The 288,358-nt window shown below is 40.6% G+C and overlaps 12 protein-coding genes and 3 non-coding genes across 19 annotated transcripts in view; 10 read left to right on the top strand and 5 right to left on the bottom strand.

The window, feature by feature from the left end:
- Window positions 1-9,794, bottom strand: part of LOC115799608 (cysteine-rich secretory protein LCCL domain-containing 1-like) — a 15,288-nt gene extending 5,494 nt beyond the window's left edge. The window contains exons 1-7 of the mRNA XM_030756836.1: window positions 9,549-9,794; window positions 8,613-8,972; window positions 2,521-2,639; window positions 1,020-1,152; window positions 805-920; window positions 569-669; window positions 306-494 (exon numbers count right to left, since the gene is read on the bottom strand). Of these exons, the coding sequence (XP_030612696.1) occupies window positions 306-494; window positions 569-669; window positions 805-920; window positions 1,020-1,152; window positions 2,521-2,639; window positions 8,613-8,873 (919 nt within the window). The 5' untranslated portion in view covers window positions 8,874-8,972; window positions 9,549-9,794. The remainder of the gene's footprint in view (window positions 1-305; window positions 495-568; window positions 670-804; window positions 921-1,019; window positions 1,153-2,520; window positions 2,640-8,612; window positions 8,973-9,548) is intronic.
- Window positions 1-25,558, bottom strand: part of pi15a (peptidase inhibitor 15a) — a 63,568-nt gene extending 38,010 nt beyond the window's left edge. Inside the window, exons 1-6 of one of the 3 annotated variants that reach the window (XM_030756837.1) lie at window positions 25,414-25,558; window positions 24,940-25,264; window positions 23,925-24,043; window positions 22,790-22,922; window positions 22,584-22,699; window positions 21,794-21,925 (exon numbers count right to left, since the gene is read on the bottom strand). In XM_030756837.1, the coding sequence (XP_030612697.1) occupies window positions 21,794-21,925; window positions 22,584-22,699; window positions 22,790-22,922; window positions 23,925-24,043; window positions 24,940-25,215 (776 nt within the window). In that variant the 5' untranslated portion in view covers window positions 25,216-25,264; window positions 25,414-25,558. Of the gene's footprint in view, window positions 1-20,630; window positions 21,926-22,583; window positions 22,700-22,789; window positions 22,923-23,924; window positions 24,044-24,939; window positions 25,265-25,413 lie in introns of those variants that run through there. The other 2 variants (XM_030756838.1, XM_030756839.1) reach the window with 2 other exon arrangements.
- Window positions 25,559-59,069: 33,511 nt separating this feature from the next.
- gdap1 (ganglioside induced differentiation associated protein 1) lies at window positions 59,070-65,023 on the bottom strand. Its single transcript, XM_030756761.1, has 6 exons — window positions 64,843-65,023; window positions 64,024-64,216; window positions 63,269-63,442; window positions 62,804-62,898; window positions 60,557-60,671; window positions 59,070-60,355 (listed from the first exon to the last, which is right to left on the bottom strand). Exons 1-6 carry the CDS (start codon window positions 64,999-65,001, stop codon window positions 60,003-60,005), a joined length of 1,089 nt encoding a protein of 362 aa, XP_030612621.1. The 5' UTR covers window positions 65,002-65,023; the 3' UTR covers window positions 59,070-60,002.
- A 1,178-nt stretch (window positions 65,024-66,201) lies between these two features.
- On the top strand, window positions 66,202-101,271 carry jph1a (junctophilin 1a). Its single transcript, XM_030755982.1, has 7 exons — window positions 66,202-66,293; window positions 66,414-66,913; window positions 69,322-70,090; window positions 91,597-91,715; window positions 97,593-98,326; window positions 99,271-99,367; window positions 99,538-101,271. The coding sequence occupies exons 2-6, from the start codon at window positions 66,535-66,537 to the stop codon at window positions 99,349-99,351; spliced, it is 2,082 nt and encodes a 693-aa protein (XP_030611842.1). The 5' UTR covers window positions 66,202-66,293; window positions 66,414-66,534; the 3' UTR covers window positions 99,352-99,367; window positions 99,538-101,271.
- A 7,075-nt stretch (window positions 101,272-108,346) lies between these two features.
- Window positions 108,347-111,477, top strand: eloca (elongin C paralog a). Its single transcript, XM_030756312.1, has 4 exons — window positions 108,347-108,481; window positions 108,951-108,977; window positions 109,121-109,264; window positions 111,048-111,477. The coding sequence occupies exons 2-4, from the start codon at window positions 108,974-108,976 to the stop codon at window positions 111,236-111,238; spliced, it is 339 nt and encodes a 112-aa protein (XP_030612172.1). The 5' UTR covers window positions 108,347-108,481; window positions 108,951-108,973; the 3' UTR covers window positions 111,239-111,477.
- Window positions 111,478-112,924: 1,447 nt separating this feature from the next.
- Window positions 112,925-121,275, top strand: ube2wb (ubiquitin conjugating enzyme E2 Wb). The gene is made up of 6 exons (XM_030756311.1): window positions 112,925-112,957; window positions 113,727-113,818; window positions 116,946-117,048; window positions 118,598-118,753; window positions 118,865-118,940; window positions 119,046-121,275. The coding sequence occupies exons 1-6, from the start codon at window positions 112,943-112,945 to the stop codon at window positions 119,057-119,059; spliced, it is 456 nt and encodes a 151-aa protein (XP_030612171.1). The 5' UTR covers window positions 112,925-112,942; the 3' UTR covers window positions 119,060-121,275.
- Window positions 121,276-122,554: 1,279 nt separating this feature from the next.
- On the top strand, window positions 122,555-240,322 carry stau2 (staufen double-stranded RNA binding protein 2). Its single transcript, XM_030756793.1, has 15 exons — window positions 122,555-122,630; window positions 124,307-124,514; window positions 125,633-125,763; window positions 126,057-126,216; window positions 128,761-128,896; window positions 147,150-147,309; window positions 156,644-156,751; window positions 165,091-165,303; window positions 165,587-165,724; window positions 170,229-170,357; window positions 174,424-174,481; window positions 184,399-184,754; window positions 199,620-199,733; window positions 238,302-238,367; window positions 239,517-240,322. The coding sequence occupies exons 2-15, from the start codon at window positions 124,316-124,318 to the stop codon at window positions 239,550-239,552; spliced, it is 2,004 nt and encodes a 667-aa protein (XP_030612653.1). The 5' UTR covers window positions 122,555-122,630; window positions 124,307-124,315; the 3' UTR covers window positions 239,553-240,322.
- A 4,564-nt stretch (window positions 240,323-244,886) lies between these two features.
- On the bottom strand, window positions 244,887-256,005 carry rdh10a (retinol dehydrogenase 10a). The gene is made up of 6 exons (XM_030756081.1): window positions 255,292-256,005; window positions 254,685-254,920; window positions 248,447-248,545; window positions 247,255-247,400; window positions 246,552-246,683; window positions 244,887-246,415 (listed from the first exon to the last, which is right to left on the bottom strand). Exons 1-6 carry the CDS (start codon window positions 255,575-255,577, stop codon window positions 246,292-246,294), a joined length of 1,023 nt encoding a protein of 340 aa, XP_030611941.1. The 5' UTR covers window positions 255,578-256,005; the 3' UTR covers window positions 244,887-246,291.
- A 1,632-nt stretch (window positions 256,006-257,637) lies between these two features.
- rpl7 (ribosomal protein L7) lies at window positions 257,638-262,012 on the top strand. Its single transcript, XM_030756083.1, has 7 exons — window positions 257,638-257,697; window positions 258,204-258,303; window positions 258,390-258,556; window positions 258,968-259,105; window positions 260,595-260,704; window positions 261,277-261,492; window positions 261,974-262,012. Exons 1-6 carry the CDS (start codon window positions 257,684-257,686, stop codon window positions 261,483-261,485), a joined length of 738 nt encoding a protein of 245 aa, XP_030611943.1. The 5' UTR covers window positions 257,638-257,683; the 3' UTR covers window positions 261,486-261,492; window positions 261,974-262,012.
- LOC115799997 (small nucleolar SNORD12/SNORD106) lies at window positions 259,226-259,317 on the top strand. Its single transcript, XR_004021630.1, has one exon. It is a non-coding gene; the product is annotated as a small nucleolar SNORD12/SNORD106 (small nucleolar RNA).
- LOC115799999 (small nucleolar SNORD12/SNORD106) lies at window positions 260,806-260,897 on the top strand. Its single transcript, XR_004021632.1, has one exon. It is a non-coding gene; the product is annotated as a small nucleolar SNORD12/SNORD106 (small nucleolar RNA).
- On the top strand, window positions 261,538-261,630 carry LOC115799998 (small nucleolar SNORD12/SNORD106). Its single transcript, XR_004021631.1, has one exon. It is a non-coding gene; the product is annotated as a small nucleolar SNORD12/SNORD106 (small nucleolar RNA).
- A 397-nt stretch (window positions 262,013-262,409) lies between the features above and the next one.
- c20h8orf89 (chromosome 20 C8orf89 homolog) lies at window positions 262,410-267,400 on the top strand. Its single transcript, XM_030756082.1, has 7 exons — window positions 262,410-262,781; window positions 262,875-262,920; window positions 265,119-265,213; window positions 265,484-265,622; window positions 266,000-266,107; window positions 266,208-266,263; window positions 266,737-267,400. Exons 1-7 carry the CDS (start codon window positions 262,583-262,585, stop codon window positions 266,874-266,876), a joined length of 783 nt encoding a protein of 260 aa, XP_030611942.1. The 5' UTR covers window positions 262,410-262,582; the 3' UTR covers window positions 266,877-267,400.
- Window positions 267,401-275,311: 7,911 nt separating this feature from the next.
- sbspon (somatomedin B and thrombospondin type 1 domain containing) lies at window positions 275,312-280,940 on the top strand. The gene is made up of 5 exons (XM_030756003.1): window positions 275,312-275,901; window positions 276,921-277,115; window positions 277,248-277,326; window positions 277,836-278,012; window positions 279,492-280,940. Exons 1-5 carry the CDS (start codon window positions 275,676-275,678, stop codon window positions 279,607-279,609), a joined length of 795 nt encoding a protein of 264 aa, XP_030611863.1. The 5' UTR covers window positions 275,312-275,675; the 3' UTR covers window positions 279,610-280,940.
- terf1 (telomeric repeat binding factor (NIMA-interacting) 1) lies at window positions 280,316-287,516 on the bottom strand. 3 transcript variants are annotated; one of them, XM_030756000.1, is made up of 10 exons: window positions 287,285-287,516; window positions 286,875-286,961; window positions 286,310-286,437; window positions 285,914-286,000; window positions 285,659-285,808; window positions 282,589-282,698; window positions 282,480-282,506; window positions 280,802-280,896; window positions 280,606-280,676; window positions 280,316-280,507 (listed from the first exon to the last, which is right to left on the bottom strand). In XM_030756000.1, the coding sequence occupies exons 1-10, from the start codon at window positions 287,466-287,468 to the stop codon at window positions 280,346-280,348; spliced, it is 1,101 nt and encodes a 366-aa protein (XP_030611860.1). In that variant the 5' UTR covers window positions 287,469-287,516; the 3' UTR covers window positions 280,316-280,345. The 3 variants fall into 3 exon arrangements, with proteins under 3 accessions (XP_030611860.1, XP_030611861.1, XP_030611862.1); XM_030756001.1 differs by lacking the exon at window positions 286,875-286,961; XM_030756002.1 differs by lacking the exon at window positions 287,285-287,516 and having other exon boundaries at window positions 286,310-286,450; window positions 286,875-286,948.
- Window positions 287,517-288,358: the final 842 nt, after the last annotated feature.

The following is a 288,358-nucleotide window of genomic DNA, read 5'->3' as shown; positions in this document are numbered from 1 at the left end:
GAGATGACAAATAAAGACTATGCAACATCAAAGCAATTTAAGATAAATTGCAAGAAAAATATTAAAGGTCAAGGTCTATTTTTTGCACTTATTATCCAGGATCACTAGCTCAATACTAAGCAAGCAGCTATTCTCAAGTTCTTTGCTTCTGATCCAATTTTGAAAAGCTGTGGTTTCTTTTTCTTTACAGCACATATTGTCCTCTGCTTCCACTCTCTGCCCCTCCCGGACCTAAAACCATATTGTACACCTCCCCATTTTGAGATGAAACTAGATCCAAAATAAACAGTCAAATGGCAGCTTACACATCTGCTGTGTGTTGACCATTTCATTCTTCTGCAGGTCCTCTGTGGGGGGCTGTGTGGGGGCTGGGGCAGGGAAACTGGGAGGCTCAGGCCTGGAGGCCCGGGACCGGGGATTTGTGGTACGGGAGACATCCGGTTCAATAAAGTTGTTCTCTTCTCTTTCCTCTTGCCTTGCATTGTCACCTTCAGCTTAAAACAGAAAACAAGGCATGATAATCCACTTTTTCCATCAGCTTCTGTGTCTCGCTGTCGCTTATTCTTACCTCTGTAGCAGAGGTTGTCCTTGCATCCTCCTCCATAGCTGGGAGGACAAGCAGAGCATGGGGTCCCATGTTTGTAAGGTGCATGGCCCCACCAGTTTCCCCTGTGCAGGTGACACATCAAGCAAAAATTACTGGACACAGGCGACCAGTAACTTCAAATGTAGGTGGAAACATTTTTTGTGATGTCACATCAAAATGGCTCGAGACTATAGTTACTACACAACATTTGTGCTTACTTTGGTGAATAGTTGCAGACAAGATAGATGGCCTTGGCCCAAATCTGCCCCCACACGTTCATGTTGTAACACAAGTTGACTGCACAGCCAATTCGACTGCTGGTAGCCCAGACCAGCTACAAGAAAAGGACGGCACAGAGGAGAAAAAGATGACTTAAAAAAAATGTTCTCATTGCACATCTGTAACGTTTCTAAAAGTCATGAGCCATAGCTACCTGTGTGTAATGTGTGCAAACTGGGCCAGAGCACTTGAAGGGACAGTAAGGATTACACTCTTGAGGGTAAGGGAAGGAGTAGTCTTTCACTTCATCGTACCAAGCCTGAACGTGGGATGTGGGTGGACGATACCTGGAGAGATCAGTAAGCATATCTATGATTATAATGTTCTGAGCAACATTTCTTTTGTCTAATGGTTGTGTTGGTGTGGGCGTTGGCATTAAGCTCACTGCAAGATCTCATGACAGTCTTTCAAGTCTTGTAATATACTGTATAACAATAGAGTTTTTATATATTTTTAAATGATAATGCATATGTACATGTTTTTCTGGTTTGTTTTGCAAAACATCACAAATGGTAAACGTGGCTGAGAGATAAGAAGTGCTTGATTTGTTTTCACTCAAAAACTCTCAGGTAAGCACACTTAACAAACCCATGTAGTATCACATATAGTTAGCATCCACTGACAAACAAAGTGCTCTAACTGAAAATCGACATTTGTGCTCAGTAACCAAGGACACTGATCTGGCACCAGGTGTTGCCAGTTAATCTGATTAGAATCAAGCAGACATCTCGACTGTGGGGTGATATGATTAGATGTAGAACAAGCGTCTCTTGTGTGAACCAGTGGTGTCTTCAGGAGCACTGCAGGGGACTGAGTGAATAAAGGAGCAAAGAAATTTGTGTTAAGTGCGAGTCCACTTGCATATGTGCCCCACTGTATTTTTGATGGCTCACTCGCAGTGAGTAAATGCCAGTTATGGATAATATAATGTACATTCACTGGCCGTTTTATTAGGTCCAAATACTCAAGTGCTCGTTAACACAAATATCTTATAAGCATGGCAGGAGCTTAATGCATTTATGCATGTATACATGGTTAAGACGACCTACTGAAGTTCAAACTGAGCATCTGAATGGGGATGAAAGATGATTTATGTGACTTTGAAGGTGGTGTGGTTGTTGGTACTGGACAGAAACTGCTGATCTACTGGGATTTTCCCACACAACCATCTCTAGGGTTTACAGAGAATGGTCTGAAAAAAGAGAAAATATCCAGTTCTCTGGTTGAAAATACCTTGTTGATGTCAGAGGTTGATGCTTTGAGCTGATAGAAAGAAAAAGTAACTCAAATAGCCACTGCTTACAACCAAGATGTGCAGACGAGCATCGATGTAGGTACAACACATCAAAACTCGAAGCAGATGTGCTATAGCAGCAAACCGCACAAAGTGCCTCTCCTGCAAGCTAAGAAGAGGAAACTGAAGCTACAATTCTCATGGGTTCACCAATACCGGACAATAGAAGGTTGGAAAAATGTTGCCTGGTCTGATGAGTCTTGATGTCTGCTGCAGCATTTGGACAATAGGGTCAGAATTTGGTGTAAACAACATGAAAACATGGATCCATCCTGCCTTGTATTAACAGTTCAGTAATTTCAGTGTTTGACAGCATAAAAGCCTCCATGCATAAACTGTCTATACTAACAGATTTTTTTACCTTCCCCAGTGTGCCCCCAGATTCTGTCCAATCTGTGGCAGCAAGCCAGCAGGACCATGCTCCCAGACACACGTCTCTGCCCACTCCTCTGCAGTACGTTCCAACTCTGTGTCCCATACCTGCACAAGATGACATAGAGAAATAAGTAGAGGGTTTCTTGGATTACAATTGTGACAAAGTGGTAATAAAATGCATATAATACAAGGGTATAGAAGGTTAGAGAATCCATGCTCAGGTTTTGCTCCGTGGTCAGTAATATGAGGTGAGACGGCATGCTATTTCAACAAGTAATGAATAAGCATTACTCATTATGTGTTACGGAAGAGAGTAAGAGCTGCTGTAAAGCGTTCCTACTTCTACTCGGCTGACTTTTCCTGGAGGTTGGGTGTTATTCAAAAAAATTCTAAGGCTGTTTTTTTTTTTTTCTTAAGTAATACCTTCCATATGCCTCTGGTGAGATGGCTGGATGCAAGCTTTTGTTTCACTTTCCCTCTCTGTGAGTTGCCCTCTCAGTCAAGTTTAGCTCTGGTTGGATACTAAGGGATCGTATTCCCATTCTGGGGTTTTCTGGAAATGCAAAGAGTGTCCTTCCTCCCTGCTGACCTACATTCTACCATAAAAATGTTAGAATAACACCAGCTGTACTTCCTTTGAAGGACGCTGTATGTCGGTTTACTTTCAGCTTCAGTGTGGGATGACTTATATAACAGGTTTCTGCCGGAAAGTCAATTAGTTGATGTGCGTTAGTGGGTGTGAGTGCATGTATTAGTATACGAGCGAAGGTGTCAGAAATATTCGCATTTCACACATTGGGGCCTGGAATTCATCTTACCCTCAGTGAAATCTCATCCTCTAACCATACTAAAATAACTCCTCCCCGCTTCCACCACCACCTCCACCTCCAATGTCCGTCACCCACTTTCAGTCCCACGAGAAACAACTGCTGCGCACACCTACTCAACAACAGGATGTCTGGCAGTGCTGCAAATGAACTCTGAGCAGTTTCTTCAGCTGTTTCTTCCCATTCGAGTGCTAAATGGACACATTTGTTAAAATCGACGACCCCCAACGTGAGACTGTAGAGTGGAATGTCAGATTTTAAAACCAAGCCTTGCAGGAAGGACACATAACTGAACAAACACATAAAAATTCTCCCCCTGAATGGAGGGATACAGAGTAACAGCAACCTCTTCTGCGGTTGCCTGTGGTCGTTCTTGTACAATAAGGTCAGATGTTGACTGACAGAGCCAGGGCTAAAAGAGGAATGCGAATTTGTTTACCTGAAACCCTATCTCTGCTCAGACATGACCTCTGTCTGCAGTGGGCTGCAAATAAACGTTGGTATTGCCTTATCTGTTTTGTGTCCCTTTTTGGCAGGATAATAGCTAACAACGCTGGAACACACTGAAGCTTTTTAAGCCTGATCATCGTCAGCATTAGAAGATTCCTAATGGAGGCCAGTCAACTCCAATCTGATTTCTGTCTGCAAATATTTCCCTTTGATTATTCCCAAAGAATGACCTCCTTGTGCAAAAATTGCTCTGATAGGCAGACTGAAATATAACATGCAGTGCTAACTGCAAAATGATCTGCAAACCGCAGCACACAAGAAATTCTGTACTTGAGTGTGGTCAGTTCAATGCTTTTTGACCCTAAATTGGTGGTTGTGTCTTAAAACATTTTACTGTGACCGCAACTACAACAGGCTTCCAGCCTGAAAAGACCAAATTCTGCCTGCGGCTTCTTGGAGCTCTTGGAGGGGAACATTGCGGATTACAGTTTGTATCACAAAGGCATCATGTGTGATGCTCTCGAAACACATCCTAAATAATAATAAAATTAGCGGCTCCACCCAGCTGAGAAACTCATTCCGCTGTCCTGAAAAGCTGCAGTGAAAGCAGGTTCAGAAAGTGTTGACCAAGACACATATTTTTCAGCTGTTGGGTCTGTACAGAGTACAGCTGGCTTGTCAAGCCGCTGCTGTTTGCACAGTTCGCCCAGCAGGGGAGGCCTTGTAACCACGAGCCACCCCGCCCACCACCCACTTCGACCGCAGCTCCGCGGGGCCGTAAAGAAAAACAACCTTCTCTGCTTAAGTCTTTCAGCACTGTGCACACTGCATTGTTTATTTCGCTTAACACTTCATTTGTGGCAGTTTTTTTTTTTTCATCTGGTTCCATTCCAAAGGCCCAGAGGGCTACTTCCTTTGCAAGTATGGGTTTTCCTTCTCATAATCAATGGTGCATGCTGAATAATACTGAAAAGCAGGGAAAAGATATGGGAACTGGGAAAGCAAAGCTGGGGGGGGCGGGGGGCAGAAGAGGTGATAGGATTTGGTGAGAACAAAGGGATGCATCTTTAACTTAAGCTACAAAAAGTATAGCAACAATAATCAACACGGGGGAAAATAATAACAGAAATTATAGGAACAATGTGCATCTCCACTTTTTGTAAATGTCTTTGCTCATTTTTATACCCATGATGTTACCTATTCTATCACACATTACTGAGTAGTCATTGGAGTCAATGATCCGAAAAGTTTTATGATGACATTCCCCAAACTATTTATGAAATGTGCAACTGCAACCCATTCACAGTAAGCATTTGGAGGAAGAGCAATATTTATAATCTTGGCATTATATTAAGCAAGTATTCTGAGAGCTTTGGACTCCCACAGCAATATATGCAGCTCGAGATGGTGTGCAATTATTCATGCAGTGAACTCTAGCTCGCACCAGCTCATATAAAAGTTTCTGGGGCTGATCACTGTTTGAATGTTGTCACTAAGCAAACGCCATTATCTCCCTATTATTGTGTTATAACAAGTTCATGGTTTGACCAACACAGCGAAGAAAATCATTGCAGGATCAGAAAATCGCATTTGCAAAATTGCAGAATAAATTGTGCAGCCAGTGTTTTGCATATGAACCAAGTGACAGGAAGCAGTTTCAACAAAGGTCATTTTCAGCTGGCCAAACTGTAGCTCAAAATGCATGACAGGTGCTCGGAGAGACGGTGAAGGATGGCTTTCAGGGGTTCTACAGACTTTTAAAAAAAGGCTGATGAGTCAGGAATGGATGGAAGGCCAAGCTGTTTTGAGTAAGTGTAGGGGAATGTTGGCCTTAGCTCATGGCATTGTCTAGAGGATAAAAGAGCACTTAGATGACCCCCTAAATCCAAAAGAAATGTCCTCTGAACAGGTGGTTTAAAGGAGCGCTACCCTGATGCGCCAGCGAGCGTATCGGCTCCGTTTCAAAAAAGGGAATCGGAAAGTATTTTCAAGGCAAGGCATCCCAAAGACAATCTGTACAGCTAATGACCACTGGGTCAAGGGGATACTGTTTCTGTCTCCATGGGTGTAAACCTGTCCATCTCGATCACAAACTGGTGTCACTGGAGACCATGATCATAGTGTTTTTTCTTCTCTTTACAACTAAGTGCTTTTATAGAAGGTGCTATTTTAACCCATTTATAGTTGTTTTTGGAAGAGCAATGTTCACAATGTTTCAATCTTATAGATTGAAGTTAAGCAAATCCTGTGTGTGCACTGGACTTCCACAGGGATACCACTTGTTTTCTGCTGTTTATGCTATACATGCATGAGATACAGCCAGTGCAGATGAGGGCCCAAGAGTGTATGGTTTTTTTGGGTTTTTTTGTTGCTATTTTGTGCTTTTTTTTTTTGTACTTTAGGCTTTGCAGGAAAGTAACCTCCAGTGTGGAGTGGATCTGCTATAAGTAATTAAGAGGGGTTAAAATCACTGTATCCAGCTGCTGCTACATGGATGCCACTAGATGCCCCCGATCCCCCGACCCGCTGCACCTTCCTTCCATCTCTGAACTGGTGTATGACTTCTGAACCCTCCTGCACAAGAAAAGTTGTCTTGTCTATGTTGCCATAGATAAATAACTTGGATGAATTTAGCTCAGTGCAAATTTATTATCCTGCTGTTTTATTGTTTTCTTATTGTGCTTCACAGGTTTTGACACAAATTGGCCACGTTAAGCAACAATAATTTAAAATGCTTGACACTTGGCAGCAGAGCTCTGATTCATCCGGGCCAGGAAAAATATCAATAGAACTTTATCATACATTGCTAACATCAATGTCACCTCAGACCTGAGCGCAGACCGACAGAGCCAAGTTAAACATCAAGGCAGGTGGGGCTCTTTCTCCCAGGATGCCATTTGTTTGTCTTACAGGACTTCAAACACTGACACGTCTCTGTTTATACCTGTGGGTCAACGTTTGAGTGAGAGGCAGAAACGCGGTCCTCCTACTGAAGCTTTGTGGGCCGCTACAGAGTGTGAATGCTTATCCGGGGAATTTTTGGGGCCTCTGTGTTGGATAATGACAGAATGGGAACGGAGCCACAGGGATAAGGGAAAGGGAAGCAGAGAGAGAGGGCAAGAAAAAGAAGCCAATGAAGGGGGAGGAAAGAGGGGGATTTGAATTGATGTTATCTCTGAGTCTCTGTCATGATTGCCACAGAGGGTCACTCGGGTTGTGGTTTAATACAATGGCAGACAATAACAGAGCTGATGGGCAAATGGTTATGTGTGCGGATGTCTGTGTGTGTATATATGTGTGTAAGTGTGTGTCTGAATGCCTGAGTGTATCAGGAGAGCAGGAGAGCATGTCTATGAAGTCTTCCAGTACAGTGAAGCTGTGAGGTTTCTGAAAGGTGACAGCAGTTCAACACAGACCAAAGGAAAATCTGAGAAATATAGAGCCCTTTTTAAAATAAAGTGCTAAAAATGACCAAAAATCTACTCTACATGTGACCTGAACAGCTTTTGCCTGAAATATAATGACATCTACAAAACTGCACGAGATTTCGGTACCTATTCTTGCAAGCCACTGTTTCTCCTTACTGTGTGCCCCTTCTGAGTCCTTTTTTTTGCTCATTTCCTCTTTTCTCATCTCTTCATCTTCACTTCAGTTACTGTGACACCTGTTTTGCGATGCTCTCCCTCCCTCCATCTGTCTCACACTGCCTCCTCTTCCTATTTACAAAGCTCTTTTTATCATTTTTACACCTCTATTTCAATTCATCTTGCATTTCTTGCTAACTTTCATTCTCCTTCACCTCACATCCTCTTGTTGCTCCCCTCTCCATATTTCACCCCTGGGTGCCCCTGGAGCTAAGAAAAAAACAGCCAAGTGTAACGGGAGACAGTAGAAAAGAGCTGTGTGCTGCTGGCTCAGCATTTCTCCACTAGCGTGGGCCTTAACCAGGAGCCTGCCAGACTGAGTGTCTCTCACTCACACACACACACACACACCAACTTGCAACACATACACATACACACATACACTAGAGGTCCTCAAGTCTAACCTCTCAATTATACAATTACACAGTCCAGCAATTGCCCCCAGCAGGAACTGTTTATTTGCCTTTACCACAGAATAATACAGCCTTTTGTTCTGCAGCTCTTTAAGCGTGGATGAAAGGATGATAAAATCTCATTACTTTCTGCACATTGCATTGATTTTTAGCCTTTTAAGTATTGTTGGTGGCAACACACTGTAGTGGTCAAGCTTTGCCTACACATGTAGTGCGTCTGAAAAATTTCCAGGTCTGTAGATCACTAACTTTTGGAAGGTGTGGTATCCCCGTGTGTGTTCAGTCAAAAAAGGGGGGGACAGCTGGTAAAACAAGCCCTGGTGCCGTGCTCTGATGCTAATTGCACGGTGAAAAGTGATCTGGCACTCTACATACACGTGATGGCCAACGGATAAAGTCAAACAATTCTCTTAGCATGAGTAAAACAAAAAAAAACATTGGAGAAATGTGATCATTGGCATGGCGGTGGAATTCTTCTCTTCTGGCAAAATAACCACAGTCACATGGGTACAAAGTTAAGTGTGTGTTTGTCTTTGTGTTTGGGTTCATGCGTGAAGGTACTTAGATGCTGGCATGCTTGTAAGTGTGCGCCAAGTGGGACAAATGCCAGGCAGTCTGGTGACTAGATCATTTCACTAAGCTATATGGGCCACAAATGTGCAAGAGTTCAGAATAGGGTGAAAATACACATAAACTGCATGAACTGTAAATCACCAAAGATGCACAGACAACATCTCCACCTACCATGTACTCCATGTTGGAAGCGGGAGGGTAAACTTGGCCTCTGAGCTTGTTGTGAAGGTCCAGGATGAGCTGAGCATCGTTGTCAGTAATGGCCCTCTTCCCCCTCTGTTTGGCCTCCCGCCAGTCGCCGTCCTCGTCCAGATACTTGTCCAAAATCTGCTCCCAACCTGTGGAGTTTGGAAGCATCACCATGGAAGTCGTCGTCTGGAGCAGCAGGACCAAGGGCACGCCTCTCAGCCAGTGCAGGGATACGAGCCTCATCCTTGCAAATGCTGGTGATAGCAACAAACTCAAATAGGGTGGAAAATATTTTGTGCCAACACAGGCACACTTTGTCTGCAAAGTCAGATGACAAGGACCCTGAAGGAGAGAGGGGGGGGGGGGAGTTGGTGTTCTGTATCAAATTTGCTGAATACTGTAACTTGGGTCAATATTGAACTTGGTGAGGACAGTGCATTGGCTTGCAGACACTTAGTCTGGTGCACTGCCACAGGTAAGCTAATGGGGTTCAGTGAGGGTAAGCTGGCAGGCTGGGGATGACTAGTTTGGATTAAGCATGGATTAAAGAAATCAATTTTACAACTTTTCCCCCCAAATCCAAATAATAAAAGGAAAGCTTTAGAAGGAAAGAAAGCAGCATTACAAATCACAGCAAACAGTGCAGCAGCAATAAATGCAGTTCAAGGCACAGGATGGTAAATAACAGCTTTTACTTTTACCAACCTGTATAAACATAGGCTTTCACTAAACTTTGTGTGTGTGTGTGTGTGTGTGTGTGTGTGTGTGCGTGCGTGCGTGCGTGCGTGCGCGCGCAAGCAAGGATGCTGACAGAAGCTGATATAACGAGCCAATATCTAATGGAAAAAGTGAAGAGTAATGCATATTAAAACAGAAATGGAGTGCTGTGATTTAGTGCAGACTTTGGAAATAATTTACCTTTAATGAATTGGAATGAAGCCCACTTCTTGAGGTTCTGACAGAGCTCTGGCTGTGAGGAAACTTCTGCAGCAAGATGAAGATGAAGAAGAAAAACCTGCCTTCAATGTAAGTTGCAGAGCTCAGGTGGAGCGGTGTGATGATTGTCGTTGGCTGCCATAACACATAAATCAAAGATGTGACGCGGTCGCTTCATTCGCTTTTCATCAGTCTTCTTTCGGGATTTTTGCACCAAAGCCGCCAAAGAATCACTTATCCACATTTTATCCTCAACTTGGCGGCGCTTGCAGAGTGCCGCCCCTAACCACGCCTCTCCAAAGTTTGGAACCTGCCCACATTATGGCAAGACCTCTGCGCGCGTCCGGGGCAGTGCGTGTATACAGCGTAATATAGGCAGATGCATTTTTTTCCTCCAGTGATGCGCACAGAAAGTAAGCTTCAGACTTTGAGACTCTAAAATGCACAGAAAGATTTCAGATGTAAGCTTTCATTATAGCCCTTTTATTGGTCATACCACATTAACTCTATAATTTCCTTTTATAGTTCTTCTGGACAAAAACGTGCACCAGGGGGTTGTGGGATTTCTACCCCCTTACCTGGAAAGTGATTTTGTAAAACGCATTAACTTAAAGCAGGTCTACCTCCTCATTTTCCCAAGTCTAGCTGTTCACAGGTGGCTCTTTTGGGATGGTTGGCGGCGGCTGGTGAGGGGTGGCGGGTACAGGTGGGGGATTAAAACACAAACCAACTTTGTTAAATCCAAACCCGGGATCTGTCGTCACTGTTTCCCCCCTCTCTTCTCCAACACAGACTGAATTCCGTAATGGAAACAGGCACGTTTTGTCTTTTGTCATCTGGTCATTTTTACTGGTAGTTATGGCACATGTGGAAACAGTAGCGAATTACCAGACTCGGGTGTGTTTGCCCCCCTGGACAGACTTACTTTTCCACTAGGGGAGGCACAATGTTCTTGTGTTTTACAATAAACCACAGGCTGGCCAAGACAAGCATGTGGAGGAATTTTTGCCCTGTTTTTCTTTCTTTCTTATGTAAATCCCCTTGTTTCTATGACTCCTCGATGTTTTTAGCCCTTACACATCAGGTGTATCAAGCACTACACAGAAAACTCATCTGTGTGGATGCCTTTGGATTTGAACTTGTAAGGTTTATAATCTGTGCCAAATTTCTGAATTGGTAGATTATAAACAAGGGCAGGATAAGCATTCGTATATTCCGCACTTAAAGCTATAAAATACGCTCTAGTTTTTAAGAAGCACCTTGTCAGTGGAATAAAGTATAATTTCAGTAATACTATGAAGTCGTAAATCCAGCTTGTAAGCATTATTAGTGTACCTCTGCATATAAATGGCCACAGCCCCCAACTGATGAACTATCAGTGGGAACTGAAAACTAGACGTATATAAAGGTCTTTCTTCCAGGCTGCCTCTGCTGCCTAACCCACTTCTTTAAATGTGATGCTGAGCTCACTTTGGTGACTCATACTGAACTTCCATAAACCCAGGGTTTACTGTCTGCTCCCCGGGTCAGTTGCGAGGGGCCTCGACCGCGGCTCCAGCAGTAGCCACCTCTCTGCTGTCGGACCCGGCAGGACTCTCCCCCGTCCTCTTCTCAGCAGCTGAAATAGCAGTACCCTTCCTTTGCTCACAACTCCCAGGAGGGAACGCAACGCTGAAAACACTCATTCATCTGCTACAGAATAAAATGCAGCACTACATTTAGATAAAACGTGCGCCATGAAGGAAGGGAGCGCAGTGGATGTGTATTTGTCTCGGTTTAACGGGAGGAGAGTGAAGTGAGGCAACAAAGTAGTGGTGTCATGCGTGCGTGCCTGCATGTGTGTTTGTGTGCTGGCACAGATGCCTTCACAACTTAAGCTGATACATAAAACATACAATTATTTTAAAGACTCAAAATAAGTTTTATGGGCTGAGGATATGAAAGGACCTAAATCACATTTAAGTTATGGCTGAAATACACAAAGCCTGACTGTGAAAGGATGCCTCTGACCTCGACTGTGAATATTAAACTGTGTGGATAAAGGAAATATTTACCAACTGTTCAGGGATTTCTATGATTTATAGGGTGGTAATTTAGGTCAGGCCATCTGTAACACGCAAGTCACTCTCTGATTAATGTTATTACAATGCCTGCCAGTAAATATACACTATTTGTGCCAGCAGTAGAGCAATATAAATGATTTCATGCCTGGGCTTCTTGTGTTAGCAGCCTTTCTTTCTGATTTTCGTTCCTGCATCTGTTATCTTGTACCTGTTACTGTGTTTGCTTCTCTTAAGAGTTCATATTTTTCCTATTTTGTTACCTCTGTGTCACTTGCATGTTTCTGTCTGCCATGTGCATGCAGACGCTTTCCCTTTTTTCCCTTTGTTTTGATGCCAAAACATTCACTTTCTCCACTCCTCTGCTTGTTCCTCTCTCTCTCACTTCTTGCTACTCCCCCCACACCCCCACCCCACCCTTTCTATCTTACCCACACAGTCACTGTTAAGCCATGGGCCCAGATGCTCCATTCTGTACCTCCTCCATTCAGCATGTGGTCTTGCGAGAAACCCCATGAACCCAGCAGAATGCATCGGCTGTGCCAGGCCCCGCATCCACACAACAGTAGCCTCTGGACACAACAGCAAACCACACAAACAGTCTCGAAGAACACTTTTTGTTGGCCCATGTTATCTGGCACATTGCTCTCTAATGGTTCTGGTTGGGCTCAATTGAGGTCAGAGTGTTGGAACGGCATTGGGGTGAAAATGGGAGTAAAGAGCATCAAGGTCATTTGGCTGCTGTTCGACATCATTGCTTTTGTGACATTATCAGCAGTGCTCAGCAGAAGGGTGCCTAAGATATCGCCTGAAGGCCGGCTTGGGATTAGTTTGTCTGTGTCCACCCTCTTGTGGTGACGAGATGCCAGTGCATCTGTGATCAGTGCACAATTACAGTAAAACTGTTCTCTGTGTGGCTGCGAGGTCCTTGTTGCAGGGTTGTAATCGGGGATTTTGGTTGAATGTGTCCAACTGAAATACAAGGCAGTTAATACACAAATCTTGAGTGATCTGTTTTAAATCCATTTAGTCTTCTGTTGGTATTGGATTCAAACTTGTTGTCTCCCATATGGAATTTTTTTTCATCCTGTAACTTTCACAAAGACAACCTTTTTTATGTCAGCTGTATTTTTTTCCCCTTTTCACTGTTTAATTTTCCATTTTAATTTACAGGAAACTGTTAACATTGAAACCGCACTGCCAAGCTTCACAGTGCAAGACATATCCAATTTACTACACAAAAGTATAATACAAAACAGTGTTTAAAATCCACAGTTACAGTCCTGCCGTAAAATCAGCACTGAAGTCAAAGAGCAGAACTATTGCCCACAAAACATTTCTGCAATATCAAAAGTACTCATTATGTGTAGTTTCAGTTATGTATCTCGTTTTTGCTGCACTCTTTTTATAGATCAAAGAGAACCGCTTATTAAGAGCCCCAAAAGTCTGAAACATTGCATAATTATTGCTTGTGTCTGTAATGTTTTATTGATTTACATCCATCTCTGTCTCCTGTAATACAATACTGAGCAAAAGTCTTGAGCCACCCCTCATTTCTTTTTGCAGTATTTTGCTAGAAAAATGGGAAATAGGAGCAGTGATTTATTGAAACTTGTGCAAACATACATAGAAATGCAGTATATAAGGTAAAAACAGAGCTTGTACAGTTTTTGAAAGTCAGTTTATTCTTCAACACATCCTGAACTCTCTTTAGGCAGCTTTCATGTAATCCATGAGTGATAGTATTCCACTGTGTGTTTTTCTATCCAGGCATACTTTTACTGCACTGGTGGTGTGTTTGGAATCATTGTCGTGCTGAGCCACCATGCAATAGCATTTCTCCAGATGGTATTGCATAGTGGATCAAAATCTGAAGCTACTTTTCTGCATTTATAATTTCATCAATTTTGACAAGATCTCCAGCACAACTGGCTGAAATGCAGCCCCAATCCATGACAGAACCTCCACTGTGTTTCACAGATGGCTGTGGATGCTCACCGTTGCACCTCTCTCCTGACCTGCTCCACGCGCACTGACAACACATTTAACCAAAAACTTCAAATTTGGATTCATCACTTCATAAGACCCTCATGAGACCTGTTGCTGTTGATTTGACATACCTCAGCCTTTTCTCCCTGTTTTTCTTCCTTAAGAATGTCTTCTTGACAGCCACACTTCCACAGAGACCATATCTGATGAGTCTTCAATGAACAGTTGATGGATCAGCTGAAGGGCCAGATGGATCTCACAGGTCTTGTATCAGGTCTTTGCTCAATTTGTTCTCTCGATTTCTTTAGGACTTTTTAGGCCTTGCTTTGTGTGTGTTTTCAGGGTGTGTATTCCTGTCTGTTTTCTCAAAACACTTGTCTGTCACAACTTGTAGAAAAAAACATCACGACTTGTTCCACATGTTGCTCCATATGCTTTCTGCATACAGAAAAATGAATACTGATTAGAAATGCAAGACTATTTAAAATATACTTTTAAATTGCAAAAATCTTGTAACTGCCATCTAAAAAGATAAAGATACACATAAAGAATCACAGTTGTGTGCTGCCTCCTGAACAATAGTGGCTGTTTCTTTAATATATTATATGTGATACTAACAATTTAGGGAATTTTATCTGGAAACATTTGGATTTCTTAGTAGGAAAATGCATGACAAACATCAAATATTCCCATAACCACCAGGTGTCAGTGTCTTTTAACACACAATGCACATCTCTTAGTGAATTTCAGTTCCTGATGACAAGCTAAAATGCTTCAGCTCCCCAACTGTAATACCACAAAAGGGGCTCTGGGTAAACTGAGACACTTATCCGTCTCTCAGGCTATTAGGGCAAAATCCTGAGCAAACAAAAAAGCCTAAAGTGATAATGTAGAAACAATGGAAGCTGGGGAATTGTGGGTATCTAAATACACCCTTGTTTTGTGTCAGATTTCATGAAGGGACCCACTGAGTAATCCTAGCAGAAATTTTGCTCCCCTGAGCTGAATGTTTGCAGATTACTGCTTTTGCCCGCAAACCAACTGAAACTAAAAAAACTCCACAATGATGCCAAATACACTGTGGTCTAATGTCACCTTATATCCTCTTCTGCAGAGAATCCCATAATCATGCAGTTTCTTGAATTTGAAGCGAATGCTGGTTGGCCACATTGGATGTGGAAAACCCTTTCTCTGTGACCAACTCAGTAATAGAAAAAAAAAACTTGAGAGGGTTATTTTTATAAATTTAGTGGCCCCCGCATAGAAAATGCAACACATCATGGGAGAAAAAGGGTCAGTGTACCATATCAGCATCAAAGCCTCACTGAGCTTGTTGACTGTGGGTATAAAAGAGAGTTGAGGGTGAAGGAGGAAGCCCATCTGATTAGGCAGCACTTTCCCAGCACTGTGCTTCTGGGAGGACATTGATTTTGGCCCGTGTCTTGCAGCTGCAGGATGTCGCTTGTCTGAAGTCCCCGCTAGGCCCTGCAAGGAGGCTAACTTGGCCCCATCCAAAACAAAGACTACAATAGGATATGGAAGGCAAACACCAAACGCCGGTCACCTTTGCCTCAGTTTATGTTCCTAGACTAAACGAGAAGGGTCAAGTGAAGTTTGTCTCAGCATTAGACATATTGTAGGTTCGATCTCACAGCCACTGCGGCACTGAGATGTCAATTCGAAAGCATATAATTACTTTTAATGTCACATATGGTGAATATAGACAGTTTTATGACATAACCCAGTTTATGTGCTTTGTTGTAAAATGGAATATCTATACTGAAGTATGCCAGATGCTTTATTTATGTTTTACTAGACCATGCTAGAAACCTGCTTTGCCAAGGAAAAGTCACTAGACAAGAAAAGAGACCATTACACAAGTCATTCATCTCAAACTGAAACGGTGTCTTATTGCAGTGCGGCTGATTGCAAGAAACATCAGCATTTGCTTTGGTGCTTCTAGAGCAGGGAGTACGTTTAAATCCAACCATGAAAACCATGAGAAATGAAACGTTTCCCCACATATTATGGCAACACCGTCCTGAATAAACAGTGTCATAGACAAAAATAGACACCTGAGACACCGCAAATGATTTGTGTACCCGAAACGCTTTTATTTTTTACTCCTTGTTTGAAGTAAGGGCATCCAGCTTAAAAGAATAACTGCAAAAAAATGTCACCCTGCAGTTAACTCCCCAGAAGATTTATGGTGGCAGCAGGGTTTCAACATGGACATGACACCATCTGAGGAGATCCAAAGCCAGGCTTCAATTAGCTGACATCAGTCTCTGGGAAACACGTATGTCAACAGGCTCCTCCTACCTGACATGTCGGAGATGTGACCATGTGCTTGTGCGTGATTATTTGGTTGATACGGATGTTCATAATTGACCTTTGAAACAGCAGTTGAATAAACAACGTTAATTAAGAAAGGAGAGATCATTTGGAAGAAAAGAGCAAAATTTGCTGCAGCAACATGAGAATGCAAAACTGAAGTATCTGATGGGACATATTTCTCAGAACTGCAGGACCCTAAAGCCAACCCTTGTTTAGATGCTGGGCGTATTGGAGCAGATAACTCATGGACACTTTGATTGCAGTAGCTTGAGCAAGGGAGATGGCAGGTGGCTTACTGGAAAAAGTACTCACACTGAAACTGAAAGTGAGGTGGTCAAAAAGTTGGAACTTTTTGGGCAGGATAAGCATTCGTATATTGCGCAAGCACAAATCTTTAAGAACCATACGTATATTGCAAGCACAAATCTTATAAACTAAACTACTGTAATTTACTTTTAGCCACTCTCCCCTTCAAGGTCATCCCCTTGTGAAGCAATACAGCACACCCAGTGCCCTACCTGGATTGCTAACTGGAAGACTTGCTTGATGATCCAATGTTTGAACATTCTCAGCGTTTTGACGGCAACCAGTTGAACCGTGACGAGCGAATGTCATGCCAGGCCTCCAAAATGAGAACATTTATTAAGCTGAAATTCAAAGTCAAGTGTCAGGGTCATTTGTTAATTTGCATTTCCGATCATTTATGTGCAAGATTTTCTTTATCGTCCAAAACACTTGTCTGCAAGACTTTCTGGATTAGCTGGATTAGCTTTGTAGAGCGTATGGTTCTTAAAGATAATCATGGGTCTATCTCAGCCTACAGCAGCCTCACATCTAAGCTCCTGAGGGTGACAGATCTCTATTTAGCAATAAAACACTGCTGGCTTATTTATTTTTTCCTCCCCACATGAGCACAAGGAAGTAAAAAATCTATGCAGACACTCTTTCTCTCTCTCTAAGCTCACTAAAAGCCATTTTCATCCATCCGTATATGCTTGTATTACAGGGTGATTTATGATCTTGCACGTAACAAAATTTACACTGCTCTTTTTTCTTTTTTTTTTTACATTCACTGAGCCCTTATTCTAGCCTTTTCTGTCCTAATAGCAGCTCCATTTTAATGTCCTCAAGCTGCAGTGCTGCTATGCCAGTGAAGGATTTTTTGGAGGTTTGAAGACAGAGTGAGGCTTGGACAGGGCACAGGGTGCATTTCCGATGGTTGAGCTGCAAGGGGAACAAAATAAACATAGTTGTTGTGCTTCAGGGGGGACTGAAGAACAAGAAAAAATACACTGAATTAGAACAAAGTCTCTCCCAATATCCCCTCTGAGGCAAAGAGAAGCCAAGTTTTCAACCATTCTGTGGAGTCAGGGAGGGCAGAGAGGTTGTAGAGTACAGACATGATGAAGTTGAGGAGACTTTTTCTACAGCTGTGCAACAACAAAAAAAAAGCCCCTCTACAATATCACCAAGTTCCATCCACACAAAAGATTTATCCCTCTTCTTCGTTATTATACTCAAACTGTGACAAAGTCTTTCTCATACTTCTCGCCATTATTGGATTTGGATGGCTCTTTGCACATTTGGAAACGGACTCTTCACACTCACCCACTCCTGGTTAATAATCTATCAACCTGCCACAGTCCTTATGAAGTCTCCATCTCTGTAAATAAACGTTTCACCACCTTCACACTTGAGGGGGACTTAAATGTTTCAGCAGTTACAGTTTATCTGACAGGTCAGTAATTCACATGTGTTATTAGGAAAAGTGGTGCACCTTCAGGCGAGCTTGCAGATGCATCATCATTGCCTCAGTAGATGCTAGCGCTGGCTGACAGCATAAGCCAGTTGAAGTGGATTTATCACTGTTTCAACTGGGGACTGAACATCTGTTTTATCTCTCCATCTTTCTGATTGTGTTTAACTCGCTCCTTTTGGTCTTTAAGTGGGGCCTTTATCCTTTTTGGATTTTATTCTTCTTGCTTAACTACCACATGCTTGGTAAGAGAATAGCATCAGCAGACCAAGAAAAATCAGGACACTGTACTTACTGATAAAAATATATGCATTTGAAATATCTGAATTTGAATATGAAAACAGCTGAAGTTTCCCCAGTTGATTCTGATTGTCCTGCATGGGTTTCCTCTGGGTGCTCCAGCTTCCTTCAAAGGTTAACTGGTGATTCTAAATTGGTGGCAGAATGAACTGTTGCAGGCTCAAGCAATGTATATACAGGCTTAATTTTCACTTACAGTTTATGGAGATTCAGGCACCAAAAGTACTTGGTTAGATTTAGGAAAGTACAATGGTTTGGTCTGAAATACACCCTTGACTTTTTTGTCTGCAAGGGTGCACAAGCTCATATTTTGCATGTACACATTGACATGGCAGCTAAAGCTAACATTAAAATGTATATAGTTGCAATAACAGTTTCTACAAACAACCAATGGGGTTGTATTCCTGAATGAAGTTAACTAAAAGACCATGTGCAGGTTCATAAGGATTTATTACAAATAATGGGAGACACACAGTTTTAACCAAAAATGATCAATTTATTAACCAAAAAGAAGCAAAAACTTTAATCTGACTTTAGTCAGTATGTCAGCAGTTTGTTGACTGTTTGAATTTTAGATGAAAAAGCCAGATCTTAAATGTTCCAAGGAAATTGAACAAGTGCTCCAAACACTGATTAATTCCACCTACCAGGAACTCGCAAGGCAATGCAGAGGGACAAACAGCGGGAAGAGGGTTGTCACACGGTGTACTAAAACTATGAAAAACTGTTCCACTAAATTTTGTACCTTGGAGTGGTATGGGTTAGAAGAGGTTAAGAGGTATCAAGAATTCCGGAGAGGGTTTGATATGTAAGGATTGAAGGTGTTTTGGCTGTTAGCTGAAGACACTGAATCTCAAACAGTCAGTAGTGTATATATGATAGATGCTGTTAAACTGTCTTTTGAAGAGTAACAAACTGAACTGGTACTTACCACCTTTCTTTTTTACTTGAGCACTCAAAGTGCTTTCTACTACAGGCCTCGTTCACTTTTTTCTATACCTAAGTGCTTTTATCAAACATTAACACACTCACATTCCAACAAATGCATCAGGGCAACTCAGGGTTCAGCATCTTTCCAAGGGATCCTTCAACATGCAGACTAGAGAAGCCGGGATCGAACCATTGACCATCCCATTAGTTGATGGCCTGCTCAACCTCCTGAACCGCAGTCACCCACAGTCCTTTAGAGTCCTGGGTCTAAGTTCTCCAAACACTGCACACCAATGTCAAAATGAAGATCTGAACAGAGCTTAAAAAGTGTAATTGCAGAACAAAAAAGACAAATGGCAACAGGTTTAAAGTCTAAATCAACTTTCTAAGTGAAAAGAAGTTTTCAAAGTGTTTCCATTCCTTCATTAGAAAGAAGGAAAAAAAATGCTGAATTAATTCCAAATTCATGAATGTCATGGACATATTTGTTCCCCTTCCAATTTACACTTCATTTGCAGGTGTTTTCTTGTTCATGCCCTTGAGCCATCACAAGCTGCTTTCATCCCAACCCAAACCCATGTCCTTAACCTCTGCTCTGCTGCGGTCGTTGATGGATAAGCCAGGTAAACGTCGACAGCAGATTGTCTAACTCATCATCGCATCGCGCTCTGCATCCTGATGATGTGACTTTTTAAACACCCACCTATCATCTGTTTGGCTCTGGATCTGGCATTTGCACAGACAGGAAGATTTTTTCCCATGCATACTAATGTGTTCCTCGAAAACTCTCTGCTGGTTAGTTCCAGGGAATGTGCTGCTCTATTAGGGCTGGCTGTAAAAATGCAACTTCTTAATAATGTGCAGGAAGTAGTTTGAAACTGTCACGCTATGCACAGGTTATCATGCAAATGTTTGATAGTGCAATCCAACCTGCCAAAATATGTTGTATTGCAGCAACAATTTCAGTTGAACTTATCTGATAGAAAAAAAATAGTTACATCTTCCTTGTTATGTGTTTCTTAAGCTGATTGGTCAGGGCCCGACATTATGCTACCCCTGCTGGATAAAAGAGCAAAAATTGCATCACTTGCTATGCACATCAGTGTCTTTAAGGCATTAAATCCCAACTTCTATCCCTCTATCTAGAAAAAAAGAGATTTTAGAGCAGGACCCTGTCACTCTATAGATGGCCTCATTCTTATAATTTGGCTGCATCTGGGGTGACACTCCTCTTTCTACAGCTTGCATTCTTCCTGCTCCTTGCTTTTCCCTCTCAGTAAGGTCAATGGTTTCAGTGGAGAAACCCAAACAAGACAGTCCCCTGAAACCCTATCAGTTATCTGTTCATTTATGTAGACGTAGACCGTCAGGGCCAAAGTCAACCTTCTCTTATTAGGATTCAGTTGTAGCCCGGAGATGTTTTCTTTTCTTCCCCTTTTTCGCTTTTGATACGCAGGATGTGGGACTCTTCAAGGGCACTCTTTAACTCAGAATCAAAGAGTCAGAATGATACTTGAGCAGATAATCAATATTAGACAACACAGACCAGACCCTGGATAATGATGCTGCTTTTAGCCAGAGGCATGACCTGATCTCTACAAAATGAACAAACAAGCAATCAAAATAGAACATTTTATTAAACGTACAAAACACAACTGTAGAAACGGTTCACAATCAGTGCTGAAAATGTTAATTTCTTTGTTGTCGTTATTTTCTTTTTAATCTTTTTCCTCTTCTTGAATATGCTGAATGTTTTCATTACACTCCAATCCTCTTACAAAAAAAAAATTAATATCACTTAAATATATTTTAATGTAAAAATGAATAACTTACAGTATACTTTAAGATAGTCAAGGTATAATGATTATCTACATAGTCAAAAAATAATTTCCTGGTATTTTGGACATTTACAAACAATTAAGGTGCACTCAAGTGCCTAAAGCTCGGCTACATCAGTGATTATAACACAATATTTAAACAATATCAATATACTGTATAGAGTGGTATATACAGTTGCATACCAATATTCTCTATAACAAATATGACTACATAACAGATATATGGGTCAAATTATTTCATGTGGTCTGTTTGGCATCCAAAATGATATGAACACGAATGAAACCCAACGGATGAAGTGCCTGTGATGGTACACAAGCCGATTAGTGCAGGTTAACACTGAAAATGCACTGCATTACACTTTAAGTAAACATTTGACCACTGAGGTGTTATCTAAGCTGACAATACGCCTTCAAATGAGCACTTCCCACTCTAACTGATGTATATTCTGCACGACATAACCTGGAATTGCAGCACACTTAAGCTTATAAACTGCTGATGCTGTCAGTGTGGGAAGGAGGGGGGGGGGGGCTCCCCTCTGAGGTCAAAAGCTTTGATCCTGATATCAGAGCATTCCTGTGAAGACAGAGCACACAGCATGGAGGTGTGATGCCCATAGCACCAAAGTGAGCAGCTATGAGGAGTTGTGATGGTGGTAATGTCCTTTATTACCACGACGTCATCTGTAAACTGATATAGTAAAACCAAGTGTGTTTCTAGCACCACATACTGTACAGTTTGCACTGTTTAAGGACCCATTTTACATTTAAATTATATTGCATCAATTAAAATAGTCTTTGTAATTCTGGTATAAAAAAAAAAATAAATTTACAGATTATTTACAAGTCATCAATGCTAAATTGTCTGCTGCCTTCAAATGCATGTTTCTGTCTTTAAATAAGCCCATATATACAAATTAGTGTGGTCCACGAGTGTTGTGCAAATCCTTACTGGATTAAGATAATGTCTCTGTGGTACTGTAGGTTGTAAGCTTATGTTGAGAGGAAACCTTTGTTTATTTGAACCAGTGCAGGTAGTTTGTCTTAAGAGCGGGGAAGCACATGTTGTTGCTGCACGAGCCCCCGTAGCTGGGAGGGCAGGCAGAGCAGGGTACGCCTACTTTGTAGGGAGCCTCTCCAATCCAGTTACCCCTGGAAGACAGCAAGATTAAGGGTGAACCTGGTGGTAACCACAGAGCTAGGGAAATAGCAGCTGCCTATCAGTCATAACCTACAGTCTTCATTAGCAATATGCATACTCACTGAACTGAATTCTATGTTGAGACTACCGTGTGTTGAGAATCAACATACTACAGCCAGCTGGTATCATGCACAGAATTTCTCTTTGTAGATTGTGACAACAGTGACCTCTGCAGACTGGAAAGCAGGACTGTCTAAAACACACAATCCTGCATCTCAGAGAACAGAGACCACATTCCCAGTTCACAAGTTAAATAGGGCAGGAGCCTGTTCTTCTCACCTACGTATCAAACTAGTGAGATTAAAGAACCTCGGGTCACAAGTCAGTCACAAGTCTGGGCGTTCTTTGATTCTCTAAACTATTCAGAGACTTTTTCTTTTGGTTCGTGGCCCTCCAGTGCTTTGGTGCTCCTAGCAACATGGGTGGCATTTCACAGCTAAGCACAGAACAGAGTGAACTGTGTCGGGATTAAGCCTGCCGTCAGCGCATTGTCATCAGGTTAACAAGTTCATTAGAAATAAAAGGACTCCTTACAGCATGAAATTAACACTATATGAGATTGTGCTACAAAGCTACACAGTCAACCGTCAGTTTGCCAAGTTTACTTACTTAGGCGAGTAGTTGCAAACTAAATAGGTCGCTCTTTTCCACACTGAACCCCACACATTCATATTGTGGCACGTGTGCACGGCACAGCCGACTTTGTTGGATGTTGCCCAGACCATCTGCAAATCAAAAACATCAGCTGTCACTTGATTACACTGCAGCAGCAATTCAGCTGCACTCCAAGTAACCCTGAATAAGTGTTCATCTACCTGTGTGTAATGTGTACACATGGGACCGTAGCATCTGAGTGGGCACCGAGGGTTGCAGTCGCGGGGGTAGGGGAAGGCGTAATCTTTCACCTCATCATACCATGGCTTCACCAGCTGAAGGATGGATCGATAGCTGTGGACAGAACACTGACAAATTCAGCAAATGGCATGTTATCATTTAGAGTTTTTGCTATTGTAATTCTTTCTAACTCTAGCAGCACTTACATTTGTGGGGGAAGCGACTAGGAAAAATGATGAAACAGACCTGAATCAGTTATTTTATTTGGCAAAAATGCCGTTTTTAGGGCAAAATGGAAGAACAGTAAGAGACAGAACTTTGGAGTTTTGTCCAGGTTTGTATGGAGGTATTTTAGTTTCCTCCACCGGCCGATGCGCCGCACATATCCTGGTTAGTTTTCCAGATTACTTAGGGACCTTAGTATGACTTAAATTCAATGGTTGCAACATTTTGCATTTTAAAGCTTGCCTGAGCACAAAAACAGTTAAATAACGTGCATCTCTGGAAATTAAGGTGAACATTCTGTGTGATCACAGCCACATACACAGCTCTAGGAACCATGAGTAAAGCACCTGCATGTATTTTAAGGTGTCAGTATGGTCATTTTGAAAATCCTCTTCTTCCCATTGAGGTTTATGTACTCTATACACCGAGGTACTGGCTTTGCTCAAAAAGGAGATTTATCCATTTTTATGGCTCTACAAGAGTCATCAGGTTTCTTGTTTTTTTTTTTTAGAAAACAGTCACATTGGAAATATACTGGTGAGTGCACGAGAATAAGTCAGAATAACCTGTATTCCCTTGAGTCTCATGTGGCTCCTAAATAAAATCTAAAAGTAGGAACACATGAAGGTGCCCTGTGTTTCCAAATGGAAAATCAAGACCCACTAAAAGGATGGGCGTTTGTCCTCACGGGTCATGGCTGAAAGCACGTTTTTTGTTTACTTGAAGGGTCACAGGAGCATTCCTCAAGCAGTCACCAGGTCACAGAGGAAAACTTTTAGGAGAGAAAAGGAAGGGGGCAACAAGGCAACGACCATGCCTGCTGAGAGAGGGTCATCCCTGAGAGGAGCAGCAGATGTCAGGGAGGGGGCAGGGGAGTCAAAGGTCACTCACCGTCCTGTCCTGACTGAGAGGTTTTGACCCAGGAACCTGAGGAGGTGAGGTGGCCCATGCTCCCACAGGCAGACATGAGCCCAGTCCTCGGCCGTTTTTGCTAGTGTGTCGTCCCACACCTAAAAAACACACACAGATGAGGGGAAAGCAAGGAAACCCATTACATAACTGAGGGGAAAATATCAGCACTAGATCTTCATGTAGCAGTGAGATATGAGATAAGAGTTGGCGCTCTGAGCTCTTAGCGCTGTTGCAGGCGTTACCACAGCTAAACACAGAAGTCATCCATCAAATAAGTTACATAAGAGAAGACACTTTGTTTCCTAGTGTCCCTTACGGAGTTACCCTTTCAAGGAACACATTATGATGAGTGAAGGCTGAATAGCTTGTATAATTGTGCACAAGGTTTCATCATGACTGGAGCCCTTTAATAGAAAGTAGTCCTACAGTGATTTCATCAAGGAAAGGGACAACACTAATGCAATGTGAGAGCTACAAAATTACACCAGTTTTAAATGGAAATATATCAATTTCAGTGGTTATGTTTGCCAGGTAAAAAGAAAAACAAACAAACAAAAAAACATGCTGTCCAAATGAGCAAAATGTATCCATTAAGTCTGTTTTTGGACTTGAAACTCTAACAGGTCAACAACTGGATGTTTCCTGAGAACAAGGTTCTGGTATCATACATGACCCCTCTTCTTTTGGACGTGACTACCTTGGTGGTCTGGTGCAGTAGCATGATCTGCTGAACAGCTGATGATGTCAAGTAGACCCTAAAAACGTCTCCTAAATAAAGCAGTGCGACTATTATAATGAGCTAGTATTCTTATTTCTGTGACAAATTATTTCCGTAGCTCCTGCATTTGATTGAAGCATGTTGGACTTATTTTTATGAGATATCCTGTTCGAGGAACACGTGGCTGCAATAAAATCGCGCAATAAATGGGAATATACCACCTTTAAAAATAATAATAATAATAATAATAATTTGGAATCAAAATAGGTCACTTACCATGTATTCCATATTGGAAGCTGGGGGGAACACTTTGCCTCTCACTTTGTTGTGGTAATCAAGAATGACGAGCATGTCGTTCTGACTAATATAACGCTTCCTCCTGGTTTTAGAAATAGTCACTGTGTCTGTTCCAGAGTCGTAGGCTGCGCCAAGATTGGTGATATTAGCGGCTGGCAGGGACGTGGACACAACAGGAATAGTCACTGCTAGTGCACTTGCTCCGCAAGATATGCACAAGAGTACTAAGTCTAAGGTAAATAATTGAGGTTTCATGTTTGGTTTTAGCAAACTGTAGGCACAATATCCCGCGTCCTGGATGATTCTGAAAATTAAAAAGAGAGAGAGAGGGAAGACTTAAAGGATTGCCGTTTACAAACACGATACAGTATAATCCAGGCATGCTTAAATCAAGTTTGAAACCTCCTTCTTTGCAATAACACAGTACAGAAACACCGGCGACTTTGCTCTTACTTTTCCTTGCGCGGCGGTACCTTGTCCCCGCGTTGCTAAGGCGGTATCACCTCTAAAGCCTCCGTGAGGGATCGGAGAGAGGGAGGGCTGCAAGTGAGCAGTTTTTGCGCTTTGCAAACTTTGTGAGTGTTTCAGGAGAAGTCCGTCTTTTCGGGTTTATATATTGTAGTGGGGAATGCAGGAAGTGAGCCTTCCTCGGAGGTAGACGCACAGCCCCTCCTCTACACCTGAAACAGAACATCACTTGGAGGCGTTGTTTGTTTCCTCCTAATCCTTTCCCTACAGAATTTGCCTAATTTCTTCAAGACGTCAGCTGCGTGTTTACGCAGCTGCTGCGTTTTTGATTAATAAAGTAAAATGACAAAGGAAATGGCACAGGTCTTTGTCATGGACCTGCTTTAATGTGATTAATCTACAGATTGGACTTGGGGTGAAATGTTATCTTAGTGAATGCTTAGTAAATGGGCTTGACTGAAGGCTTTAATCGTTCTCAACAACCAAGCTGGCACCCCAGCTCTGTATTCAGGGGGGGAAACCTGCAGTTGCCACAGGCTCAACTGATCAGAAATTCAACACAAAACTCACGATGGAAAGAAAGCCAGCACTTTAATCAGTAAAGTCAGCGTGAGAGCTGGGTCTTGTCCTATCAGCCTTCTCTGTAGTATTCATTATACTATAAAGATTACACTTGTTCAGAATTTGTAATCCGGCTCCGTGCTTTGCCAAGGCAGATGGAGTGCCAAGAGAGAAGAAGAAGAAGAAGAAACCTTCTGCAGGTCATCATTTTCATTGGCAGCTGGTGAACAAATTAAAGCAACGTGACGCAGGAACACTTTTTCTCCCCCTTCTCACTCTTTCTCTCCTCCTTGTCTGCAGCTGACAACTGGTGCTTTCCCCCCAAAAAAATCTTCTTGGAAGTGATGGCCTTTTCAGGTGGTGTAATTGGTGGAATGGATATATCACTCAAGAGGGGTGCACAGCAAAGATTTTCCCCCTTCACTTCATCCATACATTTCCAGTCCTACTCTCCACTGCTCTTACTGCATCCATACTTAAGGTTTCACTGGGGTGGAAAAGCATCAGAGTAAGAGGGTGAATCATGGCAGATTAGTTTAGATCCAGTGTTTTGTTTAATACTTAGATGTTACCCAGATTTTTTTTCCCAGAAATAAATTCATTTTTTCGAAAGGCAGGGTCTATGGCAGGGTTGAAGATGTGACGTTGTCTCTTACAGTTCACCTCAGAGAGATCTGTGGTTATCTCAGAGTGAACTATGGAAACAAGTGAAAGACAAACGAGTGCATTTAAAAAAAAAAAATATTTTTATGCACATATTTTAAAACCATTATGTTGGAATTATACCCAACTACCTATAATTCTATTTAACCAATTCAGTATCTTTTGAGGTATAATGTGATTAGGTTTCCTTTTTTTCTGTTGTGACTCTGCACCATCACATCTGCTCAGTATTTTGACTCATCCTCTCATATGGTATCAATAGTCAGGCCACTTTCCAGCCAGCTCGGCCCAATGGCCAAAGATTCTAATCGACACAGTGCCGAGATCTTATCCTCGGGTTTATTGCCATATTATAATCCATATCATCAGATTATCTTAAGATACACCTGTTTCGCTGAATTTCACACTGTTTAATCAGCTGCATGCCTCTGATCCAAGACTAAATAATAGAGTCAAAAGTTCAGTTTGAATGTGCCAAAGCTGGAGACAGGATTGAATAGAATACTGTACTTCTACAGTAAGTCTATCTCCCTTGCTCTGTTTCCCATACAAACACACACAACGCAAACACACACACACACAAATGCACACACTCAGACACACAATCACACAAAACTCCTTCATGTGCAGTCTTCCCAAGGCCCCAGATGATATTCCCTCAGTCTCAGAGTGCTGGTCCTTGTTTGCGCAGTGAACCCAGTGACTTCGAAAGAGATTGAAGTATATTATCATATTATCAGTGGAGTAATTGGGGCATTATTTGGGGCACATGCTTCTCCGAGGGGGCCTGGGTATGTTTTGAAAAGGCATTCTTTTTTAGACAGCGCATTTATTTACCTACAACATATTGTTCCAAGTTTCCCTCATGCTTTCCCCCCTCTCCAGAGGCCTCCTGAATCCTAGAGTTGATGCCAGTACAGCAGAGGGGATGAGGTGCACTAGTGAAAAAAAGGGAAAACAAGAAAGAATAGCCTGCAGCCCATAGAAAGACTCAACAAATGTTTCATTACGTTTCTAGATGGCAGAAGATTTCAAAATTCAAGTGCAGGGAGGAAAATGAGTAAATAGAATTTGTTTGCAAATGGAATTTGCATGAATGGTACAGAGCATCAAGTACAACTATGCACTTTCTATTCATGAAGGTTTAAGCAAATTAGTCTTATTGGACACTTTTTGACCAATGGTCTGGAGTGCATTGCACTGACTTGAACAATTCAATAAGTAACAAAATCTCCTGAGGATGCCTCCTTGCTCTGTCCATGATTCCAGCAATCAAAGCACATGCTGCAGACTCCAGCTCAGCTGTGCACTCCACCCAAGGTTATTGTTACTTCGCTGGCAGAATCCACCATGCATGGGAAAGAGATCGGCAGCATGTGAATGGACATATGAAAAAAGAGGCAGAACGACTTGAAAAACCAACAGTTTTCAGAACAGTTTGAAAAGTTACAGTGTATAGCAGTGGATTGCCTACATTTATAATTTTTAACAGGGCTATCCTGATGGTTTACATTTGGCTGAGCATTCACTGTGTGGCCTTTTAAGTGTGATGTAAATAAATAGCTTGTTGTTTTTGCTTACTTGCTGAGAATCCAAAAAACTATCCTCTCTGGATAGTTTCTGACTTCATGACCACTCTAGGTGGGTGATTGCTTTTTTTTATAACTCATGCATCTGGATGCTGCAATTATGGATGTGTGTCTGCTAGACCTGTCCTCTGCTAATTCGAGTCACAGAACTGGACCTCTTGGCTGTGTTTGTCGCATTGGTGCCTGTGAAGCTTTTTAATGGAATTATCTGACTAATATTACAGCTTTATGTGTGGTACAGAACATCCAAGAAGTTGGTGCTTCAGCTTGCTGATTCTATTACATAGCGTTATTTTGCAGACGTGTGTCTGTGCTTTGCATCCACTCAGTTTATGGATGCAGATCACTAACCAAGCTAGCTCAAAGTGGCTGATGACTTAGGTCGTCACCTTTTTATCCAAAGGTGGTAACTGCTGGCTCGAGAAAACAAGCAAAGGATGAGGGTTCAAACTGTGGATTCCAGAACCAATAGGAAGTGTCACATGGTTATAGCCATCTTTTATATAGTCTATGGTTTTGCCCAGCTGATGCTAATCTAAGTTAACAATCTGCAAGATCTCACTTGACATCGATTTGAATAAAAATTTATTAGCTTAGTCAAACAAATCTAGAGAGTATTTGGAAACCCCCATGCAAACTCCAGTTGCAAGGGAAAAATGTGTATTCCCCAGTCAATTGGTGACTGGTTCATAGTGGCTGCTGGTTGTCGCCAGGTGAAAACACAAAGAGGGCGCTGCACCAAAAACCTTGCTGTGATTGCTTTGGTTACTAGCAAATTGCTGCAGTCGCCCATAGTTTGCATGGAAAATGCCGACTCGTCTGCAAACACTTAACATTTACTCTCTGAGCAGTAGTAGTGCAACTTGAAAAAAAAAAAATGCAACACAAACTGGAAAGGGAGAGCATCCGCCTTCAAAGTAACAGCTGCAAGCAATACATTTCAAAAGGCACAATTTTAACTTTGAAGGCGAGTGGTCTCAGTTTCCGGTTTGCATCGCATTTTTCACATTTCATTTTCACTGCTTTTTGGCGCATGTTTCTCATGCTATCAAAAACATGCTAAGTCAACGCTCATGGAAAGTTTGCTTTTAGCTGCTTACTGCAGCAGTCCTTAGGATGGGTAAAATAAAGATGAACTAAATAGCATTAAAGATTTTAAATTTTCTATGCAAATTTTGTTGATTTGGGCAGACGTAGGCTAGATCTTTTTCCATTTTGTGTGATATAAATTTTCTCAGAAAGTTAGTTGTATTCCAGTCTGTCAAATTATTCCTTTAATCAACTATGTAGACTAGTACATGTGACTGAATCACAAAAACAATTTTTCAGCCTTTATAAATTGAGTTTGATCGAAGAAACTTCAAACAAACCAAAGGCTTTATACTAAATGTTACCTTTTTGCCATTGGGGAAGCTTAAGGGTGGAGATGTGATGTCATGAGTTGGTTTTTGTTGGCTGTGGGGCAGAAAGAAATACCGTATTTTCCGGAGTATAAGTCGCACTTTTTTTCATAGTTTGGCTGGGGGTGCGACCTATACTCCGGAGCGACTTATATGTGACATTTATAACACATGAACCAAAATACTCCAGCCACTTGACATCTCCGTGAGCTGCAGCTTTAAGGCAGTCTTGCGTAACCTGTGGGCGCAGTGGATGATGGATGGAGAGCACAGCTTAACGGCAACTGGGAGAATGCGCCACCCAACTTTCCTGGAAGTCATTGGATGGATCAAGAAAACATGGGCTTCAGTGACAACCAAACCATCCTGTTGGGATTCAGAAAGGCTGGAATAATTGGAACTGCAGCTGACGACGAGTCTGACTAACGCGACACAGAAGAGGAAGCGGCGCTTCGTCTACGGAGTGTACGGAGTTGTTTAGAAGTGACACCGAGGATGAAGAATTCAATGGATTGATGGTTTGGTTAACTTGTTAGTATGTTCTTTATGCTATGGTTATCTGAATAACTTAATGTTACGTTAACATACTGTAGCGATTCTCTTAGTTAGAGAGCGTGTTGATGTTGTGGGATTTCGGACTGTTCGGGAGGTTCGTGAAGGCAGCATGGAGAGAGAGAAAAAGACCGAGAGCTTGCCTGTGTGTGTGTTGCTGTTCCGCTGTTGTAGTTGTGGTTGGCGTGGCTGTGGCCTACAGCAGCCGTTTTTCTGTTAATAAAGACGACCTTTGTTGTGAATATCGCCGACTTTGGAAGTGTGTTTACAACGTTACAATACCGAACACGTGTTCGTTGTGCGTCATGTAGCTGAATGTGCTACGTTAGCATAACGTAGGTGTAACCGTGTTCGTCCTGTTCTTTAATCCATTATTATTTTAGATTGCCGTTCAAGATGGAATTTCTGCTCTGGGTCTCGGATTCTATCACCCCCCCCCCCCCCCCCAAAAAAGTGCGACTTATAGTCCAGTGCGACCTATATATGTTTTTTTCTTCTTTATTATGCATTTTTTGGCTGGTGCGACCTATACTCCGGAGCGACGTATAGTCCGAAAAATACGGTAGTGACATTTCAAGACTAGTTTACATTGGTAAAAAGCCCAGCCTCTAACTCCAAGCTGTCTCGGCTGCTTTCTTCCACACACAGCTGTTAAGCATTGTATCAGTGGAATATACAGTTACATAGCAAATAGTGTATGTTTTACACAGTCTGCTACCTTTAACAGCGGTTGTTACAGTGAAAAAAAAATGCATGGGTGAGAAAACCTCAACCCAGTGTCCTCATCAGAAGTTCAGGAGTGGATTATTACTCCCTTCTTCTCCAAAGGAAAAGAAGCGCAGTAATTAAGTCAATAAATAATTCAGTCTTCTCTTCAAAGTGCCCTTACTGAGCTTTACTTTGATTTTAAATTGAATTCCTGCTTTGTTTAGACTGTGTATACACCATGGTGTTATAACCTCATTGCTTGCAGTGACAGTTGGTACAGAAACTACTTATTGCTGTGACTTTGGAACTTTGTCCACAACTTCAGTCACAAGAGGGAAACAGAGGGTAAAAACCATCAAGGGTAAGTTAAAGAATACATATCAAGTGACCCTGAGAGCAATTGAGGTTTAGATCCAGCAGCATTTAAAGACCAGTTTTCTCCCACTTGAAATGGGTAATAAACCTGAGTGACATAAGAGACAATAGACAAACTAAGAAGTTGCTGCACCAACAGCTTTGGTCAGGGGCCTGTAAAGTGGTACAGAAAAACTTAGCAAACATTTTGTCAGCAGAACATACACAATTAAACACCCTTTTTCCCGTAACACTCTTTAGAGTGTGGAAAAAAAAAAAACCCTGAAGGATTACTAGCAAGGGGGGGATTCTTCAGGAATAAGCCATTCAGCTTGTGTATCTATTTTTGACATGTTACATTCCTTTGCCCCCAGATATTCGCACCCGTCTATTAGACATCTACGGCCATCTTTGATGCGCGGGCCTTGTTAGACTGGACAGAGACGTTTCTGTGGTCACACACAGACATTTCTCAAGAGGTTCAGATGTCAGCTGAGAGCAAGACAGGCAAACATGAAAAACTCCAGCAAGACCTAAACTTAGAGCCAAGACTTTTTATGATGTATCTTTATGACAGCAGGTAAGAAAAACTATCACCTTGGACTCAGGAGCGACCTGCCAAAATCAAAACAACCAACATATTTCTTCTTTGAGATGTCATTTGATGGCAGATATTGTTAAGGTTTTTTTTTAAAGCAGACATGATTGTTTTGGGGGGGTTTCAGCAGTTTGCCTTTTATGTTTGAATAGTTAAAGAAAGATGTGACTGTTGCTAGCAGTGACGTCTGTATTTTATGATATTCAACCAAAGCAATAACTGATTGATTTTTGGTGTGGCACCTTCATTGCAACCAGTTTCACCCAGCGACAGCTAGCAACTGCCAATCAGTTGGGGAATACACGTTTCTCTAGCAACCAGTGGTCGTATCACATCTAATCTGGCAGACAAGCCTCGAGCAATGTGCACATGAGGTCAGGTGAGAAACTTCAACAGGTAATTAGGAGCTACCTAGAAGACACTACTGGCACCTTTTTGTATCTGTACTAAATCCAACATAAACATCAAGTTGTAGTATTATCTGTCATGGTCCTGGGCCGTCTGCCCAGTGTTTTGTGTTTAGTTTTATTTTCCCTGAGTTTTTATTTCCCAGTTTGTTTTGATGTTCTTGTTCCCTTTGTCCCTGTGTCCCCTGCATCTATGGTCTTGTGTCTGTTTTGTCATTTTGTCTTAACCCTGACCTCCTGTGTTTTCATATTGAGTTTTATTCCTAGTGTTGTGACTAGTCTGCGTCTCCGTCCCGTGTCTGTGTGCCAGTCCCCCGTGTTTAGTCTGCGTGTACCTTGGTTAGTCACTTCCTGTTTTATTTTGCCAGTCTTGTTTTCCCTGTGCTTTGTGTTTTAGTTTTGCTTCCCCTGTGTTATTAGTTTCATTTGCTTCACCTGCTGTGCCCTGCTGTTTCCTCTTGCCCTGATTACCTATTGTGTATTTAAGCCCTTAGTTTTCATCTGTGCTTTGTCACGTCGTCTTCAATGTTTATGACTCCCGCTACTGTGTGTGTGTGTGTGTGTGTGTGTGTGTGTGTGTGTGTGTGTGTGTGTGTGTGTGTGTGTGTGTGTGTGTGTGTGTGTGTGTGTGTGTGTGTGTGTGTTTTTTCTCTCGTTCTCATATTTAGTTTTGGCACCTTTCCACCCCAGTGTAGCTCCCTTATTCTAGTCACTATTCAATAAACACCCTTTCAGTTCGGTTTTGTCCTGCATTTTTGGGGTCTACCCGCTCCACCACACAGCCAACCATGACATTATCAGGAGTAGCCCCTTGAGCCAAACTGTCTTCTGCTTCTTTAGCTTTTTAGCTTTTTAAAATTGCCCCTTAGTCTGATTTAACAAAGTGCAGCCACTACCCTGTTAAATCTAGTAAAAATCTGTTGTCTGAAAGCAATAGGGATGCACTGTATTCTGATAAAAGTACTTGCAAAGCACTTGGAAAAAAAAACACTTGAAATCAGAAGAGATGGTTTAATGCTTGCTGGTTGGCTGGTTCAAACTGTGACTGGGTAGGCCCTCAAATAGTCTAGACAGCAGATGAGCAATGACTTGGGCCCTGGCAAACAGGCACTGCTGGTTCTCTCACGAGCAGGGCAGGGCAGGGCCAGGCAGGGCCTCTGAGACTCCTGTTGGTGACAGAAAAAAAATACATCCTCTTGATAATAATAAACGGAAGACACATCATAGCCTGCGTGATTTTAAATAAGCTGCTGTGGAAGGTTTTGTAGAGATAAAAGCAAGAACAGATCATTACCTACCACCTGCATGCCTATAATTACTGATCCTTTTCCTGAAATCATGAGCTGCGGTTCTTATGATGTTGCTTAGGATTTGTAATCATCTAACAGTCCTAGAAAGAAATGCTTTTTCTAAAAAAAAAAAAAAAACAGTTGAAAAGGCTTGAGTATCAGAACCTACATGGGTGGTTAAAGATTTGATCCTTGCTTATTTGTCACCTGGAAAGAGCTTTTGTGTGGCTGGGAAGCTCGAGCCTGCAGCTTGGAGAATTCCCGTCCAGAGTGCAGTGGTGACATCTGGTGAACTGAACCATTCATCATTAAAGAATATGCAAATTGTTATAAGGGATTATTTTTATGTCAGATTTTCTTCCTTGAGCCTATTAGAGCCTGTTCAACTAGCTACCTGCCAACAAACTCGTGCAACAAAGTACAATAACACCAGTGATACCATTGTTACACTCTTGGTTGCTCCTTTGATCTAAGTTCTTATGTAAGCTTTCCCTTTACAGTGGTTAGGTTTACATTGATTTCTGTGCTAGATATTTAACTCAACAGAATCATCAAGATGCTAATAAAGTGTTGAACACTGAAGTGTTAAATTTTTCTCTTAAAGCCACAGAGTTCAGGAGGCTGTGTACTAAAAGAACTCTAAGCCTGGAATGCAAACAGTCTCTCAGCTTCTCACATTTGTGCGTAATAAGATATCATAAAAGAGACGTAAGAATTCAGTATCAGACAGGCTTCTTGCATTTTTATCTCACTTAAGCTTGGGTCAGTGACGTTGAATGAATAATCATCAATCAATCATTAGCAGGCTCTTGCCAAGGCCGTATTTATGATGACATCAGTGTTTGTACTGGCTCCAGCTTATCTGTAAAGCTTGAGCTTTCCTGTGCTCTGTGTTCCATGAAAGTGATGGATTTTCAGTAAAGATCAAGCAAAGTCTCTGTGGATTCCTGGGAGTCCCCTCTTTTGGCCCCATGTCTTCGTCATCCTTGCAGTGGACTTAATGTTGTTTCTAAGTTTTTCAAAGTTATCCAAAGCCCACTTTGGACTGGTTACACTGTCTCATACTTTACTGAGTATTTCCCAAAAACCTAGCCAGAACCCAGTTGTTTTTAGGGGTCAGTGATGGGAATATGTTGGAAAATATCCATTTAGAGGACAAGTGAAGATTTAATACTGGATGCCCACTTTTAATCTTAATTTCTCCAAGACTGTTTGGTTGCAATTATGGCAACCTCTGATGTGTTGCACCACGCTCCCTTTTGTGAGGTTTAAACTGTCTGTGGCAGGTGGCATCTCTTGTAAGAATTTACAGCTTGGCTTTTCTGCTCAGTGCAAATGAGGCAAGTTTTATGGAGCAAATATTGAGTGGTTATGGTCACAGCCATGATAGAGAAACGTGGTTTCACTGATATGTCTTTCTAAAAATATGAGCGTTTTAAGGCACCCATGAAAACTAATGGAAAACAGTCCTACCATTTCACACCTATTGGTCAACCAAACAATGCTTATTGCCTCAGTTGATCTCTTTTAAATTCTCCATAATGCATTCAAAAACCTTTGAGTGGATCTATAGAATGTAAAAAGAGAGGTATAGTGTGAGGATCTTTTTTTTTTTTTTTTTTTGCCACATCCTACTTGGCAAATTCACCTTATGTTGAATTGTTGTAAAATTAGAGAAATTAGTGATGAATTCCCGAGTCATTTACAGCTCCAGTCACACAGGCCTACAGACAGATCAGTGACATACAGTACCCCCCACCCCCATCCCCCCAAAAAAGCCCCCAATTGGTCAAGGGTGCTGGCATTTGCTGTGAAATCAATTGCTAAAGCCCTAGTCACACAGGTAGACCAACTGACAGCCACAGGTTGATAGTGAAAAGAGTTGCTAGGTGTAATTAGTCACACAGAGATATATGCTGCTGCATTGAAAACCTCCTTGCAATTGCTTTGGCCACTAGAAGATTGCCATGGCCACCCATAGTTTGCATGGAAGACACCAACTTGTCTTCAAATACTCACCAACTACTCGTTGAGCAGTAATAAAATGGGGGGGAAAAAAGTAACACATCAGAAACAGAGATCATTCACCTTCAAAGGAATACATTGCGCCTTTTGAAATGTGTTGGTTGCAGCAACACAGTAAAAGTTTTACTTTGAAGGCAAACATTCTCTGTTGCCAGTTTGAGTCGCACTTTTCAAGTTAGTCTGCTTTTTCCATGCAAAGTAATGCAGTCTGCATCGCTAGCAATCTGCTAGCAACTAAAGCAATCACAAGGAGGTTTTTGGTGCAGCACCCTCTTTGCGACCAATTTTGACAGCCAGCAGCCTCCAGCAACCAGTTGCCAATCAGTCAGGGAATACACATAGAGAATGGAGATTTCCAGGGGGTTGCAGACCAGTCTCTAGACTTGTGTGACTGATGTCTGAGGAAGCCACACGCAGCTGACAAATGTTAACCAACATGTTAAAGTTAAGTATAAAACATCCTTGAAAAATTCAGTGCCCTTTTAGCTGTTCTTTCAACTGAAAATGTAATTTAAACAGATCGCAAATGTATTATTACATTTCTTATACTTTTTCATTTAATTTTTAATTTTCAGTAGGACTAGGATTTTCTACAAATTATGGACTATTTTCAGCTGTAGATAAACACACATTATATGGTTTGCCGTGGCAAGCATTTACTGCACAATTATATATGTGCTGTTGTGTCAGAATAAACTACATCCATGCTCAAGGTAGCGAAGTAACGTTTCTTCCAGTACAACAATGAGGTTGTTTGTTACTAATAGTTTTGAAAAACACAGGTCACAGCACAGAAGAATGAACTACCCGTTCTAACAATAAAAAAAAAATTGAACATGTTGAAAACATGTTGGTCTACAGGAGAGAGATGAGAGTTCATAGGGTGATATTTTTTTCCCTTTGACATAATAAAAAATCCTCATGTTTTTGTAGATATGTTCCTTGCCTCTTTCCATTTATGCTGTTTACATGAATATGAACTAGAGTAGAATATGACGAAAATCTTCTTGCCCCCAGGTTAAAAGAATTCCAATATCAATGAGTTCTGTCAAACCTTAATTCAAAACTTGACATCATGCAAAGAATGTTTTGTAATTCTACCCTTTTGAATCTCTCAGCATAGTAAACTTTGTCTTTGTTTCCATAAACCTCCAGCCCATGTGGTGGAAAATCAAGAGGGTATGTCTGGCTGTTGTGGATATGTGGTGGTGGTTTTAACCTGTATTGCATCAGCAAGTGTTTTGACTTTCATGCACAGCTTGGTAGCATTCCCGTTTGCTTCCTTCTACGGTAATCCCATGTGCCAAATAGTTTCAAACATTAGAGCTCAACTGGTTGAAACAACTGGGCCAATTTTGAATCTTCCCATGCATACACATGTACAGTACCCATGGGTGAGTGTGTCAAAACTTTTGACTGGTGCTGTATGCATAATCAGATGATTGACAATACTACTGACATACAGTCTGGAGTGTACGAATGGAAGTGATCAGTCAGATTCTAAAAAACAACACATTACTGCTTCACTTCCTGTCATGACTTCCTATTTTAACCCTATTTATTAGACTGGCCTCAGATGTTCTCATGTTTCTCTGCAGTAGTGCTGCACAGCCAAAGTTCGTCATATCAGAAGAGATGAAAACTAAGCCAGGTTACTTCAGGGACCATCCAAAGGCCATCATTATTTTTCATGACATGATTGTATAAATGAAGACAACTCCTGTGATTCAGCCCTGTGCCTGACCTGAGCAACATGTTCATTTATGCGTAATGTTTTGATGTAATTGGCAGCAGTTTTAGCCTTTTATGTTATCACTGTTTTGATTGTCATTGTATCTGTGTGAAACCATGAGAATAAAGCTTTCACATGACTGTATGCAGTCCTGTGAAAAACTAAGTACACCCCATCATTCAGGAGCTTGTAATAATTTGAAGTAATTGATTCTTTATGACATTATCAGTCTCTCGCAGCATTGTGGAGGAATTTGGGCCCACTCTTCTTTACAATAATTCGTCAGAGGTTTGCATTCATTTCTGCACAGCATTTGACTCAGGTTGAAGTCTGGACTTTGGTCCATTGCAATACCTTGATTCTTTTCTTTTCCAGCTGTTCTGTTTTAGATTTACAGCTGTGATTGGGATAATTGTCCTTTTGCGTTGACCCAATATTGGCCAAGATTTAGCTGTCAGACAGATGGCCTAATGTTTGACTCTAGAATACTTTGGTATACAGAGGATTTCATGATTGGCTCAATGACTGCAAGGTACCCAGGTCCTGTGGCTGTAAAACAAACTCAAATTATCACCCCTCCACCACCGTGCTTAACAGCTGGTGAGGTGTTTGTGCTGTATTTGGCTCTTACCTAGGATGGTGCCGTGTATTATCACCAGACATCTCCACTTTGGTCTCATCCGTTCACAGATAATTATTCCAGAAGGCTTGTGGTTTGTTCAGATGCAACTTTGCAAACCTAAGCCATGCTGATATGTTCTGTGTAAAGAGAAACAAAGAGACTTTCTCCTGGCAACCCTTAGAAACAAGCCATACTTGTTCAAATTCTTTACAATTGTACTGAAAGCATGAGCTCTAACATGAACTCAGTGAAAGCATGAACTCTAACTTTTGCAGTTTTTCTGAGCATTGCATGGTCTGACAATGGGGTGAATTTGCTGGGACATCCACTCCTGGAAAGATTGTGGCATTACGTTAACACACACCTGAATACTCCAGGCCAGCAAACTGCTAAAACCTCTGCAAGTGGTCACAATTGCTAATGATCAGTTAATTAAGTGTATTTGATTAGCAGCAGCTGGCTGCTATTTACCCTAATAATTCCTATCGAAGCAGTAACAGTGAACTTACATTTTCACAGAACTGCATACAGTAGAGTCCTGTGAAAACCTTTTTCACATATCTGTATATTGATTTGAACTGCTTTTAGGATTTTACAAATGGAATACCATAACAAAATTTTCACAGAAACACATTGTGAGTGTTTAAAAGGTTTCTTTTTAACACCATTCTAAATGGTTCTAATAGCACTCATTCTGCATCTTCCAAAAGCTGTACTCCTTGCTGTGGCAGAAATTGTTTGTTATCAGTGAGGACATTTGTCTAGGTCTTGGTAGGCCCTGAATTGGTCAGCCCTGGGCCAAAACAAATCCAACCAGCTGCTAGATATCTGTTCTGGTTTGTTTAGCAGTGAGTCCAATGTATCCCAGCATCCCAAAGCCAGTGCACATTTCCTGTCCCTGTTTCCTGTTGAATATCAAACTGCTATAGAGACTCATCAAGACGCACTGCTGCTGCACATGCAGCTAGGGTTCCCACCAGCTACACATGGTTACAATTAATGCAAGAGCTTGTCTTATTATCTGTTTTTATTGCTTTCAAGCAGATGAGCAGCACCTCAGGATATAAGACTGAAATGTAGGTCACAAGAGGAATGAAAATAAAGCAAACTTAAACTGCAGATACTTTGCTTTCTGGAATTGCTGGCAAAAGAAACCAAATAATTTACAGCTCTTGGAACGGCGGTGTGAATGTATTGAAAAACCTACAGCTGTCTGTTCAATGGAAGCAAATTCACAGTGGCAGGATCCAGTGAAATATGAAAAGGCATGGAATTCAAAGCCATACTCATTTTTCACTGCACTAAATCAAACCATGTCTGTCATTTTTCAGTTGATATTTGTCCAAAAATGACAAAAAAAAATGGGGGGAAAAAAGTAATGCTGATTTCACTGACAGATGTGAAATGGTGATTTCCCTTCCTCCAGACCAGACTATCCACAACTGTCCTTGCAGCTCATCAGGGAGTCTGAAATGTCCATCCTTGCCCCACCCTAACACACACACACACACACACACACACACACACACACACACACACACATAGACAAATGCACATAAAATAACAACTGATTTATATAGTTTATGTCTTTTTCAAGCATTATTTATAGTGTAAGTTTGGAAAATTTGATTTCTTTTAGAACTCAGACAACACACTAGTGCTCCTTTTCTTTGGAGAAAAGAAAACAGCTGCCATTTTAAAGCCGGCTTTTTAAGGCATTGGCAATTTTTTGTCCTTCTGGAATATCCTTCACAAACAGTATGAAAATCAGGACAGTGAAGGATATACTATATATGTCTGCCATGTACCCTGCTGGCATATCCTTCTTGGTTTGTAGAATTATGAGCTGCTTCCCTTTTTCTTTCGCCCCTGGAGTCATCTGACACTCCACATCCTACAAGCTTCCCAGCGCACCGAACCTTCCATCTAATCCCTTCCTCACATTTGTTAAGAACTGAGCATTTTCAGAATCTTCATGTTAGCAGTTTAAGTTCTTGTTGCACGATGGGATTATCACACATCCAATGTGTGTTTTTCTTAGGGAGATCTGTTAAGCTGGTGTCATTGTTGTAGGCTTCTAAAGCCCATCGGAACTTTGCATGTTTTATTTATTTATATGTGATACTGGGTTACAAATTAGCTTTGCTTTACTTGACATGAAATTGAATTAAAATCTAGACTTGCTGGAACATCTTCTTCCATAAAAGCAGTATGAAAACACACAAACTGTCCACCTCATGACGTCCAAAGTGCTTAACATATTGCTTTTCCAGTGACTCAACAGATGAAGCAGGAAACAGATGAGGCCATCACACTGTTGCACTAACACATGGAGCAATCGAGGTTCACAGCAGTTTCAGGTTTTTGGTGGCAGGCACTTGTTATCCCAGTAAAGGTAAGTGTATCTGTATCTGTAATGTAAATTTCTGTAGCATTTGTTCAGCGCTCTGGAGGGATGAGCCAGAGACATTTAGTGTTGGCACTCTTGATTGATCCTTTAATGAACATAATGAGGTGTGACGTTTGTAAGTGATACATATTAGAGCAATAACTTGTGGAGGAAAAGCTTTCTCAAGCTTATCTGGGGGCCAAGTCACCACACTTTTAAGTGATCATATATCAGATTTGATGGTTATTCTACACATGCAATTTTTACATTCTTGTAATCAATGACAGCTGTGGCTCTCTTCCCATCCATTTGGGATGTAGTTACCGACCTTGTAACTACTGGATGGCCTTCAAGAACCATTGGGATCATTCCCATTATATGTGCACTGCATGAATCAAGAGCCCACATCGCACTGTTGAAACATGTTTACAGGTTTCGAATCAGATTTTAGGTGAGCACAGAGAAACTTTCCAGCTCAAGCTGAAGAACTTGGCAAAAATCTTTCAGCGTCAAACTTTAAACATCATTCTGCACAGCAAAGGTCAAACATCCAAGAGGAGCAACAACAACCAGCGGGAAACCATCTGTAAAACTTTTACTACCATTCCCATTATCTAACATTACATCTCCCCTTCTGTGGTTATTGTTATTATTGGCTGGGCCACATTTCCGAAGAGTAGCAGTGTCCTTCCGAGGTATTTCTCAACACTCCTTTAATGACAAACCTTTCCCTGCCCTCTGACCCGCACAGCTCAGTCCCCAGATACACAGTAGCGGAGTGATTCCAGATGGATGGAGTCTATGGTTGGAAAGGCGTCACTGTCACCACAATTTCCTGTTTTAATTCCTTTCCAAACATAGCAACTCCCAGTCAAACCAGTGGCTAAAGAGTATGGATGCCATTTGCCCCAATTTGCGTTGAACTGTTTCTATTCATGACCAAATTTTACTGTGACCTGCTTGACTGATGTAGACTAGCAGACAATCAAGTCCATTACCCAAAACAGAACCAGGTGTTATACGTAAAAGAGCCAACTTCACTTTTCTTCTCGCAAAGCTTTTATAGCATCTGTAAAAGTCATTCGTATCAATATGCAATGCAGAATGCATTTAAGGAAGGCTAGTGTGTCTGCTATCAAATAACTTCTCACCCAGTTACATTTCCCCTGTGCCAATAGCACAGTCTGTGAACTCTCTTCAAAATCTGTCCAGCAAGTGTGGATATGCTGCTGGTATAAACACGGCCATCAATAAGAAAAACAGGTGTTCTTTTAAGCTCTCTCCATTCGCATATCAGCATCCACTCAGCTGCATGATTGCAGTTGGTGGGAGAAAGAGGTGGTCTGAACTCTTTGTTGGATGCAGAACCTGGTAGTGTCAACTGCTGTGAGGATGCATATGCTCAACAAATTATGTAATATTACCTACTCATAAAATACGACAATGAGATCAGTTGGCAAAATATTCTTTTCTTTTTTCACTGGCTTTTCTTGATGCATGGTAATACACTGAGGCACGAATTTTTCCATGAATCAGACAGCAGCTGGTTTACTTTTTGCTTCTACGCTGGGTGAGATGACTAGATATTTCAGGTCTTCAACAAAAAAGCACATTATTAGATTAGATTCAACTCACTGTGCGCACAAAGCACACAACAAAAGGATTGTTCCAGATCACTCATTGAGAGATGAGCATCTGCGGTCATGCAGCCAGAGACCAGCACTTCCGTTAGACAATGTGGTTTAAGTGTCTTGCCCAAGGATACAACACAGTGGAGGGACAGGGGCTCAAACCAGCAACCCTCCGGTTGCAGGGCGAGCACCTACCCACTGCGCCACTGCCACATATTGTTGCCAAGATATTGCAAATTAACTACCATGAAAATGTTGGCATGAGCCTATGCAGTGTGATAATAGAGGAATGGGGATGATGGGGATTTGGTATGAAGCAGAGCATGCGCTAAATGCTAAAATGACCCAACTAATATACACTCACCAGCTACTTTGTTACATACACCTTGCTAATATCAGGTTGGATGCCCGTTTGCCCTCAGAACTGCCTTAATTCTTCATAGCATCAATTCAGCAAGGTGCTGGAAACATTTCTCAGAGATTCTGGTCTATATTGACATGATAGCATCACTCAAATGGTGGAAGCAACCATCAGAAGATGGGTACATTAAGGGATGGACATGGTCAGCAACAATACTCATATGGGCTGGAGTTTAAACAATGCTCAGTTGTTACTAAGGGGTCCAAAGTGTGGCAAAAAAAAAAACAAACCAAACACCATTATACCACCACCACCAGCCTGAACCTTCATTTCTTCAATCCTTGTCCAATTTTGGGGAGCCCATGAGAATTGTAGCCTCACTTTCCTGTTCTTAGCTGACAGGAGTAGCACTCAGTGTGGTCTTCCGCTGTGTCACTGTTCAAAGCATTGTGCATTCAGAGATGCTCTTCTGCATCCCTTTATTGGAAAGGCTGTTTATTTGAATTACTGTTGCCTTCCTATCAGCTTGGCACAGTCTGGCCATTCTCCTCTAGCCTCTGGCATCAACGAGGCATTTTTGCCCAGAGAACTGCCACTCACTGGATATTTTCTCTCTTTTCAGACTGTTATCTGTAAACCCTAGAGATGGTTGTGTGGGAAAATCCCAGTAGATCAGCAGTTTCTGAAATACTCAGACCAGCCTGTCCGATACCAACAGCCATGCTATGTTCAAAGTCACTTAAATCACCTTTCTGCTCTATTCTGATGCTCAGTTTGAATTTTAGCAGGTCATCTTCAACATGTCTGTATGCCTAAATGTATTGAGTTACTGCCATGTGATTGGCTTTATTAGAAATTTGCATTAACAAGCAGGTGAAGAGGAGTATCTAATAAAGTTTCCACTGAGTGTATTCACAATAACAGATGATTATCTGGTATAAATTTTGCAATGAGCAGAATCTTGGTTAAATGTATTATCATACTAACACTTGCTAATTGGCGATAAAAACTAAGTACTGCTTCTGATGTTGATGAAAATATCCCATATGGTCCTAAGTTAAGCAAGCTGAAAATTTTCTATTATGAAAGCAGCCCTACATTCAGACATCAGTGGATCACCAAAGTTGTGCAGATAAATGTCTCAACCAGATGTCATAGTTGATAGATATTTTCTGATACTGATAACTGATAGCAGTTATTTTATTACTCCCTGACTTAACTTCCTCAGTTTCAATAGTTAGTTTTTGAAGTTTTATACTGTATCGTTGTTAAAGCATTTTCCAAATGAGAAAATCTGCAGTTGCTATCTGCAGAAACACCTCCTTATGGGATTAGCTGATCCTTCAAATGTGGTGAAAAATCTGGAAAGTGCAAATACCACAGTATGTAAATAGAGGCCAACTGTACATAAATATTTCAATTTAGCATTCAGCTGCATCCAAGTGGCATCTACGTGGGAATCCACAGGCTGCTTCATTCTGTTTTAACTGGAAGACTTTGAGCTTCAGATCTGCCTCAAAGCCTCTGCAGCTGGATGCAGAGACAGACTTTAAACCAAGAACTACCGGGTGTTAAATGGATTATTTAATGAAGATATCTTTACTTTGCATGTGCCACCTATCTAGAATTTTTTTTTTTCAGGCTCGCAGATATTGCTGTAATATGGGAATGAGACAGATTCTGACTAACAAAGTGTTAGCGTGGATTTGATTTAAAGCCCACTAAATTGGGGATTTCCATGATTCAGAAATAGTCGACTTTTATTTTGAGAGCGTCCCTCTTTCTGGGATTTGCGGTATTTTTACAGAAAATATAGTGAAGAAAAAAAGAGGCATCTAGCCAACAAAAGTTAAGTCATTTATTCAGCTTGTCCCTCTTCCATGTCTTGTGTTTGTCTGTCATGGAAAAAGGTAAAACGATCTTTTTTGTTTAACAGACAGCTGCTCTCACATTATTACCTTAAAAATTCATGCTTACTGTTTCATTTCAAGGCCACCTTGACATATGGAGAAATAGCTTTATTTGCTTTCTAACCAGGAGCTGAGAGAGAGGACACCTCTCTTGTCCCTAGGGGCTACCATTGCTTAGCATGTCCGAAGGTAGCAGACTCCACCTATTTAACGCCTCTAGGATTAATTACTAAAATAATTATTACTCATTTATTTAGTCTGTTGAAAATTTGTTAAAACAGTGAGTTGGGTTTTGCAGGAACTTACATGCTAGCTATTTCTGGCCCCATAGCTGTGATTTTCATAAGCCTCTGCCACTTGCTTGGCAACCTCATGATGACGAGACTTCCGACCAAGCCAACTACCTTGAATTAGAAATGTAATGTGCCAATTTCACTGAAGGCCGAGTATTATCACAAGGCTTTGTGGCATTTGCATACTCCTTTAACAAATCCTAATTGTTTCATGTGTCATGAATTCCATGAATCCATGAAATGACACACAAAAAGTGAACAAACATAGCTGTGATGGAAGCGACGTTACTTATTCCTTTATTTCATATTCATTTAGTTTAGATTGCAAATTATTGCTTTACACTTTCATATTTTATAGTTTATGCAAATGAGACATATTGTCTAATTTGTGGAGTTGTACTGGCAAGCAGATTTTGTTACCTTTGTTTCCTCTTCCTTGTGTAAAGTCCTTAGTGCTGTTTGCTTCCTTTAAGATACTGGCCATGAGACTGATCTTCAAAAAAGTGAAAAAGCCTGTTCACTTTTGATGGTTCTGCCACCTTCCAGAAAACATCTGGTTTATTACAGTCATTAAAAATAATGCGCTCAAACCACCACTAGAACGAAAGTAAAAGCTTCTAGCTTTGAACGTGCATATGCATCGATCAGTAAACCTTTTTATTTCTTTCTGGAAATTGAAGGTTAGGATATAATCCAACACTAAAACCTGCAGCCATCCTTCAAGTGTTCTAAGCCTTGAGTTGTTAGCCCATCTCTCCTCAGCATGTGCAGTGTCAGTGACGTGACCCATGTCATCAAGAACAGGCTGAGGAAACAGATTCCTGGAACCTCACCATATGTGGAGGAAAAGCCGTGGGTGGTAGTGACGTAAAACACGCTCAAAGAACATGCTATTACGACCCCCAAAACAACACTCCGTTCTTCTCTCCTTTCCCTTTCATCCAGGCTTGCAAGGTAGACCTATCACTCAGCATTTTAAGCATCAAACATTACCACCAAGTTCCAGGAAATAGCAAAGAAAGGTTAGCTGCCAAATTAAGAATGTCAAATGCCAAAGATTTGTTTGCTTTTAGTTCAGTTTCTTAAATTCACTTATTATTGTTCTGCACTGGTTTCAGTTCAGTGACTTCAGAAAACTAAACAGAAATGATGTCATGGGGGGGCGAAAACTGATTCTGTTTCTTTGTATTAATGCTACAACAGCCACACAATTACTAGTTAATGTGCTTTTACTGAACCCAAGTGTGTTCATGACTGGTTCTTTGCCCGTATCTCTGTAAATAATGATTCATGTAATGTAACCCTGCCAATGTGAAAGCACTGAGCCATTAGAGAGATGATGTAAGCTGGCAGAGAGATCGTAAAATGCACCCAATTCGGAGTTCATACAGTGACACACATACACACACGTAGGGGCATATGATATTCAGTTTGTGAGAGGGAGATTGTTAAATAGGCCTGTGGGGATTGTTGGCAGAACTCTCTCCAGCAGAGCTAGGGTAAGAAAGTGTGCACAGGCCCATATTTGGGTGTGCATGCACCTGTTATACATTTTATACTATTTTTTGGTGAGTCCCACACTGAGACTGTAGCTTTTCCAACGTAATGCAGTTTCTTATTACATACAAAAGAAAAAATCCTGAACTTGCTATTTTCCAAGACAAATCAGCATCCACTACAGCAGCTGTTATAGGAAATTAAAATGTTCCTGAGTTTAACTGAACGTCCATCATTCTGTTATTTAAAAACCATCTTTATGCCATTTGCACTTGCTGAGCACTTTATTAGGTACACCCTGCTAGTACATGGTGCCCCCACCACCACCACCACTTTTGTTTCCAGAACTTCCTTAATTCTTCATGGCATAGATTCATAGATTTTTCACTGGAGTCTAACATTCTGGCAGTGGTGACCAAAGACAGAAGTGGAACAAACAAAAAAAAAAAAAGAAAAAGAAAATATTCCCAGAACAACTGGGAATATTTTTGAAATCACAATCTTGCTCAGGCTTTGCATGCACTTTGCCAAATTAGTCAACATTTGGAGCAGCTCAGCAGCATTTACAGAAGTCTTTTTAGTGTACAAACCAAAATAATTTAGATGGAAACCATGATTTTGTTTGCAGTCCAAACCAGTTTATTGCATATTTATGGAGTTTGGAGGCATCCAAAAGTGAAGCTGCTCAGAGAATTAATTGAATTTTGTTAAATATAGAGGCTTTCTTGCAACATGAAGCCTTGAGGCAAAGACTTTTTATTAAAACCCGTTATACTTAATGCTTATGAAATGTGGCAGGCTCTTTACACAGTGTGATCCCTATGACCTTTTCAATCGTAATCTCTGCAAAAGTACTGTTACATTTGTACAGTAGTAATCCCTTCACTCTAAGTCAGTATAACTGAAATGAAAAAGCATATATATTCAGCACAACACATCTTCAAATCCCAAATCAAAATAATGGTTATCCATTTTAGGCCAAATAACACCAAGCACACATGTAATTGCCTGATACATGATCCCTTCTTTACTTCATTTTAACCTTTGGAAGTTCAGCTTATTTTTCTCAATAGATGCGGATTTCCCTGTTAGGGAAAAAATACTCTACAGCTGTGCAGGAGGGGTTTTTTTTTTTGTTTTTGTTTTTTTATGTGGAGCATTTGAGTTTCACTTCATTCATGGAATTTATTTTGATTTGCCTCAAGCCTCTGTTCATTTCTGTGGGCACAGCCTCAACCTCTGGTCAGCCTGTCATGGTTGCCTGTCGGGTAAGCTGCAGAACATGGGACCTGTGGTCTTGTGGTGCTCTGTTGGGGCTGAGTCTAGTCTGGATTGGCTTTTGGATTGACAGACGAGGGCAGGGCAGGGACAAGCAGCGGTCAAACTCTGAATCTGTCTGCATAAGTAAACTTAAAATTCAGAGGTGAGGGTGAGGGTGAGGGTTTTATGGTGGATAATTCCTGCTTCTTTGTTCCTCTCTTGCCTCTGGTCTCTGTTATATAGTTTTTATTCAGAAATATCCTCTCATATTCCAGTGTTATTTCTTAGTCAGTGTTCACATTTATCTTGTAGCCCATCTGTAGAAGTTTTGATATGTTGTACACGTTTCAAGTGATTTAAATCACCTTTCTTCCACATTCTGATGCTCAGTTTGAACTTCAGCAGGTTGTCTTGACCATGTCTGCATGACTAAATGCACTGAGTTGCTGCCATGTGATTGGCTGATCAGATATTTGCATTAAGAAGCAGTTGAACAGGTATAAATAGTGAAACAGCTGGTAAGTGAATACCTCCTTAAGTGATTATAATCAGTATGTCATGCCTACTTGCAATTAAGTTTCTTGTAGAGCCGTTAGATTATCACCACCCAACTTTACTGTTCTCCTTAGCTCTACAGAATTTTTATTTATTTATTTATTTATTGTATCTAGTTTTAATATCACAGCTTTAATTTGAAGTCAGCGCAGAGTCCCTTTAAGTGTAATACTTCCGAGAGTCACTAGGTGCTGGTTTCATGAAATATTTGACTGCAGAAGACTTGCAAACCATGGAAAGGTCAGCAAATGTTTTTCCCAAGTCATTATGATAGCTTAATTTACCTCTTCTGATCAATATCCTGGCGGGGTTTTGAAAATAATTTCATATTTAAGACCATATTAAACCTTGAGGAGAGACATATTTGTAGGGCATGAATGACTTTGTTGGCATGGTTGGTATGGAGTGATTATCAATCTCTGGGACATATAACAAACAGCTGTGTGGAGGAATCACTTAGATGCCATCATTTTCAGAGAGGTTGCACTCAAAGGGCTGAAACACAGCATTTACAGTTTGTTGGTTTGAGTACAGTTCCATATCAGTGCAAATGTTGGTTAGTACAGTACTGCCATCCAGAAATGGAGCCTTCACACCAAACCTCCAAAAGCATAAAGCCCACGATGTGGCCTTCCACTTCTCACTTTGAATGCCATGGTAATAAAACAGAAGAAAATGTGACTAATTGTTTTACTTGTGTTGGTCTGAACAGTGGTTTCTATAAAAGTGTCATTTCAGCTTTTTAAGATAAATTGTTGACTAACCTAAAGAGCTGAATTCAAAAATTACTATATTGTATTGGTTTGTGGCATATGTTTCTAGCTGTGCCTCTTCTACAGCGTGTGCTATACAATGTCAAATACAACCCCAGTTCCAAAACAGCTGGGACACTGTATAAAGTGTACATAAAATAGAATGCAGTTCTTTGTAGTCTCTTTTAAAAACCCATGTTTTATTCACAAGTGAACCTAGAAAATATATCAAATATTGGTAACACTTTATAAGATGGTGTAATTCCACCGTAATTAGTATTTTACCACTATAAATGTTTTAAGGACTGTTCTCACTTTCCAACTTACAATAAAAAACATGCCATCAAAATTTTCAGGCTTATGTGACCTTATAATGATGGAGCCAAGTCTAACTTAATTTTAATTTTTTTTTAATTTTTTTTCCTTTCACAATCACTGTTCAAATCTGACTTTCAAAAGAAGTGTACTTCAAAAAATTTGGCTTGTTGCGAATGAACAAAGGCTCACTATACTCCACTCCATAATACAGCCAATGCCATATTATGGAGTATGTGTAAGACTGTGTAGGTAAATATTATTATTTTGTAATTAAAAATAAAAGACATTGAAATTGCATTTAATTACAGGGTAATTACACATTACTCACGGGCCTTATTAAAGGGTGTTACCCAAATGTTTAAACTGAGAAATGTACCATTTTAAGAAAAAAATAAGGTCGTTTTGAATCTGATGGCAGCAACACATCTCAAAAAGAGGCCTGTTTACCACTGTGTACCATCCCAATTTCTTTTAACTTAAATATCTGGGAATTCAGGAAACCAGTTGCTGGAGTTTTGGGAAAGGAATGTTGTCCCATTTTTGTCTGATATAGGATTCCTGCTGCCCAACAGTCCTTGGTTGTCTTTGTTGTATTTTCCATTTTATGATGGACCAAATTTTGAAAGATCTGGACTACAGGCAGGCCAGTTGAGCACCTGAACTCTTGTACTATGAAGCCATACTGTTGTGGATAACAAGCTGGGTGGTTGCTCTCCTCTTTAGTCTGTTTAGTCAAGCCATCTGTGAGCACCAACCTAAAACCAATAACAAATGGATTTAGAATGGGTTCATGCCAAACCAGGAGTCAGTAAAAGGCCATAGAAAAATCAAGTAGGCCTTCCACAGCTGATCAAATAAGACAAGTTTTATCTGGACCCTGGAATTCAAAAGCACCCATCTTACACTGATTGACTGTGACTGATGGAAAGCATTGCACTTTGAGGCTTTACCATCACCAACTGAAGTGTGGCCGATATGTTTACAATAACAGTGTGATATCAGCACTCTACCGCATGTCTGCATCTTCATATATAGCACTTCTGGTTTTTCCTGCAGCAGTAGCACTACTCTCTGGAGTGCCAACAGTATATCACCTAGTTTGTTTTCTCACTTGTTTCTGCTTTTTGGAGCCAGGAAAGTGCAAAATGAGAAGCAAGTGAGGAGTCTTTCAGCACACCACCTTTTTATTAGAAACATGATCATGTTAACTTGACAGTTCAGAGACGTATGCTTTTGTGAGGCAACTGCAGTGGTTATGATCTCAAGTAATCTATTAGCAATCATAAATAACTACCTGTCAATTTCTGTGATTAAAACTGAAGACATCGTGATGCAGGCCAGACCAAACCAACATGTACTTCGGCTCCTCCTGTTCCTCTTCCAGAGTCTATAACTTACAGTTGTGAGTTATGCTAACACTGCTAACACTGGTGTTTTCTGACAAACTGATAAAGAAGCATATCTGATTTATTTCTTGGCCATAAACCAAGAAAGGCTCAGTAGCTTCAAATTATAATCGAACATGCCTAAAAGCAACTTATAATGAGAATGCTACTTCTTTTTGCACCATGCTGCTGAGCTACACGGCCAAACAAGAAATTTTTAAACCTCACTTTATTTTCAGCTTAGCTGGCATTTTTTTTTTTATAACAACAGAATTTAAAATGGGCTTCAAATAAACAGACACGGGAGGGCTGTGTATGGATCTCTTTGTTTCTGGTCAAAGGATTATTGCCATGCAGTTTTCCTCATCTCTAGCCAACAGATGCGTTCACTTTGAAATCCCAGTGGTGTAGTTACAGTACTGTTTCATCAGAGATGGAAAGAAGAGCATTAACCTTTGGCATCACAGAAACCCCCTGACAGACTGACTGTCCTTTAGCCATTCCTCCCATTTTTCATATTCAACATGCAGAGGGTATTGTGATTAGAAAGACAAAGTTGTTCTTATTATGCTTTTTTATTTAGGTTTTAGTTGTTTCACTTGGACAAGATTTGGTCACACAGAAACACACTGTTTATTCATTTGTTCTTTCAGTAAGAGTATCTTGTGTTAGATGGGCTCCAGAAGAGAAAAAGTATTCATCATAAGACAGCAATAAAAAAGAAAAGCCAGTTTCCTGTGAAGAAGTTATGAATATTGCAGCCTTCTCTCTTCATTTCCTTTGAAATGTTTTGTTTCCTCGTCAAAATACTCTACCATATAGGCTACCTCCTGTGCTCCACTCGTGATCTACACCTCTCAGGCATTTAGAAAGCTGACAAGCCAAAAGTTTTTATGGGAGATGTCACATTGGGATAATTCTATGGCTGTGAGCCAAGGCCACCGAAAATAATCAGTGTTAATGACATACAGTAAAACATGAGCTTGCTCGGTTCCTTTCGAATGCTGTGTGGCTTGGTGGATTGTTCATGCCGAAACAAGTGTTTCTCATTATGTCGAGTATTGTGCTTGGCAAGGAGGACGCAAAAATCCTGCCAATGCATAATCTGCTTTTCCAGTGCCTGCTTAGAATACCATATATAGTTTCACCTGTTATCCTGCTCACTTCTCAGAGATAATCCACAGAGTCAGCATGTTTTCATGTCTTTGTTAAGTTTTTAGGAGTATTTTATGGCTGGCATCCCGTGAAACAAAGTGCTTCATGCGTGCATTTAATTTTGATGCTGGTTACAATGTGTTCTTTTTGTTGTTTCAAATTCACAGCATAATCCTCTGAGCTTCTTGGTTTGTCCCCAGTGACCTCAACAGTCTGATTGTAGCACAGTATGCGCCTCCTTAATTGGCTCCTTGGAAAAAGAAGAGCCATGCATAGCAAATTTAGTGGAAAAGAGAAGGAGCTTATTAACAATAATCATAACAACAATTTTTCTGTAGCACCACAACTGTCTGAGTTATTATTTTAAAGAACAAAAGTAGATCTTTTTTGTGGCACTAACTGCAGCAGCAGAATTTGCATTCACTGTCAGCAATTGATCACCTTGAGCTTGAAGTTTGCTCAGCCTCAGTGTGCTCCTGGTAAGGCGCCTTTTCTGGCAGCCATCTTGAAACTAGCATGTTGGTTTGCAACAGGGATGTGGAATTTGTGACACAAATGGAATGTCTCTCTGAAGATAAGTGGACATTTAAAGAACTATACCAGCAGTTCAAAGGTTGCAGGATCAAATATAACCCCAAATCCCAAAGGTTTCTGTCCATACAGGCCAGAGACACACACACAACAGTCCCAGTGAGAATCAGATATCATCATACATGTACAATGCACAGCCCCCCCCCCCCCCCCCCCCCCCCCCCCCCCCCCCACACACACACACACACACAAAGGATTTGTTTTCAAATCTTCACATTGTCAGAGGAAATTCCCCTCAGGAAAGCATTTTTTGCAACAATAGTCAGACTGTATTATTGTGCATAGTCGCTGCCTTTACAAGTTCAGAGAGGACAAGCTGTCACTGTAGCGTTCCAACTCAGCTGATTTTGATCGATTTGGTTCCTGGCTTGACTTTTTGCCTTGTGCGTAGTGTTCATAGCTATTAATATGAGTAAAGGATAATTTAGATTGCATTGATAGGGCAATATATAACTTCATTACAATCACACTGATGTAACAGGAGGAGACAATTACAATCACATTCTAAACGAACACCTAGTAATCCCAATCTAAACAAAAAGGAGAAATCAGGCAAAGACCAACGGGCAACAGATTAGTGTCAGTGTGTGCTTGCATCATAGACTCCAGTATTAAAAGATGGTTGTAGCTTTGGTGTGTGAAAGGTAAAGCCATTTTCCCCAAAGGTAAAGCCAATGCAGAGGTGCATTAAATGTGCTTTTTCTTTTTGTTTTTCTCCTAATGGTCTGCAGGTAGGAAGTCATCTGGTCCCCCTGCAGAAGTCAGATTGTATAGAAGTCTGTAAACATATACTGTACCATGACATTAAAAACTTTCCTGCTGGTCAAAATTATTTTGTTGTATTGAATTATCTTATTGAATATAACTTGTTCTTTTTTTTTTTTTTTTTTTTAAGTTATGGTACCATAATCATCAGAGAAGGGGCCCTCTACACCAAAGAAGTTAAAATGCAAAGGAAAGAGACACCACCACCACCACCATCTTAATAAAATTCCCCTTTCTCCTCACCTCAAGCCTCATTTCATGAACTAAAGTCAGGGCTCTAACACATGATAATGTGCTTATTTATTCCCGATACTGTCGCCATTACTCATTGTCAGCAGATTAGTCATGCAACTCTTCTGTCTCCGGACGGCTGACAAGAGCCAGCTAAACAGCAACATAAGCTAACATTATGCCAGCTAATGTTGGAGTGTCCTAAAAATCACAGTTTCCCTCTGACAAACAGTTTGATTACTCTCACATCATATGACAGTTTATTCACTAAGCCTCAGAGTCCAACAATGTTAAATCTGCTTCAAAGCCAGTTTCAGTAACGCCAGCTAACAGAGGCTAACAGCGCCAAAAGCAGCAGTGCTTACTGACGAAAAAGGTCAGGATATCTTCAGCAGCTCACCGCAGAATTGCTGTCAACAGTCAGAAGTGAGCAACCACACTTTTTCAGTAAATGCTAATATCAAAACACCACTTGGTTGTTCCTCATCAGGACCACTGCGTATCTGATATTTTTCAAGTTTAGTACTATTTCAGTATTGAAGCTCCAAGCATGATGTGACATGACATGGTCATGTTATGTAGTTACATTAAGGGACTTATGTTAAGGACTCATGGTACATTGGAAAGTTTTAAATATGCCTCAGAAATGCTGTCTTTTACATACAGTTTATATGATATCATTGCCTAGTGGCTTCATAATCTAGTGGTTTACACATTTGTGTAACAAGTGAGAGATCCCCATTTCAGTCCTGTGAGGAGATGCAAATCCCTCTGGGTTTGTGTCAGGAAGGGGATCCAGTGTAAAACGTCTGCCAAACTGGACATGCAGAGCTGCTGTGGTGACCCCCCCTTGTGAATAAGGGAGCCAACAGTAGCTTTATTAAATGGCATCGTTGCATGCATCCGGCATCCCTGTAGTGTTCGGGGCACTGACAGTTCAATGATATTTCACAGGAACCATTTTGCTAATATTTCTTCTGTCTGCTGACAGTCAATGAAAATATCTGGAATAATCATTTCTGCTTTAATTTATGTTTCTGCTTTACCATCATGCCTGTTAGACAAGTTAAAAGCTATTGAGTCTCTCCCTCTACCCGCTCCATATTTTGGTACATTTGGACATTCTGTTCATTATCTACACTACCTCAGTCGGCTGGTAGGCTAGGTCTCTTTCACTTGTCTCAGATCAGATTACCTTAATCTCTCTAAAAAAGAAAAAAAATGTCAGCATTTGAATATCTATAGGCAAGGGACAAGCTTTATGGTACTTTAAGGTATCTTGCTTCTAACAAGTAGCACATACAATTAACATTCTGTAATTATATTATAATTATATTGTAATTATATAACAGTTTTTAATCCAAATTATAATAATCTGCTATTCTTCTAGTTTTCTATTTTCTAAATATTAACACAGGTTTCATATCAGTTTCTGGTTCTGTTCACTCAGCAGTGACTGGCTGCCTGTATGCTGATTTGCCACAAGAACCGAAGAGGGTGGGCGGAAGATAGCAGATGCAGAAGAAGTGACACGTGAGTGTGGGAGCTTTGGGTTATTTCAGGGCGCCTTTGATGGAACTGAGGGAATAAATAATACAATATGTGGCACCTATTGCAGAACCCATAAGCACAATTCGTATTCACCAATTCATGCTCGTTATGGTGTCTGTTGATGATTCTAGATATATAAGGATATTTCCATGTCTTTCCTTTGTGTTGGCATATGACAGGTGTTGTATAGCATTTTAAATCCCTGCATGGAAGGTCAGACCCTATTGCCAGGGAGGGTCATGGGAGTGGAAGTGTTCTCAATGTGAAAGGTGGACCCAATATTTACTCAAAGCTGTCTGTCTGTGTTGCTCCTCACAGGGTGTGTTCACTGACACAGACAGCAGGTGTAGCAACCTTTACTAACCTCCTGAGCAACAAAGACAATACTCGGGCACAGCAGTGATAGTACACTGTGTGCAAATGACTCATGGATCTTAGAATGGACACTTTAAACATAAGCAACTCAAAACAGTCACAGATGCGCAGAAAATGTTATTGAGAAATAATTTCTTCATCACCTTAGATCTTCACTGAAAGCAGTAGTTTTGCATGGAAACGGCGACCTCATCATACACAAAGTTCGTTTGCATAATAAAAACCTGATGGTGTGTTTGACCTGGCCACATCTGGCCAATTGAATAGAGATTTATAATGCAGCAGGTCGGCTCCAAATGGCGTTGGGTACCATCTCTCCTGCGCAGCAGTGTTTATGTAGGCCAAGTTTAAATATTTGAAGAGCACATGTCGGAATGAATGCTGGCACAGGGTTTCATCATAAAGCTGTGAAGGGGCATGTCAGTAGGGGGTCATTTTAACAGTAATGTCAACATCACGAGGTCCCACTTCTGTCGACTCAGCAAACAGTATATCGCAGATACTCCAAAAGGCGGTGACGGCTGCTTTCTGGAAAAGGTCGGTGGTGTTTTAGAACATCTTTGATAGTGCCAGCAAACTCTGGTCATCTGTCCTCATTGGTTTTAAACAGCGTGTCCAAAGTAACCATCAAAGAAAAGAATACAAGACAGGAGGATTGAAGTCTGATGCAACAATAGCGATAGAATTACTGTTGCACAAAGAGCGAAACAGCTGCTGTTCTATTGACTGAGGTAGTCTTTCTTGGCTACATCTACATTATTATTATGTAATCCCACTGTATACACAAGGAACAAATGGAGGTCATCATCTTCTCCAACATCTTCGACATTTGTCTGGACAAATCAGACACATTGTGTAGCTTTGGTTCTTGCAGATGTGATGCAAGGCTTGATGATTAGATGATCCCACTTTTCTGATTACTTCACTAGTTTCCGGAAAACAGTTACAAAGAAGTTTATATCACCACATTCCTTCTGGCCATGACATTTCCTTCTGCATCCCACATTTCTAATGTTACCCCAGCTCACAGCCTCTGTAAAAAAAAAAAAAAGTCTATCGAAGTTTTCACGAGCCCACTCACTCAGCTGGCAGGGCGAGAGTCGCAGCGAAGTCTGCTCAGCTGTGAGCTACTACTGTGTGGGTTGCTGTTTACCCAGTCTGCCTGTCTGTGGACATCCAACACAACTCTCGCTTCAACACCCCACTGTCCACCTGCCTCACAGGCACTTTCAATCCTGCAGCACATCCCTGCTCTAGCAAAATAATTACGACTGTAATGAGGTCAAAATTGTACTCAGTATCAATGAACATTAGCTATGTTGAGAAATTTAGAGAGCTAACAACTTTTTTTACAGGGGACTGCCAAATACATGTTTCCTCTTCTCAAAGGCAAAGACTTTTTTACGGCCTTGGATTTTGACAGCCCTAATTCGAGTTGCTCCACTTACAGATCATTCTGCACCATTCTCATTGCACCATGGTCCGGTTTGTAAGGCATTTTAGCTCTGAGGTCAGTTATGCCCTTGACCCCCTCCCTTCGCACTTGCATCACCAAGCATCTCACTTCCATTCATCACTTTCAGCCGCACAAACACACTGTGCCACAAGCCTCCATCGCTCTCATTTCTGGTCGTCTCTACATCTGCTGGGGGTTTCCATGCAACTTTCCGTTTCCAAAACAGACACCTGCTCTACCCCACCCGGCGCGCAGACATTCCCTACTGAGAAAAGCAACAGAAAAAGAGAAAAGAACTGTGTTCAGAGAAAAGTGACTTCATGGAAAAAAGGGACATGAAAAAAATAGAGGGAGTTGGTGATTCCTTGAGACACAGTTAATTTTGTTTATTTGAATGGCAGCAAAGAGACTGCATACAGCACTGCTTTAGTGGTCTGACTTGATGCCACTGGGGTTTAAAGAAGCCCTAAACGGAGATACAAATAATCTACCAGCTGGCCTATGTACTACAGGAAAGGAACCACTGGTACGAAGGAGCCTCCACTCCAGTGCCACATCATCAAGGATGTCAGCCACAGCGTGGTGTCTCATTTTTCTATCTGTAATATTCATCCAAGAACCTTTGATGATCTTAGCAGGGTAAGCCAGGAAGAGACTCGTAACATCACATGGATTCAACTCACCTCACATCCCCAGCCAATCCCTGACCTTAAGCAGCCCCCATTCATTAGGTGGTACCATTAAAAGCGTCAGTGCACTTGAAAAAGGGGTGTTTATTTGAAATGAAAGGGTTGTGTCTGTGTGTCAGCCTTCTGTTTGGTTAGTCAGGTGTACAGAGGTAGGGAAGTATGCAAAATTTGACCTTCTCTTTAAATAATGTTTCATTCTTCACACAGTTTGCATTTTGGCGGGCACCCGGTGCAAAGTAATGGAAGCCGTTACCTTCAAGGCCGGACTGAAAGTGCGTGTTTAGACGTGGAAAGATTCTTATCCTTGAGTACGATTCAGTCCGCCTTCAGTTAGGGCCTCTGAAAACACTTAGAAACACCTCTGTGCTCAGACAAGACTTCTCAAATCCTTTTTTGATCAAATATTCTTGACAGAGGTGATTTCCAAATCCAAAGAATTTAAGTTTTGCACATTAAAATTCGGAGCATCTCATTTACAGCATTCATTTAGCAGATAAATGCAACAGTCTGGATTCAGTAAGGAAACAATTTTTTTCACAGTTTTGACAGAAAACATCCACATATTTATAAAAGCGAAGGAGGTGAGCATTTACAATAAATACTGGAAACAATTCCTTTAAATGTATCTGCTAATTTGTCATATCCAGTACCTATAAACACATGACCCAGTGTTTAGAGCAATCCAAATGTTTTGTTGTACTGTACATGTCTGGATGAGGTGCTCAGGGCTGAATGATAGTTTTATACTCACTGCTCATAATATGTCATAATGAATCTGCAACAAAGAAAACAGTTGCCGTTGCTGAGAAGTGTGGAGTTAGTTCTTGAGAACCACCTGCTGGATTTTAAACACTGGAATACCGAGATGTCAGGACCAATCATTTGAACAACCTGTGATCATATCCAGCACCAGAAAGGGGTTTATTTGGTCAGTGGGCTGAATCACATTCGGCTTCAAATATTGCCCTTGTACATAGAAGTCCTCACAAAATTAATGTATCCGAAGCACATTCCACTACCTATGTAAAAAGTAGCAGTATTATGTGTAATAAGGTACCAACAGAAGTTTACTGAGCATGCCTCACTTCTTTTTACTGTTCTGTGTAGTATCATAAAGTTGGCTTCTTGGGTCTGCAGGGCTGCATTTGGACCCTTCCCATGATCCTCACAGGCATGTGTGGTTTTTATGAGAATACGCTGCCCTCTAGTGGCAAATATGTCTAATAATCAATGCAGTTTTGTTGCAGAATCAGGGTTAATGATACACTCCTATATAATCCAAAACACAGCTTTAATATACATAATCTGTGCATGCTTTTGCTCATAGTAACATTTTAGCATTGCAGTCTTTTTACACTTCATTGATGTTTCCTGTAATCATGAATAAACAGATTAGTCCAGTTTTAACATGCACAAAAAGAAATGTTTGTAATGTAGATTATGCTAAACTATAGCAGAATTTAGATCTCAGACCTCGACGGCAACCATCTGCACTCTGCAGCAAAAATGATGTCATTATGGTTGCCGTTCAAAAGAGCAGCATTTTCCAGACTTGCACACTAGTACTAGCTTAGGTCTTTTGACATCTCTGCTCACATGTGGCTTTAACACGTGTGAGGCATTTCTTTGACAGCTACACTACTCAGCCCCGTGCACCAAGGGCCAGACTTTGTTGAAAGGTCTGGCGTGTGTCTGTTTTGTGTGGGCTGAGCTCACGTGAGGAGGAGTTTAAACCAAAGCGGAGCATATGTTAAATGTCAGGGTTGGCCTGGAGGTTGTGACTGGGCAAACAGATTACTGTGGATGTTGACTTACATCCAGGTTCTGGGAAATGCGAGTGGTTTCTAGATATTTTCCTACTGAATAAACCTGCAGGATATGCGATACCTTATTAAGCGATGGTGTGCTGTGAATTTTTAATGGCATTCCTAATTATGTTTGAATGACAGGAAACACAGAAGGTTGTTTGGGACCAGTTTAATTTTAGACAGATGTTGGACACCATGGTCTGCATACTGACTGTAATGGTACTCATTCGGCGGCTGTTACATAGTGAATCTATCAAACACTGACCCATCATTTATACAGAACAACATATGCAGATGTGAAGGCTGGGGATGCCTAGAGAACAAATGAGCTTTCCTCAGATGTAGACACAGAGATTTTACTGTATTTTCCTAACATGCAAATATTGGTATTGATTAAACAACAAACGAAAAGCACACATTAAGCAAAACATACTAGAGTCTTAATCAAAAAATACACACAAATATGTCTTTGTTCAACATAGTGTTTGTGCACATCTTAGGTCAATAAGTATATATCAAGGATGCCTTTTATGTTGGATTTATAAATATTATATTTCATTATTTTAGCTACAGTATGAAAATCTACTTGTATTTGTTAATATGTGTGTTACTGTTGTGTTATGACTGGATGGTCCAGATTCTTCCAAAGAGGGATGGTGCATTCATGTGCAGCCACATGTGCTGTAAAAACAATCTGCCCATTGAAACAGCCTTTTTGATGCAAGACCCAATCATATTTCCATTATCTGTTTCAGGCCACCCACTTCAGCATTCGTATATGTTGGCATGCTTTTCATACCGCCTACCAAATTTTTTGCTTGTGAATATGCAAAGCGCTGTCCAGATGTGGACTCACCAGATGTGGCACAGTGAACTGATGACAAAACATGCAAAAGCACCAGTTGGCCTTTTTAATCAATCCTTCGGTGCGTGATGCAGCAGAGTGTTTTGTGCAACCGGCACCGAAAAACAAAAAACAATTTGGGTTTATTTCAATTACATGTAACGTGTGTTTATTAATTACTCATATGCCGAGTGTTACAACGTTAGACACTCTGAGTTTGTTTCGCCCCAGTTCAGTCCCAAAGCGCTTCAGTTTCCCTCAGCTGAAGGCAGTCAGCCTCTTCTTCATGTAAAGAAAAGCGAGGTACGTAGCGCCTCCTAGAATGCTTATCAACAGAGTGGTACCAACAATAACCGGTGCATTCTTCCTAGCCACACGAAAGGCCACGGGAAGGACAGCAGAGATCAGGATGTTGTTGACGTGGCCCAGCACTCTCCTGAAAGCCGGGCGCTCCACCACACGCGAATAGTATGTTTCCACGTTGGCGCGGTTACCGTTGCCCCAGTAGCGGCGAGAGAGGCCGAGGAACTTCAGCCGGTGTAAGGTGACTGCCAGGGAGACGTCGGCCATGCTGAAGAAGTCACCACACAGCCAGGACTGGCTGCCTTCTTCTGCAAGTGGAAGAGGAATGAGAAGGAAATACAAGAATGTAAGAAAATCTTACATGATATTTAAAAATGCTATGGCCATCAAAATTTGAATGATTAGGATCTCCCCGCTTGCATACTGTAGGTTGACTGAAAAATAATATGTTTCTTTTATTGTATGATTGTCAGTACAGTATCTGCTAAGTCACAAACAGTTGCGGCTACCTGGTGTTTCTTCCACCCGTCTCTGTAGCTCTGTCTCAACCTGGTCCATCACACTTTCCAGTTCATCCAGAAGCTTCTTCAGGTACTTCATGTTGTCGTGGTCAAATAACTTGGACTACAGAAAATATAAACACATAGTGTGCGTTTACTTCTAGCAGACATTTCAGGTGAAGAGTCATACAAAGCAGTGACACAGCGAGCTGCTGTAACACAGAGAACGACTGTAATGCCTTCGTTTTGGTACAACAGCAGTTCCAAAGAAGATGCAATGCTGTGTAAAATATAAATAAAAACAGAACGCAATGATTTACAAATCTCATAAGGCCATATTTTAATTCACAATAGAGTATAGAAAGCATATCAAATGTTAAAACTGATACATTTTATTATTTCATGAAAAATATTAGCTCATTTTGAATTTGATGGCAGCAACACATCTAAAAAAAATGGGATGGGGGAAACAAAAGGCTGAAAAATAACTGGTACTAAAAACTAAACAGTTTGATGAACATTTTGCAGTTCACTGTGAGGTCCACAAATGCAAAGAAGAAGCTGTATGTGAACATGATCCAGAAACACCACCATCTTCTCTGATGGCTGAGGCAAAGTGCAGGATTGTTCTATGGACAGACGAATTGAATTTTGAACCTGAACTAAAGAGAATAATCCGGCTTATTATCAGACACTTCGTTCAAAAGCCTGCATCTCTGATGGTATGGGGGTGCATCAGTGTCTATGGACTTGGTAGCTTGCACATGTAGAAAGGCACCATCAATATCAATAAGAAACAAAAAAGCTGAATACTTGATAAATAATGTTATATTGTTTGCCAAGTATTTCATCCATAAATGTTGTTGCACAAAATCGATTCCAAATGAAAAAGCATTAAAAAATGACTTTTCATTATTTTTGCAATCTTTTAAAAAAATTAATACAGCACCTGAAACTAAACTTTTCTCACTTATAGAAGAATCTGATTTGTTATAAACCCCGGGTTCTTTTTTGTTCAGTTCTGTTTCTGTTCATAATTATACTGTGATCTCTTTCTGCTTATAGATACTAATAGCTCCATGTGAATATTGGTATATTATAGTTATCCTGTTACCAAAATCTGAATTTTGTAAGGAGGTAATATTTAAGATTTATTTTCTAAAAGATGTTTTAATGTGAAATGGTCATTGTTTTTTGTTTTTTTTTTTCTCTTTATTCTCTTTTTTTCTTATATAAGTTTGAGTTTGTATAAAACTGCATTTTTGTATTGATGAATAAATATAAATAAATTAATTTTAAAAAAGAAAGGCACCATCAATGCTGAAAGGGTTACAGGTTTTAGAGCAACATACGCTCCCATCCAGATGATGTCTTCTTTAGTAAAGCCCTTGCATATTTCACCAAGCTGATGCTAAATTACATACTGCATTTATTACAACAGCATGGCTCCACAGTAGAAGAATCCAGGTGCTGAACTGGCCTGCCTGCAGTCCAGACCTTTCGCTAATTGAATACATTTAACACATCATGAAATAAAAATTACGACAAAGGAGACCCAGGAGTCCTGAGCCACTAGAATCTTATATCAGACAAGAATGGGGCAATATTCCTCTCCCAAAAGTGCAGCAGCTGCAAGTCCCAGACATTTACAGACTGTTGTTAAAAGAAGACCAGATGCTACACAGTGGTAAACATGGCCCTGTCCCAACTTTCTTGAAATGTGCTGCTGCCATCAAATTAAAAATGAGACAATATTTTTCTTAAAATTGTGAATTTTCTCAGTTTAAACATTTGAAGTGTTTTCTATGTTCTATTGTGAATAAAATATGGGTTTATGAGATTTGCAAATCAGTGCATTCTGTTTATATTTACAGTTTACACAGCGTCCCAACTTTTTTTGGATTTGAAGTTGTAAATTATTTGGTCAATCATCACTGCCATACAACCAGCAAAAAATGATACTACAGATTTACAAATAATCTGTACTTTCAGCTGTGGTTTAAAAGAGTCAGCTATTTTTGTCTTATTTTTCTTTTACCTACTATCTTGTGCCCGTCTTACTAGCATTAACAGTACTGAAATCTATCTAATACTATAATTTAGAGTTTAATGTATTTAAATCCACAATTCAGCACAAAAATCTAAGTAGAATTCTGGGAAATATTGCTTCACAAGTTACCAGTGTAGTCAATAACTGAACAAAAAGGTGATGGAATAAGAGAGACATCTGGTTCTCTGATAATTTGAATAACTTACTTTCAAGCGCTTTTGTTTTGCTATATAAGCATCTTTAAGCTCTGGGTTCTGCTCTGCAAGTTTCATCAGCTCAGACTGTGTGTTTCCAATCTGTGCTGTCACCACAAAAAAAAAGAAGCATGTTAGACATGATGAGGCCCAAGATAAACTGCATTATTATACAGTATTATAGTGACGTAAGTAATTCAATAAAGGAATACTCTATGACAATGACAGCATCAGCTTGTGTGTGCCAATGAGAGGTTTTCAGCTACGTTATAAAAAAGGTCAGCTAACATAAAGTTTCCTCTGATTTAAAATACAAAGAAGACAGAAAAAAAAGGATTTTTAGATAAATATGAGTATCAGTATACAGTCTGTGATATTCAGTTCCGAGTAGCAACTGAGTGCTGAGTTGAAATTGTTGTTTACTATGCTGCTTTAAGAACTCAAACTTGTACAGCTATGGATCTCAGATTGTCTTACTTCGAACACATGTGGCAGCATATGCTGGTATATGGGAATCCACAGTGATTTCAGGGTGGAGGAGGCAGCCATGGGTGTAGGCATCCATTGGTAGTGAGTCCAACAACTCTCTGTAGTGCTGTACTCTTAAATAGTAGGTACTGCCCTCTTCTGGGACCAGCCTGGGAGTGCCCTCTGGAGATAAACAAGCCATGGAAAAGGGTAAAAAATTTTAATTTGATGTTTTGCTTTCTTGTGTGTGTGTTTTTTTTCTTTATTTGTTCCACCCCCCCCCCCCCCCCCCCCCCCCCCCAAAAAAAAAGGTGATGATTAAAGTTATTTCTACAGAAAAGAGAATCCAGCTAATGTAGCAAGGCATTATACACTACTCACACAGGTTATGGAGAACACATTTATGTACAATTTCAAAACATTTCAAAACATTTGGGTATCACCTTAAACAACTCCATGCTTACCAAGTGTCCCTTCCTTTTAAGCAGTTTTGATGCAGACCCTTAGCTATCATGGATCAGTGCACAAAATTAAAAATAAAAAACAAAACAATGAAATTATTGAAAAACCAACAAATGTGTGATACAAAGAAATGCATCAAGCAAAAAAACTGACAGAAAATGCAATGAAATAAACCTTAAAAAGAGGTAAAGCACTTCTAAGAAGTTGATGCTTGATATGGTATATTATTTCTGGTGTCACAAATGCGAGCTTGGGGCTGCAGGTCTGTTCGAGACTAGCAGCTACTTCCACTTCACTCTCACCATCATTGAAGTTCTGCTCCAGGTAGTCCATGATCTGCGTTGGGTCACAGATGACGTTGTCATTGTGCACTAGGACTGGCACCTCGCCAGCAGGATTCAGATGCATAAACCACGGCTCATTGTGCTCACTGAGAGGAAGGCTCACATCATACTCCTCACAGTGCAAACTTTTCTCTGCTATGGCCAGACGCACCTGGAAAGCAATAACTTTGTGACTGTCAGTGGAGGAAGATATCAGTGCTTAGACCTTATTCTACTGACAAAATAATATCCGTATTTAAATCTATTTATATCTCTCTATCAAAGAGAGCTTGCTCCCTTTTCTCCCACCAGAATTTTCAAATGAACGACAACGAAGCCTCCACAAATAAAGAAAAACTTATTGGCTTTCCTGTTATCCAATCAGCAACTGCTTTTAATTAAACATTACAGCTGCATATTTTTTTTAACAGCAAAAGTACATGAATAGTTCAAAGAATTGATTTAAAAGAAACACGTTTGACATACAGAAGTAATGGCAATGAACAGCGAAATCAAGTATGTCTGAAAACCTGCTGTATTCCTGAGAAGCACAGTCGCTCCAGAACTCCTGTCTATCCACTGAAATATGGTGCTGACCTTCTAAAAACTGCTGGCGTTGAAATGGATTCAAGCTACCAACATGAAATGTATTAATTATCGAAAACAAAAGATGAACGGGTTTATATAAAGCTTAAACCACGCACAGCAGCAGAGCTGTTTTGCAGTACAATGTTCTAATTAACCCTCTAATGGGGAGCTGTCCACTGAGCTGTGGTGCTGAAACCTAATGACGCTCACCTTCTGAGAATTGAACGACTGCGTCCAGTGATACAGCGTCAATTTGGATTCGCGCTGTTTTGCCACTGTGCCGCACTGCTGATGCACATCTTGTTCTGAGTCAGCCTTTATAAGAGCTGTTTTCTCATCTTGAGATTCAGAGCTGTTTTCGGACGCCATTTTATCTGTTACTGTTGTACGAGGGGGGGATCACGGTCGACAAATTACTCCCCCTGCTGGCTCGGAGTGTAACAAAATTATTTAATTTTTATTTGATTTTTTTTATTCAGGAAAAAAGATATTATACAAATATATAAAAGACTGAATTGACCCTTGCTAATATATATATTAAATGTATTCTCACATTTACATGTAGGCATTCGTGTTTTGTGTATGTGGCACACCTGCGCTGTCTTGCACCTTATTCCCTCCCTTCCTCCTAGTCCATGTTCTTGCTCATTGCTGTTGATACTAGTACAGTGTAAACATTTTACCAAGGGTCAGTTCAATTAGTGGGGAATTTAAAATGCAAGCATAATAATTAACAGTTAAACGAAAAATAATACCCTTTAAAGTGCTCAGTTCAACTTATTACTACATCACCGGCAATCATCCCTCATCTATGCAATGAATTAATTTGTACAACAGAGGTCGCTATTATCTAACACTGTGGCTACTGTTGGTGCTGGGTTCGGTTATCATTATGATACAAAAAGTAATAATAAAGTAATAATAAATACTGTAATGTAAACTGATGCTGATTCTTACTCATTGAACCCAATTAAATTAAACTATTCTCTTTTTCATGTTCTACATAATGCATTGACTCAAATTTTATTATAACACATTTTTGTAGACTTGTGTACATTCAGGGGCTGTTACCTAAAATATACGCCCAATGGAAGCAAAAATCGCATGATTAATCTTTATTAAATAGCTATAATATTAACGTATAATTTAAAAAGCAAAGCATATGGTCTACAGTAGGCTACTAAATCATATATGCCTGCTGAATGCAAGATAAAAGTGATAGGTGCGTTGAAGAATGAATGTTTGCCATCTCTAAAACAGCATCAAATCATCACCTCACAAAATAGGCCATATAATAATATTATGTAATATGGGTGAGTAGAGTCATACGTGGCCGCGTTTCTCAACAGCCAGCTTATATTTTTGGTATGGAGGCATTATGGGAAGTGCTGCTTAAGGTATTTAGTCTGTGTAAAACGAGGCGGGTCTTTCAAATGTGAAGTTTGGCAGTGGTGCGTTATTTTGGCTAAGTTGAGGCGTCCGGCCTCTTTGCGGAGGGGTGAGAGGAAGAGAGTGGGAGGTCCCTGTGGCGTGACGTTGCGATTGGCCCAGCGCCTTTCTTCAACAGGGTCTCGGTACATCTCTCTCTCTCCCTCCTTTGATCAGTGGGTGAGAGGGGGGAGACGAGCAACACACAACGGAGAGTCCGGCGTGCGCCTCCGGTAAATGACGCCCACCATTCATACCTTTACACTTATCATTACGCATGCCTTTTGTATTACATGTCGGTGTCTGGAAGCGCCAGTCCACCATCCTCACCTTCCTATTTTTTGCTCTTCTAGTCATCATCTTGTTGGCTCATCCTTTCATCACACCACCGGTCCTGGATCCTCCAGCCCAGGTCCTGGAGAATCCCGAGTCTGCAGCAGCGCACCATCTGCTTTATTTCCAGCCTTTATCTGAATGACGGGCGGAAGGTTTGACTTCGACGATGGTGGCACATACTGCGGGGGGTGGGAGGATGGCAAAGCCCACGGACATGGGATCTGCACCGGACCCAAGGGCCAAGGCGAGTACGCCGGGTCCTGGTCGCACGGCTTTGAGATAGTTGGGGTGTACACCTGGCCCAGTGGGAATACCTACAAGGGCTACTGGTCCCAGGGGAAGCGGCATGGGCTGGGTGTGGAGAATAAAGGAAAGTGGATCTATCGAGGAGAGTGGAGTCATGGTTTCAAGGGTCGGTACGGCGTCCGGCAAAGCCACAACACACCTGCTAGATACGACGGGACCTGGAGCAACGGTCTACAGGATGGATATGGGATCGAAACCTATGGAGATGGCGGTAAGACAGCAGGGTTTATAGATACGGCACAGCGCTTGTTTAATGTGCGTGTCGCTTTAACGGCAGTGACTGGTAATGTGTTATGTAGCTCGTGTGTAGGATGCTCAAACTGAGGAAGGCTAACTGTAATACACCAGTGCGTGAATCTCCATCTGATATGAGCTGAGCTGAAGCTGAGATTGCGCACTGCGCATCGTGGTCAATCACATCTTTATTTACCCAGCATAATCGACTTTTCTTTTTTACCCTGGGGGTAGCGGTAACTTTTTTGGATACCTTTTAAGATCATAGTTCCTATTTTATTACAAGGGACATCTCTTTTGACAACTACCGGTTGCTCCTCATATGACAGTAGGAGGAGGGTGACTACTCCTCACTGGAAACATGCCTCCCTCCTGGAGAAGGAGTTTGGAAAGCAAATCAGTCCGTTTAAAGTCAGTTAAAGACGCACTATCACCTGTTTCACTGTCATTTTTCACCTTTGAACAGTCACTGCAGAAACACACCTGCGGTGCGGTGCACGTGCTACCGTCTTAAATGAAATGTAATGCGTATAACGCACAGAGGAGGTGCTAGTTTTGGTAGCAGTTAAAGCGATTCTGCCTGTGTCTAGACTAGAGAACTCGCACATCTGTAGTGGAAACAGCTGTCCCACACAGGAAACACTCTTGTGCTTGCTGAAAGTGAGAGGTCAGTCGGAGCTTTGATCTCACTAATCACTGGAGTGTTCACAGATTGCGTTTATGTAAGGACCTGTGGCTGATGAGGGAGACAAGATTGCAAGCAGCCTAAAACAAGCGCTTCCCTGTTGCTCACTACGTACAGTCCTCTCCTCTTATAAAACAGCCAAGTCACTGGGTGATTTGTGAGCATCATCCTCCACTAATGGAGGCCTTATGGTGGAGAATAAATGCCTCACATATGATGTTACAGAGGGCTGGGCTTTGGGAATCAGCTGATCCTAGAGGCTCTACAGAACATCTGGCTGTCTGACTCTGCAGCATCCTGATAACTTGATCTGCAGGGTCACCAAATTGAACTGCAGCACAGAGCCAGCCTGTTAATCTCACCCTGTTTATCCATCTAAATTCCTCCCCTGACTAGTATATCATTTTCTGTTAGAATCTGACCATTATGGCTTATTTCACTGCATTGGTAAATGGGATTCAGGCAGTGGATTAACAAGCCTTTCTTATTATTAGGATCGGGATTGTAATATGACACTTTGAAGAAGCAACAGTAGTGCCGGCAGCCTGTTCATTGGGCTCAGCAGCACCAAATGGGATTAATGAAGTATTCTTCTCATTATGTGACTCATAGCAATTCCCTGTCGTCACAGACAAACGGATGGTGGTGAATGTGCCTACTGTCAGTGGGGGAGTTAGTGGCTGCCTGAAAATAGGCCCCTGGCTAAGTGATTCACATTCATCCCAAGTGATCCTTAGTATCAGTACCTTAATCAAATCTCTGTGATTGAGTTAGCTATGCTCACAGTCCCACATCTGAGTGGAAGGAGAGAAAACATTTCATTAGCTGACATACTCCTGCACTGACAAAGCAAGGCCTCAAGGTCTTATTGCTGATATAGAGCGTATCTATAGCTCATGTTCACATGCAGGGTGTCCATGAGAAGCACAGAGCAAAGCAAAGGAACCTTCTTATGACCATAAGTAGAATCCCTAAATAAATACAAAGTCACTCAAAAGGTACCCTTTTTTTATTTTCAAAGCTTTTGTAAAACAAAATAAGCTTTTCAGGCATAATCAGAGATTATCATCACTGTTATAGCAAGCCATAGAAAATGGACATACCCAACATGTTGTCACCCACTGGTTTGTACACTGCCATTCTGAAGCCGTCAATTTGACATTTTGGCCATTACAGTCTTACCATCTTGGATGAATTGATTATCAATAAATTTTCCCATGGGTCTACATGAGAAACTGGGACTGTTGTGGAGGGTCACACCCATAAACTTGTAAAGAGATCATATTAATGTTGAGCAGAACTGAGTTTAGCTTAGTGGTTGTAGCCCTCCAAGAAGAGGGTGGGGCTGGGAAGTTATCAGCTTAGTTAGCAAAGTGAGTACAGGTAAACAGTAATACTGGAGCATGAACTGAAAAGGCATTATGCATATGTATAAGTTTGAAGATGAAAACACAATCCCCAAAACGAGTTTAGGGGTATTTATGGTAAATGCACATAGTACTATGCATGTCATTGCTACACCTATGCCATATTGGCCAGTTGCAACTTATAAATCACAACGTAGCCACAGATTAAAGCATTATCTTCTAGTTAATATTAGTTTACAAAATCATGCAGTATTTTAAGCTAAAAGCAGTGATTGAGACCATGAGCCTATGAAAAAGTGTTTACTGACTGAGCTATGTCTCCCTGTTCTGCAGGAACTTATCAAGGCCAATGGATGGGTGGGATGCGACATGGCTATGGTGTGCGTCAGAGTGTTCCCTATGGCATGGCCACTGTCATCCGCTCTCCACTCCGTACGTCTATGGCCTCCCTGCGCTCTGAGCAGAGCAATGGTGCAGTGCTCCAGGACCTCTCCTCCCCTGCAGACACTCCGACAGGCAGCCGCGGTGGCTTCGTCCTCAACTTCCACTCAGACAGCGAGGTTGTCACCGGCAAGAAGAAGGGCCTGTTCCGCCGCGGCTCACTCTTTGGCAGCCTGCGACAGTTGCGCAAGTCTGACTCTCGGACCTCAATCTCCAGCAAGCGCAGCTCTGCGAGAAGTGACGCCACCATGAGCCGCATCAGTTCCAGTGATGCCAACTCTACCATATCCATCGGTGACGGCGAGCTGCCAGATGAGGACCTACCTCAGGAGGACCATGTGGATGCCACCACAACTGAGACCTACATGGGCGAGTGGAAGAATGACAAGCGCAATGGATTTGGTGTATCCGAGAGATCCAATGGGATGAAATATGAAGGAGAATGGCTTAACAACAAGCGCCATGGTTACGGGTGCACGGTTTTCCCAGATGGCACCAAAGAAGAAGGGAAGTACAAAAATAACGTGCTGGTGCGTGGAATAAGAAAGCAGTTGATTCCTCTTAAGAACCCCAAAACCAAAGAGAAGGTAGATCGGGCTGTGGAGGGGGCACAGAGGGCTGCAGCCATTGCGAGGAGTAAAGTGGAAATAGCAGCATCCAGGTACTGTGTTTCTGTGTGGGTGTGTGTTCATTCATGCTCCTGCATGTGCATGTGGGTGTATACTGTGTAAATACCAAAAAACAAAAAAAAAACCCAAAACCACAGGAGGAGCATCCTCAGGCATTTATTTTCACCACTGAAGAGTCACAGCAGTGTCCTCTTAGACAAATATCTCCTGGTCTGATTGAAGGCTCAGTCTTGTATAAGTGAAGTCCCATGACAACAGCTCCGACCTTTGCACAACATCAACAGTCAAGGCTTTTGTGTTGCCAGTGTGATCATCCCTGGAAAAGGTTCTGTTTCTATTCTCTGCCCATGTCTTTCATTCCCAGGGAGAGGGGGTCAGGCATCTTGCACGCGTGTGTGTGTGTGTGCGCACGCATTGTATGCGAGCGTCTGTGAGTTCATGTGCGTGAGCTGTATAGCCATACCTGTTCCTATGCCAAGCTCATCTTGTGCGCTCAATACCAATACCTGCTCCCGCTGCCAAACATTACTCTGATGTGGCATCTGCTCTTTAACAGGTGGATGAGATGTGACCTTTTCATTTAAAGCCTCCCTCCTACTGAGACACAGTTCAGGGTATGCAGCATCGCTTTGACATCCTCTGGTTTCATTGCATCAGGGAATTATTAGACTGAAGACTGAGGGGATGTGTACAAGCTGTGAAAAGGTCTCTATGTGATCAAGCATGTTTTTAAAAAAAAAACTTTTCAAGTGGTGCATGTGAATTTGCATCTCTGAAAACACATCAACAAATATTTAAAAACTCAGAAACACCCGTTTCATCGTTAATGGCATAATGAACCATAATTTGACTTTTACCTAAATGTACCAATCAGTTCAGTTGTTTGTTTGTTTTTAATCCAACTGGGCTCAGCTTCACAAATCTGCAGATTTTATGTTTTATATGATTAAACAAGTTTAAAATGCCAACATTTTCTAAATGCACTAACAACAAAGTCCCACTGAGGCTGAAGGGAATGCTATTTTTCAGGTATTTGGTCATAAAGTAAAATATTGAACAGCTTACTGGAGTTCATGCATGGACTTTCTGTTTACTTCCTCCTCTCTCGTCCACAGCGATTGCTTTCCAGTTTTGAAACACCCGATGGCATTAGGCTAATAAGCATTTTTTTTTTTTAACTTATTGATCTGTTAGAAAAAATTCCAACTGAAGGTTGCTTTTGAAAACTCTTGACTCCCACAGCTCTCTCCGCTAAGTTCGAGGTTCACTCTTGCTTTACTTTCTGTTTCCATCCCCCCTCCCTCTTCTTTTTTCTTCCCTCCTACAACAACTTTTACCGTCGTTTCCACAGCTACTGCAGTGTTTCAGCATCCACCAGATTCCTGTGCAAAGCTACTGAAGAGAAAATGAACGCACTGTCCTCTTTTCGTTTTAGTTGCACAATTAAATCTTAGGTTTTATTTCATTAAAGTGAACTTATCATGCTCATGAGCTCCATAATTTTATTCTTGGACTCTGTTAGAGTAACTTTGCGTGAATTGCAGTTCATAATAATCCTTATTTTAGAAAGGCTGAATAGAAATGGAAGAAATCAAACTGACATGAAGGAGGTCAACCAACTCTTAAAAAAGTGTGAGAACATCTTATTTCTCTGGCTTAGTTAATAATAACAAGCATAACCCCAGATTCTTCCCAGACACCTCCTCTGACGAGTGTCACAAATTCCTAAATTTCTTTGTCAAAAAGATCAGTGGGATCCGATTGAACCTCAACCCAGGAAATTATCATTCTGACCAAGATACTCATCCTGCTCAGTTGTCTGAGTTTAACCTGATTTCCAGTGCAGATCTCATGATACAGTTTCTCATACACCCCCGTCTTCTTGCCCATCTGATATAATTCCTTCTAAATTTCTCAGCGTTCTTACAGTCACCTCCTCCGCCTTCTCTCTAATATCAATCATCCATCCATCCATTTTATGCCCCTTATCCGGGTCACAGGGTCAGCAGTCTAAGAAGAGATGCCCAGACCTCCCTCCTCCCGGCAGCCTCCTTCAGCTCTTCCAGGGGACACCAAGGCGTTCCCAAGCCAGCCGAGAGATATAATCTCTCCAGTGTGTCCCAGGTCTGCTGTAGGGCCTCTTGCTACTGGGATGTGCCCAGAACATCTCACCCAGGAGGCATCTTAATCAGATGCCTGAACCACCTCAACTGACGGAGAAGCAGCAGCTGTACTCCGCTGTTCCTTCACACTTCCTTCACTCCTTCCTTCAGTCACTATTTATTGGCGATATACTTGATTACATTCCAAACTTCCATTCATTTCTAAAATTATTTTTAAAAAAAAAGGCATTTGTTTACCAGCTTTTCCATCTGGTCAAGAGATGGACACAATATCTTTGAAAAATTCCAGCCTTGTTTCCATCTGAATCACAGCACTGACTCTGCCTTCCCCAAAAATTAGCAATGACATTCTGATGCATCGAGTTAAAGGTGAACATTAGATTCAAATTCTTGATTTATCTGCAGCTTTTGACACCCTTCATCATGTCCTAACTGACAGATTATTGAGCTGCGTTGGTGTTTCTGGCACTGCTGTCAAATGGTTTTCATCATATTTATCTGGCATGTCACTGTCTCTAACACTCTCATCTAGATTATTGCTTGCATGTGAGTATTTATGTATGAGCTTTTATGGTGGGATATGTATGCCTTCTTTTTAATGTGTGGATTTTGTAACTGTGTGCTTTAAATCATTATTTTTACCTTTTATTGAACCTTGTCTGAAATAAGGTATTTCTGATTGGCTGCCCCTCAAAAACAGAAGGTTTGAACTGTAGGTGCATTGGGCTTTTATGCTTATGCGTCTGAGATGGCCAATTGATGGATATCCTCTCTCTACGAAGACCAAGCAAGATCTCCTATGAAGATTTATAGAGCAGAGAGTGACAGAATGACACAGGAAAAAAGCCAGACAGTTAATCTAGATAAAGAAAAACATTTTCCATAAGGTTGGGTTGCCGTTCAGATCAGTTAAACAGTGTTAAACTGTTGCCTTTATCTCTGCAATTTATGAACATATTCATTATTTCAACATTTTGTGGACTAAATGAGCAATCAACATAAATTTGAATTCTAACCAGCATAAATGAAGTCTTAATTTTAAGGGTAGAATCAGTATTGCTACTCCAATGTGAACCCAGTCATTTAGGGCACCACAGCAATAGTGCAGTCTCTGAATAGCAGATTTTATCATAATTTCCAGCCTTTTTTTCTAATGCAATAACTCATCTCCTGCAAGTAGGAAGGAAAAAAATGCTTTATTGTGCTGATTTCAAGGATATAACACACAGGTTGCATTAGTTGGCTTGACCATATTTCATACTGAAACTGGATATTTGTGCCACAGATAAAACCCTTAATATTATGGGTATTCATCTTTGTAAGTGACAGCCAATAAGATTGAGCTTAACCGACAGGGAAAATATAAAAAAGGGGATAATGTTTTGATAAAACGAACCATCTGAGCTCCTGTTTGGTTGTGCATTAGAGCAACAATTTACACAGGGAAGCACATGACCTATTTCATGGCACTAAAGCAACAAGCGCAAAAGCGTTCAAGCTGAAGGTTCCCTGAAGTAGGCGATCACATTATTGGATGCCATGCGCCGCTACTTCGTGTGGAGCCGGAAATCTCACAACAGGTTCCTCTGTGCACTGGCTAGAATCAGGATTTTTTTTTTTTTTCTTTTTAAAAGTGCAGTTGTATTATAAAGAGCCAGAATGGCAGACACTGTTGTAAGCAGGTTATGTAAGTATCATTATACAGTACAGTGCCGGGCAAAATATGCATTTGTATCGATCCACTTCTAGTCACATGATTCTCTGTCTCTTAATATGGAGTGTACCCAGTGGATCCACAGGGAATAAGTGGAGGGAGACAGCGCTCGTAGAGGAGACAGGGAGTAAAAACGGATGGAAGCAAGAAAGCTGGGGATAGATGTTGATTGAATGAAATTGGAAGTGCAGCGCATTTGCTGAGCAGGAGGTTTCTGAAGTGTCTGGAGTGGGCAGAAATGAAAGGAGAGCATAATAAAAAGGGCATGGAGAGGACACACCCGCCCCTCCCTTGTGGATTACTGTACAGAAGAGCTATCCCATCAGCCTCTAGGGTGGAGCTGATGACCTCATGCTCGTGATCAGCCAGTCGATAGAGAGCTAGTGCGATTCGGTGGAGTGGAGTGGAGTGGAGTTCTGTGTCTCTCATTCACAGTTGTCGTTTGCCCTTATCTGTATAAAGTGACCTTCTACACAAACATCTCTTTCTCTGTGTGTGTGTGTGTGTGTGTGTGTGTGTGTGTGTGTGTGTGTGTGTGTGTGTGTGTGTGTGTGTGTGTGTGTGTGTGTGTGTGTGTGTGTGTGTTTTAGTGATGTGGTTGCATGAGGCCTGTGAACTGAGATAAGTGACTCTATGTGCCTCTAAAGAGTTTACCGAGTCATGATGCTTTTACCATAAATCATCTTTTGTTACAGATCAGCAGTTTAGGTATCCTGAGACCTCAGCGGTTTGTCAGTATATCCACTGTGCAGTCCACCCTTGTTAAACTGGCTAAACTGTTACTCTCTGGGCTGTCTAATAAAAGCAGAGATGTTAAATTGGCCTTACAAAAGCTGCTAAGCACTGAAATTCAATAATGCTTGCATATTAGTTTAATTTGGCTTACTGCCTCAATAATGTTAAGAATGAGAAATATGACCAAACACACAGTCCATACATGGAGACCTACTGTGTGCGTTATGTTAGATAGCGCTGTTTGCCCTGCAGGCTCCAGTAAAAGGTTAACCAAAGCCTTGAATTCAGAGATGATATTTTTATCATGACTATTTTTTTCTTCACAGCAATCAACAAAACATTTAGACTGTTTTCTACGTCACAATTTTACCTCTTGTCAGTAAAGTCACTTTGGGTCCATTTTGTTTATTGTTCTGTCAAATGCATAAATGATTACTTGTGAAATTTAATAGATACGGGTTTGAACATGATTTTGAATTGGATTTATTGGTTATATGGCTCTGGTATTTCTAGTAGTAGATCTTTGTTTGTTTGTTTGTTTGTTTGTTTGCCAGGGTGCAGCAGACAAAGATATCCTGAGCACCAAAAATGAACTGATACAGGTGATGGATGTTTGATTAATTTAGTGTTATCATAGAGAGTATAAAAGATGGGCGTAGCCACCATGACATCACCCATTGGCTAGAGAAGCATCAAGCTGAGTGTTTTTGCCATCTTGCCAAATCGTGACAAATGAGGGGTGGGTCTGACTGCTGATTGGCTAACAACTTGTCAGTCACAAGTCGTAACCCAATGAGTCATTGATAATTCTTAGTCCTGAGTCTTAGAAGGACTGTAATTTACAAAATGGACTTCATGTTTTGTCTAGAAGGACCCAGCACAAGTGAGAGAACCCATAAAGTCATCAGCAAAGTGTTCACAGAGGTCAGGGCTGAGAGAAAATTTCCCATGAATTTCTACAGAGCTCTACAGTGAGGTTACAACACTACCACAATGAAAAGGATTACATCTGAGAAGGCTGGAATCTGATATCTGGGATTTGCAGTGTATTATGGGATGAGTAGTTCCTTTACTGTTCAAAGTATGTACACTGTCTTGTACCTTTTTTGTTTTCCTTTATTGTTTTGATCCAATTCAAAACTTTTTTATGGTCATGATTCACCTCATGGCTGGTAGGATTTACAGAAATTTGTCAATGGAGAAAATTAAAGGTAAATTCACTTCTGGAACCAGAGCCATTAAAAAAGTGGGCAGTCACTGTTGAGCTCTATAGTAACAGAAGTTTTTCACAACTGCAATACATCTGTAAGGTGGTTCACTGGCTTCACTTTCCCTGGAGGATATGCCCATCTTTAACACTGTCTGTGATCATTATCTGCCCACTATAACAGTGATCAGTAATAGTAAAAACCCTGGTATATTATGAAAACTAACTATAATTGCTATCAGAGGAATCCCTGTAGTGACTTGATTCAACATACTTAAAATGCTTCAGGATCATTTTAATGTATTTCTTGGAAATTCTGTGTAATACTGTGTGGTTTATTTGACTGTTAAACTTGCTTTATTTGTAAAGAAAAGAGAGAGAGAGAGCCAAGATAAGGCTTGATTTGTTAAAGGGGCAATATGTAGAATGCCTTACTCCAGTAGTTGCTATTGTTGTACAATAAGTACACACCAGCTGCTCCGGATTCTCTGTGATGCTACTTATTTTTATTTTTTTTGCCCTTTAGGTTTCCTAAAATTTCTACAGTATGTGGACAGAGTAACATGTACAGGCTTCAGAAAACTGGATGTCACACTGACACAATATTTCATGCAGGGTGGAGTCTATACCAGTTGTCACAGGGTGAGATGCAGGGTACACCCTGGACAGGTCGCCAGTCTGTCGCAAGGCTAACACAGCGAGACACACAACCATTCATACTCACATTCACACCTACGGCTATTTTAGGATCACCAGTTAACCTAGCCCCACGCATGCTTTTGGACTGTGGGAGGAAGCTGGAGTACCCGGAGAGAACCCATGCAGATATGGAGAGAACATGCTAACTCCACACAGAAAGGCCCCAGAGTGGATTAGTACCACCATGCCGCCCAGTAGTCTACCGGTTGTAGATAACTGCAGACATCTTCACATCAGAAAGACATCTGCAGAGATATTGTCTTAACTGCTAATTCTTAACTTTGAGTTGATTGATTTAATAAATCTTTTAAACCTTATTTATTGTACCTTTAAGCAAATGAGCTGAAACTAGTGCACACTGTTTTGAATGACAGAATAATATTATTGCACTATATATTTTTTGATCAAATCCATAGTAGCTACTCTGTAAATACATACATATAGTAGCAAAAAAAGCAGTAGATATGCATGTGCATAGATATCCATGTAGTTTCTCTCTCTCTCTTTCTCTTACACACACACACACACTTCTATCTATATGCATTCATAATCAGAGCCTAACTATCTCCACTCAGGAATACCTCACATACATACTCCAGCTCACACAAACTGCTGGACAAACACATACAGTCAGAGGTACATGCAGTGTGTGCTTCTCTGCTAGTGTGTCAGCAGCGAGTACTGCCTAAATAAGGCAAGGCATCAGTTGGCTTATCAGCACCAGCCAGGAATATATACCCGTCCCAACACTGATATAGCAGCCCGCCATCTCACTCACACTATCATTTCTTCCGAGTGTGTGTATGTGTGTGTGTGTGTGTGTGTGTGTGTGCACGCATGTGCGCGCAAATGCATGTGTGTCCATGCCGTATAAATGGGAATGAAAAGATTTAAAGAGCACGGGTGTCTGTTTGGGCATAGAGAGATCAGATAAGATGACTATCATTTGGCTATAGAACAAAGAAAGTGCACTGTGTGTGGTGCATTTGTGCCCCGGTGTGTTTGTTTATCACCTGCTGTGGGATGACCTCAGCCACTCACCACCTGCCCTTTTTGGAGTGAGTTATAGATCATCCAGTGTTTCAACAAGTGAACAAAATAATCCCAACACTCAGTACATCATGTAAGATTCCATCTTGGCTGTCCCTCGATGCTGCTTCAAATAGTCGCAGTGGTGAAGTTTTGTTCATTTTTTTTTTTTTTTCCTGTGTCTGAATATGCATACATTTGATAGGGTGCCGGTGCCACCTGGCTCCACACGCCTTTTAAAAAGCAAGTCAAATTTGGCTCTTTACGAAGTGATAGCGTGTACAGTACAGTAGCAATAAGGGTATACAGCAACTGTAACCATGTGAAGGGCTGCCAGCGATCCAAATCATGTGTCAGAGTAAAGCAAGCAGAATCATACATTATATTTATCTCACATTAAAACTCTCCCTCTCTTTTATTTATGGCACTGTGACGGTGTGACGTAACACCACATTTATTTTTTGCTGACAGAATCAATGCTTACGCACACACATACACATAAAATAACCTGCCACGTGTGCCTCAGGTTATCTGTATCGTTATCATTAATGACCAGAGTCATTTCCCGGTTAGGGCTATTAAAGATCTATAAATAATGTCGCTGAGGCAATGGTACATATATCATGAGTTAGTTGAGCAGTTTTCATATGACCCATGGACCAAATTAAATTATACCGTGTAATGCAATATTATTCTGTACTTCAACACATTACTAGTATATTAAGTCATAGTAAGCACCCTGAAAGCTGTCAGTGGATGAAAGCATGCGAGCAGTTGAAGCCGGGACGGAGTTTTTGTTGGCTGAACGACATGGTTGAAATCATTATCACAGTATTAGTAAGGACATTAATATAGTACACAATAGAGCGCTCCAGCAATTTCATCTATCAAATGGAGTTTGCTCACTGCTCAGGCTGTGAAAACACTTGCTTCATGTCTTACATGGCTCAGAGGAGAGCTGAAAAACAACCCCGACGATGTCATCAGGGTTATTTTGAAGTGGAGAGGTTGAAAGTTGTGGGTATAAGAAAGACAAAAAAGTCAGAGTGAGAGTTGAAAGCTTTTTTTTTTTTTCCTCTACACTTCCTTCTTAACATTTTTCCTCCCTGGTGGGAAACAGTGGGAAGGCGAGAAAGAAAAATTTTTTGGCACAAACCAGTCCACAGCCTCCAGGAACAGGAGTTAGTAACATTTCCTGGCACCGTAAAGATACATTTTAACAAGAGTAGGAGGAATATGTGTAAATTAGGAGCGGGAGAGACTAAATTTGCTGACTTACTGTATGAAAGCTTTGTTCCGCACTGAGCAGAGGACTGCGATTGCGGGAGTGGGGCGCTGGGCTGCGTCGACAGCGGTGGCGATGGGATTGGGTTTCACCTACGTGCCAGAAGTGTGTGACTGTGGCTTGTAATCTCTTTGAGAATAGCGTGTATTTCTGCAGCTTCTGGAGAAAGACTGGGATGAGTCAGCCAGCCAGGCAAAGAGGCAGGCAGAAAAGGCAAGTCATGTGGAGGCCGAGGCTGTTAGAGGTTAACTCATGTAGTTGTTCACCTGCAGTCATTAAATATTCAGAAGTACTCCTTGTTCAGCTGATTTTACCCATTCCTCTATTTCCTGTTCAGCTGCTCCTTAATTTAGCTTATGATGAATGATCTAGAATACTACATTCGCTTGGTTATTAAACAGCAGATAGATGAACTGTTTCCTCATTGTAGTGCATCTCCTTGTCTAATTAATTGTGTATGTAATAGGAGTTAATGAGGGTTGGAATCAGTGGAGAAGGTCGAGTTTTGTATTATACACACACAGAAACAAACTGTGTTTCTGAAAAGTAAGCAACTAACATTTTCATTTTCATTAACATTTTACTTTAAATAAGCTTTCCTGGAACAAGATTATATGTAAAATCCCTAATGTCAGTGAACTGTGTAGGGGTTGGGGGGGGGTGTCAATATAGCATAATACCGCAATATTTTGCATGGCAATATTGTATCAATACAGGGACACTAAATATTGATATTTTATTAAATTATTTAAAAATACTCTGGGAATACTATGAACAAGAGGGATCATCTCATGCACCACCACCACCCTGAGATAACGTCAGCTGAGCAACCTTGCAACCACTTCTGAGCACAAGCCGATTGCACAGGTTGCCCAATAGGAGGCAACCTTTCTGCAAACAGTTGCAGTTTGACTTGGACTGACTGCAGTCAGTCAGTTAGAGAGATTGTTAAAGGTTTGCAAATAATTGCTATCTAATTTATAAATGCAGACAGATTGCCAACATGTCGCATCAGTCTGAATGAGTTTTTGTCAGTGAGCAATCTCAAGGAGACTCGACTCAACTGGCCAGCAGCTGGTTGCATTCTGGTTATATTCCTGTAGAACAGGAAAGTTGCTGAGCGCAAATGTAATAGTTAAATGTGACTTTCCATCTGTGTAAACAGCAACAGATATGAGATTTTGAACAATTTATCATAGTCAATTGCAATATCATCAGAAACAGATTGTATGGAATTGCCAATTTGACCCCATTCAATCACAGACTGATAGCAGACTGACTCCATCTCATGGCAACATTTATGGCAGGTTTTAGTGACAGTGCTGGTTTGCTTGACAATCTCACTATGCAGTAAAAAAAATAACTGAAGTGAGATAATTTTATCTTATTGGATAAAACAGATATTAACAAAGTTAAACTCTGAGGACATAATTTGCAGTTGAAATAAGATGATAAATTATGATATAAGTTATTGCAGTACTCAGCTTATTGCAAAATGTTAAAAATCACAATATTGCATGTGAAGTATTGTAATAATAGTAGTGTATTGTGGGGTATCTGGTGTCCCACCTGTAGTGTGGTGTATAATTGTTTGCTGGATGTCAGGGAGACATCCTTGCTAGCTGTTTATTCAGTGTGACTGTTCGTGCTGCTGAGTTTTTAATGCACTGATTTACAGGTTAAAATCCCAAGTGGGGAAAAAAACTTAACGACTCCTAAAAATAATATCCACAGCATGTGGACTGTGACAGCATCTCCAATGCATTATTGGAATTTTACTCCTAATGTTCAATATTTGCATTGTATTTAGTTGTGCTTCATGCACAATTTTGACTGTCTGTATTGGATTTTAGCAACCTGTCGAGAATAAGCCAAATAATTTTTTTTACATATTTAATATGAATAGTGTTGGGGTCATTACTCAAAAGAATTAATGCATTACACATAACTCATTACTTTTTTTAAGACCAATGCAGTACATTACTTAATTACTTGTCAGAGATGGCAACTCGTTGCGCTAGTAGTTAGTCTCATGCTGCTCTGCAACATAATCTGAAGTGCATTGTCATAATTGTCAGTTAATTATATAAACCTCAGGCTACAGTCCTACATATTGACATAAATCCCTATCCTATTGAGGACACATCTTTCTTTTGTGTCCACGTATTAACACAAAACCAACAACAAAATGCAAAGTTGAAAACCAACCCAAAGAGATTTTAAAGAGATTCTACTTTAGAAACATTCACGGGTAGAACTGGAGGCTGCAATGCTGCAGGCCTGACTGTTCATTTGTTACCTGGTGAAGATCAGGCTCCAGCTGCTGGCCTGGGGTCAGCATTCACTCAGCTTTAACATCACTCTGGGTTCATCGCTAGCTATGTGTTAGCCTGCTGCCAACACAGATGCTTGCAAGGAGGCGATGTTGTGTTAGCAGTATGATAGAAAGCAGACAGTTGTTTCTGTATTGGATGCAGGTTGCGCTTTACTATTATGCTCTTGTTGTTTTGTGCAATACAAATAAAAGTAATATGCACAGGTGTGCTCGTCAAAACTTGCAGACATTCCACCATTTTCCTCCTCCCTGCACATGAACTGAAATCAGCTGATTGTACAAGAAGAAAAAGGCATGCTTGATGGGGTATGGGGGGGGGGGGGGGGGGGGGGGGGGGTGTCGTTCTGCCTGTCCATGGTGAAGATAACCGAAGAACCTTTGTAATGCAAGTCATGACATAATTGCAACTGTAATTTGTTAACTAAATTTAGTATAACATTATATTAATGGATCACTGAAAAATACAATGTGATTACAGTGGCACATTACATTACCTTACTCCCTACACTGAATATGAGTGGCATTCATTAATTTTCTTAACCTCACATCGAATCCAAGGTTGTGAGGATGCTGGAGCCTAACCCACATGTGATCGGGTGAGACGTAGGGGTACAATCAGGACAGGTTGCCGTGCTATTACAGGGTCCTTTTGGTTAATTTCTTTTTAAATTTAAAATGTCACAAAAATGACAATCATAATTCCCAAAGTGATATCTTCAAATAGCTGCAAGAGTTCAGTTGACAGTCTAGTCTCTTCTTTATGCAGGCAGTATTTTGGCACTGTTTCATGACAGAATCACACAACAGTTCATCATTTATCAAAAAACGCTCCAGTTAATTTTGTTAAGTAATTCAGTAGAAGTTCACATTCAAAATCTAATTTCTGGAAACGCAACTAAAAGTATCTTTTTTTTTTTTTTTTTTTTTTTTTTTTTGTACCTACAGCCATGGGTCTTTAACCTCTGGATACTGATGTGCCCCACTAAATCTGTTCAGCCACTCTGATTGGCTAGCTAGACTGCTTTCACTCCAGCTGTTCACGGATTGGATTATGGAATTATCACTTCTGTTGCTGAATAAGTTGCTTTTGCACACAGGAGCTCTTCCTGAAGCATACAACCACTGCTGTAATTACATGTAGAGATGGTACTGCATGTGTGGCTGTAGCCATGATGCATTTCTTTTAGTAGAAGAGAATCAGTAAGGAAATTTCATCTGTTGTCATCGTTTCTTTTCTGCTGTGAACACTGGGGTCTGCTTTCAACAAATTGCAGGGTTTTTTTGTTTGTTTGTTTGTTTGTTTGTTTTGAGCTGTGTCCTTAAGATTGCTCCTTGCTTATGTTTTCAGGGCAATATGAGATGAATCAGTGGATCAATAAGGGAAATTTGTGAAATGATAAGACTGTGGAATCATCTGCTTAATTTGGCTTAATTTCAAGTTTGCAGCTTAAAAAACTTCCTTTTAAGTTGGAAGGTTTTTTTCTTTGTGGTAAATTGTTTTCTGTGGCCTATAGGGCTTCATGCTGTTTTTGAGGAAGCTGAACTGCTGTACATGTAGAACAATGGAGAAGAGTGGTTGAAATATATTTAGTTAAAGCCAAAATTATGAGCTTATATTAAAATCAAGCAAAACTAAGACCCCAAATACCTTGTCACTGCAAACATATGAAGAAGCCAAAGGTCTTTACTTTTATTGAACAGCTGCAAGTTGAAATCCTTGCTTTTTGCCCTTGAATGTGGCAGGTTTAAGGATGACATGCTGTGTGAATTGTGTGAATTATGAGAAGCTGAGAATGAATCACATTTTTTTCTGTAGTGTCCTTATGATGATTTAATAATGTCTATATTTCATGAAATGTCACTGATAATAACAGAAGTGGTTGTTTAATCATTTAGATAGGTAGCATTATCTGTTTACTACTTAAAAGTTATGGTGCTACTCTGACTATTTGTCTGGCTAGTTGTTATTGGTGTCACATAAGCCTGTTCAGCCTGTTCGGCATACTATTTCATGTGCGACACCTTGATAAAATGAAATCAATCAATCAGCCATGTCTGTTTTAGTGCACTCGATTATATGATTTCACTGGTTTAGAATTTGACACTGTTGTAGATGCTGATAATGAGAGATGATTGTCACAATAGGAGAATTATGTGTCATTTTTAGAGTTGTTGCATGGGGTTTCCTGTCAGTCCATGAAACAGCCATATGATGCAGACTGCGTGAACCTTGCATCACAATTCATTTAGCTGTGGGCAGATGTAACCTAATGCTAATGCTCCATTTGGCTTTGCGCTGAAAAGGAAATTGATGGGGTTTTGTGTTTGTATGTGTGTGTGTGTGTGTGTGTGTGTGTGTGTGTGTGTGTGTGTGTGTGTGTGTGCGCGCGCACACGTGCATGTGGACAGTGTAGTGAATAGTGGCAGGAGATTGGAGGAGAGAGAGAGAGCACAGACCATAATTAAAACTATTCCTTAAGCTCAAGTGGTTGCCAGGCAATGTGACCTTTTCTCGCGCAGTTCATCTTCGGGTGTTGAGCGTTGTAGTCAAATGAGGCACACCGTGGAGCTGGTTGTTTGTTTGTGCTTTTTTTGTGAGCCATGTTTCAAGCCTATGCATTATGTCGGTCAGTTTAGGTGCTATGCAAAATCTCTATGAAATGTAAAAATAGCTCTGTTGTGTTTCTCCGTGTCCGTGGCGGTTTGTTTGCATGTGCACGAATGCGTTCCCATACATCAGGTTGTAATGTGTGCTCGTTCATTTGCAGATTCATTAATACAGACCAGATGCCTGGTTGGACAGCTCGCTCAAGTGTCTCTGGGGGTTACCATGGTTACTGTCTCACCATCATCACCGTGCCTGTCATTTGATGATTTTCTTATAAATTAGCCGAGTGAAGAAGCGCTGTTAGTTTAGCACGTGTACTCATCCTTGAAGGCTTGTGCATTATGTCTGTTTCCAGTTGGAGATTTACAGTAGACTCTTCTCAGCTGTGTTTACTTTAATGCAATAATGCAAGAGCAGTTTATAGTTGTCCATTCTTTACGCTGATTCCCAGTAGACCTCATTAGGGCACATCTCATTAATTTCAGCTTTCAGCTTTTCTTGCAGATATGATCTGTGTTTGTATGTGTGTGAGAGAGTAAACTGGAGTTAACAGTCATTTGCATGAGAAGTTGCTCTTTTTTTTTTAAGGTGCAGGTCAAAAGCTTTTGCATGTATGTATTTGTGTGTGTAAATGACATGTGTGCATAAAGTTTGTATAATTAGCATGTCTTGATTTTCATGGTAGCCCTTCTTCTTCTTCTTCTTCTTATCAACCATTCTGGTTGCTGATTGTTCTTTAAAGTTCAGTCAAAATAGAATACTTTAGTTATTCTGTCTGATATAATTTTGAAGTGAATAACTTTGGGCATTTCATTGCACTTTTTTATACCTAATGCCTCAAGGAGAGTAACTGCAACTCAGATAATCGTTCAGTGCAACCAAGGTATGCAGAAGAGCATCTCTGAATGCACAGTATTTGAAGCAGATGGGTTACAGCAGCAGAAGACCACAACTTAAATGGGCTCACAAAATTGGACAATAGAAGATTGGAAAAACATTAATGAGTCTCGATTTCTGACGCAACATTCTGATGGTAAGGTCAGAATTTGGTGTAAAGACCATGAAACCATGGATCCATCCTCCCTTGAATCAACAGTTCAGGGTGGTGGTGGCATAATGGTGTGAGGAATATTTTCTTGGCACACTTTTGGTCACTTAGGACACAGCCACAAACTCAATCACCATTGGATATGCAAATGCATAAAACTTTTACAGATGTAACAATTAAATCCGAAAGAAATGTTAATGTTAATGAAAAAAAAGAAAATGGTTCCAGCACTGCTTTATTTTGCTAGTTTGCTTTTTTAAATCACTTTTCTGATAGATAGATAGATAGATAGATAGATAGATAGATAGATAGATAGATAGATAGATAGATAGATAGATAGATAGATAGATAGATAGATAGATAGATAGATAGATAGATAGATAGATAGATAGATAGATAGATAGATAGATAGATAGATAGATAGATAGATCTTTTTTCCTTGTTCATCCTCATATTTTGATTGCTTATATTTGTTTTTCCTCAACCAGAAAATCAAACATAAGCTGTTTTTCTGCTGTGAATCGTTTGGCCACTGTCGCTCCCTCCCCCTTTGTGTCATTAGCTGTATCAGCTGTGGTCATGTTTCACTAGCAGTGTTGACACAGAGCTAAGGTCTGAATCCCTGCCACTGCCCTTCACCAAAACCAGAGGGATCATCTCAGTAAGGGATTCTGTGTCACTCTCTCAACATACCCGAGGATTCATAACAGCACAAAGAGTGTATAAGGCCTTCAACAAATCAGAGCTCTAAACATGTACCACAGATCAGTGCTGTGTTGTTGAAGAACACCCTAAAATATTCACATACCTGTAAATTCCACCTGTTTGCCGACGAGGGTTATGTGAGGTGGAGGGTTCACTCTATAGCTCCTGAGTAGAAAATACCAGCGGGAGATTAGGTCTGTTTGTAATCCACAGCCAAAAATGTCGGCAGAGTTTGGGGATTTTCCTGTTTAATCAAAACTGATTCTACTCATTCTTCTTCCCAGAAATGAAGTGGGTGTTTGGGAACAGCTTCTCAGTTTGTCTTTACCTGTTAGTTCAGCCTCTGTGAAAAATGCTAAATCTGTGAGGGGAGGAAAAAAATTATGTTGAAGTCATGATGGCACAAATCAAAAATTGCCAAAAAGTATAATATAATATAATATTTTTTTGACTAATGTTTCCTCAATTAATTATAGGAATTTATTTTACATACTGCTCTTATTGCACACATAGTCAGTGGGTGTATAGCTAGTTTTTCCAAAACAGTCAAACAGCTGGGAAAAAAATGTTTAGTGGCTAAGTTTTGTCTTTTTTTTTAACAGATTTTGTACGTAAATAAAATATAACTTGTTATTGAGAAAGCGTCAGATATATCACACCTACACGAGCTGCTCAGCCATGAAGCTCCTGGCACACAGTTTTTGGGCTGATGTTAATGCCAGAGGAGGTTTGGAGCTCTGCAATTATTGAGTCACCACAGCGTTAGTTATGGAGTGCTGTCAAAGTGGAGGACCCAAACGTAGGAACCAGAGCACCGAAACAAAAAGTGAGCTGTTTACCTGGTTGATTAAAACAAACATAAATTCAAAATGGAAGCAAAGCAGAGAAATCCAAAAACATCAGGGAAACACACAGGGAAGAAAACAGGCAGGTACACAGTGTGATGTGACAGGTAGCAAAGGGAGAGTGAGGCAATAAATACACACCAAGAAACAGAAGACAATCAATGGAACTACACACAACTGGACTAATTAAAGACACAGGAAGCAGAAGTAAAAGCAAAGAGACAAAGACTAACAAAATAAGACAGGAAGTAACAAAACAGAGGGACCCCTAACACAGAGATGAGGACTTAAACATAAGATGCAAGAAGACACTAGGAAGGCTAGACAAACTCAGGTCATTTCTGCTAATAATCTGACTTCTTCCTTGATTAGCACGGTGCTATTTAATGCCTGATCAATGACTAATAAAACATTCTTGATTTTATACTCTCCAAAAACTGAAACCTGGTAGCACCACTTTATCCATTTGTCCCTCATTAAATTTGGCCTGGACGGTTATTCCTTCATCAGTCACCCTCAGACATCTGGTCGAGGAGGAGGTCTTACTGCAGTGTTTCGAAACCGGCTCTCATGTCATTCAGCCACGGTCGGACAGTTTTCTTTAAAGTACAGCTGATTCAAGTCGGGAATAAGAATCCCTTTGGCTGTGCTGTGGTACGTCATCCACCTGGCTCAAATAGCTTGTTTTTAAAGGCGTTCAGACAAAACAAAGTATAACCAATATATAAACCAGAATATAAAGTAAAATGATTGACAAATGAGAATCTTATAGATTAACAATGAAAAGCAACTAAAATCCTGAAAACTCAAAAGATAAACCACGCAGAACACAACAGTGGCAATGGGACTGAAAGCACATGAATTCAAAGGTGTGGCCCAATATTTTTGTCCATATAGTGTATTTTTTTCTCCTGTTAACTGCCTGCTGGTAGCTAGCTTCATATTTAGCATAAAAAACACTAAGATACTAATCATTTCATAAAACTTGAGAAAGTGAAAACAACAAGCTTCTTTCCAAAAAATATAACTTTTTCAAAAAGAGTGCAATTAGCTCAGATGATTGGTTTTTACCATAGACAGTATAAAAGTTAGTGACCGTGACGTCACCTATCGGTTTTAGAACATTTTGAAGCTTAGTTGCAAGGCACAAGCGCACATATCAGTTATTTAGCACTATGTAGCAGACTAATAATGGTTATATTTTTAGTCTAGTATAATACTATAGTATAATGCTTAAGTACTAGGATTTCACTCACCAAAACTGAAGCCCAAATATTTATTTGTCAGTACCTCACAGCAAGTCATAATATTAATCAGAAAAGCCATTAAAATCTATTAACTGCATAGTCAGTTGCACCAAGTTCCATTTATTCTGTAGTATACATAGCATACATTGTGGTTTTGTGAAATTTGAAACTCAATCAATAACACTCTAGGGTTGAAATTTAAAATTTCCAAGTGTTTCAGCAAGTGTCCTGTAAAGGGTTAATGCTCATATATGTGTTTGCATACTATGGTATATCACAGTGAACAAAGCTTACAGTCTGTCGGTGAAATGAAAACAAGGATTTCTTCATTTGTCCTGAAAAGAATAACAGTACAAAAAAAGGGGAAAAAATTACAATACAAAGGAGAAGACAGGCCAAGCACAGAGCCCATCCCCTCCAAACCATCAGTGCAATATATGGTATTGGTCTGACGTGACCGTGCACAAATATTTCCATTATACAGCATCCCAGCTCTCTCTTCAGCATAAAGTTAGCTTATCTCATAATAACAGCCACTCTATCGCTCCCTTTTTAACCTCATTTGCAATCACTATTGTCCCCACTGCTGCAGCCCCTGGTAATATGAGCCCCAAACCTCAGTCCGAGAATAATTCCTGAATAATTTCAGAGTCGGTTTTAGCTAACCACTAATGGTGTTAGTCATGCTTGAGTAATCCTGAATTAGCACCAGCTGGGAATTCAATAGCAGGCTTGCATGGATATATGTGCAGGGAAGCTAAGTGCTAATTTGTGCAGACTGTCTGTGGTGCTGCTTTGGAGCAGGGGATTGTTTGGCCAAGATATAGGACAGCCATTTCTGTTAATGTATCATATCCTTCATGAGCAGATTTGTGCACTCAGAGCAGGCAAATAAAATATGACCCTTGCTTTGTAGTAGCAGTAGTTTGCTCTTGTTGTGGGCAACTAAAGAGAGTGATGGAGTTTAAAGGATGACCGTTGTGTCAGTGTCTGTCACAGACAAGGTCAAGACTCATCTGCTATCTTGTACCAGTCAGCATTCCAGTTAGGCTATCAAGCTTGGATTGAGGGGGAAGGGGAATAGGCTAGTGCGCTAAGGAGCAGAAAAATGGAAGAAAATAGAAAACAGGAGGGGTGTAGAGGGGTCTGAAAGGCAAGAGAGGGGTTCAAAACTGTGCCAGCATATGTGAAAGAGATTTCTCAAATAGGCCATTGCCTGGGGAGTGATGGGCTGAAGCCTCACTATAGGGAATTTGCACACACACACAAACACACACACCAGGCACATACACACATGATACTGTATTCAGCACGAGACCGAGGTATGACAGCCCTTATAACATGATGCACCGCGCTGCCTGCAGCCTGGGGATTGAAATTTAACCCTACAGTAAAATTAGAGAGGCTGAGGTGCATCCCTCAGCAGTTCTAAATGCCCAAGAGTCTTTAAAGGGACAATCGCTCTCTCTCACCCCCTCCTCTCTCTCTTGCTCCCTTCTTCTCCTTTTCCCCTTCTATTTCTCACCTTCCTCCTCTTAAATACACACTGACACACAGACAGAAAGAGCATCAGCCGTACTCGCTGCCAAACTGACTCAACACTTTACACACAGTTCATTTGTCACGTTAATGGAACAGCCAGCCACAAGGCTTTATCGATATCATCTCACAGATGATGCCCCAGAAGGAGTTGCTTCAAGGGTTTGCACCATTTTAAGGCTCTGTCCACATGTCGGCAAACTGTTGAGTGTGTCTGTGTGTGAAAGTCTGCGTGTGTGCAAGCAGGTTCCCCAGCATCCCCACACAGGTGTGCCTACACAGCCCAAAAGCTAGACGTGAACAGGTGTTGCTTTATACTCACTGGCAGACTGTCTTACAAGTGACAGAGCCAAAAACTTTCTCCAAGGTCACTCCTGAGTTTGCATTTGTTTGCTGTTTACCCAGATTTTTTTCCATTTCTTCTGTGATGACCAAGACAGTGCATTTCATAATGTGTAAGCAGTTTGTTTTCATGCATACTTTGGCTCTCTGTTGGAAGGATTTGCATGCCGCTAACTGGTTGGGATGATGCATACTTATACCCGCAGAGAGCTATCATCTGCTCTGTGAAGCATTTTGTCGTATTTCTGTGCAGATTTTTAATGGCTGTAATTCTCACTGCTCTCGTCAGCTTCACTCTTGACCTCATTAGGAGCTGTTGTTGAAGAAAAACCTCTGAGATAGCTACAGGGCGCCCTCCGCACCACCCATGTTGAGAGCTAGACGTTTCCCTCAAAAGCAAGAAGATGAATGAATGCAGAAGATTTCCCGCATGTAAAACATGAAGTGTGCATATGCACAGTGCAAGTTTAATTAACAATGTCTATGTAATATTTACCCATGTCGGGCAAAAAAAACCATCCATGCATTTCTTCTCTTTCTTCCACATGCCCATGTTTTCTCACCTTCCATTTCACTCTCCTCTTGTCCCAGTGCTCTATCACACCTCTACTCCCATCATTCTCCGCCTGTCACCTCCCACCACCACCAGATATCCTGTCTGGGAACAGTCTGCATCACTTCCTCTGTCTGGCCGTGAATTAATGCCCACTCCTCTGTGAAGATTCTTAGGACATGCCATGGGCATGCTGTATACATTCATGGCACATTCATGCTTCCTTTCACTTGGCAGCACATTTCACACATTTCAGAAATAGAAGCCTCTATGTCCTTCTGGCAGCATGTGTGGCAAGTGGATGTCTGCAGTATGCATGTCAGTGGTGTGATGTAACAGGAATGCTTTAATGTCAATTTTAAGCTGCCAAGTTTTCCAAAGGAAGACAACGAATGCTATAGTGTGCCTGGTATGAGCCACACCAGTGAAATTCCTGTAGCACCGCAAGAAGCAAGGCATTATGTGTTATAGTGTGTTGCTGTTAAAAATTCTTGAATCTAAATTTTTATCTGCAGCTGGTCAAACATACCCTCAGCGTGTCCTTTGTCTGTGGGTGATGCCAGGGGCTTATTTCTGGGTCCCTCATGAATTTTAATATCTTACTGTTCCTGTTCCTGTCATCAGAAACAGGACAGCTCAGAGTCCAAGGACAGAGAAGTAGTCTGAAATAGAGACATCTGTCCGGTTGGGGTCACTCGAACAGAAAGACAGGGGGAGGGAGGGGAGGAGTAGAGATGCAGGGGGATGATGGCATGCGCCAATAGCCAGATGAAGTAGAACTGGGTAAAAAAAAAAAAACAGGAGCATTGATTGAAAGAGAGAAGGGTCAGTGCAAGAAAGAGAAAGAGGGAGAGGAAGATGGATGAGTGGGGTTAAGCAGGGCAGCAGGCACAGCTGTCAATACTTACAGGGATGCTTGAACTGCCCATCTGGATCCTCTCATTCCTTGTTGCACTGTCTTGTATTATTTGAGCATTTGCTGTCACTGTCTTTTCACATATAAGTGAGTAATCTGCAGGTTTTAATTGTTGATTTGTATGTGTTTGTTTAGTCTTTTTTTTTTGAAGGACCCCAGTGGGAGAAGCGAGAGAGAGAGAGACATCTTCCTTCCCTAGTACACAGATACTGCCTGTAGCCATGGTTTTCATTATTTGTGTGTTTGCATGTGGACGCACACAGTATCTCTCAGTGGAGGTTTTTTTTAAAAAGGATTTGTTAAGCTGGTCACCCCTGGCCTCTCTCTGTTTCACTAAGGTACGCTTTCATAATACCCTGGACTGCATTGATCTCGAAACATGTTACTCTTCTGCATCTTGTTTTTTGGGGGAGTTTTTTTACACGTAGTCATAAAGAAGATGTAGATACAAGATTCTCTGATGCTTCGGTACAGATGAAAAGCAGCAGACTGCGCTCACTGCTCGCCAATGTAGCCATTGTGTGTCTGTGTAGTTGCTGAACACATAGTGTAGAGCGCTTTTCATTGTTGCTGTTTTCTAATACTTATTATTGTTTGTGTGTCTCCAGAACGGCCCATGCTAGGACAAAAAGTGAGGCTGCAGACCAGGCCGCGATCTCTGCTGTGCATGAATCTGAAATTGCCAGGGCGGTTGCCCGGGAGCTCTCACCCAACTTCTATCAGCCAGGTAATCTTGCACTTGTCTCTATATTGTATCATGTTCCCACAACAGCCTTTTGGAATGTGATAAATATCATAAATTGTAGTCTCTCTTAATATTTTATGGTGTGAATAGAAAACAAACTGCAGGTGCACTGAAGACTCTGAATCTGCAGCTAATGCAAAGACTGTTACAGGAGTCTGAATGTGGTTCACACCCAACAGTGGGACATTAAAAGCAATCAAGCTAATCTAAAATCACAACATCCTCAAAACAGCTTATTTGTCCATTCAACCACATTTTTTGGGACTGGGTATTGTGGTAAGAGATTGAGTATTGCGCATGAATGATGGCATTTGTATAGTTTTAGGGTTGTTTACACTGACTGTGTGTGAATCAGTAATGAGCCTGTTCTGGGTGCACAAAAGAGCAGGGATTGGAGTTCTGGGGCTGTAATCGAAGACTAGAGGTACTGAAGATGATTTGTAACACCACAATGGAGGACTGTGTTTGTGCTTAGACAAAGCACAGCCTGCTTGAAGCAGACGACTGTTTTCTGGGTAAAATCTTTGTCTAAGCTCTCTAAGGCCCGCTGTAATAGCTCAGATATGCTTGCTAAAATTTGCAGCGATAAAGTCTGACCAAAAGAACGTGAATGCAAATTGGCAAAAAAGTGTTTGTTTTTTTTTTCACAGTACAAAAACACATGCTTTGGTGGAATATAGAAATGGCTTATGGGTGGTTGTGAGATAAACCTAGGTAGCAGCATCTTCTATCCACCTGAAGGTTTAACAGGCACCCTTTCAAACTATACAGCTGCACAGAGTATTGACTCAACTCTGAACATATAATACTCTGGCATATAATACTGCATCAGTGGTCAGATGTCAAGGTGCGTTTTTGCTAAAACAACAGAAGCAACAACAGAAAAGAGTGAACTAAAATGCAAGACCTTACCGTTCCAATTCTTCCTTAATTCCCTTATATACTAAGTTTAGACAATTTAACATCTTTTCTTGAGATTTAAATGTTCTTAATCTTCTTAAATTGGTCGAAAATGCAAGAATATTCAGAGGTGCTATGTCACACCTTTTCTTTGTTTATTTATATTTACAGTGTAAGACCTATACTATCCTTTCCTCTTCCACTTGGTGTAATATATTTACGCCTATGAGCTAGTGACCTTGGGTCCTTGCCAAAAGCCACCGCAAAATAGAGGGTGAGAAATAGATTGACAATGGGACCCATTCAAGCATGTCCCTTCACTAAGCCGCAGAAATGGCCAGCCAGGGTCAGAGACATCGGGAGACTTGTTTGTGTTGTGGAAAACAGTGGTCATGCTTGGCAGGCTGGGTGAGCTCCAGGTTCGCAAGTCAGTGCGGAGAGTGTCCTTGCCTTATAAGTCAGATCATGAATGAGAGAGTGGCTGATGTCATAATAATGTGCAGCACAGGGCGACATCTGAGCCACAGCATTTAAACGTTCAGTTACGTAAGCTTGTCTGGTAAGCCCAGCTGACAGCCAGACAGGCACCTGCAAAGAGGCAAATCACCTGTTAATTTATTTGTAGTTTCAGAACAACTTGGTTTTGTGGAGTCTAGGTCAGGTTTTCTTGGATTGCTGTTGGTTCGTGCTTTGCCCTTTTGCAAATTGGGCCATGTTTGAGTGTAAACAGCTACCCCTATTTGCTACCTAGCTTTCTACAGCTGTTGTTACTTTTCAATATGGAAATAGTCATTTCGATTTTTTTTTCTGTTATAACCTTTTCTATCATAATGTTATAGTGGGACAAAAATGCTCAAACTCAAATCCTCTAGGGTAGCAACCAGGGTTCCAATAGGGTTCCCTGTTGTTCATAATTGGCATTTTGTACTCATAGCAGATTAGCACTAAGATTCGGAGTGTGTACTTCAAAAGCAATGTGAGGGTCATAGAGAACAGGACCCTGACCTTTATGATTGATTCACACACAGCACCCTGGAGGGGTAGCAAAGAGGGTTAGCTGGGCGTGGCCTGTGGCGTGACGTTAATTGGGCTATATTTGGTGCCAATGTGTGCTCACTGGTGTCTGATGGAGACATAGCTGAAATCCTTATGCACTGAGACGAGCTCAGTCCCACACTCGCCCCCTCCATGGGGCTGATGCAGAGCAGCTGTCCCTTCCTTCATTGGGTTGTGGGGGAGGAGGGTGCTGGAGGGTGAGGGGACCAGCGGGAGTCCTGCTCTGCCCTGTTTGACCCAGTCAAGGTGGACCTGGTGCAACCATAAAAACCTCAACCTGTCAAGGCTGAAATTCAGACATAGGCAGGTGCTGCTGTTTATTCATAGCAGCAGGTGCGCAGTGAGTTTTAACACAGTAGTTCATGTGAAGTTTAAAGTAACTCAGAACCTTCTTTTGACTTTCAGGGATACAGAATATAAATTACTTTATGAAACTGCTAAGTCATGTCTTTTCCCAGATTTCAAAAACATATTTATGTGTCCTACTTCTTGAAATGATAGTAATCAAAAAGTAAAATAAGACAGACAGATAGAGACAAAACATTGCATTCAGGTAATGATGGATTACTGCCAGTCCCTCTAGTCAGCATGTATTCATGTGAGGCCTTCGAGGAGCTCCTTTGCATGTGGACATTTGCAAACAAAGCACAGGCAGACAGTGAGCACATTCACCCAGGTTCAAAAGACAACAAGGACATAGTTTATTTACATAAGTGCAAATGTATACAAAAGGGGGGGGGGACCAAAAAAAACCCATAAAACATCTCAGTAAGGTGTTGAACAGCTTCACTGAGCCTCTCTGGAAATCTACTGCAGGGATGGAACAAGATTTGTCCAAAAGATATTCCCTCATTTGGTGTTATGATGATGGTAGAGTGTGCTGGATTGAAATCTGGTGACTGCAAAGAACCATTGCATAAAATATGAATCCTTTTTTAGACTCAAGAAACCATTCAGTGACCCCCTCATGCCCTATGAAAGGGGGTACTGTAATCCTGGAAGAGACCACTTCATTTAAGATAGAAATGTTTCTTTACAGGATAAAGGTGATCACTACGCACTGCTTTGAATTGATTTGCAGTGATCCTTCCCTCTAAGGGGGACAAGTAGACCCAAACCTTACCAGCAAAATCCCCCCCAGCACAATAAACATGTCGTCATAGTCCGGGGTCATGGGTTCAGCTTTTTCTTTAATTTGTCACCAGTTTCTGTGTGTGTCTGCGTAGGCTATGTAACCGTAGTGAATGTAATCTGGCCAAACAATAACAGCTCCCTCTGCCCATCTGCCAGTGTGAGTAGGAGGAAGAAAGAGAAAATCTCAAAAGCTGCAAATGGAGTTATGAATCTTAAATCTAACAGAGCAAGCTGAGATCACCGCACACAGAACAGACGAATACATGTACAGAATAATGCCGTATATCAATGTAAGAATACATTAAACATAAGCAAATCAGTCAAATCAGTCAACAAAAGGGCATATATATATATATATGCCCTTTTGTTGAAAGGGCATATATATATATATATATATATATATATATATATATATGCCCTTTTGTTGATAACACTGGATTATAAACTGTTGTCTCCTATGTGCCTTATGTGCCTTCAGCTGAGGGATAGTCAGATGTACAATGGCAACAGATGTGATAATCGCACATACTGCCCCCCCCCACACACACCCCCACACAAACACAGACACTGATTCACACACACATACACCAGTCTCAGTCAGTAAGGCTTTCCCCCCTGTTGCTGCTGTTCATCTCATATTAAGGACAGGAGAGGTTAGGTCTTAAGCAGCCAATCTGTTGTGTTTTGTGTGTGTATGATATTGTGCATGTGGGTGCCAGAGAGAGGGAAAGAGCGTGTGTTTTGCTAAGAGTGCAGTGGAGCAGAAAATGTGCTGTGGATTAACATAAACAGAACTAGCATCCTGCGGCTTAAACAAAAGCTTGTTTTCAAAGATACACTGGTTGTGTACGCGTTACAGTTGCGTTCGTTTGTGGCGAGAAATAAATTGAGGACAAAAAATATCTTTAATGGGACAAATAATGCGAAACTCACATTTCTATCTGTGTTTTTATCTTGAGTATTTTTGTTTTGGCTTGTTCCATGGCCTATTTTAATGACCCTCTTTAAGAAGGCTGCAGACTCAGCCCAGTTGATCAATGTTCTTAACGGAACAAAACACCACAGCCATTTGGGTAACTGAGTCCCAGTACATGTTCCAGCTGACCTGGCAGGATTCCTTGGAAGAGTAGCTCTAATAAATCTTCACTTACTTGTCAAGAGGATGTAGGCATCCTGAAATATCTACAAAACAATCATACAGCTAACTCGGTTATTTTTGTATATTCGTGTGTCTTATTTTAAAACAAGAAAAGCATGATCAGCATAGTTTGGAACTGAACATGGCTGCAGAAGTGTAGATTTTCCTGACTCCCAGTACTGTGGTCTTCTATCTGTTTGAGGGTGTGGGGTGGGTGTGGGTGGGGAAGGGGAAGGGGGGGTTAAGTGCCAAGAACCATTCAGAAAATGCCTGGAACCTCTTGAAGGAATCTGTCCCCATCCAGAGTGAAATTGCCTGGACCCGCCCACGAAGCCCTAACTCTTATTGAGCTATGGTGTGAAATTAAGCTCAGCAGATATATTAAGCCCCACAGATGTTCAGATGTCCCCCTGTCTGTTTGTAGTGGGTCTTATTGGTTGTGGCGGATATAAAACAAATTAGGCTGCCATGCATCTGAAAAATACTTTGGACTTAGGAGTACTAAGGCCAAAAAGAAATCCCCAGTAAGGCCGATTATACTCATATGAGCCTGGATAGACTTGTTACCTTCTGGATTGTTCCAAGAACTGATGAGTGTCAAATTTATGTTAACTCTGAGATTGATTTGTACTGTGCAAGCTTAATTGGTATCAGGCATGTAAGAGACAAGACTGATCTCTGAGATTAACCATTTTCCAGCTCAGCGAGTCAACACAAAGACAGCGCATAACAGCAAAAAAATATGGTCACTATAATTCCTACATTTCTTTCTGTTTCAGATCATATACATAGAGGATCCTTTTCTGCTCATACCATCTGATGTACTTCAAACAAAGCAGCTTTATCCCTCCTCTTAGTCACTCTGACACCATCTAATTCAGGCAAAGGGGAGAAAAACAGGCAAACAAAGAGCCCAATGTCTCTAATAAATATTAATTCAGCGAAAGAACAGAAGGGACAAATAAGGTGTCACTTTACCCACATGCAGAATTACATTTACAGCAGAAAAAATTTCAAAATGTAAATAGTTAAAAGAGAAGTTTTCATTCAGTCTAGAAGCAGGAATATCATAACGACTATGTGAGTCCACTAACCCAGGCATAACCTCAGTCCATAAACTCTTTCTGCAGTAAAAGGAATGATCTTCCTCATATCGAAACGTGTCAGTGCTGCACCTCAGGGTCACCTCTCATTATCTGTGTGGCCATACTGGATGTTAAGAACTGAAGAGACTGTTCAGGAAAACAACATACTAATAAAAGAGAATGACTGATGATAAAGATGAGCCTGCAGGGGAGGCTTCCTTTGTGAAATGGTGTTTGTGACCCTGCATTAATCAGTCCATTTCTTTCTGTCTCCCTGTGTCCCTCTTTTCTAGTCGTTGCAGAGTTCTTGAATTTCAATATAAAGTCGATGAATATTTTATTTAAAAGTTTAATTGTGCTTAAGGGCAGATGTGGTTTAAATGTGAACCACAGTAACACTCTTAGATCCAGCAAAATTTTCTGGTTTACAGATTTCAGAATGGCATCTGGCATTCAGCCTTTAGGGGTTTTTTTTGTCTTTGGCAGCTTTTATATTGAAGGCAAAGTACATCATGTTGTTGCCTTTCACCTCTCTCACCCATTCAGGTCCTGACTATGTAAAACAACAGTTAAAGGAGCCGGTGGAGATTAAGGAGGTCCCTGTCGAAAAGAAGGACAGCTCTCCGAGAGATTCGCCCCACTTTTATCGCAAAGGTACCACTCCTCCCCACTCTCCTGTGGCCAGTCCTGCAGCCACACCTCCCCCCTCACCTCAGTCCAGCAAGAAGAAAGGACAGCTCGCCAACAGCACCAGCCGCAAAACCAGCAAAGAAGAAAAACCTTCCCGCAAGGTTAGCAAAGAAGAGAAACTAAGTCAGAAGACCAGCAAAGATGAACGGTCTAGTAGGAAACTGAGTAAAGAAGAAAGGCAGCCCGTCACTGATGGCCCCAAAAGTTCTCAGGCGCAAATCGAGGCTCCACCTAAACCCACTAAAGTTCAGCAGTCTGCCCCAGCATCTGCACCCCCTTCACAGCCTCCTGCAGTTCCAGTCAATGGCCAGCTCCACAGTGAATATCACAGTTACTATGTCAAGGCTCCTACAAGGGTCCCTCCACCCCCAGAACCTGAAGAAGAACCAGAAGAAGAGCCTAGTGCGCTGGCCTTGGCACGTATGCCCCCACAATCCTCTAGGTCTTTTAGTACACCCACTCCTAAGCCAGCATCTATACGGGAGAACAAGAGTGACCAGAAACTCAGGAAGCAGGATTCCCTAAAGCCAAAGAGCCTCGCAGACACAAAGAAAGCTAGCATGGAAATCGCAGAAAGCACGGAAGAAACAGTAAGTAACATGGAAGGGAAGTATGCTTTAAAGGAAAAGTTTGATATTTTGAGAAATTAACTTAATCAAACATAAATGCTTTTTTTTTTTTTTTGCTGAAAGTTTTGTGATAAATGAGAAGCTACACCCAGTAGCAGATTAATTTTGTTTACCACACAAGCAGGACACAGGTAAAAACATGTTGTAACTCATTAACCCATTTTCTGTTTTATGTGAGTTTATGTACCAGACTATTTCTTGCTCAGAGGAGTAAATAACTTCCTGGCCTCTGAAGTGTTTGTCTGGCAGCTGAAAGTATGATATATTGTCTGATTATTCTTACTTTTAGTCTTGTATTGCTGTGCTAATCAACTACTTGGTGTAGCTTATAGTACTGCCTTATTCTTTGTATTTTATTGATCATAATAACTTTTGAATTGGAATCATGGCCTATATATAAAAGATGGATATCTGTAAATGTGAATTTGGATGAAAACTTGGCTAATTTGCTAAGTTAGCCTCTGGGGACAATGGACAATTTTTTCAGGGTTCTGGGGTAGCCGGACTATCCTGATAGTTAATAAAGGAAGACTTTCAGTTATTGTTAATGTTATTGTTTACAGATATTTAGAAACAACTCTAATAAAAAAAAATTTTTAAATTCTGATACAATAGCAGAGGCTTTCCAAATTCCAGGTTTACCTGCATGTAGCCAAAGCATGCTCACTGGTCAATTGAACAATGATTTCAGGTGGACTACAAACAGAAACCTGAAATTTACCTGTGCTAAAAAAGTCGTATCATTTGGAAATACACTATATTGCCACTATATTGAATCACTGGCTGATGTCATGGTGGCTACGGCCATCTTTTATATACAGAGGTTCTCATGTGGATGTTGAGGCTTCATTACAGATCATTTATGTTTTTTTTTTATGTGATGTCTTTATTGTCATTTTTTGCAGGGTCCTAACTCAATCCTTGTTGCTATGGTAATGCTGTTGAATATTGGCCTCGCAATTATATTTGTCCATTTTCTGACATGATGATGCTGTTTCTCAGGTAAGCTGATTTACCGTATTGTTTCATCTTATATGCTCTTCAACAAAAATCAGTGATCACAGCGTGAAATCATGTCTCGTGTCTCGTCTCCCTGATGCGCCTCAGTGTGTATCTGAAATGTGACAGGGCTCAATTAAATCCAGAAAGTTACAAACTGTTTTATGTTTCAGTGGAACCATGGCAACTGGTACAGTTGCATTGTCGGCCTTGAAACATGAAAATGCCGCCAGTGAAACACGGGGATGGCCAAAGGAATCAGCATGAAACTGAAGAGAATCAAGAGGAAGGCAAAGATACCACCAACCTGTTACTGGCCTTGTTTAGGGCCAGCCCCGTGAATTAGCACTCCTTTGGCTTCTCTAAAAGCTAAGGTGAAATGTTGTGTCTAGTGAGATAAAGAAAATGTTTAAAAATTGCAACCAAACATACACAATCTAAACAAAAAAAATAAAAAAATTAATTAAAAAATAAGTAATTGAAACCCACACATATGCTGATCCAAGCACAGGTCTCTGTAGCCCACTTCCACTGCCTTGGCAGAGATAGCAGTTGGCTGACGGACTGTGCTGGAAGAGTGTGGAGATGCACTTTTAGATGACGGGAGCAAACAGCTGCCTTTCTATTTTGCCATCTGACGTTTTGATGGGGAGATGTGAGCCCGGCCCGAGAAAAAGGGGGGGGTGGAGATCACAGCGGGAGCGCGCTCGGGTGTTCGGAGCATTTTCTGGGGTTCTCGCCACTCTTGCAAGAGGAAAGTGGGCATGGCCGCTGCCAGCAGTCAGTGCTAGCACGGTCACTAGCCAGTCTTACTCTGTTAACCCAAACATCACTGCACCTTTCTCGAGCTCCGTCCATTGTGATCCAGGATACACTGCTTTGAAACACTCCCCGTGCATGGTACAGTTTTAACACTTTGTTTTTGTTTCTTTTTTTGTTCTAATGTAGTTCTTTTTTTTTTTTTTTTTTTTTTTTTGTTCATAGATGTTCTATCAATGTTGGTTACCTGCCGTCATTTTGCTTGTAGAAATCTGTTCTCTTCTTGGAATGAATAAATACATTTTGCTTTCCCTTTTTCTTTGAACTTTGTTCATTTCCAACAATTGAGCTGTAATTTGACATTACACAACCGCGTAACTGAATGTGCAATATGTTTTAAAAGCTTAAAGTATATTTTGCCAAAAAAAAAAAGGAGGGGGGGGGGGCACCATTATAAACATCCTTTTTTTCCCCATTTATTTTGTGAGACACATCTTTTTAATAGACTGGTTTGGAGAGAAGTGGTAATTGACAGCAGTCGTTATGATTAGAAAGTTGGATTTTAAAAGCTTGCAAGCTCTGAAAGTAACAAATGTCTTATTTATGAATCAAAAGGAAAATTATTTCATTGTACATGCCTAGACCATTGAGCTTGGATTTCATTGCTCTATTCTTTGCTTTCATTATACCACTAAGATGCAAAAACGCAGCTCACACAGCTGCCTGTGTAAGCCCAGAAATGCTTGCTTGCTTATGAGACTGGATCAAGACAGTTTTGTGGACAGTTTATTCAGGTCAAGGCCATGGGGAATGTGGCTGCAGGGAGAAGAGAGATGCCTTCAAAAGTCTTTAACAGTGCTACTGTTTACCTCAAAAATGATGAGGAAGCGGGTGGGGGGAAGAAATGCCATCCTTGTCTTAACTTTGTTGTTTATGGGAAATACTCTTGACTGTTGTCATCACCTGAACCGTGCTTTTAACTTGCCTCATCGTAGCTGCTTGTAGTCTTTGTTGCAGGTATGGCATGAGTTTCTTTGATTTTCAAAGTGGTTATTTATATATGGTGGGCATTTACTGTCACCTCTACCAAGATTTAATTATTTATTCATTGTATATCTGATGAGTTTGTGCACATTGGTCATCACGGAAAGGGCTTTAAAATGTTTAGATTTTCTTTGCTGCAGTCCTCTTCTTTTTTTTTTTTTTTTTTTTTTTTTGAAGATCAACTTTACTATAATGTCTGTTATGAAACTAGTTGAGCGCTCGGAGAGCTCATCCTCCACCAAGGCCAGTGGCCTGTTTCACAGTTTGAAATAAAGTGATCCAGATCTGCATCAAAATTCAGTAAATTCTTCCTTTGCCCATAGTCCACCTCTCCACCATGTTTCATGAAATTTGGCCTGGTAGTTATTGCATAATCTTGCTGGCAAACAGACAAACCAGCATCGAACACATCCTTCAGCCTTGGTGGAGGAATGAGCCGCATGTTACTTTTAGAGAATTCTTCAACCAGTTTGATGTTTGCAAACCGTCCTCAGAACTACTGGAAAACTAACTACTGACATTTATTTAAAAAAGAATATATGGTGTAGACGATGTAAAGGTTAAGACTTGAGTTTCAGAGGGTTTAACTGAACAGTATGTTTATGGGATATTTTTTGAATTGCAACATTGCATGTTAGAGACATTTATATAGATTATTATATACTATTTATAAGGATTTTTACAGAGCACAATCCAGAATCTGGTATGAGTTGGTATTTTTCTAACAATTTGCACACCTATTTTGACAATGACTATAACTTGTTTGTAATTGGTAATGTAATGCACATATGATAATGTTTGACAGTGGAAAAAAAAAAATCTTTATTTCTAATTGGATGTACTGTGTGTACCATTGGGGATGTGAAAGGCAGGTGTACTTGTTTGAGTATTTTAGGAAATAACAAGAAACTGTGGGAGACTTTTGATATCGCAAGGTTCATACTACCCCACTGATTTGTGCAAAGTCTTTGGAGATGAAGTTATGTGTATAACAATAAAGATGTTATGCCTTGTTAAACAACATTATGCTTTTTTCTGTTACTTTAATATTTTAATACTAAGCAGGATAACATGTCACAAAGCTCAGATCATCTCAAACTGGTTTCTTGAACATGACAATGAGAGATTTGTATCATGGATGTGCAGCTGACAAATCTGCAGCAACTGTGTGATGCTATCATGTCAATATGGACCAAAATCTCCGAGGAATGTTTCCAGCACCTTGTTGCATCTATGCCATGATGAACTTAAGACAGTTCTGAAGGCTAAGGGGAGTCAAACCCGGTACCTAATGAAATGACCGGTGGGCGTATAATAGAGGAAGAAGAAGAAGAAGAAACAGCCTTTATTGTCCCACAGAGGGGAAATTTGGAGAGCATACATGCAAAACATGCAAAACAAATAATTCCAAACAAAATCAACAGATGGATTTGAAGTGATGGATACAAGGATTTCCACTTGTCTTAAAAAAAAATGTTTTAAATTCCAGTCTCATGTTCACTTCTCTTTATTTTCATTCAATAGTGGCCTCATGTTGACCTTCTCATAATGAGATCCAGGGGGAAAAAGACCAGGCACAAAATCAAAGTATCTCAGTGAGGGTCTCACGTTAGCAGTTCAGATGCACGCAGGTGCCCCAGTTTGTCTCGAGTCAGTTTATACTGTTTCCACTGCTGATCAGCCTGGGATTAGTGTCGCGTTACGCCAGCAGGGGCACCTGCCCGGAATCAGCAATGTTGTTGCGCTTGTTGTGGCCTCTGCCCTGACTCTGAGAGAAACAGCAAAGCGGGGAGTTTCTCAGTTTCACTGTTTAGACTGTGCGCCTCTGGAATATTCTGGAGAGTATATATTCCTGGCAACTAAAACCCCTATGTGAAGCAGAACTTGTCAGTAATAGTATAGAATATCTCTGTTACTATTCTAATAAGGCAGAGCAAGTGGGACAAGATTTGGTTGCACAGGCAGTGTTGGACAAATATAAACCAAAACCTTATAAGCATGTTGTACCTTCTTATAGAGGCCATTTAACAAAATTCTGTGACAGTGATAATTTTGACCAGGGTGGAGATTCTACATCCTGGTTATATTGAGCAAAGATGAGTGTACGACTCAATATGGGAGAACAGAAAAGATTTTTCCTTATATTTAGCCTAATCACAATGATTTTCTAAGCCAACATTTATATAGTGCTTAAATAAAAACTAATGAATTGGGTAGGAAATTGAAATTTGCTGCCCACTGGTCAAGCAGGACTTTAAATTCCCTGCCTGAGACCAAGCCTCCACCTTCTGAGCAAAATGCAACTCGGTTCTAAAATTGGATTAAGTCTAGTAAGCAGTGAGGGGATATCAGTGGGCAGCGTTTTTGAAAACTGTTGCTAAGACATCAGTATGAAGCAGATCTCCTTTCCATGCCTGCCATTGCTCGCCTTGCTTAGCATCACCAGTATCTGTTCATATTTACACAAACAAAACTAAGCAGCAGTTATCAAACGATAAAGCTGTCACTCTGTCATCTAAAGTGAACAATTATCTGCATTATTTAAACGCACGGCACATTCTTTCTTCACCTGTCATGCGTTAATATGCGTGTTCCCACATGCAGCTTCTTGTGAACCCTAAGAGAGCAGCACAATTCCAGCGTACGCCATTTAAGCACAAAGCCCTCCATGTCCTGTTTATTTAGCGACATGTGAGTCACGGTGAAGGTTTTCTCATAGGGGTCTGTAGGCTGAGTCATAATAGTTCAAACAAGCAAGGCCTCAACATAATGCATTAACCTCAAGCTATTCAAAGTAAATGGTTGTCACATCCACTTATGTGTCTTCTGAAGCTTTCATTGTGTGTGAACTACATGAAATAAACTTGAGACAAGCTAGAAAAGACACCTCACATGATTTGGAGGATGCTATTTTTCCTCATGCATTATTTTCTGCTTGTTACCAGGCTATGAACAACTGCCTTTGTCTTAATGGATGCAGAAGTTGGTGGTTTGGACTCATCGCTGTATTGCCGTGTGTGTACCAGTAATGCATGGCTCATAATACTGACTCAGAGTGCATTGTCATCCTACTACTTTCACTGTAATCTGCAATTTTCAAAGGCATTTTGGCAAAATAACTTAAAGTCAGCCCTTATTTCTCTACGACACATTTGTTCGATCAACAGCTCTGCCTGCTCGTCTATTTATCAAAGGAACACATGAGGGGACTCCACCCCCTGTGCTGGGTAAAGAGGGGACAGCAAAGCAAAAGCTGCGCTATGATACTGTACAGTGATCACTAATTTTCTGGGTAATTGGGTTACATGAACACAATTATTGCATAGAAAATATAGACAATCTTTTAAATGAAAATTAATGTATAATTTCTACTCTTTGGATTATGACATCCTTTAAATAATTAGCACAAATTGCTATTTATTGTACTGTTCTGAAACATGTCATGGGTTGCTGATGCTGATTTTTATGAGATTAAGACCAACATGAGAACTGCAGGACGCTGTGGCTGGCTGCAGGCAAAAGGAATATTATGCTCAGATTCATTGTGACAAGCCTCCCCTTCTTTTCAGCAAAGAAGAAATGCCCAAAGACGTTCATCCCCCATCTTTCCCTATCATGACTGTAATTGTGACCTGGTTTCATTTAGGGCTCGTCTACCAAAGCCATTGTATTGTTCATAAATGATCCTGTGTATTGACATTATGACCAGCCGATGTCGAATTGAAACTGGTGGTGTAAAGGAGAGGAAGTAATGTGTGCTGGTAAATAAAAGCAAGTGAGACAAAGTCTAAGAACCACACTGTATCCAGCTTTACTATTTATCAATAATGAAAACATAAGCAGATGGATGTTTAAAGTATGCCTAACATGGTCATTTCCATATCCAGATTTTATTTATTGGACTCTAGTAGAGTAGCTTTGCATTATTCACAGTTCAAATCATTTTTATTTATTTTATACTCAGCCTTGTTGTGTCCAGCCCTGTTCCTCTCTCTCTAAGGTCACTGTCTCTTTAAGGCTCTTCTGACTGGCTGCTCTTTACAAACAGAAGGTTTGAACAGGAGGTTGGTGGGGTTATTGTGTACAGCAGAGATGACCATATCAGTGTTATCCCCATTCACTGACACAATACATAGGTAAGGAAAACGAAGAAAAATATAAACTGAGCATTTAGAGCACTCCTGAGCCTGTGCTTTTGCCTCATATGGATTACTGGTACATGTACTGACCTCATTATTTGAAACTTTAGCCATTTTTACACTAGTGTGCAAAAGTCTTGAGTCACCTGTCATTTCTTTACATTTTGCTTCCAAGACACCAGACTTTCTTGTAATTTTTAAAGTGGTCTTGAAGAGTAGTTCTCCAGGCTTTTGCAAGGTCTTTCAAAGTTTTGCTTTGAACGTGGGCTGATTTTTCACTCATTCTCAGTCCAGTCCTTGTACCTGACCATTTCAGAGGAATGTAGGTTTTTTTTTCTTTTCTTTTTTTGTTAAGCCACTTAACATTGACCTACAAATCATTCAAGCATAAAAAAGGTACCTAACTCAAGGGATGAAGCAGTGTTGTGTCTATACATAATGGACAACATAGCGAAGAACTCAAATCCTCATTATATACAGAAGAGAGGAGGTCAGGAGAGAGGTACAATAGTGAGCATCTACAATCATCTGTAAAACACAGTGGTGGCTCGGTCATGGTTTGGGGCTGCATTTCAGCCAGTGGTGTTTGAGATCTTGTCAAAATTAATGAAATTATAAACATAGAAAAGTACCATCAGATTTTGATCACCATGCAATACCATAATTGGCAATACCTTTATTTCTCAGCATGACAATGATCCCAAACACGCTGTCACTGCAGTAAAAGCATACCTGGATAGAAAAACAAACAATGGATCTCTATCAGTCATGGATTGCCCTTCCCAGATCCTCAACATTATTGAAGCAGTGTGGGATCATCTTGACAGAGAACGGAACAAATGGCAGCCAACATCCAAAGAAGAGCTTTGAGTGTCCTTCAAGAAGCCTGCAGAACTACTCCTGAAGACTACTTAAAGAAATTACAAGGAATCTGCCTAGGAGAGTTCAGGCTGTGTTGAAGAATAAAAATTGATTATACCAAATATTTGACCCAGGCCTTTCTGTGTGGAGTTTGCATGTTCTCCCCTTGTTTGCATGGGTTTTCTCTGGGTACTCTGGTTTCCTCCCACAGTCCAAAGACACACTGTAAACCACATGTAGTTAGTGGGGTTAGGTTAATTGGTGATTCTAAATTGTCCATAGGTGTGAATGTGAGTGTGCATGGTTGTCTGTCTCTCTGTGTTAGCCGTGCAACAGGCTGGCGACCTGGAAAGGGTGTACCCTGCCTTATGCTCTATGACAGCTGGGATAGGCTCCAGCCCCCCCGCGACCCTGAACAGGATAAGCGGAAGAGGATGGATGGATGGATGGCATACCAAATATTAACTTTAAAGCTCACTAGAATTGTACAAGCTCTGTTTTTGCCTCTTATATTATATTTCCACGTATGTTTGCACATGTTTGGACACTCGCCGCAGCTATTTCCCTTTTTCCTAGCAAAATATAAATAAATGATTGGTGGCTCAAGACTCACCATTGCAACGTAATGTGAGCATCCACCATTTAAAAGAATGTTACAGAAAATACAGAAAGCACAATAGGTCCACTTTATTTGCTATCCTATAAGAAGACAAAACATGTTGAGGCGCATCCGTGTCTAACACAAACATTCAAGTAGACTAACAAACATAAAGTTGGGCAGTTGCCTTTTCTAGCCAGTCAACTCCATCCCACTATTTCCAGCGGTGGGTACAAGAAAGTGTGATCTGTATAGAGTTGAGTTGTTGAAAAGATGAATGGTATCACTACACATGGCACGAGTGTTTGCATGTGTTGTGTGTGTTTGTGTGGTTTAAGGAAGCCCTGTTCTGAGGGCCCACAGCAGCCTCCCTAAAATAGAGCTGAGAGCAGCTGCAGCCGGGTGGGTCATATCAGAGGGACATCAAAGAGACCGCCGCCACCCGCCCTCTCTGATCATAAGCACTAATGGTGTAATGGGGGACTGGAAGGTCAGTGATTGTTTTTGGTTGTGTGTTTGTACTTGTGTCTGTGTGTATAAGAGAGAGAGAGTCAACAAGTAACAAAGGTGACAGAACTTTCTGGAACACAAAGTAACAGCATATAAACCCTGCAATAAAAGATAAATACCAGATCTGATGTTGCCTCTTCACTGACATCTATGGCAGCAATCATAACAGCCAATTATACATAGCTGGCTAGTGATGTCTTGGAAAACTGACTTCTTCTCCCACTGTTGAGTGACTTGTGGATCCCTACATATCAGAATAAGTGTGTGTGTGTGTGTGTTTGTGTGTGTGTGTGTGGGGGGGGTGACAATCCCACAGTGTTATCCATGAGGTACATACACTTCATCACTCTTGCGTCAAACTGTACAGTTTCCAGGCACGCTCGGTATACTGCTCTTAGTGTCACAGCTCAGATAACTCTGCGTCCATTTGGAAGCCTCAGATTTCAACAGTCATCACTTTTCCTGCGTGAAGATCTCCAGGCAGTGCAAAGACACAGTCTGAACCTCAGCTGGCTGCCTCTTCACAAGATGTTGTCACAAAACTGTATTCTTATAATATTTTGTACTTTTATAATATTTTGTACTGATTGAGTTTTACAGGCTGTACTTCAGAAGGTATTAAAGCACCGAGTATGTGCCTCCCCAGCCTCTCTCATTCTTTCTTGAATCCAGATTTATGTCCCTATAAAATGTCTCTGTCATGTGCAATCAGCACCTGCTCTGGCTCATCACAGACACAGTGGAAACCGCCGGGGAGGTTAAGCTTAAACACAGGCGCTCCCTATAGGATTAACAAGGCATTAACCCGTAAACCAACTTCAGCCATTTGAGCTCTTTATAAAAATATAATGAAGAGTAAAAAATTATTCATGTTATATTAATGTTATATTAATTTAATGTGTTATTTCGATATACTGACTCATATAGAATGTATGGAGAGGTAAGTGCTTATTATCCTAGCATTATCTGCTTTGCAGACTATCTTTTATGCTTAGGCATTTTATGATTGTAGCATACAGTATTTTATAAAGACCACAGGAATATGGCTATGAATAACTGACAACGAGCCGGGCATTTTTCTTTTTTTATTCTGCGGAACAAATTTATTGCGGACGGGTGTTCGCCCATACTGGTTCCGGGTTTCAACAGCCTGGTGGCTAACGGTAGCTGAAACACAATCTCCTCCACACGTTAAGCTACATAGTGGTAAGAAACCGTGTTGTCGTTCTGTTATTTGCTATTATCCGTTGGCTTATGTCAAAACCCACTTTGTGGTGTGAGTTTTAAACGGTAAACAACCGGCAAAGAGCTGTATCGATTGTTTGGGGAGGCGTTTAGCAGGCTAGCTGGCTAACGCTGACGGCTGCGTTTAAAAACACTTCAGCTGGTGGGACAAATTCATCGCCGTCGCTGCGTGGTTTAGATGTGATGGGCGCAGAGAATTTAAACGAGAAGCTATTCAGATATCTTCTAAATAAAGCTAGCTTTATTTTTGACGGGCCTAACGTTACGCAGCGTTTGTCATAAATCACAACCGAAAGCATAGGCAGCGTTAACATTTAGCTACCTCCTATTTGACAAACACAGTGGCAGCCGTTGTGCAATCTAGCCGGTTAAATGTTAAGTTCTGGATTATGCCTCAAGAGTGTGATGTCTGAATGTTTTCCTCTTTCAGGATTAAAGAAATCCCGGAACAGGATGGGTGAGTGATGGCTAGAAATCCATAATTCATGTTTGTCCACATTAAAGTGGCCACACTGAGGCCTCGTTTCTTCATGTCTCTTCAATGACTGTTCTCCTACACCTGTTTTAAGATTATCAGTTGTCATCTGTGTTACTCCGCAGATGGTGAGGAGAGAACCTATGGTGGCTGCGAAGGGCCAGATGCCATGTATGTGAAGCTGATCTCTTCAGATGGACACGAGTTCATTGTGAAAAGAGAACATGCCTTGACATCTGGGACTATCAAAGCCATGTTAAGTGGACCAGGTGAGGATTCAGATACAAAATTCTTAAAGGAGCACGCTTTACTTTTGAATTTGAATGATTTTTATTGTAATGGTAACGTACATTGTGCTCTCTGGGAAATGAATTGCACTTTGAGCATCATGTTTACTATGGAAGCTTGTTTTCAATTCATTCATTCATCCTTCCACCCATCTTATTCCGTTTATTTTTCCACAACTGCCCTGTGGTAGCTGGTATAGGCTCCAGCCTCCCCGTGACCCTAGTTATTTGGAACAACACAACTGTGGTGTGTTGCAGCCTATGTACACTGTACATAGGCTGCAACACATCCTGGTTATAGTGCATGGAATATGCTTATAGATTAAATACTTTATCTGTTTACCTGGTAAATTATATTTGAAATTACAAAGGTTTTATAGGCTTAGAAACCCAGCTATACAATGGAAAAAAGAACTTAAATTTGGAGGAATTGGAAAAAAGAACCAATGCACTATAATTGATGCTGCTTAGATAGATAAAACTTACTGTACACGGAAAATGCTGAAGCACTGGAAGTTACTGCCACTGTAAAGCACTGAGGTACTAAATGTTTGTTTTTAAATATTTGTTTTGGGGGTGTTTTTTATATTATATTTTCCCTGGCATTTTTTTTTTCCAAATAAAAGCTGAAAACTTATATGGGAATCCCAGTGGAGTAGCTCAACTATATGCTCATCCTGTTAACCACTACTCCAGTAATTCTGTTAGGGGTGTGTAAGGTTCTGTAGATGTGTGTAGTGGTGATTGCTTCTCCAGTTGATGGCACTATGCTCCCCTCTTTGTTAGGGATGTTATTGATAGGATGTCACTGGTGCGAATGCTGTTGCTCATGACCTCATTTATTCCTAATCAAAAAAATATCTCTGTAGGTGAATATGATTATGATTAATTGGACAATTTGATGTTATTTTTGATTCTTATTGTTATCTGTTACATGGTGTGTTACCTCCTCATTAACTTGTAAATATTTTTGCTCAACTTTAACTGATGACCTGTACTGGTCTGATCATGCAGAATTCTGTTTATTGGCCCTCCAGAATGAGTGTGTACATGTTCAAGGTTTTCTTCAGTTCTCAAATATACGTATGTTGCTGTTCACTTTTACCTGGGCCAGTACACTACTTTATTTATATTTATTTAGTTTTCAGAGCAGTGGAAATCTTTCCAAATATTTTTTTTGTTGATTAGGTGTTGTATAAAATGTTTTTAGGTGTAAGGCCTAATGTAAGATTTGTAGTACTGCGTTAAATCAACCGTGTAGCTTTTTACTTTGTATTGTAGGCTGCATCTTAACAGAAATGTAACTACAGCAACATAGACCTCAGCAACTGTGATCTATGATAGGTCTATTTGGTAGCAGTGTCCGGTGTAAACACATTAGCAGGAAAGAAAGAAAATACCTCAGTAATTGTATCTAGCTTGTTTGTTATCCTGTCAGTGCAGAGACATGCTGTTGTGCTTGTTTTCATTACTCTAACAATATGTGTATAGATTCAGTCATTTCTGAAATTCTGTCTCCTTCCTGCATTTCAGTAAAAGTAACTGTTTTGTTCAAGATTTGTCAGACCCATGTCCAACATGAACAGCCCAGTTTCACTCACAATGGCAGAGCAATACAGACACATCACCTCACAAGTATAAACGCAAAAAGCATCACCCACTATGGCAGAAATTCAACACGGCACTGTAAATTAAGCTTATAACGTTAGGGGATTCCCTGTACATCTTCTTTTTAATGTATGAACATGAAATCGTCTGTCTGCAGGGCAGTTTGCTGAGAATGAAACCAATGAAGTGAACTTCAGAGAGATTCCATCTCATGTCCTCTCCAAGGTCTGCATGTATTTCACCTACAAGGTCCGTTACACCAACAGCTCCACGGAAATACCTGAATTCCCCATCGCACCAGAGATTGCACTGGAACTGCTCATGGCTGCCAACTTTTTGGATTGCTAAAGTTACAAAGATAATGGAAAAGCTTAAGATTTTTTTTTTTTTGAATATTTAACTTTTGTTATTGACTTCATTAGAAAAAAAATTAATGTTTTTTTTTTCTTGTTTTGCTGTTATTTCATTAGTATTAAAAATGACATTTTAATGTGTTAAATGTACATGTCAGAATGTGACATATGCGCTCCCCTCCTCAGAAATCTCTCCTCACCTCACCATCCAAATAAAGACTTATTTGGTGTGCACTTTGTTTCCAGTTGTTGGTACCTGTGCCTCATGAAATGTGTCTGAAGTACCACTTTCTCAATGAACATGATTCCTACTTTTATTCTTTATGGACTAGCTGAAGTAAAAAATTAAGATATTTGAAATAGCAGGCATATTGTATACACTAAAATACGACAGTGTTTTTGTTTTCTCACATAAGTAGTTGGAGATCTAATTAAAGAGGTTACTCTTTACACTGATTGATAGGGATATTTTGAAAATGAATGGACTCATAGATGTGTGTAATTTAATTGGCACGGTAATGCTGAAATAAAAATGTGTACTGAATCTGCTTTTTTTTTTTTTTTATTTTTTAAACTTGTGGGAGAACTAAGGAAATACTGAAGAAAATGCCTGAAAGGACTTGCTGTGTGCTCGTATTGCTACAGTGAGATGCTGATTAAGTGGTGAAAGATATTTCTGATTCTCTAGGATGAAGTGATTGCTGTGGACCCCCTAAAGTCCTGTAAGGTGCTATTGCAAAAGAGCTTTGTGTTACATATTACAAAAGAAATGACTGCACGTAGTAGATTTCAGGTGCATGCCGCTTTGATTTACACCAGATAAAGTGTTTAAAAGAAAAGTCTGTGGTCACTTATATTATATAAGCCTGCATATCGTGCAAGTTTTAAGTGCAGTTACATGTTTCTGTGTCCAGCTGTCACAGGGAAAGAGGCAAGTTACACCCTTGACGGGTTGCCAATCTATTGCAGGGAGGGTTAGGGTTACACTTTTTCTCTGTAGGAAACAGGAGGTTCGATCAAGTTGCAGTTTAGTTGGATGAGATGTTCAAAATTTTGCTTACACAGATAAATTAATATGCTTCCTGTGCTTAAGGCAGCTTGACATTGACACCCATAAAGAAATTACAGTAATGTAACAATAGCCACAGCAGCTCAAATAATAATACTCAGCAAAAAAGGCAATAATATAATTATATAGTCTGACGATCACAGGAAGTCTGTTCCTTTAGGCATTTTGTCATCATGAGTCATTATCGGAGCACTTAAAGGGTGGAGAAGCTTCCCAATGCGTTTCTCGGTATTTGTCAGTTTTTAAGTATCTGTATTCCTCTTGGAGATTATACTATGATTCACCCGAGCGTCGGTTTATGTTGTACCAAAAGGCAGGAAGTTATGTGGCTTTTAATAAATAAAACAAAGAACTAGTCATTTCTACTCGACTGTGTCTGTCAGACAGGTCACCAATCCGTGAGCAGAGGTTAGTGAACCTCCCTGAAGTCCCATGCCACCTCACTGGATTTAAATACTGCATTTTTAAAATTTTATCTCTAGAGAAATTCAGTGACGAAGCCGTGATCTTGGCTGTGACGGTCCAGGTTCGTGTAGATTTGTTTTCTCCTGTCAAAACAACTTAAATCACGTGACCGCTGACGTACGTTTCTACACTCTGCGCTGAGGCGGGGAGGGGGGGGTTTCCATCATGGCGTCGATGCAGGTAAGAACACAATTGACAGCGATCGCTTATTTCGTGATTTCCCGGACCACCGGGCTCTCTTTTTTGCTGTCAGTTTATTAAGCACTTCATTTACGTATACGTATTTGTTCAAAGTAGTGGTTACGTTAAAGTAAAACCGATGACATTTATCCTGAACTGTTCAGGTTTAGCGGCTGGTCTTTGCTAGCAATACAACTAGCCCATCATCATCATCACCAACAGCAAGTCAGGGCTAGTAGAAGCTAGCTTCCTGGAACTGCATGGCGATAACTGGCCGTGTAGGTTCTTCTCAGAAAGGCGTTAACGTAATAATTTAAGGATATGAGCTGCATTTCTTTCTGCTATTTCATGTGAATGTTGGCTGTTGTGTGTCCGACTCATAGCACGGTGAGCTAAGCGGACGGTGCGCAGATTGAACAGTTGCAGTTTCCTCCTGAGCTGAACAGGTGCATCGCCGTCACAAAACTGCAGCGTTCAGTCGAGAGAGGGTTATCCTGTTTAATAAATCAAATCCGTAAAGCCATAAATTCATACATTTTGTTTTGGCTCGTGTCTTGCTTTTTTTGTTTGTTTATTTGTTTTTAAATCACCTGGTTTTTGTGTCAAACGGGAACCGCACCGGCGGTGGGTCAATGAAATATTGATGTGGATTACACATTTGAAAATTTTTACACCTATTACTTTTTTGTTTGACTTGCCTTGATGATGTATTTCAACTGTTTTTTTTTCTTTCCCTGCGGTACCAACCCAATCAAATTTTCTCTCACAGAAAAGGCTACAAAAGGAATTATTAGCCTTGCAAAATGATCCACCCCCAGGAATGACGCTCAATGAAAAAAGTGTACAGAACACCATTACACAGTAAGTGCTCCTCGTCTTTTCTTTTCTTTTTTTTTATACTTCCTGTGACTCATTTGTTTCAGAGTGGCAGCACTTTTGGGTTCTCTCACCTATACCTGCCGTGATTGCCGAAGAGGGTTAGCGTCACACAAATAATGTGTGGCTTTGTGAAATGCCAGGTTTCGTTACTTTGAAAGGGTAGTGTGGCGAGCACGCCTCGTGCCCGCATGCGATAAAGGTGGTTGAGGTTGGGAGGTAAGACGCACAGCCTCAGCAATGTGTAGTGGTGAGGAATTGGGGTCATTCCAGCGACTGGCAGCCACGGGCCCTTCATAGAGTGTCTCTAATGCACAGTGTCACTATTCATCCTTATAAAATATTTAATGGTTGGCATGCGGGAGTTGGGTTAGAAACAGAGCCTGCTTAGCTGACCTTTCTGTCTGGGTGCCTTGGTGTTCCCTTAAAACCCCATGAATACCGTTGCTATGTCAAATTGTTTCTGATAAGCAGGAAGGACGAGCTGAGCTGTGGTCTTGTAAATGGATTTGAGACTGGTTTCTGGCTGTCATTCAAATGCCTGTCAGCTGCACCATGGACTTTTAAAGTTACTAACGTGTAGAGTTGCACGGCATGGGGTCTAGGTTCTAATGCTCTCTGGAAGAGAGAGTGCCTGCTAGTGTTTGTCACTGATCAATCACATTGGCATCTTCCTCATTAGATAACAATCACCTGATCTGAAGAATGCTTTGCATGACTGACAAGTCTCCTAACCAGCCCTGCAGGCTTCTGAGATGCTTGTGTATTGTGGCATATGAGGGTGTGCCTTTTTACGTTCAGCACTTAAGTTGAAAACTCTCTTTATGGTACATTCTGTTGTTGTGATTGGTGTAGTCATGAATTGTCTTTGTTCTCATGACTGGAATATGATACATATACTCTGGTGCTGATTGGCATAGAAGCCCGCAAGTTCGTATGTTATGGCAATAACGGGTCAGTGGGTTTTCAGCTTTGCAGCTTTTGTTTATATAGTACACTTTGTCTCTCAGTGCTGCTCATTGCATTGCAATGTCATTTAGCAGATTGTGTGATAGTGTGGATGGGTTAGCTTGACAGTGTAATGAGTCACTAAATGCAAACAAGGAAACTGCTGCTTTAAAGCACTGTTGGGCCTCTCATGTGTACTCAGTTTGTCCTTGTCCCCACACTTTTACTAAACGGCTCAATGTTATTTTTGTTGACTGGATCTTGTAATCACCGGGCTATAGGGAATTTGAGCATGTTGAGCATAATGTCCTTGGAGTCCCTGACTGTATTCAGGGAGGGTGGTACCATGATCACGCTTCCCTCAGAACTTCCTGAAGAAAAATTGAGCTCCTTCCTGACATTTTGGCTGACCCTTTCCAAGGGTGATGTTTTAAGGAGGAGTGACTCTATATGTAGGCCTAAATGATCATGTGCCCCAGTCTAGATTTGAATGGGACATACAAACCTGGATAACAGCCTCAAGACTCTCTGGTGTCCTCTCTGCACTGCTTGCATGGAGGAAAATAGGTCAGAAAATGTGATGCTGCCATCAGTGGCCTTTTTTCTTCTGAGGTTTCTACTATGAGCCACACATTCCTGCATTCAATTTTATTTATTTATTTTTTGCCACCAGTGATGATCGCTTCATCAGTCTGAGTTATGTATATAGAGTGTGTGGTGCAGGTAGACTGTCCTTCATCCCAAAGGCCCAAGGCTCTGTTTTGCTATCATCTGAGCAGGATTGAATTGCTAGCAGCTCAGTCAGCAGAGTTCTGCAGCCCGGCCACAGAAGCCAAAATAGATTTTGTCCAGTAGATCAATAGAGTATCACATTATTACTAAAGCACTGTCATAACCCTGCTTAATATTGAATGTCACTGAAATGAGTCAGACTGAAAGCTTCTGATTATACACACTTATTGCAGAGCTGACAGCTTAGATCGTATTATTTTTCTAATGATGTGATTCTCTACTTGTCTCTAGCTAATCTACTGCCAAATTATAAAACAGACCACAAAGCACATTATTAACAATTAGTTAATAGTTGAAAAATAATGGCAAAGCTGTCATTGTAAATGTTTCCCACTTACTCGGGTATTGTAAGATTAAACACAGAGCACATTATTATGTTATAGACCAAACTTTGCTTTTATAGAAAAACACTTTTTTCCTCCCAAAACACTAAAAGGTTTGTGTCTCAAAGGAAGTGCTAAATTTGGTAGACTGACTTGGCATGAGGAAATTCATAACTTCATTGTCAAGTCCATTGTATGAGGAAAAAACTTTGACTCATTTTGAGATTGTACCCCCTCACTCCACCTAAAGAACACAAATCAGTTAACTTTGGATCAATGTTATCCAAACACAGAGCTACCAGCAAACAGAGCATGCCATACGCACACAGCAATGAGAGCTGCACAAGTAATTGGTGCACCTTGTCCAAACTGCTCTTTTTTTTTTTTTTTTCCTTCATCTGAATAGGCCCCATTTATCTTAAAAATCCAGGTTCTTGTGGTAATATGGGGATTCTAGGCTAAACTCACTCATTTCCTCCTTGCAAATTGTGGCCAACCTTGCAAAGTTTTGTGGTTCCTTGTGGTTTCCTTCTTCCCCCTTTCTTCCTTCCTGTGTGCCTTTTTAATGTCTAATCATGTCGGTGTTTTTTTTTTTTTTTTCATCTTGCAAATATATGAAATTATAAGATAAAAAAAAACCTCAAAGTTTTATCTTATAAATTGAGAGAATTAATGCTGAAATGGAATGAAATTCAAAGATTTGTTTTTTTTCTAAGAGCAGTACTTCTGTAACCCAGATTATTTATATATATATATATATATATATATATATATATATATATATATATATATATATATATATATATATATATATATATATATATATATATAAATAAATTATTATTGTTTTTTTTTAATATTGACTTTTTTCCATATTTATATAAATCCTTGTGTCCAAAAAGCTATACACAACTGTCAGTCTGATTTGTAGTCAGAGATTGCTGAACCCTGATTATCTCAAAGTGATTTTTATTTTTTTTTATTGTTTTTAGTGAAGATGGGATATTGGAGATGTTTAACATGTATTGATATTGCCTCTTTCTTTTCAGGTGGATTGTAGATATGGAAGGAGCACCTGGCACACTGTATGAAGGAGAGAAATTTCAGCTGCTTTTCAAATTTAGTAGTCGATATCCTTTTGATTCACCTCAGGTAAGCCCAGCTATCATTGTTTTGTGCGCTATGTTTGAAGCTCTCTGTAAGTTCACATCATTTACCATCTTGTCTTATGGACCTTTCTTTTGCAGCCTGCACTGTGGGTGCAGGAGATGCAGATAAACAAAGGCCTTAGAGCCTGGTCTGGTGCTGTTTCTTCTCCACTGTTTATCCTGATCTAATGTCCCACATCCATTCCAATTTTAATCAAAGAGTGACACTCATGAGTGGTTACCAACTCGGTCACATGTGACTGCTTTGGAGGTCCAGAGCAGTGTCCTTTTTTTAAATAAACTCAAAAAGTGAAGGCTTGTATAAACAGTCTTATATGTTCGCAGCCTAGATACCTGCTGTAATCTCATGAAACATCTTGGCTCTGCGGTCATTAGTGCAATGAATCTTGGCTTGGAATCACTGACAGAGACAGCAGCACAGAAGTCTCACTGAAGCCATGTTTGATGGGATTAGTTGGACTCAACAGTCTTGTTTCACTGATTAGGAGCCTGCCCATCTAAAAATAGAGAAAATTAGATAAATTGAGCTACTTAGCTGTTACCCTCTTGAATGGGAAGGACACGCTGTCAGAGTTGAAGTCCTCTTGGGGCCTCTGGAGGAACTTCTGTTTCACCTTTTATATACTACATGCAAATTAGAAGATGGAGAATCTGGAGGCCCAAATCTCCCTGCTCAAACAAAACAGGGGCTACTTCTGTTTTTCTTTACTAAAGTTAAAGGTATTGAAACTTGTGTTGAACACAAATCCAGGAGCAGAACAAAGCACGACATAAGCTTAAATACTGAAAGAGAACATGTAGGTTGTCTAAAGTGACTGTGTGCTTTGTGTGTCTCGGAGGTTTGAGTAAATATTGAACAGAGAATTTTTTTTTTAAGTCTTGTTTTGAGTATGAAGCTGGCTGTGCTTTCTATTCATATCTCTCAACACCCCCCCCCCCCCCCCCCAAAGTGAAGCCTGTGCTCTCCCATGAGGCCCTCTCTGGTGCCAGACTGACTCAGCCCTTCATTACCCTCTTTACCCACTCCCTCCTTCTCTCTGCTTTAGCACTTCGGACTCGAGTTTCTTGCTTCTCACACTTCCCCGTATCTTCCTGCGTGGCCCTCACTCTTCCACCTTTTTTAATGTTGAATATAGCCCAGTGCTTTTTATAGAACTTGACATCTTTTTTATAAAACATGCTGTATCTCCTCTCTCCGTTTCCCGTACCCGCTCGCCTTTCCCCTCTCTCACCCCATCCTGGCCCCTCTGTCCTAATCCGAGAGCATGTCTCTGTAGAGAGCTAAGCCTGAGCTTATGCAGCAAGTTTCATTATTTGCAGACATTAATGGGGGGAAAAAAGTTTCAACTTTTTCCAAGCAAGTTCATCCCCAAGTTGGATCTTTGACCACAGCTAACACCCCCCCCTTCCAATTCATTGCTTTTTATGTCTATTCTCTTTTCAGGCTCAAAAGCTCACTGGCTTCATGGGATTTTTGTTCTTACATATTCAATTGTTAATAATGTTCTGATTTTTCTTTTTCACTTGTGCAGGTAATGTTCACAGGAGAGAATATACCTGTCCACCCGCATGTGTATAGCAATGGTCACATCTGTCTATCTATCCTAACGGAAGATTGGTCGCCAGCGCTCTCAGTGCAATCAGTTTGTCTTAGCATTATCAGCATGTTGTCCAGCTGCAAAGAAAAGGTAACTCTGCTACACCTGGGGTGGGGGTGGGGGTGGGTGGGTCAGAATTTGTAGTATTTTGCGTGCATGTGTTAAATGTTAAATCTAAATGCTGATTTTCTTTCTCTGCAGAGACGACCGCCTGATAACTCGTTTTATGTAAGAACGTGTAACAAAAATCCAAAGAAAACAAAATGGTGGTATCATGGTGAGTCCCCCCCCCCCCCCCCCCCCCCCCAGGTTTAAACTGTCTTTTTCATTTTTCCCTTTAATTGTAATTCTAATCTGTATAATTTCTTGTTTGCCTTCACAGATGATACATGCTAATGTACAAACTTTGTATTAAAGAGCGAAGTCCTACTGACCTACGTAAAGCACTTTTTAATCATTCAGTCTTTGAACTCTGACCTTTGACTGGAACAATGGACACCATGCGCTGGAGGCTCTTGGCTGCATGTTTTAGTTGGTTGTAATATACAAAATAATGGAACGTTTAGATGCACCCAAGATGGAACGTCTTTATCTTTTTTTTTTTTTTTTCTTCATTTTGGGGGGGCAAAAAGGTCATAATGGAGCGAGCAACGAAAGGCAGACTTGTAGTGAGATAATTATAATTCCTGTTTTAAGATGATTATTGTTACTTTTTTGTTTGTGTGTGGCTGCATTTTAAGGTCCTTGTGTTGTGCAATAATAACTGATGGATGCATGCTGGGGCCTACAAAGAGAAATCCAAATCTAATTGTCTTCTGGAAGGGATTTGACCATCAGCCCCAAGAAAATGCTTCATCTCTTTTTATTATTATTAAGTACTACATGCACTGTGAGGGTATCTAGTTTAAAAAGGCACTATTATGTTATTCCCAACTTGCAGGTGTACTGTAAGCAGTCCTTCACGTTTATCAGGTTTAAAGGTTTTTAGTTTTTAACAACTGTATTTGAGAGTGCATGCAGTTTTCTTCATCTTCCAACTCTAGAGACCTGGTTGCATTTCTTCCTGCTGTTGGGCTGAAATTCGGTACACACGGGAATAACGCAGATGTGACGGTAGATTCGGGAGTCATCCAATGACCTCAGTGTTTATCTCCTCATAAAGTTGGGCTGATCTTTGCTGGGCCAGCTTGTTAAGATGCATCAGCCTCTCTTCCATTTAAAGAATGTTATCACGATATACTTTTTTTTTTTTTTTAATTATTATTGTTTCATGCTTTAATCTTCTAAAATGTTTGATTTTGAAATGTCTTTTTTTTTGTACTTTTTTCAACTAGCTGATACTTTGAAAAGGGGGTGCTTTGATGGGTCAGTATGTTTTTGATTTTTTTTTTTTTTTTTTCTTTTTGTATTTATTTTAAATATTCTCCAGAATGACAAAAAAGGAGAGTTTCTAGAAGTTCTTAAGACAACTTATTTTTTCCCCTCTTCCCCCTGGTCAGAGTTTTGGCTCAGGTACTTTTTCAATAAAGAGATCACCTCTAAAAAGATACCTATCAGAGATTTTGAATTTAACTATATTTTCACCAAGAGACTGTTATGTTGTAAACTTGTAACATGTCTGAAACTATTCTGTACATATATACGTCTTTAAATTGTTGGATTATGTGCAAAAGCTTAGCAGAGGATGCATTAACTTTGTAGCGGATTGATAATAGGAGTGCTTTATTTCATTGGAAGTTTGCATCTTTTGCTAATTAGGATGTGTACAGTCAGCAACAAACATGTAAAGTTGGTTTAATTAAAAAAAAGTAGTTTTACAGTGGGGGTGCATGCAGTTTTAAACCCTACTTTTTCTTATTGGCATCTAACATTGTGACAACTTTTAGTCGTTCCATAACTAAGGTCATGGTTTATGGGATGGATTTTTCCAGTGGTCACCTGCAGAGGCTGTGGTCATTTCAAAGTGTAATCACTCCATTCCTTTATCGCCATCCAGTCAGAGATACTTGAATTTTTTTCCATCTTGGGTTGTTGAACTTTTTTTTTCCAGGGTCTAGCTGAATTTCTTGAATGAACTTGCGTGAATGTGATGATACTCTATACTGTAGAGGAGATTACCACAGCACACTGCTATCTCAGTAAAAAAACAAAAAAGCTATATTGATAAAGACATCTATTTAACCAATGATTTTCTTTTTTAAATGTATATTAGCATCATTGTATAAGGGTCTTGTCTGCTATCGCTGCTGCGAGAATAAGACGGACTGAAATGATTGTGTAAATGCAGTCACAACAGCATCCATGCAGAGAGACACAAGGCCTTCACCCAGTGGATCAGTAATGATTCAAAAAACATGCGCGTGGCTATGTTACAAGGGTCTGTTTGGATGTTCTCCCCCCTCCCCACACCCCCTTAGGTTGCTTTTTTTTTTTTTTTGTTTGTTTTTTCTTTTCTTTTTCGTTTAAATGTGGTTTGAACTCTTAGCTTGCAAGTTGTTGTGAGTGATCAACACTAATAAGGGTGTGTTTATTTATATTTGAAACTTTGTTCTGGGATGTGCAAGCTCCATGTAATAGGTGCCTGTTCATTTTCATAATCAATAATAAAAGCAAAGACTCACTTTTATTCAGCATTGGTTTGCACAGTAATTTTTTTTCTCCCACTTTTTTTTTTTTTTTTTTAAATAGCTTGCAAAAGACTGAATGTTCCACTCTGAAAGCATAAGGATGATGACCAAATTCAGAAAGAGCATCCATTTGTGACAGTGACTCATTGCGTAAACTGCATATTTTAGAAGCCTGTAACTCCATCTGTCTAAGAAGTGAAGGGCACAGATCTCAGGCTTGTCTGTGGAACTGGACTGGCTTTGCACAAAGATAAAGACACAGCGTAACAGAGAACTGATCATCTGGCATTCTTGAAAACACTGTAGCTGTCATTTAATCAAGTCTTTTTGACGCTCAAAGCAGTTGCAGTGCAAGATTTGACATTATCAGTAATTTCAGGCAAAAAGCATTATATTTGAGCACAGGTAGGCCAGTGTTTATTGTGTAAATTTAAATGTTTGGTCAAGTTAAACAAAAATCTATTATCAGGTTTTTAAACAATTCAAACTAAAGGCTTTTATTTGTATTTTTTTTAAAAGGTGCTCTATAATACCTTTTTTTTTCTGTCCACAATAACAGAAATAGAGGTGGTTTAATGGCGCCCTCTATTGGACACGCTTCATCTGTCAAATCTCTGAGGATCAGCAATTCTTTATATTTTGCCTTTATGGGTAATATAAAATCTAAATATAAAATGTATATTTCAGGAGGAATATGAAATATACATTTTCTTCTATCAATCTTCTTTCACCTCTCAGCAATAATGAATTTTTGCAAATGGGGCTAGGCAGAATCCTGACTTTGTAGTTTGTGAGATACTCAGGCTTTGCATTAGTTTTCTAATTAACCAAACAGAAAATTCTCCATGGGAAAAAAAAAATTCCAAGTAAAACTATATTTTAGGGAGTCAGCACGGAACTTCATGTTTAAGTGATATCTGGACCTGTAAAATGCAAAACTTACAAATAAGATTGTAAAAATCAAATTGATACATAAATGTGCACAAAACAACCTTGGGAACATTAATTTTGTTTCTGAATCAAAAGTTACACTGTGGGATCCGGGGAAGCGCACCAGGACTGAACCATCCTTATCGCGGTGGGGGTGGCTTCATTCAAAATTCACCTCAAACTCCAGTGACAGTAGGCTAGCGATATGCGATATGCAACAGCAATAAGGTCAAGAAAACACATGCTATATGCGTGAAATATTACAGTGATAAGTCCCATCGCGTCCAGTGAGACGTATTTTCTTTTCTTTTTTTACCCAGACAAATGAGGTGGTCGGTTCCTCTTCCATCCAGTTCTCTTTAGTGTTTGCCAATGTTGGAGGTGTAACTGGGGTCTGGCCCTGGATAAAGGTAAAAAAATGTCCTAAAATATTTTTCCCATAGTTGTCGGATAGTCTCTGGATTATTCGTCACGATGTCGCCAAGTCGTATATGATAATAGGGTTGACTGAAAATGCCCAGAATTTCGAGGAGGATGGGGCGGTTTGGAGATGCTAGCAAGAAGGGTGCTCGGCCGATCAGCCATGATGAGCTTTAACCGGCTAAAGTAGCGCAACTGGAGGTGGCTAGATAGGATTTATTCATCTGGAGAAACCATAATGGCATATTCCTGACAGCATGCATGCTTTCCTATTCTATTATTCTGCTTTTAGGAGCTGACATTTGAAAGAAACGGCGTTTATCTGGGTAACGTTAGCTTCCTGCTAAGCTGGACACAGTAATGAATGTTCAGGGGTTGGAGACAGTCCTGTAGCTCTGCCAGTCAACCCTAACGAAATACCACCCCCGTGTTCAACTTGCAGTGCAAGACAGCTGTGCACACGGGCAGCTATTTGCCGCTGTATTTGTGCGTGTCACTGTGAGGGCGTAAAAGAAAAGCAAGAGGGACTGTCACCCCAAGTACCCCACGGACACGCGCGATGCACCGACGGTTTAAACGGCAGTAACTTCATTACATGCAATGACTAAACCTCTCGTACTAGAGTAAAAGATGCATTCGTTCTGGTGTATTTAAACGATATCAGCTGCTTTATGACCATGTAATCCGCGCAGTTCAAACAAACAGTAGGGAGAGGTGACACCTGTAATCATGATAACATTTTGTTGTTAATTTTTTGTTGTGACCCGCAGTCCGTCACCAGTATGTGTCACGTTCAAAGCTAGCATTTCATGAAGTGTCCAAGGGATGACACTGAATTTCTCCAGGGGTTCAGTTCAGCTCTGACCTTTTGCTCTGACCTCTGTGGGGATGTCCAAAGAATTTCCTTCATTTCCCATCACTGCCTGCCACTTATTGGTGTAACCCAGAAGTGTGGGCCGTTTTTGGGCAAGATATTGTAATACTTGTAATACTACATGTTTTTTTTTTTTATTGACTTTTTACAGTTATCACCTCAATTTTCATGTGTTGTAGACAAAAACGCATAGTAGCATGTTATATTGCTTACATTACAGACCTACAGCCTGTGTCCTGTGTGTAATTGCATTCTGCTAAATGTTGCATGCATATTTTAAGAGATAAATGAGTAACACGCGGCATTTTGCTGTTAAGGTTGACCCTTATTTGCTAGATGACGGTCTATGTTCCTCACTCTAGTCCCACAATGTGATTTAATGTTCATTACATTGTTCAGGCTACAACCAGCAGATTCCTCCTTTTTGCCAGAGGGTATTTTCAGTCGTAACATGAGCAAAGCTCCTTCAAATAAAGGTTCATTGTCTGGGTGTATTAGCTGCCAGTGGATCAGAATGTGAGATAGGCCCAGGGCTGCTCAGTTTGAAGTCTGTTCTCCAGGCTTAGCCCACAGAAATCTGTCAAATGACATTTAACTTTAAATTGTGCATGTGTGTTTGTGAGTAGACTCACAGATGCTTAAAGCTGTAAAGTATACTGTATACTGCTAGTGAAACTATATTGATCTTCTCTTATTTGTTGAAGTACTTAGTAGTTAGTTGCTCAGTAAGTCATAATTACAGCATAGTAAGGGTGTTTCTAACATAAGCTTTTAAATGTGGTCTGCTTTCAGGAATAGAGCATGGCTCAAGTGAAAGTACAGACCTCAGCGCCCCTGGCTGGTCCTGGCCTCTCCCCTGGAGTCCCCCCAACGGCCATGGCCAGTCAAGGATCCCTGGGTCTGCAGCCCTCTGTCAATGGCACAGGCCCGACCCCCACACCCGCCTGCCCTGCTCCTGCAGTCGGATATGGGGACGCCCCTGTGTCTGCCACATCGCCAGGTAGAACAGTTTGGTTTTAGGGGAAATTACTTGTTATTACGTACTATATGTGGTTTTGATAGTTTTTAAAACTAAAAATCAGTACAGCTAATAATTATTACGTTTTTCGAATGTGGCTGGCCTATTTGCAAACAAAATGACCTCCACTGATGGCAGTGGCTGATGTTTATCTGCTGATCTGTAAATTTGTGTGGTTGAATTTGTGCTTATTCAAAGTGTGATGCAGGGCTTAAAGATGTGATTCCTGGTTTCACTTGTTACAAAGGGGGAAGATATGATTAAAAACTAGACACACACACACACACTCAGTGATCAATAGCTTCAGTGATTTCCAACAAATGATGGGCTACAGTTCATCAGCGCATTCTTATATGGAACCTGCACAGGTGATGTAAGAGTGATTCAATGAGCTTTTGTGTGAACATTATATAACCTCAGTCATAATATATTATGATTGTATAATACTGATATGGATACAATCCATTAAAAAAAAAAAAATTCATGTAGACAACTACATGCGTGTTTAAGGTTATAGTTGAACCTAAATGTGAGTGTGTATGTTTGTGTAGTTATTCTATAATAAAAAGTTGACTTTAGGCAATTAAGTGACTGACCCAAAGGCCTCTATCTCATGTTCTTTTCACTGCTCATTATTTCTCATGACCTAACCTAAATTCAGAAGAGTTCCTGTACCAGTGCTTCTTTTATAACGATTTAGGAACTTCATTTCTGCCGACATGCTTTTTCATAAATTAACTGCGCTATATGGCATTGTGTTGAATGCCATAAGTGTGTCAGCTCTAGTAGCTTTCAGACTGACCAAAACACACCTGAGCCCCTAAGCATTTGCTGAAGGGAAAAAGATCTTACAATACTCACAAATAAATTAATTTTTTTATTTAGTGGTTTGTTTATGGAATTTTCTCCTTAATTGCATGTAAAAAATAATGTAAGATAGAAGTTTTGCAGCGGCTGCCTGCCTCTGCTAATATCTCAGGCTTTGTGATTCAATAACAGTAGACGGTTCAGTATGTTAAGACATGATATTTGTTCCTGAATAGAATTCTGGTCCTGTGCTTTAGTTACCGTGTTTTTAAGTATCTTCTGATGTGCTTTAGGCCCGCCCCAGGAGAACATGGCAAACCCTAAAGAGAAAACTCCAATGTGTTTGGTGAATGAGTTAGCCCGTTTCAACAGGATCCAACCACAGTACAAGCTCCTCAATGAGAGAGGCCCTGCACACGCTAAGGTAAAAATGTTTTTCAGATTTAGTTTTCAGATGTCAATGTGGAATACTATTTGATATATCAGGAAGCAGTTCAATTTCATGCTTATTTTGATACACATCCACTAAATATATTATGTGCTAAATATATAATATATGTGTACTTTTTGTAATAGTTATTGGTTGTGCTGAGAGTACCCAGCTGCTGCCATATGTGCTCTAAAGAGGATGTAAAAACTACATGTTTATCAAGCATTATGTTGATAAACATGTAGTTGCTGTTGGGTAATGTCTTCCCCTCTGGGTGTCACTTCCAGATCTTCACAGTGCAGCTGACTCTTGGGGAGCAGGTGTGGGAGGCAGAGGGCACCAGCATTAAAAAGGCCCAACACTCAACAGCTGCCAAAGCACTAGCTGAGAGTGTCCTTCCCAGGCCAGCGCCCCGCTCCCCTAAAGCTGATGTCAACAGTAACCCAGGTACTACAACCACAATTGAATCTCTTTTTACTGTTAAAAGGAATGTGGCTGGGATGGATTACCTTTAAACCCACTTTTTACAGTGTCTGTGTCTATGGCTATGTCTGTAATAGCTGTTACAGAGGGATGTTTGAACCAGTTGGACAAAGTTGCAAAACAAGTTGATCCTTGTTGTAGTCTGTAATGCCCTCAAAACAGGAAGGTGTTTTTTCAAAGGAAACACACACACACACACACACAGCCCACTATGCAAATAGTATTATGCATAAAATTAATGATTAACACTCTATGTCTAATAGACGAACTTGAACATTAACCTTATACATGGGCTATGGCTCAGCTGCAGCAGCAGAAAGAAGATACTGCCTTCAGAAGCCAGGGAGAGTGAGGCTGCCAAGAAGGAGATCTTTTTACCTTAAGGGTGTCAAGATTTCTCAAATCTTTCAGAGCAACAAAGTGGGTTTTCATCCTCCACAAGTTTTAGAATATTTTTACCCTTGTTGTAAGCCACTGAGAGATTTTCTCTTAAGTTAAACTTGTTTCTTTGGTCCAATGTTAGCCTAAAGCACAGTCTGGGCTTAAAGTTGGTTGTTAGGACTGTCTCTAAAAGCCCGAACCGCTCAGTGATGCTGTTTGAAGTTTGATCATAGGATAGCAAGTATTCCAGCCATCCATTTTTTTATTAACCACTTATCCAATTCAGGATTGTGGGGAGGCTGGAGACTATCCAAGCTGTTATAGGGCAAAAGGCAGCACACACCCTGGACAGGTTGCCAGTCTGTCCTAGGGTGACAGACAACCATGCACACCTATGACAAATTTAGAATCACCAGCAACCAGACAAGCATGTCTTCAGACTGTGGGAGGAAGCCAGAGTCATGAACCCACACAGGCACAGGGAGAACATACAGGCTCCACACAGAAAAGCCCCAGTCAGCCAGTGGATGCTAACCACTACATCACCATGCTGCCTGGAATAGCAAATACTAGCTAATAATCAAGAAGTTAAGAGTGTAACAGAGAGTGAAGAGCAGTTAGAGGGACACATTTTCTTCATCTTTTCTTTATGCAGTTTATATGGATAAAAGTTTACACGTCCTGTGGACAGGAGTATCCCCGCAGGCTGATTTCCTGATTGAAATAAATGATGGGTGAATTTCTTAAGCTGCTGCACTCCAGCTCACTGTGAAACTGTTAAAATACCTCAATGAAACAGAACCACTGTCAAGAATAGGCTCATGTTTTTAAAGTCTGGTCACCATATGAATGTTCAAACATCTTGTTGTAATTGCTCTAAATATTTTTACTGGTCATGCTAATCCACAGTCATCTGTCTGTGAAAAAAGTACATTTTGCAGTTTATTTGACTTAATATTCACCTTCAGGAGTTTATATTAGATGTTTGGAAACACAAATCAATCTCTGTGCTTATCTTTTTATGGTAGGTTGCTGTAAACAAGGCCTAAAATTAAACTCCCACTCACACAACAGTGCTGTGAAAAGGTTTCAGCATAAAGAGCTACATTTTTAGCAACAGTGGAGAATTTGTTTTATTTAGTGTTTTAATCAATTTACCTAAACCTGAGGCAGTTCTATTTTCTTACAGATGGTTAAGAGTTTTTTTGTTTTTTAAAATATTTTTTTAAAATATCTGTTCATTTCAGTGTGCATACATTTGCAGGTCTTTATAGTTTGAGTTAGAGTCCATGCATTTACACCTCTAGTAGCAGTAGTTTGCCTTGTCTTGTGCCCCCAAAATTTAAAACAATGCTTTTATTTTTGAATCCTATAAAATCCTATAATATAAATATAAATATATAATATATATAAATATATAATATAAATCCTATAAATTTTAGCAAAATGGATAGAGCTCAAAAGTCACTTTACACTTGTTAAAAATTCTTTTTTTTTTTGTTTTGTTTTTTTCGCACATGCCCATACAATCATGAAGTAGAGTACTAAGGAAGAGAAAAGAAAAGTGACAAAGCATTGTGTGATGTTTTTATGTCCTTAGGTGTCATTTTGGTTTTTCATCCGAGTGACTTTTTTTTCCCAGCAGTGCTGCCAAGCAACGGGAAATTTTTCAGTAATCAATGTTCAGAACAAAAAGTAGTACAGAGTGTCTCAGTAAAACATAGGAGCAGGCTTAAGCTTTATCAGTGGGCAAATTAATACCACTAGACAGGTCTTATTCCCCCTGCCCTCTGTGACTTTGTCGTGGTAAAAGACCTAAAAACTAGCCTTTTAATGAGATTAAGAAAGTCCACAGAGTCCTGTGATAGGTTATGCAACATCAATGGGAAGCGGTGGGATTAGTGGTGCACACATCCTGGGGGTAATATTTACGCAGAATGCAGTTTTATGTGTCGGATGTTAGGCTGCGCGGTGCAGTTTACAAAGTCAGATTGCTTCAACCATTTTAAGCCATTTTTATTTGCTGTTGTCAGAAAAACAAGTTCACATATTTCAGTGTTTTTAAAAAACTTTAATGACTTGGTTTTAATCTTTTCTGTACTTGCATGTGCACACCCACTCACACAGGCAGTATAACACCCACAGTGGAGCTGAATGGTCTGGCTATGAAGAGAGGGGAACCGGCTATCTACAGGCCTTTGGATCCCAAGCCAATGCCCAACTACAGAGCTAATTACAACTTCAGAGGGATGTTTAACCAAAGGTGAGCCCCCAAAAATGAACTGATCCAGTTGGCACAGCTGTTATTTATTTTAGCTTTAAAGCTACTTGGGGATAATGGCTTATTTTTCGATCCTTGAAGACAGGGTGAAATAATTCTTGAGAATATGAAGGACTATTTTCTAAAGTAAAGTCCTTACCCCAAAAGTTTTGGACTGTGTCAGTACTAAGATGGATATAGCTAAAAATGCTCTGTGCGTAATAACATGCGTCAACACAAACTGTTTCTGGTCATTTTAGTAAAGACCTCACTCCACACTAATAACAACACTAGCAAAAAAAAAAAAAAAAGCCTTTTGTACTTGGAATAAAAACCAAAATTTACGGTGTAGATTTTTTTTTTTTTTACCAAAAACTGACTTACAGTTTGTAACAACAGGATATGCTTGCAGATCATAATGCAGCAGCCTTTCCTTTATCCGTGCACCAAGTGTAACATTTCTCTTTGTTGTGGTTGTTGAGAAATGGCAGTAATATACAGAGGATGAGCGGGTCTTTGACATTCAGCTGACTTAGTGTGGACATGGTCTTGATAAATTTTAGATAATCTCAAACAGTATTGTTTCTTTGATCCCAACTGGCTTAAATGTGTGTCAGACATGGCTCTCCGCTCCACATGTTTTCTAAACTGATGAACGTGGTGCCCTCATGGGTTCCCTTTACACTCAGTCTCTGTCAACTTTCTTTCAGTTTTTTTTTTTTTTTTCCTTTGCTGGAGCCATCCGGCCATTTCCAAAACTCCGTAAAAACGCCACAGAGGTGCAATTAATGACCTCCTCTCCCCCATGAGAGGAATGCTTCTTAGGACTGTGGATTTGTTGGGCAAATCCAGGTAGATATGCTGTTGCTCCCAGCCATTTTAAGGGTTAAATATACCAAATGGTACATCTGTTTCCTATGTATTGGACAGTGCATAAATTGTGTGTTTGGTTTTTAGTTTTATCCTACAAGCATATCTTCATCACAGTTTTATTGAAATGTCAACTTAGTATAAATATTAAATTTAGTTATATTAATTAGTGTCCTAAATGCTATATTAGTTTAAATACAAACACAAGGTGACATATGTTATGCTTACAACTTAACAGAAGTTGACTTATGCGGCTCCAGAGAGTGCACTGTTCCTGATAAAGCTGGTATTCATTTAGAGTTGTTTGACATATTTGGAGTCAATTTCAGGAAACATTATAATCCCCTCAAGGTGGCAGTGTTTCCTCATCTAAAATCCCATATCGCTTCTTTCTAAAGGTGACTTAGAGCCCATTTTGTAACCTGTAAGTTAGGAATGGAGAATTTATGAAAGGTTTTATATATATATATATATATATATATATATATATATATATATATATATATAAGAATTTTGAATTAACATCTTCAATATTACAGCAGTAAACACAGTGTAATGTAACAGAAGAATAGATTTTTTTTTTTTTTCCATCTATATTTTGGCTCATTAATGTCATAAAGTGCAGTATTCTACCATCAGTTCTGCTGAGTGCAATTTATTTTTAAAATGCCCGAAAAAAGTCAGTCAATCAATTGCAGTGTTGGGTAACTGAGTGTAGTCAGCAGACAGTCTAGCATCTGGCTCACATCTTCTACTATTTGATCCATGCAGGAGCAAACAGGGGTGAAAGATAAATGTGTTTGGGGTAGAGGAGAAAATCTGTTTTCCAGCATCTGTCTGTCAATGTCATATGTCACAGTGAGGAGACAGGCAGTGTCTATTCCTCATGGTGTGTTTTGTTTTCTTATGGCACTTTGTAAAGGAAGCAGAAAGGGGGTTGGAGGATGTGTGTGTGTCTCAAACAGAAATGACATAAGAAAGGCATTTATTATTCCAAGGTCACTTATGTTTTCACGAGGTCTCTTTCTTTCAGTGTAGTCAAGCCCCGATTAATGATAGTAAGACCTTCTGAATATGAATTCTGTTACTTAGATGACGAACTATGTGGCAGAGTGACAGGCCATATCCACAATCGGTCACCTTAATGATGGTGCAGGGAAACGGAAGGTTTCCTCATACCCATGCCCTTACCTATTATGATGAATAAGAGTGATCCAAAGTCATGTTGATGGAAAATCTGACCATTAAAAGGGCAGCCTGGCTATGATCTATCAGCACACTAATCACCACCAAGACCAGTATTGATTCATTCAGAAAGTGCCCTGATGAGGAAATACAGCGATAATATGAAATGTGCATTTATCCGCGTCTTAATGAATCTTATTTATGGCGAAGGACTTGTGCATAATTCCTTCCCATCCAAGTCCATCTTTAAATCAGTGATTCATCTCTGTTATCATCCAGACGTGACCACACCATTGTTAATTCCCATTGAACAACAGTGATCATCTCACTCAGTTACTGAGCTGCTATGAAACATGTTTGGAAATTCAGCCCAAGTGATTACCAAAAAATTATCACAGAATAAGGAAAATATTTGTGTTATCATGAAATCTGGTTACATCAACCGTTTTCACGGACAATCCCTAACTTCTGTGTTATCATTGGAACACCTGATTCCAATGAGTCATACTGCACTCTTCCAGTTTATCCACGGCGCTCCCAGCTTTCCTCCTGCTGCTCTGATCTCAGGGGGGCGGGGCGCCTGCATCCTGCATTCTGTCAGAGTTGGAATTTGGATAGGACTTTCCCTGTTAGAGCAAAGCTTAGCAGCTTGAAGCTGCCTACCTCCTCCCAATCCTCATTTGGTTATGACACTAACATCATGTCAGTTGGAAGAACAGTGGGCTGAATGACAGGGGGTGCTTTGCACTGTGACATTTCCTCCTGTGATGATGCTCAGATACCACACTGGCCATTACTGCTTTCTCTGTAGGAAACTGAGAGGAAGAGTGGCTCATGCTTGCTGCAGCAAATTTAACACCTGTTTTAAATTGTACTGGCGGTTCTGCCATTGTATTGCTGTCAATGAAGATCCTATTTGCTTTTAGTGTCCTCCAGCTAATTGGAAAAATGTTCTCTGGTTGTTTTAGTGTCATTGCTCTTACTGACCTTGTTCCCAGTCATAGCAGGCAGTTGTTTTTAGTGGAATAGCTTTGATAAAGCCACTGCATACTATCTGTCCTGCAGACAGTGAGTAGCGAACATAGTAGAGCATTTAGCAGGTAAAAGGGAGTGTGGATACTGGACCTACACAGGGGGTTAAATGGGATGTGCTGTGTGTGGGGCTCTTTGGTTTCAGGGTTGTGGGTGCACATCAGCAATATCAGTTGTCAATGACAGGCAATGCTTTTATGTACAAAGGCCTGCATATGAATTTAAAACAGTTTATAGATGTTAAAGTGTGGACTTATGATAAAACACATTTGGAATAGTGTACGGTACATGGAGATTATTCATTATTAATATTAGTTGGTTATTTGTGCTAATTTTATTTGAAAATTTTTATATAGTTTCATTACATAGTAGGCAAATTTGGCTGCCCTCTTTGAATAGTCCCACAGAGAGTTCCCTTAGCTCATGATACCTCAAAAAAATAACTAATTATAAGGACAATTTGATTTCTGTCTTTTGCTGGGGTGAAAAAGCAAAACAGGCAAACAAAAACTAATACAGTGAAAATTCTGTATATTGATAATTTATCCAGATAATTCTTATGGTACAATAAAATTAATTTTCCTTTTAATAGTCTACTTGTTGCCATATTTTGTAAAAACATTGTTTCAGATCAGCCAGGACATGATGCTGACCGGTGTCAGGTGTAGAAGTAGTAGAAGTGTTATTTACTGTAACCTCCATGTCCATAATTTGTTATAAGTAGACTAATTACTTAAAATGTGTGCAGTACTCTTCCTTTGGAAGAGGTCATATGGATCCTGCTGCTGTGTCATGCTGAAGGTACTTAACACAGCAGAAAGACTCCTACAAACAGCTGGAAGCAACAAATACAACTTTAGGTCCTGTGAAACTTTTGTCAGAACTCAAATTGCATTCAAGGTTTATAAATATTTATATATCAGATATGCCTTTGTATTTTTGTGGTCTGTTCCCCACTCTCAAAAAATGCCGCAAAGCCCACAATTGTTGATTGTCACGTCATGTAAGGGTTGATCACGTTACAGTTGTGCTCCAGACATGTCAATGTAAAATCACTTTCGTGTAAGAACTATATGAAGAGACAGTTGCGGTGGAAGGATACTTGAGTACCCTTCTCATGCCTTCAGGAAAACAGTATAACATGAAACAGTAGTGACAGTGGCACAGACACAAAGGGCGCACACAGACACACAGGTGTACTTTGTCACCTACATTTCTAATTGGGCCAACCTGCCCCACTGAAAAGGCAAATCTGCCCATGAGCGCTTTTCTATTTCATGTCATCTCTTCCACTGTGGCGGTATTAGATATCCTTCAGGGTTCTCTTTGCACACACAGCCATCTTTTTTTCCACTCACTTTCTCCCACTCAGGTTTATTTTTCTATATAGCTCGCTGGAGTTTTAAGTCTCAAACGGCCTATCCGGGACACTGTGTGCTCTTTTGTCCAGTCAGGCATTCCAGATAGAGTTTTCTTACCCATCCTATCAGCACAGCTCCCAAAAGCTAAAGGGAGCTGTCAAAACCCACAAGGTACACTTCAGAGGAATAACTTTTATTGCATTATGTCTTAAAAAATGTTCCACAGATCCATGTGTGTCACTAAATCATAAATTACATAAGTATATAAATTAACATTGGTGACATGCCAGAATGAAGGATAACATGTCCTAATTGCACAAATGGGTGTAAACTCATAAAGCAGTGTTTTATTGAAGAGACTGGGGGTGGAGGAGTGAAATACAGATCCAACATAAACAAATGCTTGGAATGATTTGTGTTCAGCAGACTCACTGACAAAAAAGTCTGGGCTCTCCTTTCATCTCCTTTCCTCTTAGTGGATTTTCTTGTTTGTGTATCCCTGTGTGTGTCCGCCTCTCCTCCTTTTCCACCTTGATGCATTGAATTTAAAAATGGAACTGAGACCATGATGCACAAAGTAGGTTAAATCAGTGGAAGCACATTTCTTAATGCTGCCTTTTAGGAATTTTTTTTTAAATAATTAGACATATTTACAAAGAAGTCACATCTGTGCATTTTTTTTTTTTTTTTGCAAAAACAACACTTGGATCTCTTCTCAGGAAAATGCATGCTTTATTTGCTACAGCACTTATTAGCCTTACCTCCTTGGTAGCTGTGCAGTATCAGTGCTTTGCAGTAAACGTCTGTCAAGAGAAACAGCTGATGTTCCTGACTGTTTGCTGAGTAATTTGGATTGTCCACCATTTATGGCATTAGACACCAGTACTGCATAACACGCATCATAACATCCGCACCCATTGTTGGCATGGATCATCATGGGTTAATGCACATCAGCTCATAGGAAAACATCACTGTCCTACTTTTTGGTGCTGCAGAGCATTAACAGCAGCAGTTTCATTACATTTACCCCTTGTATCAGCAAATTACAGTCCACCCACTGTAGTCTCCAGAGGAACTCCCATAGTGGTTTCTGATCTCATTTAGAGTCTTGGGATTATTTTTTTTACACATTGCCACCAGGATACAGATCGGAAAATTACACTCAAAGCTGTCATACCTATAAGAAGAAGTGTCTCAACTTCCCTTTATAGATAGACATTTTCAGTCCAGTTTATCGTTCAGGAGTACACCCAGATGTCTTAACCTCAGTCTTTGTAGGCGGATAGGTTCCTGTTTCTGGGAAAACAGATTCAAAAGTTTTTAACCACATTTTGAACGAGGTCCACATCACAATCACAGATCATTCTGCTGTGGTTGGATTCGTCACTGGAAGATGTGACGAGGATTACAGATATATCACAAATCTATTACAAATTTATACTTGGTTTAGTTTGACTTGAATCAAGCCAGCAGCAGTTGAAATATGCATCTCCCCCTTTTTAGGACCTGTCATCTTGCATCATTATAATTCTCTTCAGAGCATGCAAAGTCAAAACAGAGTTTGTTTTTCTGAGTTTGTGATTCTGCATTTCAACTTTGGTGGTCCTGCAAGTGGAATCATAGCATCCAGTCTTTATTTTACATCCTGTATAGTTAAGTAATTGATGCTTTGTTTCTTTCTGAGCATAAGCAAACCACAGTTCAGCTAAAAAAAAAAATCAACACATTTAAGCATATGTCAGTGGGATATTTGCTAGTTTGAACATTGTTGTTCTCATCTGTTTGAAAGAGTCAAAGAGGAGCAAGCAATAAAGAGAAATAAACAGAATTAGCTAGATGACAGCCTTTCTTGATAAATTAACTAGTTAGCCTACTGGTAAATCACTAAATTGACTGTTTTTATTTCTTTATTAGTTTATACAAGACAAGAACTGTATAGTACACAAATATTTATATGTATTATATCTTGTCTGATGCCCATTAAAGTCAGAATGCTCAATTAGAGTGCTGCATTGATATTTAGAGGGACTAAATGGAAGAACCGTGCTGCATATTGCTTTTGAGATGTTGATATAAAAATACAAAGTAAAAACTGTTGCAGGCATCATGGCTGACACAGAAACCACATCAATAATAATCTGGCCATAAGAAATTCGTAGTATTTATTTTCAGAAAACAGCACAGGAGAATTTTTTTTAACAAAGCAATTAGTTTTTCCATTTTAATGACAATGAACATAAAACAGCAGGTCACAAAGTAATATTCTTAATGAGGACAGAAGGCTCTGATTTTATACTGCCAGCCATTCCTCTCAGTCAGCCAAGTCTTAACAGTTGGCACTAAAAGGGCACAGGGGCTAAGAAGTGTTACTTGCTGTGTCACATAAATGCACAAGTGGTGTAATTGGTTTGCACACACTAGCAGTCTTCTGTGCTTAAGAAGTCAGAATTATCCACGCAATGCTTATTTTCTGTCAGGTTATTAAAGAATAGACTATTTTCCAGTGGTTGCTTTTATTACTGACCGAATGAATTCGTGCCTCGTTTTTTTGGGGGGGTTTTTTTTGCACATGCCCATTAATATTTTTCCCTGGAGCATAGTACTTATTAGTTACACTACTTTAAGTCTATCATGTGTGGAAACATTACTTGATGCACCACTGCAACTCAGTAATAAAGTTCATCAATAGAGCAGGCAGGACCTACACACAGCTGTGATAGGAGTAGAAGGAGGGCACCAAGACAGCACACTGATTACAGAGCATGCACAAAGAGGGCTTTAATCTCTTGTAGAAAATGAAAACCACAACAGTAAAAACAATGAACACTGTTATTTTTGACAATTTAATTAAAATCAGTCATGAAAGCTTTGTTTTATGCGCTGTGCCTGTTCATTATTCCAGATTAATATCTGCTGTCCGTAAAGTCTGTGATTTGAGTCGTCCATATGAGACACCAGCTGTCTGCAGTACAGAGACACAGCCATGCATTAACGTTGGAGAAATATGAGGGAGGAAATAGATTGCTCCCATGGTGAGCTTTAATGAAAATCTACAGAATGTAAGGTTTGGTTATATTAAATCTCTGATTTAATGGAAGGGAGAGACAAACCAGTTGATGGATCTTGAACAGAAATCTATGGGAAAATTTTTATAACGCTGAAGGTGGCAGTTCCTTGAAATATATTTCACCCCTTCTCCCCAAAGGCCAGCCTTAGGATCACAGAACCTGGAATCATTGAGCCTATTGTCTTAGAGTTGTGAAGCAGTGTACATGCACAGGAGAAGTCAAACTTACGAGGGGGAAAAAGCTTTTTGAACCTTATTTCGGTGGAAAGCCACCAAACCTTTTAAGATTTCTTATCAGAGTTTACTGTTGAGACTTGCTAGACACCTGAGTGATTTGACATGCTGTCAGCTGTCTGTTTGATGTTTTTATATCAAAAGGCAATGATAGTCTAAATTCTGTAACACTGAAGGCCTGACGGCAAATGACAGTGAATCTGTTTACCTCTGTCACAGTTGCCCAATAGAACATCTCACTGAATAACACTTATTGTGACTTTTGCAAAAGTGCCACAGATCTTACACACAGTTTCTCATCATCCCTTTCAGTCTTTGTTTGTACTTTCAAACACCTCTTTCAGCTTTTTTTTTCTTCTTCTGTAAAGTGATAAAACCAAAATGTAAATTTAGACACCGTTTTAAGCTACACCCTTAGCCAAAAGCTTATTTTTCATTTATATGAATTTTGATTGGTTATAAATTGGTACACACATTAGTCACATTTTTGTGTGAGGGTGTAAGCCCTTTCTTGCCAGTTCCATTGACACTTTCAAATCTCTGGGTGTATCTTTGGCTCATTAATGTGGCTGTCATTGTCTTTTTTAGGAAACCACAAAGCGCACAGCCCAGATGGTTACAGATACTAAAAGGTCTAAACTGTTCAAGTGAAAATATTTCATTTACCTAATGGCCAACATAACACTGGACACTTAATTAGGTACACCTTGCTAGTGCTGGGTTGGACCTCCTTTTGCCTTCAGGACTGCCTTAATTCTTCTTGGCATAGATTCAACAAGGTGCTAGAAACATTTCTCAGAAATTTTGGTCCTTACTGACACGATAGCGTCACATATTTGGTGCATGATGCGAACTTCCCATTCCACCACATCCCAAAGTTGCGCTATTGGATTGAGCTCTGGTAACTGTGGAGGCCATTTGAGTACAGTGAACACATTGTCATATTCAAGAAATCAGCTTGAACTTTGTGACTTAGTGTATTATCCTGCTGGAAGCACCCATCAGAAGATGAGTACACATGATCATCAGCAATACTCTGCTAGGCTGTGGTCTTTAAGCGATGCTCAGTTGATACTAAGGGGGTAAAATGTACCAAGAAAATATCCGCCACACCATTACACCGCCACCAGCAGCCTGAACCATAAATACGAGGTAGGATGGATACGTGGCGACTTGAGCCGACTGTTTGTTGCGATTTGGCACTATATAAATAAAATTGAATTGAGTTGAATGGATTCATTCTTTTATGTTGATTATGTCAAATTCTGACACTACCATCTAAGACTCATCAGACCAGGCAAAGTTTTTTCAATCTTCTGTTGTCAAATTTTGGTGAGCATGTGCAAATTGTAGCCTCAGTTTCCTGTTCTTAGCTGACAGGAGTGGCGCCCGGTGTGGTCTTCTGCTGCTATAGCACTTCAGCTTCAAGGTTCGACATGTTTTGTGTTTAGAGATGGTCTTCTGTATACTTTGGTTGTAACAAGTAGTTATCTGAGTTACTGTTACCTATCTTCTGGTCACTGCCAGAGCTGTGTGCCTGATATGACCATATTAATTGTAGCTGCTCTCACTGACATCATACAAAGCCAAGAGGAAAAAAAAACAAAAACGTTTCTATATACATTGACCTCACTGTTTGAAACTTCAATTGTTTCTAATATGAGCATCCACCACCATGTAACAGCATATAGATGACAGAAAATGTGGAAAAAAATAACGGGTCTCCTTTATTTTTTATTTTTATTTATTTTTTTAAGCCTGTCATGTCTGGCATTTTTTCACAATGGGAATGAGGATCTGAATGCACTGATGTACCAAACATATTTGCTTTTACAAGAACAGCTCTATAAGTTTTCTATAGGCTATTCTTGTTAATGTTTGTATTTTTATTTATTTATTTTTATATTTAGTTATTTATGCCAGGTCTGACAGGCAACAAGGAAAGGGCAAGAACAGGGGCGGGGGCGGAGTAGCGGGTCTCTTTTAAACAGCAACAATAGTACAACTTAACTGTCCCAGCAGTTTTAGATGCATTACAAATAATACAAATACTTGCATATAAACTGCTCAAAAAAAGAAAGGTATACGTTTTAATCAAAGTATACCATCAGGTTAATTAAACTTCTGGGATACTGATCTGATCATTTAAGTAGCAGAGGGTGCACTAGAGGGGCAACAATGAGAGAACCCCTAAAACAGGAATGGTTTTATAGGTGGAAGCCACTGACATTTTTTCCCCTCCTCATCCTTTCTGTGTTTTTTTTTTAAGTGTAGTTTTGCCTTTGACTAGGGTCAGTGTCTCTACTGGTAGCATGAGGTGATACCTGGACCCTACAGAGGTTGCTCGGTCCAACTCCTCCAAGATGGCACATCAATACATACCATTGCCATAAAGTTTGCCGTGTCTCCCAGGACAGTGTCAAGGGCATGGGGGAGATTCCAGGAGACAGGCAGTTAAGCCGTATAAGGTCCTTAACCCATCAGTAGGAGTGGCATCTGCTCTGAGGAACAGGATGAGAACTGCCAGAACCCTACAAAATGACCTCCAGCAGGCCACTTGTGTGAATGTCTCTGACCAAACAAACAGAAACAGATTTCACGAGGGTGACCTAAGGGCCTGACATCCTGTAGTGGGCCCTGTGCTCACTGCCCAGCACCGTGGAGCCTGATTGGCATTTGCAATGGATATCCAGAATTGGCAGCTCCACCACTGGTGCCCTGTGCTTTTCACAGATGAGAGCAGGTTTACCCTGAGCACAGATCAGGGTTCTAGCCAGAAAAAATTCACTGCCCCGTGACGGCAGTATCTGAGGATCAGACAATTGGGGACTCCCTTGACCCTGGGCGACCACTTGCTAGTGCTAACCCACTGACCCGCTGTCAGACCCAATGCTGGTGCAGTGGGTTCTGGGTTCCTTCTCGTGCATAACAATGCCTGCTCTCATATGGTGAGAGTATGCTGGATGATGAAAGAATTGATACCACTGACTGGTCCCCACGCTTGCCAGACCTAAATCCAATAGAGCACCTCTGGGACATTATGTTTCAGTCCATCTGATGCTGCACCTCCGACTGTCCCAAACCTTAGTGATGCACTGGTCCAGATCTGGGAGGAGATCCCCCAGGATACCGTCCGTTGTCTCATTAAGAGCATGCCCCAACATTGTCAGACATGCATACAAGCACGTGAGGGCCATACAAGTACCATTTCAACTTTGCTGCAGTAAAATGTTGGCAAAGTGGACTCGCCTTCGCATCATTTTTTTTTCACTTTGATTTTCAGGGTGTCTTTGAATTCAGCTTTCTGTAGGTTGATAATTCTCATTTCCATCAAACAATGTGAAATCCTTTCATTCCTAACACATTACCCAGTCTGTATCAGTATAGATATCCATCATGACCCCTCCATTGAGATCTGATGTGGTTTCAAAGAGTTAATTTAATTTCTCTGAGTAGTGTATAATAAAAATCCCAGTAATATTGCATACAAGCTATTAAAAAAAGAAGAAATTGGATATTGGACATGATCATATGTGGGTTAAACAATCTTCATCAATCTTTGTTTTTGTGTTTCGTGTACAGGGGCTCCAGAAACCATGCTTAATGAGCAATTAGAGCCAAAATAATACTTTCATTTGGAACCACTCCTCTACCATCACACTGGATCTTATTCTCCCATGTGGATTAGTGGTTTGCAACCCCATACAGGGTCCAAGGAACTTTTAATACACAACCGAACACCATGACACTTGATGTTTTGAAAACTGTGTTTACTTGACAACATGGGCTATTTTCTCACACTGCTTTGCATTTTGCATGTGCAATCGCGTGAGGCTGAAGGGAAGGAGCGCAATCAATGATGGACACAGGGAATGAAGTATGGAAGTTGGGAGGGAGAGAAAACAAGTAAAGGTCTGGCAGGAGTTTGGAAGAAAATGCAGCTGGTGGAGGAGTGAGTCTATCCAAGTTTTTGTATTTTTTTCTCCCCCCCAGATCTCTGTCACCCTTTTGCTTCCACTACAGTCCCATCCCCCTTAAAAAGCTGTGTGTGTGTGTGTGTAACTGTGGTTTCATACATACCACTTTTCATGTTTGCATGTGTGTTTAGCACATCTTGGTGTTAAAGCTCAGTGACCCTGCAAGACAAGTAGGCCAGTACCCTCCCTCATTCATGCTTTGTTATTTATCTGTGTCTGATGGGCCCACTTTTTCCTCACTGCTGCATTTTGTTGTAGCAGAATTCACACCTTTTCATCCAGTATTCAAGAGGAACACATAAAGAATGCTTTACTTACTTTAACGTATCTGGTAGTGGGGTAAATGGAATGGGTCTCAATATTTTTCCTTTGTTAAAACAGACTTGTTTTGTTTTTCATTGACTATGCTTAAGTTATAAAAAATACTGAGGTCAATGTATGTGCAAGCATCGTTGAACCAAAAGCTCAGGCTTCCAAATTCTCTAAAGTGATTTTCAGGGAGTTTTTTTCTACCCTTGGCTCTCAGTGATGTCAGTGAGAGCAAATATTCCTAAAGGGCTCATTATGGTCACCCCATTGGTTGTGTTGTGAACCAGCTGTGATTGCCCCCGCCACCATTTCTACTGGTGCTGAGGTTGCTGTAGACTTGCTGCTGTGAGCACAGAAGCCCCACCCATGTCTTGTCAAAACCTTGTTTGTGAGGGGCAGCCAGTCAGATGAAAGTTGGCCAAAAACCAGGTCCAATAGTGGATGAACTGAGCGGCTGCACAAAGGCGCGGTTTGAATTAAATAATGTTTATTTTGAAGTGTGACTGATGCAAAGCTACTTAATTAGAATCCAGTAATTATTCTGGAAACAAGCGTAATACATCCCCTATGAATAAGAGTCTCCACCAAAGAATAACTTTCTGTCTCTGTTAATAGACAATCTGCTAATACCGTGTAAAGGCTGTGTTTGCTGTCATAGTAGCTTCAACTCATCATGTCATGGATTCCAAAAGATACTGTAAATATTCTTTTGAATTTCTGGTGCATACTAACATGACAGCATCACTTCCTTTCTGCAGAGTCGTCAGCTGCATTTTTGTGCTATGTCCCAAAGGTGTTCTTTTGGATTCAAATCCTGGACAAAACTCATCCTTTATAGACTTGTGAAATCCTTATCAGCGGTTTTCACTGAGAAAAAGGTCATTGAGGAAGAGTTCCACGGAGTCCACACAGTAAATGTTTTTTTGCCATAGTTTAGAGGTTAACACATTTGCCTAACATGCAAAAAAGTTCCCTGGTTCAAGACCAGGAGGAGATGCATAATCAAAAGCACCCAACAGCATAGATGACACAGATTAGTAAAATGTTTGAGGTGGTATGTGCTTTTTTGGTTTTTCTCACTCCCACTATAAGTCAGACAGTAATTAAGCTATCTTGAATTACATTATTGACATTATTGATTTTTTTTTTTTTTTTTTTTTTTTTTTAGATTTAATAACATTTGAATGCCATTTGCAACAGTTATAATAAATAATATTGTTTTGTACTCCCATAGTTTCATGGGTGTCCTAAATTTAATAACACCTAACTTGAAAAATGAAAATTAGCTTTAAGTATAATACATTTTCATTAAATATCTTCATATCCTGTGGTACAAGGCCCTGTGACAGTGGTATTTTTCTGTGGGTGAGTGTGTGAATATTGATGCAGCCAGTGTAATAAATATGACTTACCTTGTTTCTGTGAAGGATTTTTTCATTGATGGCATTTTGGCCTCATTTACACAATTATCATCAAATTTTAATCTGCCCAGCACACATTTCTTCAGGTACTTGCAGGCTAGACACTTTATCAATAGGCATTTCCCTGACTCTCCCAATGTCCCCGCCACTACTATCATTGATTCTATAATGGAAATCAAACCTTTTTCTAAGGGCGCAATATCAAAAATCTATAATTTCCTACTTTCTAATTTTTCAGTAACATCTGATTACCCTCGCATTACTTGGTCCAAGGAACTCACATGTTTCTGACTTGCCCTTTCTTATCCGCGTTTTGGGATTCAGTTTTTGATTCATTTTCAGCTGTTGTGTCTGTTAGAGTTCCATGCTCCCCTCTGATGGCTCTGTTTGTGATTCTCCCTGATGGACACTCTTTACCCTCCCACTTTGTCAAACTTGTAGCTTTCCTTACGTTGCTAGTTGCTTCTTATGCATTGGAAGGATCCACACCCACCCACTCACTCACGTTGGATAAAAGATGCTCTTTTCTTTATGAAACTGGAGAAAATAAAATATTCTCTAAGAGGCTTTGACAATACATTTTTTAAAGTTTGGCTGCCCTTTCAGAATCACGTTATCTCACTGACCCTTGAGGTGACCCTGTAACCACAAGGTTTCTCCCTCTTAATCTTTCCCTTTCCCCTCCCCTCTTTCCTTCTGCTCCAGTAATATCCTGTATACCTATGCTCTAATATAGTGTACCTGCAGATTGTATATAAATAATGATTGCAGTAGCACCCCCCCCCCCCTTTTTTTTTTCTTTCTTTCTTTTTTCTTTTTTCCTCTTTTTCTTTTCTTTCTCCTGTTAATGACCCTTTTAATATATATATGTATGTATCAGGGGAGTATGACAACACCCGTTGAAGTTGAAATGTACTCGATTCCCCCGGCGCTGGATGTTGTTGTTTTTTCAGTGTTCCAGTGTTCTTTTTCTACTTGTAAAAATTAATAAATAAATCATATTTTAAAAAATAATTACCTTTCTCATTTCCTTAGACAACTCTCTCCTTAGCTTACTCTGGTCCATGTTCACTGTGGTACACACCATCAACAGTACAGTGACTACTTTTCACCCTTTAAATAGGGTGAAAATCAATAATCAGTAAATTTTTATTTATTATTACTTTTGTCTGTTTCAAGTTATTTCAGTGGCTATTGTGGGTTTTTCTTTCTTTAACAGATGGGTACCGGCAGTTTTGTCCATGCCTGTATAAGGATTTAGAACGCTAATACTTTTCATGCTACTGAAAATGGTTTCCAGGACAAATGTCATGCTGTCATTTATAGTAATAAGTATGACACAAAATCTCCAGTTTCCCAGTAGTCCTGTGTGTGGGCTTAAAAAAACTAGAACCTTTGAATGTGTCTGTCTCGTTTTATGTTCACGCATAAGTCTTTGAATGATTAAGATGAAACGGTAAGAACACATGGCACACATCAAAGAGAGCCACAGGGAAGGTTGTGCCTTCAAAGTCAAATTCATTACTCATTCCCAAATGTTGATGAGTTAACGTTTGATTGAGTTGCAGCATTAGGTGTTCTCTTCCTTGAGTCATACTAGATACGCACATACACACATTTGTTCCATCAGCCGACGTAGTTTTGCTTTTGGGTTTTTTTAAAATAGTTTTTCTGCTCCTTTTGCAGCGTTCTCCACACTCTCCCTACAGGTGTCCTGTTTCAATTTGCTCTCTGTAGAAATAATAATAACAAAAATAATGATTGATAACACAGGTCATGCTGGTTTAGCTGAGGTGTTGCTTTTTAAACACTAATGTGATTTTCCTGCCTTTGTGTGTGTGTATGTGTGTGTGTGCATGCGTGTGTCTTTTTTTGTGTGTGTGTGTATATGTGCTTGCTTGTGTTCTTGGCTTACTTGCTTGTGTGTAAGCCACTACTTTCCCACGTTGCAGAGTCGAGTCTCCCACAGGCATCCCTCCACGTCCCCTTCTCTCTTCTCCCTTTCTTTCCTTCCCTTTTTTCTTCTCTCCTTTAGTCTCACTCCTCTCTCTCTTTCCTACTCCTCTCTCTCTTCCTCTCTGCACCTGTATTCAGTGCTTCAGCCCCAGCTGCTCCCATCTCAGCTCCGCACTTTTGGCTGGAGCCCATGTTGCACTTGGCATGTCCTCTGAGACCCTGGGGCCACACTTGACGTGTGAGGGCCAGGCAGGCCCCCGCCCAGGGAAGGCCCCTGTGGCCAGGAGTTGAGAGCAGACGGATGAGAGGAGGGCTGTGGGCTGGAGGAAAACCTGCTGGAATTCTGGGAGTAATATGCTGACTCATTCTTAGGCCTGCTGAGCAAGACATTAAGAAACGTCAAGAGAAGAAAGGGAAGAAGGGAGGAGATGTTTTTTAAAAAAAAAGGAGAAATGTGTTGCTATAACAGATAGGTTATGTTGAATAATTTTGAAAAGAAGTCCATGGAGGAAAGCTGTAATTCCAAGTCAGTCATGTTGTTGCACGAAGCACACAGTTGAGCTTCATGACAGTGGCGTTTGTTCAGATGCTCTGGATTGAGCCATAAGTAAACGTCATTAAACATCAGTCATCTGTAATAGAAGTATAACCTGTGTGGGAATAATGTTTTTTAAACATTATTCTGGGGCAAAAATCAAGACTTTTACAAGTTTTTATCAGGGTTCATTGTTGAATTTTGAAATAATGAAGTCAAAGTTATGCCTCTCCCACTCATTTCTGGAAAGCATTACTGAGATGGCTGCCAAATGGTTTGAATTTCTTCTAGAAGACCATTGGTTGTGATACTGTAAGTATGGAAGCAGTATTTTTATTGAGTACTGCAAAACAGTTATCAATATTTAGCTTCATAAAAGCTTCAACTTTGAGTTTACTGTTGGTTCTTACTGACGTAAGTAGTTTCTATCAGTTATACTAACGTTAGATTTTCCAGAGTAATGACATCTTGGAATAATTGCTACAGAAGTTGATGATCCCTGAAATCATCAGTCAAGCAGGATGGAAATTAATATTATCTAAAAGTAAGAATGTGTTTGTCACTTGGTTGAAGAGTTGACCACATTCATCCATGCAGAATTATTTTCGACTGAGAAGATACTTTAGGCTACTCCCTTATTTCCACAAGAGGTCACCACAGTGGATGGATCCTCATATTTGATTTGGCACAGATGTTGTACCAGATGCTCTTCCTGACACAGCCCTCCCATTTATCCAAATTTGTGACTGGCACTAGTACACTAGCTTTTCCTCCTCATTTGTGTCTCCTCCTGGTCTTGAACTGGGCATCTTTCACATGTAAAGTTAATATGTTAATGGCTACATCATGGAGCCACTGTTATTTTTCAGAATTTCACATTAGGATGAACCCCCTGATTTTTATTTTTTATTAGGGTTAGGTTAGGTTAGGTTGGCATTTTTTATGAACAATCTTGAAAACTATTGGGTGAATCACCTTAACAAATATCTGATTCCTACAAGGATGAACTCTGACTGAGGTACTTCTCCCCTTCCCCATTGTTTTATTATGGTTATGCACCACTGACCACTGTAAATTGGCCAATCCTTTGGTTTATTGACAGATATTAAACTAATATTGTGCACATGGTAAGCATTATGCCAGCTAAATTAGTCATAACATATGATCTCAGTGGTTAAATTAGAGTATGCACAAGGGGGTATTTGTAGCTTTCATACATATCAAAAACCTGGTGTTGGGTTAGAATTAGCTTAACTTGATACCTTTTCATTTAATGATGTACATGTGTGCAATTTGTTAAGACAGACACTGCAAAAGTTTCCAGTGCATGCTGATTTTTATGTCCAGCATGTTCAAGTTTCTTGGGTTCCCCAAATTCCCACACGCACCCAATCAATTATTATGGCTACAGTGCCAACTAGGATGTTGTGCTGTACTAAATGTGTACACAGAAAAAAGGAAAGCTGTACATCTCTAACGGGAGCTTTAATTTTCTGCAACAAGTTGTTACAAAAATGTCACCATGTTTACTTACTATGGATTGTCATGCTCTGATTAAAAGTTTATTGCTTAACATAAAAATATTAAATACAGTTTGGGAACCAGACTCCAGTTAAGACCCATTTCCATAAATCTTAGCTGCTGCTATCCATTTGTGTCGACCACATATGGTGTCTGTATGTCCTCGTGAGTGTAAGTGTATATTGGCAGAGAAGAAAGCAGGCAGGGCGGCGGATATTAAAAAAAAAAAAAAACCTTCTTGCTTCTCTTATTAGTTTTCCCACTATTTCTCTTTCCTTGTCCTCAGTCCAGCAGACATTCTCAGCCCTTCTCCTACTGACCCAGGAGGGGGGTATCACACACGCAGACCTCTAAATCTGCTCAGTGACAGCTCAGTCCCACTCTGTCAGGACCCAAAGAAAGAGAGAATAATCTATGTTTGGGGCAAGAAGAAAGAGGACAGGATATATGTCCCTGCGCTTTGTTTTGCATGCCTGAGCTGAGATTCAATAGCACTGCATTTTTCAAGTGGTTGGCCAGCAGGCTATTGTGTAGTAATTGACCCTGATGAAGTGGTGGGCCTTTAATTTGGAAATGGTGTAAACGGTGAGAATTGATAACTTGGCTCATTATGTTAGAGCCATTTCCTTCCCTAGAATCTGTTTTTAAGTCAGATGTAAACGTTCATTTAAGGGTAAGGGTAAACACATTGATCATCTAATGTCCTTTAATGTCCACTCCTGATCTGGTATATATTGCACTAACCAGTTTTCTTTATAATGTTTTTATGGTTTGTTTGTTTATTTCAGGTACCATTATCCTGTTCCTAAGATCTTCTATGTGCAGCTGTCTGTAGGGAGTCATGAGTTTATTGGTGAGGGACGCACTCGCCAAGCAGCCAGACACAACGCTGCCATGAAGGCCCTGCAAGCCCTGCGCAATGAGCCCATCCCTGAACGGCCACCACAGGTAGACATACAAGAACACATAAAAACAGGATCTGTCAATGTTTAAGATGCACTTGTTAAGTTCTACTCCTGGAATTCCCATGGGTAGTTTCATTCCACTACTCCTAGGATAAAAACTTGCATTAACTTCTGTCTGAATGTCTTTGTTGAACTTGCATGTGAAAGTTTTTGGGCTACTGGCCACAGCAATACTGTTACCACTCATCTCTGTACTGTGTACTGTGTGAACTCTGTGTATGCAGCTGCAACAATTTGAAAAAATTTAACTAAATATTAATCATCTTGAATTAAGGCTTCAAGTTGATTTACAGGAAATGGTTGTATAATGCTACACTAGGGAAAACAGTGGTTGGACCTTGCGACCTTGTGGAGGGAATTTGCAGTCTCGTTGCTTCGAAGACGGGGACCAGGTTTGCGACCACTCGCAGTCAGTTACCATCACAGCAACTTTGGCATATCAAAACAGTAATCAAATGGCAATAAGATGTAGTCAATTTATTTGTGATAGTAGGGCAAATAACTGTAATAAATCAGGGAAAATTGCAAATCTGTTGCGGTCTACATTGACAGAAGTTCACATTAACTACTGACATTCAGAGTCCAGCCAGAACCTCATAGATTTGAAACAGAGATTCAAAAATTCTTCTAGAAATAGTAATGCAGTTTACCTGCAGCATGACATAGGGCTCAGTAATCTTGCTTTTATATATTTTTATCTCCTGCTGAATTTGTAAGTTTTCTCACCTCCAAAGAAATGAACAGTCTCTAATTTTTATGGTAGTTTGGAAAGAAACAGAATATCAACCAGAAAAGCAGAAATGTAAATGTAGAAAAAAAAAACACATTATATAAATGTTATAAATTGATTTGCATGAGTGAAATAAGTATTCCCTACAACCCAGCCAGAATTCTGGCTCCCAAAGACTGGCTATGTGCCGTATGTGGCACAAAAATTACAATCAGTCAATCAGTTACAGATATTCCTGATTGCAATTCATTATGTGTATAAAGCACTTATGTCCACAGAATCAGTTTTTTCCAATCCAACCTCTCCAGCGCCATAGGCACGACCACAGGGCTGTCAAAAGATGTTACGGACAAGATTGTCGACCTGCAAAAGGCTTACAAGATAATCAGCAAGAGGTTTGGTGAGAAGGTAATGACTATTGGTGCAATTATTTAGAAATGGAAGAAATCTAAAATGACCATCAATTGCCCTCAGTCTAACCCTAACTCCCATGCAAAATCTTGCCTCATGGGGTGATAATGATCATGAGAAAGGTGGTGGCTCATCCCAAAACTACACGGAGAGAGCTTGTTGATGATCTGAAGGCAGCTGGGACCACATTCACCAAGAACACCATTTGTAACACACTGTGTTGCAATGAACTGAAATCCTGCAGTGACTGCAAGGTCCCCCTGCTCAAGAAGGCACATGTACAGGCCTGTCTTAAGTTTGCCAGTGAACATGTAATTGACTCAGAGAAGGCTTGATAGAAAGTGCGGTGCTCAGATGAAACCAAAATTGAGCTAATTGGCATCAGCTCAACTCACTGTGTTTGGAAGAAGAGAAATACTGAGTATGACCCAAAGAACACCATCCCCACAGTGAAGCATGGAGGTGGAAGAATTATGCATTAGGGCTGTTTTTCTGCTAAGGTACAGGAAGATTTCACCCCACTGAGGGGACAATGGATGGGGCCATGTACCATAAAATTTTAGATGAGATCCTCCTTCCCTCAGCCAGAACACTGAAGATAGGTCATGGACGGGTCTTCCAGCACGACAATGACCTAAAACATACCACCAAAGGAACAGCGGAGTGGTTAAAGAAGAAGCACATTAAGGTCATGGAGTGACCTGGCCACCCTCCAGACCACAGTCCTATAGAAAATCTGCAGAGGGAGCTGAAGCTTTGAGTTGCCAAGCAGCAGCCAAGAAGCCTAAAGGATTTAGAGTTTCTGTAAAGAGGAGTGGGCCTAAATCCCTCCTAAGATGTGTGCAAACCTGTGTGTTTTTTTCAGGATTTTGGGATGATATTCTGTCTCTTGCCATTAAAAGGAAACTACTATAAAAACTAGAGTCTGTAAATTTCTTTGAAAGTGAGCAAACTTACAAATTCAGCAAGGGATCAAATAATTATTTCCCCCACTTTTTAACCAGAATACAAAAAGTTATCAACCAGCTGAGTCAAGTACGCTATTGCAAAAAGACATGCTGTATCAGGAGTTGCGCTCATCAGCGCAGACTGATTCAGATTGATTGCAACGTGTTGGCAATCTGTCTGCATTTAAATAAAGGCAGAAATATTTTGCAAGCCTTCACTAGTCTGAGAGTGATGGCAGTCACTCTGGGTCGGGAGACAACTTGTCTCCCACCATGTGACTTGGGCGATCGAATTTGGTCACCCAGAGTTTGAGGGTGTTGCTCGCTCAATCTGTAGGCAACTACTTGCAACCACTGAGTTTTCCTAGTTGCGAGGAGGTTGCCATCGTATTTTTATTCTAGTGTGACTGAACCATAAATCCATATTATTGTTGACTAATGAAGTCAAAGAGCAAAAAACAGCAGTCTGTTCATTCCTACTTAACATGAAAATTGTCATATGATATTCATTTCATCATATGAATTATTTATTTATAACTTTTATAACTTATTTAAAGCAGCATTCATTCTTTAAACATCTTTGTTTTTTTCCTGCAGTTTTCTTGACAGTTACATTCAACTGTGCTTTGATTTGGTTCAGAAGTACGGTTGAGTTTAACAATTGGACAGCAGTGGAAGTCTATGGGAGAGAGGATTAAACTCTGTCAGGCCATTCATTTTGTTATTTTAATGGGATTTGACACTCAGCTTTTTGTGACAAAATGTTTTCAATATTCAATGCACAACTTGTTTTAGTTTCTTTGTCCTTGTTTTGTGGAGTGTATACACAAGGAGTCGGCTTGTACTCGATATCTGGGTATGTTGAAATGAAATGCAATTCATTTTTTAAGCGTGCATGGCTTTAAAAAAGAATTGAAACTAGGAATGTTCAGTACCATGAATTTCCTATCAAACCGATACCAAGTAAAAGCCCATGATAAAAATCTGATACCTGTTCTGTACAACAAGTGTCACTATCAGTATCAGTGTGACTGGTATTGTTTTCACCTAGTGTAGCAGGACCCACCACAAAGGCAGTTTTGAGTACTTTAGTAGGTCTTTATATGGCTCTTTGGAAGTCTGTGGATAGATTTTGTCAGATACAGTCACAAAACTTTGCAGCTTTGACAATCCTTTTTGATATTTCTTCTCTATCAGAGTAATCCAGTGAAAGCTGCCAGTCCAACCAATTATACATAGCAGAAAGGAGCTGTCAGTTAAACTGGCAAACTTAATTTTCTAAAATGCACACAAATACAGTATAAATCGACAGAATTCAGCTTCGAGAGCATTGTGTATGCTTTCCGGCATCCACAGGCACACACTCTTGCACATCTTGAGGCTGCTTTCTAAGGCTTGGCAGAGCTGTCTGCTGATAAATGCTCAGCTTGTTCTTCTATTATTTGCAGCTACATCGACAGCTTTCATCCCACCCATGGTTATAAACACCATCATTAATTAAAAGTCAAGTGCTTTTTCCTTTATTTTGATTTGGTGTTGCTTCAGGGATGCTTCTAAAACATGTTTTGTAGTATTTCTGTAGTTGCTAAGATGAATGCATATCCAGCTTTCATCAGATTGAAACTTACCTCAACTCCAATTACTCCAATGTATAATTTAAGGCCTCCATAGTTTTAGTTTGCACTTGGCAGAGGTTTATTTTTTGTTTCCCTGTTTCTTTTTTTTCTGGCGCTTTTCTTTCTGTCTACTCCCAATGTCATTGTACCTTTCCAAAGTTTCCCTCAGGCATAGCTGTTAACTGTTGTTATCATCTCCCACCGGAAATCAAATTACCCCATATCCTCACAGCCTGGCATCACTGATGGTTATTCAAAACGCTTTGGCTCTTCTCACTTGCCTGCCTTGCTGTCCTGTGGCGTCGGCCTCTATAAATGAGCTCTTTGTTTGCTGCAGCTTCTGAGTCTTGATTTACAAATTGAGGCACATTCTGTCTACAGTATACGTCTTTCATTCTGTCTCTGCATGAGTCTGTGTGATCCTACATGTGTAAGTGTGGACGCCCTCCAGCATGAAGTGTTTCTTTTCACCATGGGCTGTCAAACCTTTATTTTGAGGAAGACCGCAGGTAAATATCAATGACGCTGTAATTAGACTGTTTATACACCAGTGGGGAACACGATGTTTCCACGGGAGTCATGGAGCACCTGTGGTCTTACTGATGAAATATTGAAACGGGTGACTAACTTGTAAATCCCCACCAGAGAATTTACATGCTGCTGAAATACCAAGATTACAATATACAGTACAGTGCAGATGTCTTGCGTCATCCTTCAGTGCTTTGTATTTTGCTGGGAAAATGAGAAATAGATGCAGTGATTTATTGAAACATACAAACATACATGGAAATACAGTATATAAGGCAAAACGGAGTTTGTACAATTCTAATAATCAGTATTTCTAATAATAAGTCAATATTTGTCAGTATATCACCACCTTTATTCTTCAACACAGTCTGAACTCTCTTAGGCAGCTTTTTTGACATTTCTTTAAGTAGTCTTCAGGAATAGCTTTCCAGGCTTCTTGAAGGACTTTCAAAGCTCTTCTTTGGATGCTGGCTTTTGTTCTGTTCTCTCTCAAGATGATCACACGCTGCTTCAATAATGTTGAGATCTGGGCTCTGGGGGAGGCCAGTCCATGACTGATAGTGTTCCACTGTGTGTTCACCTATCCAGGTATGCTTTTAATGCATTGGCATACTGATAAATGAAGGTCTTGTGAGTCAGACACTTTCTGGATGGTATTACATGGTAGATCAAACTCTCACAGTACTTTTCTGGATACATACATTTCGATCCCCAACACCACTGGCTGAAATGCAACCACAAACCATGAGAGTTTTACAGATGGCTGTAGACACTCAGTGTTGTACCTCCTTCCTCAGCTTCCTGAGCCTCTGAAAATGATCAGGTAAAAGGATCGAAAATGAGTGAAAAGCAGCCAATGTCCAAAGACAAACTTTGAAAGGCCTTCAGAAAGCTGGAGAACTATTGCTCAAGACCACTTTTAAAAAATTACAATAAAGTCTTGCTCCTTGAAAGCAAAATACAGTACATTGCCAAAAGTATTTACTCACCTATTCAAATCATTGAATTCAGGTGTTCAAATCACTTCCATGGCCACATATGTATAAAATCTTGGGCATGCAGACTGCTTCTACAAACATTTGTGAAAGAATGGGTCGCTCTCAGAAGCTCAGTGCATTTCAGCGTGGGACTGTGATAGGATGCCACCTGTGCAACAAGTTCAGTTGGGAAATTTCCTCGCTACTAAATATTCCACAGTCAAGTCTCTGGAGCTTGAAAAAAAGGTGACTGAACTGCTTCCAGTCATGTTTTTTTCAAGCTCCAGAGACTACTATGACCTGGATGACTGAGAATCTACACAGATATTCCACAGTCAACTGTTAGTGGTAGTATAACAAAATGGAAGCATTTGGGAATGACAGCATCTCAGCCACGAAATGGTAGACCACGTAAAATGACAGAGCGGTGAAAGCAGATGCTGAGGTGCATAGTGCACAGAGGTCACCAACTTTCTGCAGAGTCAATCGCTACAGACCTCCTAACTTCATGTGGCCTTCAGATTAGCTCAAGAACAGTGTGTAGAGAGCTTCATGGAATGGGTTTCCAGTGGCCGAGCAGCTGCATCCACCCTTTTATCACCAAGCACAATGCAAAGTATTGCATGCAGTGGTGTAAAGAATGCCACCACTGGACTCTAGAACAATGGAGATGTGTTCTCTGGAGTAAGAAACCCTGCTTCTCCATCTGGCCATCCGATAGAAGAGTCTCGGTTTGGCGGTTGCCAGAAGAACGTCACTTGTCTGACTGCATTGCACCAAGTTTGGTGGAGGGAGGATTATGGTGTGGGGGTGTTTTTCAGGAGTTGGGCTCGACCTCTTAGTTCCAGGGAAAAGAACTTTTAGTGCTTCAGCATACCAAGACATTTTAGACAATTTCATGCTCCTGACTTTGTCTGAACAGTTTGGGGATGGTCCCTTCCTGTTTCAACATGACTGTGCACCAGTGCACAAAGCAAGGCCCATAGACAAGGATAAGCGAGTTTGGTGTAGAAGAACTTGACTGGCTTACACGGAGTCCTGACCTCAACCCAGTAGAACACCTTTGGGATGAATTTGAGCACAGACTGCAAGCCAGGTCTTCTCATCCAACATCAGTGTCTGACCTCACAAATTCTGGAAGATTGGTCAAAAAGTTTCATAAACACACTCCTAAACCTTGTGGAAAGCCTTCCCAGAAGAGTTGAAGATGTTATAGCTGCAAAGGGTGGGCTGACGTCATATTAAACCCTAAAGATTAAGAATGGGATTTCACTCAAGTTCATATGCATGTGAAGCCAGATGAGCAAACACTTTTGGCAATATAGTGTATAAAGAACCAAGGGCTGGCTCAAGATTTTGGCACAGTACTGTATGTTAAAAAGTTCCTCTGATAAAAGTTGCATGCTCAAGGTGCAAGCTCTGTAAGAACAGGTGTGCCTTTAATTTTACAGAATTGTATTGTTCATTCATTGAGAGCCTCTTCTTCCTATTCCCCTTTGAAATCAGTTGAGCTTAAATGTAGAAGTGAAATGTTCTCTTCTTTTCATTTAAACAGTGACTTCAAGGTGATTGCTAATATCTCAGCGCCCCGTATGGGTTCTTATTCTTTTCATCCATATGCAGAAGTATTGCTGGAGTCAGAGTTGGCCTTCAATTTGTCTTTGTCACAGGAAGGTTGCCGGATCTGCTTGTCATTCCAGTTTGCACCCAAACGCACACCAAGCAGCTTGTTAATGCCGCTTTAAGATTAATTCAGGCTATTAATCAAATGTATCAAGAATGTACTTTCAAAATGAAAGAGGAAAATGTGATCATGAAAAAAAAAAGAGTCCAAATTAGAAATGAAATGAAAGCAGTGCGAAAAAAATAGAATGAACCCCTTTGCACTGGTTCACTCTCAAGTTTCTCTTATGTCTATGTATTACAGGGCATTCAGTCCATGACTTACGTATTGTATAGTACAATGGTTTTTGTTTATTAGTTAGCTTCGTAGTTGTAAAAGACAAAAAATAAAAACAGATCGGTGTCACCATCTTTTGCTTTTTACCTCAACAGTTCTCTAAGGTTCTCTTGAGAGAGTGAAAGTGTGTCTTTGCAATGCTATTAAAAATGTATTCAATTGTCTCAAATTCACTTCTGATGGGCCTTAAATGTTTTTAGTTAGAGTCCCTCGAGTATTTCCAGCACACAATGATGCTACTTATGACCCCTCTACACATTTTGATCACGGGATCAGAGTCCATCCTTAAGGCCAGTTTATTTTTGAACAGCCAGATTCCAATCAGTAACCAGATCATTTTGTCTTCTCTTCACATTGAAAAACACATTTGGAAAATGTTGTGAAACTTAACAAAATACTTTATTTCATTTTGTCATCAAATTATTTATTTGAAAGGCACATTTGGATATGTATTTTAGTCAATATTTCAGTCTCAAGTTTAGTCCTAAATCTCATTTAAAATTGTGTTTAAAAGGTCTAAAAAAAAAGCTACTGGCCTACAGCTATAAAGTCTTTATACCCGCTTGCATACATTGTTTCCAGGAGAATTTGCTACAGTTTCTGAGTTGCTTCTCTGAGTCACACAGGCCTCAAGATAGGTATGCAACCCCCTTGCAACCTCCAGTTGCTTGGGACAAATGTGTATTTCCCAATCGGTTGGCAAGGGGCTGCTAGAGGTTGCTGCCCATCACTAGGTGAAATCGGTTACGTAAAGGGTGCTGCACCAAAAACCTGTGATCGGGGCCTTACTTGTGTTTAGATTTAAGATCATATACTGTAGAATGAAACTAGAACTAATTGAATACCATGCTAATGTTACTGTGTGATAAACATCTTAGGCTAACACAGAATTAAACTGTATATCTCAGTACAAATTATCCATGCATGCCTCTCACCACCTCTGTGTGTTTGACCCAGTGTGGTAGGTGCAGCAGGACTCTTTCATGTGAATTTCAAGAGATCTCGCAGTGTTAGTCATGTGCCACATCAGGTCATGTACTGAGGCAGGAAAAGGAAAGAATCCAAAGGGAAAGACTGCAGTCATTCAGACTTAATCAGACAAAGACTGAGACAGTCCTCTGTTCTCATAGACAGCTAGCAGCAAAAAGCCCCTTGCTGTATGTTTGGTGACGTGATATCTATGTTGCAAATTAGGTTTTATTATCAGCAGAAGATGCTGTAATGATGGATTCCAATATTTCAATTCAGACCAGTTCAAGAATTCCTGTAAGCTACTTATCACTATATTCGTAATTTGAACACTATTTAACTGACTGAAAGTTCAAGCCACAGTCATCTTATGATAATTCCAGAATTGCTTTATAGATCAACTAGACTTTTTTTTTTTTTGTGAGAGACTGAAATTTCTAGATGTGTGATTCTTCCTGTGAGCTCTAATGCGTTCCCACTGACCTTAAGCTTTTCTTGTTCTCTAGTTTGTCTTGAGAAGGACACAGTTAATAATATTCACAAATGATAAATGATAATTTCACAGCCTGGAACAGAGTGTTGCTATAAAGTATTTCTCATATTTAATGGAAAACCCATTTAAGAGGCCTTCTCACACAGACAGAGGACCACCAGTCATGTCCATGTAAGCAAGTTCTTAATCCCATATCAGATAAGGGTTCTCTCCAGAAAACAGACTAGCTTTGTGGCAGGTTGGCCGACATCCACACTCTTCGTGTGCAGTTCAGTATTATCCATGTTTGATTATGTGCCACAGTTTTGGAGTCATCATTTCTTATGTTTTAACACATTTGGGGGACAAAAAGAAAAATGTATTTTCACATTTCTTTTTCTCTCCAACCTTGTTACAAAAATGTCTGCACGTTGTAGCAGGCCTCATGCCCTTACTCTTGCTATGAATGACTATAGTGAATACTTTTGCTTTACTTAGATCTGATAAGCAAAAAGTCATGTGCTGCACAATGCATGACAAATGGTTCGTACCAAGTGTGTGTCAAAGTGAGAGAAACAGCAAAATTCTAACACTGTTGTTCAGTGGAGATTGTGAAAATAAAAAATAGTTGTCATTTACCTACTGTGTCGCACGACAAACCCTTGTTAAACATTTTCCCTCTTTCAAATGATTTACTTGTTTTCCAGAATCCAGAGGAAAAGGGGGAGACTGAGGAAGGCGCTGATGCCAGTAAATCAGAGATCAGCCTGGTCTATGAAATCGCCCTCAAGAGGAACTTGTCTGTTAATTTTGAGGTGAGAACAATATGAGAAATACCCACAAGGATATGTTCGTGCAATGTTATTATTATTGATACCAAGGGGATTTGGAAGTTCCTTGAAGTAATTACCGAAGCAATCCAGAAGGAAGATAAGCCGTGCAGTGAGAAAATGTGCAAGTAGTCATGACTCAGGATTTGTGTAATGTCAAAGTGCGGGAAGCATTTCTAAAGTTGTTTTCGTCAGTAGCTGCTTGAAAAGATAACATGCCGGAAATTGAAAGAGTCACACTGGGAATCCTCCAATAAAGATGAAATTAGATATTTAAGGATGCACATTTCCTTTATTTGTACTTCAGTGAGCTCAGTTATCTTAGTGAGACTCATATTAAATATGAGAGTGTGTTTCACTGTGGTTGTGTAATTGATTAAGCAAATGGGAACGGGTTCAGCTGTGTGGTGTTGTGACTGGTGACTCAGCTTAGCTGATGCTAATCGAGTACAAACCTCTAAAAGACACTTTAGTCTATTAAATCTCATTTGTATCTGGACACCCACCTCTCTCCCAAAGGCAAAAGGGTTACATAGTACAGCACAATACTAGAAAGCCTTGTTCCATTAATTGATCGCTGCTTTCGCTGAGCGGGCTTTTCTTTGTGCAGGCTTATTGTTAAATTAACTCTAATAACAAAAATTCACATTCAGAATCTGCCTTTTGACTTCCTTGTTTCACTTTCACTCGTTTCATTTAGACATGAAGTATGTTCTACCTGTGTGATCCTTTTATTTGGGGTGGGTGGGGCACTGAATTAATTAATTTCAATTCATCACTGCAAAGGTTCTTCCAGGTGAAAATTTTCAGACTTAAGTAACTTAAATTCAGTTACCTGTTTTCTTTTGTTCTGTTTTAACTTGGTTACTATTAACTGTATTTAAATTTTCTATAATATTTTATTGTAATTATTCCTAGTTTTTATTATTTTGATTGTACAGCATTTTGTGACTACATACCTGTGAGAAGCACTTTATACATAAACTTTTCTTACTCACTACTTACTACTTTCTTCTGCTAAACCAAGCTTCAGTATGCCACCAGAATTCTGTTTTTTGTCATTTAAACAGGAATTATTGCATATATTTCTCAAACATGAATAAGTGTAGTCACTAATTCTGTGGAGTTGGCCCACTTTTGGCTCTACCACAGAGCATGTGTGATCATAGTATTCAGGGATTTTGCTTTTTGTTTAATGCCTGGTATGTAGAGGAAATTAATCTTATGCCGCCTTTGCATTGGCTTTCTTGTTGGCATATTATAGTTTCTGTTTGGTAAGAACGTATTCTTAATCACAGCTGCTTCTGGGAAAAGCTTTTTGCATCAGCTGGTTGCTGGCTTGGAGAGCCTCTAAAACCTGACGTCTATAACTTTAAACAATGTTTTTCACTGACATGATCCAATGGATAAGACGTGGATTAACCCCTTAACTGGCAAGGGCCCGGTGACGGGCCGTTTGTAGTCCCTTTTATATGGCAGGCTAGACCCTCCCATTTTTATTGACACGTCATTCGGCCAATCATGTAACTGGCTGCACCAAATCACCTGACAAAGCTACGTGACGCCCTCTGAGTATTATTGGCTCTGGGAAACCCATTTCTTAACATGATTGGCCGAATGAGGTGTCAGTCAAAATGGGCGGGTCTAGCCTGCCATATAAATGCACTTCATTCGGCCGGCGGACCAGACGCAGCCAGTTAATAGGCTATGAAATGGGTTGTTCAGAGCCAATAATAACCAGAGGGTGTTATGTAGTTTTTGTCAGGTGATTTTTTTGCTGCCAGTTAAGGGGTTAAGTTCCTTGCTAGCTTTGCCTAACAAGATTCCTTCGGATTCTACGGGGAATCCTACCACATATTTTCTGACCATTAGAGTCACTTCACCCAATTTTTTTTGAATCCATGAAGTCTAGTGTGTCCTTGTATGAACCGCTGCTTCAGTGCTCCTTGGCTTTCACCATATCTCAGCTGACTCATCCAATATTCTCTCCCTCATCGCCCCCCCCTTCTTCGTCTGCACTCAGCAAGGTGCCAAAAACAAGAGAGGCTCAGTTTACAATGTGTGCCCCCTCCCTTCCTCTACAGAGTTCCTCCCTTCCACCTCTCCTACATCAGTCCCAAAAATTACAGAAGGCAGTTTCTTGTAGACGCTAGGGGGATATGAAGACGGGGCCGAGAGGAAATGAAATGTAAGGAGAGGAAGGGAGGTAAAGTCTTCTCACTGTGTTGACTTCGTTTGTTAATAAGAATTTACACAACACTGGAAAAAATTATCTGCAAAGCTGTCCAAGCCTCCCTTTTCCCTCCAGTTTTCTACTTCTTTGTTAAAAAAAAAATGCACTTACTCATCAGGGTATGGCATGGCTACCCTGTGTGTCCTACCCTGCATGGACCCTGAGGAATTACACTAGCCTTCCTGGAACTGCTATTAATAATTTTATCCAGCTAAATCTGGATTGACGTGATTCATTATCTGTCATGTCTTTGTCACTGTCAGCAATCATGCCGCTTTCATTTTCAGTCCCTCCAAATTGGAGGCTGAGAGCAGCAGTTTTTAAAAGCCACATTCCTCTGAGCGGTCTCTCCTCTGCTCACTGTCAGTCTGGAGACAGACTGTTCATTACTGCTGTCTGATGAGCAGTAAATCAGTAAATATCATCCATGTGCTTTCTCTCACAAAACGTCTTCTCTTTCACCATCTCTCAACATTTCTGTCAACAGTTCATTTTCTTTGACTATTTCACAAGTTACGAGTTGTGTGTATACAGCGTCTACTGTAAAGAGGCTTCATTATTTAAACCAGGGGGATCAGGTTCATTTTTTTTCTGTGCTACATCAAGAAAAATCTTTACAGGTCAGACTGCAACAAGCAGTAATCAATAAATTTATTAGTTTTTGCAAAGGGTGTGATTGCATACAACAAAATATTTCAGTCTGAGGATTCAAAATTACTGCACAAGCGCAAAAAAAATTGCAGTCTCTCCAATGGCCAAGACTGGTTCCAAAGATGGTTGGGCCTCATAGACTCGCACGTTAAAATGCCCAATTTCAGCCATGAAAATAGGACAAAGACAAAGAGCCATACATCCATATTATATGACCAAAATGAAAAATGAAAAAGAAATACCCATAAGGAAATAAGTAAATGGAGAAAAAAAGAAACAAACATCCATTCATTCGTTCATTCATTCATTCATTCATTCATTCATTCATTCATTCATTCATTCATTCATTCATTCATTCATTCATTTTCTTGTCTTTGAGCTAGGGATGGAGAAAAACACAGAAAGAAACCCCTGATATGATTAATCCAGCTGAGTCACATCACAGAGTTTCTTTGCCTTTTGCCTGTATCCAGAATTTTCCTTGTAAGTAAATAACAGTCATCTTCTCACTAGCTGAAGTAGTTTACAGTTTACAGTAACACACTGGTGAAGGGTAACTAAGTTAAAAAAAAAAAAAAAAAAAAACTCTAATGAGACTGTGAACACCTAAGTCAACAATGCCTTTTATTTAATAATGACACAATAAAATATGCCTATCAGTGCCTTGTTTGACAAGCAGAAACAGAGAGCACTTACGGGTGGATCTACCCTCAATATGTTGAACCATTATTTGCTAGTTCAAGTCTGCTTGAACTGGTGACTTATTCAGTAATTAGACCCTGGTCACAAGACTTTTGGAATTTGTTCTGTATTGGATTTGGTCTATTAGGATGGGAGGGCAGTCTGTCTGGACATGAAACTCCATAATCCATCATACGCGATAATAACTAAAAGAAAAATTAAAATCAGGGAGATGGAAATCCATCCTCTCCCTCTCCTTGCATAACATACCTTCCTCTCTCCCCCATAGTTTTGATTTCTCTTCTGCAGATTCACTTTCATCCGCAGTCTTGCATGCAGTATGCTCTCACTCTGCCACTATGCTGTGGTTGGAGACCAAGTGTGAATTACTGAATTACTCGTCTTTATGGGTGTCATTTTCCACATTCAGTCAATTAAATTCCAACTCAGTTGACAAAGTTTAGCTTTATATCGTTTCCTGCTACATCCTCTTTACTGAATCGTCTTTGATGCAGTCCCCTGCCAAACGCTTAACCTGACACACACAGATGTGTCCCACACAAAACAGTAATGGTCATCTCTCATGTGAATGCCTTTCACAGCAGCCATTTTTTCACATCATCTCATTCCTGCCCTTACTGGGGCATGAAATTACCCATGAGTCATTGCTAGCGAGTGTCTTCTTTCCCATCCTTCAGCAACGATGAGGGTCGTCGCCACCCTGCGAGTCAGTTGGCTCATTTAATCCCCCCGTCAGGCAATATCAAACAGATGTCAGCATCAAAGAGGAACCAATCTATAAATCACAGCTTGTGTGTTGGATCGGAGGCTCCTTTTGAAGGAGGACACAAGAGAAGAGGGTCCGAGCCAAGAACCACCCATCTTACAAGAAACAACTTCCCTCAGGGCTTGTCCATCCACCACTCATTACAAAAGAGCCTTTCTTCCCTTTACCAGTCCCCACTATTGTCCTACCCTGCTCCCATAGCCTCCTCTTCTAGAGTACCTGAGTTCTCGCGTACACAAATCCTCAGACTGCTCAGGGTATTAATGTCTCCATGCGACGCTGGAGACAAGGTCTCCCATGATTGAAAAAGAACAAATAAAAGAGACAAGAAAAGATGGGGACTGAAAAAAATCAACATTGAATTACCGAAGGTTTCCTGTATACAACCTGATCCTTGTCATTAGGTGGGAGATGGGTGTGTTTGTCCGTTTGTTTGCATGTATGTGTGTGTGACTGTGCGTGTAAATGAATGGAAGTGCTGAAATCCCATCGGTGTGGTGCAGATCCCGTGTCGTCTGCCAGGAGACTGACTGCAGCTCGTCTGCCGCCATCCTGTGCCAAGAGTATGTGGCATTGTATGCGTAGATATATACACTTTGTCTCATACTCTTTGTTGACTTACCATACGCATGCGGGCCACATTTGATCTCTTTCTTCCTGTTAGTAACTGCGTGTTTCCAATTTAAATAGCATAGATGAATCATAAGCAAGTGCAACACTTGTCGAGGGCTTATACTGTGGTATTTGTGTGAGTCTGTCCCATGGAAAAGCTGTTATGGATGAGTAAATCAAGAATGCAAAAAAACAGAACACCAACCTGATGCAGAAAGAGCATGTGTATAGTCACAGAACACTTTGACCTTTTCTCTGTAAAAAAATTACTATGATTTCTGGACAAGAAGAGAAGAGACATAACCCACCAAAACCAAAATATTAAAAAAAAAACAAAAAAAAAACAGTTTACTGTTTATTGAGATTATGTGCCAGAATATTCCTTGGCTGACACAACACATTTTGGGAGTCTGACAGTGACTTTTAACAGAGGTTCCTGGAATCAGCACGGTTGGGCGTGTCAGCCACTAACCCAGCAGGATACCTAATTTTCCTGTTACTTAAAGAAAAAATATTTATCTTTCTACGTGTGTTATGTGTGGAAAATGAGCTCCTTTTTTTTTTCAAATCCATTAACCGATGCAAGCTGAAGACTTTTAGGTGTTCTGTGTCATGGACAAGGAAATAGAGGATTACGGAGTGATTAACTAAAAAGATAGAGAAGCGACCAGAACTGAGAAGAGCTGAAGAGGCTTCCTGTCGTTTACATTTGATTATTTATTTCAACTGCGTCAAAGACATGCGTCTGATACATTTAGGTCCTTAAGTATTTGGACAAAGACATAATCTTTATAATTTTATCCATGTATACCATCACAGGTGATGTTAAATCAAATAATATGTGAGTTATGTGAGTGAAGTGCTGAGTTTCAGCTTTAGTTCAGAGGGTTTAACAGAAGTTTTACATTAACTGTTTATGAAGTTGGGCCATTTTTATGCATAGCCCTGCATTTTTAGAGCTTCAAAACTAATTGGACGAGTACTTTTGAGATTCTAGACTTCGGGCATTCAGTTACTGCAAAGGATTTTTATCCAAGTAATAAAAACAGGCCTTATATTTAAAATTATGTTGGTTTTTTCAATTACTTTTGAGCCTGTGAAAATGGGGGACTGCAATTGTGATCAGTTTACATACACATATCACGGGCGTGAATGAACATGAATGTCATGGTAATTTAAGGCTTGAGTTCTTTGAATGATTATGCAGCAGACATCTTTAATGACTTCAAAAAACAAAAAGAATGGGGTGCAGACATGTCCTGTTGGAACACCCAAGTCCATGTCCACGTTTCAACTGTCCAGCTGTTGATTTGAGGTGAAGTTGAAGAATTTGGAGGTAATCTTCTGCTGTTTCTTTTTTACTGGCAAAGAGAAACTACCAGTTACAGTCAATCAACAATGAGAAGTTAATAGGTGTTGGACTTGTCAAATTACAGTATATTTTAGAACCTTCAGCATCATTTATTAAAAGACTTAAGTGAGTGTATGTATAATTTTGACCCTGTGTGGATTAGAGAAAATCCAAAATAAATTCAAACTTGTGCATCCATTTTTTAAGTTATTAAAGATGTATGCTGTAGAATTATTCCACCCCGGAAAAAGAACAGTTCAAAGAAATCATTAAAAGCTCAAAATTACCATGACATACATGCTCATGATGAGTTAATGAAAGCATCTGAACACAACTTTATGTATAAAAAAGGCTGGAATTCCTAAACAGTTAATCCAATACTTTTGTAAAACTCCTTGAATTAAAGCTGAAAGTCATTCAGTTACATCTTAATTGTCTGATTTAAAATCCACTCTGGCGGTGTACAGAGGCAACATTGTTATTGTCCAGATACTTGTGGCCCTACGTACACGTTTCACTGTTAGTCCACTTCTGTTTCCTCAGGGTGACATAATCTTAGCTGAGCAGTGACCAGTGATGTGCATCGTGTCGTCATCGTCAACAGTATCGACAAAAAAAAATTCAGAATCGGGATGCTTCCAGTCCCATTGAATATTGTAATATACAAGAAGCTGCCATGTTACATTTCCCTTTTCTGGTGATGAGCAAGGCCAGAGTAGATCCCCTGGGTTGGAGTGAGTTTGGCTGATAGCTCGGACAGCTAGTGCTCTGAGGCTTCATTACAACACACTGTATGCTCATACTCATTGTGCAGCGATGCTGAGAGGCTAACGGGTTAGCATTGACGAGAAACATGAGGGCCAGTGTATGCTGTGTTAAGAAAATCTTGAAGTCAGTTGGGTATGAATAAAAAAAGCGATGATCGTGTTTGTGAAAAATGTTTTAATCACATCAACATTGTGTGTATCTGCTCTAAGTTTTCTGTGTTACTTGTGGGCACAGTTCTATGCGTGGTATCTGTCTAAATATTCACTAACTTATTTTTCTTTGGACTTGCCTTGTCACTTTAGTTTAATTGAACTAAAATGTTTGTTTTTGTGGGTACAGTGAAGGGTATGGGGGTATGGACACAGTATCCTTTGTTTTCCCTCAAGGTCTGGTATTAGTCTGTGTTGATGTGCGAAGTATTTGAGGAATGCTGTAGGTTCCACTTATCAGTTTAATCTGTTTTATCGGTCACTGGGTTCAAATCAACTGTTGCTAGATTGCATCTGATTGCTACAATTTGTGCTGTCTGCACCACAAATTAAGCTCAAATAAAGAAAATCAGCAGAGAGCGTGGGAGGGGGCTGAAAAATCCAAAGCAGCACACAGCTGCTACAAAAAAAGAGGGGAGAGCAAGGGAGAAAGCCATCAAGCTAGGAACTGATCCACATTAACTGAACATGTAGTGCTGGACCCAGTAAGTGTGTGAAATTTAATTCTTCCTCCAGTATGTTTTCCTATATAAGAACCCCACCTGCTACGCACACGTGCACACACTCGCACACTGTGGTTGGACTTCACAGGAAGTAGATGTGATTGCAGAAGCATGACCTAACGCCAGCCGGTGTTTGTTTTAGGTCTCCCAGGTGACCAGAGGCTAGAGGAAGGAAACTGAGCCTTCATCACTAGAGACTGTCATCTAGGAACATGTTACTTTTCATATGTGTGTTTTGTGCGTCAGTGTTGTTCAGTTCAGAGTGTTTTGTATATGGATAACACACCCGCATATGGGTGGGTAGCAGTGTGACCATCGAGAGCAGATGTTTTGGACCACCTGGTGTAGCTGCTCACAGAAAGCTTTGCACACACTCTCTTATACATATCACGCACAGCAGACCCCCCCCCCCCCCCCCCCCCAAAAAAAAACCCCACACACATTCATTAAAGTTTTTATGATCTTTTGTACTTTATTTCTTTTTTATGAAAAACTCTTCCCATCGTTGTTTCTCCTATAACTTTCCCAGGTGTTGAAGGAGAGTGGTCCCCCACACATGAAAAGCTTCCTGACCCGTGTCACTGTGGGGGAGTTCTCCGCTGAAGGCGAGGGCAACAGTAAGAAGCTGTCAAAGAAGCGCGCCGCTCTGTCCATCCTGCAGGACCTGAAAAAGCTTCCCTCCATACCCACTGTGGAAAAACCCAAGACGCACTACAAGAAACGAACCAAGACCATCCTCAAGGTACTTCAGTAAAGTGAACTCAGCAAGCACAACTGAGTGATGCACGGGAAAGAAAAAAGTTAATGTGAAATATGACAATATAAAAGTCATTCAAAGCATGTGTGAAATATGTTTTCTTCCCTGCTACTTTCCTGTGCTATCCCACTTGTGTCAGTGTTCCTATAATTTTGTTTCCATTCACTTATTTACATTATGAACAAAGACACACGCACCTGCTATCACGGAAGCTCATCAGAATAAGTGATTAGTACAAGTGATTGCGATTGTCTTCTTTTCTTCCTAGACAGGACCAGACTATGGACAGGGCATGAACCCAATCAGCCGTCTAGCCCAGATCCAGCAGGCCAAAAAGGAGAAGGAGCCCGAGTACCTGCTACTCTCAGAGAGAGGGATGCCCCGACGTCGGGAGTTCATCATGCAGGTAAGAAAAGACATTCCCAAACAAGGATTTTGAAAGGTTTTAGCAAACCCTACGATGTCCAGCAAATACCAAACCACTTTCTCAAATTAAGGTAATAATTAACAGCAGACCAGACACCAAGAATACATTGTAGACATTTAACCCACCTTGTCTCAATCCACTAACTCCACTATTACCACCTGCAGCTTAAAACTTATGCTTCTTAATGTTAGATATTTATTATAAGACATTTATTTGTAATGACATCATTATTAGTAATAAACTGGATTTTATGCTTCTAACTGGTAACACAGCTGATTGAAACACCGCCCACTAATTATAGTTTTGAATATTGCATTCATACAAACAGGCGGGTGTGGGCGGCATGGGTTCGAGTCCCGGCCTGTCACCAATTTGTCCGCGTGTCTTCCCCTGTATCTTTCCCCCATTTCCTGTCTCCCTCCACTGCCGATAAAAGCTGCTGTGGCCAAAAATGCAAATAAAACAAACAAACAAAAAAAGCAGCGGCCTGAGTCCTTACACATGTGAAGAAATTTGAACATGTTACTCCAGTACTGAAGTCATTGGCTCCTAGTCCAATATAGAATTACCTTTAAAATCCTTCTATTAGTTCATAAAGCACTCAATGGTTTGGCCCCCAGTACATCTCTGACTTGTTAAGTGTCTGTAACAACTCTTCAGGTCATCAGGTGTAGATCTTTTAACTGTTCCCAGAATTAGTGTGTTGAGGATGCTTTCAGTTACTGTGGTCCTGTTCTTTGGAAGAAGTTGCTGCCGGCCTGAGATCAATTACAACTTTGTCTACATTCAGAAACTAACTCAAAACCTTTTTATTCTCACAGGCTTACATTTAATAACGCACGCGAGTGTGTGTGTGTGTGTGTGTGTGTATCTTTCTGTACTAGCCCATTCTGGGTAAGTGTGTCAAGGTACTGAATGTTCACTTTATTATTTCTCTGTAGACTTTTGCTGTTTTTATTGCCTTAAGACATAGTAGACCTACATACATAGAGTTTTATGTTTTTATCTTTCATGTTAAGCATGTTGAGTTTACATGTAATGAGATGCACTGTATAATTAAAATTGCCATTGCTACTGCCAATGTGGCCTGTTCTAAATTAAGTAGGCTTAAGGAAGTAAAAAGAATAAGGTTATATATGTCAGAGAAGTAAAGGAGCTTAGCTAATATCTGCTGAATTCTGGTCTGCTACATACATCAAAGCATGGCTATATGTGGATAAAGGTGCAAGAAATACACGAGGTTTCTTAGGTTCCCCTGGGGATTATGATCCCGAACTGCAGTAGCGTGACAGCTCTGCTATATTCAAACAAAGGCCTTTTTGAACAGCCTGCTAATGTCCAGAAACAAACTATTCCCTTTCTGGACCACTGACCAGCTTTGTCCTTTCAAGTGTGGAGCCTGTTTCTGGTTTTGCCTCTGCAGTATTTTTTATTAACTATGTCAAAGGAAGAAAAAAAAAGGTTGTTGGTTAATGTTTAGTCACCACAAAACATGTAAAGATTTAATCCATTTGGTGCAAATCTGGTTATTATGTGAGGAACAGGTGGTAGTATAGTTGAAATCTTAAAGTTTGTTTTCATTCTGACTGCATTTAAAAGATGGATTATAATTATGAATTTTCTTCAGTATGCTGTTAGTACCTTGGACCTGCTCATGTTTCCTTTCACTGATTTCTCTTCTTCTCTTTGTCTCTCATGCCCGTCATTCCTTTCTGAAATGTTCTGTTTAACATTTATTATTTTTATAGATGACGTTAAAGCTTAGAATAGATGAACATTCATCTATACAGCCCTGTTTCCATCACCGGAGCAGCCAACTTTTTTATGCTATCACATTTCAAGTTGTCGGTTACTAATAAAGACGATGCGAAGTCTATTTTCTGTACCGCCGGAAGGTATGAGAATGTGGCTGTGTATTAAGGAGCTAGTATTCATAAAATTTTGCTTTTCTCTGGGAGCTGCAACCTTTACCCTTTAACTTAGTTATGGGTGATTTAGTGTTTATTGCTAGCCCAGTAAACAGAGTAGGATCTTTGTGTGAGGAAAGAATCTCATCAGCTACCACTGTTGTCTCACTCAGAGTTGTTTATCCTATTTGAGGTCATGCATAAAAACCACAGGAGAAGAAAAACGATTTTGTGTCTCCAAGTTATTGCAAATCTGTCAGTTAGTACACTGTGTGGTTTAGGCTTGGAATTTGCTCTCTCTAACTTACCTGCATTACAAATATTAAAATAATTAATGTTAAAATAAACAAAAATCTTGAAAAATCACTTGTTCATTTTAAAAGGAAAACGTGAACTTATCATTTAGATGTAATATTTTAAAAATGTTCCTAGTAAGCTCTCATAAATCAGTCAAGCAGATTATGTAGAATTGGGAATCCATACAGTGTTATGGTTCAGTAATCATATATTCACAACACAACAACTCTGCAGTACAAAGACAATCTTTATCAGTACATTGTGATACTTTTTTAACAGAAGAAGGAGAAATTGTGTGTTTGTGTGTTATAGTTCTAACCCCTAACCCTAACCACTTTTAATGAGTCGCTTCATTTAATTTGCTCTCTGATGTTTCCCCTGCTGTCCATGCCGCCTGACACTTTCCCCTGAGTTTCTTAATCTTAACTTCATATATTAAGCCGTTACAGCCAGTTTACAGTCGGCTAAGAGCGTTTTCATGAGAATATTGATATTTGGCATCAGTGCATTGATAGCATATTACATGAGGAAGTGATTAGTTATATTGCTGTTTTGATATTCTGTCCCAACCTTAATGTAAAAAAAATATCGGCATACTGTGAACCATGCAAAAGTATAACTTAGTGTGCTGCTTGACCTTTAGTTATTGTTTCAGGGGCGATGACAAAAATAGGTATTTTAAAATTTTCTAAGATAGCCAGACCTTCTTAATTCATTTGTACAAGGCACTTCTAAATTTGTTCGTAGAGTATGAACAAAGTCATGTACAAAAATATCGATGAAATACTGATTGTTCGTGTGCATGGTTTGAGCAGATTTCCTTTTGGTCATTATTTACAGTTTTCCCAAACACCACAAGCCAAAATAAAATAAAAAAGCCCAGAAAACAAAATAATAAATCAAAAAGTGTAGGCCTTAATCTTTTAGTCAAATATTTCCCAGTATTGCTTATCTTATCTCACCTCACCTTACCTTATCTTACCTTGTCGTCACTTACAAATTTATTGGCACTATCCCGCAAGAATCTGAGTTTTTTATTTTGACGCATGGCGGTACATAGATTGTATGCAGATTGCACAAGCCTCTTTGTTTAGATTGTGAGTCTGATTGACTAACATGCACACAGTGGTAAGTACAAAATAAGCAGGTGTGCAGGTTTCATAAATTTGACACCTAAATGCTCCAGACCAGCAAACATCCGCTTTTATAGAGGTGCTCACACTTGCTGTTGATCAGTTAATCAAGCATTTGCATTAAACATTTGATTATCAGCACCTGACTGCAACTTACGCTCTAAATTCCTATAGAAGCAGTAATGGTGTACTTTTCACAGGACTGTAGCTTTGTAGGTTAAATGAAACAAACTAACAAAGCTGGTATAATGCAGTTTGTTTTCTTATTTATGCACACCATCAGAGATTGTGCAGGCTGTCTCTCTCAGTCAAACTCTCTTTTTTAGTCTCTCGTTCCATAATCCTTTTCTTTCATGTGAAGAACAGAGCTTCTCTTAGCATCAGGCCGTAATTCAGCCTCAAACCTATTCTCCATGCCTCTTTGATACACACATTAGTCCCTGTGAGTGTGTGCGTTCTTTTGTGCAGTCCACTCCATCTTCTAAAATTTCCACATTGTTTCCTTTGGTAAGCAGAAGGGCTCAAATGAGTCTCTGTTTTCGTACCATTTGTCTGAAGCCATCACTACAGAAAGGGCTCCACCTTTTGTCAAATGCCTTTTCAGGAGCTGCTCATCGTCTGAATTTTGATAAAAGAGTGATTGTGTTTGTTTAGTGATTGAAGAATTTATTGAGGTCTTCCTTCCTTCTCCTTCTGTTGTGACCTTCACGATGTATTCAGATGAGTACTTAGTGAGCATGTCAGACCACTTTGAGTGAGTGCGCTGAGGCCTGGCAGTTCACAGGCTTTGGCTTCCAGAATGTTATTTGTACAGTGTAATTGTCTGTTTGGATAACATAACGACGTCTGATATTCTCTTGGAAATTTCTGCTTACATTCTGTGTGGACAGATTTAATGTTTTGGGATTACTGAAAAACAAACACTTCACTCAGATTCTTTTTGTGCAGTGTGCACTGCATGGCTGCCTCAGCTCAGAAAATGAGTGAAAATATTTTTTTTTTCTTTAGTAAGAAACAATTATATGTGGTCACAACAGGATGCATCAGTAAAGCCAGAATGTTCAGTTGTGAACCTGAAAATGTTGTGACTGTGTGTGCTGGTTTTTTTATATGTGTGTATGTGTGTTTTCATCCATGCACGTGCAGGTGAAGGTGAATAATGAGGTTGCCACGGGAACAGGGCCCAACAAGAAGGTGGCGAAGCGGAATGCAGCTGAGGCTATGCTGCTACAGCTGGGATACAAGGCCTCCACGGTGCCTCAGAACCCCGCTGAGGTAAAAATTTGACAACAATCCTCCAGCTTGCCTACCCCAGCTTGTATATTTCATATCCATTTTATATACACAAGCCTCCCACTTTGCTGCGCAACTGTTTATTTTACCTCCTGACTGGTAGTAGTTGTATATTGTTGAATGTTGAATTAAATTTTTTTAAATATTGTACATGATTAATTATCCAGAAGTTTTTGTTCTGAGTAGTTGCAGTTTTAGAAATGTAAATATTCCCAGGACTGACATCTTTATATGTATGAATGTTTTTTTTGTTTGTTTTCATAACATTGATTTAATTTGATTGTGTTTCATAAATAAGAGCTACAGATCACATTTGCATCTGATTTTTTGCAGGTGCTAAAATGAAAACATGTTAACCTGCTGAAGAGGTGGTACATACTGTATATACTCACCATACACTTTATTGGGTTCATCCCCATTCTGATGCCCAGTTTGAACTTCAGCAGGTTGTCTTGATCATATAGATCTACATGCCTAAATGCACTGAGCTGTTGCCATGAATTTACATCTGTTGCCATCCAAGCGTCTGGACCGCGAGGGCAGCAGTCTAAGCAGAGACGCCCAGACAACACTTTTCATTTGTTATTAGCATTACAGCTCAAAGAATACACTGAAAAAAATATAACATTGACTCAACTTAAAAAAAATTGAAGTAATCTGTCACACCTAATATTTTAGCATTGACCAAATGTAAATAAATCTTTTAGTGTAACCTAAAATTTTTAAATTCATGTAAACTAATTTATAAAGGTGAAGAGAGCCCATTCTTTCAAATTGTTCTAAATCAAAATAAATACATTGGCTTTATTACTTAATGTAAATATTCTACTAAATCTAACCTGAAAATGTAAAGTTGATGTAAACCACTTTGAAATGTTTGGGATTTGGAACATTTGTGGCCACTGCTGTGTCCTTGGTGAGTCTGGTGAGGGGCTGCTACGCAACACTGTCATCTGTATGTGCAGAAACTGAGGAGTCATCATTGTCCAGGCCACTTACAGAAGTGTTGCCAATTACTGCGGGATCAACCGAGTACAAAACAACAGTTGTGGTATCAACTGAACAACTTTGATAATTCTAAGATAATCACAGATGAAGAGGTCAGATTCACAAATATGTTCCCAAAAATCGGTGTCCTTGTACTGCAGCCTAATGTGTCCCGGTTTGTGGCTTTATTATTTGGAACATGAGCTCGGGTTCAACTTGTGCTGTTGTCAGTTGTCACTACATCAGTCTGTACATTTTTTCAAATTATTCTATTCTGTAAATTTGTTCTTTTTCCCCAGAATTATACTACCCAGTTGCACATCCTATTACTGTATTATGTTTTAAGTTTTCCTTTAATGTACAGCTTCTTCTTTTTTTTTTTAGGTTATTTTATTTATAGTGTGACACTACAGCATACAGCCTACACAAAACAATGCATGGCTTCCACATGTAAACACGTAGCAGTTAGCAAAATGACAGCTGCGTGTCTCCCCGATCACAGCCTTCAGCCAGTCCAGTGTTTCTGTTTCAGTGATCTGAACATTCTGATATCCAGATAAGTGATATACCTTCCACAGAATAGCTGCCGCATCACTACATGATTTCCCTAATCAGGCGATACAGGAACAGCTGACTGTCTCCACCACTCCACTTTCCCTTAGCATGACCCATGCTAAGCGCTTAGCTTGGCTGATGCTCTGGCTCGGCTCTACAGCTGCTTTAAGGAAAATAACGTTGCCTTGTTTGTTCAGCATTACTTTATTGTTTTTATTGCTTTGAAGGCAATTATACGCCTCGGTGCTCTTATAATTACGTGATTCCTTACCATCAACACCTTTGGAAAAAAACAAGGTAATTGATAATGTCGATTTAGCTGACTTTGGGCCATAATTTCATGTCATCTACCCAGTCAGTGAGAAGTGACGGGTGAGGCACTGTTACTGAATTGTCCTCGCTGCTTTTTAAAACATCCTTGCAGTGTATCCACCTCCAATGTGGTACCATTTAGGCCAGGTAAAAGAAACTGCAGTGTCAAAATGTTTAAATGAACGGCAAGCATGTCCCCCCACATCTGTAAACAACAGCGCAAATGGAAGTAAAATACCGGCTTCCGCTATGAATTATGGGTAATGGCGCGAAGTCAGGAATACTGCGGATGCCGCCAGAACTTAGTTTTAAAGACTGCGCACGAGCAAATCATACTCAACCTAATAAAATGCTTTCATCAAAATTTAAAATTTCACTTCGGTGCCCTGCTATCAGTACAATTATAGTGTCCCTGTGTCCCTGGGCAAGACACTTAACCCACATTGCCTAAGTGTGAATGTGGTTGTGTGTTTGGTGGTGGTCGGAGGGGCCGTAGGCGCAAATTGGCAGCCACGCCTCTGTCAGACTGCCCCAGGGCAGCTGTGGCTACATTAGTAGCTTACCACCACCAGGTATGATTGAGGTGTGAATGAATAGTGCATGAAATTGTAAAGTGTCTTTGGGTGTCTAGAAAAGCGCTATATAAGACTAATGCATTATTATTATTATTTAGTAAGGTAGAAAAATTTAATTGACCCATAAGCATAAATTACACAGCTTAGTTTAACTGAGCAAACTAATATTTTTTATTTATTGGAATCCAAAAAAAAAAAAACACATTACACTAATGACAGTGCAGGTTTACTTTTTTCAGTGTAGTGACAATGGACGGTTCCTGTAAAGCTGTATGCTGAAGGACTACATAAAGAAACTCAGTGCACGGCCCTGACTTTGTCATTTCTACAGCCTTGCACAGAAATTCTGATATTCGATTCCCAGATTTATCACAAGTCCCAGTGCTGCTGACCTATTATGCAACCCGTTCAGCTCCCCTGAGCCAAGTGTATTTTGCAAGCAACCATCGATCACCAACATCTTTATTCACCTCGTTGGTTTTTAAGCTCAAGGGAGCAGAATCAGATTGAGATAATGTTACATAACCAGTCTCTTCATAGAATGTTAATTGTTCCCCAGACAGCTCATTAGTTAGATATGTGATGCTGCATATATGTATAATATTCAGAAAACCAGATCTTAAAGCCCTATGCTCCAAATAAAAGCTTATCTCAGTTTGCAGCCAGTAATTCCCTTCCTTTCAGTTTTATTCCTCAGCTCTGACATTAATTACTTTGATCTTCTGTGTAGTTACTACTACTAAGACATAAGCAGAGCAGTTTTTGAAAGTGTTAAACACTTTGCACACTGAATGCCCCAGTTACACGAGTCTCCAGGGGAATGTCAAATGTTGCACACATGTAATCAAATCCATCATTGGATGTTTAATTTTTTAGCCCTATAAACCACTGTGTTTTGTTTTCTAAGGTTTCAGATATGTGAGTCTGCTATTCTGGAAATAAGCAGTGTGTCGAGTCTCACTGTTTAAGCTAATTTCTGGCAAGAAGTGAGACCTTTCTGGTTACGCTCATGATACAATATTTAGACAGAACAAAGTTAGCGGCTGATACGTGACTCTGCAATAGCTTGACAACTCTGACAGCATCTGTGTACGAATTAATTAAACAGCTTACTTTTCTTTTGATCTCACACAGCCCAGAGCTTTGTAGCTCTTGTAAGATAGGTCGTCTTTCTTTAGAGCTCTTGCTCTCACGCCATCCTTCCATCCCTCCCTTTTCTCTGTTCTCTGGGAGGTCTCTTGCACTGAGTTTCGACTGTGGCATGGGTGAATTTACAGCCACGTCATCTCCTCAGCTGTCACACATTTGAAAAATGATTTGTTTCAGTTTCACATGTGTTTGTGGCTGTGTGTACTTGCAGGCAGATGCACATACCACAGCAGAAGTAACAAATTGAATAGGAGCTTTTTTTTTTTGTTACTAAACACTGACAGCCCCCCTAATTAAGTAGCTGGCCTAGAGACACTAGGCTCCTTAAGCATCCCCTCCTGTGAGCACTTGTCTCTTTGTGGACCAAACAGTAGGAAGGAACTTGTCTGACATGCGTGAAGAAGCTGTCTGTTCAAGAATCTACATCTCTCTTACCTCCCCCTTCTCTCCTTCTCTCCACATCACTACAGATGGACAACAAAGGCTGGAATGGACAAAAGGCGTCTTTTACCGAAGCGACAAGCAACAGTGAGTATCGGCACGTCTCCCTGTGTTTCTTTCCATTTCCTTCTCCTCCTCCTCTCCGGCTCTCCATCATTCCCTCCATCCTGCAGGTGGTTTTAGCCACCGAGATGGCCCGGCGTTTAATCTCTGTGACTGGTCAATGGGCCTCTGACTGTCAGCTTAATTGGCCGTGCGTCCTCGTGGGGAGCCTGCGAATTCAGGCTCATTCACACAGGCTTACAGGGCCGGCACACAGAGGCCCTCTAGGGAGTCCCTCCGCTGCCTTCCTGTGCAGAAAACATAGCCTTTCACTCAGGATTAACACACAAGCACACAGGAGTACAGATGCACACACACACCCTTAATCCTAAACACAGAGAGACACTGCAACTGTCATACATGTTAAGTAGTGAATGTTTATCATATCAGTAATTAAAGTAGTAAGATGAAAAACAGCAAATAAAATGTATACAAAGCTGGTTTGCCTTTTGCAGTAAAACTAGTAAAACTGTTTCCATACATGTTCATGGAGTTGCACAGTCTTGTTAGACATTAAACATTAAATAGAGCAGATAACTGCCAGGTGGCCAGTGGATACAGTGGATGTCATGCACCCTGCCTTCTGTATGGTGTAACCCAGGCAGCATCCCATGATAAACCAAGTATTTCCAGCAGTGTGGTGGACTTTCACCTGTTGTTTGTTACATGTGTGAAAGGAAACTACAGACAGTGTTCTAACCTAGTGTTCTAACCTGATTCTCTTGACATTGTCCAGCTTCCATTATCCAGAAGGCCGCTAATGCAACAAAAAGCTGACTGCCTATGACTCTGGTGCTGCAAGTGCTGACACAGCTTTTGTAGTAAGGTTTGTGTTGTAACTAGTTGCTGAAATAGAATAACTAATTAACTAATTACTACAACTAGTACTACAGAATGCCAAACTAGTGCCAAAAGGGACCAAAGTAGTGGAAAGGACAGAACTCTAATGTCTGTGCTCTGGAATAAATGCTCAAACAGTGATTCTGTAATGGTCTTGTATGGTAGTTTAAATGTGTATTGACAACACAAACAACGTGGTTGGGCAATGGCAACAGCAGTCAGTTCATTGATCCAGTGTAAACATCCAGTATGGACAGCAGTGAATGAAAGCACTCCAGGTCCCTAAGTAGTAGCACTACTAGTGGGATAATCAAATAAAATATTTAAATATAGTTTATAATCAAATACCAAAGCTAATGATGTTGCTGTAATTCATGCTTGATATAATTTGGAAAAGATTAGCATGCTAACAGTCTAAACTATGATGGTAAATATAGTTAACATTATAAAGATCAGCATGTTAGCATTACCATGTAATATGTGGACAAGCCTGTTAACATGGAACTGGATAGAAAAGAGAAACAAACAAAAAAACTTGGAAAATACCTTATGGACAACTTCAAATGAGACAAATGCAAAAGACATTTCATGGCTGGATTTATGCAAGATCTTACATGGGAATGTGGTGGCCTTAAAGAACGTTTTATTTATAGAAGAGGCTCAGTCTCAAAGGACTCTTCACTGAGAACCTTAAGGATGCAATTTTGAAACAGCTGGTCTCCATCAGTATGTGTTGTTAATTTGGCTGTCTTGTCTGTAATCAAAATAAAAATAATGAAAAAAATCTATCATTAAAGTCAAGAAGCTATTTCAAGAATGTACATTCTATTTTTAGTTAGTTTTTTTTTTTTTTTTGTGGTCTACAGAGCCGGGCAGTGATGTTGGCTTCTAGTTGTGCCACATGTGGCATATTGCAGGTGAAATAAATTTCCAAAGAATTAATTTTTTGTGCTGTTGCTTAAGCAGATTTATATGTATATATCTGAGTTTGATTTTTTTTTTTTTTTTGGCCTTGATTCATTAAAAAAAAGCAGCTGTAAGTACTTTTAAACCAGATACCAGGAAAGTAAATGCCAGCAGCTTGAGAAAGAGCAGTTTGTGGCTCAAATGAACAATCTGTGAGATGTCGAGCAGCAGAGTGGAAAACAGATAGCTTTAATAGATTCAAATGTGCTGTCGTCACTTTGGCCTAATGGAGGCTTTTGGCAGAGCTGCAGCCTTCTGACATGGGGGATCCAACTTTACTCTGGAGAGGAGAATGGATGTCATGCTTAGCGTGCTCATGTTGAGAGAGTAATCGCCCAGATTTGTTGCATTGCTCATTGCTGGTTTAGACTTGATAGACAGAATCCAGATGAGAACTGTGCCTCTGCCACAATTTTTATAGCACTCATATCTGTGATTTAGTCCAATTTCTGAAAGATATATCATCTAAATTATATTTCTAGATAAATGATTGTTCTCTTGGAAAAACTATTTTGGGGGTTGTGGTTTCTATGGAAGCCCAGTATTCAATCATTGCCCAATACCTCCAGAGTAGAGCCTCTTGGGAAACAAAATCTTCCTTTTTTTGATGACTGTTCCTATTGTTGGCTTGGAGTGTGCCTTTGGTCCATTGCCATTTTCACTTAGTTTATCTCACACTCAGCATGAGGCTTAACTGTCTGCTAATTAGCTCTTTAAAGTTGCCTAAACCGCACAACACTCACACGACGCTGTCTGAATAATGTTTATTACATAAACACCATTTACAACTCATTCAAACAGATACAGCTGGTCTCAGTTTTCTGTGTGCATTTGTCTGTAAGTACTGAATGGAAGATGTTTCTTGTTTGTCCTTTGTTTTCATGCAAATTGTGAATAAGTAGAAGTCTGGCTGAAAATAATTTATTTTGCTCTCAGCTGTTCAGATTTTACGAGCGTTTAAACAGGAACCGTGTTTATAGGTAAATAAAATTAAAAGGGATTTTAAAGTTCTAATCCTGAATATTTTAGTCATCTTTTTTAATGTAGAAACATCTGTTTACAGCTTTTTATAATGGTGCCAATGCATATTATGCAGATCTGTTTTAAGATAAGAGATAAGATAAGATAAGATAAAACTTTAATGAGCCCACGACTGAGAAATTGGCGTATTACAACAGCTCAAGTACAGAGACGAAGAATGAAATAAAATAAAATGAAATAAAATAAAATAAAATAGAAAACACTATATACATAAAATATATATAAATACACATATACATCAAAACACAATATACATATATCAAAACACTATATACATTTGTAGAGATGAAACTTATTAACAAATAAGAATAGATCATTTGTCGGAAGCACGGCTAAAGAACTTATTTTCTCGTTTAGTTTAATCTTATGAGTAGGAGTCCCAGAATAACTCATAAAACAGTTAAAGTCACTATCAACACCCACAGTCACGGTGCTATCACAATGCGATTCTTCGGTACTCATTACATTTACATTTCCAAAAAATAAAAAAAATGCAGGAATTCTCTATTAATTTACTACATTATGCTGAGATTCATTCACTGAATCCAACATGTATACAGCCTGTATGCTGTCAGTGTAGGGGATGGAGATCAGCTCAGATAGCTGTGAAATACTGGGTTGCATCTTTGTGAATTCAGTTCATCAGCACAAAGCAGTAAACCTCAGAGCAGCAGCACCAGCTCTGCTGATCACAGCCTGCACACCAACATCATTTACTGGCGCTCACAATAGAAAGTTTTGATTGTTCTCCCCATGCAGAGCCACTACAGCTGATCTTAGGGTTCCTCCAGCTTCTGAATCCCACTGTAACCCCTGAGTATCCTCAGGTTTGTGTTTAGGTGGAGACACAGTCACCCTCTACTATGGAGGACACAGAGAGCTGTGTTTAAATTCCCTTTCACAGTTTGTGTCCTACATAACAGATTCAAGCTGAGTGCATTCATTAGGATTAAAATTTAGATTGGAATAACATTTCTATTCTCATGTATTATTTTATATTATTACAATAATATGTAATGAGGTTCAGTTAGCTTTACAGAAAAATAGCAGGTAGAAACGTCCTGCAAAGAGCTACTTTTACTTTCTTACTTTGAGTACATTTCAGAGCCTGTACTTTTTTACTTTTACTTAAGCAAAGATGTTGAACAAGTACTTCAACTTTTACCAAAGTATTTTTTCACACAAGTACAAGTACAGAATGTCAGTACTTTTGCCACCTCTGCTAATGGCTATGTTTGTGCAATTGTGTTGTAATTTCTCCTAGCCAAATTATAGTGCACCAGGTAAATACATACACTTGGAAAATTGAGAAATTTAGGTGTGTAATATAATAGATTCTAAAAGTGTAAAATATTTGTTACTGTTGGAAGAAATGTAAAAAATGTAAGCCTTTTCTTAATTGTTGAAGGTGCAGAGTAAATACAAGGAAAGTTAAATAAATACATAGTAAAAGTATTACAATGTATTTCTAATATGGTTAACCCAAAATTTCCTGAATCCCTTTTAGAAAAGTAAATGATTTAATAAATAAATAAATAGGCAGAGAGCTTAACCCCCTCAATGTTGGACCCAAAGTTATGCCCTTGCAGACAGATGAGCAAAGGTTTGCAAATAGCTGCCATCTAATTTATAAAAACAGATTGCCAACATGTTGCAATCATCCTGAGTCACTGAGGAGCACAACTTATCTGCCAGGCTGCTGAGTGCCTACATCATTTTGCAGTTAAATTGCTGTCCTGCAGCAACTATGTCACTATTTGTAGAGGAATTTCTGAATTTTGTGTCAAATCAGTGAGGTTCTGTTTCGACTGAATTTAAGTAGTTAATGTCAATTTTTGTTGATATAGACATTAACAGATTTGCAACAGAAGGCAACAGCTTTGCTATTTTCTGCAATTTATCAGTGTTACTCACTGTATTATCACAAACAAATTGTGTGTAACTGCCATCTTGACCCCATTCAATTGCAGACTGATAGCAGACGGACTCCATTTTATTGCTGTTTTATCACATCACGATGCACCACAGTCACTTTGAAGATATCAGCTGAATGCGATTCATTGCAGATCTGGTCCCCATCTTTGAAGCAAATGTTTCAAATGCAATGAAAATGGAAGTTCATTGCATATGGTTGCAATAATTTGGTCGTGCCATGGTCTTCCCTTGTGTCACTGTAGCACATGTAAATATACCCATTTTCTCAAATGAACGGGAGAATGAGGTCATCAAAGCTACCCTTTCTCAAGTGTAGCATGCTTATGGAAATAATCATTGATCAGTCTGTGGCACTGCTCAGGTGTTATGGGAGCCCAGGTTGCTCTGTTAGCGGCCTTCAGCTCTTCTGAATTGTTGGGTCTGGCATATCACATCTTCCTCTTCACAATACCCCATAGATTTTCTATGGGGTTGAGGTCAGGTGAGTTTGCTGGCCAATTAAACCAGGTCCTTAAAGCAGGTACTGGTAGCTTTTGCACAGTGTGCAGGTGCCAAGTCCTGTTGGAAAATGAAATCTGCATCTCCATAAAGTTGGTCAGCAGCAGGAAGCATGAAGTGCTCTAAAACTTCCTGGTAAACGGCTGCGTTGACCTTGGACGTCAGAAAATACAGTGGACCAACACCAGCAGATGACATGGCACCTCAAACCATCACTGACTGTGGAGACTTTACACTTGACCTCAAGCAACATGGATTGAATTTCCTCTCCTCTCTTCCTCCAGACTCTGGGAACTTGATTTCCAAAGGAAATGCAAAATTTACTTTGATTGGAGAACATAACTTTGAAGCACTCAGCAGCAGTCCAGTCCTTTTTGTCTTTAGCCCAGGCGAGACGCTTCTGACGCTGTCTCTTTTTCAAGAGTGGCTTGACACGAGGAATGCGACAGCTGAAACCCATGTCTTGCGTGTCTGTGTGTGGTGGTTCTTGAAGCACTGACTCCAGCTGCAGTCCACTCTTTGTGAATCTCCCCCACATTTTTGAATGGCTTTTGTTTCACAATCCTCTCCAGGGTGCGGTTATCCCTGTTGCTTGTACACTTTTTTCTACCACGTCTTTTCCTTCCCTTCGCCTCTCTATTAATGTGCTTAGACACAGAGTGTCTGTGAACAGCCAGCCTCTTTAGCAATGACCTTTTGTGTCTTGCCCCCTTTGTGCAAGGTGTCAATGCTCGTCTTTTGGACAACTGTCAAGTCAGCAGTCTTCCCCGTGATTGTGTAGCCTACAGAACTAGACTGAGAGTCCATTTAAAGGCCTTTGCAGGTGTTTTGAATTAATTAGCTGATTAGAGTGTGGCACCAGGTGTCTTCAATATTGAACCTTTTCACAATAATCTAATTTTCTGAGATACTGAATTTGGACAGTGGGGATCCTTCCCAGGAGTGGCCCGGCCTACCAAAATTACTCCAAGAGAGCATCAACAACTCATCCAGGTGGTCACAAAAGAACCCAGAGCAACATCTAAAGAAGCACAATTGCCTCAGTTAAGGTCAGAGTTCATGATTCAACAATAAAAAAGAGACTGGGCAAAAATGGCATCTATGGCCATGGGTTCAAATGTAAAAACCACTGCTGACCAAAAAGAACACATCTTGATGATCCCCAAGACTTTTATGGAAATATTCTATGGACTGACGAGACAATAGTTGAACTTTGTTTAGAAGGTTTGAGTTTTGTTACATCTGGCATAAAACTAACAGCATTTCATAAAAAGAACATCATACCAACAGTCAAACGTGGTGGTAGCGTGATGGTCTGGGGCTGCTTTGCTGCTTCAGGACCTGGACAATTTGCCGTAACTGATGGAACCTTTGTCCTGCTGCAAAAGAGTGCACTCAGGACAATGAGTCAAAACACACCAGCAAGTCCACCTTTGAATGGCTCAAAAAAACAAAAGGAAGGGTTTGAAGTGGTTTAGTCAAAGTCTGGATGCAAATCAGATTGACTGAATTTTGGGGGCCAAAATTCCTCCACAGCGATATAACATACTCATTACTAGCTTATTTTTAATGTTATCAGCTGACAACATTAGCTGGTAACATTAAAATGTTAGCTAATGTTGTAGCAGCAAAAAATACTAAAACACCTTCAGAAAGTCTTTCAAAACAACCTTTTTTAAGCAAAAACTTATAGGGCTGATAAACTTGTGAAGACATTTCTGTAAACAGACTCACAAACCCTTGCTAGCCTAGTGGTGTTAAACCTGCAAACAGCCCATAATGCAGCAAACTGCAGAAGGCTGCATATCCGTAAATTATGCAATTGGACTGTATTGCATAATTTTCTTTTGGCCAAATATAGTGACATATAAGTTGGCAGATGTTGTATCCTTCCTTCCGTTTTCAGCTTAGGTATTGCGGAAAAGGACATATAGCAGGAAGGAACCCTTAAAGTTGTATAAAAAAAAGTTTATTCTATTTAAACCATTTTAGCTTTAATTTGTTGCATATTGACAGCCCCCAAAATGGGTTAACTCTATTTTTGATATTGTTCCATTTGCTAGCCTGAGGTAACACAGAAACAATTTCCTACACATTACAAATGCTGTCATTGACCAGCTATGCTCCGCACAAAGAATGTTTCTGCGTTATATAAGGCATAGTGGGTGAAAGTAGGTAAATATGTCAAGGGCTGTCTATTTATCCCTCTGTCTTTCTGTTCCCAGACAAAACACACGCACCTCCGGCACCTACAACCTTCATTGTACTCTTAGTGTGTGTGTGTGTGTGTGTGTGTGTGTGCGTACGCTCCAGTGTCCTTTGCCCTAGGTAAGCTCTGGAAGGCATTGCTACAACAAACAGGGTGGCTTAGAAACAGGAAGGGAGCATAAAAAGAAAGCATAAGTAAAAGTAAGAGGGTGATTTTTCTCCCTTCTAGTCCCATGGGTCTTGCAGCAGGGCTTTTCACTCGAGTTGCCACATTTCATTTCCTGCTGTTCATATGTGTGTGTGTGTGTGTGTGTGTGTGTGTGTGTGTGTGTGTGTGTGTGTGTGTGTGTGTGTGTGTGTGTGTGTGTGTGTGAGTGTGTGAGAGAGAGCATTGTGAGCATGTGTGAGCTATGCGAAGGTCTTGCTCCACAGTGGTGATTTATAGCGGCGGGCTTCGGCCCTATCTGTTTTCGATCAGTCTCATGCTTGGCTCTGGCTTTCCTCCAAATGCTCCCCTGGCCCACCGGACACCGAGTCTGGGTGGGACCCCTCTGCAACTGCCTGGAACCGGTACCACAAATAAGCCTTCCCTACTCCTTCGCTCCCCACTTCTCAGGCTCTGCCTGCTTCTCTACTGCTCTCCCCTTTCACTAACTTGCTCTCACTTTATGTACACAATTTCACAATCACTGTCCAGCATCACGCACAAACATACTCAGTCACTCTTGCTTATTCACTCTCACTGTCTCTCCTCCATTGTCTCACTCTTGTTGTTTCTTGCTCTCACGCTCTCACTTACCATCTGACACCAGCTTAAAGTACTCAATCACATGCAAACATGCACTGGGCAGTCACAGAAAATCACATGGATCAAATTGACTGCCCCCCCCCCTCCCAAAATACTCTTTGTCCACTGCTGATGTCATGTTGGCTAACACCTTTCATTTTTTATGATTCTGCATTCAGATTGCAGAGGCCTGCAAATTTTACTTGTGTAAATTCAAATTAAAGTTGTCATCATGATTGGGAGGAGGGGGGAAAATCCTAGCAGTTGTGTCATTGTTGGCAAGGGGCCATTTGTTGTAGTACAAGCAATAAGTTCTGGATTTCACTGCTGTTTCCTTCAGCTTTTCTGCTGCTCTGGAAAGGAATGCAAACTTCTTTGTTCACAATGGGAAATACTGTCAGCGGGTTCCCAGAAACCTTATACTAGAGTAAGCTACAATTGTGCAAAACTCTGTCATTGTTTGTGTGTTTCTGTCTGTGATGGTAAATGTTAACTGAAACAGGAAGTGGCCTGTCAGTCAAGTGCTCGCTCCAACGCTTTCTCCCAGCTGTCGGTCCATATGCACACACAAACAAGCCCACAGACATACGCACAGACACACAGACAGCTGGTCTTCCTGTCTCTGGTGACCTTGGCTGGGCTTGGAGGCTTCGCATGGGTTTCACATCCACTCATCCCCACATCCTCTTCCATCTAAACAAGCTCCCAGCTCATCCTTCTTCTTTTATCCTCTCTTTATACTTCCTGTCATTCTTTTAATGCTTCATACTGCCTCCTTTCACTTTCACCACGGCCACAAAGTAACATTCGTATTGAATCACAACACATGGGGGTTTCTTGCTTCCACAACACTTTCAAGTTAGTGATATCAGAGTCCAGAAAGCCTTAAAATGGTCCTGTTGCGCTCAGCTGGCTAGAACTACAATACGTCTTGATTGAGCTGTGTCCAGTTTCACTTTTTAGATCACAAAGGTTCCTCAATATTTCCAAAATAATATAACAAGAACCTTTCTCTAAGACTAAACTTCCTTTGAGGTTCTGGTAGGTCTATGTTTGAAGAGGCATAGTAAGTGGAGCAGGATGCTCATGAAGTGATGGTGCTGTTTCCCATCAAAGATGAAGTCATAGACGCTCTGTTGATATTGGTGGATGCTCCGTTTGTGTCTCTGCGTTTGTGTCTCTGTGTTTGTGTTTGAGAGTGAGAAAGAAAGAGGCTGTGTGTGTGTTTCCCAGTAGATGCTTTGATAGTGGTTGGACCTGCCAAACCACAAGTAACTGTCAGCTGCGATTGGCGATGGAATGCCAGTTTAGGAGCTCACACTTGTGCACACACAAATGGACACAGTTGGGCACCCACATAGGCAAACTCACCCTGGTATTGCCTTATTGTGAATGGCCAAGGAATCTGCATTCATGAGATTTCAACACTTATTAATGAGAGTCATAATAACTCTTTTCTCTATTCTGTTTTCCCAATGTCTTTCTTTTATCCCCTTTTTGTCTTTTTCAACTCTTTCAACTTCTCTTTATCTCCATTTATCTGTTCATACTAACATCTTTTTTTCTTTTTTAAATCTCTGTTTCCTCCATTCACCTCCCTCCTCTCCTTCTTTTTTCACCCCTCTAGCCCAGAAGGGTCTGCTCCACCTAAGCCCAGATGTCTATCAGGAGATGGAGGCCAGTAGAAAGCAGGGTGGTAGTGCTCCAGGCCCCGGGAGCACCAGTGGCAGCTCGGTAAACTACATGCCATCCAAAGACATGGGGCCCTGCTCTGCCCCGCTACCCCCAGGACACCCTCCTTATTACAGTGGCTCATCTTCATCACCCAGCCCAACTGCTACCATGGCCCGGGAGCTGCTGCTGAACGGTCAGTCACCCACAGCTGAAGCCTCACTGCCCATGAAGGGAAAGAACTTGGCCTGTGGTGTCTCGGTGCAGCCAGCACAGCAGCTGGACTATCTGGCACGCATTCAGGGCTTCCAGGTAAGATGCAAAGAGGTGGACCTCTAAAATTTCTGTAGATCTAAAATTTATACAGTAAATAGTAAGTGAACATATTATATCCTACTTTTGCAGTGTTACCAAACTTTGTTAATTGCAATAATATGGGCAAACTCATCAAATATGTCACTGATATTTGAAAGTACCACAGCATAGTTTGAACAAAGTTCAAATTGGGCAAACTCATTTGGATGGGAAAATAAAGGCAAATGATTAAAACAGCCATTCTGCCCATTATAAACTCCCTTCACAGTTCACAGATGTTCTGGTTCAAAATTTAACCAACTTTAATTACCAGGGGTTTTCCCGCAAAAGATGGGTTGTCAGATGTTGTTTTCTACTGCAGAGCAAACAGCAGATGAGATGATTTGGACAGATCCTGATGCCTCTCATTTGTTACTTTTTTTTTGGTACATTCTGTTAATATTGGTTGCTTGGTGAAGATTTAAACTGACATCTTTTCCCCCTTTGCATTTGGATAGGCTTAATAATTGAGTAGAAATGTAACGTAACAACATACTGTTTGCAATCTCATTAGTTGTCTGACAATTTTTGTTTCCTTTCCATTGCCCACACTCTCAGATCTCAACATGAAGCTTCTTAATGGCTCAGAGTCAAATAGGATGGCAGCCTCCTTGCTACTAAGCAAAATTGGTGGTTGCCCAGTGATTGCATTGAATTTTTTCACATTCAGTGACTGATTGCAAGTAGTTGAGACGAGCAAATGGTTGCAAGTAGTTAAGCATACAACACCCTCAATCTTTGGGCAGCTACTTTTGATCGCAGAATGATTGTGCAGATCACCTAGTGGTAGGCAGCCTGTCTCCAAAAAAATCAAACGCAGATTTCCAACAAGCTGCAATGAATCTGAGTCAGTCTGTAGTGAGTGAGCGCAACCCATTTGCAGCAATAGGGGACTTGGCTCAACCAGTTGCCAGTTGGTTGTATTTCAGTTATATTATAAAACCAAAGTTGCCAAGCGCCTCTGTCATTTAGCAATTTTATTGCCATCCTGCAGCAACTACGTTACTATTTGTGGAGGACTTTCTGTTTCAGATCTATGAGGTCCTGGCTGGCTAGACTCTGAATCTTAGTAGTTAATAGGAAATTCTGTTTAATGTGAATTTCTGCCTATGTAGATAGCAACAGATTTGGGACTTTTGCTTATTTATTAAAGTTAATTGCTGTATTATCACAAGCAAATTGCATGTAATTGCCAACTTGTTGCCAACAGTTGCAGACTAATAGCAGACTCACTGTCTTGATGCGCCAAAGTCACATTAAAGATGGCAATTAACTGCAAGTTGTTGCAGAGCTGATCACCATCTTTGAAGCAGCCATTTCAAAGGCAGTAAGATTGCAAGTATATCGCACACTGTTGTAATAATCTGGTTGTGCTGTGGCCTCTAACCACCGTTTTCCCTAGTGTCACTGTGTCATTAAGTACAGTCATTTTGTTCAATATCTATAATTAGTAATTATCAAAGCAGCAGAATTTTAATAAATCAGGATTTTCCTTTTAAGTAGTTGCAGAAGTCTCCATGATATGCATTGTTTCCCATTTATTCTTCTTGTGGAATGAAGGCTTATCATGCTAACTGGCAGACAGAAAGCACATATGACGAGACAGATGTTAGCGTGACCATGCATAAATATGATCATATACATGTGCGTACGCATTCAACTCTGCCCAGATTCTTCTCCCTCTAGACCACTGCTCCAAATAAAAATGTGGTCTTGGGCAGCCTCTACTTTTATAAAGAAATTTGCACAGATTTTTAAAAAATCGAAACACGGTTTTAAACTTTGTGCTGGAGGTTGTGCACAGTGTTAGAGAGTCATCAGAGCGGTTGTCCTAGAGCACAGTGGGACTCTTGTGTGGAGTGTAGTACTTAGAACTGCTTGATAACACCCTATCCATTTTCTGTTTCTCGCATTATTGGCAGGCTGAGGATTTAAAGCTGGAACTAAACCTCACAGGTGTTTCTGTCAGTACCAGACTGGACACACACATACACGTGCTCTTAGGTGTCTGTGCGTCTAAGAGGGAGACAACCCGGTGTCTGTTTTAATCTGTGCCGGCCAATCTGCTTGCACATACCTCGACACTGATACCAGCGCCTGTTCATTTAAGCTGCAGATGCTTTTTATCAGTTTGAGCGAAAACATTTTATCTTAACCTGCTGAGGGTTCCTTTGAAAGGTCTTTGTTATTGCTCTGAGCCTTCCTGTGTGTGTGTAACCTGAGAGAGCTGTGCTGCCTGGCCAAGCCCAAACACACTTGTACATATGCGCGCACGCTCACACACACACACACACACACACACACACACACACACACACACACACACAGCAGGTTCTGTTTAGTGGAAATGGAAGAGTTGGGCAAAGCGTGTGTGTGAAGTTTAAGTTGGTGTTGTTGCCAAACATTACAAACTATAACCCATTTCACATCGTTGTAAATATATTTTTGTCTGTTCATCCTTCCATGCGTTTCTGTGAAAAAATATACAAACCATAATCAGTATACTCACATATTTTCATGTGCTTGTATGTTTGTGTGTGTGTGTGTGTGTGTGTGTGTGTGCATTTCTTAAGTGAGGAATTCAGGCTGTAATTGAGACACGCAGACAATATGTGTTCTATTGAGGGGATGTTTCATATCATGTGGGTTTGTAATGAGAACCTCTGGTTGCTTACATAGCCATGCTAGGCAGGCTTTTTAAGGCTTATGTATTCTTATGTGTTTTTGTGGGCCAAATCACCACAGCTTTCAAATGTTTTTGCCAAAAGCTGCACTTGTCTGCTTTTCCAGTGGTCACGTAATGTGCTGCTTTGTGTTGAGCCATCTTTCTGTCAACCAGACACAGCAACAAGCGAGCAGTCAGATCCACATTAAGATCTTTTTAGTAATTTAATATTAATCTGTTAGTTTGATTTGTAATGATTAAAAAATGTAATTATGTTATCCAAGTGAGCGGATTAGAGTAACCTCCCAGTGGTGGATTAAATCAACAAAGCATACACCAAGGACATTCTCATAGTGTCTGTTTCATCCATCCAGCGCCACAGATAAAGACCGGGGCCTACCTGCTATGCCCCTCTCTGATTTGATTGGAAAATGGCCTCTAGTGGAAGCTTTGACTGGATAAGCAACAGTGTGTTCTACTCATGCCAGCTTGGAGCAAGGATGCTGTCACTTATTCCAGCATGTTTGTATGTGTGTCTGTGTGTATTTGCTATTAATTTGGCTAGCGTGTTGTTGGCACGCTGGGTATGTGAGCTGGAAGTGGGGCAGAAACAAAAAAGAAGGCGGTAATAGACAACACATGGAACAGGATGAAGAACTGAGTGAAAGCTACGTAACAGATTCTTCTTGTTTCTCATTGTCCGTGTACTATTTTTCTTTACTTCTTCAGCTTTATTACTGTTATTATGTTTCTGTATGTTTTGTCTATTTGTAAGTGTTTGACCTTGGTAGTCACCAGTCAGGTATTGCTGACTGCCTCATATTATTAACTGTTACCTCAGTGAGAAATGAGCAGGGAAAAAAATGTAGTAGAAATATGTGTAAATCAGTGATTGATGGAGTTCTAATGATATTTTTTCCCACCAGCTCCACATGGAGCCATGGTACATATATGGACCAAAACAGATCTGCTGCTGCAGACTTGATTTATTCTGTCTCATGCCTTCATACCTGAATTTTATTTTCTAAAATTACGCAGGCATTTATCAGAGCAGCTGTTTTTGCCTGGCAGAATTTCATATATTTAAAAGTCAATAAATGAAAAAGGGAGGAGTAAAATGGACGTGTGGATAAATGTTATCAAAAGAAAAAATGTTCAAGATACTACACCTGATTAATTCACAGCAATGGGAGGTTAGGGAACAAGTCATGAAGTTACCACGCATGCAATCTACAGCACAAAAATGTGCAAACTTCCTTGAAGTTAGCACAAAATGTGCAAACTTCCTTGAAGTTAGCACATTTTAGATACTGTTATTGTTCATGAGCTCCTGGTCAAACCTGTAACTCATCTCTGACTAGGCAGGAAGAGTTGGGGCACAACATCGAGCTCTAGGTCGGCCACATTTAGAAGCATTCGCAGTTGGATGTATGATCACTTTATATGTGCAAGCGCATGCTTCAGTTCATGTTTTATGAGTGTGTATTAGGAGTAAAATGCAAGCTGTTACCCTCCCTGTGCAGACAGTTGAGCTGTTAAAATATGAGAATATCTGTTCAGTCAGATAGTAAGGCTGTCACGGAGACACACTGGGTTTCACTGTTTAAAAAAAATCAAACTTTTCAGTTCGAAGTGTAAGAATGTGCTCCTCTGTAAATAAGGCCCACTATGGTAACATTTTTCTGTTCATACTCTAATACCCTAAGCCATATTGGCAGGTACAGTGAAAGGGGCACCTCTTTTTTTTTTTTTTGGCACAAATTATAATTTACACTCCTCCTGAGGCTATGTTTTGGATTTGCAGTGGAACACATGACAAAACCACTTTGTTGATTGTAACTTAGATTTTAACCAGCCTGCAGAATTTTGAGGACCTGTATAAAGCATAAAATATTATATTGCTTTGTATATCCTAAACTGTTCACAATAAAAGGTGCATGGTAAAAAGTACAAAAATGTAACAACTCATTGGAGGGATATATATAAATATATATATATATATATATTAAAAAAATATATATATATATATATTTTTTTTTTTTTTTTAAATATATCTGATAAAGTTCTCTTGCTCCCAGTGGGCAGAGATCAGCATACTGTACTGTCATTCCAGGCTGTGTCTAGAGGAGTTGATTTGTATCTGCTGTGTCTATCAGTTCTGTCCAAAGCAATAACACAGCAGAGATATTAATCAACTGAGTTATTTTATCTAGTCACGGCAGGCTTAACTTGGGAGATGGATTTAGAAAAAATGGAGGGATGTAGTCTTTGCTGTGCTGGAAGCAGAATTTTTGTGTGTGGAAATCCCATGTTAATGAAAACACTATCCTTGGCGGGTGGCTGGTGTTGATATCCATTCAGTACAGTTCCCAGGATTTCTCACACTTACACAGTGTTTGTTCTTCTCTCTCCGCTTCCTTCTTTGGCTTTGTACAAAAACCACTTCAAATGATGCCGTCTACACCTTGTACCCAGCCCGGCAGTTTCTATACACCTCCACCCCCACCCCCCACTCCGTTCCTCCACCTTTTTCTCTTCTTCGATCTCCATTGCTCACTCTCATCTCTCTGTATCAACATCAAACGCCTGATCTGGTACAAACATTCAAAGACTCTTAACAGTTTGTTTCCAACTTCCTTGTCATCATCTCATCCTTCTATTCTCTGTTTACTCTGGGATTTACGTTAGAAAATACATTTTGGGATGGCTAATCCCTCCACGTTTGATTTCCGCGGCAGGGTGATGGCTTCCAGCTGCGCTCTGCGGCATATTTGTGTGAAGAGCGATCTTCGAAAACAAGTTTTGTCGGTGGTATAAATCAGACCGCTAATGCTGTGCTGGCTCGGCGCGCAGTCTCTGCTTACATGGTGGCCCTCTGTATGCGTGTTAGTGGATATGCCTGCGTCTGTGTGCTTGGCAAAACTGAGTGATGATGTTTTTACACCACAATCAAGCCCATTTGCAAACCTTTAAATCATATACCCTCAAGTGCGAGCGCAGCATATTGCAAATTTAAATATGCAGCATAATCGTTTTTTACTTGCCTTTGTTCTTTTGTATTTTGATAGTATTGATCATATTTCATGTAATTCTCAAAACTCTTCGGTGATAGCAGTTTTGTGTTAGCGCAGGCTTAGCACGAGGGGATCGAGGGCTTGTTGGCCTACCACTTTGTTTTGATTCAAAAACAGTTCTTTTTATTATCTACATCGCTGAGTAGGCTGTTCTCAGAAATACTCCAGCCTGGATGCTTTCATTCATTACAACTTTTTGATAATGGATTCTTTCACAAGCTACAGACAAAGTCCCGGGTGATTTGTTTTTGGTTTAATGACATAAAATCACATGATGGAAATGCCCTTTTGTGCTGTTTTCTGTGCCCACATCTCTCTGGATGTTTGATTTATATTGTGGTAACTGTGGCCACAGAACAATACAGTGTTATGATAGTAATTTATGAATGCTTTCTTTTGCTGCTTAATAAAATGTTGCACCAATGGTAGGGTTTTTTTTAGTACTGATTAGGGTTTAATCCCGGGATCCGGGATTCCCGGGAAATGCGATCAGAACCATTTCCCGTTTCCCGGGAAACGTTAGACGGGAAACCGGGAAAAAAGTCGCGCGCGTCGATTTGACTTTCAGAAAGAAAAGAAAGCTTCAGAATGTTAAATTTAAGGAAATATTGAGAGAAGGGTTCGTTTAATGCGAAAAGCATTGCTCTTCATTTCAGGCACGTTCAGCCTCCGTTTAAGGCTTCAGCCTTCATCTCAAGCGTTTTAATAGAGGTATTACACAGTTGTACTTTTTTCCTCTTTAATTTGTTGAAATCGTAGGCAATGTGTTTACCCTAAGGTATTTTGTATTATATAATTTTATATTATTATATATTGTTATATTGCATTATATAGCCTATAAAATATGCCTGCCCTGAACAATAAAGAAATATCTGTTTAACTTCGAGTGTTTCTTTTCCTCGTTTGCAGCCGCTTACTAACAATCATGGATTAGGATACGGGCCTAATGTGTGAAGAAATTATCATGAAATAGATTGCTTTAACATATTTCGCTTTTAAAATGGAGTTGAGTAAAATGTATATTTTTTAGGCTATAAGGATTGGCCAGTTTTTCAATAGACGATTCACAGCGAACCTACTTTAACCCTCAGACACGGTGTTATAAATTTGCTGTTGCCAGAATGGCAATGACCAAGTCGTAGTGCATTACTCAAGGCCCTGTGTTATGCCATATTATAGTGTAGTACGGTAGTTAACTTTTCAATGACTATTACAGCGTTCCAGACCCGTCGCTATGGGCGGGCCCTAGGGGGCCGTGCCCGCCCATTGATACGCTTGGGCCCGCCCTGGCCCGCCCACCCAAGCCATATCACTAATCAAGCTAATAATAGTGGTGCCCCCCCGCTGGATTTCATAAGCCCCCCCTTAAGACTGAGATCTGGCGACAGGACTGCAGCGTTCCACTGGTGGAGATATAGCGCAACAGATGTCGCCACGACAGCGTGGCTGAGCCTTTATCAATGCTGTGTGGAGATGAACCGTATTGTTTTGCACCAGCAGTTGTAAAATAGCTTGTTATAATTCCATGTACAATGGAGGAATATTCGAATTATATTTGTTAAGGGAGTGTTGAGGAACGATACAACACCGCATAGCTCGAGCACTCGAATGTCGAGATGTAGGTTTTATTGCGTTAATCAAGCCGACGTTGCCCCCTACTGGGCATAACAGGACATAGCTGGAAAGCTACCTCTACAATATCACAATAGGTTAAGGCCGACACAGGCTACAGAAGGCCTAATTAAAATAAAAAAATAAACAAACTTTTTCCCGGGATTCCCGGGAAATGGCTCGTCATTTCCCGGGATTTGATTCATGTCATTTTCGGGAAAAATATTAAACCCTAGTACTGATGAAACAAACATTTTTTCACCTCACTGACTCTGATAGTCCAATCCCTGTTTATCAAGACTGGTTTTATGATTGATGCAGCCTCAGCAGGTTGTGGTGAAGAGAGAGCTGATTGTGAAAGCAAAGCTGCCGATTTACCGATCGATCGACGTTCTTAACCTCACCCGTGGCCACAAGCTGTGGGTAAAGAGAGCGTAAGAAATTGATCACTGGCTTTTACAAAAGTTACAGAAGTAGCCTAAATAGCTATCTTAAAGTTACTAAATATGAAACTACAGTTAGTGGGCAAGCATAGCTTAACATAAACACTAGTAGAGGGAGTAAACAGCTACCCACAGACTAGTCGTGGACTGCTGACTCTAGTTTCTTTCTTAAATATGCGTGTTGTTCATCTCTTAATAAGAAGGCAAATAAGGGTATTTTCTAAACTGCCTGTTATCTGTTTGCTAAATGAAGGAGTGTGTGTCTGTGTGTATGTAGTTGTTTTTGGTACCTAATAAGCTGCAGTGTTGAGTTTGGAGTTCTTTTTAATTGACCCTTACATCAATAGCGTGTTAAAATTCATTGCATTGCAGTTATTCTGTTTTTTCTGTGTTTAAGTTTTTGCTCCTCAGTTTGACTTTGGCTGTTGTCTTTTTATTATAAAGACACACACACACACACACACACACACAACATCCAGTAGATGCTGGCCTCTGCATATCATTCTAGATAATGTCATATTTATGGATTTCAGTTCAAGACCAGTGTTGTTGCATTATTGCATCTAAATTTTGGCAACTTGAATCAAATGTGTAACTTGCTGACACGCCCCATTCCTCCTGCCCTGATAGACTTCAGTCACTTGCTCCTGCTGCACAATTTAAAGGGCCCTGCATTAGTTTCTCTAAATCCCAATCCCAAATCCCAACACTAGACTCAAACATGACAAAATTTCTATGGAAAAACAAAATTTAAAAACTTTACAAAAGCCAAAACGCAGTGGTGATCTAGAGCTACCATATTTTTATCACTACTTCTTAGCGAGTAGGTTGCAATATGTTTCAAAATGGATCAAATCAAGTTTATTAGACAGCCCATGGTTGGACCTAGAACAAGCACTTTGTGGAAAAGTAAAAAATCTCTGATCTACCTTTCATTAGCTCCAGTATCAAGCAACTTAACTGCTTTAAAAGCCTTACCATAAACACCTCTCTGACAGCCTGGTGGGAATTTTTAAAAATAACTAAGTCTTCACTTATCCCATGTAAACTGACACCCATTTGGAACAATCCAGATATATGTCAGAAAAAGAAAGTACTGAATTTTCTGTTATGGCATGATAAGGGTATAAAAAAATCTAGACCATGCTGTTCAAGAAGGAAACTTTATTCCATTCCAAGAACTTATCAAAATATGGAATCAGCAACAGTAAATTTCTGGAATATCAGCAATTGAGGTCTATCATACAGGCAAGATTTAATTTAAATTATCTGAACTTAGAAATGCCTGTATGGGTAACAGAATTTCTAAATCAAAAATATACAAGCTATTGTTAAAAATTAATGATTTGATTTCCCTCCCAACTGCAAAATGGGAGCGGGATCTTTCCATCAACCATCAATCAACCTCTGGACACATATATGTTCACACACCTTCAAAATGACTAAAAGTCCAAGTTTACAACTTATACAATGCAAAAATCTACATAGAATACACTATACAGGACAACGAATGTTCCAAATAGGCCTCAGACACTTAAACATATGCACCCACTGTTCAGGCAACTTATTATATGAATTATATGAATTAGAATTATATGCATGCTATATGGTCTTGCACGCCTGTTCAGAGGTTCTGGCAGAAGATATGTGAAGATATCCCAACCTCACCCAAACTGTGCATTTTAGGTGATGTAAGTGAATTAGATATGGAAGCAAATAGGTCACATTTAGTTCTTACTGCCTTATGCGGGCCCTGGTTGTTGGTGGTGGGGGCTTGGGTGGATGCTCTTATGGTCTTGGGGTGCGGGGGCTGGGGTGCCCATGGTGGTGGATGCTGGCCCCTGGTTCTCTGGGGCTCTTGCCTTTTGACTGTGGGAGCTCCGTCTAGGGTCTTCCTCCTTCTTCCTCTGGGGTGTGCTTGCAGATGTCATCGAGATGTGTGGCCGCAGGTCTCCTGACCTCCGGGTGGGCTGTGGATGGCCCGGGTCCCCTGGGTCTTTCCCTGTTTACCTCTAGATCCCAAGGGCGTGGTTGCGGCTTCTCACCCTCATTATTGAGTATGTTTCATGACAGAGACACACATAAAACATAACACAGCAAGATTGTGTGTGTGCGCATGTATATATGTGTGTACATGTATGTATATATGTATATGCGTATACCTAGGTCTGTCCCCTTATTTGTTCTGTTTTTATTCCCTCCTTTTTTTTTTCTTTCTTCCCTCTCTCTCTCTCTCTCTTTTTCTCTTTCTCTCTCTCTCTTTCTCTTCTACTTCTCACTCTTTCCTTCCTGCCTGTCTGACCTGGCAGTCATATTTTGTGGACAGTAAACAAAATGAGTGAATAAAAGAAACGACAAATATTAACAAGAGTAGCCTATAGAGAACTTATGGAGCTCATCTTGTAAAAGAAAATATGTTTGGTACAATAATGCGTTCGGCCCATGATTCCGTTTGCAAAAACTTCCAGACATGACAGGCTTAAAAAAAAAAAAAAATTCCACTGATGATTGACTCAGTACCAGGTCTGCAACTAGTTTGGACCTTTGGTTCCTTACATTTGTAGTTTTAACCTCAGTCCTTGTTTCTGTGCATTACTCCTTGCTGCTGCTGAAACAGCAGCTTTCTGACTGTGTCAGCAATTGAAACAGATTATAAATTTTAAATCTATTGCATTCCTGGTATGTTCAATTGCAAGAAAATATACCATTGTTAATGTTTCTCTAGTCACCCAGTGCATTTATTTTTAGCAAACTCATCTGGGAAGTCTTTTGTGAAACCAGGTTTCTAATAATGGACTGGTTTCAGTAGAAGCTGGAACTTGCTTTGTTGTTCTTCATAGGACTTCTGTCTGTGATTCAGGCAAAGTGCACTTAAAGTTTTTAAGAGCAGCTGCTTTGTTTGCCCTCAACCTCCTGCCATTTATAAAAGTCAAAGGTATATTAACAGTGTCCTTCAAACACTCATGAGCCTTTGAGTCCTCGCTGAAGTTGCTCAACCTGGACTTTAACTTGGTTCTCACCAACAATACCAGCCTTCCTTAGCTGAGTGGGAGGCTTTATTTTAAAGTTATTTCCGTGATTTTTGACTCTGTACCACTTACACTCTGTTTAGAGTGGAATCACTTGAAGAACACAACACAGATATATTTGTATTCATCGTTACTTTAACAACATTGTGTAACACAGTCCTCATTATGGATCTTGCATTTGTGCATTTTGCCTGTATTTGTATCTGTGGACGTGCATATTTGTGCAAATTCTGAGCATGCCTGCGAGAGCACTGACTGTGGTTGCTTTTTAGTTTGTGCATGTTCATGTTTGTTCAAATGAGGAGGAGCACTGGAGCTATCCAGCTTTAGAAGCCAGATGTCAGAGGTCGTTCCACATTAGTGCCGCCGATCAATCGCAGGCCTTGCGTAACTCTCCTGCCTCTTTGTCTCTGAAGGAAGTGGATTAGGGGCTGTGTTCTGTGATGGGACCTGGGATGATTAGTTTGGCCTGTTTAGGATGCATGCACTCACAGATGCATGCAAACATGCACTCAAAACAGACGGGCTGGATGGTAGAATAGACCTTTGTTTTTAAGATGCTCGTTTATTTTAGTTTCCAACAAATCATCACAAATCAGATGATGGCATTATGTTCTTTGATGCTGGCAGATCAGGAAACTTTTTGTCCTGCCTCCAGGTCACAGTCGCTGCTAAATACTTACAATCAGGCACTTTGACTATTTTATCAAAAAGCCACCAAAAAAGAAAACCCTCCGGATGATGTTTGGTGACTTGCCAACTTTGCTATTTTAGCTGTAATTTTGCTGTTGGCTGGACTACGTTGTGTACTTTTATGGTCCAGTATCATACAGTGTGTCAGGGGCATTACAGGCTTAAAGAGCCAGTGTTTCCAGCTCCATTGCAAGATCTCTGGGGGGAGGAGGAGGAAAATGAAATGTATAACCCAAAGAAAACAAAGAGCAATTGACCAAGAGCTGTGTTAGGGGATAGCCAAATTCATTAGGATACTTTGGATACGATCCAGTAGTTGTTAAGGTATTTAAGTGGATAAAACCTTAGGGGGAGTCCAAAAGGAACCCCTCTCCTTATATAGCTTTGCAGCTAAATGGTAGTGACAAACAATGAACAGAATTCAATACTACATATAAGAAAAACCATGAGATCAGTAACCACTGTTAGAATCATAATAGGTTTAACAGTTTCTTTATTTTGTGAAATGGAGCACACAGAGAAATGCAGTGACGGTGTAGCCCTTCTGTCACAAAATGTTAGCTAGGATAGGATACAGCCCTCCCATGACTGTAATTGGATAAGCGGTTCAGAAAATGGATGGATATTAAAAACACCCCTCTGTGAATTACCACCTTATTGTGGTGGAGGTGTTTGTGTGCCTCAGTGATACCAGGAGTTATGTTGTCGGGGACAGTTTGCACCTGGTTGGGTCTCCCAAGGCAAATTGGTCCTGGGTGAGGGACCAGATGGAGAGCAATTCAGAACACCACAATGAAGAGAAAACGAACAAGGGCTGATTGATTGATTGAGCGATGTTAATATTCTCACCTATGGCCTGAGTAGTGGCCAAAAGAATGATATTGAGGATGCAAATGGTGGATATAACTTTCTTTCAGAAGGAGTCTGGGCTCAGCCTTAGAAAAAGGATGAGGAGCTTGGTCATTCAGGAGGGACTTGGAGTAGAGTCGCTGCTCCTCTACACTGAAAGGAGCCAGCTGAGGTGGTTCAGGGATCTGACTAGGATGCCACCTGGGCGCCTCTTAGGTGAGGTGTCCGGGGTGTCCGGGGCAGACCCAGGACACGCTGGAGAGATTATATCTCTCTGCTGTCTTGGGAATGCCTTGGTGTTCCCCGAAGCTAGAGGAGGTGGCTGGGAAGAAGGAGGTCTGTCCGTCTCTGCTTAGACTATCAATCTAGACTCGGATAAGTGGCAGATGGATGGATGGAAAACAGATTTCTATATGAAAGTTAATAATTTTATTCCACTTACCAGCTTCCACTTGCCTTAACTTGTGTATGAAACCTCCTGATCTTTGGCCGCTCAAAGTCAAGATACGCTGTAATTTGTACTTACATTAGCTAAACACAGACACGCGTACCCTCAAAGACAATGGAAGAAGTTGTGAATTATTAGAAATCTGATGTGTATATCAAGTATATATCTTGTTCCAGTGAATAAAGACTTTAAAAGAAAGCCTGTTTCCTCCAGGACCATTAAGGGCCTCACCCTCAGCTGGAGTCCTGACAGCTTGTGTCAGATGAACCGTGCAGAGTGCCCGCTGATCAGACAGCGTGATTACACCATACATCACAGGTTCCCAAACACAGGCCTCCATACTGCCTAAACGAACCAGCATACGGGGCAGTTAAACACGTACGAGGATTTGTATGTGTCTCTGTGTTCAGATCCTGAAGTATACCTGCACAGTCTAAACTTAGTCACACACAGTTATCTCTCAAGAAAATAAAAGAAGCTGTATTTTTAGCTCATTTACAACCTTTGTGCCATAGGATTGTTGTTGTGAAACAGTTTTTTTTTTCTTAACCCCAAAAGTTCCTCCTTTTTCCCCCCTGCTCCTGTCTTTTCCTCTCTTTAATGTTGGAAGTCTGGAGAATGTATTAGAGATTAACTTGTCAGGGAATGATTCTTCAATCATTCTTTTCACAATTTATCAATGTAGCCCCATCTCCTCATCAACAGGTGTGCATGAATTTTCCCACAAGTGTGTGAGTGTTTTGGACATAATGTAACACGATTGTACATATCTTTGTGTACATATATTCGTATCTGTGTGTGTGTGTGTGTGTGTGTGTGTGTGTGTGTGTGTGTGTGTGTGTGTGTGTGTATAAATAAAATGATGGAGGGGAGAGGGGGGGTATGTGTCATGATGCATCTTCAGTGTGTCTGGCTGCCTGATCATAACTCACTGGGAGGGGAAAACACACACCTCGCTCTGGAAGCTTTCAGTCACAGATCGTATACAGCCACTTTGGTGTGCATACCCTTGCACACACAGACAAGTTCAGCATGTATAAGCCACTGATTTAAGGCCGAGATAAGATGATCCAGTGAGTACACTTGGTGCACACTAATGGGAAAATATGCACAGAGAAGCACACACAGACTTGTGCTTATAACACATTTTATGTTAATTGAAATTAAATGATTCTCCTCACTCAATTAAAATGTAAAGAGGCTTACCAGCACACTTCCAGCTGTTTATAAATTTTGTAATTACTGATATCAAAATGTTTTCCGCACATCTTTCTAGAACATAAGCTGTTATGGGAATGACAAAGTTTACTTGTTCTGCAGAAGCTTGAACCTGTGTTATAGCGATAATCTTCCACACCTGCTAGCTTTGCTTTTCTTTTTCCTTGTGTTAGCTTAAGTGTGAAGTCACTCTCTCATTCCTTCTGTCCCTTTGTCTTTCTGCATCAGCCAGATATTGTTCTTTCAGTTTCTCAGTTATTTGTACTGTTTATTGAGATGCCTGTAGCTGTCTTGGGCCTAAGTAGGCCAGGCAAGTACATAGATTAACCCATGCAGATAAACATACATGCACAGAGTGAGAGTCAGTGAGAAGTAGGGCAGGCAAGCAGTCAGTATTACCAAAGCCCTTGCATATCAGGGGCAGACTGTCCCAGAGGAGCATCATGTCATAACAGTCCTGATTGCACACCATTTAGGAATGCCTGCAGAGTTAACCTTTCAGTGATGAGGGGTCACCAGTGATGTGATCACTACCCCCTTCTGATGCTCCCCTGCCAACTGCGCATACACACTCTTACATTCATTCTCCTCTAGTGCCATCTCTGTATGGTGTGGGATAATTGCCTACTAATGCTCCATGGCAGCTATTAGACATGCAAGATTTACTCTCAAGCCAACCAAATATTGTATCCCACTAAAAACCTGAGATGCTTCAGTTCCCTTGTGTTTCTTGATTTATTTTTCCTGCATTATATAACTACATAGCTCACTTTATCTGCCTGCCTCTTTCCAGGTGCAGTACAGTGATGCGCAGAGTGGTAAGGATTTTGTGACCTATCTGACTCTCTCCCCTGTGCAAATGACTTTCCACGGCACTGGGAGCACCCTCCAAGCCAGCCATGACCAGGTGAGTAGGCATGTATGTATTCAGTATTGTGTAAAAATTTTATACAGCAACAGTAAAGTGAGGATGTTCTCAAAAATAGGGCCATTTTATTTCTTTTTGTTTATCAGTGAATGCAAAGTACAATAAACAAACAAACAAACAAAAAAACATACTCTATGAAAACATAAAAATTAGCAGTTTAGCTCTTTGAATCAGTTAGTTTACTTTATGACTTGTGTAATGTGTTAAAAAAACAAAGTCAAACTCAATATTTCAAATAAACTAATTAACTAGCAGCTTCATTGTTTTGCAAAGTAAAACTGTTTTTGTCAAAGAATTCCAGTGACTTTGAGGAGATTGATAATAATATTTTAAGGTGGCTAAATTATGATTTGCTGCTGATTGCATTCACGGCAGTATATAGCTTCTGTGTGGGGGTTTACCTACCATAACCTATTTTAAGAAGTACATTGACTATGAATATGTGCCTTACAGTCCACTTTAAAAAACAGAAATCTATATTTTGTGCATTTATATACATTGTTCAAAAAAATTAAAGGAATACTTTTTAGTCAGAGTATAGCATCAAGTCACTTAAACTTCTGGGATAATGATCTGGTTAGTAAAGTAGCAGAGGGGGTTGTTAATCAGTTTCAGCTGCTTTGGTGTTAATGAAATTAACATCAGGTGCACTAGAGGGGCAACAATGAGACAACCCCCAAAACAGGAATGGTTTTACAGGTGGAGGCCACTGACATTTTTTCCCTCCTCATCTTTTCTGGGTTTTTTTTTTGTTTGTTTGTTTGTTTTTTCCACTAGTTTTGCATTTGGCTAGGGTCAGTGTCAGTACTGGTAGCATGAGGCGATACCTGGACCCTACAGAGGTTGCACAAGTAGTCCATCTCCTCCAGGATGGCACATCAATACATGCCATTGCCAGAAGGTTTGCTGTGTGTCCCAGCACAGTCTCAAGGGCATGGAGGAGATTCCAGGAGACAGGCAGTTACTGTAGGAGAGCTGGACAGGGCTGTAGAAGGTCCTTTACCCATCAGCAGGACCGGTATCTGCTCTGCTGTGCAAGAAGGGAACAGGATGAGAACTGCCAGAGCTCTACAAAATGACCTCCAGCAGGCCACTGATGTGAATGTCTCTGACTAAACAATGGCCTGAGAGCCTGAGGGGACCCTGTGCTCACTGCCCAGCACTGTGGAGCCCGATTGGCATTTGCCATAGAATATCAGAATTGGTAGGACCACCATTGGTGCTCTGTGCTTTTCACAGATGAGAGCAGGTTTACCCTGAACATGTGACAGATGTGAAAGGGTCTGAAGAAGCCTTGGAAAAGGTTATGCTGCCCATAACATCGTTTAGCATGACCAGTTTGGTGGTGAGTCAGTGATGGTATGGGAAGGCATATCCACGGAGGGACGAACAGACCTCTGCAGGCTAGGCAAGAGCACTCTGACTGCCATTAGGCATAGGGATGAAATCTTTGGACCCACTGTCAGACCCTATGCTGGTGCAGTGGGTCCTTGGGTTCCTCCTGGTGCATGACAATGCCTGGCCTCATGTGGTGAGAATATGCAAGCAGTTCCCAGAGGATTAAGGAATTGATACCATTGACTGGCCCCCAAGTTCACCAGATCTAAATCCAACAGAACCCTTCTGGGACATCCAACACTGCCAAGTTGCACCTCAGACTGTCCAGGAGCTCAGTGATGCCCTGATCTGGGAGGAGATCCCCCAGGACACCATCTGTTGTCTCATTAAGAGCACACCCCAATGTTGTCAGGCATGCATACAAGCACCTGGGGGCCATACAAACTACTGAGTACCATTTTGAGTTACCGCAGTGACATTTTGGAAAAATGGACTAGCCTGCCACATTTTTTTTTTTTCACTGTGATTTTCGGGTTATCTTCGAATTCAGCCGTCAGTAGGTTGATAATTCTCATTTTCATCCTTTAATTCCTAACGTAGTTCATATTAGTATAACTCCAGCATGATGTTTTCAATTTTTTCCTTTAATTTTTTTGAGCATTGCTCTGGGTTGACCAAATCTATGATTTTGGTTGTCTGTCCATCCAAGTCTAGTGAACATATCATTCGGATGGCCTTGATAGAGTTTACTCACATTTGGCTCAAACGTTCACTTGGACTAAAGTCAGGACTGAACAGATGTTGGTGGTCAAAGTCCGAGGTCACTGTGACCTCAAAAGTCTATCCTTTGTGAAGGGGATATCTCAGGAACACCTGCAGATTGTTCATTACGAATTACATCTGGCAAAAATATTTACTTTGACTCAAGGACAAACTGATTCTAAATTTGGTTATCACTGGTAATGGTTACTGCGACCTGACAAAAAGCTTTTTGGTCAAATTGAAGAATTAACTTGGCAATTACTACAACATTTCATGCAAATGTGTATGTGTAATGAGGTGAGAATTATATTTTGTATTCAAAAAGTCAAGTTTGGATAGACATGGCGGTAACCTGCAACTTCACTGGTTAGCAGTGGCACACAATCATGAGTTGGTTTTTCCAGTTGAGTCTGATACTGATAGTGATATTTGTGAATATTAAAATAATTACATATCAAATATTATAAATGGGTGTTTGTAATAATCAGATGTCTTAGTAAAGACATTTTGCAGTTAAATCAAAAACTGTCCAACATAAATTAAAAAAAGAAATTGAATAAATTTTAAACTGTAAATATTGTTAGCTTATCCTGATTTTGTATTATATTCTGTTATATAAACAAACAAAAAAAAACTTTTACAGACTGACAGTGAAATAGCTGCAACTGCACTGCTGTGTTATCAGACAAGCTCTACTCTTTATGTTCTTTCTTTCCTGGTGCAGTAAAGTATACCACACTGCATATGGTGTACTATACAGGGCATATTGTGAGACTTTGACAGGTGTCATCCTCTAATTAACAAAGAAGCCTTGGCTGTGGCTTTAATTATTAATCACCAGGGTTTCTGACCCACCCGTGATAATAATGACTCATTGCGTTTCTTTCTCACTCATTGCAATCACTCATTGCAAAGTTATGGAGATATTCTGATGGGATATCTCCATAACTTATGGCAGAGCCCATCATTCTCTCTCCCTCCCTCTCTAGTTTTCTCACTCACTCTCTCTCGCGTACTCACTGCATTCAGAAGGAGACTCTTTGTCTTGTGTTGCCCAAGCAGAAAACCAGTTGCTTACAATCTATCATCTAAACATAGGACGTCTCTTTGTTCAGCAGTCTTCAAAGCTTTAATAAAGGGCCTGCTCGGCCCCGATTGGGCCAGCTGACAGGGGGCTAGTGTCGCCACCGCTAACTGAGAGCCAAGCCAATATAGGCCAGGCAGGTCTGCGTCCTTGGGACCTGTTGTTGCCAGGAGCACTGGGGCATGACCGACTGTTAGAGAAAGCCTTTCTTTCCTCTTCTCAGTACAGTGAAGAGTATGACCACAAAGGGAGCTCCTAACAATAAGAGGTCACCCTCAGCAGCCCCTCAATCCACAACACTTGAACAATCCTGAAGGCATCACACATTTGGATGGCTTTACCATGGACCGTTTTCCACCACAGGAATGAGCAGGTCATTTTAGGGCATCCTGCTCCTTTTTGTATGTTCCACCCACAGAAGCTATCCCTGTACAACCTCCCTGGCGGGAAAAGTATGGATTTCAGGATGGGTAGCTCTGAGTGCCCCTGAAGTTCTGCTAGGTAAAGCTCAATGCTGAATGGTTGAGTTTGTTCCAAACTCAACCATTCAGATGACACAGGCCCACCACAGAGACCGTGGTGGGCCTTGAAGTCTCTTGGAGTTACCTGTAAATTATTTTAAAAGGTTTGTTCATCTGCTAGTTCATTTTAGGCATCCTCTTGCATAATTCAGATTGATTTGTTAAATCTCTGAGCTGCTAATTAATAAGTCAGTGGAGTTCCATGTGTCTACTAGGCCATACGCCTCGGCACCCACTCACAGGAACTCTCATCTCGCAATTTCATATGTGCAATTAAAGACTGTAAATCTGATGAGATGAAACAGGGAATCTCAGTGCTAAGAACTGATAAAAACCTTTCTTGGAGCCTTTCTCTGCACACACACAAAATTACCACAGCAACACACGGGGAATCCATTCCTGATCTCTCTGGGAATTTCCTCCAGTGTTATCTGTGCTCTCATGGAGGTTCATGTCTGGTAGGCCAGAGCAACTGATAAAGAGCCACAGCCAGAGGAAATCCTATCCATACATCTCTTCCATGATGTTAAAGGAAAGATGTGCATGATGCAGAGTACAGTTATGAATGAGTTTGCAAACACAAAATCGAATAGACATTAGTTACTCAACTTTTTTTTGTGTTCGCGGGGGTTTGACATTTCAGGCTTTACTTGGGTTTTTAACAAGTTTGTAGCTGAAAGGAAGAGTGAAAGGGCATAAATGAAGTCTTGAACAAAGGGAAGTTGTTCAAGACTTCATTCAGAAGAATGTGTATGTATATATGAGCAGTATACAGCTGAATAAGCCTTCTGACCTCAGGTGCCATCTACTCTGTGGTATCTGTCAAACACATGTGAGCCCACAGGCTGCTACAATTGCTAAACGTCGCCTGAAACCAAAAAGTCAACATGTTTGCAGTTTTGCATCGAACTGATTTTTTTGATGGTCTCAGCCTTAAGCTTCAGTTAATTAACAATATATTAATAACTTTAAATAAAATAGAAGCGGAAAAAAGATCATACAGACATGCCATGACATCATTGTGGCACTCTACGTTTAAACCTGCCTTAAGGACAAAGCCTGTGTTATGTTCTCAGTTAACATATTCAGCCACAAGTTTAATTTTAGGTGATCTGTTATGTGAAACGCAGTCAAACTTACAACTGTAAGTTACTACATTACCACAGACTTTCAGCATCGCTGTCTTCTCAAACACATTCAGGGCGATCAAATTTGTACAGTTAAATTCACACTCAATTCTTATCTCAGTTATAAGAACAAATCACAGGTCCAGCATATACTGTATTTAGACATATTTTTGACAGGACTACATGCTTTCTAGACAGACTGATTCCTGTGTTTGTTCTGCAGAGCTGAACTAACTCTTCTGGCAGTCCCTCTGTGGCGGCAGTGGGACACCAGGGGGGCCGAGGCCCTCTGGTCTGAGTGTAAGGTGTCGCTGGTCCAACATGAGAGGCCTGCAATCGAAGATGACAGGGTGACTGTTGTCTGCCACCAGACTCTTGTGTGTCTGTGTGTATTTGGTTGTGTGTGGGATTGCTTTGCGTGCAGTAATGTCCTCAGCTGAGCTACCCTGGGTCCCAGGGCCCCTGTCTCCCAGATTGTCAGCTGTGACTGCTTGGGTTTCCTGCAGAAAAGGCACTTTTTTTGGCTGATTTGATGTGGCACATTGACCATAATCTGTCAGGATTAAAATGTGTTGCAGACATTCTTTCAGGTAATGAGGGCCACTTTTTTAATTAATTTATTTTGTTGTATGTGGTACCAGGTTTTCCAGGTGTTTTCCATAACCTGTCCAGTATTTGCTGAGGCAGAGCTATTATTCCCCATTCACAAGTCCACTGTTAGATTAGCCTTTTTAGGGAGTCTACATGTTGCACACATTTCTGTCTTTACTTAGATGAAAAATGTATTTTAAAAGCTTGTATTTATGGTTGACACAAGTGCATATGACATAGGCTACAGCTGTATCTTCAGATGCCTAAAGCCTATACTTTGTTTTATACTTTATAAAGGTTTGACATTCCAATGCAACTGACATAACACTATCACAGTGCTAGGGAATAGTTACTTGGTCATGTTTAAGGGCTGGGAATCACTATTATGCACCCATGTTTACTGTGTTTGTTTAGGTTAGGAGAAAAAAACAGAAAGTAACAAAGTATAGTGGCATATAGTAGAATAACTGCTGGCATGGTCTTCAGAGATCCCCCACAGAGCTCAGGGGAACAGCAGGAGAGGGAGCTACAGAGGGCCAGAGGTTGTACAAGCCTTGTGTTTGAAGTCTTCTTCCCTGACTGGAGTGCAGACGTTACCCCAAGCTGGGCTTCTCTCAGGGGGTCCTGTGGAGTGTTACCCAACCAGGCTGGCAGCTGTTGAAGAGCTTCTTCTCCCTGCTTATCTGTCTTGGCTGTCTCCTCTTTATGTGCCAGTGTTGTGCAACCAAAACCAGCGTCTGGGCATTTCCTAAATCATTGAATGTGGGGAGCACAGGGCACACTAGTGTGTCACTGACATAGAAACACCAGTCAGGTGAATGAAGACTCCAGTTTTCTGGAGACAGTTTTAGATACATTTATTAAAGCCGTATAATAATTGATTTAGATCTGGGTTTTGCCTGCATAGAGGGATTTTTAATAGGCAGAGCTAAAGAATTTTTTTTTTATTTTGGTGTCATTTCCTCAGGTATGGTAGAGATTTGGTTTTATTACATGGTTAAAAATCACAGGAAGAAGAATAAATTTCAGTCAGTTGGGTTAACATAAGAGTCATTGCCTTTATTGTGCATCTATACTTACATGCCAGTCACCCCTCAAAGACCAGTTCTGGGCCAGAAAACCCCCGTTTCAGTTGGTGTTTTTGTCGCAGTTTTTGGCCGAACGTCATGCTGACAAAACATTTGGGTCATTTCAGAACAAAAGCCCGAAATGACGCCATAAATATTTGGCTGATATCAAGTCACAGCTGAGTGTAATGATCCAAAAATTTGGCCTGCAGAAGAATTCATCTGTTGCTTCTATTAACTGGGTCAGTTGAAGAACTCATCAGCTAGAAATGCAAGTATTGTTTATACTACATTACTACAAGTCACTGCACAGCGCTGTTGCATATTTGGGTTGGATGTCTTTTTCTTTAGTACATAATGAGGTCTGGACTTTGTTTCATCTTTAGCTTTACATTGTTGTGTCTAACCAAAAACAAGTGCAAAATAAACTTATTGCAGTTGCTAGTTTATAAAAATGGTTGAAAAATGCTGGGGAAACCATTAGTCATCATAGCAGTGACCAGCATCAAGTGATACAAGCCTCACCCAGAAGGTACCTGAACATCTAGAGATTACTTCAATGGCAAAATAATCTCCCTGACTTTATCAGGTAGTGCCAGTAGGCTCCTCTAAAGGTTCTGTAGTCTCTGTGGAAAATTCCTGAGGTAACCCCTAAGGAGCTCATACCTTACATTCACACTGTCACACCTACCCAAGCCATGATGTTCCCGTTACCCATCACCACCCTATGCCTACACCAGAGAGAGGACAAAGTGAAATATCTATAGAGTGATCCATCATTCCTGCCTGTCTTCCCACTTGCCCTCCTCAGGAAACACCTTTCAGACCAGGAGATTAGAGTGTGACGGGAAGGGAGAAGAGTAATGAAAGAATGATGGAGGAGGAAGAAGAGGGTGTAAATGATTAAGAGGGAGAAGGGAGGCTAGAGAAGAATGGGAAAGAACTGGGGAGAAATGGATTAATTGGGCAAACAAAAGACTGATGAGGACAAGGAATGGGTAAATGGGAGATAGAAGTAACTCTTCTTTTTTTTGCAAACCAAAGCAAGCTGTAACCAGCGAGAAGAGAATAACATGAACTTGCCCATTAGGGGACTTATTGATAGCTTCAAGTGGTCTCTTGGAACATTAGTGTGTCTTTTAAGGGCAGACATGAGCTGTTTTCACACATGCACTGTAACCTTGAACTGCTCTAGACATTGTTTACCCAACAACGTTTCCAGTGGAAACTGTGTCGTTTTGATGCATTTTGGCCTCCCGTTTACACAGAAACATTTCAGAAATGATCTCCATTTACACAGAAACGCTAAAAACAGTTAAAACAATGTAGTTCCCATTGCCAGGCCACAAGTTGGCTGTTTTTTTTTTGTTTTGTTTCTTTTGTGGGATGCACGACAAAGATCTTTTTATTATTTACAAAATGGCCAATGTGAGAACCTTTGTGTGGACTGACGACGAGGTTGGAGTGCTGCTGCACGTAGTACCTGACCCATAATTGAAATGCATCTTTGCTTATCCACATGATGATGTACCAAATGTACATTTTGTTGAAGAAGGGCCGTAAAGTTCAAAAGACTGAGCAGCACAAGAAGCACTGGTGAATCCGCCATTGTGATTGCTGTTCATCTATTAGCGCATGCACGGAAAACTGTGGCGGTCGCAACCATAGTACGCATGTGCAAGTACCTCCGTTTCCAAAGAGCATCGTTTTCGTCCGTTTACACGGAAACAGAGGCCGGAGCGTTTCAGAAACGCTCCCCTCTGGAGGAGGTTTCCAAAAAGTATCGTTTTCACTCCGTTTTCGTGTAAACGGGAGGCCAAAAAGCATCAAAATGACAACGTTTCCAATGGGAAAGTTGTCGTGTAAACGAGGCCTATGTGACAGAGTTTGTGTGAGAGTGTGAATGTAAATGATACGGGCCAACACCAGTAGACATGTATCATTTACAAACACATTTGCCACAACAGTTAATGTGTGACAGGTAAATTGTAGAACAATGATGGTCTTGTTAACACAGAAGGTTCTGCTGTGAGACCTTGACACGTGCTACCCACTTAAACATTGTTGCAGACCAAGTTCACTCTCCAGTGGCAGCAGGCTCCTACAGCAGGGAAAGAGGGTGTAAATGATTAAGAGGATGAATTTAATTTGGCATATTTTTATGTCAGATGACCTTCCTGACGTAGCCCTCCTCCTGGTCACCGTCATATTCAACGCTTGATTTTATAAGCTTGTTATTATAGGAACATGAATAACAGCTTCTTTTTTGTGATTTAGGTAAACTGACCCTTTAATACCATGTAATAAAAGTGCATGTGTTGATTTTTTTGTTGCATGAGCAATATTAATCAAATATATCTCAAGTGCATGTCATTCATGCATTGGTAATATATGCGGCAGCTTAGACTTGAAATGGGCAGAATATATGCAATGCAGTATATCAGCCATTCACGTGCTTTGGGTTACAGTGCGATGCAGGCTACACCTTAATCTTAACAAGTGCTCGTAATAAGACATTTCTGGAGGATGACTGAAAATTCTTCTCACAAGAAACATAATTTAACAACAGTTACAAACAAAACTCAATATTTCTGTTCCGAAAACAAAAATGAAATGTCTGCATCTGCGTTTCAGGCTGTCAGCATGTGTTCATAAAGTATGTCCTGCAAAGTAACTTGACACGTTTTAGTTGTCAGCAGTGTGTGAATTTTTTAGACACATCAAATATATGTTAGGTATTAGTGCAATTTTCACTCACAGATAATATTACTGTGCCTGCCAGTCTAGATTAAGTTCCATTACTTGGAGTGTCTCCAAAGCCGAAGTTTTGGAGATGTAATACACTTTGAAAGCGACCTTCAGGCCACATCAGCAAATAACATTAAAGGTGAATTCATCTCTCTTAGCAGTATTTAGTTAGCAGTAACTTTTTTAAGGAGTTGAATAGAAACTCTGACAGGAAGTATAATTTATATCTTTATTTAAATGAATTGTTCTCCCTTCTTAATGCCAGACCAGTGTGACTACTTTAAAACAAGCAAAGGTGTCGAATTCATTATCACATTCATGGTGAGAGGAGCAAGATGTTTTGGCAGTGGCACTGAAGCCTTCAGGAGTGTTAGGGTTTCTCACGCACACAAATTAGGTGTGGATAAAGGTCTGTAAAGTAGTCGCACCTTCTTTCACTTGGCACCTCTGTGGGAGGTAGAGGCAAGCCAGGAATCTTAAAGGCTACCTACTGCTCTTTGCAGCGTCTTTGGCTCATTAGCTTGATGTCATTTGATGTTGAGTGATAGCTCGCCTTGTTGAAAAGGTCCCCAAGATAAGGGCCATGCATTTAATCTTTTCCTCTGCCCTGCAATCTCCCAGTAACAATGTGTGAGATGTGTCATATGTGAAGAAAACACTTTTTTCTAACGGCAACACAATGAGGTTTTTTACTCTGCAAAGGTTAACATTTCTCCTCTGTCTCATAATCTGCATTATGCAAAATGTTTTACTGAATCCAGTCATGTTTTGTTGATCTAATATACAAGCCACACAGCAGTAGAGTAATGTTGAAAATATATTTTCAGAGCTTCAGGCTTCCCCTGTCTGTTTGCGCTCTTTGTAAATAATCCATTTGGTACACAATTGTGACAGTGATGTGCATAAATCATCCTAATCTCTTCATCCACTGCCACCCAGGCCATTGTCTTACGACACAGATAAAACACAAACCAACACTGAAACTGTCAGTCTTGTCTCGTTCTTGGAAAGTTGCAAAATATATCAAACTCCTATTGTGCAAGGAAAATCTCTGGATTTAAAAGAAAGCCCCTTTAACTTGATACGGGACGACACATCTTGTGGTTAAAAAGACTTGGAGAAAAAAAGAATTAATCATCACAGGACTGCTCCAAAACCATATCACAACCTGACAGTAATTGCAGGCACACATGTGTTTACCTCACAAGCATAAATACAATCACACATGCGCTTAGACAAACACACACACTGCACAATGACCTGTATTGTTGTTTGTAATTATGCTCTTTGTTGCTTTCCTCACTTGATGAAATTTAATCTCCGAGATGCGTAGATGCTATTTATTTGTAAAAGTTGTTTTCGATTTCCACTGAATACTGTGTGATTATTTACTGAAATTACTGGCATTCATGTTTTGCTGACAGGTTCCCGGGAATGGGGGGGGGGGAGTGTTCACATCGAGGCTCCTCCTGCCTTATACAGAATTACTACTAGTGATTTGTTTTACCCAATCTACTTAACTGCTCAGCTGCAAGTAACTAAGCCTAGTGGTGATCGGTGCTCTGTGGATGTGTACTGAGTTATGGAAATGAGCGTAGCAATTGGGGAATGTTATTCTGTCTGTCTGAGTCCCACCACCACAACCACCACCACAACCACCCCACCTTTATCTGGATGTGAACGCATTCTCAGGACATTTTGAACCACTCAAAACAACAGTCCCATAGGAGGTTAACACCACTTACAATTAAGGTGTCACATACCCCTGCGGTTTAACACTTTGTGTGTGTGTGTGTGTGTGTGTGTGTGTGTGTGTGTGTGTGTGTGTGTGTGTGTGTGTGTGTGTGTGTGTGTGTGTGTGTGTGTGTGTGTGTGTGTGCTTGCTTGCCTCTTAACAGTATCTTCAGCTTGTGTTCTGTTTTATATGCAAATTCAGCCCAACCCTTTGCATTTAAAGGAGATAAGGAAAGATTAAACAAACCACACTGTCACTACGTAAATGTGAGCGGAAGAAGCTCCAATGGCAAGTGAAACATAGGAGTTCAGTCTTTTTTTTTTTTATAACGATGAGTTGTTATTTTGCACATCTTAGCAACCAACATGCCTCCTCTTTCCTATTCACTATCACCTCTATCACTGATTCTGATTTACTGATACAGCAAATTACTATATTGTGCTTTTGGAAAGTTAAAGATAATGGGTAATACGCATACTCCCTTTCCAATATTGGAAAGGCATAGGAGGAGGAGGTTAATGGCGCCAGCTGATCACACAACATACAGTTTATTCTGGGCTCAGACTACAAGATCTTTACGATTGTCACTGTGTCAGATTAGGAATTTATAGAGCCATAAATGTTACTGACATTACTGACTACACATTGTTCCTCTACAGTCCACAAAGTATATTTTGTGATTTTATTTTAAGTTAATATTTTTTCATCTGTTGGACATAATAAGACGAGTTACTTGTGTACAATCCCCATCCTCATGTTTTGAAAGTGTAGTTGCTGCTAACCAGCTGGCCGCCTCATGTTTTCCCACGGATGTCTGCTCTGGAGATCCTCTGTGAGCTGGAAGACACCTCTTAACACCCCTGTCATATTAATGCAAAGAATCCTGCGGAGGGCTGCAGGGACACAATCGCAGGACCATAAATTATGCATAAGCTTTTATTGATATTTGGGGACTTGTATAGTTTTTTCCTTTTAGGACATTGGAGGCTGGATCAAAAAGGTTGGTGGGCCAGTTTCAGCCCCCAGGCCATATTTTGCCCACTTGTTAAAACATGCAGAGTTGTGTTGGACTGTATAAATGCAAGGACCAGTGAATTACTTTAGTATCCACTGGTTGTCCACAAACTGCCCTCAGACAAACGATAGTTTCTCACATAGCTCCTTCTGAAATTTTCTTTATGCTTTTGAGCTTTAGAGATGCTGGTAGTTACTTTTTATTGTCTGTGAAGAGAGTTATTTCCCCATCTTCCAGTCTTTGTACAAAACTAGTCTAATCACTGACTCCAGTTACATAAGCCATATCACACATGCAGTGCAACTCTGAACTTTTCTACACTTCACAGAATATGTGACTCAGTTTGATATCTTCCTGAAGGCTCCCATCTTTGTGATGTCCTGTTGCAACCCTTGGGAGAATATCACATTTATTTTTCTGTATTTCCAGCAGTGAAGACCCGTCCGAAGTGGACTACTGTATATCCTGTTGTGTGCTATACATGAGAAAGGAAAACGTTGGACAGCGTGCTATTCCTGGAGGATGTTCATTCACCTCTTTTACTTTGTAGAAAATAAATAACCACAGATACAAAATGTTTAATAGCTGAGCATTCTGGCTTAATGAACAACAAATTAAATAATTTTAATTAATGGCATATTTTTTTTAAAGGAAAAAATTGCGGAATCACTCTGTTGATGGGGAAAAGAAGGTTCACCTTATAATTTGCATTTTTTAATCAAATACATGCACAAATCTTAATATGCAAAACAGTCTTCTGTGAAAAGTGTGTTTGCATACCTTAACAAGCTGTTGCAGGTGACTGATTTAAAGGAAGCATGGCCCCAGCAAGAGAGCTGTCAGTTGAAACATCGAAAGTATTATACAACTCCTTCAAGATGGAAACCCAACACAGAGTGTGGCAAGAGATGTTGGTTGTTCCCACTCAGCTGTATCTAAAATGTGGAGCGAGTACAGGCAAAACAGGAAGGTTATAAAAGGAAAACATACGGGTAGATGGAAGATGTCAAACCATCAGGACAGAAAACTCAAAGCAATATGCTTTGAAAATCAAAAATTGCACAACAAAAGAAATGAAAAACAAATGGGCAGAAACAGGAGTCGGTGCTTGTGACAGAAAAGCCAAAAAAACAGTGCTAACAACAGAAGAAAACAAGGTTTCAGTGGGCTAAAGAGAAACAGTCATTGACTGTGGGCGCTTGGATGAAAGTGATGTTCTCTGATGAATCACAGATCTGCATTATCCATAGAGATGATGCTGGAACTTTTACCTTGTGCTGTTCCAGGAAAATATTTAAAGATGCCTGAAGAAAAAAGCTTCCCCTCTTATTTATATTGCATGTCTGGCAAAGAAAGGGAGATGGCAGTCATTACGTCAGCAATAAATGTACAAGCGTACATTCAAATTTTAGACACTTTTCTCATTTCATCAAGAGAAAATGAGTTTGGTGACGAAGTCATTTTTCAGGATGGTAATGCATCTTGTCTCAGAGCAAAGGGTGTTAAAAGATTTCCTCAGGAAAGGCATATTAGCTCTGTAGCATGGCCTTGACAAGGCTCCATCCTGCAAAGCTATAAAGTTATATCAGAGATAGTGGAACCAGTTGAAGGCCTCATCACACAGGCCAAGAGACCAGTTGGCAAACCCCTGGAATAAAGAGCATTTGCCTTTCAAACAAAAGTTGTCCTTTTACCACTGAAACCAACACATTTCGAATCACAGTGTGTGCATCACACACACTGAACAGTTTTACTACTGCTCAGTGAGTAGTTGGAAAGTGTTAGCAGACACGTTGGCATCTTGCATAAAAACTACAGGCAACTGCTGTAATTGCTGACTGTTCTCTAGGCCTGTGTGAATGGCCTAGAGATGATTTCACAGCAAATGCCAGCAACCACACTCAAGTGGTCAGGGAATTCTAATTTTTCCTTAGCGACTGGTGGTTTCCAGGCAGTCACCAACTGGTACTAGTTGGGGACTCACTACTGTGAGTGAATATTTGCAAGTAGTGGACTCTTTGTGATGTTTTTTTTGGTTGATCCAATATTTTTTCATGTAATTGATCTGGACATTTTATATATATACAGTTCCCAGCAAGATGATGTCACTTCCTGTTGTTGTATACACAGTGTTCTAGCTAGCGGTTAATCCCCAGGTGCTGCACCGGGCTGAGGATTTCAGTGCTTCATTTTCGGAGCTTTGCTGTCACTGCATTTAGCAAACAGGAGCCTGCCCCACAGACTCCGCCCTGGCTAGATCGCAGCTTGCACCTGTATTATTTCACTGCAATTTGCAATCTACCACAGAGCACGGAAAGTTCACAATGTGCACGTTTGATCTCCCTATGGTCGTGCGCGCGCTTGATTTCGAGGGAAATCGAAATGACGACAGGTGTTAGGTCGATGCAAGAGAACTACGGACACCGTGAAAGGTCAAACACAGGGGGAACGCTATCTAATGGGTACCGTAATGGGTGCATTAGATACCGTTTACCACAGGGGGAACGGTATCTGATGGCACTTATTGGGCCATCAGGACTTATTGGGCCATCAGGATGCATATCCCCAGTATCTGGGGGAATGCATCCTGTATCTGATGACAGTGCAGTTGAAAAAAGTGAGACAGCTTCGCCGAAACACGGTTCAGCTTTCATGATTTCCGTAGTTCTCTTGCGGGACAAGCACGTGCATTTTTTGCCGCGTGGGCGGCGAGGAGACGCTGGAGAAACAGTATCTGATGGGGTAAGGCGAATCGAAGTAACATGGGCATGAACGCGAGGAGAAGTAAGAGGAAAAATGAAGATCAAATGAAATGACGGAAATGACGTCAGACTTAAAGCGATCCTTTGGTGCCCCCCCTTTAGTATTGAGGGGCTCCGTCAGAATATTTTTCATGCTTTAATCCCTGATTAGTAAATAAAAACAGACCTGCAGTAGAAACGTAATTTGGAGGATGCTTGTGAATAAAACGCATTACAGCATTAAGCTCATGCAGCCCCCAGTTTTTCAACAAAAACACAGCAGCAGCTGTTTTACGTGCAGTCTGTCTGCACACGCGCAGCAAGCGCAAAGAGGTGCAGCCATTACTGAGAGGGTGCCCTCAGGTGGAGAGAAAGGAGACGTCCAAAGCAGCAGCATTTACTCCTGTAACCACCCTAAAACTTTTACTGGGAAACAGCTGAAGGTCCTTAATCAACCATTTGATCAGCAACATGAAGAAAAGAGAACTTTGTAGCTGCTCCATCCACCGCTGTTTGTTTCACACAGAAAAACTGCAGTACAGAAGTTAAAATGTGCAGATGAATTGTTAATATGAAAAATTATTTCTTATCCGATTACTTGATTAATTGATGGAATAATCAATAGAATACTTGATTACTAAAATAACCGATAGTTGCAGCACTACTTGAATTCAGAAAGCCATAACGTTGCTTTTCAGCACCAGTGGAGCTGTGAAAGGCCTAAAAAAAAAAAATTACAGTTCCCAGCAAGATGATGTCACTTCCTGTTGTTGCATTAAAATCGTGATAATTTATCCTTACAACATGGTGACTGATATTTGAACACAGAAAATGCTTTTAGCAGCTGATCCTTAAAACATCTGGATTATGTTTTTATTGGGTATGCTTTTTACATGATTTTTGCAAACTGATTAGTAAAAGTAAACAGCACTCTTGGACACATGAAATGCATGATATATAAGTGTAACTCTTCTGGATTATATGCAAAAATTATCACTCGATCTAATAAGGCCTGGTTTAGCATTCTGCGTTGGTCCTGCATACATAACCAAAAATCCTCTCTGAACCTAACTTAACATGCACCTTGGGAAATGTAACTACACGTCCACAAAAACTGTGATTACTGCCTAGGCTTCAGAGGTGCTTTCTGGTTACATATGTAGGCCCCGTCACTCACTTAACAAGTTGGAGCAGCTTTTAGGGGTTAGCATTAGCTTGCTAATTAGCATTAGCAACACCCCTGCGCTGGGCTGAAAAAAATTTCTGGCTAGAACCCTAAGTCTCACACACACACAGACTGAATTAATGAACACTGAATACGTTACGGTTACTGGGGTAAAAGTAAGGCCTGTTATAGCCAATACTCATATATACTTGAGACCTTGGTGGTTGGATGCAGGAATATCTTTGGGTCACATGACTTTGTAACCTTATGTTATATTTTAGGAAGTTTGATGACAGGCGGGCTCCAAAAGTGGAGTTCTGCAGACCAACCTGTGACCAACAGTGGCTGGTTCTTTTATTGATGAAGCACAATGAATGTAGGTAAGGAGACCAACAGGAGAGAGAGAATGAAAACACAGTGAAACATGGCTAGGGAAATGTTTAAACGTCTGAGGATGTTTTAGCAGTCTGAAGTTCCATCCTGAAGAAGCAGAAGCAGCAGTGCTCCATGCGCCATCCTCTTTTTTTCTGGTTACCATGGGAAAACTATTTAGGGTTTTTTTCCCCTTCCTCTTTTTGCCTTAAAAAACATGTTCCCTGTGCACTTTAATTTGTTCTTCTGCACCATAAACATGTACATATAAAGAAATTTCCCATTTCTTTAGATTTCAATACATGTGGCCAAACTCCAGGAGGAGTGAGACAAAAAAAAAAAAAACAGTTCTCTCTTGTATATGTTTTTTTTAAGTTTATTTATGCAAATTCAGTTTAAAACAGCAATTTCCCCAAGCCTCTATAATACTGCGGAATCCCAGCAGTATTATAGAGGAGCCCAACAATCTAATGATCCCCTATGAGCAAGCACTTGGCGACAGTGGGAAGGAAAAACTCCCCTTTAACAGGAAGAAACCTTCAACAGAACCGGGCTCAGGGAAGGGCAGTCGTCTGTCGTGACTGGTTGGGTTAATGTACTTGGGGCAATTGCTGTTTTGGTTATATTAAAAACTACATCTTAAAATTTAGAATACAAACCAACAAAAATAGGTCTTCTACTACCAATAATTTAGATACAAATTTTAGCAGCTATTCTGAGGTCTTCTGGAGCCAACAATCTCTGTATGAGAGCTGCACTTCTTTGCCAGACCATGGAAGATTTTTGTAGAATTGCAGTCCCGCAGTTGATCCATGGCCTCAAGATAAAAATTGTTCCTCAGACACCACATGCGACAACAGCTCTGGCTCCAGAATAAACTTTTTAAGGAGCTTCTGTTTCAGTTAGAAAACTGAAGACTGTAATATCTCCTCTAAAATGTCTGGGAACAAGCCTGAGACCAGGATTTTCTTCCTCTCTTCTTCTTTGCTTCTTCTTTCTTTTTTCTTCTTTCCTCTTCTGAATTTCATCTGTCAGAGAGGATGTACTTCTAGAGAGCTCCTGTGTGTCACAGGCATTTCTCTCAGTCGAAGAGGTGGGTTGGTCTGTCCTCTTCTGCTGAATTTTAATCATGGACTTTTCCAGATCTTGTATAGAATATGCTGCCTGAGATTTTCCCCGTTGTGATCTGAAGACCTCGTGGTTGTTTTTTTTCTGACTTTCTACTTTCCTTCTTCTTTCTGTTTTTTCCTTTTGTTTTTTCAGTTGTTTCGAGCCTCTGGGCTTCTTTCTTTTTCTGGATTTCAACTGTTCGAGAGGCCAAGGATGTACTCCCAGAGAGTACCTTGAGGTGTACCTCAGCACCTTGAGGTCGATCAGATTTTACCGCCGATAACTCAGAAACATTTCCCTCAGTTGCAGAGGTGGGTTGGTCTGCCATGTTCTGAGTTTCTCCCAGTTGTTCCAAGGCTCTGGGCTCAGGAAGAGCATCATCTAACTCACGTTGAGGTGAATCAGATTCTACAGCCGATAACTCAGAGACAGTTCACTCAGTCGCAGAGGTGGGTTGGTCTGCCATGTTCTGAGTTTCTCCCAGTTGTTCCAAGCCTCTGGGCTCAGGATGATAATCATCTAACTCGGCTAGAGTCGGATCAGATTCTAGTGCCGATAACTCAGAAACATTTCCCTCAGTTGCAGAGGTGGGTTGGTCTGCCATGTTCTGAGTTTCTCCCAGTTGTTCCAAGGCTCTGGGCTCAGGATGATCATCATCTAACTCACGTTGAGGTGGATCAGATTCTACTGCCGATAACTCAGAGACATTTCCCTCAGTCGCAGAGGTGGGTTGGTCTGCCATGTTCTGAGTTTCTCCCAGTTGTTCCAAGGCTCTGGGCTCAGGAAGAGCATCATCTAACTCGGCTAGAGTTGGATTAGATTCTAGTGCTGATAACTCAGAAACATTTCCCTCAGTCGCAGAGGTGGGTTGGTCTGCCACGTTCTGAGTTTTTCCCAGTTCTTCCAAGGCTCTGGGCTCAGGATGATCATCATCTAACTCACCTCGAGGTGGATCAGATTCTAGTGCCGATGACTCATAAACATTTCCTTCAGTTGCAGAGGTGGGTTGGTCTGCCATGTTCTGAGTTTCTCCCAGTTGTTCCAAGCCTCTGGGCTCAGGATGATCATCATCTAACTCACCTTGAGGCGGATCGGATTCTAGCACCAATGACTCAGAGGCATTTCCCTCAGTCACAGAGGTGGGTTGGTCTTCTATGTCCTCAGTTTCATCCAGTTCTGAGCCTCTAAAACAACAACTGAACAACTGAGTGAAACTCAGTGACTTGGCTTGAGTTCAATCAGATTTTATCAACGATCACTCAGAGGCATTTCTTCCAGTCACAGAGGTGGGTTTGTCAGCTATGTTCTGCTGAATTTCAGTCTGGGACTCCAAACCTGGTGACTGAGAGTGTCCCAGGCGTGATCTGATGAACTGTGCAGCTTTTCTAAAAACCCCGCGTGGCACCTTTGTGTATCAAGCAAGTCCAGATGATGTTACACTAAATCTGCAATCGAATTCTTTGGTTACGCTTTACAAGACTGCACTGTGTAAACCAGGAGAGATTTTGTGTATGTGTTTTCAAGATTCTGGCCCTACTTAAAGAATTTAAGATCAAAGGTTCCCAACATCATATTAAGGCCTTTTTGACAATGGGATCCTTTGATCTTAATAATGTGTGAACTCTCAGATAACATCACTGTTCAGGTTTAAATTGTGGTGACATTCCAGAAGACTGTGACAACGATATGTTTCGGAAACGGGGTCCAGAGTGGAGAGTTTCAGAAACGCACCGGCTTGCATTCTCGTGTAAACACTTGAAACCGGGGTGATTTGAAAACGATAAACAGTACTCGCGGATTCACGAGTGCTTCTTATGCTTTTCTTGTGTTTTTACCATTTTTTAATTCAGCGTTGTGTGCACCAGCGATCCAACCTCATCGTCAGTCCACACAAAACCTCTCACATTGGCTGTTTTGTAAGTAATGAACAATTTGCCGCACTACCTACTGTGTCACTCCACGCATGCGCGTCTTGCATAAACAAACTTTGCAAAGAGAAAACCAACGCCAACTTGTGGCCTGGCATGGGAACTACATCGTTTTCATCGTTTCCATCATTGCACGTCATCGTGTAAACGCGGATCGTTTCTGAAACGCCATCATGTAAACGAAAGGCTGAAATGCATCAAAACGACACCATTTCCAGTGAAAACGCCTTTGTGTAAACGGCACCTTAAACATAGATCTAAATATTGTTACCATGGCAACTTTTTTCTTTTAAATAACAGCTGCTTCAATTGGAAAGCAAACTGGGTTTAAAATCCACTGACTGTATGTTATAGCATAGACTTGTGATCTCCCCCACCTACCCAAGTGGCATCTGGGTGGCACTGAGGCCAAGACCAGATGCTCAGTGTCAATAATACACAGCGTGTGAGCGAATACTGAAAGCCCACCTAATTGGATGCTCATTTAAGAGTTACCAGCAGCACCTAAATAAGATCAAATGCAGTCACAGAGACACATGTGAAGGGGAAGCAAAAGCAAGGAAGGAAGCAAGCATGTTACATCCTTGACCTTGTATCAGTTAAAATAAACAAAGGATCTTTGACATCCTTCCAGGTTTTACATTGACTAGTTTCAAAATACAGTAATCCCTCACTTATCGCGGGTGTTACGTTCCAGGACCATAAGTGAAAATCTGCGAAATAGGGACGCTATATTTGTTTTAATACTTATACATTATTTTAGTAGTTACACACTATTTTAAGTTTTTATAAACCCTCCCCACACACTTATACACCAAATATATACATACAATATGTACAACATGTACTACGCATGTGAAGAACGAGTACCGCAAAAAGCCGCAAAACGGCGAAAATAACGCGATAAATATTTTACACTAATATTGATTGAAAACCCGCGAAACAGCGAGTCTGCGAAAAGCAAACTGCGAAGTAGCGAGGGATTACTGTACAACTTCAACAAGACTCAGACTGGATTCAAATTACAAACCTGTAGAAGCCAAAACAATTGTTTTCTTTGCATTAAAAAAAAATTGAGGGACAGATTAAACTCTGTATAAGCAGTGACCCCTATTTTTGAGAAAAGCCATTCATTGAAAGCTCCCCCACTGTTATTGATATTGCTTATCTGCTACTACCATAGGGGTGCTGGTCATAAAATTCGAATATCATGAAAAAGTTGAATGTTGCATCCTACGTTGGCAGCCACACCGTGTGCGTGTGAGAGTTTCATGTGAAATTCATATGATTTGAGCAGCATTTGGCACCTGCTATAAAATATATTAGCAAAATAACAGCATATATGTTTCATTTGTTTGAACAACATGTCTTCCAATCCAAACAACAATATCTGTTGTTTGTTCCGAAACAACCCATATGAGCCTTTCCAAAATGAGTGCCCTTACATGTGACTTTGTGTCATCTTGGTGTGTACTGTGGCTGTAACGCAGGTCACCTACTAATCGGTTGTTAGTTTAATCCCTGGCTGCTCCGGTCTGCATGCCAAAGTATCCTTGGGTAAAAAAACTGAAGTGCTTGTATGAATGGGTGTGAATGAGGCAAGGTGCATAAAGCACTTAAAGTAGAAAAGCACTATATAAGAACCAGACTATTTTGATTCTTAAGCTTTTCCTTTGGCATCTAATGCCATTTAGTCCCCATAGACTTCAGAAGTCTGAGAAAATCCATATTTACATATTTCTTCAGGATTTGCTGGAGAAAAACTAACATGTTATTTGTGTGTCCTTTTGTGTACAACTGCTATAGTTGGCTTAATTTTATTTTAAAACAAAGGTATTGGCCGTCAAACCTACCTGCAAAACTGAGTGGGGTCATTTACTCCATCAAGCCAGAATGTTCAGCTATTAAAACAATAGTTTTGCATCATATCTGTAACTGTGATTTATTTTAAAAAAAAAAAAAAGAAAAGCTGAATCAACATCCTCCAAGTGGGGAGATTCCATCATTTTTGCCAGGGGTTATAGAAAGATTTAAGAGTGGTTGGGATCTAATTCTTAACAATAAAAATATTGTTGCTGTACCAAAATGCCAAACTTCTGGGTTTAATGGTTTGGGTAATCAAAATATTTTTTAAGTTTGATCAAAGGTTTTTTTTTTTTTAATATTCTCCCTTTATAACTTTATGACTCTTTTCAAACTTTGTGCATGTAATTGTTTTCTTCTGTCGCTGATTTTGATAAGACATCTTCAGTGTTATTCAGATGGCGTGTCGCAAGACTGTATATATTATATGCAACAATAAGTTGTAGTCAGGGAAAAAAAATCATTTTAAATCCATATGCTACTCATCTGGGTTTGTTATGACTGCTTCTACTAAAAAAAAAAGAACCCCACAGTATGTTATTATCTCAACAATCACGTATACTTCTGCACAATGCACACCTCAATTTACAATTAGGGAGAGAATTATGTTTTGATTACAGTTCTGCAAATGCATTATAAACTCTGCGTGTGTAGTAGAAGAAGTCATTTTATCGACTTCATTTGCAGATGCCCACATGCACAAATACACATGTTCTTCTTCTTGTTTGAGTTTAATGCTGCACAGTTGCTAAATAAACCTTTATTTTTGGTTTCCTCTCTTCCTCGGGGACTTCCTGATTTCTTTTTGCTTCTCTCCCCTTTCTATCAGTCTCTGTTTCTCTGTCTGTCATCTCTCTTTGAGTCTTACACTCACTCCCACATACACTCCTCCCTTGTGTCCAGTGAGTAAATGTGGAACTGTGTGAGCCTTCAGAAGGACTTTGAAATAAGACATGGCTAGGACATCAGAGGACTCTGACACTCTCAATGAAGCCTACTTGATTTATAAGAGAGCAGGGAATGGTGTTGGTGGTGGCAGTGGAGGGGGAGGTGTTTCCAGAGGCACACAAGGGCACAAGGTCCTCCATTAGTACCTTGACCCCGTTTCATGGGACCAACCAATGTATAGGACTAGAAGGGAGGAGAAGAACAGAGGGATGGATATGGGGTGGGGGGGGGGTCTTTTTTTTTTTTTTTTTTACATAAGAAAGTCTGTTATTTACATTTTCGCCACAGAGAAGGCAGCACAACTGAGAAACCCTACCTCGATCATTTGTCAGTGGCCTGCTGTGTCCTGACTCTAACGTCTGTTGCCTGTACCTGATCCCTCACTCAGACCTGTCTCTGCTCCCTGTTTTACGATTCTCCTCACTGTTTTACTGTTCACCATCTAATTAGCTGTGTCTTAATACACATAAAAACACAGCACAGTCTTGGTGTTTACTGTCTGTTTGCCATGCTGTAAAAATGTGTGAGTTTGCTCATAAAAACTTGCCGACAGAGAAGTTCTCACTTTCCTTTAATGGATAAGATCAAAACATTGAGGATGAATGCAAGATTATAGTCTCTGTATTGTGCTGCTGCATAACAGCTAACACTGATGGACTTGCATAGCTTGGATGTACTTGACATTGCTGTTACAAATTATTAAAAATATCCTTTAATGAACAACAGCACCTGATGTATTGTACGGTGTCATTTATTTAACAAAAACTGAGCCACAATACAGAAGCAGTGTGTGAAAAACTAAGTACACCCCATGATTCAAAAAACCACTTTTATCAGCAAGTAATCATTTTCTGTTTGACTTTAGCAGTCTCTCTCATCATTGTGGAGGAATTTTAAGCCACTCTTCTTCGCAACAATGCTTCAGTTCATTGAAGCATTTGCAGGCAGTAATTTATGCAGAGCTCTCTTAAGAGCAGTGCAATCCCACCACAGCATTTCAATCAAGTTGAGGTCTAGATTTTGACTGGGGCATTGGAAAACTTTGATTCTTTTCTTTTTCAGTCATTCAGTTGTAGATTAGGATCATAGTCCTGTTGCATCACCCAGTATTGGACAACTTTTAGCTGACTGACAGATGACCTCATGTTTGATTCTAGAATATATACCAAAGTATACAGAGGATTTTGTGGTCGACTCAATGACTGCAAGGTGCCCAGGACGTGTGGCAGGACAACAAGCCTAAATCATCACCCCTCCACCACTGTGCTTGACATTTGGTGTAAGGTGTTTGTGCTGACATGCTGTGTTTGTTTTTGCCAAATGTGGTGCTCTGCATGAAGGCCAGAAATCTCCACTTTGGTCTTGTCTGTCCAAAGGACATTGTTCAAGTCTTGTAGTTTGTACAGATGCAACTTTACAAACCTAAGCCATGCTGCCATGATCTTTTTAAAGAAAAGAGGCTTTCTCCTGGCAACCCTTCCAAACAAATCTTACTTGTTCAGTCTTTTTTTTAATTGTACTGTTATGAGCTTTAATATTTAACATGCTAATGGAGACCTGTAGATCTTAAGATCTACCTCTTTGGTCTTTTTGTGTTTCTCTGAGCATTCCACGGTCTGACCTTTGGCTAAATTTGCTAGGTCATCCACTCCTGAGAAGATTTTGCATTGCGTTAACACACACACCAGAATTGTCCAGACTAGCAAACTGCTAAAACTTCTGCTTGTTTTGTGAGGTGCTCACACTTGCTAATGACCAGTTAATCAAGTGCATTTGATTATCAGCACCTAGCTGCTACGTTCAATAATAATTCCTATGGAAGCAGTAAGGGTGTGCTTAGTTTTTCACATATTGCTTCAGCAATTTGGCTTAGTTTTTGTAAAAAAAAATAAAAAGGAGACAGTGTATACATGTTGTTGTTCATCAGAGATTGTATTTCCACAATTTTAACTGATAAGGACTAGGTGATTTTTTAATACGTCCTAACACGTAAAACCCTTGAAAAAATGAAAGAGGGTGTACTTTCTTTTTACCATGACCGTATACTGTAGATAGACAGGTAGGGATAAATGCAGAGGCAGAAATCCCTTCCCTTTGGAAAAGATTGTGTCATGCTGCTTTTATTTTGCGTGTAGTGCCTACCATGCCTTCATCTATTCAATGTTAGCTTATCACATCACCTACTCTGTCTCTGGCCTTTCCTCATGTATGCATTCACAATTAAAATACATAACATTGCTTTGTTTCTGAAGAGGTCGGTTTCATGTTGTTTGTGACAGACCTGCCAACTGCAAGCTAACTTGGCAGTCGCATTAGAGTAGCATTTAAAGTTCCATCTTGGATAGAACTTGGAATTGGTTATGGCCCCATAACCAATTCATCAGAAAACTACCCTTTTAGGGGCAGCCTTGTCTAGCAAGGCCTGCCTCTTGATATAAGAATGCTGGAATTTATTGTTTTCTGTAAACATGCCTTATACATAATGTGTCATCTCAGTACACACTGCCAGTTTCCATAGGAACAAAGTAGGGTTTTCATAACACATGAAGGGCTGAGGCGTGATCAGTCTCAGTCAATCCTGTCACACAGCGAGTTTCAGGACCACTCAGTATTTCTTTGGATTTTAGTATAAGATAAAAATGTCTGTCTACTTGTTATGATTCTAATGAAAAGCACTCGCCAGCTTTGTGGGGATCCATTGCAAATTATAAAACTGCACAACAGGTTTTACAGACCGGTCCCTTGTGTGTAGTAGGTGATTAAAATCCAAAAAGGAGCTGAGGGAGCTACAAAGGACAAGAGACAAGAGGAAAAATGTGTAAAACGCTGTCTGACTCCATGTCCTCTCTTGTTACCGGATGCCCTTGTCCAGCAGATATCTCTTCTCATACACACTTCTGTCTCTAACACAAAAATATAAAAAGGTTCTCGATAGAAGGTTAAGTATTATTACATACAGCTGTTTTCTGTCACTATACAGCCAACCACCTTTTCTACCCTATATTTTAAACCTTTTTCATATACTGTATTCCCAAGCTCCTTTTTTCCCTTCACACCTACAAGTTTCTGCTGTAAAGGGAGCAAAATCCTTCATGTAAAATGATCTAGACTGTCAAAAAACATACATCTCAAACCTTTCTGACTATGCTTTGTAACTTTGTGAAACTGACAAACTGAAACACTGTGCAAAATTATTTTTTCTAATGTAAATAGCACCATTTCAGTCATCTTAGAGCACTTTACATTGCAATGTAAAAACCTTACAATATCACAGTAAGAAAACCAGAAGAAGCAAAGAGAGGTGAGAAAACCCCAGCAACAAGCTTTTCAGTGAACTGTCAGGAATTCCTGATAATATTTAATATCAATATTTCAGCCTAGAAGTAACAAATACATGGACAGTTTTCAGTATCACACTAAGGCGTCTCTACAGACGAGTCCACACAATTACAAATCGGCAGGCACGCAGACATCCACACGGACCCTTGTGTTTAGTGTTGAATGAGAAAATTTACACCACTTGGACTCTAGCAGACCTTAGCGGACTCACAGACTCAGAAAGTGTGGCACTAAAAAGTACTCAACGTTCCTTAATAGTACTTGAGCCCAAGATAATTCAGTACAGAGAAAGTGTCTGGTTGGACACTATGTTTCAGGGGGTTTTAGGACTAAATATAATAACTTCAGCTTTGTCTAAATTTAAAGGTAGAAAGTTACGGGTTGTTTGCACCTTTATGACTTTAGGACTTGCTTGCAGTTTTACTAATTATTTGCTTCATTTTGGCTTCTTAGATAAATATACTATATGTACAGTACACAAGTACTGGGCCACCTATACATTATGCCTACAGGAGCTAAAGGAAACTAGGGGTTGGTGATATAGCCTCAAAAGTGTATTGCAATATTTCAGGAAAATTTGCTATAATATTTCTGACAATATAGGAAAAAAAACACTACATAGTGTTTTATCGATGCTTGCCGGCAACAGTATTTGTAAATGTAAGTAAGAGTTTTCCATCCTTCTTTTCACTGATGATAGAACCTAATTCAAAGGGTAAATCTATTGCCACAAGGTGCCAGTAGCAGCAGTGTTATAGTGCAATAGTAGTGACTCAGCAATATATCCAGTGACACAACATAAGTCAAATGTAAGCACAAAGGTAGGTAAGTAGGTAGCTTTTTCCCTGGAAATTTTTAGTATAAGTATAAAAAATGTAGCCAAGTATAAAATAACTGCATAACACTTTAGCTTAACAATAACTAAAGTAATTCACCAGGAGCCTGCACAATATTTTCAATAATAAAATTGAAAAATAGTTTGTATCTTGGGTTGAGCTCTTTAACCACCTACTTAAAGCCCTGAAAAATGTATACTGATATTATCACAGACATACAATATGGCTCTGGTCTAATGGAAACCCATGCCGTGAAGCTCCGGGTGCACAGTTTTTGTGCTGACATTAATGCTAGAGGACGTTTGGAGCGCTGCAGCTATTAAGTGTTAGCGGCTTTTACATACTGTGTGCCTCAGCATTCAGTGGCCCAGCTCTGTAACTCTCGATGGTGTGCTTCTTTGTGGCTGAGCTGCTGTGGGTCCTAAACTCTTCCATTTTGCAATATTATCGCTGACAGTTGATCGTGGGAGCTGTAAGAAGGAAGAAATTTGACAAACTGACTTATTGCAATGGTAGTATCCTATTACAGTACTACACTGGAATTCAGTGACCTTTTTAGAATGACCCATTCTTTCACAAATGTTTCACAAATTTATAGAGGTGTGGCCCACTATGTTTGTCCATATAGCGTACTGTATGTCTACATAGCAGTGGAAACTGTTTTCTAATAATACTGCCAAAATGAAGCATGTATAACATGAAAAGTATTGGTCCTAGTACAGAGACCTGTGAAACTCCATAACTATCATTTATGTCTTTGGACAACTGATCATTTACATGAACAAATTTAAATCTGAATTTCATAAATTTCACTTTAATTAGTGTAGTACAGTTTCTTTAATTAGAATGATGTGTTCTGGTCTGAAAGAGCATTATATTAACAAGTCAATTTCTGGAAACTATTAGTAGATTGTTGGTGACTTTGACCAATCCTGACTGGAAACAGTAAGGTCCACATAATTCATTTGCCTTTTTTTTTCTTTTTTTTTTTAAGACTTTATTTTGGGAGTTGGCTATAACACTATAGTTCTAAAGTTTTTAAGTAGAGGTTAAATTATAACAAATTTACAAGCCAAATTTTGAGACTAGAACATCCTTGAACAGTGTAGTTGGGATGCAGTATAAAATACACGTTGATAAAATATATCGGGTATTCCAGATATTTCTAAAGCTGCTGTACATGGTGATACATCGTTACATTTGTTGGAACATTTTTGTTAATTTTTTTTCTCTTATAGTTATTGAGTTTGTAAAGAAGCTCGTGTAGTCATTATTGCAATGAAAGGTAAATGGATACTAGGCTCAATAAGCCTATATCTCAAAATTGAGTTGTTTTCCTCTAGTAACAATGTTCCAGTGGATCTGCATATCAGAACAAGATATATAGTCTAATTAAAGCCATAATTGGGTTCATTTACAAGCCAGTTGAGTCTAATAATGAATTAATTGCATCTCTCACACCTACATGCTTGTTAGTTACCTACAATAATCACCTTTTGTATGCAAGGTGTTGGGTTTATTAATAACTTTGAGTGGAAGATTGTGGCCACTCCAAGTTTCTCTCAGCTTCACACTCAGGCTCTCTTTTGATTCATAAAAACTGGTCTAAAATTATGAACTTAAGACAAGCACAGTGGTATAGGAGTTTCTAACTTGGATAAAGTTGCTGCCCTGATGACTCATCTTACCCATCCTCATTTGTCCAAACCATTTTTAATGCAAACACGATATTAGCTTCTATCACTTATCCCACAATGAAGAAATAATTGGACTGTAATTTAAATGGGGGGGCTGATAAAACCATTCAGTGCTCTTTGACATCCAGCATGACATCCTCATTAGAGATTGATTTGTTCATGTGGTATCTCTACTAACGTTATTATCTATGCAAATGGTGGATGTGATTAAGAACTCGGATCCTGCCTCTTGTGTGAGCTTCTATCCTACACATTGGAAAGGTCTTTTCCTTTGGTTGTGTAGCAACAACCACAGCCATTACATTTGCATCCCCGCCCTCGTACCACTGCCCACTTTAACTTGTCTATGCACTTCATCCCCGAGCAAACAGTGTGAGTTTGTCATTTTAAATCCCACACAGTGGAAATTGGCAGGGACAGAGCAGTTAAAAGGATCATGCAGTCCGTCTTTGACAGTCAGATTGAAATGAAAGGTAGATTAGCCTGCAGAAAAGAGAGAAATGGGACGCCTCCTGGGGCCGATTACTATCTCTGTGCTGATAAGAGAGCGAGTGCCTGAAGACTGGCTTTCCTTCCCAACCCTTCTTTTGTGCCTTCCCCAGAGCAATTTGAGTCCAATTGTCCAGGATTATAGAAGCTTCTCCCTCTGGCATAGAAAGGTGGATCCCTGCAGGTGGAGACAGAGTGATGTAACTCTGCTTTAGAATCAGTGGGAAACCTGAGAGAAATGGATGATTAGATGCTGTTTTCCAAACCTCCACCTTGATGTTACCAAAATCCCAGAGAGGAAACTTGAGAAAGACAATTTATGACCACCTCAACTTGCCAGTATTTTGAAAGGCTTACGGGCAGAGGAATGTTGGTATTTTGTTTGTGTCATCTTCATACGAATAGCTTTCATTTTGAATCAAATAATCTCAGTTCCTTGGATGAATCATAGAAGGATAGTCCATCCAGACTGTCTTATTACTCAGGTTGTGTCTATGTGGTGGGTTTTTGTTCATAAGAATTCAAAGATTGTACTTTTTGGGGAACTTTTCATCTTAGTCAGTGGTCAGGTTGGTGAGTCACTGGCCTTGAGGCTGTCTTTTTTTTTTTTTTGGACAAATATCTTCATAGGCAGTAGTCCCATCACTAATGCATTCCACATACTTGATATCTCCTCTCAAGCTAAATTTAGTCCATGTTTCATTAACAATCATGGAATAATTTAGAAGGCGTACACAGGTTCTCTTGTGTAACTTCCTGTCCGTTCACTTTTAAAATGTGTCATTGTCTCCGTGTTAATGGAAATAGTACGTTTATCTGCTTTGTCAGAGAATGTGTTATATTGACAGTGGTCAGTCATTTTTGACCTACAGTGTTTTATAGTGTGAAGGCAAGGGACTGGTATTGCACACACACACAGCAGCACAGAAATACAACTCAAAGGAAAATTGAGATTTTAAATTAAGTAAAATCTATACTGTATTTCTATGTACATGTATGTATGTAAACACAATACTATAAATATACAAGTTAAAGATGTTGATAAATATGCAAATGTATACTTAAAATATAGAACTATAGAAGTGGTTTAAGAAACCATATATCCATTGAAGTATACTGTTTATAAAGACTAAATGGGGCTAGCAGTTTAACATGCTTCATGTTTTATTTTTACTGTACTGTAATCATGATGTGATGTTATCACATCAAAAATAACCCAGCCCAGCGATTAGGTTCCTTCAAAAACTTATATCATGGCAAAGTAACTCGGTGTTATCATAGAGGCCGTCTGTATCTGCTTATCCTCTGAGATGCTTTGCTGACAAGGCAGAAGTATGGTATGCTGAGGTGATTCTGCCCCTCGCCCTTTGCCCATATGTTTTGTGTTACGCCCTAGGAGGTGCCATGCTCAGCAGCTCGGTGGTGGGAGGGGATAAAGCAGGCCTCTCTGGCCCAAATGACGCATGACATGGTGCTGCGCTCCGGGCCCTTATTTATGGCTTCCCATGTCAGTGGAGGCTTGCTCCCCTGGGGAGCCCCACAGCCGTTATCCGCTAACTTAGCTCAGCCAGTCCTCAGGACTAATATCACGCCTGGAAGATGCACAAAGGGAAACACTATCCACTCCAGGAATTCAGATCACCATAATGTGGAAACATGCACATGTGACCGAGTCGTACGGAGAAATCAAATCGAATTCCTCATAGAGAAGTTTTTTTTAGCTGTCACATCACAATTGCTACTCTGTTGCAAAGAAGCGAAACGACATACATGAAGTGCTACTTCAGAGGAATTAACGTCATATCAGGCTGCAGCTAGGCCACTGCCAGGCACACACTGCCTCTTTTATTCATGTCTCTGATGTGGGAAAGGATGTGAAATCTGGAGAGAGAGTGAGGAAGAAGTTTGGTGTGTGGATCTGAATACATTTTCTCTGTAGTTACTCAAGAATCCATGTACATATCACACCACATTAACAAATAGAAGCGTACACTGCCAGCACTCATGCACACACAGGTGTTCTCCACGAGCTGTCCGGGAATGTTCCAGTGATCCCTGTCCAGGGTTTTGATGTGGGTAGAGGAAAAAGGAAAGAATTTAGAGGAAACGAAAGCCAAGGGTCGAAAAGAAGCTGAGGAGTAGATGGCAGATATTAAAAAAAGAGAAGAAAAAGTCTGCAAAATATAGCTGAAAGAATTTAATGGAGATCAGAGAAAGATATGATGTGATGACATGATAGTAACAACAGGGTTAACAAAGGACAAAAAATGGCTGGGGTGTTCTCTTCCCTGGTATCTCATATTTCTTTCTGCTTTGAGGAGTGAGCACTGTCAAGGTTTTATGTGGCCTTTTGAAAACAGAACAAACCCTCTCCAGAACAATATATCCAGCCTCAGAACTTCTCTGACAAGAGTGCACTCATTTTCCCAACTTCCCAGGTCCTGCCTGTAAAACACCCTGTTTGATATCCACTCTGGTCATTGTTTAGTCTAGCGGATGTCCCTTAGATCATCCTCATAAGCAGCTGTCCTGCATCCCCTTCATGTTCTGAGCGTCCCCACCCTATAGCAGCTCAGAAACAGTCACCTGGTGTCAATTAAACGTTCTGAAGCATTATTAAGATCTTATAATGGGTGGGTGTTTTTTTTTTTGTTTTTTTTTTTGCAGAATAAGAGGATGAAGGGTTATTGCACCATTGAACAAACAAAAGCAAACAGTTTGAGTTACAGTCCATCCACCCCACTGCCATCTCAAGTTCTTCAATGAAAATGGAAGTGCTTGTGTAACAATGCTGTGGTTTGTGTATAACAGAGGTGTGGGTAGTGGTACTTGGTAGAAGTGAGGAAGTGTGACTTGCCTAATATTGTTCTTGTAAACGATGCAATGCTCCATTTTCTAGCCATAATAATTATTATATGTCAAGCAGCCCATAAACAATATTAGTTTTGAGCCATAACAAAGGCTGTGCTATCTTCACAAGTGTCTCTCTCTTTTTTTGTGTGTGTGTATGCATGTTCACGTAGCAACTCAGGGTGTATGGTAGCCTTGAGACAACAAACAGAATATGTATTAAGCAACCGTTCCCTGAGTCTTGCCTTTTGCTTTTAAATGAACACATGGCTTAGACAATGATGCAGGATCAGGGTGAGAATGGGAGGCTGCCACTGATGCTCTTGGCCTGGACTTAAGATTAGAGAAAGATTTGATTATTCTCGCAGGACTGCACAGAACTAGAAAACACGCCGTGTTTGGCTGAAAGGGACACTCTTCAGTACTCTCTGGATTGGGCCAGAGAATGAGAAAACTGGACAAATGTTTTCTTTCTTTTTTTTTTTTTTTTTTACTGTTCTGAGGATTCAGAATATATGGAGAGAGAGTTGCAAACATGCAAGACTGAATGATATGCTGGTGGTCTTCACATTATTAGGGCCTCCCTGGTGAAGTGATGGAGATCGAAAGTCTAAAGACTCCCATCCCCTCTTCTGTCTGGTTCCTTTCCAGGCTAACATTCTGCTATCTCTTCTCCTTGTTGCCCAGATTGCCTTCATTGCTTCTCTGGAACTTAGTTGTCTAGCAGTGAGAGCTGATACAGGGGTCTGATTTGTCAGGGTCAATGTGATCCAACGATCCATCAGATCTGTCATGCCGATGCCGAAGAATCCTCAGGGACTTGGACTTTGTTTGGCTAAACCGCTGATGGAAGCGTAGCCTCTGTCGGTGAAGCTATTAAGATCGCAGCAGGCCCAGAAAAATGAGCTGCCCTTGTCACTCCACATCAGGAGCTCAGCCACGGTTGGAGATCCTCCTCAGACCTGTCACATTTGTCCAGTGTTTGTCTAAGCCTTTGAACTAGGGACTGCTCGATAGATAGATGGATGAGCTCATGTGTGAAGTGCTTTTGCGGTGCTTTGGGTTGGCTACCAGGCTTGCGTTAATGATTGGTGCTGGTTTGTTATCTAAAGCTAAAGAGGGAGTAGTTTGGGTGGTTTCAGTGTAAGTTCTGCAGATTCAATGGATTGTGCTTCAAACATCCACAAGTTTGAAGAACGCAGAAATAATAATATACACAATGTACAGTGTGGTTTGTAACTGTGGAAAGTACATACAAGACACTGGCTTTTTTCTGTCTCGATGACTTTGCGGTACAAAGTTTTCTTGGGTTACACCAGTTTCGAGTTTATTTAATTTGACCAGTAGCCAATGTCTTTTATAAATAAATATTTCATTAAAACTCTTTATCAGCCACCAACATCTGTAAATGTCTGATTTGCAGATAGCCTAACTTCAGCACATCTGACGTTGGGCTGAGATATCCGTGCATCCCTAATGCTGCATCTCTATGACTGTGGTATATTAGAATTTATGCATCTTATAGGAAAAGATTAAATTTGTTTGCAGAACATCCTACATCTCTGCCACTAGGGGCCTCTGCATCAGCACCCTGCCTTTCATCATTATTCTCATCATTCTGCACTTCCTGCATACATAAGCAGACTAGGATGTAGTTTAATAACAACAACTGATCACCTGTGGTGGCCACAATCCATAAGTACTTAGATATTAGATACCTTTTTGTTCTTGGATTTGGGTTGGCTGTAAATTTCTCAAAGTCACAACCAAATATTTACGCCATTGAAGCTATTGGAAAGGTGAGTGGGAGTGGCACATCCCTCAGAGGATATAATAATAATGCCCATTTAACGATTTTGTGTTTGAGTCTTCAAATTCAAAAACCATGCCTTTCCCCTTCCATTTGTCAACAACTTTGGGGCACAGCATCCTCTGTGTGCATTGTCTCCTCACTCACCTCTCACTGTCTCTTTGTTCAGTGACAGAGATGGAACACCGCCACCTTGCATTTTCCGGCCTCAGACTAAACATACTCTCCTCGTGTTGATGCATCAGTGTAGCGACTGACTCTAATGATGCTCAACTTATCACATTAGAAAAATAATGATTTCACTGGCTGCCATTCCCACAGATAGGCCCAGTATTTGTCTTAGGCTCAGTGTCCTTCACTGTGCTGCTGTGCCCTTATGCCTGCCTGTCGTATATCAGCAACGCTGCCACTGTCAAGCCTCCTGATTTATGGCTGTTTATCTCCAGCCCTTACCCCACCACCAGCACCCCTCCCACTCCAACAGATGGTCTCTAGCTATTTACTCAGGGAGAAAAGGGTCTCAAACCGATTGCCTAATTACAACAAACAAGAAGTTTATGGGAAGGTTGGTTGTGATTACAATTTATTGGTCATATGAGAAAGAGGGATATCTGCCCCTGTTGTTTATTAGGTATGATTCTGATCATATCTGCTAGATTAATCTGACTGCTTTAGGTTACCTTCTTATCTTAATGACTTTCCACTTCAATATGTGGACAACCCTGACCCTTGTGAAATGACATGCGACTGTATATTTATAAAACAAATCATCTCAAGCATTAAAGCAAGAGTCGCCTGGTATGATTTATGTTTATTAACAGTGTAATTGTGAAAACATTCCTTCATCTGTCATGTTCTGGGCGGTTTTCCCCTTAAATCTCTTCAAGTATATTCTACCTCTAAATCTTTGTTGGCTGTCAGATCCTCACAGATAAAAAAAAAACACACATAGCCCAACCCGAACCATAAATTATCGGTTACAGACTTGGAGGCACTTGATTTCTCTGGAGTTAGGGCCTATAAGTAGTAACTCAACAGTATCAATTTTTTTACATCAGTCCTGCAATTAGTGTTGCAGATTTTTTTAGTACCTGTCTGCATCACTGATTTTTCTTTTTTTTCTCAATTTGATGGATACAAACCAGATTTTGACCCTTGCACCTGTCAGTCATAAATTATGGTTCCTGGTTTATGTTCCTCATAGTTTGAAGTGAAACACTTTGAAAATGATTTTGGACACAAGCACACAGATAATAGTTTGTAACAGCGTTCTGTGCGTATTGCATTCCATTGAGACATAGTGATATGGCATGTAGTGGGATTCATATTTTCTCAGGATTAAAGCATGATAAATGTTTGCTCTAGCGTGCATATGGCTTGAAGGCAAATGGGTATTCACATGGAGACATCTCTGTCCGTCTAGACTGGACTATCGGACAAAGTGACTCTCAGTCAGATATCCTTGTGAGGAGAATGGTTAATTTATAATGAGAATAAAGTACCAAGTGATGTTGGTGGGCTTCATAATGAGGTCAACTCAACCAGTCATCACATCTCACTCATCTACTGCATAAAACCACTTATCTCTTATCTCAACTCTGATTAACCGGTGATGAAGTGTAACAGGTCCTGGCTAGTTTAGGCCACTGTCATAGTAGATGTGCGTTGAATAATAAAGTGAAACTGTTGGGATTTTTTTTCTCTTTTTTCCAGTGTTTGTATACTGAGTTTTTATAGCATGTTAAAGTATATGAAAGAAGTACTATTGGAGGATTCGGCGTTGTCAGTGTGGAGGTTGGTATAATTGTCTAATACAATGCTGCCAACAAATAAAATCATTTAAGCACACAATTAAAATAACATGACTTAAATTATTGCGACCGTGTGCAGTAGGAACTTGCAGCCTCGTTGCCTTTTGGCTGCTTCGAAGACAGGTACCAGGCCGGTGATGACTCATAGTCAGTTACCACCTTGGCAATAAGACAGAGCCAGTTTGTGATCGAATGGGATCAAGTTGGTAACTGCATGCAATCTGTTTGTAATAAATTGCCAAATATAGCAAATCTGTTGAATTCTGCTTACGCAGAAATTCACATTAACTCCTTACATTTTCAATCCAGCCAGAACCTCATAGAGTTGAAACACAAATTCCTCCACAAGTAGTGACATAACTGCTGCAGGATGGCGATTTAACTACAAAATAACAGGCTCTCAGCAGCCTTGCTTTTATGTAAGAAATATAGCTAGCGCTCGTCAGTATTACCTGACTTTATTTTAGTGTGTTGGCAATCTGTCTGTGTTTATAAATTAGACAGCAGTTATTTGAAAACCTTCACCCATCTGTCTGAGAGCAATCGCAGTCAGTTCGAGTGGAGTTGTGATTGTTTGAAGACAGGTTGCCTCCCACCAGGAGAGATCTGTAGTCACCTTTCAACTGAAAGCAGTCACCACAGCTCTTTGCAATCGGTCGACAAATGTGAAAAAGCTCAATGCAATCACCAGGCAACCACTGATTTTTTTTCTAGTCACAAAGAGGCTGGTCTCCTAGTTTTATTTTTTTATTTGCTCAGATATAGTACAGTAGCAGGCAGATACTATATGTACTTTTGGATACAAACTTTGGCCACCCATGCATCTAGACACAAAGATTGATCGTTGGTATTTTCCCCTTAGGCAGTATTATTAAAGGCATTGCATACATTTTCATTGCTATGCAGATGATACCCAGGTTTATCTATCCATGAAACTCAGCGACACACTCCAATTTATTAAACTACAGGAATGTCTTAGAGACATAAAGGCCTGGATGACCTCTAATTTCGTGCTTCTGAACTCAGATAAAACTCAGGTTATTGTACTCAGCCCTGAAAAGAAACATAGTGTCTAACCAGATACTTACACTTGATGGCATTACCTTGGCCTTCAGAAACAGTGTTAGGAATCTTGGAGTTATTTTTGATCAGGATATGTCCAGGATATGTAGGACCGCTTCCTTGCTTTTGCACATTATCTCTAAAATTAGAAAGTTTTCTTCTCTACTTCATGCAAGCTGTTAAATCCAGAATCAAATTTAAAATCCTTTTCCTCACATACAAGGTCTTGAATACTCAGGCCCCATCTTATCTTACATACCTCATAGTATCATATCACCCTAATAGAGCACATCACTCTCAGATGACTGGTTTACTTATGGTTCCTAGGGTATTTAAGAGTAGAATGGGAGACAGAACCTTCAGCTTTCAGGCCCCTCTTCTGTGGAACCAGCTTCAGGTTGGATTCAGGAGACAGACACCCTCTTTATTTTTAAGATTAGGTTTAAAATGTTCCTTTTTGATCAAGCTTATAGTTAGGGCTGCATCCCTTAATTACTCTGCAATGGGTCCAGCCTACTGGGGGCTTCCTATGATGCACTGAGCATTTCTTCTTTACTCACTTGTTTTCACTCTGTGTTTATGCATCACTGTGCATTTAATCATTAGTTATTATTAATCGCTGCCTCTCTTCCACAGTGTGTCTATTTTCCTGTCTCTCTCCCCTCACCCCCAACTGGTTGCAACAGATGGCTGCCCCTCCCTGAGCCTGGTTCTGCTGGAGGTTTCTTCCTGTTAAAAGGGAGTTTTTCCTTCACACTGTTGTCAAGTGCTTGCTCAGAGGGGCTCATCTGATTCCTGGGGTTTTCTCTCTATTATTGTAGGGTCTTTATGTTACAGTATAAAGGGCCTTGAGGTGACGGTTGTTGTGATTTGGCATTACAGTGATCCCTCACCTATCACTGGGGTTACGTTCCAGAGACCCCCGCGATAGGTGAAAATCCGCGAAGTAGCGGCATTATATTTATTTTATATTTATATATATTTTGAGGCTTTATAACCCCTTTCCCACACTCATATAAACCTTTCCCACTCTCTTACTACAGCTTGAATGATGAAGATGATGAATTATGTAGCTGTGCGGTACTGATGGCGATGGAAGGTGGTGCAGTAACTTCACCCTCGGCTGTTACTTCTGTTTCCACTAAAGATGTAGGCGTAACTTATCTCTTCGTCCGGGTGTTACAGAAATGCCTATATATTGCAAAATCCTGCAATTAGTGAAAACTCCGCGAAACTGAATTAGTAATTATTTATAAACAAGAAGCCGCAATAAGGGAACCGCGATATAGCGGGGGACAACTGTATATAAATAAAATTGACTTGAATTGAATTGCATGAAAGGAAATTTGAGGGGGGGGCACAAGAGATGTTGATTGTGTTCCACTATGTATAGACTCACTGGTATCAGTTCTGTCCCTGTGTGAGAGGAACAAATTCAGTTCAGTTCAATTTTATTTATATTGCACAAAATCATAACAATCGCCTCAAGGCACTTAAAGGAACAGGTGCCAAACACAACTGAGGTGAATGTTAAGAATAGAGGAACAATCTGTGTTAGGATTGAACCTTCAAACGTGTTAAGATCAGATAGAACAGCTCATATTGGGACACGTAAACAGCTATTTTCTAACTGTGTTGGTGTTGGTGGTGTGCTTAGTGGTTGTAAAGTTTTAATGTCACAGTACAAATGTTAAGAAAACATTCGTGAAACACTTCTGTCTGCCTGTTTGTTGTTGTTGTTGCCTTCCAGGCCCACCTTGCATACTGTGTGTGTCTACGGCACACCCCCTGACTCTCACACATGTTGTATATGTTATGATAGCAGGCGGGACCCTTCTCACTTCACCAGCAGCCCCTCAAGTTGGCACAGACAGGCAGGCAATGAGCAGGAAGGAAATGACTTCATGGGATTTTTGGTCCAAGTTTGAAAATATAGATAGCATATAATGTAGTTTTTTAATGACATAGCATCGGATTGCTTCATGTGGCTGGTTGTGATTATGAGCTAAATGTGGCAGACATGGTAAATTCTAAGATAAATATTCTGTTGAACACATGAGGCTGCACTAAAGTTTTCTTTCTCAACCACAAATTAACCCTAATTAAGTCATTATACAATTAACAATAAAAATGTTACATGCACCCTTGTCTGTCTTTAGTGTGTTTTTTGGGCCAGACTGATAGGATTTTTCTGCATGTTGTGTGCCAAAAACTTTATGATTTATTCCGACCTGCTGCTTTTGTTTAGCTACGGTCATCACGAATACAGATGTCGCTTTAGATTGACGTAGGAAAATGTGGAGTAGCCAAAACATAAAGTGGAAATGTTAACCCAATAATGCTAGATAAATAGTCAAAGGAGAGAAGCCAAAGACAACAGAGAGTGAAGGGAAAGTGTCCTGCTGGCATCAGGTTTCCCAGAGTAAGTGTTATTTGAAAAGCAGCTGAAGGGTGACACTCACTCTCTTCCCACCCAGCTCTCCCCTCCTTCCCTCCCTCCTCACTCACTCGGCCATCTGTTGTTCCTTCTCTTCTCAGGCTGCTCTAAGTGCCTTGAAACAGCTGTCGGAGCAGGGACTGGACCCAGTGGATGGCCCCATCAAGGTACAGTAAGAACTGAATCATATCAAACTCCCAGATGCCCACATGGCTGCTGGGTTTAACCAGTCCAAGCAAGTGATGGTGGGCGAAGGTGTGTGTGGATGTGTGCATGCCTGCGTGCGTGCGTGTTTGTGCGTGTGCCGCAAGCCGCCCCATGACTCTGTGTACATCCACACACACGTCCATCAGTTCCACTCAACATTTTTCCTCTATAGGAAAGCAACGGTAGGCGTATGCATTTGCATGCACTACGCTCCTGTCAGTGCTGGACGCTTTGCATGATGGCTATCGCCATTAAGCTTCAGTCATGACAGACTCGAGGGCTTCCCTTCATTCATTCTCTCCTCCACGACAAGGAAGGGAGGGAAGGAAGGAGGAAGGACGACAGTGGAGAATCGAGTAGGAAAGTAGGAATGCCGCAGGGGGCTTTTTGGAAACCGGGGAGGAAATTACTGTCAAGCACTTATGGTGTATTTTCATAGTAGGTGTGCCCTGGGAAAAAAAATAAAAGAAGGGAAAAAAATAAAATTAGGCAAGGCAGGTTTTTTTTTCCTCTCTTAAGGAGACATGGGGTTGTAAGAAGAGGAAAGGAACAAAGAGGAGGAAAAACAACTGCAGTGTTGTAACAGCTTCATTTACGTCACCAACAGAAATGAGGAACAAATATGGCAACAATTACACTTTCACCTGAGCAGTTAATCACTCATTTCTCTCTCCAGTCTTTCCCCTTGTGGCCCTAAAACTTTGTAGCTCGCCCATACTTTGCTGTTTGCACATTTTTGGTTGTTTTCAGATGATTGCCGTTACCAAGATGAAAAGACAAAGCAATTAAAAATTTGAGCCTGCTGTCTGTCATTCCCAGCATTATCAGAGATGATTCAGTCCTCCTAGTAAAACAGCCAGAAACAGGAGCCCAGCTGATCAGTTAGTGTGGAACAGATTGAGGTCAAGTGCCTTGACTCATAGTACTTTTAAGTCTGTCCGGAAGTTTTCTTTTAAAGCCTTTTTATCACCTTTTTTTTTGGAAAGAATTAGTAATTAAAGATTGAGGGAATCCTGCTGTCTTCCTGAGAAACACGGAGAGTAAATTTCCCAGTACAAGAGTAATTAATGACAACATTCCCCAACTCACGGTTTCACTTTTCTTTTCAGACCACTGAACCATGTGGGAGGGAGGACGGACATTAAACAGACTAACTCAGGCACCACCACTCAGGTCTGCAAGGATTCAAAGGCTGTCGTCTAGGAGCTGACAACCCCCCAAACCTCTCCTTCAACATGCGCCCACCCTCCCGCCCTAAATCCCACATAACCTACAACCCGCATTTCCCCCCGAACCACTACCTGCAGCCCCCTTCCTACCCTCTCTACCCCTCACGATTGCCACTGTATCCTGCAAAACCTGTCAACATGCAATAGGGTGGATGTGCACCGAGAAATGACCGACTAAAACACCATTACCTGAGTCTATGTGAAGACAACGCTATCTTAACACATTTATTGATGATTTCAGTCAAAATTTAGAGGACGACATAAATACAATACAAAACAAGCTAATGATAAATGCATGGTACTGTGTAAAATCAAGGGAAATCCAAAGCGATACCCTGCATAGACAATTTTCCCTCTGGATAAATGTTGGTATGGTTAAAACAAATAATGTACATCATGCCATTGAAATACAAAAGAAACATTTTAGGGGAGAAAAACAACTTCCGTACAGTAGCTTTTTTTTTTTTTTTTTTTTATTCGGGGGTATTATGTTTCCTTTTTGTTTCTTTTTTATTTTATTTTATTTTATCAATCTAACAATGCTTGAGTACTGTATTTAAAATTAACCAATGCCAGTGCTGTGAAAGTTGTAGTTGTTGTCTTCATATATAGTCACCCAGCTTACCTTGTATGCTGACATTTAAAAAAAAAAAAAAAAAAAAAGAGTTCATCTATCTATATGGATGTGTATGACTTTGCAAGAGTATCATATTCCGAAAAATAACACAGAAAAGTTTTTTCATGTGGACAAAAAGGACAAAACTGGTGTTAGCGGTAATCAGTAGAAGTGTTGACCGCCCAGGAGGAAAGGTTGGATTAACCTTTACTTCCTGAGGGGGTCTACCGGTTTTAACATGACCCCACACTGGCATAGCATCACTGGAGCATCACCTGGCCAACGGCAGCAAAGCGGCCACCCCAGATGTACTTTTTATTTCATAAAATAGGCCAGTTTTAATCGACAGTGGCTAGATTTTTTGCACACATCCTCCAGTGCCAGTAAACGGGCTGCATGAAAAGTTCTCTCCATTCCAGTGATTTTATGCCAGTGGATCGTCCCCTTCCTCTCCCCCCACAGTTTTGTCGATCACATCTACACCCATTGTGTGTGTTGTATTGACCCGCCAAAGCATCAACTGGGTGCTTTTAATGCCTGCATTCTGAAGTGTATCTTTTTGATTGAAGAGAGCCTGTAGCCAATCTGTGGACTCCCTCCCCTAAAGGCCACTTTGGATCACTTTGTCTACTGACATTGAGGATGTGTCTTCTTCTTCGCTGTGAGTGCAATGTGTAATAAAGGCTGTCTGTTACTGAAATGCAGTAAAAACACCTCAGTTCATGTGGAAAAAAAAATTGTTTTTGTGTCTTCTTTGCTTCTTCCAACAGGTGCAAATACAATATCTCAATTTAACACCATTTTCATCATTTAAAAAACTGCTTCTTTCACACATTTTTAATGAGCATAATCTGAGTTCAGATTAGGAGTAGAGCCTAGTGCTGGCAAATGAATGCTGATGGGATGTTCCCGCCGCTATCAGTTTATCTTCACTCATGGCCTGTTATGAGCTGCCTCTTGTGTTTTCAGCCACATCTGAAGGCTGTAAATGGTCTGCATTTATATAATCATCTACCATCAAGCAGGTTGGGCTTCAGTGTTGTGCCTAAGGACACTTCCCTAAGTGGAGAGGCGATTAGTGGACAACCTTCTCTACGCCCTGAGCCACATTACGTGAAAAACTCTGCAAGCTCATTGTCACACTGCTTCCACTTACTCATGTTCAAGAATGAGCTTTAATGCTCGCTCCAAATACAGCGCGGGAAAAGCTTCTTTGTGCCTGACACAGTGCCCTCCCCGCACAACATGAAAATCATTGCGGACATCCCCCTCATGATGCCAAATAGCACTTATCCTCGGGGGCATGGACACAGGACACTTCATGGTTTCCTCTGGTGTCTGGCAGTGGGACATTTATTTTGTGTTTGTTTTGGTTTTGGTTTTGGTTTTTTGTCCTGATGGTGGTAGGGTATGCTGGGGTGGGGGTGAAACTTGATTTGGATGGCATTTGGGGATTTTGGAAGCCTTTGTCTTTTCTGTCTTGTTCCTTCCTGAGACGTTTTCGCAGTGTGGCAGGACGCCTGGTCCTGCCGGGGGAGACTGCTGCCATCGGGGAGCGCCATTGGGCCGTCGGTCAGCAGTTCTGCTTAGGCAGATGGTATCCACATGAATGCCAGGACCCAAGGTTTCTCAGCAAAACAGTGCATTCTAACAAAAGTTAAACAAGACATGTGCATGTGATAGGTTCTTTCATCAAAATTACTCGTCAGTGAAATATCAGCCTCCAAAATTAACTCCACAAACTGCTGTGTTTCTCATTTACATGAAAAGGTTAGTGAAACCTTTGGAATTATTTTATATCCATGTGTAAATATAACCTAACGTAATTACATAAGTCCTTACAGCAGATACAGCTCTTCCTGTCTAGGATGTTTTCTCATATGGCACATTCACACCTGGTCCTTTTTATTAGCTCAGGATCAGGACTTCTTTGGTAGAATAAGCTGTGTCGCTTGTGTTCCTGTTTGGCTGCCTGACCCACTTTCTGACATTTTTGGTCATATACGCAAACTTACGAAGAAATAGAAGGATTTCGGGGCTAAATATTGCACTTGTTGAGCACAAATTTCTGTTGGTTCCTTCATAATTACAAAGAAACCTGTAACAGTGCCATTTACTGAAGTGTTTTTAGTAGACCTGCGTATTTGCCAAAGGGTTCACATTTCAGCAGCAAAGACTGTGTCCTGAATCTGTCCTTCACTTTCACTTCACTTTACAAATGAATGACCACAAATCTGCTTCATTCCATCTGGTTAATTTCTACCACAAGCAAACCTATTTCTGTTTGTGTTTCTTCCTTGAAATGAAGGACACAGTTGGGTGCTTTTCTTGTAGATTATCAGCACAGAGGTGTATTATATCCACCTTATCTATCTCCATACATCTGTTGCACCTTTCCATCACTTTTACTCGCTTCCTACACGTAACTCCACCACCTGTGCCGTTCTCCAGGAAGCCGTCTGTCTCTGCATCACCAGACCCACTTGTGCTCTGCCCCATTAGCGAGATGAATGAGCGAATGGGACAGTGGCGATCTAATTCAGCTTCACTGACTAATGGACTCAGCTGGCAGCTACATCTGCTAACCATTGAGGAGCGCCAAGGCTGTTCACATGCATTAGCAGCAGATCTCTGTTCCAGAAGCTTGTTCAGGTAGTGGCGGACCAGCTTGAGGCCGTGTTAGACTCAAGATAAATTGCCTCACTTCGACCAACCAATATGGGAAGTGGGCCTCACGTCCCAAAATAGAACAAAATCAATGGGGACTGTGAAGCTTCTCTGTGCCATGCAAAAGCAAATGCCAGAGTCATTGATTTTTCCATCTGAATTATGTCTCATTGACCCCCCCCTTGAAGTCCTCCTACTTAGAGCTGTATTAACACCAAGATAAAAAAAAAAAGTGAGGGGAATTCTATAGACGTTGATGAATGCCCAGGTAACGCTTCAAGCCAAAAATCCTAATAGTTTTCTTGCATTTTTGTGTGTACTTCACCAGTCCCTATGAAGGGCTATTTCACATCGTAGTAGCTTTCTGAGCTACTAACAGTAGCTGGAAATGGCTGCAGTCGGTGCTGATTGCCTCTGTACACAGAGGGATTGAAACTGTCAGTAGGACTCTCCCTCATATAAGAAGTAATCTGGCACTGAGCAACTTTATTCAGCCCGATTAGTCACAGCAGAGGAGCGCTGTGCGCGCTGACACTTCCCAGTAATGGTTCGATAGGAGCTCGAAGCGACCGATCGACAGTCTCTGGAGCGTGGGTGTGTTGTCTGTCGCTGACAAAAGGAATCAGTTTGCTCTATGGGGAGATAAGTGTCTCCTATCGCGCTGATAATTGTGAGGACGATTTACGCCAAGACTTGTCAGTTGAACAACTTTAGTATTTTGGGACATTGACATTGATTAGTTGAGTCCAGACAAGAAAAAAAAAATGTTTTTCTTCAATTGGGATTTTGTAAAATGTTTTTACTTCATTAGCTCAAAAGAATGAGATAATTGCAAGAAATATCAAGACTCACACCAGAAAACGGCCTTTGTTTTTCTCAAGTTTGAGTTCATTCTCTGACGTCGTGTAGGATGGACAATCTTGTGAAATAGATTTACCCGTTTTTAAAAATAAAATGTCAGTTTTTCAAAGCATGTGTCCGTGGTTATGTCTAACTTACTGTAATAAACTGCACCGTCTGTCACTAAAATCCCCAGAGTTTCTATCACATACCAAGAATTTGACCTTGAAGGCAACCCCAGCCTGGGACAAACAACTCAGCTGTTTGAGCATGTGAATCCAAATGTAGCTCATGATATCTTTAATGTGATGCTTTGCTGACATCAATTAGGAAATTTGTGCCCCCCCCCTCACTTGTTTTCTTCTGTGTAAGTAAAAGGTCATGGTCAGCTACAAAAACAGCTCCAAGCAGAAGTGGAAGGATTTTCTTGGTTACGCTCTGACATGGCATTGATGAGTACTTCATTACATCACCCAGCCCACTTATTGTTCTTAATCTGTAACCTTCTGATGACATTTCTGTATTTTACAACTTTTATATCCTCTTTCCTTTTTAGTGGTTTAGTGGTACGTGCCCTTATTTCCAGTGACCTTCTGTGACTATTTCAGACTCTTGGGCAAGCATGGTCTTAAAAAAAAATAAAATAAAATAAATCACATGCTTTCATGTACTGTACAGAGTATATTTACTTACAAAGACAAATGGTTCTTACCATCTTTAGCCAACACCCATGTCTAAAGGCTGCCTGAGTCAGTGCGTGAGGGCAGTGATATCGATACTAGCTGTAAAGGAAAGAAAAGGGCTGGGTGGGTGTCATTCTAACAATGGAAACTGCACCCAAGAAATTCATCAGCATTGCAGAAGATCCTCTTTCATGTTACTCGCTGTAGTGAGTCACAGAATTCAGAATAATTTCACTGTGCTGAATAATGGTTTAATCTGAGGTTAGAGTGGATGCAAGTTTCCCCTTTTAACTATATTTAGTCATTCGCACCTTTATGCAACAATTAAGTGCTGGAGAACAGGGGTGGAATAACAGCTGCGGACTGGATGCTGTATATTTGTGGTGTGTCATTTTAAGTCAAACTGACAGTCACATGCTGACTGGCAGCTAATAAGACACCGTGTAATAATCTAAATCACTTTATTAATTTAAGTTAGGTAGAGACACTAAACATTGGAACCACATTTGCTCGTCTATGGAGCAGTCTTCAGAAAATTACAAAAAGAGGCTTATGTCATGCTGTCTAAAAAAAAAAAAAAAATTTAAAAATGGCAAAAAAATGAAGAGGTAGAGAATTTAGGCTCATCACTGACTGTAGGGATGACGCCTATTGGAATGTAGTTGAAATTCGGGGGGGTGGGGGTGGGTATAAAAACATTCATACATCAAATATGGTGGAAACCATTAGTTGGGGACACTGGGGTATTCACAACATTTAAACATACATTTCACTTTAACTGAACGAGGTGGACACTGGGCAGGTGTTTCGCTTTAGGGTGGGGAAAAGAAGAGAAAATGAAAAGCTGTCTTTAATACATTTCCCTCAATCGCACATCAGTGTTGAAACAGCAGTTTAACCTGGAGCTTTAAAAAACAAACTAACAAATGTACATTATGAACACCACCGATGTTGGACATTACAAAAAAAAAATTATTAAAAAAATGTAAATGATCAGCTCGATTTCCCCCTTAAGCAATACATTCTGAATGTGTCACATGTCAATTGAACCCAGGATGCCACTCCACTCGTGCACTTTTCCTGCATCGACAGGACCACTGAGGGGACTCTGCTGAATCCCATTACATTGGAAAAGCTGTGAAGATTAACTCCGCTACAATCTGGCTATGCAACATTTGGATTGACCACAATATTAATATACGCTACATGCATCTAATGCAAGTACTGAACAAAAGAAAAACAAAAGGAGTATATAAACTTAAATTCTGGGATATTTTTCTTTTACTTTAATTTTGATGGCACAAGTTAAAAATGGCAGAAAGGGGTTTCCTAATAAAAGAGAGCCTCTGTGTGGGGTAGACCAAAATGCTGTGTTAATGTTTTCTACATGGAGAATGCTGGCAGTGGTTGTGGTGGGGGGGACCCATCAGAAATTACAGTGCATGTCTACAAAAATAAAATAAGTGAAAAAAAAAAAAAGATTACTGTTTGTACAGTAACATACTGTATATTTCCACATTGACACTAGATAAGGCTGGTGACTACATTACGTAAATAGTTAATTACTGGATATCTTCTGTATGATTTCAAAACTAGTGACAGTATATAGATGTTGGTTTCTTTAAACAGACTTTAAAAAAAAAAAAAGACAAAAAATAAATCCTTTGTAGTACACAGCTTTCTTTGTTCCAGAGGAACAATATGGTAAACCTTTGCATTTGCTCAATGCAAGTGCACCAGTCTAGATTCAGTCTCTTTTTTCTTTTTTCCTTCCATCTCCCATCCTCAGTGGTTGTTTCCTCATACTTGCAGGTTTAGAATCCCCTATTCATATTGCAAACAGCACCCCCTAGATCCCATTCTTTGCCTCATTGTTGTTCATGGCCTCCTTTCTCTGAGCTAGGAAGGGGTACATGCACTTGTCAGCGCCTAGGAACCGGTACATGCACACAATGGCCTCGAAGGGCAGGATGCTGCGGAGACAGGACGGAGATAAGATTAGTGAGAGACACTACATACCCTTGCACAGTTACACTGAAGGCCGATGGAGTGGGGAGTGGGGGGGGGGGGGGGGGGGGGGGGGGGGGGGGACAAAAAGAGGCAGTTCACCTTTTCATGAAGTTAACCATGTAGACGATGCGAGGCGTACAGATCATGGGCTGGTCGGTGAGGATGGCCCTCATGGCTTGTTTCACGCAAAACTCTGGCTTCAGGGGAGGGAGAAAGGGTTCGATTTCCTTCCTGAATGGAAATAAAAAAAAAATAAAAAAAATCAAGCCAGGAATTCAGGGAAAATGTGCATCACATTTAGTTCAACTGGTTCAATTTATGAGGAAATACAATTTGGGATGATTGAACTCATTCAGTAAATTAACATGAGTGGAAAGTGGGTTTAACCATGAGAACGTCTGAGAACACTTTAAGGGAGCGCTGACAAACTTCAGGAAATCCATGAACATAAGTGATACTGGTACTAAGGATTGCTCCAAAATGCCAGCTGCTGACTGCACCCATCCAACAAAGTGAGGACTATTAGAGCAGCCTGCAGGGGGGGGTAGCCCAGGTGCACCTGTTGGTAAGGTCTTACCCTGGGAAAACAAAGTAGCCCTCTTTGTTTAAGCTGAGTGTTGACCTAAGAATACGACTCACTTCATAATAACTAACACCACAGATCATCAGCTACCACTTTAAAGTTTAAAATGGTGTTTGAGGCAGTTTAATAAAGTGGAGATTACAGGTGACAAACTCGCTGCAGGTGCACGAAAGCTTATTAAAGAGAACACACTGGCCACTATGTGTTGATGTGGCTAACCTTATCCTGCAGCCTTTAAACATTCCTGTGTCGACCAGGTAAGGGCACACCAGAGTCATGCTGATGCCGTCCTTCTCCGAGGCCTTAAGCTCATGGCTCAGTGACTCGTGGAACCCAATGGCACCGAACTTACTGGCGCAGTAATCCTGAGGGAGTAAAGAGAGAGAACAGGTTAGCTCTGTAAACCCCCGGCCTGCACCCAGGGACCAGAGAACATTATCAAACATGCCCTGTGGACACAGAGGTCTCTCCTTGCTGTTAATGATACAGCCACCAAAAAAAAAAAAAAGAAGCCCAGAGTGAGTCCGCTGTTCTACAGTTTCATTAGCATTCTTCTCCAGTGCATCAGGAGACTGCACTGCTTGGCGGGAAGGTTTTGATGTGGTTCACTGTGGAAATCTTTTTTTCCCCTCTCTCTCTCTAAAAAGGCTTGGGCAAACACAGATGCATGTCGATAAACACAGGGAGGATAAAGGGATTGGACCGTGCCCACATGACAGGCGGAGGCTTTGGTTCTAATGTGCATGTCTGAAATGACATTTGAGGCATTTCCAGGAACTGTAAAAGCTTGACAAAAAGAGGGACTTAATTATTATGGATGAATGCTTAAACAAAAGCAAACGTGCCGCTTTTAAAACAAAGGCAAATGTTATCCCTCCAGACTGTCAGAAATGGATACTGTTCTCAGCTGTGGGGATAAATGAGAGCTCTGTTCTCTGAAATATCAAAATAAAAACATTCTAGGAGAACCACCGATTAAATGACCCCCCCCCCCTAAATATTTTATTATGCATTGAAGAAAAAAAAGAAGAAAAAAAAACTATAGGAAGGAAAACCAAAACCATATCCATTGAAAGCTGCTGTGAACTGAATACTGAGTGAGCACCAAGTTGTTCACAAAGCAGTGATGAAGATGTCTGTCCCTCGGGGAGCTGTCAGCTCATTCTGGCCCCGGGGCCAGAGCCCAATAGGGGCCCCACACCCCCACTGCTCCAGATAGAGGAATCTATAAGAGGCTCCCAATGCTCATCTGTGTTCCTAAATTTAACGGGTGGAGGGACAACTAGAGAAAGGGGGCCTAACCTCCCCCCGTCTCAGTGTGCTAGCTGGCACAGACGCCTTTGGAGAATAGCACTGGTTTTGGATGGTGGGAAAGATGGGATGTGCATGTGTTGTTGTGTATGATACTAACCTCCACTCCAGCTGTGCTAAATAAACCCAGGGAGCTGGCAACTGTCACAATGTGACCATGATTCAGCTCCAGCATCTTGGGGAGAAACGCCTTGGTGGTCTGAGGGAAGGACAGAAGAGACAGAAGGGCAAAGAGAAAAAAAGAGGAAGGTTAGTTCACTTGTGCAGTTTGTCTGTGCCAGAGTCCTTTGATCCTCTATGCCTTCCCTCTCATCCCCCCGCCCCCGTCTCGGTTTCTCTCCCTTCTCCATGGTGATGCAAAAAGAGGCATCTGAATGAGAATTCATAACATAAAACAACAACAACAACAAAAAAAAGACCTAATACTGGAGGTGTAGCATTTGAAAATATAAACAAAAGCTTCATCCTTTGAGAGTCAGATGTTGAGGAGGATGAGGATGGAGGTTGTCGCCCTCTTCGTGTATTCACGATGCTGCATAATCTGTTCTTTTCCCACACAGATCTGGTGCCCGTCGTTGGGCCCTGCACTAAAGAGCTGGTGACAACACCAATCACGGGCCTCCGTTCACTCAACACTTCCAACAATACAGTCTGGCTTCTCATCTACCTACACAGCCTCGCGCCCTGCCGGAGCGGCAGTCTGCAGAACAATCGGCGAGATGAAAGAGTTTAACCGGAACGCCACGTGAGGGCCTGAGTGGTTTCACCGGTGACTCCGGTGAGAAGTGCAACACACAGAGTTAGCCGTTACACTTAATTAACCTATGGATTCATTCCTCATTCTGCCTGTCAGCTGACTTTGGAGTTGCCTTGGACACAGCATGAGCCAATCAGCAGGTGTGACATGTGACGGCAATGATAGGAACTGACCAATCACTCTCCCACTAGGAGGTCTACAAACAACCAACAGGCCTTTTGTTGGGAGCAGAGCTAAATCTATTCCAGTCAGATGTGTGCTGCCATAGTGAAGAACAATGCACGTGTCCTTCAACAGTGTTACAATGTTACTGAGGCGAGATATGCACGCACACACTTTATTGCAATAACTAGACACTTCCAATAGTTCTGAAAGAGTCAAAGAATTATAGAAATAAATACAAGGAATACAGTTCCTGCTAGCATTATATAATAAACATTTCAACTTTACATTTCGAGTGCTCTTCAGACAAAATGGGACATTTTTAAGACATCTTTGAGAACTAGAAAACTTATCACTTTTGACAGTTTACATCCACGTTTTCTGTGGTTACATAAATGTAGAGTAACTGTTATATTACTGTATGTAAGCCTACACACAGAAACGATTCAGCCTCCTTTGTAAACATTTGCTGGACGGGAGCACTGAGCCAGCAAGAGAGCGCGAGCGTGGTACCAGGTAGTACAGCCATGAAACCTCTTGTAGGGGAGGAAGAGCCTCATTAAAACTGCACCCAGAGATTAACTGCAACGGCTCTACTGACCTAAAGCGTAATCTCTGTTAAGCTTGACATTTGCATTTAGAGGTCCCTCTCCTTGTTTAGTGAGGTAAATAAAACTGGAAGCAATAACTCACATTTACAGACTGGTTTAAGGAAGATGACTTCATCATTTTGGAGTTTATTCTACAGTCAGGTATAACTGATCTGACTCCGTTCCAAACATCTGCACTTTTCCAGGACATAAATTGCTGCAATATTCAACTCATTGAATGATGGGGCCTAAAGAGGGAGTGAGAGAACATGAAGCCTGGGCAAAAGCTGAGAAAGGCCTCTGCGAGCCAGAATGGCAGTGAAAGAGGGAGGGAGTTGCGTGCAAATGAAGCATTAACTTAAGATATGCCCATAGCTGGTTTGAGCCAAAGGTTCCCCACTCCCACAGCAACTTTTAGAGAGTGGGAAATGACTTGATCTGGCACATACATTACTAGCAAAGCCAATACACAAATTCAATTGGACAATTCTGCTGAGTGGTCTGAAAGGAACTGAGTGGAAAGGATGATTTCCACCGATCGAGGACGGGTCTCAATGTGACCAACCGTCCCATCTCTCCCCACCCGTCCTGCTTCTCATGGTAATCCTGGCATGCGGGTATGACCCCCACTGACCTCTCAGACACAAAATGTGTGAAGGCAACCAGGGGCTCGTGTCTTACATCAGAGCTGCTGTAATTGGGTCTCAACGCTCCCTTGTTCCGCTAAATTACCCGCTGACACAGCCGGGCCTCCTTGGCCTATGTGGGGGTGTCCTGCCCACTTGCACCCCCTAATTGGTGCATGCCCCCAGGAGCATTTAAGCCACACAAAGCTTCTTGCAGCTGGGGTGTCAGGGTGCATTAGTGCTAGCGCCTGACCAACAGGAATATGAGCAAAATATTGGCCTTTGCGTAGGACCAGATGGCCATTTAATTGGGCTGACTTCTCCCTCCCTGGCCAAGAAAACGAAGGAGGGAGAGAGAGAGAAAAAACGCCTGAGCTCAGGAGCTTGTCCCATCTTGTAGCACATCGTGAAATCTGAATAGGCTGGGCTGATGTTAGTGGTCATCAGGGATAACTGATGCAGATTGTTACCATTTTAGTATGGTCACCGCAACATAAACAATCTGCTGCTGCAACAACTACAACTGAAAGTCAGCCCCTCAGTTTGGAAAAAACTGTTTCCCAAACTAAACATCCGTATCAATGCATTAACACCACATACCTTAAAACTCATCTGTAGGCTCAGGTTTTACTAGGCATGTATTTTTTTTAATGGCTCATCTACTGAGACTACCATGCCTTAGTTTAATTTTCTGGACTAATTAGAAGCCTCTTAGGCTCGATAAGGAATGCGTTTGGTTTTTTTAAGCACATGTCTTAAGCCATAGGTTTTATCTGAATTGTAAGATAGCATGACTGTTTCTCTGCTTTGAACTCGTGTTGTATTTAAAAAAAAAAAAAAAAGCTGCTGTATAACCACCATTGATATCACAGTTGCTCAGAGTGATGAGTCACAGAATCCCATGATCTTTTTTTTGTTCTTTATCCTCTAGTTTTTCTTAGCATCCATTTTATTAATTTAATCCTATTTGAACTGAAAAACAACTTTTTCAAAGAGTCAGTTAACATTTTTTTCTTTAATGAAAGGAAAAAGATTATTTGGTTCCATCTTTGATCTTGTTATATCTTTGGATTCTGGTCAGACAGAAGAAGACATTTGAAAAGGCTGAGAAGTCATAATGAATATTGCCATTTGCACTGATTTTAAGAATAAATTGCTAAATGTCTTTAGAATAATCTTCAGATTTAACACTGAAAATCCATCATTAGCTGCTGCCCACGAACAGGTATGTGCAGAAGGAGAGCACCGACATGCTCATGGCTAGTTTCACTGCAGGGTACAGGTGCACCAGGCTTGAGGAGGGGCCCATATAAAACCAGTCAAGTAGGACCCTTCTGCCTGGCTGCCTCCTTTCTCTGGCTACAGCAGGAATGTGGCCTGCGGAACTTGGCTCCTGTCGCCTGGCATCTTGTCAAGCTGATCCACAGACAAGAAACCAATTGTCAGATAAAGTGGGTCAGCAGCAGCTTACCATTACGCTCTCGCCTCGCCTGTGGATGGGACGGCAGTGCCTTCCTTCCCCTTTTTCCTTCCCCTGCTCTTTTCCCGCCATGTCATTCCCAAGCGCTCGGTGAGTTCGTGTCATCGCGCAAGAGGTGTAGGATTTCCACGAGAGGGCGGATAACTGCTTATTGTTCATGAGCCACCTGTTGGATAACCAGCTCAAGATGCTGAGGATCATTTCCTTTCATGTCATTCCACCAAACACACATGCTAATCCTCAAACACAAACTCTGGTGACACTGGTGAAATGACTGCACAGCCCTTTCCCAGCATGACTCAGAACCGAGCTGCAAACATCACAAATTGCCAGCTGGACTAATCAAAGCATCATCAGACAAATTCAAAGTGATGACCCCCCGCCTCACAAAAACCTAAAGGGAGGAAGGGACTGAATCATAGTGGTTAGCGTGTGTGTGGTAGAGCCGGATGAACAGCGCTGGCCTCCGTGACTCCTATGCAGCTGCACCCACTGCCTCCAAATCAGGTTGGGAGGAGTCAAGAGGGGCCTGTGGAAGGAAGACAGAAGAAGTGTGGGGTCTGAGCTGGGCCTGTTTGGCAGACACCCACACGACACTACGATTACCATCCGTTTCCTGCTCACATCTCCATCCCTGCCTTATTCCAATACGCTGTCCAACAAATGAGGACTTGCTTATTTTTACACCCAGCTGTGCCATTTGTAGGAAGCGCTTTGAACTTGCAGCCATTTGCTGTTGAAATAGCGGCTGTTTGAGCAATTTTAAAAACTGGCTGGGATTATGGAGGAGGACGAAGCCATGTTTTGAGGGTTTGACATTGCTTCTTGCAGCAAGTGGTCAAAGTCATCACAATGTTTTGCCAGACAGTGTACGATGCATGCTTTGAGAAAATGCACCCCCCCCCTCTCCCCCCGGGCCTTGTATGTGCACTGCTGAGGCATCAAAAAAAAGCTTATCAGCATGAAAAATGGCAAGCACACTTGGAAACCCGCTTCTGTAAACTGATCTGAATGGCTGCCTTTTCACTTTTCAAATACAAATCCTCTCGTATAACATGGCTTTAGGGATTGCATTCTCTGAAAACATGTGAAAGCATGTGCCTTAACAGGTTTTTAAAGCCGGCCTAAAACCTTTCATGACGCGAACCTAAACTGAAGTCATTTGTTGAGTCAAAAACCACAAGTAGGCCGTTGGAAGGACCTGTTGTTCAAAAACGGGAAAAAGCACCAATCAAAAGGTTTCTGTAATACCTGCCACCTGCATGCAGTGACTAACTGTAGTGAGTTTGAAAGGAAAGTGGACAGGGCCCTGTTAGTCTAATCTCTATTCATCTAGCTTGTGTCATTAATGAACCACATCCTCCATTCTGGCTGTCACCATTCATTAAGTCCTTCTTTCATCTGCCCCCCCCCCTCTAAAGAAACCACACTCTCCATAGAATATAGGAAAACACAAACCTCTATTTAAAAAAAAAAAAAAGAAAAAGAAAAATCGCCCACCAAAAATCACTGGATCCTGACTCCAAATCCTGGATGTAAAGAGCATTGAGATAACCAGCAGATGAATGCTTGAATGGAGCATCCATTAAAGAGGAAATCCGCACAACCTGTGCGAGTGATAACACAAGAGATTTTCATGCTCGATTAGGGAGCTTGAAGTCACTGTGGTTTCACTGTGGCGTGACTGAGAATGCGATTCTCTGGAAACAATAAATAAATAATAAATTAAAAAGATAAAGAGCCTGGTGCCAAAGCAGTCTAAATTCGCATATGAAGCGGTCGATTCAGAGCCAGTCTAACAGGTGAAGGACACATCTCCAGTCCATGTAGTTTATGCCAAAGTAAGCTTATAAGCCAAATTACACAGCCACCGGTATTGTTAAAATGCAATCGGTTTCCATTACAGGTGTATTTAAGACCAGACTAAATGGTCCAAAAGAGTAAACATCTATCTTTAAATGAGTAAAGCTCTTTATTACAATTCTAATTGCTTTGGCAGTCTGCAACCACAGTCTTCCCACACCCCAAACACACACACACACACACAAACATGATAGCGCCTAACCGGTTACACGCTGCAGCTTATGCTTATCTAAAGTACAGCATATTCACTCCATCAAGTCCACATAGCCTTTCAGATAAGTAGTCACACTGAAAGGCTCAAGGAACGCAGCCAGAGTAAAATCTGATACGCAACAAATCACCAACTGCCAACAAAATGTGGTGAGCTGATCTAAGACAGATCCAACCCACATACAGAACTCCATTTCCATCACGCACAGCCGGTTTGTGCAGATCTGCGCAGCAGAGGAGATGAGACGGTGGGGCTGACATACCTCTGGGATCATCATTGATCGGGGCTGCCAAAGCGAAGCAAAGGCGAGATTTTAAAAAAGCCAAACCCGTGACTTTCCTCTGGCAGAATGAAACCGAGTGGAGCTGAAATTTGAACATGCAAGGCAACTATTTATGGTCATAGTTTCTTAGTCCTGGAGGCGCACACACATACACACACACCTTTGATTCTTGAGTTTGGCGCACAGAAGGATAAGATTATGAAAAGGCATGCGAGTCAGATTGGAGACATTCCTGTGAACCTGGCATCGCAGTAAATGCATTCAGTAACACTGTGCTCACTGAAACTTGGGCAAACATATTGGGACTTTAAAATAACCCCCCCCAGTTCAGATGACAGCCTTATAACAGCTTCTACATCGGCTTACCCAGAAGTGTGCGTGACAGTTGACCACCATGGTCCGCTCAATCAGCTCATCGGGGCACTCCAGAAGGTGATGGCCAGAGACGACACCAGCATTGTTGATGAGTATGTCGACTTCTCCCACCTCTCGACGCACCTTCTCAGCAGTGGAATACACACTCTCGCGCTTTCCCACATCGCACACATAGGTGTAGACCTGTGGCTGGAAAGGAGGGACTTCCTCTACCCCTCCAACAGGTCCTGCAGAGGGGGAAAAAAAATAAAAGGCAACACATAATCAATTAAATTATGTTTAGTAGGCTTTTTCAGATTATGCAAGTTAATACACCAAATACATCTAATTATAGGTGAAATTGTTTTTTTTTTTTAAATCTGCTGTTTCCAATGGATATATTATTCCAATATTAGGTTATTTAAAATGAAACTGTGGAAAATCTGAAACTAAGTTCAATTTAATTGAAAAGACTACAAACATGCCCATTTTCTCTATTTCAGTTTGATCACTGTAACACTGATCAGGACTGTAGTGGGTGTTCTTTAAATAAAACTCGAACTAAGACCATTCATAAAGCCGGGTGGCAGCCTGAAAGCTGCGAAGAAAACAAACTTACCGTCTTTGGTTATGGGAGTATCCAGTTCATGGTATATCTGGCGCACCATCTCCGCTGTTTCTTCGTTGCTTTGGCTGTTTATGTCCCATAAGACCAGTATCGCTCGTCTCCGGGCGAACTCCTTGGCGAACAGCCGCCCGAGGCCACTTCCAGCCCCGGTGATCAAGCACACCTGTCCCGCCACGCTCTTCTCCTTTGGTCGCACAATCCACTTAGCTCCGGCGGTTAAAAAAGCCAAGAGCACCTTTAAAATAACTACGAAGAACTCTGCAATAATTATCATCATCTTGACCAAGCTTTCTATCGATTCAAATAAGCAGCGGAAAGACGCGAGGGGGAATGTTTCCTTCTTGCAACCTGTTTGCAGCAGATAGGATAGGGAAAGACCGACAAACCTGGATCACACTGCCGGCAGGAATAATGGCCTATAGAAGTGTAATTTAATATATATATATATATATATTAAAAAAAATAACGAAAGAAAAAACATGCGCATACAAGACAAAAAAAAATGTGTGAGTAGAGTGCGAGTTCAGACGCTGCTCAGTAAGAGTCCAGTTGCCACTGTAACGCACAGTTGCAGTGAGTTATGAGCAGCTACTATGAAGTGAGCCTCCCACTTCCCGTGCTGCCTCTCCACTCATCTCATTCTGGAGCGCACCTCAAGCGCTATTTATGCTGTCCAGCCATCAACGCTGGACCCAATAGGAGACGGACTTGAGCGCGTCAGAATGAAAGTGATGTAACCTGAAAGGTTTTAACACTAATCTCGTGCGCTTTTTTTTTTTGTAGCCCTAACAAAGATTGTACATTCGCCTTTCCTATTGTTTAAAAAAGTTGCTTATTTTTGTCCGTCATTTGCGTTCTTTTTTGTAATAACCAAACAATGTAAAGTGTGATTTATAGCAAGTTGTATCATGATCTGGATTTACTTAAGGAGTGATCTTACTTTTCGATTAGTAATCCCGTTTTGGGAATACTCAAATCCAGCGGCTTAAAGGCAGAAATCCACGAGTCACCGATGAGGCCGCACTGGACCGGCAAGTCCAGGTCAATGTCCATCCATATGTGGAGCAAACCAAACCATCGTCTTTACAAAGTATCACTTTATATCAATTAAAAGAAACCACAATTAGATCAATTATAAGACAGTCCAAGGCACACTGCAGCCTGCAATGATTCACGGAGATCCCCACGGAGGGAAGTTAAGTCGGTCTATTAGGTAGGCTACGCATCCTGACCAAAAAAGTGATATTTCAACGCGCAAATACGTGATCGTGTTTCTTCCTAATTAACATAGTCTAATTACTCTAATAGTAACAATAATAAACAAAACAACAGGCGCACCTCCACTGTGGATACGTTCATTGCCGCTTTGCAGCGTCTCCCCCCCGGCTATTGTTTACACCTCTCCCAGGTTGCGCAACGTTGGAAGAGGTGCCTTTCACAAGCGTTGTCCTTGGTTTGTGGGCGTGTCCGAGGAGCAAACAGCTGATGGAAAAATCTGTGTAGATTATAAGAATAAAACAAATAAGTGAAACCCGCTTCCAGTGAATATCCACTCCAGTTTTTGGAGTGTCAACGTGCCAAAAAGCAAACAGAATTAATGATTAAAAAAATACCCCCCCCCCCCCCCCCCAAAAAAAAAAAAAAAACCCCAGTAAGAAATAATTGCTGTGCATTACTGTTGAGTGTTTAACACGACGCAGCTGGATTTTTTAATATAAAAATATATGCACTGGAACAGCCAAATGGAGGCACTCACGTATGGCAAAGCTGCATTAGGGCCACATTTCACAATTTAAAATGTGAACTTTCAGATATTTGACCTATAAATTGGAAATAAATAAATGGCTTTCAAGCGAGCCTACTTTTTTTCATTACCGGGCTGGACAGTAATGTGTTTGAAGCAGAGTGCTGGGTGGGAGGTTCATACTGCTGCAGGCGCTCTCTGATTTTTGCTCTGCAAAATGAGGCGTTTGCACCCTCTGCCGGTCAGGAAACTGCATAACCTCCCCACCACCACCTGTAGCATGGAGGTTGGGAAAAGTAGCGTTTAGATTCATTAAAAAAAAAACAAAACAAAACAAAACCAAACCAAAAAAAATGAATATGTTAAAAAATACGGCCATGTAGGTCTATGCTAGAATAGATGTTACAAAGTTGTCTTACCTTTAAAGAGTTAGTTGCAGTAATAGTTCTAGCAATATCCACAGAAAAATATTCACCAAAATGTGATGCTACACATGTAAGAAAGCATTTAACCAGCAGCGCTACTGCAGCGGATTTTGCTTAAATTTATTCAGGCAGTTGGAAGGACGCTTCGTAAAGGTCCTAAAACTAGTTATCCCGCGCATGCGCAAACAAAAATTTCTCTTTCTCGGTGATCGCAATGGCGGACGCAGAGTGAGTGTTTCTCTCTGTGTTGAAATCTAATCACATCCAGCCTTAAAGTAGTCCCTGCTTTTAATTTTACAACATGGATAAGCTGTTTAGTTCATGTACGATAGAACAGTAGCAGTATTGTTACAGATTATGGTTTTTTCTGTCGGTAGGATCACTTTATAATGACTGAGTGTATATGGCCGAGTTCAACATGGCTGTCTCTTTAGCATCCGTGGATATTGTGTGCAGCTCTTTTTTTTTAAAAAAAGAGAGAGAACTGAGATAGTAGCCAACTGTTTGATCATTCCGTCGAGTTTATGCTGTCTTGAAACGTCTCTAGTCTTGCAGGCTGTTGTTTGAAGTAACCTGTGTGGAAGCCGGCAAATGTCAGGCTGGCAGAATTAGCAGCGGCGAGGATGGGGACGTTTCAGTTCAGCGATTTACCCGTGTTCATTGATATTTCTCCAGCACTTGGGTCCAGATTTGTCTCTGTTTGTTCATAACGGCATCTTTTATTGTTTTACCAGAAAAAAGGTTCCGGCGGTCCCTGAGAGCCTTTTGAAAAGGCGAAAGGCCTACGCGGCCATGAAGGCCATGCGTGTCAAGAAGCTGCTGGCTCAGAAGAAGGTAAAGTGAAGCAGGAAAATCATGACAGCGTATCGCTCAAGATATCAGTTTGAATCGCCTCAACGTGTTTTCACTGTTGCATTCAGGTCCGCAAGGTGACCAGGAAACTGATCTACAAGAGGGCTGAGAAGTACCACCAGGAGTACAGGCAGATGCACAGGCGTGAGATACGAATGGGCCGTATGGCTCGCAAAGTGGGAAACTTCTATGTGCCAGCTGAGCCCAAACTGGCCTTTGTCATCAGGATCAGAGGGTGAGTAGTTGTAGCAGGGATCATTCTGCACTCTGCTGCTTGCTTCATGAATGAAAATAGTCAAGGGCTGCTGGAGACATCTCTATATCTGGCATGCCAGAACTGCACAATCAGTTTCAAGGTGTTGTGCAGGCAATGCCATATGAAAGGATGTGGAACAGCTGAGCCTCATACATCAGCACTTTGTGTTGTCATTTAGTTTCTGTTAAGAGGTCATTTTTAGTGAAGCAATCCTTGTGGATACAGTTGAGTGGTTAATGATGCACGCTCTTTCCCCGACTTATCGACTCTGCTGATACAGATTTTTAATTAAAGCCAATAATGTTCTGAAACCACTCTAAACAGTTTAATTAGGAGTTTGAATCCTGAATGTAATCCAGAGACTAATCACAGTGGTTATTGGTTTTCCAGCATCAACGGCGTGAGCCCCAAAGTCCGCAAAGTTCTGCAGCTGCTCCGTCTGCGCCAGATCTTCAACGGTGTCTTTGTCAAGCTGAACAAGGCTTCAATCAACATGCTCAGGATCGCAGAGCCCTACATTGCTTGGGGGTAAGAATATAATTGTTATAGCTGTATACACGTGTATTGTCACAGTGATCGGTGTTGTTCAAGAATAGGAAGTGATGGTCAAGGAGTATTAGCACATCACTAAGCAGATGCTTCATGTGGAATGTGGTTAATGATGCTGAACTTTTTTCCCCATCATATCGATCATGGTGATTACTGACTGAAACTAAGCCAGTTTTGTCTGAAACCACATTCCATAATGGCACGTGTCAGTGTGTTGAAAATGTGTGTGTGCTGCCTTCTTGCTGTAGTGATGCATGTTCTCTGGCATTTAATACGTTTTAATCTTGGTGGTCATTCTGACATGTAAAGTCAACACATTAAAGTACTGTTTAACAATTTACATAAATATAACCCGTGTCAAACTAAACAGCTAAAAGCATAATTTAGATAACACACAGCTCTAATGTCTTTGTTAAAGATGCTGTGGGAATGACCACCTGTGTGAAACACTGGTGTGTATTGTTGTAATGAAATACATGACATGATCTTAACTACAACAAAGGTTAACAGTGCTGTGAATGTGCACAGTCATTGGTACGAGAGAATGTTGTACCTTTAGACTTTTCTAACTTGATAGACTGCAGGTGATTGGGCATATATTTCCTGTCCTGCCATTTCTGTCAGTCACTTTAATGGCTACATCTAAGTGATGCCACCAATACCGATAACCTGATCTGTATTGGTAGATACAGTATTGTTTGGAACCTTATACAGTTGATTACAGACACTTCTATATACTGTGAAGCAGTCCAGAAAAAACCATCATCTGTGCCACTGTGTAATGCTTTAGACAGAAAGTGGTTACATATTGTTGACAGTATTAATTTGGCACTTGAGCTGATTCATAATTTAAATAAAACTTCCTCCTTTACAAGAACTTAAAGCATGATTGTTATAACACAGAACAACGCGTACTGTTCTTAGCACTTACCATTACACAGTGGACCAACATCAAACCATCAAAACTGCACAAATTTGAATTACTATGATTTGTAAATTTCACATTAAAATCAGGTTAAAAATGGGATCCTCAGATTTGTGAATTGTCTTCAGCCCTAATTTGAAGTGTCAGGTTTTGTATCCATGTAGAAGCTGTAATGTAGGTATGTGTAGGTTTCACTAAATCAGGGGAGAATTGCCACAGAGTTTGCATTGTGGGTCATGTTTCTTCCCCAAAGCAATGATTTATAATCATTTGGCCAAATAACCCACATATATTTGGACATGAAAGTGCCAGATTTGAGGAGATGAGATCTGAGCTCTTAATGTCTTTTGGTTCATGTGTAAACATTTTGTAAATGCTTCTTAAACTAAACTCAAATGGACTAACAAAGTGATTGTTTTTGAAGTATCCTTTAAGTATCTTAAAGACATCTTTATATTTCTTTTAAAACTGTAACACACCCATGTTGTGTACTACATAGATTTGAGCTCCTTTCATAAGATGTGGCCTGTGCTTTTTCCCCAGATACCCCAACCTGAAGTCTGTGCGTGAGCTCATCTACAAACGTGGTTATGGCCGGATCAGGAAACAGCGCATTGCCCTCACAGATAACTCTTTGGTGCAGAAGTCCCTCGGTATGGAAACATTACAGTGGTATTGAAAATTAAAAAAGGAGAGGAAAAAAAAAAAAAAGCACAACCTCATAATATACTCTATAGGTTGAGGCTTGGCACTCGATGTGGTTAATGATGGACACTTTTTTCCCCGTCTTATCGACTTTGGTGAAAAAAAAGTTAAACTTTTGCCAGTTATGTCTGAAACCACATGCCAATCCAACAAGACTTTTACCATAGAGAGATTTTTAGTTGATAATAGTGGGTAGGGTTATACTAACTATTGGTTGGTCAGACTTATTGGAACATTAAATTGAAAGATGTGGGGTTGCCTTAAAGCTTGACGATTTTCACTTTGTACCAGAAAAGACTGAAAACATCAGAGCTCCAAATGGCAGCAAGCACATCTGGAAATGAGCCCTCTTATCTAAATTAAGAGAAGAGCAGGCAGAGTTGTTCCAAGCATAGTTTCATTCTTGGATGATCTCCATTGGTTAAATTGGCTCTTTATTTAAAAAAAAAAAAAAAAAGTGAAACACTTAAATGTTAAAGCTGACATGGGGTTGAATTTATTGAACACTTTTCATCTGTAGGCAAATATGGCATCATCTGTGTTGAGGACCTCATCCATGAGATTTACACAGTTGGAAAGAACTTCAAGCCTGCCAACAACTTCCTGTGGCCCTTCAAGCTGTCATCCCCACGCGGCGGTATGAACAAGAAGACCACACACTTCGTGGAGGGTGGCGATGCTGGCAACAGGGAGGATCAGATCAACAGACTGATCAGGAGGATGAACTAAAGTTGTGGTGAGTTGTAGTCCTATTCTGTAGGTCTTTAATGTAGACTCATCAGATGTGGTTAATGATGCATATTCTTTTTTCCCCATCTTATCGACTATGGTGAAAACCACTTGTTAATAAGCCAACACTGTCTGAAACCACATCTTTAGTCATTAAGCTTTAAATCACTTACTAGGAGATCTCTTAGGAGAACATGGATGTTTTTCCAAACAAGAAAAAGAACCCTGGTACTATCTTGGGAGGACACACAAATCCCTTTGGTTTTGTGTCCGGAAGGGCATCCGAGGTATAAAAAAAAAAAAAATCTGCCAAATCAAACATGCAGAACTACCAGCTGTGGTGACCCCCTTCTGAATAAGGAAGTAGCTGAAAGAAACAAAACAAGAGCCTTTTACTTAATTGATAACTTAATCAGTTGGATATTGTTTTGTGTCTGGAAACACTGTTTACTTTCTCCACTTACCAGTATTTTCTTTTCCTCCCCCAGGTCTTCAAAAGGACTCAAAATGTACAATAAAAATTTGGAGAAAAAAAAAATTCTTGGTCCTGTCATTGTGTAAATATGTTATGAATCAAGCATGTTTGGTGTTTTGCACTGCAGTATAGCTGTGGGTTTGGCTGTGTTCATTACTGAAAGCAGTAAACCAAGGTTACAAACATTAACTACACAGATCAGATAATTCTCAAAGATGCAGTATTTTAGAAATTCAAAAATCTGAAATGTTTAGTTGATAAAGATCTTACTGGTTATAACAGTCCTTTTGAAGGTGATTTACTGGATGTAACAAGTAGGTTGTTAACTAGCTGTAGCCTTTATGGATGGACAGGAAGAAAAATACAAAAGTATTCTTTTTAATGGCTAATCTGAATAAGAAATTACACCGGAAGCTAAATATGACAAACCGATGCAGGCAGATTTTGAAGCCTGTTTCCATGGTGACGCGATGACTCGCTGGCGTTGTACTGAGCTGCAGCCTAGCACTGCTGCTCAGGGATAACCGGTTTGAGCCCGTGTACCGTTAGCATGGTCGGGTGTCGTAGCTGTGTATAGCGCTAAGGTAATGTCTGAAGTAGATGCTCGTGTGGCTGCTCCATCATGATAACCTGCCAGTTAGACCCATCGTTAATCACCGTGAAGGGCTTAATATCCCAGGAAAGCGCGACCTGCGGGCAGCGCGGCCCTGATGCGGTTGGATATCCGACATACAGGAACTTGAGGATGGGAGCAGGTGGAGGGCAAGCAGCTCTGAGGCAAAGTCAACCAAGGAAATTTCCTGCGATCCAGGCTTTGAGCAGTGAGTAAGCGTGCTCCATAAATGTGCCGGATTCATTCAAACGCAGCTAGCTTAACGGTCTGTCAAATGCTGAGCGCTGTGTTTGTGTTGTAGTGTCCAGGGACGGAAAACCTCAGCTGAGCGGCTGCATAATTGGAGGGTAAGCTGCGTGGATATTTTGGAAGCTAGGAAATGAAATAAAGCGACACCACAGACATTATATGAAGAGTAATGTTTTCACCGTGTTTAACACTCAATGATTGGAGCCGCTAAGCTAGTACGGACTGAAGGAGAGTACAGGAAGCATTACTGTTTCTGCGCCAGGATTATATGGGACCCCCGAACTGCTGTAATCCAGAATAAATGACCCACTAGATTAATGCCCACCTATTTATTTATACAATCTCTATTTCTACAAACAGTTCTGCGTCTGTTTTTCCCTTTCCCCCACACATTTCTCCTTCATTATGCCAATGAGGGAGACTGTCACTCACTGACTGGCTACTCCACATCATCAGACTTGCTTACAGGAGAGCTTAAAAAGGAGAAAGATTGCAAACAGAAAATGATACATAAATGAATCTAAAAGTAAAAATATAAAAAATGAAATGGAAAGTTGTATAGGAATGTAAATAAATAGGGGGCTTTTACAAAGGTAAATGAATACTACAGAAGAAAACGAATACATATAAATTAATTTCATATTGTATAAATAAAATCTTTTAAAATATCTGTGCTGCTTTTACTTGCATATTAATATATTTATTCAGTCATTTATGTTTATTATGGCAGAGTAATTTCTTCATAGGTAACTTACCACAAATAGTTCTTTCCTGGGTTCAGTATCCAGGTCATGAACTTCCTACAACATGAACCACATACTGCTATTTTCCTAAACAGTGCTCTGGTTTACAGTGCCAGTATAATGCTGTAAATGAGTATCCTAACGTATCTTACGTGATGAAAGATACAAGAATTATACATAAATGGTAAATGGACTGGTACTTATGTAGTGCTTTCTGTTCTACTCTGAGCACTCAAAGTACCTATTACTACAAGCCTCATTCACCCAGTCTCTCACACATTCATACAAGCGCTTTTTTCTATACCTAAGCACCTTGTTGTAACATTCGCACACACACCACACTTTCACTCCCATAGCTGTACGTGGGGCAACTCAGGGTATCTTTGAGATGCAGACTGTGAGAGCCGGAAAGCAAACAACCGACCTTCTGATTGGCAGACTACCACCCGAGACAAGGCAGCTCTAACTATATAATGCTCAATAACACCCAGAAGATGTCATTTTTTTTTTTTTTAAATGAAAGTCTATACTTTTTCCCTCAAATGAGTTGAAAATTGAAAAGAAAATGCGGTCAAGACATTGACAAGGTTGTAAAAACTGAGTTTTACATGAAGTAAATGATTTGGTGATGAAACTTTTGTTGTAAAAGAATCACCCATCTGCAGCAAACACAGCGCTGCAAACTTTGGCTCTAAGCTTTTTACCCTGGATACATTTCACTCCATGCTTCCTGAACTGCTTCCTTTAAGCTGGACTGGTTTGATCGGTGTTTAATATGTAGCATATGGCCAAAGTGTCTCTAGATCAGCTCCACAGGGTTGAGATCCAGTGACTGTGCTGGCCACCTCTGTTATACACAGAATATCAGCTGGTCTTCTCTTGATAGTTCCCTGGACACTTTGGAGCTGTGAGAACTTTGGTTCGTTGGTCCTGTTGAAAGCAGTAATAACACTTTGCATATGCATCCTTGTTTAAGATCTCTTTTGTTTCTATTCTATTTCTATTCAGGTTAGAGCCAGCTGACACTGTTGAGTGAATTTGTAGTAAGGGAGTAGCACAAGCTGTTGCATATGATATTGTTTTGTAACAATTTCCCATATGGGATAGAATAACAATACTGTTACAAGTTTCAGTGGAAAGCTTCTTTTTTTAAAATTCATATTAAGACTACAATTTAACCCAGAGAGCAGACACTCAGCATCAGCACAGTCATTGGGGAAAGGTCATTGCTAATGACCAATCAGCGATTTAGCACGATAAAACTGCATTAGTGAGCACAATGTGCCACGGTTGCTGAAAACGGCCTCTATATGCCTACGCTGATATTCCATTAGAAATCATCAGTGATTCATGATGATCTGATTAATCATTAAGATTGTTACTGAAACCATTTTTATTCAGTTTAATGTAAAGAAAAAAAAGTGTCTTGTTTACAAAACTGTGATATTTGTTAGTGCCCAGCAACCTTTGAGGGGTAGTGAATTTTTCCTAGGTGGGGTTCAACTTTATGAAATCTGTGTATGCTAATATATTTTTTTCTCCAATTTCTGCAGGCCACCTAATTTAACCAAAGATGACAAACTGGAATCGCATAACGACGTCCCAGAGAGGGACCTCAGCAGGAGGCACTTTCTGTTCGACAGAAAATGTAGGAATTGCAGACCAGGAGGCAGCCTTAGGAGTTTAGCTTCACTTCCTCAATCAGAAATGGGTTAAATTTGTGGCTTGTGTAAACTGACTGCCAGTAGGTGGTGCTGTCATCTCACATAGTTGAGGGGAAACTTACATAGAGATATAACCTTACAGGGGAATGAATGCGGAACAATTTTCTCATATCTTTTTTGCTGTAGAGAATTACTATCTAAATGTTGGACCACTGTAAGAGGCTCAGTGTTATTTATTGATTTATTTTTTTTAGGTATGATGTTAGAGAGGACCAAAACTGTGATTCCTCCACTGCCAAGAAACTACCATGTGCACAGACCTGGTAACCTTCCTCCCTTCAGCCTCTCCAAGGAGCTTTCCCACAGCCACGTGGGGCGACCCTTCACCCTGGGGTAACCAGTGGATTAACATCATTTGGCCCGCTAGTTGTAGCTCCACTTTTCTTAGCATATTTCACGAGACAGCTGCACAGATTACAGTAATTATACAGAGTCACTGTCTCATACAGGGTATGACAGATTACAAGAGTGTGAACAAAGAAAAACAGCAGCTAGATAAAATGATTGTTTTGACACGCGTAAATTATCTTTCAAAAAAAAAAAAAAAGGAGAGCTTGAGCAGATTCCTTTTAATGTTTAATTTTCTGGCAGTTCAAGTGTGATTATAGCTAGAAGTGAAAATCATTATGCTGCACAAAAATATGATCTCAATAACGTATCGTTCTCAGTTCTCTGCTTATGGGAAAAGTTGAGTTTGTTCTTACTTCCAGGTTCCCTGAAAGCTATAAACTGAACACAAGTCCAGCGGTCCTTGTTCCCTCAGCTTTAGTCCTCAGTGGCAGAAACACCTTTTCGGTTGAGAACTGCAAGCTCGGCAGGTATTTTGGCTTTCTGTACAAAATGTGACCAAGAAAATCAACATTTCTGTGTTTTTTTTTTCCTCAATGCAGACAGTTCTGTTGTCCTTCTGTCCTTTAGGGCCAAGGTGAAATATCCATCCTCCAACGTAATGACTGTTAAAGACAATCAGAAAAGTGAGTTTGTTTGATTTAATTCCCTTGGGGGGGTGTTTGTGATGCAGCATTAATTCCTTTTTTTTTAATGGCATGTCCTTTTATAAAAAAACATGGCTCCTTCACCTCATTTCAGTCTGTTTAGTGTCTCAGGACACAGTTTATTATAACTCATTGCTCAAGTTGTTGTAAATAGAATTTTTTTCTCTTGTTTTAGCCTCGCATAGATTTCCTTTTAGTTTCATCCAGTTGCACCAAAAATACCAGATTTATTTTTGTTTTTATGTAACACGTGGCATATTATCTAAGACTTTAGCGCTTATTAAGATTATTACTATGTAATTAACACTACTAATGATAGGAAAAGATTTTTAAAGCGATGAATGTGGACTGTGTAAAAACAAGACTCCAACTGCTGTAGCACTCTTCTGACCATCTCTAATTTTCTCCCTCCCATGCTTCACTCTACCTCTTTCCATCTCTATGCCACAAAGGCCAATCCTATCCGGACCCAGTGGTCGGAGCCTCTCGCTCTTTCATCCACAGAATATCTGAGCTGTCCTCTTTGGAGGGTGAGACGGTGAGACAGGAAAAGCTCAAGAAAATGAGGAAACCTCGAAAGCCTCCATCCTGACAATCACCTCCTTCCCAGTCACGCTGGTCGAGGTTAAAAACATTCGAGTCTGTGCCAACGACGGAAGAAAATAAACCATTTAGTGCACCATGTTCATTTCAGTGGCTCGTTCTGACTGCTTGCTTGTCCTCGGTGATATTAGTTTGTTGCTCGGTATGGCTGGTGGTTACATTTTGGGATTCATGAGCTGATTACGTGTAGTAACAACTTGCTACAACAGTAAATGCTCATGATGAATATTAAGTAAATATTTTCCAGTCTGACCCACAGCTGTCAGTAGTTTTTTTTTTCCACTCGGCATTTGCATGCAGGATATTTAATTTAGCTTTACAATGGCTCTTATGTAATACTGCCATATTTCTTTCTGTATCATCTGTATCATATTTCATATGGTGTCCAGCTTTGGCCCCATCATTACAACAGTGTTTGAAACATACAGCATATCTAAGCTTTGTTAAGTAAGTGAAATATTGATATATATTAAATAGTTTAGCAAAGCCATTATTGTGCCTTGTTAACTGTCTTCCTGAAATTAAATAAATTTATTTTTGTTATTTTGAGGACCTTCCTCCATGTGTAAATCTTTATTCATTTATTTTTCTAGTGCATAGACCCACACAGGCTAACATATGGACTATCAGCCCACTTTTGATGCATGCACTACATACAGACCACCACAATAACTGGAGTCTGAAACATTATCTGCATTCCATAACTACGAAACAGACACAAAACTGTGCCCCCAGATTTGAGAATGTGGCGCTTTCCCACATGATACAATGTTTTGCTGCTGTGTGGACGGCAACCCGTGTCTCTGAATTGTCTCGTTCTTTGTATTTGACAAAGACAGCAGCCGTGCAGTTGTCTTTTTGTTTAGAGAAAAATCAGGACTTTGTTATTGTTTTAAAGAGCGTCTTTTCAAATATGTAATAACTGGTCCATACTGGAAATTTATGCAGTATTTTGCTATATTTTTGAACCATGCATGACCTAAAAGTGAAGTTTGTTTGAACGGCACAGTAGAAGGTTACATCCCTCCAACATGTGATCCCATTGATTCACTTGGCACTCTGTAAATAAATAAAGACAGAACCAGAAAAGAAAGAATTAATGTACACGTCTGAAGTTGTGTTTCGGTAATCGCTGATGTGTGTTATCACACCACTACAGCTCTCCTCAGCTTCACCCGGCACTAATCAGAAAGGCGCAGGGAAATCGAGCCAAGATTAATGTAATCTGACAGCGATGGTGTCCCGAGTTCTGTCACTGAGATCATTTAGTGTTGAAACCAATGTGCCTGAAAGTGACAGATGAAGGCTTCTTGATAGTCTAAAAGACTTTCAAGTGAGAATTTGTGTTTCATTATCATCCTTTTTTTTTTCTTTTTGGCATTTCTGCTTGATTAAACAAAGCGGCGAGGGAGAGGAGAAGAAGCCATCATCACGGATATCGGTCAGTGTGCCACATTGAAACTCAACTGTCAACTGTGTTTAATTTCAGGGAGTGTATCCCTAAGCTCCCTATTAAATACCACTGAGATGCTGTTTAACGTCAGGCTCTGTTTGTATCCCTCGCTCTGCCTGGATTGCGAGGTGTGCATTTCAGGGACACACAGTGACCTAGAAACACAGAGCCATCCCCTTATTCATACCAAGTGAAGGGGGTGCATTGATGCTCAAATGGAGGCCGGGTCTCCCTCTTCTTGCAGGGTTTTTAGCGTCCCTTTCAAGTGTAGTGAAACAAAATGACCTGGAACAAACAGTCAACAATGAGGTCTTTAATAGGAGCTGTTCTGGGGCCTGCCCACAAGTGGTTTATCGTTTCACTGTAGTTCCACAGAAGTCTTTAACAAACGAGACAGCACTGAATCAAAAGTTCAACTCTCATTTAAATCAACTGTTGCCAGGTTTGACGAGGATTTGCACTTTTTTTTAAAAAATTTTTTAAAAAACAAAAAGCAAAAAAAATTTGCTTATTATTTTTTTGCTCAGCTTTGTAACCAAATCTTTCAGTCTTGAGCTCTTGCTGTAAGATTTGTTCCCCACTCAACCAGTTCTAAACTGAAGAAAGTCCAGGTTGTGTTACTGTTTCGCCTGACTTGATATTGTGCCAGCTGACTCTATCAGCAGGGATCAGAGAATGTAGCCTGTGTGCCAACACCTCAAATCAAAATTCCCCTAAATATGCTTGGGTATTATGTAAATTTTGATGAGACCAGACTTCCTCAAAACACTTAGGAGACTCAGATCTAAGTTTTTAGAATTGTTTACTGTGGCTGACTTGGTAACACATGTCCTTGCTGGTTATTTTATCATCCCTAATCTTATGTTGTCCTTAAACACTGAGCATTTTTATACACAAGACAAAAATTGTGTCTATTCCTTTATTCATTCTAATAAGGTACATTAGAACTTTTTGCCTATAACTCAGCTTTTTGACCTTCACAAGGCTGCAGTTACAACTCAGCATAATATAGACAGCATTCACAAAGCTCTCAGCATTGTGGATGACCCATCTCACGCATCACATGGACTTTTTGCTCTCCTGCCATCTGGGAGAAGGTACTGTAGCCACCACACAAACACAACCAGACTGTGCAACAGCTTCATTCCACAAGCCACACACATGCAGACACATTCATGTTGGACTATGACACATGCACACATACACATATGATAGACTCTTGACACACAACTTAATGCACACAGCTATTTTATTGCACAACTCCATTGTACTGTCGTCTTACTTTATTACTTCTTAGAAAAAGAACTTTTTTTCTGTATTTATTGTAGTGTATATTTTTCTTGTTTTTAAATCTGTCTTGCACTTTTTGTTCCCTGTAGCACCCCTGGTCCCTGAAAGAACATTGTTTTGTTTCACTATGTACTTGTATATATCTGAAATGACAATAAAACCTCAACTCAATTCAGATGCCAGGAAAAGACTTCAAGGCCACCGAGATAGACAGGCGCCAAAGACAGGTTCTGAGACTCTTCGCGCTGAGTAGCAGAAAAAAAGAAATCTGTAATCTGTTTTTTGGTATTTGGGTTTTGTTACCATTTGATAGACTGTATATAAAAAGTAACCTGTAGGCCTATAAATGCATTAAAAAAATCAGATTATATGAAAGTCTATTAGAAAGTGACCCTACATGGTTTTTATTATCCCACTAAACATTTTCCTAAAGTGTTTATGATCTTAACAGCTGGTTTTATCCAGTGGAGCATGATGTGCATTTAGTTCCATTTACAGTAAAACAGACAATAAAGCAGGATATTTTTATGACATAGCTACCTTGTGACTGACAAATCACTATGGCAAGTAATTATGGGGGTGCAGTGTCCTTGGTTAGGCAATCTGATTCATGCTTGTTTCTTCAGCTTCAGCTGTACTCAAACTGTAAGGAGTCAGTTTTTCCGATATTTGGGTTGTTCATTATCCTGACGTCTTAATTCATATCACAGTGAATAATGCATACACTTTGCTTATCAAGCTAGATAGCTTGGTTGCACCATACAGCCTAGCCTTCTGGCAGAAAACTGGCTGCCCATAAAATTAAAATTGTCTTACAGCTCCATCACTTTGAGAAGAAACGTGTTGTATTTCTGTTGTACGTTTGCTGCTGTATTTGGGATCATTGTTCTGTTGCATGCTGAAGCTGTCTGCCTGCAGGTATTTTGGAGGTGTGACTCTGTTTAGTTTGGTGTGCACTGTGTAAACCACAGCTATAGGTAGGCAAGTCAAATATGCGTGATATGCGAGGTGGATGAAATTTTTGCAGAGGCCTGGATTTGGCCCACAGGTCATGATTTTGACACTGTGATCTTTAGTTTCAAGGACTAAGAAATAAGCTAAGATAGCTGCCTGCTAATTGTAATCTTGTGTGTTATGGTTAGAACTGAGAGAGTTATCAGTCTCCGAACACAAACAGACATGTTTCCAAATGAATGTCAAATCTTTTTTATATTTTTCAGAGCATAGTATATTCACTAGCTTCTAGAACCACAAAATACAAAAAGATAGGGTAATTTTATAATTTCAAAATGTTTGCACGCAGGTCGTTACAGTTGTCAAGATGTTTGTTTATTTTTATATCATAAATCTATCCTAACCCAAAGGTATCTGTTATTCACGGGCGTTATTCACAGGTAGCTATTGTCTGTGTATGTTTACACACTTTGCCCTTGACAGAGAAACGCACACATACATGCACACTATCCCAGGGCCCTAAACTTTCCATTGCTTTGTGACATTTAACAATGTGATTTATGAAATCCACCATGATAGCTCCACCCTGCCTCCCAGCTATTATCATTACTCGAAGTGTCATCTCTCTCAGGGGGCAGGGGTCAGTCCCACTCCCCACCCGCACATCTCGACTCATCTGCCCGCTGCTACTAATGTCCGCATTGATTTACATACATATGGATCCATATGCCAAGTGAGTAGACTGATGAGGGGACAATTATCAGTGACAATGTCAGGATCAGGCAGGGGAAAAACTTTCATCAATATCACTGTCTTGGATGTCATTATTGGCAGTGCTCCAAGGCCAGCCAGCCTATTGGTAGAGTGTCATCAGCCCTCTCTGGGGCTAAGTGTGCTACTGCTGGATCTGTAAGCTATCCAGCAGTAACAACCTGTAATGAATGAAGCATCATTACAAGGATGGACAAAATGTCTTGTCATAATAGACGCTGCTGTACGGGCGACACAGAGAGCAAAGCTCACTGAGGGGCCACGATGTAATGTTTGCACTGCGAATGTGCCCTTTTAAAAACTTTTTAAAACTGCGATTTGGTGACTCGCCCCAAGTCAAACACCCAACTTCCCAACTCATTAAATAATGACTCATGGCACTGTGAGGCACAGATGCATACTTAATTCACAAGAAATAAGATAACGTGGGATGTGGATGACTACAAGTTACGCATCGGAAACTAATTAAACTCAGTTTTGCAAGAACAGATAATAAGAACAGACGCTGCAAAACACTCCCGCACTAGGAAAACCACCCAAATGTACAAATGTAGACGTGAAAGAATGTGCTATAAATTGAGAAGATAATAGACAAAGGCTTCCATTCATGTGGGAGGAACTGACTGTACTCATCAGGAAGAAAGAAACTCAGACTAATTACTTGGACTAGCTCTAATCAAATATTCTCTAAGAACAAAGATTTGGGTCTTTTTTCCACTTTGATGTAACTTTTTTGGTTTCATGCATTTTTTTTTTCTTTTTTTTTGCTTCTGTGTGATACAGAGAAAACATCTTCTTGGTCGGGGTGACATCGTCTTTATGACACATGCCATCATGTAAAGGTAAATTCTAGCATTTGTAAACAAACCTTTTGAAACTATAGCAACTCAGGTCAGGTCTTCCCTTGAGGAGAGCCAGCTTGCATTCCCCATATAGATGAGAAGAAGCTCGGGTTGATGCTGCTGCAAGAAATGGATTACTGAATCAGCCTCTCCTTCCATATCTGCTGTTTTATTATAAAACAAACGTGTGCGTCCCCATATGCAAGGGGTGGATTCGGTCATTGATGTGGCAGCTTGTGACAGTGTTTGAAAATCGTAAACATACACAATTACTGCTCACCCGTCTTGAGAAACATTAACCTCCCTACTGACGTACACTAAGATGACTCCAAGCAGGGTGTTTTGCCGTGGTAAGGTTGATTGTCCCTGACAAATGAGCAGTAAGGGCAGGAGGTCCATGGCTGGAAGCCCGTCAGATGGAAAACACACATGCTTTGATGTGCACTTCCTTCCTGCTGAGGCCATAGCAAACTGATGCTGCTGAAAGTCTTGCATCAGTGGACAGATCAAATCAGCACTGTAACCGGACTGTTTGTGCATGTTTGGCATCCCCTGCTTTTTTTTTTCTTTCTTCATAAAATAATAATAATTTAAAACAAATTCCCACTTACCAGGACATGGACATTCTGAGTCAAAGAGACTCACAATTTATTTTTATGAAAACATAAACGGCAACATTTATTTCTTTATTGCGTTGTCATATTTTATGTTTAGTATCTGTGGGTTTTCAAAAACACAGCAGAGCAGTTTTACTTCTGAGGTCAGTCTGGGTTCAACCACCTCAAACTTTATTATACACTGATTCGGACACTTGCTTCTTAGTGATGCCTCTGCTGATGATTATGGTGGAGATGAAGACTATTACTGTCGCTTGACCTACCTGCTCCATAGCATGAAAAATAATCAAAGGACCCAGGGAGACCCCCCTCTGAAAGATTATTTTTCAAGACAGCAAAGTATCCAGTTATTACTAATGTCTACTTCTTCAATAGCATGAGGCGTAAGGAGGCCTCATTTCATGCTAATGCTCCCTGCAGAGGCCCCATTTGTTGGCCATAATAATATGGACAAGGAACTGCTGACCTTCTTCAAAGTCCACAACATCCTCTGACAGTCAGGCCCCTTTGAGTGTAAAAGTAATTTTTTTTGTCTGTCCTCTCGAATTTGTCATCATCAATCAACAGTACAAAAAACCCCTTGCCTTGTATTGTGTAGCCCTCCATCATGCCGCCAATGAGGACACCACTGGGGTTGTCTTGTAATGTAATGTTCAGTGTCCTTCATTTCACCTTTGAGTGGTTTTAAGGTTTTAACTGAAGAGTAATGCATTGTGCATTATTTGCACACTACACTTTGGTGTGCAAATAATGCAAACTGGAGCTCCTGTGCAAAGGCCTGCCACATACAGTATGGAAATAACCTTTGTACTGTACATACAAAGTATAGTTGTTAAATGATGGTTTAATTTATTAAAGAAAGAAATCTATCCAAACCTACCTGGCACTGTGTGAAAAAGTAATTGCTCCCTAAACCTAATAACTGGTTGTGCCACCCTTGGCAGCAAGAACTGCAATCGAGCGTTTGTGATAACTGGCAATGAGTTTTTCACATCGCTTCAGAGGAATTTCGGCCCACTCTTCTTTGCAGAATTGTTTTAATTCAGCCACACTGGAGGGTTTTCAAGCATGAACGGCCCGTTTAAGGTCATGTCAAAGCATCTCAAGCAGCTTTAAGTCCAGACTTTGAGTAGCCCACTCCAAAACCTACATTTGTTTTTTGTTTTTTTTAGCCATTCAGAGGTGGACTTGCCGCTGTGTTTCAGCTCACTGTCCTGCTGCATAACCCAAGTGCTCTTGAGCTTGAGGGCACAAACTGATGGTAGAGAACAGAATTATGGTTTCATCAATTACAGCAAGTCGTCCAGGACCTGAAGCAGCAAAGCAGCCCCAGACCATCACACTACCACCACCATCATACTGTTGGTATGATGTTCGTTTTATTAAATGCCCTTAACTGAGGAAAGTGAGGCCTGCAGTTCTATAGATGTTGTTCTGGGTTCTTCCGTGACCTTCTGGATGAGTCATTAAAATTATTGGAATGATTATTGGTAGGCCAGCTGCTCCTGTTCCACGTTTTCTCCATTTGTGGATAATCGCTCTCACCGTGGTTCACTGGCATCCCAAAGCATTAGAAATGTCTATTTAAGTGATTTCTTGATTCAACAGGTCTGGCAGTAATCAGGTCTTGGTGTAGCTTGTGTGGTTAATCATAGTTAATTCACAATTTAACATGAATGTTTGTGTAATTACTTTTTCACACAGAGCCAGGTAGGTTTGGATAGCTTTTTTCCCTTAATAAATGAAATCATAATTTAAAGGGTTATCTTTGTCTGAAACATTTAAATGTGACAAATATGCACAATATGCACACTTTTTTCCCTGTGGTATGCAGTTTACATTAGTGCAGTCTAACAGTGGATTGGTAAAAGGAATAGATATTTTGGTAAATATGACTCTTTACTTCTTTGATAGGAGGGAATGCGTCAAAACTCCTTTGTTTAATCTTACCAAAAAAAAAAAAAAAAAGCACACATGTAGAGAAATCCAGGAAACAACTGCACGCATGAAACAATTACTGAACAGTTTATGACTGAGCTTAAGGGGAGCTGTTGGGTAGATTTCTTTGACACCCTGTGGACAGAACCAGTCTAGCTAATCTTTATCCTACAAGAACCTCACAAACAAAACAAATAAGCAGACAAAAATCATACCTGAGGAGTTTGGATTTCTGCTGGATTACAGGGCCCTGAATGAGAAAGAGAAAAAGGGAGGGAGGTGAGAGTGGGAGGGTGTTATACAGTAGAACAATTGATTGGAGACCTGCCAGATACTCACATTCCTCCCTTTCTTTTGGGACTCAGAGACCTGGGGTGGCAGAAGGTCACAGGTATTCTGAAGAAAGAGGTTCAGAAAAAAAAAGGTAAACAAGAATAAGGCAGGTAAGAAAGAGGCAAGAGAGAAAAACAGAGGCAGGAGGGTAAGGCATGCATCACCAGCTCACCCCTCCCTTGTCCACATTGTCTCCTCCCGAGTGTGATCGACTGGAGGGAGGTGCTCAGCTGGGAACAGGGAGAGAGACACCAGCTTTGAGGAAAAGGCAGGCACACACAACATGAAAGACAGTCCTGGAATTGGGTGTTTTGTACTCTAGGTTGCACTGCAGACCTGTTTCTGGAGGGAAACAGAAGGGCTGGACACAGGAGACGGACACAGGAATTCCAGGTCACAAGGGCTCCTGTGGCAGAACTCAGTCCTGGCTGGGTTGGGCTGGGCTGGTATTCCAACCTCTCCCTCTCACACTCATGAGCATGAAAGAAACAGGGAGTAGAGGATACAGAGGAGTGTGTTAGATCACTATTTGAGGGGAACCCAGAGGCTGGCATCTTACTTGAAGGGTTGACGTCTGGCCTCACTCCATCATGATGGGATTCTCTGTTGAGCTTACCTGTTGGTTGCTGGTGCTTTTTATTGTCAGAGAGAACCACACGGTGAATGGAGGTTGCTCGGGGAAGTGCTGCAGAGGCAGAGACATGAGCTGCTTGACCACTGACTGGAGGATGGACCGCGTGTATGGGACATGCTACTGTGATGAAGGCTGCGTCAGAACCAAGGACTGCTGCTTTGACTACTTCACAGAGTGCCCAGGTGAGTGATGAATGGATGTGACTGATTATTCTTTGGTGCACACCTTAACTTTATGACACCTCTGTAAGATAACCTGCTGGGTGAGATAACCTAAACTCTCTCAAAGAATAGAATATCTTCTGAATCTGTTGGATAGAAGATAAAAAAAGGAAAATTATCATCAGTATCTGGTCATTACAGGGCTGCTTATCACACACTTCACCTCTAAAGAGAGAACTGGCATGGGTGGATACATTCCAGGTTTTCCCATACATGTGAAATTGTTCACTTTTATCTTCAGTCCTGTCAAACTTTTGTGTGTCTTTTGTTCTGTTTTCTACACCTTCTAACTTGGTGCAGTGCACCAAACCTAAAACAATGTCGACTTTTGTTTGTCTTACATGTATCTCACCTGCTACATTACAAAAAAGAAAAGAAAAGAAGAAAAATGGCAATAATCAGTACACCAAATCACCCAGGCAGCTCTGTGCCTAACCTCATTTCAGTGGACTGGCTCGCATAATGGAATTAGTACAAATATTTTAAGAATGTGGTTCTGTCAATCAGTTGTGGCAATAACAGTTCCAGTCAAACAAGCTGAGCATATTTAATATGCGTTATAGTCCAGTAGTCACTAAATCTGCATGTTTAATACATCAAAGCGTGATCACCAGGCACAGAGAGCAAGCACAAAGAGAAATCACAGGAGTTGGTCACTGCCTGAGCTGCTCACTTGGCGCACTGTCAAACTACTTGTAGTAGAGCAGGAAGCCCTGATTCCACAAGTCAAAATCAATGCTTCATTGATCTAAAGTTATTTCCTGGATATTGAGCCCAATTCCACTGTTCCACAGGAATATTATAATTATGCATCCTGAAAGAACAATGCTGAGCCTTGCTGTTGATGGGAATCGTTACCTCTGAGCACACACTGAGATCTCTGCGAGCCAGTGTTGGGTTTAAACGCAGCTTAATTGTTTGATCCAACTGCGGATTTCCTGTAATAACGTTTCTCCCGCAATATTGGTGCCAACATCCAGCTCGGGACTGTGCTGTGAGCGACTGGAGCTTTTGGAGCGGCTGCGCCAAGCCCTGCCAGCTTTCGGTGCGAGTCCGTGTTCGTCATATAGAGCAGCAGCCCGGTAACAGTGGCCAGCCCTGCCCCAGCCTGGAGGAACGGGCTGGCTGCAGGGAATACAGAGACCACCAGGGCAGACACTGTGGATTGAATTCAGGTATGCAAACAGCTGAATACTCTCTTGTTTTATAGTGTCTACAAATGTTTTTTTGTGTCTGAAGTTATGTGCATATTTTCCTGCTTTTTATCCTGTTTTGTAATTCATGAATGATTTGGTTTCTCTTATGAGGTCCTGCATTCATCACCAGCATGGCATTTGCCAAGGGAAGACCCAAGCATGACAGCTATGGAAACCCCCTAAACCCTGGGTAGGTTTCATATCACGATACCATAAAGCCTGCAGACGTACTCTGAAACTGCACAGCCTCAAGCCCCTTTGAATTCAAGAGTTGAAAAGTTCATAAATGCTGTCAGGGGAAAACCTTGTTTTTTTTTAAATTGTGCTGGGAGATAACAGCTCAACTTTTTCTCCATCTGCATGAGCTACCTGTAGGTGTTTGCCCACCTGGTCTTCTGTCTACACACCATTAAACATAGCAATGCTGAGAGACTGCCCACAGTCCTTTGAAATGAAATACTCAGGACTGTCACATGAAAAGCACATACACAAAAGGTTAGGATGACAGTACGTGCTGTATTGTCAGCAGTTCAAAGCGTCTATATGCTTAATTATTGTTATTCCTTTCATAAGAGGTGTGTTCCTGCTGCAGGGGATAACGTTTTTTTTTCTTTTTTTTTTTTACTGATCAGTAACTCATCTTATTTCCTAACCAGGTGATGTTGCCCACTTCATTACTCTAATTCTATACTCCTTTAGGTTCTGTGTGGAATTCAAGCTGGAGTCACGGACACCACACTGTACAGTAGAGAACCAGCCGCACACACTCTGGATGCGCTACATAACTGAGGGCTTTAGAGTGTGTGTGGCATGTGAACCTCCTGCCATGCGAAACAATACCAGCAGCTGCCAGGGAGACGGTCAGGAATCAGACAAGTATGCAGTTATGGACCATTTTATGTGTTTTTCTGCAGTCCTATACACTTAGGTCCAAATACATTTAAACACACTTTTTTTTTTTTTTGCTGTTTACCAAAACATATTCAGCTGAATAGGGACTAAAAGTGCAGACTCTAAGCTTTTATTTTTATTTCTTAGAAACTGAAGGAAATGTTTAGGAGTTGCAGCTGTTTATTATGTAGCGCCCTCTTTCTCTAAGGACCAAAAAGAACTGACTGACAAGCTGTTTCATGGACAAATATGGACTATTCAGATTGTTTTTTTGAGCAATTACAAAGGTCAAAGGTCTAGAATAAGTCCAAGTGTGGTATTTGCATTTGGAACCTGTGGCTCCCAAATCTCTGTAGTGAAAGATGCTCTAAAGGCAAGTGAAACAGATCATCCTCAGGCTGATAAAAACATCAGCAAGAGAGGTGGAACATTAGAAACGGTGAAAGCAATAGCTGGTGCACTTCGAGAGTGAGAGAAATGCAGTCAGTGGCAAGCTCATGGAAGATGACTGTAGATGACCCTTTCCATGGTAAAGAAAACCCCCCCTCACAACATCCAACCAAGCATATCATTAACATAAAGAGAAGACATCACATAAGAAAGTAAACAGAAAGGCCAGATTTAAACATCACTTCTGGAACAGCATTCATTTGAACAAATGAAACTATAATTGATTTATAATAAGAAAAAAAAAGAAAGAGTATCTCATTATCTGAAATGTAACATTGTTTGTATGATATGGTGAAGGCAGAATGACGTATAAGCGCAGGGTCACTAATGTTTACTATGATATGAGTAAAGCTGTTTCACAGCACAGGTGGACGACAACTGAAACATACTGCAAAAACAATCCAGAAGGTTTTTGGGAGTAACAAAGTGGAATATCCTGCAGCGGCTGTTATCTGATCTCAACCCGATCGAGCACGCACTTGAAGACAAAGAACAAAACTGAAACTACTAAAACTACACTAAAGGCCCGTGAAAGCATCACAAAGGAGAAAACCCATTCTTTGGTGATGTGCATGGCTTCCAGATTTCAGTCATTTTCTGCACAGCATAATTGACAAAATACTAAAAGTAAACATTTTAATTATGATCATGTTCATTTGTCTAGTTTGAGCCCCTGAAAGCAGGTGGCAATGCATAAAAAAATGACTGCAACTCAACATTTACTTTTTTAATTTAATCTGAAAGTCTGCATTGAAATTTCTTTTCAGATCTATTGTATTAATGTACAGAACCAAAGTTAAGGAAACTGCATTCCTGGACTGTAGGGCTTCACATAAAGCTCTAAATCAGTTCATAAAACTTAAAAACAGCTACAAAATGAGTCTGCCTTCTGCTTCTACAACACTTAATGCACCCTTGCCTTGAGGAAAGCAATTGGTGAAAACGTGCTGACATCTTGAAAATGTGGAACCATGAATGAAGTGGTATGAAACTAATGGTTTCACTGTGTTGCAGAGAGGCTGTGCTCCACTGGCAGGCAGTGGGGAACCCTCAGTGCAGCGGGACTTGGAGGAAGATCCAGAAAACCCAGCAGTGCACCTGTCCTCCACAACACAGCTTTGTCTTCATCTGATCCACATAAAGTTCTCATCTAGAGTCCACAAAAGCATCTGAAAACCAAGATGTCATCAGTGGGCAGGCAGATCGGATGCCTTTCCACAACAAGCTTTCAACACTAAAGAGACATCCGTCTGCAATTATGTCTCTTAATATGGTACAGATTAGTATAAATTATTTTTTAAATAAAACCGATTGTCATAAATGCTTCCATAGAAAGACACTTGTACAGTATTTCACCTTTTCCTCATAGACATTAAGCACCCCTCACATCTGATTTTATATCTCTTTATTGTAAAACACTGCTGTTGTATTATTTTTCAAAGGTCTTGCATATTATTTATCTAAAAACCTGGAATTATATAATATAAAAAAGAAAAACTTTACATTGTTCCCTGTGATTGTAAACTCATGTGGGTTCTTGTTGACTGCCCTCTGGTGGTAAGCACACACAGACAACATTACAGAACAAATTCAGCTTAGCTGGTGCACTCAGGAGTAAATGCGTGAACTAGACACATTTTACTGACAAATGACACGTTATACATTTCATATGCTATCAAATCTACCCAGTAACAGCAGGCCAAATTACCCAGGTCATTGTTCTGTGCTTGAGTGCCCTCTGGTGGCAAACTGTTTCAGTGCAAACACAGCAGATCACACAAAAGCAATTAAAATCAATGGAAAATTCGAGTGATTTCATTTACAGGTAAAATGCTACATTATACAAGTTAGAGGAGTTCTGCCTGTCTTTATCCCACTTCATGTGCCCTCATTAGAACTCTCCAGCGGTCTTTGAGCATGGTGCCAGTGCGTCCTTCAAAGTCATAATCCATTAAAATACGAGACCACTTCCCCTGCCCGTGACGCTTAACACCATCCTTGAGGTACTTGTCCAGCTGGGGGGTCCATTTCTAAACAAATGGGAAAAAAACAAAACTTGTAGTTTCTGTGCTTTATGGAATTTATATATTCATTAATTTTCATATGGGGATTCATTGGTTCTACTTACTTGAGGGGGTTTTCTTATTTTTTGTACCTTTAAGGTGCCCCCTGAATTTTCTGAGGTCATCTGGGATAACTCTGATGATGCAAGGTTTGAAATTATTTTACTTGCATTCAGGCTCAGAAATATGACGTGCTGGCAAATACAGTTCAACAGAAAAATACAAAAAGCAAATCACAGCTACAAGAAAATTAAGACGCACCATTACTGGAGATTCGTCGAGAAGCACGACGCTTCTTGCATGTATCAGGTTTCCACACGTCAGTAATTCGGGTTGAGAGCAGTTTCCGTTTTGGTCTGTGGAAGTGAAATAAAGCATAACAAAATTCTTTTTTAACCTACATGTGTAACATATCTTGTGCTGTGTGTTGTGTGAATTTCTGCTTTCAGAGAGAAACGGCAAAAGCCAAAACATACACTCACTGGGCACTTTATTAGGTACACCTGTTCAACTGCTCATTAATGCAAATATCTAATCAGCCAGTCACATGGCAGCAACTCAATGCATGCTCAGTTCAAACTGAGGATCTGAATGACACAGAAAAGTCATTCCAGTGAGAGGCAGTTCTTTGAGAAGCTGCCTTGTTGAAGTCAGAGGAGAACGGATAGACTGCTTTGAGCTGATTGGAAGGCAACAGTAACTCATTGCAAACAACAATGCACAACATCTCAAACCTTGAAGCAGATGGGCTATAGCAGCAGAAGAGCACAACACTAAGAACAGGACACTGACTGGGGAAAAACGTTGCCTGGTCTGAGGAGTCCTGATTTCCGCTGCAACATTTTGATGGTGAGGTCAGAATTTGGCATAAAAACCATGAATGCATGGTTCGGGCTGCTGGTAATGATGTAGTGGATATTTTTGTGGCACACTTTGGACCCCTGAAACAGGAATTATGCTTCTATGTGAAATCTATGCCAGAGGTACACTGTAACCAGAAACCTCTCTGAAACCCTATGCTGTACCCTGACATGCACCTCCTTAGAAATGTCACATCAAAGAACCCTGCAATGATTGTGAATGGCCTGCTCCATACTGTTGATTGGTCCTGCACATTTCAGGCTACTTTTCTGCTGTAGTTTTTGAACGCATCACTGAGAGAATAATAATAATCACTGGCTCAGTATAAGGAATAATAATCATAGCCTCGATATATCTCAGATGGGAGCAAATTCCTAGAGGGAGATTGCTGAAACTATCTGAGCTGATGTGAGGGAACGTGCAAAGAAGGGAAAAACTTCAGGGATACATAGTTTTGCCTCTGGGGGGGTGGTGGGTCGGGGAAGGAAAAAAAGTGCCAGTATTTTATTTATTCCCATCGAGGCTGGCACAGCATATAAAACATCAGGACACAACTGTAACACGTAATGCATAATGCACAAGCTCGCGTAGGTTACATTGTAGGCTCTACAAAGATTCACTGCAAAAGTCTAAATCAGCCAAGGTGAGCATCGTTTCAATGCCACAGACTGCCTGAATATTACTTTTCATGTTCATCTCTTTATGGCCACAGTGCACACAACTTCTGATGGCTGTATGCCATGTCACAAAGCTCAAATGTGAAAATCCTCTGAAACTAGTTTCTTGAACATGACATTGAGCTCCCTGGACTCAAATGGACTCCAAAGTCACCAAATTTCTATCAGAGGACCATCATGGATGTGCATCTCACAAATCTGCAGCACCTCTGTGACGCCGTCATGTTAATATGGAGCAAAATCTCTGAGGCATGTTTGCAGGACCTTGTTGGATCTGACCCATGAAGAATTAAGGCAGTTCAGAAAGCAAAAGGGGGTCCAATGTAGGACTAGCAAGGTGTACCTAATAATGTGTCTGATGAGTGTACATTCATTAACCATTTTCACATATGCTTACTGACCTGCGACATACGATGCTCTCCCTTTTCCTGTTAGAGTAAAAATATAGTTTAATGTTCACTAAAAAAGAGAAACATTTAAAAATGGGGCTTTTGAAATACTGTTTCTTACTTTCTGTCCTCTGTGACATCATTGGCCTTTTTTGAAAGAGAGCTGCTCTGAGACTCCACATCCTCCAAACCTCCAGCATTCTGTGAGGACTGCACCATCTTTGTAGCTGCCTGATGATTGGAGAGGCAGGCACAATACAGACATTTAACTATACTAATTTATGTATCTAAATATTACCCTTTCATAAACTTCTAAAAAAACTAACTTTCTGGTCAAAGTACTGCTGTAATGTGAAAGCAAAATTAATGAGGGCAGTCATTAGCATACCCGTCCAAGCATAGCTATCGAGAGGTCACCGGGTTGTGTAAATCATTCATAAAACTTTCCTGAATAAGCGAGTCTGTTGGGCCCTCAGGACAACTCAGCTGAATGCAGCAGTTTGCCCTTCCAACTAATTTGATGACAAATCGTCAATTAGCAATGACTGATAACGTCACATCAGCACCTTCAGCTGGTCAGCGTGCTATTACTCAGGAGGACAAGTGTGTAGTTGCAGCACGGGAGGGTGGGAGGTGAGAAAGAAAAAAAGGACCATCCACCCATCCATCCTCTTCCACTTATCCTGTTCAGGGTTGCGGGGGGGCTGGTGCCTATCCCGAGTGGCGAGAGGCAGGGTACACCCTGTACAGGTTGCCAGCCTGTCACAGGACCAGCACAGAGAGACAGACAACCATTCACTCTCACATTCACACCTGTGGGCAATTTAGAATCCAACCCCAGTAACTGCATGTCTTTGGACTGTGGAAGGAAACCGGAAAAAAAAAGACAGTCTACAAAAGTTTCTTTGTTAAACATCCACTTACTGAGAAACTTTGAACATCTCATGTACACCCATCAGCCAGCCACAACATTAAAACCAGGCACTGTGATGATCTCTTCACATTTTCAGCCATCAAGTGGTGGAAAATGAACAGAGCTTGAAGTTCATGTATTGGAAGCAGGGGAGAAAAAAAAAGGCAAGTGTAGATCTGAGGATTTTCTGATGATGGCCAACCTAACCCCAGACTCAGAGTCCCCATAATCACCAGTGTCCACTAATCAAAGAGCCCACAACAGAAAGCTGGCCAGTGGAATTGCCGGATACCACAGGACACTCCAAGAGGTCCTGTAGAGTCCATACTTTGATTGGCCAGAGCATTTTTGGGTGGTGCATGAGGGACCTATACAATATTAAGAAGGTGGTTTAAATATTGTGGCTGATTAGTGTATTTGTCAATACAATCTTCCACCTCACAAACAGTGCAGAAGCACAAAAACAAACAAACAAAAAAACAAAAAAACAACAACGACAAAAGAAAAACAGGGGGGTTGGAGACAAAGAGAAGCAAGGTTGAGATGGTTTGGACATGTGCAGAGAAGGGATAGTGGACACACTGGAGAAAGAGGAAGACCACTGAGAAGATTTGTGAATGTAGTGAAGGAGGACATGCAGTGTGACAGAAGACGATGCTAGAGATAGGGTGAGATGGAGGTAGATGATCCGCTGTGGCAACCCCTAAAGCAAGCAGCTAAAAGAAGAAGACACTTTTTTGGATTTAAAAAAAAAAAAAAAAAACATATCTAAGAGGCTAAAATAATTTTTAAAAATACAACTCAGTAAATAAAATATTTCAATTTAAAATTTGCTTTTCTGTGCAGCTGTCTTCAGAGAACCTGAAACATAAACATATCTAGTCATATATTTTTTTTTCTACAAATATTTATCTTATCTTTAGAGCTAACCTCATCTAATGCTGTATGATTTGAAGGAACTTAGTCTGCAGCGCTGACTGACTTCTGAACTCCAGGTTGGGGTGGACTTCCGGCTATTTATTTAGGCTAATTTAAATATACAGATGACCTAGAAGGGCAGTTAATCCAGTTTTATTTTGCAAATATTTACCTTTGAGAAATTATGAGAACCGATTACCGTATTTTTCGGACTATACGTCGCTCCGGAGTATAGGTCGCACCAGCCAAAAATGCATAATAAAGAAGAAAAAAACATATAGGTCGCACTGGACTATAAGTCGCACTTTTTTTGGGGGGGGGGGGGGGGGGGGGGGGTTGATAGAATCCGAGACTCAGAGCACAAATTCCATCTTGAACGGCAATTTAAAATAATAATGGATTAAAGAACAGGACGAACACGGTTACGCCTACGTTATGCTAACGTAGCACATTCAGCTACATGACGCACAACGAACACGTGTTCGGTATGTTAACGTAACATTAAGTTATTCAGATAACCATAGCATAAAGAACATACTAACAAGTTAACCAAACCATCAATCCATTGAATTCTTCATCCTCGGTGTCACTTCTAAACAACTCCGTACACTCCGTAGACGAAGCGCCGCTTCCTCTTCTGTGTCGCGTTAGTCAGACTCGTCGTCAGCTGCAGTTCCAATTATTCCAGCCTTTCTGAATCCCAACAGGATGGTTTGTCCCTGCAGCCCAGGTTTTCTTGATCCCTCCAATGACTTCCAGGAAAGGTGGGTGGCGCATTCTCCCAGTTGCCGTTAAGCTGTGCTCTCCATCCATCATCCACTGCGCCCACAGGTTACGCAAGACTGCCTTAAAGCTGCAGTTCACGGAGATGTCAAGTGGCTGGAGTATTTTGGTTCATGTGTTATAAATGTCACATATACGTCGCTCCGGAGTATAGGTCGCACCCCCAGCCAAACTATGAAAAAAAGTGCGACTTATACTCCGGAAAATACGGTATTAAAATAAAACCATGATTGTGCTGCATTCAGTTTTGCTGTGATACTCTTGTCTTGCACATCCAGCGCACCCCTTTCCTTCAGCATTAGCTTTTACTGCTCCCTAAAACCCAAACTCAGCCCTGACTATGGCTCATTTAGACCAGTTTACTTTTTTTCAGTTCGACAATAAACGTTCAAGGCAAGCCTCTGTTATAAAAACATGTTTTACATTTCAGTAAATGTGTAATTTTTCAAATGTCAAATTAAACAACTGTGATCTCAATATCGACAACAATATTAACGATTATGATTTTTGAAAGAGTTGTGATCTGATCTCATTCTGTTACTGGCTGTGATGTAAAACACTCCTGCAGGTTCTGTACCTTGAGAAGGTAGTCAGAGGGATTCTTTTCCAAGTAGGCATCCAAGTAGGACTGCACCGTCTCCAGAAGGCGACTGAAGCTGAAGCTCATGAGGAATGGGTGGTAAGTCTCCCTCTGTTCAACTATTTTTGAAAGCTTAACTCCCAAACCCTGTTAAAGTTGTTAGTTTTAAGGATTAAAATCTCTTATTGATTAAAGTATTCCAGGACTGACCTATGTTTTAAAAAGAAAAGGGAGAATAACTGACATACTGACCTGCGGGAGTTCAAGGTTATTCTCAAACCATCTGAGGGCAGAAGAGGCAGAAGATCTTTGACCCTTCTCCAAGCAGACAGCAACAGACTAGATACAGGGTGAATGGATGACACAAGAATAGCGAGACTCAAACCCTGCTTATTTCATAATCAAACATCTGTATATTCTCAGCAGTGATGTAGTTTTTCCTACATAAAAAAATGTTCAGTGCACTCAGTGAGATTCTAGCCAGAGCCAAGAGAAACACACCAGCACTGTAATAAAGTCTTGTTAACTACGGTTTCCTTCACTCAAAAATAACACATTTGTGTTCATGAAATTGAAAAATGAATGAAAACCATATGAAGTAAAGCAAACTGTGCTTGTACTGCACGTGAACCAGTACTTTACAATTACCTGGACAACCAAAAGGATGGTAATGTTTTTAAATAAACTTTGGTCTGACACAGTGTGCTCGAGGTCCGACCAGATTTTGGCAGCTGACATCAGAGGCATCACAGAGTCATCATCTTCAAACTGGACATCTGAGGAAAAAAACTGTATTTCAGAGTTTTTTGTTTTTTTTAACAAAATAAACTTGTGACCAAAACCTTTTTTCATTTGATATTCATCACTAAACATTTAAACGAATTTTTACTGCTACACATGTACTATACCCGCATAACTAAAAATTAATTATACACAGAATTATGTCAAATATATTAAAATGGATTTCAAACAGGGCAAATGGTAAAAGCCCTGCACTTTGCACTTGTTTTTACGGCAATAAAAACATTTTAATATACATTTTTAAAAGAAAAAAACCCCCAAAACCAAAATGAATATATCAAAAACTACTCTCTTAAATGCAAATACTGCCCAGAGAGTGAGCTGCCTCCGTGTGGTTTTGCTTTCCTAATGTTAAACAGTTACACGCTTTTGTATGCACTTTTATCAAAGCTGGGATCATGTGTTATCTTACCCAGCAGCTTTCCATCCATGACTCTTGCCAGGAAGGCACAGATCTTCGCTTTCTCATTTACCTTAAGAGATGAAGTCTGATGAATGGCTTTGGAAAAATCAAAAATAAATTCACGAAACAGCGTTAGCCACAAGGCTTTCAGAAACGTTGGTAAGACTTGCACATATCGTGTGTATTAAAGTTACTGACGAAATGCTTCCCGTCCTCTTGTTTCGCTAAGCTTTATAAGCCCATCCAACGCTATCTAAGATGCACCTTTCCTTCCGCTGTTTTACGAGATATTTGGTTGTTTGCGTACGTACGAACTTTTAGCTAATCATACCCTAGGAAGCTGATCTGATACCGCTGTACTGAGCATAAATATGTTGTTAAATAACCAGCTAATACGCGCTCGCTTGGTGAGTACTCACCCCGGAAAGCTGAATGCGTTTCACTGAATTCGTCCCGTTTGCCCTTCTTGAAACGCCGACACAAACTTAGAAACATGAAGTCCAGCATCCATCCTGTAGCTACAGCGGTGACGTGGGAAAAACTGATACTTTCGCCGACATTATCTTCATCTGCAACAGTTCTGTTATTATTTTCAGCTGCCATGTTTACATGTTTTCTTGTCTTTCTTTTAAAAACACCCGCGCGTTTGGAGTTTCAATTGTGCTTTTCAGACTGCAGCGCCCTCTCCTGTTCAGGAGGAGTAACTAAATATCACCTTGTTCAGATAGTGCCAAATTGGGGTCTTTCTAGACATTGCGCTATTTCTAGGGTACTAATTCGTTTGTAGGAATATAGCAATCCTGAGTTGGAAATTTTATGCAACAGATGCATAAAATTTCCAACTCAGTAGATCAGGTGACAGACCAGCCCAATTAAGGCAAAAAAGAATATAAAACCTGTTCTGGCGGATGTTACCTCCCGCCAACAGGAGGTGCTATTGTTTTGATGTTCATTTTATGTGTGTTATAGCAGCCAATAGAAATGAGCCAAGCGAGCCCGCAAGCAGGAAATGGATGTTAGGTAGTCATTTATGCTGGATAGAGGGACGGATGTTTTAAGTGTGCTTGAATCTCCATCTGTCCTCCTTTGTTGCTTTACGGAAAGCATTGTCTGTAAGTAATGTCGCTGTTTAGCACATCGTCATGCAGTATTATTACCTTTGGTTTAGAAATGTTTAAGATAATCACAGTTAATGATGTTTACATCGATGGCGCGGTTACATAGTGATGCTATGTGATTTTGATTTGCATCTTTGCACCTCTGTCGCCATTTGAAGGGAAATGTCTCAGTAAAGAAGACCATACACCTGTCATTTGTCGAGGAGTTTATCTGTCTGCTTAGCTGCATTCAGGTTGAACAGTGAGAGCAGAACAGTGAAAAGACATTAATCCACGGCAACAAAATCTCAGAGGGATACGCACACCAGCCACACCCAGAACCCGAACATGTCTCAGCTAGGAGATGATGCCATATCAGTCCATACCCATGCATCA

Source organism: Archocentrus centrarchus, chromosome 20 (genome assembly GCF_007364275.1).
Source record: "Archocentrus centrarchus isolate MPI-CPG fArcCen1 chromosome 20, fArcCen1, whole genome shotgun sequence".
Taxonomy (NCBI): Eukaryota; Metazoa; Chordata; class Actinopteri; order Cichliformes; family Cichlidae; genus Archocentrus; species Archocentrus centrarchus.
Note: the sequence above shows the minus strand (reverse complement) of the source record. Positions and strands in the feature narration are given on the sequence as shown.

Coding starts and splice junctions, on each gene's coding strand:
- eloca (XM_030756312.1), top strand. Junction 109,265..111,047: donor AGCCATGTTAAGTGGACCAG/GTGAGGATTCAG, acceptor GTCTGTCTGCAG/GGCAGTTTGCTGAGAATGAA.
- terf1 (XM_030756000.1), bottom strand. CDS start 287,468: ATGGCAGCTGAAAATAATAACAGAACTGTTGCAGATGAAGATAATGTC. Junction 286,962..287,284: donor AACGCATTCAGCTTTCCGGG/GTGAGTACTCAC, acceptor ATTTTTCCAAAG/CCATTCATCAGACTTCATCT. Junction 280,897..282,479: donor GAGAGCATCGTATGTCGCAG/GTCAGTAAGCAT, acceptor TCACTTCCACAG/ACCAAAACGGAAACTGCTCT.
- rdh10a (XM_030756081.1), bottom strand. CDS start 255,577: ATGATGATAATTATTGCAGAGTTCTTCGTAGTTATTTTAAAGGTGCTC. Junction 254,921..255,291: donor TACTCCCATAACCAAAGACG/GTAAGTTTGTTT, acceptor CCCCCTCTGCAG/GACCTGTTGGAGGGGTAGAG. Junction 248,546..254,684: donor ACTGTCACGCACACTTCTGG/GTAAGCCGATGT, acceptor TCCTTCCCTCAG/ACCACCAAGGCGTTTCTCCC.
- stau2 (XM_030756793.1), top strand. CDS start 124,316: ATGGCTCAAGTGAAAGTACAGACCTCAGCGCCCCTGGCTGGTCCTGGC. Junction 128,897..147,149: donor AGAGGGATGTTTAACCAAAG/GTGAGCCCCCAA, acceptor TGTTTATTTCAG/GTACCATTATCCTGTTCCTA. Junction 165,304..165,586: donor GAACCAAGACCATCCTCAAG/GTACTTCAGTAA, acceptor TTTTCTTCCTAG/ACAGGACCAGACTATGGACA.
- jph1a (XM_030755982.1), top strand. CDS start 66,535: ATGACGGGCGGAAGGTTTGACTTCGACGATGGTGGCACATACTGCGGG. Junction 66,914..69,321: donor CGAAACCTATGGAGATGGCG/GTAAGACAGCAG, acceptor CCTGTTCTGCAG/GAACTTATCAAGGCCAATGG. Junction 91,716..97,592: donor ACCCAACTTCTATCAGCCAG/GTAATCTTGCAC, acceptor TCACCCATTCAG/GTCCTGACTATGTAAAACAA.
- ube2wb (XM_030756311.1), top strand. Junction 113,819..116,945: donor GTACAGAACACCATTACACA/GTAAGTGCTCCT, acceptor CTTTCTTTTCAG/GTGGATTGTAGATATGGAAG. Junction 117,049..118,597: donor ATCCTTTTGATTCACCTCAG/GTAAGCCCAGCT, acceptor TCACTTGTGCAG/GTAATGTTCACAGGAGAGAA.
- sbspon (XM_030756003.1), top strand. CDS start 275,676: ATGATGGGATTCTCTGTTGAGCTTACCTGTTGGTTGCTGGTGCTTTTT. Junction 277,116..277,247: donor ACACTGTGGATTGAATTCAG/GTATGCAAACAG, acceptor TTCTCTTATGAG/GTCCTGCATTCATCACCAGC. Junction 278,013..279,491: donor GACGGTCAGGAATCAGACAA/GTATGCAGTTAT, acceptor ACTGTGTTGCAG/AGAGGCTGTGCTCCACTGGC.
- c20h8orf89 (XM_030756082.1), top strand. CDS start 262,583: ATGATAACCTGCCAGTTAGACCCATCGTTAATCACCGTGAAGGGCTTA. Junction 265,214..265,483: donor CTTTCTGTTCGACAGAAAAT/GTAGGAATTGCA, acceptor TATTTTTTTTAG/GTATGATGTTAGAGAGGACC. Junction 265,623..265,999: donor GGGCGACCCTTCACCCTGGG/GTAACCAGTGGA, acceptor TCTTACTTCCAG/GTTCCCTGAAAGCTATAAAC.
- gdap1 (XM_030756761.1), bottom strand. CDS start 65,001: ATGGCGTCCGAAAACAGCTCTGAATCTCAAGATGAGAAAACAGCTCTT. Junction 62,899..63,268: donor TGCTGCCACATGTGTTCGAA/GTAAGACAATCT, acceptor TTGTGGTGACAG/CACAGATTGGAAACACACAG. Junction 60,356..60,556: donor ACGGGTGGAAGAAACACCAG/GTAGCCGCAACT, acceptor TTCCACTTGCAG/AAGAAGGCAGCCAGTCCTGG.
- rpl7 (XM_030756083.1), top strand. Junction 258,304..258,389: donor AGCTGCTGGCTCAGAAGAAG/GTAAAGTGAAGC, acceptor TGTTGCATTCAG/GTCCGCAAGGTGACCAGGAA. Junction 259,106..260,594: donor GAGCCCTACATTGCTTGGGG/GTAAGAATATAA, acceptor CTTTTTCCCCAG/ATACCCCAACCTGAAGTCTG.